Source organism: Glycine soja, chromosome 16 (genome assembly GCF_004193775.1).
Source record: "Glycine soja cultivar W05 chromosome 16, ASM419377v2, whole genome shotgun sequence".
NCBI lineage: Eukaryota > Viridiplantae > Streptophyta > Magnoliopsida > Fabales > Fabaceae > Glycine > Glycine soja.
The window spans coordinates 2758741-3047098 of record NC_041017.1 but is presented as its reverse complement, the minus strand read 5'-3'; the positions used below and the strand labels follow the sequence as shown (position 1 = coordinate 3047098).

Below are 288358 nucleotides of genomic sequence, written 5' to 3'. Positions count from 1 at the left end.
TCTAGTTTGACTACTTTAAAATATGTTTTATGAATAATAATAATAATAGTAGTAGTAATTGAAAATATAAGAACTTTTTTTAACATATAATTAAATTTAAACAATTCATAATATATTTGTTAAGCATATATTACTTTGACGAATTATATTATAATATTTATTAATATTATTGAATTTTATATATTTATATTAAAATTATGTTAATAATTTTACCGAATTAATTTAAAATTTGTAATTTGACCATATTTAAAATAATTCATATTACATATATTTATCAAATTATATATATATATATCTTTGTTTGTGTTTGTGTGTGGTTTCATTATTATTCAATATTTTTTTATATTTTTAAATTATTGACTATTTTTAACATATGGTTTTACTGTTTTCTTAAATTTTAAAATTTTTTATGCTAGAAATTTACTTTTCTTTTTAATTACTTATACTTCATTGAAATTTATAAAAAAAATTGTCAATTATCAAGTTAAAAATAATTGAAAATTTAATAAGTTGTCAAATCAAACTAAACTACAAATTATAAGTTTAATTTTATTTGGATCCGATATTGTAATCAATTCAAATAAAAACTTAAAACTATAATTCTGAGTTCAATTAGAATGATTTTTTATATATATTGTACTGCAAACACCTAATAGTGGGGGCAGGAATTAGAGTTCTTTAATAATCGCAGCTATATTTAGGCATGTACTTTGATTAAGTAGCTCAAGAAAGTCTGCTTTTGATGCACGTAGCTCGCTAAAGTCGGATGCTTTGTGTTGGTTAGTAAATTATAAGTGAATTAATAGTCTAGGGTTTCTTTAAGAATGCATTATACTGGAACAAAAATATTGGATGAATTATTATTAAAATAATGACACATTAGTCGCCTCATGTAGGCCTTATGAGTTTATCAATTTCTTAAAAGAAAAATAGAGTGCCACTCCTTAAAGGTACGATGGTAGAACCCACCTAGGATGTCTTTTATTTATGCAATATTTTTTTTTTACAATGGTGATAATAATATTAAAATATAAATTTTGTGTAAATTACTCAAATTCTGATTTCTTAATAATGAAAAAAAAAGGTACACACTTTTGATTATCCCGGGTATTTTTAATTTTATTTTGTAGTTGTCCCATGCATTGATCTCTTGTGATTACCCAATTAACCCCTACTGAAACTACTATCATTAAGTTTGCGTCCAGATCAAATTCCTTATAAAGTTTCAAAGTCATATCTATTGTACTTGTTTTTTTATGAGCATTCTTAAACATAGTTAGAGTCTAAAAGTAACGGAAAAAGAGTTATTTCTATAGGCAACTATATAATATTTTTAAAAATAAAAAATTCACGGTTTATGATAGAGGAAATATGCAATTCAAAATTGGATAAAAATGCTGTTATAAAAAAACTACAGAGGCTAGGGATCATTTTATCGTTTCACACCCACAGATTTGTAACTTGAATTCCATTTGGGTTCAGTTATGAAAATTGAGACGAAACCAAAGCAGATAGAAGATTTTTTGGGGGGTCGATGGGCCATATATAGAGTACTTTCAAGTTAAAGAATGTGATATTCAACAATCCGTAATATAAAAATGGGGTGCACCAAGCTAAAAATAGGTGCATTAAAGAATTACCTACTTGAAAATCAGACTGCATGTGAAGATCACATTCATTTGGGCCATTGCTGCTATGCTTGGATTAGCTAGTAGGGGATTGTTATGTTCACTCCCTATTTTTGTTAAGTTTACTCTATCTCTATATTAAAATACACATTCCTTTTGCCTTGACAAATAAAAATATGAGTTTAATTGATTTATATTGTCAGTGTAAAGTTTTTTACGCTATCCACCAATAATATTTAATAAAAATATTTAATTTCATAAAATAAGAAATAATTTCTTTAATTTATATCATAATTATTTTTTATTTTATAATATTTTTTTAGTGAAATGAAAAAAGGCATTGTTCCATTTCAATGGCATTTTCATTTCACTAAAATAAATATTATAAATATAAATATAAATAAAGGACATTATTTAATTTTTCTTAAAAAATAATTATTCCAACTCTTAGTAATTATTTGTCAATGTTGTAGCATCACGTTTTTTTTCCTAATGGAATCCTAATTAATATCCAGAGAATAATCATTTTATCTGACTAAAAGACAATCACTGGATTCTACATCATTTATTTCACATCTTAACTTTATTAAGAAACAAATATACAGAACATAAATTACTGAGCATATCAAATGTTGGGTGAACTGAAATTTTTCGGTATAAAAGTCAATAAATAATCTGGTATATGCATGGACATAAAATTGAACTCCTAATTACCTGTTTAGAGAACAAAATTATGTATCAACCATCACACATCATATTGGTATATCATTGAGCATATCTTACCATAATATTATCATACTATATAGAATGATATACATTACAAAATTTGTCTGTCTAAACAGCTTAATGACTGTTGATAATTTTTTCAGGCATAAATTGTTGGTGGCACATAGAAGTATCAATAGACTTGGAGCTTCTGCAGCTTCTGATGTGGAGCCAATCTTATCACCTGTGCAAATTGATCATACTCAGCTTCTTATTGATGGACTAATTGATCTTTCGCCGTTTTGTTTTGTACTTAAACAATTGCTATTTAATTCATGTGAATATAAGCACATGGAACAACGACTTTTTGTTCCAATATTGTTTGTAATTCTTTTTGAATAATATATGTTATGAATAAGTTAATGTCTATGAAATGTCTTTTTATCGAATGAAAATTGAATAAAAAGAGACTTAGTATAAATCATCTAGAGTCGATGATTTAGTTAATGATGTGTTTCACATTGGATGATTGACTTTGATCGAAATGTGGAGTAGGATTGATCAAAGTGTAACATCTGGAGTAGGATAATTGACACAGTGTATAATCTAATAACTAATTGAGTTGTGATCAACTATTCAAAATGACATTGACATATAAGAAATGAAATAACAAAAGATCATGTTACAGTGTTTGTAAACAATTATAAGGAGTAATGTAATGTTTAAGGGATGTGAGTGTGTAATGCTTTCAAATAATTAATAGAATGGTGTGGGGGATAGAAAGACTAAAGAAGAGTTTATATAATTTTATGAGACTTTAAATAATTTGATTTTTTATTTGATAAATTTTATAGTAATTTTATGAGGTTTTAATTTAAATTTAAAGTATTTTAATCTTATTTTTTTATTTTAATATAATAGATGAAAATAATCATTCTTATTTTCACAAAAAAAAAAAATCATTCTCAATATATCCTCTCTATATGTAAATAGTAACATTTATTAATAAAAAGTCCTAAAAAATTAAGTTGTTGTACCAAATAATAATTATTGATGACTGACCATATATTTAAAAGTATGCTAGCTAACTCCACTGATGTTCACCAGTTTATTTGTATATCTAATTATTAACATTATGTAACATATTTGTATATATTATATATCATCGTTGTTATAAAATTTGATGATTTTTAGTTATTATTATATTTTATGTATTTGTTTTTTTTGTGAAATTATTAGTGAATGTTATTTGATTGTTATTATGCACGTGAGATCAAATAATCTTTAAAAACTTAAAAAAAAATTATGAGTTATAAATACATATGTATATATGTATATATATGAAAATTTTCAAGAGAGCTGGCGGGCTGGGACCCTTTCACGGAGCTTTCACGAGAGTGGAAATGGGACTAATTAATTGATCTTGGTCTTTCTTTTAAAGTGCCTTGACCATTTAAAGTTAAAAGAACAAGATTAACTTTGCCATATTACTACGGGAAAAGTGAGATATTGATTTTCGATGGGAAATTACGTTACATGTACAACATATATGCACATAAAACCTGTGCCAGAAGAATTAATCCCATTCCTTGTTCATCTATTATAGCTACTCTACTCTTTTTTCTATCTTCATCAATTCCATGGCTGATCTTGTAAGGCCAAGACACCATGCCAGTAGTTTCTTTTGATCTTCTCCTCCGGATCTCCATGCCCTTGTTGCTTTTATCCAAATATAATATCCGGAAAATGCCACCCCATTTCAACTTCATCCAAAGACCACCATATATAGTCTCCATTGCTAGCTAGCTTTCTTGTTTATTGCTTGGCTAGACTGCTCAAGTTAACTTTGCTACTACTATAAGCCTAAGGCTTCATCACTTTGACACCCTCATGCACCTGTTTGGCTCCTTGTTCTTCATCTTACTACCCAACACTTGGGAATCTTTCAGTTTCATTGTGTACGCGAATGGCTCAACGCAATACATACATCAAATCTATCACCAACCAAACAAAAGGCTTTAGAGGGTAAATCCCTCATTCATGGAATCATTTGTGAGCAAAACAAGGAATTAAATACCTCCTCCCCCTTACTTGATTGATTTGGCCAAATGAGAAGAAAAGGAGAAAAATTGCTTGCTTCCTTTGAACAAGGCCAAGATGAAGAGGAAGTGATGAATGCTTGAATTCGTAAAGCCAATTTGAAAATTTGAAGGATTTAAAGAAAAGGCTTAATTTTATTTTATGCCTCCAAAGTTTCATAATATCACAAATTTTACTCTTCAATTTTTTTTCCATGAACTTTATTCTTCAATTTATTAAACATTACAAAGTTTGCCTTCACATAGAAAAAACGCCACAATTAAGACCTTTTTGTGACGGTTTTTCCTTTAAATAACCACAATTAAGACAATTTTTCATTAATTGTGACGCTTTTGCTAAATTCATGTTGAACTGAAAGCGAAATCAATTTTGATGTTGTCCAACGCACACACCTGTGACCAAAATCGATTCAAATTTCCGGTTGATTCTTTCATCTTTTTGCTAATGATTACAGAGGATTATATATATAGTTGAGACCAGGTAGCAAGTATTATTAATATAATATACACGCATGAAAAGAAGAAACTTTATCTACACTGTTTTATTGCTTTATATACAAGGCAGACGGCACCCCCTAAGTCCTAACACCGCTCTTTTATACTAATTCTAAGCTTCACAGCATAACACACAAAAGCACTCAATAGACTGTACAGAGTATAGCCTCCAAAAGTGACCTAACAGGACTCTCATTGTCCTGCATGCCAAGGACAATCATCTTCAAAAGATATACACAACACAGCAGCATAACTACGATCTAACAGTGCCTACAACAAATAAAAACTCAATCCAAAAGGTATACATATACTTATATATACGAGTTATATACACATGCAAGCATCTAGATACTACACTTCCTTTCAGCAAAACCTTTGTCTTTTCCCTTTCTTGCTCCACCACTTTATGTGCATTCAGAAAATATATTGAAAACACTCTTCAGGGCAAACCACTGGCTACATCCTAAGCAGACAAAACAGCACTCTCGGATTTATTGGTGAAGGATTTGCTGCAAATATTAACAAACTTCGACTTGTCAGAGTCGGTATCATATGATGAAAGCAGCCTCTTCTGCATTAAAGGTTTGGCAAGAAAAGAATCAGCCAATAGACTATGATGAAGTACATGTTATGAAAAGTAAAACAAAATAAACGATGCTAGGATTTTGCCAAGCAGAATAATAAGACAACACTTGCAGTGACAGCATGGAACATACAGTACACTAAAATTAGGAACATACAGAATAATAACTATTGGAAACAAACTTACATGATCCTCAAATTCAGGACTCATTAAATTGACGGAGAGATTTGTCATCAACAACAATACCTGCAAAACAGCACAATACAAATTAGGCAGACAAGCTAAGAACTTAAACCCCAAAAATTAGACTCCTTTTTCAAACCTGGGAACTCTGCATTCCAAAAAGAAAAGAATGATAGAGGCAAAAAAAATTATGTACTTGGCATTACATACCGTTTCCACATTTATTGGGTCCATCTGTTGTAGTTTCTGTAGGTGATTAGTTGAATTTGGATCGAATACACTGCCAATGAAGCTGTAGACTTGTGCAAAATCTGGCATTACTGCATGGACAAGTCAAACTTATCAACAAGAGCATGGCAAGAATCATGAACATAGGAGTGAAACATGCACAACAATTGCAATGTCAGACATATAGCATACCACAACATAACAAACTTAGCAACATTAATACTATTCATATACATTTCTATTTATACACAAATAAGACAACGCAAGAGTTAAATAATGATGTAAATGAATTAAAAAAACCACTCAGGGAAATTGGCAAAACTTATAGTTATTTATATGCACTACTCACTTCAGAAAGTAAATTCAGAGAAGAGAAAAAGGAAGTGTATTATTCATTTTATAAGGTCCAGATGAGTTGAATTAAATATACCTAGCCCAGCCCTACTTGTTTCTTGAAGTCCCAACAACACATGAAAATGCATATGTTGAATTAAGGGCCCACTCCCAACTCCTGGCCAGCCAACCCTAAGCCAACTCTAAAGTATATTATCATTTTATGACACCAGATCACAAAAAATATAACTTTACTATTACTCCTGTTGTCTCAAAATAGCAGCTCTAGAATTCTATAAATAGTCTAGTTTCTTTCATTCTTTTTGAACTGTCCTCTATATATAGCAGCTCTAGCTCTGCTTCTTGTGTTGAAAATGATTATATATAAACAAATGGAAACTTAAGTGTTATTTTAGCATATTTTTACTTCCTTGAGGCTTGAACTGAAAGCTTCAAGGAACATCATGAAATTCCTTATGCACACTTCCTATGAACTTTTACAAAACCGATCAAAACTTGTTGTTCAACATTAAATTTTCTTGATCTTGGATACATTTAAATGAACTCTTTAATATCTTTGGTTTATATTTTACTATTTTAGGCCATTCAGATTTCATTCTCAGGTTCAGTCCAATGCGATTAATCACTATACTTTTATAGCACCAAGTCCAGCCTACAATGTAGAGTTTCACAATAATGTAAAAATTACAACTTCAACCTCTCCCTCTTCTCCCCTACTAGTCCTGCACTCCTTCTTGTAGTTATACTGATATAACGACAATTGATAAAAGTGATCAAATATAATATTGAACACTGAAATCACACACATTACAGCAATACACTAGCTGTCCCAGAGACATCCTACAGAGAGTATTCTCTGACCACAAATAACAAATAACTTCACACTGCCTACTTACACAACCTACCTACAATCAGATATATACTCCTAAATCTACATAACTACCAGCAGTTTTTTTTTTTTTTTTATACAAGACCGGGCAGAATCAAACCAGCATCCCTCAAGGCACTACCAGCAGTTATTTTCTACACATAATTGTCATCCTACAGTTTATAATGCATAGCTAACTGCCAGTATTTATTTTCTACACAGAACTGTCACCCTGGAGTTTTTAATACAGAACTGATTTCTAAAACAGTTATTTTCTACACAACTATTAAGCGTTTAGAGACAGGTCGCACCAACACCTATTATTTCGAACACATAACTGTCATAGTGATAACTGCGAAATATAAGCTAATTTGATAGTCAATTTGGATTAATAAGTGGGTATAATTTCTTTACTTTATTATTGTTTTTAATGAAATAATGAAGAAACTAATATCTTTTCTATTTTGATTAGCAAAATTCAAAAGAAGAGGATTTTAAGTGCTTTAGAGGAAAAATTGATACAAAAACTGAAAAAAAAGGCCTTGAAGAAAAACTGAAGAAGTTGACAGCTCGCTTAGCGCACCACCCAGGCTTAGTGTGCGTCCGCGCTTAGCACGCAACACACGCTTAGCGCGAAAAGCCCGCACTAAGCACGAGGTCAGCATGAAAAGTAAACTACCTTAGGCCTATAAAAGGAGTAGGAAGTTGAAGGAAAACACACACAGAGTCTCAGAGCTATCCAAAGCCTGGATCTATCCCTTAGGGGAAACCCCTTTGCTTGTTACTGGTCATCTATCATCTTCTTCTATCACCCTTTTTCTTTTGTAAAGCCTCTCATGACTATGAGAGGCTAAACCCCCTCAATTGGGGCCTAGCAGTCAAAAAGCCTTTGTAATGTAACTGTTCTTCTTATCTATTAATGCAATCTCAATTTCTATTGTTTTGTCCTGCTTTTCATTATTATTGTGTGATTTGGCCATCCATGCATCTGTTTTAGGGATTTTAGGGATTATTTATTGGGAAGTGGTAATATCTAAAAAAATTGAGAAAAACATCTCAATAATGCATTGCTAAGGATAGCGTGACTTTGTTGTGCCTCTGAATAACATTTTTTTACTTAACGTTGTTTATTATTCTATCTTTGCAAAGGGATTTGGGAGAGAGAATACATAAATTAGGTTCTTCAGCATGAGGGATCCGGGTTGAGCATATTAGTATAGATGTGGGTGAAAATTGGAAAAATATTCAATAAAAAAATCATTAATATTGCATCAAGGGTAGTTAGACATGCTAGGACCCAACATTATCTTATTCTGAATTCATCTTTGACATTAAAGCTATTATTTAATTTTCTAATTGTCTTTTTCTTCACCCTTTTTATCCGCAACTTTCACATTTACAATTTATTGTCTTTGTCTTCTTCTCTTTCTTTCTATTGCTTACAATTTGGGTATTTACCAACGCAAGTACAAACAAAGTCTCTATAGACTCGACACTCGGACTTCTGTTTTAATCTTTACTACTTGTGATAAAATTGGTACACTTGTCAATCTGTTAACACACAGCTTGCCCCTAACTCTCAGTTCCTATTGTATACAATACCTACAAAAATATTAAATGTTAAGATTGGAACTTCAAAATAAGGGAAACTTCTTTGTGAAGTGTAGCATAGCTGGGGTTCAGCAATGTTATTCTAGATTTTGGAGAAATAAGTCTAGTTTGATGGATAAAAGAATTCCTTATATATATATATATATATATATATATATATATATATATATATATATTATTTAGTATTTCTTATATTAGGCATGGCAATGCGCCCTGAATCCACAGGGTCTGCCCAAGGCCCGCCCCAATTTTGAGGGAAAAATCCGAGTTGACCAGGGTTGGGATCAGGTTCAGGTTTTCCCCGACAGCCAAAGTCAGGTTCGAGGTTAGGGATGAGATTATTAATACCCGCCGCGAACCCGCCTTTGAACATGTCCCACTAATAATTAATTTACAAAAATATCCCTACATATATATATATATATATAACACTAAAACCTGAAACTATTGGATTGAATTTTATGTTGTCATGTACAATCTAAAAATATGTTGTGATTGCTATTCAAAATTGTGTTTTTCATTCTATGAAAAATTGTATTTTTTATAGGATTTTATAAGCATGTCAGGAACGGGACGAGGCAGGAAAAATCGACCTTGTTGGGGGTGGGGATGGGGTAAATCTACAACCTCGTTGGGTTTTAGGGGCGGGGGTGGGGGCGGGACGAGGTAAGCAAAACCCGACCCCGACCCTCCCCGTTACCATGCCTACCTTATATATGTATATATATTATTTACTATTCCTATTTCTTCTATTAATTAAAGAAATAATTTGAAAATAAAACAGCAAGTACAAAAATGAGTAATACCCCTAGTAGAGACTGGTACGACTCAATTCAACATTGTATTCATTTGGGCTGGTTCACAAATTCTTGTTTCAGTTATTTCCTTAATATCCTAATGGATGAAAAGCTTTATCTTTTAGTAGTTGATTCCTACATAGCATTCTACAACTACACAAATAACTGCATAAGACATAGGGAATGGGGACAATTGGGCAATTCCTAAACCAAAATCCTCAGAAAGATGGCCTTCAACAGAATTACGAGTTTCAGGATTTCTTTTCCCATTTTAATTGAACCAAAACTCAAGAAGTGCCCCCACAATCACAAATTACTTTCTCTAAGTTTTATCATAAGATCTACTAAAAAATTTTATGATTCTTCCATTATTCAAGCAGAATCAAGTGCAAATTAAGAGATAAAAAAGCATTCCAACCTTTAATTGGCTTGTCCTGGTCACCTTGATTAATCCTTTTGCTACGAGGCCAAGTCGGAGGGGTGCTCTCATTACTACTGCTGTAGCAACAATTAAGAGGAGCAGCTTGTCCAGCTCCAGTCAATCCCATGTCATCTAACAAGCAAACCAAAAAACTTTCCAACTTAGCTGAGCCTTCCTTAACTTTGAATTCATCACAGAATAATTACATATTTGAATAATAAAAAATGTAAAAAAAAAAATTATGAGTTCAGGACAAACAATACCTCTGGTCACTTGTGGCACATTGCCTGGTTGTGGTGTAGTATTATAATTCCAAGATGATAAAGGCATGTTAGTAACTGGAGTTCCAAGCACAGATGAAGAATCTGGGCTATAAATGTATGCAGGTTCAATGAAAGCAGATGAAGATTGCAATGGGCCCATAACTTGGGATACAGTAGGAGCTGATAAAATGCAAAAATAAAAACCATGTTATTCAAAATTAGATACAATAGACAAAACCACTGAACATTAAAAGTGGTTGGCATTGACTATACTAACTTTTAGGAGCTTTTTGAGGGTATGGGCGAGCAGCTTTTCTCTTTGGCCGAGGAGGAGGTACATGTTCACTTGTTCCATTCTTCTGAACTTTAAGAAAATACTTTTGTGCATGACTTCGTATCTGCCAAATAGAATTTTACATAGAACAGTGAAGAATGCATAGTTAGAAGAACATGTAAGTGTAAGAAATTTACCACAAGAAAATTGGTGAAATAAACACTATACACATTATATAACCCAAGATGGAATTCAAAATCCAAGGATAATGTGAAATCAAGAACAAATTTATTATTGTGATTTTTCACTGTTTTCAAAAGAAACCAAAATCATCTAACATCCGCTAGTAACTTGTTCTTTGTTTCCTTTTACTTATATTATAAATACCTGGATAACTGTTTTTGAACCAACAAATGCTTCAATCTTTTTCCAGTCCCGATCAAATCTGGAATTAGTCAAGCAAAAGTGAGAAACACAGAAAAAAAAAAAGTAAAAATATACAAATAAATCATAAATTAATCATTATTGTTACATATACTGGTTTTGGCATGAAATCAACAGAAGGAAAAAAAAAACTTTGGTTTTGGGTGCATAGGTGATGTTATCCAGAGAGCATGGAATTGCATTTTTTGGTGAACACAATGCACACTGGCAAAATAGCAACCAATATGGCTTAATGATCTTTTCTTATGCTTCTCTCTAGATGAACTATGGACTTGTAAAATTCTAATTCTTTAACAATCTATCTGCTTCCCTCTAGAAAGCATTCCATTACAGAATCTGCATTCTGTGACTTGTTCCTTAATTGGAAGGGTGTCGACAACCAAAGATTGGAAAGTCTAAACACTACAGAATATGTTGTAAATAAACCATAAACCCTTGAAATAATAAAAGCAATAGCTTAAAACAGACCAGGTTGTTCTCTGATAAGTACAGATGCTGCTCTTTCAGAGTTTCAGGTAAAATTGCTTGCAACATGACTAAATACAAAATGTCAAAAACTAGTTAGAACTAAATTACTTTTCACTGTGATACTTATAACCCCACCACCCTACATTCCAATCATTAACTTGTTCACACCCTACCAGACTTGAAGTTATTAAGGACCAAACGCTTAAGTAAATTTAATTTTCCCATCCTAAAAAAGTTACTTTTGCTAACCCTCCCCATCTTACTCAAAACTAAAAACCCAAATAAAACAACAGCAACCAAACCAAAGTAACCATATCAAAATTATAAAGAAAAAGTAAATAATTTTAAAAAAATCCCAATTAAAACACAACCCTGCACAATTCACACTCCAGCCACCTATTCCTTACTACTTGTCTGATTAAATAAGAAACGTAACTCACGATTAACCAATCAACTTTAATTATCTAGAATCCTCAAGAACTGGCAAATTCCCAAAATAAAATAAAATGAAAACTAAAACAGTCACCAATCCTCCAATCCCTTTAATTATCTAGAATCCTCAAGAACGGGCAAATGCCCCAAAGTTACAAAAAATTAAAACAGCCGGAGCCTAATTCACACCACATGAATTTCAATTCCATGAAAAACAAAGCATAATATAAAAATGAATTAAGAAAAAAAGGGACTCACAATTGGAGAGCTTCTAGAAACTTGTCGTGCTCCTGCTCGGTCCAGCTCTCCCTGGACTTGGTAATCGTGTAGGGTTTCCGGATCTTCTTATTCGGATCCTCGACGGCGGAGGGAGCAGCCGGAGCCGGCGGCGGCGGCGGTGGAAGATTGTTGACGCCGGGAAGGGTCATGTTGGAGGGATCGAAGAAGTAGAAGCCTTGAGCGGGGTTTGGGTTCACCGACACCATCAAGACACCCAAACAGCAATCCTCAATCGAATCGAATTCGAATCAATTAGTGTTTCGTGTTTCCCAATAACTCTGTTTCTGTTTGTGTTTCGTTTTTTTATGTATGTGTCACTGTGCGCTGTGATTCTTGTCTTGGGTTTCGCTCGTCCTCTCGCGATCTTAAACCGCATCAACTAACCTCCTTTATATAGACCGTCGAGGATGAAATGACGTTTTTGTCCTTGGACCTATATAGTGACAAGTGAGTCACCCTATGGCGGTTATTATCTGGTTTATAGTGAATATACTATATACTATTCTCATTCCCATTTTTTCCTGGTCACAATTTATTCTGCCTTTTAAAATGTACCTGTATGTATTTTGCTTAGATATGTTTTGTTTTAAGAAAATTAATATTAAAATGTTTCAAAAAGGAAATAAAATAACATTGTAAGTTTGTGACTAAGGAAACATGATACTAGAACTGAGAAAGAAAAATGGGATAATAGTAGCTAGTTAAACCTAAAAACTGCTAAGAATGGATTTTTTTTTTCACCATTAATTTTTGTTGGTGAATATATTCTCCTCAAATATATCTTTTGATGTCTAAAAAATAGTTGAATATTTTGCTTACTGAAAGTATACTTATATATGATTTTCTGTGTAATTTTTTTCACAGACGAAATAAAAAAGAACCAATAATATTTCATGTTCTCTTAATTTTAATTTATTATGATGTGATTTTTTTATTAAAATTCAGTTATGCGATAATATTGTTATTAAACAATAAAACATTTAACTAGAATAATAGCCATTATAATGTCAGCTTCTTTTTCTCATTTTGATATTAATTACAAGTATTTTTAATAACATGCTATAAAACAAGATATTTAAATGATATATCAACGTGAATGTGTTAATTATGACAATTGAATATCCCAAATATTAAAATTATGCAACAGTGACCGAAGAACTAAGAAGCAAGAAAAAAAAAAAACAACACAACAACAACATCAAAGCGTAGCTTCAAAGGTCCTATGTTGACTTTCCTTTTTGCCAAAATGATGTTATAGTCCTTACAAGTAATAAGTTGGGAAGGCCAGGGGATTAATAGAAAATTGTGACAATAATTTAAACTTAGGGTAAAAAACAAGGGGCAATAGCACATTTGATTTTGATAAGGATTAACATGGGCTCCATGAATTCTTAGCTTAAAAAACAACTTATTTTATGTCATAAAAAATAAAATAGTCTATGTTGTATGGATGGACACGTATTACATTTAAATTACCATTCGTTTATTAAACAACTTGTTATTAATTAAAGGTAAATAAAAAGTAATTTTAAATGTTCAGGGATTGAAACCTGGAAGGTACGTACTTAAACACTTTTCAAAAGTCTATAAAATCTATGTATATTTTAAACAGACGTGATTATGGGCGAAATGATTCTCGTGGTCGTGATTAAAAACCTATAACTATATATTAATAATAGGAATTATTTTATTTGATGTACATATTTTATAGGATAATTTAATCTTTAAATTACTTCTTAATTTTAATTTTTTTAACTTACATTAACTTTTCACTATTTTTATATTATTATTTTTTATTAATTATATTTAATCTATTTTTTTATTATTTAAAATTTAAAGAGACACGACTTCCCTGGTAAATAATAGTGAAAGAGGCACAAGTATGAGAAGACAAATAGAGTGTGAGTGAGTATGACTAAATTACTTTTATATATATATATATATCGCTATTATTCCCAACCTGTGTTGTCGAACAAAGCTAACTTTATGTGGGAAAATTCTAACTTGATCCAGAAGAATCACGAATTAATAAAGTACTATTACCCAATACCCTTCCTTAGAAAAGGAAAATTTATATTTATACAATAACTTGTTACAGCCTTTTTACAACAAAAGGAGATGAAAAAAAAAATATTATAAAAAACATAAAAAAAAACTCAACCTAGATGTACAATTTGTCGCATCAAATTTAGGAGTTAAAAAAAAAAAAAAAAACTTGTCATGACCACTATCCTAAAAAAAAGAAAGAGATGAAGTTGTCGATCACACGGGCTAATAAACTAAAACTCTAGTTTTTTTAGAGGACTTAAACTCGTTAAATTAAATCATTTTGTTATAATTTTATATTTTTTCTCACTTTTAGCTCAATTTTCAAAAATAGTTAGTGACACAAAAATAAAAATAAAAACATATTTTTCAAAATATAATCATTACAAGAAAACAAATGTAATTTACTTGGAAATTACATTTTGTATTTTAAAAATTATTCAGAGCTTATTTGTAAATAGTGGCACACGTTTAATATATTTTTATTACAAAATAAATTGTATGTTGGTTTTATTGAAAAATAAATTTATATTCTTAATAAAATCAAATGAACTTATCTAATGATAAAAGATATTAATAATATTAAAAATAAATCATTAATATTACTGACGATGTATTTACTATCCAATAACATAATAAAAAAATCATGAAGCATTATCTCCAACGATAATAAAATTATGAAAGGGAATATTAAATGGGCAATAAAAATAAAATTAAATAAATCTTGCAAAAAAAATCTGAGTTTTTCAATAATAATGAATTGAGAAAATCTAAAGTATCAAAATGAAATATCTATTTACCTAATATTGCTAGAGTATGTTTTAGTATTAAGATTTTAGAATAAAATATGGAAGAAAAATCATAGACATGCAATATCCCAAGTTCCTAACATGAAAATAAAGATAATTATTTTTATTAAGTTCTTTTATGTTAATTTAACCAAATTTAATTACAATTAAATATGAAAAGTAGATAAATCATTAATTAAGAGTTTGAACACTTTATAGGAATTTCTTTTGACGCTAACCAGTGGTGCATGGGACCTCAACGTATTCAGGTTTAGGTGAGGCACATGAAATTTTGGTCCAAAGCCCCCCTCAGGGTGTCAGATCCATCCATAAATCATGAATTCTATAGCCATATGCACATGCTTCACTATTACGCCTTTCTCTTGGTTCATTCTTGCGACAAAGCAATGTCTCCCACAAAGTGCACTTATGTTACTATTGTAATCCAGATTGATTATTGAAAAAAAAAAACTGAGAATGATTTGACTCACGTTACAACATGTTGAGGACTGTTTTTGCACTCAACACAAACACACAATCGAGTGAGAATTGAAATATAAGACACAATGAGAAATATAAGGTGATTGGATAAAAGAGAGAAAAATTACAAGTTTGATCAACAAAAATTAACATTTTAACAAAAGTTAACATTTGATGAATATACAATCAAAGTCTGAAATTCCATTAATGTTAACTTAACTACAAGTAATTTGTAAATATATACCACAAATATACTTGATACATAATAAGAGAAAGAGATAAAAGTACCTATAATTATATAATAAATGATATGATGTAATAAGAGGAAATAAATAGGAAAAAAATTATGAGTGTTAACAAGTTGTTTGAAGTAAACAATTATTTATGTATTATAACTCTAGCATATTATTATTTTTCCTCACCTATGACAAAATCTTGTTTTATTGACATGAAATGATTGTGATAAAGAACACAATGCCATACAAGATAATTAAAACATCATTGCATCAACTTGACAATTACATTAATAACATCATTATATATAAAATTACAAGGAACAAATTAAAAAATAAACCATTTTTCTAAGTATAAAATTACAAGAAGATTGAAAGAAAAGTTAAGATTGATGAATGATGTAGACACCTTTTATATATTACATATACATTTCTTCAATATCTATTATTTTTTTCTAATTTTTTTTTATCATACTGTATCAACTATCATATATACACTTCTATCTCTTTTCTTTTATAGGTGTTGAATAGAGTTTGGTGTAGCCAAACTTTTCCCAACAAATAATGAAAAACAAATTAAGGAGACTTTTGCGTCCACTTCACAGAAAAATACACCACAATCTTCCATCTTTCAAAGATGCATTTTGACAAAGAATGGTTTACAAGCTTATCCTTTTGAAGTAATATAGCAAGTTGGTAGCTCGGGCTTAAAACTTTGAACTAATTTACCTTATTTAAAAATAATACTTACTTTTTTTTAATCTTTTTGAGTTTTTGAAAAATAAAAAATGAATTAATCTCCTAAAAAAATTGAAGCAAATATGAGCTCAACAATTAATTGAACAGCTTTGAGGAAAATAATTAAGAAATATGACTCTAAAAAAACCACTCTATCTCAAGGTTTCATATTCAAAATTAATTAAACAGAACAATAATGTATAAAAAGAATTAGTAAGTTAATTAATAATTTAGTGTCCAAGATAAATCTACGATTAAATGATTCAAATTGAGAAAATATTAGCATCATATCCTAATGTAATTGCTTGCAATAACTTTACAGAAAATCCCAAGTGTGTCGTGAAGCAAAGGCATTGACATTCTAACATCATCAGCTAGTTGGCATCAATCTTAAGAGTTAAGGCCCTTACACTATCCCTCTAAATTACTATTTGAAACATATGCTGATTCAGCTGGAACACACTAAATTACTATTTGCAACGTACGTGAGAGCCATACCATTACGTGGAGAATTCAGCTCAAGGTATCCATATATATATCCTTAATCCAAATGCCAGGGTTCAGTTGGATAGTGTTAGTCAGCACACCTATTAATTAATCTCAAGGTAGATATTGTTATACAAGTATATTTTTTGATGATATCTCACATAGTCATTACATGATATTAATTAGATGATCTTTATCTGAGTATTAATATTTTACAATGCAATATAAGAATATTTTAATTTTACTGCTCCATCGGTTATGACTAGTCGTCGCTTAATTCCTCTGTTAGATTTGTGGTTATTAAGTATATTCTAATACCATCAAAGCCTGGGTTCGAACGGGACAATAAATCAGTTATGACCACCCATGACTGTATTGTGATTTTTGCTTATTTGAGATAGCCAATGTAAAAGTTTTTTCTTCTTTCAAAAAGATATGAAAATACATAATGGTTTGGTAGTGAGAAAAAAAAAAATACTAACGTTGAGCATCAAAGTTAAATCCATATAATAACTATAAAAATATAAGAACACTTTTATACTTTGCAAAAATAAACTAATCAGTCTTTCAACATTAAAAAAATCAACATATAGTTCTTTCAGTTTCTTTGGTCATTAGAACATTGGAAAATATTTATTAATCTTATTGATGATTAATCTTTATAAAAGAATTTAATTGATCACAGATCTTTTATTTTAATTATATTTTCTTTATACATAAGGCTTGAATCTAATAATTATCTTAAGAATTTAAACTTAATTTCACTTGGAATAGCAACAAATTTAGTTTCTTCCATTTGTTTGAATGAACTGTTTTAAAAAACTAATTTGAGTCACCAATAATTTTGAGTGTATTTAAATAAATAGCTTGATTAAGACTTTATTTAACAAACTCTTAGTTCATGAAAAGTTATGTCATAAATTCAACCATCAAACATATTGGAATACAGTATGTTAAAAAAAAAATCTTATTTTAATGATAAGGTTATTGAAATAAAAAATTTACAAGTGTCATAATTTTTTTTATGAACTCATGTGAGCTCGTTGTAAACTCTTCCAAACACTTTTTTGTAAGGACAAAACTAGTACATAATTCACTTTTGCATACTTTTTACATAATTCCAAACACTTTTTTACATACTAATATACTAAAAATGAAAAGATTAAAAATTAAAGACCAAAGTATCATGTTTGTAATCTCTTAAAATGTCCACCCTTCTCTTTTCTCTCTATCTTTCCACTTTTTCTTTTGTTGGTAATGAATTCAGTGATTTTGAGGAGGGAAGGATTTTGCCACATGCCTTAAAATATATAATACTTTATAAACATAAATATAAAAATACAAATATTTATATCTTATATTTATAAAGTAATATAAATTTAAAACGCGACAAGATCTAAATTATGAGATTGATATAATGACTTAAAATTAGAGAAAGTCATGGTGACTTTCCTGTCTTAAAGTCACTAAATTACAAAGGTAAGGCAAGAAAGGATATGGATGGATTCAAATTACTTTTTTAAGACTTGAATTCTCTCTAGCATCTCTTTCCTTTCTCTTCATCTCTCAAATTCTTCCGTCTCTAATCATATGTTCATTATTTTTCCATTCCATCTATCCTTTCACTTTTTTTTCCTGCTACTTAGAAATTTTATCTTCCCCGAGTAAAAAAACAGAATAATAATCACAAACAAACTAAATAAGTTTTGTTCATAATCGTTATTTTACTTTGACCAACTCTAAAAGAGTAAAAGTCTAAAACAACCATGTTTTTGGCTATTTTAAAAAAAAAAATTAATATACAAAGTATAAAGAATGGATTATGCTAAAAACTCACATCTTAAATGGGGTCAGACTGCAGATTAAGCGTATGCTTGAATTCAAGTTAACAAAACTTAAAAGCATTTTTACTTCCAAAATAACAAATCTTTATTTCTCATTTTATGCATTAAAACACACAATTTTACATTAAAATTTGCAAACATTTAACTTTAAACGAAACATACTCTAAATGGTTGGTTCACTGCCTCGGTCTATATAGCCAACTCTACTCTCCATGTCTAGTATTTACTCATCTTCTTTATTCTTTTTTGTCATCCTACTTTTGTCTTTTCCTATGGGGCAAAAAAACATAAGATCCAAATTCTTATTTCCAGAACATAGATCTTCTCCAAATTTGTTTAGATTGTTAGTAGAAATCCACGTTGAGATTAAAATCACACTGAAATCACTACAAAAATAATTATTTATTGCTTCAAAAAATTATGATAAATTTTACTCATGTTACCAAACATTCACCCGAAAACTATCCTCTCTGCCTTTCTCCACTTCCCCTCTATCTCTGCATCATCTATCCATTGTCTCATTTTCTTTGCCCATCCACTTTTATCTTTTTCACTGCAGAAACAGGAAGATAAGTGATGATTTCAAATTATTTTTTGGGGACTCGTATCCTCTTTGGCACTTCCCTCTCTGATCTCTCCAAGCTCTGTCTCTCCAATTCCTTTCCATAATTTTTCCATCTTCTATGTCTTTATACTTGTCTTTTCCACAACATTGACACGAGAACAGAAAAGAATTCAAATTGTTTTTTCGGCATCAATGCATGTCCTTTGCTCGTTATCTTTCACTGAATACGTGGCAGTGGCAAGGTTCAAGTGCTACTGCAAGGCACACAACACACGTTTTGTCCTTTTTTCTCTACTAACTAAACAACAAGAACACAACACGACAAATAGGCACCACTTCAGAGTACAACTCCCATGCAATCACGCGAAGCATTAAAACTCAAAAACACCCTCTTTCTTGACATTCTCCAAACTCAAGTTTGCAAGACAATCTTCTAAGTACAGACTGGTTTCTCTCTAAGCTGATGAACAACTTCCACTTAACAGCCGCCCCTGAATCTATTCCAAGTATGAAGTACATGTCATCTTGGCATAATGCTCATCTAAAATAAATTTATACATTTAAGAGAGAATATAACCTTTTAATTTCCAGAATATAAGCATAAAACTTAAAATCGTTGATGCAAATAAAATATAACATTTATTAAAGTAAAGATAGTTTTAAAAAATCATTTACCATGGGGACTGAAACATATACTGCTCAAAATTTGTATTAAATGATAAAATATATCTACAAGCCAACCAACAAACAAACAGTAAAATCTTGGAACATGCTCCTAGTCAAAACCTCTCGCAACCTTATACTGGTCTCTTAACACCAGATCCTGCTGGCACACCACATCCTCAAAGCTGTTGTATTGTATTTCTCTTTTATTGATATCTATTGTTGTCCGAGGATCAGATAAAATTTACAAGAAATGCAAATCTGCAAATCTACCTGAACGTATCTGCAAGTAAGCCACAAAACAGAGAGGAAGCACAACCTCCACTCATCTACAAAACTTACACTTCATGCATTAGACTTGTAGAATTTGGGTTCTTCCTCCAGAGGTGTCCCACCCTAGATTAAAACTCCAACATATCTTGCTTGTCATTAAACTAGAGTAGCAAATTCCTTATAGCAGTTTAGAAAAATCTCCTCCTGAAGTTCCTGGTTGTTGTTTGGTATGAGCGCATGAGCAGTCCAACACCAATCCCAAGCCCTACACACATCCCAAGGCCAATTCCAACACCAACTCTAACACCAGCATTGAACCATGAGAGTTGTCCATCCTCGTTGAGATACATCTCTTGACAGTAGAAACCATTCCCCATCTTCCCATCAGAATCATAATCATCAACTTCTGAGTCTGTTATCTGCAAGGTATCATCAATGTAAAACAGTTGATATTTCAGAAATCTCAAGGTTCAGGTAAGATGGGGAATGGGCGAAGCTAGACCTCTACTACCCATATCTTGACAATTTGTGCTAAGAGATCAATGCATTTGGAAGGCAATAAGAACTAAAAATTCAATTGTTTTATAGAAATGTGTATGATATAATTGCATGCAGCAAGTCAGATCCTTGGCAGTTGATTATCATATTAAACACATAAGAAATAACTGAAAGAAAGACTACTATTTCCGTACATTCAACCATAAGGTTCAAGCAATAATCAGAGTTGAAGACTGGAACCACTTCAACAGACAATACTAGAAATGCAATTTACATGACTGAGTTTATAAGCAAAAGATTCATCATCACTTATCAGCTATCGGCTTGATACTGATCCATCTATCAGGCGAGTGTGTGTTTTATTATTTGCACACATTCCAAATCAGATGAACAGAAAAGCATGAGAGGGAGAATTGGCTTTAACATCTGTTAAGAGCATTTCTAACTGAAATCCAAACACACTATAAGAGTACCTCATTGACCAAGGGGGATGCCTATTTCCCAAACTGTTATTGCTATACACATATTGCTTTCTAATGGGGTACATTAAAAAACTAGCAGCAGAACCAGAAAGGTTTGACTATGGATACAATAAAAACAATGAAACTATTGGCGGTAAGAGCACTATAAAATAAGCCTCTTTTTAAAACCATCAGAATGACACTTGTTTTAAACTACTAATTCAGAATGAAATATATATATATATATATATATATATATATATATGATCCAATTTCAGTGTAGTTGTTTACACTATCTTTCAGTTATGTTTAGCATACTTTGGTAGTGGTTCCAACTTCCCGTAGTCAAACATTTTCCATGATTGAACAATATATAATTACATGGCAGCATAAAAATGTTTTAAACTGGCAATGGATTGAAATTAAATCCATATAACTATAACATTAGTAAGGTCTGATTACCATGCAGAAAATTAATCAAACTTTGGTTTGGAATGATAACAGCACTATCGATTATGGCTCTTTACAGAACCATCAGAATGCTTTCTTGTTCTATCTAGTTTATCAAAAATGAAATATCAAATTTTCATTCTTTAAAAAACTACATAATGTAGCCAAATAGCTGAAATTACTGCCCCTTCATTCCAAAGCAGACATATTCAAATAATATATACATATATGATATGTCTAAATAAATGAGTAAAATATGCTTTTAGTCCTTGTAAATATAATTAAATTCAGTTTTAGTCCTTTACAAAAAAAACAATTGTTGGTATTAGTTCTCATAATTTTTTTAAATGGTCCCTATCACCACTTACTGATGACATGTCATTCATTTATACATACCACATCACAAGTCATCTCACAATGATCACTCACGTGTAATGCCAAAATATATGTCAAGTCATCACTAAGCAATAGTAGAAAACATTTTTAAAAAGTTTAAAATTGTTGAAACTAAAATAATCATTAAAAAAATTACTGAACTAAAACCAAATTTAACAATATCTATGTTTTCTAGTCTCTCTAAATTAACTATTAATTCAATAAGGAAGACATACATTGCAATTGCAAAATTAAAATTTTTGGCATGACACGAGCAATGATATATACCCAGCACAAAGTCTTCCAAATTTCACGCATAAGACATTACACATTACAAAAAGTTAGGGCCATGACTCCAAATAAAGAAACTGTCGTGAATCACCGATCAACCGTACCAAAAGCATAAGCTAATTTTCCATGTAAAGAAACACACAAAACCACACAGTCATACACACCCCTAATGTCCTTCCTAAATTCACATAAAAAAAACTACCCCGGATAAGTAAACCTCCATACCACTCCTTGAGACCATTCGCCTCAGTTACTTCATTCCTTAACTTACACCAAATCGTGACTTTAGTTTAATACATTGCCGGGTAATTTAAACTGTTAACTATAAATCAATCTTAGATACTCCTCAAGACAATTCATGATTGAATGATAGCATTCAGAAGATTTTAAACTACCAATGCATTTAAGCAAATTATGAAGCTAAACTAAACTAAGAGTTTCATAAAGTGTGAACCCTTAAAACATTAGGACCAAGAGGAGTGCTAGAACACACTCCAGTTGTTTAAAATTCATTGAAAACTACAAAATTATGAGAGAATCATTAAATAAAACGTGATATCGCACACCCAATCCCTCTGCTATAAAAACCTAACAAATTAATGATTAAAATTTGCCGATAAAAAAACGTACACTCATTCCAATACTACCCCCAAACGGTGACACACTCACAATTAACAAAATCAACACAAACTAGTATACAATTGATTCAATTCATCACATACCTGTAACTTGTGGTTTGGAACAAACCCGTTGACACGGTTCTTCTCCAACACCATCATCTCTTCATCTTCAGGTATAGCATCCAGCGTGGCATGCCGCGGCACTCTCTTCCTCGGACTCAACTGAATCGTCTTGCTCAGAATCACCGGCACGCCGGAGCAGCACCCGGCAACGTAGACCTCGATCGACGGTGCGGAAACCCCGAGCCGCGGCCCGAAGAACGCGGAGCACCCCGACCCGGCGGAGCCTGCCGCTACGTGGCAGTCCATGCCCCACCCGGAAGCCGAAGCCGGAGCCGAGCCAGCTCCCCAATCGGCGTCGAGGCGCTCCAGCGAGCCGCAGAGGAAGAGCTTGTCGTTCTCGTAGACCTCGAAGTCCGCGCTGCCGCTGAGGCTGACGGTGTCGGTGGCGACGTAGGTGACCTCGGCGGCGTGGCGGTCGACGCGGCCGCGGCGAAGGGGGAGGGTCGTGGGGGCGGAGGCGGGGACTGGGGCAGCGTTCACGATGAGCGAGACGGCGGCGTGGCGGCGCGGGAGGCAGAGCGTGAGGTGGTCCGGGAGCGTGTCGACGAGGCAGGGGGAGATTCTGACATAGAAGAGACGAATCTCGAGGCAGGCGGAGTGTGTTAGAGATGGAAAACTCAACGAATTCGAGGGCTTCGTGGCAATCGCTTCTTCGTCTTGTTGATCCATGTAAGAAGTAGGAACCCTCGAATTTGAGAAATTGGGAGAATGGAATGGATTTGATTAAGAGAACCCCACGAAGAGGGGAATATTTAAATTGCGAAATGCGTTGAAATGTGTTGTGTTTGGGATTAGGTTATTTGATAATGATGAAATTGACAAGTGCGAAATAAAAGGGTTTAACTGAAAAGTTAGACATGAATGAAGAAGAGTAGAGGGAGGGAGGAGAAGGGAAGGGCGTGTTTGGTAGGGAGAAATGACTCAAAAAGAGGAGTTGATATTATTGGGATGAGAGAGAGACACGTGTTTTTTGTAAAAATTGTGAAATTAGAAGGATGTATTGGATTATATTTTAAAATATTTTTTTCGCATGAATTTGTTTTTATGAATTTAATTAATTTTTTTAGAAATGTAATGAATTTAAATTTATTTTATTAGAATCTAAATTCTAATGAATTTATAGTATGAATTCATCAAATTTAAGATGATTTTGTGAATTTATAAGATTTTAAAAAAATATAATTTTTTAAAAAACATTTAAAATTATAAAAAACAATGAAAAAATAATAAATAAATGATAAATTTTAAGTAAAAAATCAATATAATTTTTTTAATATGTAATTGATTCTAACTTCATATATATCCTCCTATATAGTGTTTCTCCACGTATATAAAAGGTTATATTAGTCTCCTTCACCTATTACCATATTCTTATTTCGCACTTGAATTTGAACAATAAGTTTAAAATTATACCCTTTGTTAATTGATATGGAAGGGAAATACATTCAATTAAAATTTCAAAGATATTTTTATTGAAAAAATTGGTGTGATATTCAATCTACACTTTTAAATTATAGAAATCATCTTGCATAGTATTTATTCTAATATTATTCGTTAGTATAGAATTGAGATTTTTTTAAACTTATAAATAGTCTTCCACCACAATTCTGTTAACTAATGAATGTCATGTGCGATGTGTGTTTAGTCCAATATTTGAGACACTTGGCCAATGTTGGATCTTGACATTGCATTCAACATGGATTCCTTTCTAAAATCGATCTCTAACACAAATCATCTAGCGAAAAATAAATAATTCTTAGCATTTGATCCTATGGGATCAATGTGTCACACTATGTTAAAATGTCTTTTTAATCCTTGAAAATTTTATATTTTTTAATTTTTGTTTTTGATTCCTAAACTTTTGGTCAAAATTGATTTTAGTGCTTGATTTTGGTTCTGATGCCACATGACACTGGTTTGGATGGAAATTAAATCTGGTTTTGGTGGGGCAGTTTTATGGTTTGTTAATTATATGTCTTTGTATTTGCTAGCCAGGATATTGGCTGTGATAGGGGGCTTTTGTTTTGGACTCTTACCTTTTTGTATTTCCTTGTGCTGCTTCATTTTCACTCATTGTGATTAATTTGATTCCAGCATCAACCTCTTATTTTATAATATATTTCTTAAGAATTGCTCAGAATGCATACCGGTCAATAAATCTGCTGTGTCGAAGTAGGCCCAAAAATAGCTGGCCCATTTTACTGGGCTTATGTACACGCGTCCAAGGCTTTTACTTCCTGCACTCCTAAAGAGACCTAGGTGTAGGGAGTAAAGCCCACATCCAGCCACATGAAGAACATGGGATGTGCATGAGACTTACAATTAAATATATGCTGCACTTTAAGAAGATTAAGATTCCAGTTAAAAAAAAGAAGATTAAAATTTAAAAGCAAAAAAATACAAAATTAAAAGACTTTAATGCTCATGGACACTAGTAGTATAAAATAATTTTACATTCTCATCCAATCATAAATTACTCATAAATAATTAATATACTATTTTAATTTCATTTTGCTACATTTTCTTTATCAGGGTTGTGTTTAGGAACTTTAGGGCCTCCAGAAAATTTTGAAAGAAACTTAATATTATATAAATTATTTCTCAAACTATTTTTTTTAGTTTTTTTATGACTTTTTTTTACCAATTGAACTCATTTTTGTATTTTTTTTTATGAATAGTAAGACATTTATCGAGAGTACTATATATTGAAATTGAATTAATTTTTTAACTTATTTTTTATTTTAAGTTTTGAAAACCAAATTCCTACTTTCTATTTTATTTTTTTCCCTATTACTACAAAGTATAAGAATAAAATAAAGAAGCACTACATAATATAAACAAAAATATTTTTTTTAAAAAAATATGATATCAATTAAGGTATTAAAAATATGAAACAGAGATAGAGAAACAAACAATGAGAGTGTTGAATAAATGTTATTTTTAATTAAAGGAAAGGATACGTCATGCATCAATATTTTTAACCCTTAATGCTGTCAAAGATAATGATATCTAACATTAATAACCATGTGCTATTTAATGGTATGATTTCTTATAATAAGCTACAAATTCAATTTTTAATTATATATGATTTTGGTATTTAGATTTTTTTACCTCTAATTGTTAATTAAGACAAGTAGCTAACTTTTGGATAATTTTCAAATCATAGAACATCGTTATCCAATGTAATTTGAACAATAAGAACCGATTCATGTAAAAGCTTACATAACAACAAATAAAATAAATTAAGAGGCCTAAGACAATGGCCTTAATTGCCTTGCACTATCCACGACTTATTCTTTACTCACCTTAAGTGTTTGAGACTTTTGAAAAAAATCCTAAAAAAACTAGAAATATTAGTAATATATATTTTAATAAATTATTATTACTTTATGTCTGAAATGAAAATATTTTCTTCAAAAGTGGCTTATATACCAGATGATTATTTTTAAAAAAATATAAAAAAAATTACGCTAAAAAATATATAGTTAAAATTTCTCTCAACGTGAATATGCCCTACAATTATTATGCGATACTGTGAGCCACTAAAAACGACTCAGCAACTAGTTCTGGTCCAGGCTGATTGGGTCCAACATAACGTGCATATCAGAAAATGCCTATGCATTAATTGGGGAAAATATGATGCAAATAACTCAATCCTATAAAGACAACAAAACAAAGTTATGCTTCCTACTTTCCTTCACATAAGCACGCAGCGTAGGAAGTGTCAACATTTTGTGATATAAATAATAGTTTTGTGACATAACTATTAATTTGTTAGAATAATAAGTTTATTAGCACAGGATTTTGAACCTGTGATTTTTTTTTCTACCATTCTTTTTTAACCATTTAATCCATTTTATATCTTCCTAATCACAAATCTTTTATGATTACTAGGATGCTACTTTAAATAACAAATACTAGTTATAATATGTTAAAGGTAACTTATATTATTCATTCGCAACAAAAAACAAGAAAATCTCGGAGCTCAAATTGTCATTATATAAGAACCTGCATCATATACAAATCCTCATGTTTTTGGAACTCAATTAAGATGTCGTTATTCTTTTAGTTAATATGAAATTTTATCTAGAAATATATTATTTAAATTGGATAGAAATAGAAAAGTTGTTCCTTTGTTCCGTGATTATCTAACAGCATTGGGAAACAATTTCTTTTTTAATTTAAATTTAGATAGTATGATTACTTTTGGATCAAAATTAGTGTTTGTAAGTATTTGATGGGTTGCTTTCTAAGTGAGCCCACACTCATTTTAAATAATATTAAAAAAAAGAAGAGAATTATTACAAGAGCAAAGTTTATAATTTGTGTTTTAGAGATTTTATCTCTGTTTCTTTAAAAAGAAAATGTTGGCTGATAACGTGTAAAACAAACTTTTCTTTTTATTTTTTAATATGTTGCTCTCAGAGAGTTATTTAATTTGATATATTTTATCAATAATTTTGCCCTCTCTATTATCTGTGTTACAGTGTGTTAGGTATCTAATGTTAGGTTTTATTGTGTTGATTTTTACCTTTTGGGTGATATATTTTACGCTCTATTATTCAATGTAGTTCTTTTAGATACTTCTAGTATTGTTCTTCTATTAAAACTTAATGTAGTTTTTATTTTGTTTTTTATTTTATTTTGAGGGGATGATGTAGTTTTTTTAGATACTTCTAGTATTGTTCTTCAATTAGAATTAATGTTTTATTTTTCATAATCTGCATAATAAATATTGTATTAAAAAGTATAACTTCAATTTTAATTAAAGAATAATATATAAACAAACAATTAAAACAATAATCTTTGTCTATTTGATAAAAGTAAGTATTACGTATTTGTTTTCTTTTAATCAACCAAGCTTGGCCTTTGTGTTTCTTTAAATTACAACCACATAAAGTATATTATATGAATTGCTGTGTGACGCATAGGGAAAATTTTCAAAGAAAAATTCAAACTACTAACATTCTGTGTAGTATTCTAGAATTTATATGGACATTCTTCCTTTTGCATTTTGTTTTTGGAAAAGAGAATTTCTATAAATTATTGTTGGGGACCCAAAAGGCCTCTTAACTGATGTTCTTGGAATGGAAGATAAGTTGTTGGAAAATTCATTTCTCTTGTTTATTAGGAGGACCTATTGCAAGGCTAAAAAAAGAGCCTTACATGTACCCCGAAAAGAAAAACAATAAAAGCTCATACACAAATGTTTTTATCAATGTGGTCAGGGTTTAGAATTATTCCAACTTATTACCTAGTAATTTTGAGTTCAAAGTTCAGTTATGTTAACTATTTGAATTTTTTTTATGATTCGTAATAATCCTGTGAAAGTTGAATAAAATTCTCTTTCGTAAAAAACATTTATCATCACTTAAAAGATAGATGTAGATATGTGATGTATAAAATTAATATTTTCATGAATTTTAATTTAATTAATAATTTGAAATTTAATTCTTGATCTAGTAACTATATTAAATATTTAGAGTAAAAAATTTCTCGTCTATAATAATTTTATTTAATTCCAACCCAATTCTACCCATAAAAAAAAAATTATAGCATGATACAAAAGAAAACACATCACTTTATAAAGTAAAATGAATCATTCTATAATCTTTAAATATTTATTAAAAGCACTTATAAAGTAAAAGCACTAGTTCAATTTTGGGTGGTGGCTGGCCTAGCTAGCAGCCTTAACCAGCCGTCAGTCAATCGCTTGTGCTGAGAGAACGATGCTTGGCGGTTCTCAAGGGCCTACTAGTCTTCACCTTTCTATAGCAATCAATCGTGTCGTGTTCCAATTTCATATAATTTTTGTTGTGTTTATTTTTAATGAACACTTAGTAAGTAAGATGTTTCTTAAAAAAAAAAAGTAAGATAGATGTTATTGTGATTCGTTAAGTGATTAATATGATAAAATTAAATTAAGTTAAATTATTTAGATATTAATCAAGTTTGATGTTTAATAGAAATAATTTTAGATTTTATTTACTTAAGTTTTGAACTCCAAATTAATGAGAGTTGTTTTTTTTCCTAATAAATAAAAAAGTAAGATGTTTTTATTAGATTTTGTATATAATATTTATAAATAATTAAAATAAATAGAAAAATTTTATTTGATAAAGTTGTACAAAATTGACTAGAAGCTTTGTTTTGGTTTTAATCACATATTTTTTAAGAGAATTAATTTTATTTGAGTTTTGTAAACTTATTATGGACAACAATTTTTTTCCTAATATTTAACACATATATCAGTTAAACTAACATGTTTGGTGGTAAATGACATTATTTGAAAACTTAATCTTTGATATTATAAAAAATAAATTTAGCTTTTAATTTTGATAAGTATTGATTATTTGGTCCCGAAAATTGATAGCATTCATTTTCCATGTCTATCTAATCATCTCTGTCACATCCTTTTTTTTTTCTTTCTTTCATGCTATTATATCATCGTTTTGGAGTATTATTTAACTCTTTCTCTTTTTCTTCTCTTTCTATTATTCTCTTTTTTTTCACCCATTAAATTAAATATTATTAAAAAAATTACAACGTCAGAAAAGGCATTCGTATCATTTTACACCTGCTCAATAAAAAAACGAGCATATTCATATAAATACTTCTACTACAGATTCAATCTTTCGTTCTCTGACAGTTCTTTCTCCAAACCCACCTTTCTATCTTTTCCATCAGAGCATTATTTGATACCCTCTCTGCAGCAACGCATTTTTCCTCATTCTCTTAAACACTTTCTCTTTTCTCCTTCGTTTGATCTGCATTAAAATTGCATAAATATATAAAAAATGAAGGTATGGCTCATTTCATACTTGCCAATTTTGGTTCTTCTTTATTTGTTTATTTCTTTTCTGAAAATGGATAATTTTCTCCTTTTAACTTTGACTCAGAACTTGAATTCATTGTTGATTCACCATGAACTTTATGCCTTCTACTTTTTTTCCTTTATTCTTTTCACATCCTCTGTTTTTGCTCATGATTCAAAGATCTGGGGTACCCTTAAATGAATTTTGACATTCCCTTCATCAGAATCCTTGTTTTGGATTTAATTTGGACATATGTGGCCATATGTGGGATGGTTTAGATCACCTGTTTTCCAATATATAATATGCTTTTGGTTGGTAGAAAATTTTTGGTTTCAAGTGTCTCACTTTTTTTTTCTTGTTCAGATATCGTATGTTATTCTGGAAATATTCTGTCACTGATTAAGGTTACATGAGATTTGTTAATTAGAATAGAATATGGTTTGAACAATTTCTAATTTTGCTTACAGAAGTTTGTACTCAAGTTAGATTTGCATGATGACAAGGATAAGCAGAAGGCCTTGAAAACAGTTTCAACTCTTTCAGGTACTAAATAATTTTTTTCTTTTTTATAATTTAGCCTTCAATTATCTTGAAAAATGAATTATTTAGAATCAGTCAAGAAGACAGTAGTAAAGGGCTGCACGTCTCTTATACCGCCGTCTTCAGTATTTTTGCCTTAGATACTTTAATATCTAAATTTTTTGGTTCTTCTCTGAATGTTCAAATCAAGGGAATGAAAGATAACAAAAAAAAATTGACACTAAGATCTCTATGCGTTCTTAAGTTTCTCATGTATATTTATTTATTCTAATTATTTAATATTATGGATAAATTTTTTAATATTTGGGGTATTCTGGAATAGAATGTTACCTTAAATCTTACCTGGAAAAACTAAGACGAGACGATCCACCCAATTTTCTCTCCCTTTAGGACAAAGCAAGCTTAACACGAAACATTAGTCTAAAATTACTTGATATTGAGTAATAACTAATAAGTTAAATTTATTTTCTATAGTTCAAACTGATCAACTTTGCTCCAATTTTAATCAAGACAAAGGTGTGTATACATGTCAACAAATTCTCCAAAGTTTATATATAAAAAATTGCAATTCCTTTTGATATTTGTGAGAGAATAGAACTTCTGATATACCAATACAAAAAGCAGTTATATATATACTTTCATTGAACAATTTACATTATAATTTGCATCTAATATGATTGACATGGATTAAACTCTTCAAGTTGTTTCCTGGCCAAGAGAGTTATTGTTTGATAATTTGTTTCCTATTGGATTGGCATCATTCACATATGAAGTTCTAGTTGATAATTTGTTCTAAGAAAAATATTTGTTCTGCTTGAGATTTTATCCTTTGAAAGAGAAAAAGTCCTAATAACAAGCTTGTGCAACATCTTAGGAATTGATGCCATCGCCATGGATATGAAAGAGAAGAAATTAACAGTGATTGGAACAGTTGATCCGGTAACTGTGGTGAGCAAATTGCGCAAAAACTGGAAGGCAGACATAGTAGCAGTTGGACCAGTGAAGGAGCCTGAGAAGAAAGAGGATCCCAAGAAAGTAGAGGCAAAGAAAGAGGGAGAAAAGAAAGAGGAGGGAAAGAAGGAAGAAGGGAAGAAAGAAGAGAAGAAAGAGGATGAGAAGAAGAAAGATCCACCCCCAGTCCCAGATCCTGTTTTGGAATGGGTCAAGGCTTATAGGGCATATAACCCCTACATGACCACACACTACTATGCTCCAAGCATGGAAGAGAATCCCAATGCCTGTGTCATTTGTTAAACCACAAAACTTTGATTTAGTTTTATGGGTATTTTTGGTGTTATTCTTCGATTAGAATTATAGTTCATCTTGATAATCTGCATGTAAACATTTATAATGTAGATTACCGTGACAGAACTTTACTTCTGATCGAATAACAATGTCAAAAGCATCTAAAGATATCTATGTAAGTTTTGTTCGGTGTTTAATAGTAAGTTGTCCAAACACAAGGGAAGGACATACTTTTTCAACATGGTAATGGATTCAATTCTTTCACTCCCATAAGAGCCATCAGCCAAAAGTATAGGAACTCCTTGTATATAATATGGTGATGTCTTGTTGAGTTATTATTGAGATATTTTCAATGTGTAGAGAAGAAGGAATAAATTTTTTGGGATGTAAGTTAATCATACTTTTATTCTGTAATATATAGTTGTTTTATGAATGCATGTATCATACTTTTATGCTTGTTTAAAATGTTTTTGAAATAAAATAAAAGGCTATTTTTTGTGGGGTTGGGTTGGGGAAGCTTCCCCAACTCCGGATCTATTGGCACATCCTCAACCACTCCAAACCATACAGAAAATGTCTTTGTTTTTGTTAGTCCGTAGCATTGTCATGTCTTTCTTCTTGTGTGGGACATGGTGGCTGAAAAGCATAGTACTCCATTATTGAGATTCTTTTTCATTTTTTAGAGCTTTGTCTTTCTCTGCATTTCATGTTACATATATAGGTCCAATTAATTTTCATATATCAGGTAGTTGATTGTTACATTGATCCGAATTAATCACCACATAAGACAGAAAATTGTTACCTTTGATGCACGACAATTGTGATGTAGAGTAGAGAAAAACCATAACAATTGTGGGGTTCGTTGGTGAAGCGTCATGATCGCTAGGTGCACTTATTAGAGATAAAATTAATTTAATTAGTTATAAATTAATTATTAGTTTAATTTATTATAATTTTAGTTAGTTATAATTTACTTAATATATTCATATAAAAATTGATTTACTCAAACATTATCCAAATTAATAGAATTTTTATTTTTTTTCTTTTTTATCTTTCTATCATGAATTTTAACATAGCATCAGAATAAGTGAAAATATTATTTTTTTTCTCTCCCTTTTTCTTTGCAACACAGAGCCTGTTACTCCCCCCGACGAAGCTTTCGGCAAATGGCGAATCTTGCATTCTGAGCTTCCGAGTCCATTAACTCACTGAGTCAAACAGCCGAGTCGAGATCGCTTAACATGTTGGACGGAATACTCGGCAGAGGCTTCACCGCGAAATGCAAATCGTTGATCAAATTGACGAACAGGCGAATCGATGTGATACGGAGGAAGAGAAGAGCGACAGAGAAGTTTCTGAAGAAAGATATTGCTGATCTATTGCTCAACGGTCTCGATATCAATGCCTATGGAAGGGCTTGTGGTTGAGTTAACACTGTCCTCTTGCTATGGTTTCGTTGAGAATTGCTGTGAGTTTGTGTTGAAGCATCTCCCTGCGATGCAGAAACTGAGTGTCCTTGCCGCTGCCATTGGTCTCTCTTCACCACGCCACTGCGCTGCCGTGCCACCTCGCCACTGCACCGCCACCCTTAGTCGGCCATTGTGTTAGATGGTTGGGTGTGTGCTTTCTTTTTGGTGCTTTCTTGGTCTATGGAGGTAATTGACGCAAGTGTTAGTGATGCTGATCCGCGCTACAGGGGTTGTATAACATAACAGCAGAAAACTGGTGCTGCTTTGGATTTTGTTTCCTGTGATGACTCCAAATGAAATTTGTGTAACTTTCTTCATGTCTAGTGTCTAGATTTTGTTTGTCTAGTGTTTGATTAAATGTTTATGGAGATTTTGGCTTATTGTTTGACTTGTTTTGAGGATTTTAATTTCTCTCATGTGTGGTGATCAAACATTATTCATTCGTGAGCTTCTGTCATGAGTGGTTAAGTCTTGATTATTGTTAGTTTATAAAGTGTTTGTAAAAAATCTTCATAGAAAACAAATTTTATGATTTTTCTATTTTGTTGATGTAAGTTTCTGTCCGTGGTAATTAAACATTGTTTAAGTTTTTGTCATGGATGGTTAAGCATTGAATCGTTGTCTTGCTTTTACTTTTGATGGTTAAGCCTCGTTGCTATTGTCAAGTGGTTAAACTTTGAGATATAATTTCTGCTTGGTGGTTAAACTTTGATAGTTTCTCGGATTGATGATTTGAGTTTTTATCAAATGGTTTTGTTGATTTCGCTTGATGGTTAAACTTTGATACTTGCTTTAAACTCTTGAAAGAAAATTGAGAAAGTCAAATTGGTCAAAAATTTCTAAAAATTTTATATTTTATGTTTTTAATTTTTTTTTCTTTTAATGTTGATGTATTGTCTTCTCCAAACTAAAAGGTATTAAAGATAAAATTAATTTAGTGTTAGTTATTAGTTTAAATTGTTACAATTTAGTTTAATACATTACAATTTAATTACAAATTTAATTATATAAGATTCAATGTACTAATGTAAAAATTAATTTGTGCATTATCCCAATTAATAGAATTTCTATTTTCTCTCTTTTCTATCTTTCTACGATGAATTTAAACAGCACTATTACCTGATCATAATTGCCATCAGCATTATTTTTTTAATGGCGTTTATGAGCTAATTGACCTTCATCATTCGGTCTTAGTTAGGAAGAAATAAATACTACTAATATTAAACTTTTTGGTTACACTTATTTTTGTAAAATCTATTCATCCTCATGTATCAGATTTGTACTCATTCTCTAATACACTGCTTAGTGGAGTATGATTAAAGTGATTCCATCACCTCGCTCTCAATAACTTTTTGTTTATCCTTCTCTCCAAAAGAAAGAGCAAATCACTTTAACTACCATAAACTTTAGATAGGCATTCTTCATCCAAGCTTTTATTTTGTTCAAGAAAAATTATAAATATCCAATCATTTTTTCTCTCTCTTATCTTATTTACTTTCAATTTTTCCTTCACTATTTTTATCATATCTATCGGTTTTTATTTATTTATTTCCTTTATATCGTTTTATTCACCAAATTCACCCAATCCACCCCCAAAATGAGATGTACACTTATCACCACTATTTTTTCAATCCACATATAGAGACTCTCTTCCGCTATTTAACTAATTTGCATTTGATCTATTTTTTTTCTTTTGTTTCCCATATGTATTTTTTTGCAATCATAGTCAGATACTAAATATAAATACACTGTAAAAACTTGAACATAAGATAGTTATCCAAGTTGTAGGAGACGGGTACATTTTAATTGCCTATGAATCTATGCAACACATGCTCGCTTCTGAAGTGTTCTCTCAATTATTATTATTTTGACAAATTGATATACAGTACACCTGTCGAGCTAGAGTATAATTTCTCTTTTTCACCTGGGCTTAGGCCCTCTTTTTTACACACAAAAAATTTCCTTTTTACCGTCGATGATTTTAACCTTTTCTTTTCGTCAAGGCAGTCTTTTTTAACCTTAGATACTTAAAAGCTAGTGACATGAGAATTTAAGACAAGTCAGAATGGCAAATACATCAATTTAAGGAGATAAATGTTTTTTTTGGAAGCAAGGACATTTAAAAAGTATGCAAATAAGTAGAAAGGAAGACAAACAATATGATGCAAATAAGTAGAAAAATGGGTGGTAAAATTTCATTCAAATAGATAGAAAAATTGACAGAAAGAAACCATTTTAGTAGGCAAGAAAATAAGTGAAAAATATGTTAATAAACAAAAAAGAGAGAGATAAAATGGGTTACGTAATTAACTCTAAACTATCATATATATAGAAATTAATAAAATATACAAATAATTTTAAAGTATTTTTTATCGTCTATAAAAAATTATTTTGTAGATTTAAACATAATATTATTTATTTTATTAATTAGTATAATAGAGGTTTAATTATTCATTTAATTTCTATACTTATATATATATATATATATATATATATATTAATTTCTATACTTAAAAACATTCATTTTTATAGTCCCTCCATTTGATTTTTAATCTCTTTTAGTACGGCACTAATCCCTTTAATTTAGTCCTCATCATATGAACTAGAAGGGATTAAATAAGATTTTTAAATATAGGAATTAAAATGAGTTATTCAACCCAACTATAATATATATTGGTGAATATTCGATTAATGAAAATTCAATGAGTCAATTTAAGAAATTAAATAATAAAAATCATAAAAAGCAAACAAAAATAGCTACAAAGTTTGGAAGATTTTGAGAAAATTATCACCATGATAATTCATTCATGCATTCTTTCTAGTTACAAATCTGAGCACTTATCTTCTCTTTTTATGAATTTAGATGTTTGTTTAACCCTTTTTTGAGTTGTTATTAAGTTAATTATAGGTTTTTCTATTTTATTTTCCACTTTAATAAGTTAATTTCTATGGTTTTTAATTGTTTTTGTAGGATTGGATAGTATAGAATCAAGCCCATATTGAAAGCCTTATTTTTTCTTTCTGTTAGCACAGTCTGATTGGTATAAGACAAAAATCCTGATATTTATCTTTGATTCTTAGGATAATAAAATATCATGTAATTGTTTTTTTGAAAACACACCATTTTTTTCTTAGAATAAAATTGGAAAAATAATATTTAATTACTCACTGATAACTTATACGAGAATAGAGGGAGTATTTGTTATATTAAAAACACAACAATTGATGAGTGTATTCTTTTGATATACTTCCGCATTATATATTTTTTGATACACGAATGTTAAATAAAATATTCAAACTCTCTATCACTCTAATAAACATAAAATAAAAGTATGTTTAATTAAACTTCTTTATTCTTCCTTTTTAAAGAACGAAAATGGAAAATTGAAGCCAAATGATGAAAAACAAAAGGTATGTACTAGAAGAACATTCAACAGAGTAGCAAAACGGATACTATTACTATATTTATGTTTTCCTATTTCCTATGACTGTTAATGAATTTTTTTTTTAAAGTAATCAAGGTCACCGATGATGATATAAACAATTGATTAGGTGATTTGCCACTGATGAAGATATTGGTCATTGATTAGGTGTTGGTTGGTGAGTGAGTGATATATTAATTAATCTTCGTCAACATATATATATCATTCCAAGTTCCAACATATGGTAAACAAGGTCTAAGGAAAAATTACACTATGGTCAGAAGAAATGAAGAATGCTTATCCAAAAAATAGAAAACTGAATATCAGAAACATTTTTTGAGTTGAGGGAGAATGAAGAGTAGGGGATATATATAAACCATGAAAGCAAAGTTCAAAACGATAAAAACAATTAATGTTAACCGAAAGAAAAATAGCAGAAATGATAAGAACAATAAACAGTCGTAGCATAAATGAAAATCATGCAAAGAAAGTGTGAGGGGTTGATTGTAATACAAGTTTTCTGCTTCAAATTTCAAACTGGAATTGTGTTTTTGTCGGGGTTTTTTTCTTTTTGGTTTAAGTCAAGGAACACGCCAATGCATATGTCAAAAAAGCATATGTTGTCTCTGTTGAAAATACGTGCAAGATATAAATGCAACTATCTTCCGTATATAAACGTCAAGGAACAAACACAAACACGTAGGATTCTTATCCTTATATATAAGGACGGTGTTTCCAATCGCAGTGCCAGTACCCCTGCAGACTTGAAAGATTTCAGAACTTTTAATTCTTGATGCTACCTACTAATTGCTGTAATTAAATTGGAACATGGATCAACGTTGAAATTTTTTTGTTGACTCAAAGTCAATGTACATATTAAGCGTCAGCATACATATTTATGGTTGTGTTGCACAACATACAACATGCATATATGAATTGTCGGTGTTCGACCCACCTCATATATATATATATATATTTGTTACTTTCCTTCATCATAACCATTTTCTGAATAGGTGATAATGACATTTAGCAGCTGTCATCCCCATCCCCAAAATTACAATTACCTTTCACTGCAATTCATTTAACATACAAATTTGGTGTTCAATAAATTGTTGCATTTAGCATCTTAATTATATCCCCACATAACATTCCAAATAACCAGAGATTCAATAATATAATAATTTATACCTTTTTACCAATCCCAACTTAAGGGAATACTTCAATTGGGACATTTCCTTCGAAGAACATATTTCTCAGCCTCCATATCATATAACACTAAAAACCCTTCACAAACTATCTGTAAAATTGCCAAGGCTGCCAACAATATATCAATATTAGCACAACCCAATTCAAAAAATAAAAAATAAAAATCAAGGCATAAAATGTTTTCTACCTAAGACCCTCACAACATCAACAAACTCAACAAAACACTAACTAACCTGCTTAATCACAACATAAGCATTACACTCTTCACAATCACCTTGTTTCAGCAATTCATACTAAATTCACAGTGTTTCACTTTTACATCAACGTTGTTACAATAGTGAGATAGAGTGTTCCACATAGACACTACTGCATATAAGCTATTCAACCATGGGTGAGGCCCCCTTTCCATTCAAAAGCGCCGACCCCACAGATCCCCTTGCAACCATAAGCACCTACAACAGTAATCACTGAAACACCAAGAGATCCTACTATTTGACCTCTCCTACCACCACCATTATGGACATCGGAAAGAAGACACATACCCTCCCATGACACTCTCATTCTTACTTATCCTAATTCACAAATTGTTTTTTAAACATCTTCATTAAGGACTAATTGGCATGTTTATCCTATCCATTACTGATCGTGAGATTATAAAGTCAATCATCCAATGGCTCACCAAAGTTTCCCAATTTGGGAGATCAAAAGAAGTTGTCCACCGTAGAAAGTTATCGATATTTTTCTTTGAGTCTTACTAATAAAAACTTATATAAGAACAATGAAAATTATTATATTCAATTAGCTAGACGCGTTGGAGTTTGTCCCATAGTACCATTCTAGTATCGAAAAAAAATTAGACGGTACCATTTTATTAGCTAGGTCCATTACCATAAGTACTTGTTAATCATTCCCTTTAACACTACTCAGTCAAACTTATCGAGTCAACATTCCTAACTCATTTCCTAGGCGACCATTGGATAAATTATTTATACTAATTAATTTAATTCAGATATTGCTCAGTCTAATTATTATTTTTACTTTCTTCTCTACATAAAAAAATGTATTAAAGATAGTTTTGTAAACTATCTAGAAAATAGAGTGATCTTTTTAATACAAATTTTTTAAAAGAACTTATAAATAAGTTGAGTTGATTTGAAGAATTTTATGTTTTTCCCTTTTTCTATTCCAAATTTTAAGATTATTAAAAATTCTATAAGAAAAATTCAAATTTAGAATAATTTTAAATTAAAAAATATAAAACTAACAAATAGATTTAACTTTAAATTAACATTAATTTTTAAGGTTAATTTTAAACAACTAAAAGTGAAAAAATATTGACAAGAAAACATTTAGCACGTGTTTACTTTAATTTAATTTAAGAAAAAAATATTTTTTTGTAACTTTATGAGATTTTTTTTAAAAATAAGATATTATTTTCTAATTAAAAAGAAAAATCTCTTCTAAACATACCCTCAATACTTTTTCATATTTTTAATCTTAACTATGAATATTAGTTATAGAAAAAATAGTAAATAATTCACACTTATGTGTGGATGGATGGTAATATAAAAAAAAAAAAAAAAAAAAAAAAAAGCAAGCCAAAGGACAAGATTGATGTGTAATATAAAGTCGGATAAGTGAAAGACTGAAGTTCATGGGAGTTATAAGACTTTTCTCTGCTAATCATGAAATTTTGATTTTTTTTTTAACTACTGTAGTTAGCTAGGATCTTTGGTTTTAAGGGAGAGTAAAGATATTCTTACAGATTTTAATCTTTTAGATTAGTTATATGATTAATTCTTAATTTTAAATAGAATTAATCACATCTAAAGTTTCTCTCCCTTCCAAGAATAGACTTAAGCACATAATCCCTTTTATTTTCTCCTTCTTTAGGTATCTGTTTTTTTTTTCTTTGTACTCATTTTCACACTCCACCCATGACGGGGAACATTTTCCTTAATGATAATCATGAAGGGGATACGTTGCACAACATCCAATAGCCAAGTGGCTCTCAACTGATCATTCACGTTTCATTTTAAACGAACCTTCTATTCTGCAGCATATACATCATATATTGACTTAGATATTTAGTTTGTTATACATGCAAGTATGTGACCATAAATTCTCAATCTGGATTGAAAGATAACCAAGGACTAATAGAGTCTGAAGTTTCGAGACAGCTGGGATACCACCACATTAAGTAGTACACCTAGGATCAATTCCTATTAATTATTCACGTAATTGATTAGGGCATGTTGACAACAGTGTGAAAGATCACTGTCAAGGAACAGGAAATATTATTAAACATGTCCCAGACGACAAGAAAAGCTCCAATTTAAACAAGTCAATTCCAAACAAAATCATAACAGTTGGATATACTCAGATTTTGTTTGCCACTTTAGCCCCAGTTATGAGTTATCAACTCATCAACTGGTTTGGTTTCAGAGACAAGGAGTTGGAATTTGAATATGCAATTCAATGGAAACGCGGAATGTGTCCATAGTGTGTGGGTCACTGTGTCCCCTTCTCATGGTGGAAAAAGACCTGAAAAGTTAACACTCAATGGGCCTTTCCTTACACATAAACCCGACCAAAGGAAAAAGAAGGATCCGACAAATTATAAACCCCACTACAGTACAATTTGGAAAAAGCCATGCTCGCTAGGGATATTTATTGATCAGCACCTCATGCAACCACACGTAGTAGAGCAAAGAATCCAGATTCCAACAAAAGCACAAAACTTGTTGTTTTCAAAATCCATCATGTACATACCTTAATCTAGGCAAAAGATTTTGTTTTCAAGATCCATCATGTACATACCTTAATCACGCCAATAAATTAATTGGACTGGATTGTTTCTCAAAATAAGCATTTGTTTTAAAGAAGTATAGTTATAGATATTTTTTAAGGGACATTTTAGAAAAGAAAATGGAGGGTATCGCTTATGTAGAAGGTACTTGTGTGTAGGGATACCTTCACTAGTATTAAAAATTAATTAAAAATCACTTATTTTAGAAGTTGTAAGTAGTTTAATTTATCTTTCAAATATAGTTGTCCTCAAATTCTTTCAACTTCTCATTAGTATATAACTATAATAATTCACATCAAATTCAATTTATTTTAATAAAAAGTACAAATTTATTGGCGTGAAGTATCAATATATCAACGACCTAGTGGTATATAATGAGTCGTAGTGCATTCAACAAGACTATATAAGTTGCTTATCATACTTAAATAGTTTAATTTAGTATTTTTTGTGAGAACATTATTGGATTAGATGAGTAGATATACACACATTGAAAATAAGATACTAAAAAGCCTTTCACATCATATTATCATACTCCCGATGAGCTTAAGGCACGAAAAAATGACATTGAGTTTTCCATATATTATTTGTCATCAAGAACGGAATCTTAAAGATATGCTCCATGTCACGCTCCACGGAACTAGTGAAGGCACGCATATATATACAGCACGCGGTCACAAAAAATTGCCAACTTGAATCAATCAGCCAACCTTCAATTATATATCGAATTAAACTTATTATTATTATTAACATGTGTTGAAAAAAAGAACATAATTCCATTTTAGTTAGTGTAATGGTTTCTATTTTGAATTTTTAAAATATTTCCCCCTAAAAACTTGTGTTAACAATATATAAATAGATAGATAACCAAGCACAATATACAATAAACTTTTATTTTATTTTACCGGCTATATTATTAATTAACTGAATCATTAAATTAACAACCAAGCTCATTTTTATTTGAATAAATTAGACAACCCCAATATAAAATAGCCAAAGTAAATCCATTTTTTCCCCATTCATGCATTACTTCAATTGCACGAATAATTTCTTAGCTACTTGACAGAGCCGTTTTGTAAATAGGACAACCTACACGGGAAAACACCCAAAGCACCTTCTAAACACTAGGTAAAACAAAATTAAACCCCATTAGCAAAAGCAAAACAAAACCACATCTAGCTAGACTAATTAATTTCAAACTCATGCAGACTGGGACAACATCATTATTCTTGAAAAATATAAACGCTCGTGTAGAACCCAGATCCAATCAATTGGCTCCAACAAGTGGTGAAGTAGGAATAGGCGAATGAGGAGACATGACACTCTCATCAAATATCCTTGAAGAGAAACTGAGCCTAAGATTCGGTTGCCATCGTTTGAATCCCACCGATTTCTTAGTTTCTTTACCTACGAATGCACGAATTCTGTTGAGTGCAACATCCACTGTTTCATCATCCATGTTGGCAAAGCAAACCCTAAACCAACCAGGCTCAGAACAGTTGAAGGAAGATCCCGGTGAAACATTGAGCTTCACCTCATGAATAATCACACGCCATAGCTTCAACTCAGCTTCAAAAGATGGCTCCTCCAACAAACTCTTCAAGTTCATCCAACAAAAAAGTCCCGCATTGCTTGGGAATCGAGTGATGTTAACCTCTTCAAGCCCCTTCATGAACTTTTCGTGCCTTTGTTCCAACCTCCTAGAATTCTCCGAAAGAAACCTAGTTACAAACTTTTCATCCGAAAACATCGAAGCCAACATGTGTTGAGTTTGCGTAGAGACTAATCCGAAACTCGACATTTTCCTTCCACAATTCACCACTTCATCGTTGAATGAGTAAACTATGCCAACCCTGAAGCCAGGAAACCCCATGTCCTTAGACAAACTATAAATCACATGAATTAGGTCACGTTTGCAATGTTCCATTTCTTGGATCACTTCGGCAACGCTTACATAACTAGGGGAGCTGAAAACAGTGGCAGCATAGATTTCATCACAAACTAAGTGAATGTTTTTTTCGTTGATGAAATTCACTAGGCTCTTCAACGTGTCCTTGTCTAATGTTGTGCCTAAAGGGTTAGACGGGTTTGTTATGATCAACCCCTTCACGTTGATGTTGTCCTCTTTGGCTTTTTTGTAGGCTACTTCAAGTGCTTCTCTTGTTATCTTGAAGTTGTTGGAGCTATCACAGTGGACAGGAATTATTTGCACCCCAGTTCTCCAACACAAGTCACGGACGAATCTGTAGTAAAATATGAAAATTAATATATCTGTCATTATCACTCCGATAAAAGCATTTATGTCATTCTTTGTGTTTTGTTGTAGTAGACGCTTGCGTGATCAAACATTGATATGGCGTTATTGTTTATTTATTAATTAATTAATTTTGTCACTTCTTAATCATGCTATAACTTATAGTAATGAGTCTAATCACCCAATCAATAGTTTAATTCTGCTTTGACCGATTCAGTCATTGTGTATAGTGTGTATTGTGGTCCACACGCACAAAGTGGGATAGCTGGACAAAGAGTTATAAGGGTCTTGAATAAAATTTTATGTAGTTATTTTCAATGAAAAATACAATTTTTTAGAACATTTTAATGGTGAAATTAAATATATCAATGAAGAAATCATTTTTAAAAAGAAAATAAAATGGTGTTTAGTACGACGTAAATTCCTTGAAGAATACTTGATTTTCATGTCACCTGAATTTTTTTTCTCTCCAAATTTGTAATTGTCAAGATATCTGTCCGAAAAAAATTAAATTGCCGAAAATAGAGCTGCATGTGTGCGTAACTATAGAATTGTGCTGACGTTCCTGTTTGAATATGAGGTGACCGTACATAGATTTTCATGGTTTCATTTTGTAAGGTCAATATATAGTTACCATCAACTTAGCTTGTATTATGGAGTGTCAAATTTGGACTTAACATATGAACAAGAATACCACACGCTTGTGTTGACAAATAACACAGTAGCAGTTAAATGATTATCGCATGCTTGTTGACAAATAGCACTGTTGCAGTTATATTAATTGAAAATATTTATAATATCACAATTAAGTTTTGTTCTAAAACTTATAATTGAAAAAAAAAGGCATTAATTAATAAGGTACAAAATTAAGGAGAAAGCAATTTTCTTGAGTCAATTATTTCATTAGTTAGACACACATTACTTTAACTGATACCAAACCCAAGCTTCATGGATCCTATTTGGTCTCCGCAGCCAAAATCCATGGATATATATATATATATATATATCTTTTTAAACACATTAGCATTTTAATTATTTATAAAAATATCTATAAAGGAGGCAAGTTTGCAACCAGAAATAAGGACCAAACCAGCGTATGGAGCCATTGTTAAATTAAAAGTATATATATATATATATATATATATATATATATATATATATATATATAACTCTAAACTATAGAAGATTGAGAGCAGTTGCAAGAAGCTACATATATCTCTCAATTCAATGGTTTCAATCGTTTGGCTAGAAACAAATTGTTGGTAAAAGATTTTCAAACTAAAATAAATATAGCATGATACCATGTTAAGACATTGAATTCCCCCTTAATTCAAAACAAAACATAAATTATATCGCTTTAGAAATGCGTGCTTTCCTTTTTCCACTTTGAACGTATGATGGGTGAGTACTACAGTGACATACATTGAATGAACAAAAGTTATAATGGAAAGAGAAAGTACATACCCGGGATAAAATGGGGTGGGAATCATAAAAGCATCTCCAGGATCAGCCAAGCAGAACATGATTAGTTCATTTGCCCCTGTTGCCCCTCCACTCATCAATATACGGTCTGGATCAAATTTGACCCTACCTCCTCTCACTTTTGACATAAAATTTGCCATTTCCTGAAGAAAAAAAACATTTCTCATTAACAACACAACACGCACTTACTGTTTATAAATCCTTTTTATGGTCACAAGTAATATATAAATCCTTTCGTAACATCTTTCTTTTAATTTTTTAAATTATTAAAGTAAAAATATTGAATAATTATTTCTAAATATTTAAGATACTAAATATATCAGTAAAAAAATATATTAAATATATTTAATTTTATTTAGTATTTATTTTTTATAAAGTATTATGAAAAATACTAAACGAAAATATAAAGAGGGAAAATAAAATGAAAGTTTCACGTGAGGTGAAAATTTTACGTAAGAAGATTTATTCTTTTAAGAGGAGCAATATTTTTGTTTTGTGACATACTGTTTTTTATCCATTAAGATTTATTAAAAACTATAAAGTAATGAGTAAATATTAAATAAAGAGTGAGACTAACCTAATTTTATTATTTCTAATAAATTTTTATGGTATGTTTAAAAGAGTATGTTAAAAATATGTGTTGATAGTTGTTAATTAATTAGTAGTATTTCTCTTCTTTAAATGATGTTTGTCTGTTGCTTACATTTGTGAACTCTCGCAACCCATGATAGTCCTGAAAATTAGCAATATTTCTGAACTGATGCACTCCTTCAGGAGTGCAAATGGAAGCCCTGGGGTTATTCCTTATCCACTCTTCAATCAAATCAAAGCAAAGCTGGAAAAGAAAAGCATAAAAAACGAACACCCATATGAGTCAACTTATTATTATAACATCAAAAAACTGCATTATATTTCATCTTTGGCTAAAACAATATTTGCTAGCTCGCACACATACCTGGTTTTCAGCAAGACCCATCTGAATAACACCCTGAGGATTTTTTGTAGGGTGAAAAGGGTTTCTATCATATGCCTTCCACCCATCAAAATATGGAGAATTCTCTCCATGTTTGTCATTGGTGGCAATCTTGGACAGAAGCTGTTGGCTCACCATGTTTAAAATTAGTTTCTCCGAGAGGTATATATATATGATCACTCTAGTTTGAGTTGCAAAAGCTGTGGATTGTGCTAGCTAGGATATATAGCCAATTAACTAGCAAGTGCTGATGAGGAAATAGGAGAGAATATTGGATCATATTTATAGGCAGAGGTTTCGGGAATATTGTAGTAGATAAAAGATGACGAGGAAGAAAAGTCTATTTCGAACTTCAATACTAACGAAGACTGAAGAAAAAATAAGTTAATAATGGATTTATGTTGGTCGAAAGCTAATTGATTGCGTGCGCTCTTATCATTTCATAGGCTCATCATCACGTGTGAAAAGACCTATACGACCACAAGTCACAATTAAATCTTTTATTAACTTATTTTTCTTAATAACTAATAAACTTGGAAGAGAATAAATTAGATATATTTTACAGGCTTAATTATACAGTTAGTTTATTAATTAAACTTAAAAGTTTAATTAGATTTATCAGTTATTAAAAAATTTAATCAAGAGTTTAATTAAGTCTTTCTATTATTAAAAAGGCTAACTATATCCTTTAATTATTTAAAAATATTTGTATCATTTTTTGTCAAATTTATTAGTTTGGTTGTAATGTTTTTAAATAATTGTTAGACTTGATTGAATTAATAAAGTTAACAAAAATAATGCGATTGTACTGTTTTTAAATATTTAGAGAATTTGATTGAATTTTTCAACAATTGAGGATCTCAAATGAAATATTTTAAAACAATTGAAGAATTCAATTGAACTTATTAATAATTAAAAGAGTTAATTGAATTTTTAATTATAATAATGAGATTAACTATATAATTAAGCCTAATTTATATTTTGACTTTTGTTGGATCTTCCCGTTTGTATTGGGGTTAAGCTTTTTTTTATCAGTTTGTTTGAGTTTTAATATTTTTACCTTATGCTTTGATCTTTAGTAATAGTTTGCAATAGTTGATAGCCTTATGGATCTATAATATAATAAGGTAATCAAATGTGAATCTTCTAATTAGTTTTGACTCATTTTGAAATGAAATTTTAAATTTTTTATAAGAGAAAATTCTATAAATTTTTAGAAATTACTCTTGATTTTTATCTTTGAATTTGTTAATTCAAAGTGATGAATCTTCATCTCAACTTATCAATTTATTTGAATTGCAACATTATTATATATTTCTAACTTCCATTCATATTTTTTCCTTTTTGATTTCTATATTTTTTCTTGAAAAATTGGCTAAAAGATTCCAGTATTAGATGCTGAACTTGTGATCCACAGAGGAATTCTTATCATGTGGTATCGGATATACATTTTCAGCATCAAGCTGTTTGTTCTAGCATTGGAGCTTACTTTTGTTGCGATCTGGATTGGTGAATTTTTTGGTTCGGTGCATCACTTCAATCGGTGCAACGATTGAGGTTGCAAATCTGATCGGTGAAGAACTGAACTTATGGCAAGTGTTCGTGCTGGTTACGTGAATTGGATGTCCAATTCTAATGTTTTTGTTTCTGCTTGTGGGCGTGTCGGTGCTGATTTTGTGTTGTGCGTCAATTTCCTTTTCAAATTCGTGAGTGTTCTTTCAAATTAATCCCTTTGGTTTGCTCCTTCGATCTTAATTATTCAATTTTCTTTGCATTGTTACTTAGTATTACCTCTTTTTTGCTAACTTTAGTCTCGTGTTTGTTTGTTTCAAATTGAGTCAAATTCTGCACTTTGATCTTGAGTGTTCATCTTTGTTCTAGAGAGTTGTGGCAAATCCTTTGTTTTGATTCATAAAATCGTGGTTTGAGTGAATCTGGGTGTTTTTTTGTAAATATTGAAATGTTTGAGGACTTAGTAGGAATAAAAAAGAATTGACAGGTATATAAAGCAGAAAATATTGAGGCAAGGATAAAAATACAAACAAATATAGTGGTCAAATTATAAATATGAAATATTTTGGGGTCAAAATGAAATTCAGAATAAAAAAACCATTGGAAAGAAGAACAAAAAACCTGCTTAATAACTTATAAATATGAACTATTTTTTATATTAAAAATATTTTTAAAATATTTATTTAGCATTTATTTTTTATTTAAATAATAAGAATTAATATTTTTCTTATTTATAAATTACAAATATAAAAAGAAAGGATTAAAATAAAAAAAAATCCAGAAAATATCAATTTCTATTTATGAAATGAAAAGTAATTTCTTTGTGACATACATAAGAATAAATATAAATATTAATTTCTATTTTATTTATAAAAATCAATTATCTAATTTATTATTTTTGATTTTTATTATCTCACTCAACATAATTAAACGAAAATCATTAATTTAGTTTAGAACCATAAATATATATTAATTTTTTTTTCAAGACTATCATGTCATTAATATTCCTTTTTCTTTTTCTAATGGAATAGTTGTTTGTCATTATTACCATTCTTTTAAGGTTAAAATATGTTTTTCATTCTTATAGATATAAAAATATTTGAAATTCATCCCTATAAAACTTTTAATATGTTTTTTGTCCTCAAAAAATTGAAATGTATCATTTTTTTTGGCTCAGATTTTATCTTAACTTATAATGAAGATTTTTACATCGATTATACATATAATTGATATAAATGTGATTGGAATATTCTCGTAAAACAAGGTGATTATTGTGACTGGTCACCTTTTTTGAAATGACGTGGATTGTATTAAGTTGGACTATGTTATAAATACTTATATAATTTATTTTAATTATATCTTTGTTTATCCGTATTATATTTATAAATGTGATAACTCGCTCCTTGTGTGTTGTTTGTGTGTAGATCTTGTGATTATCTTGAATCTTGTGTTCGTAGGAACAGATAACTAGGTGGATGACTTTAAAAATCTCGTGCTAGAAGACATTGAGACATAGTACTCTGATAAGATGTGACATTGAAACAAGAATTTTTATTTCAATTGCATGATGTTATTTTACGTTATTTTATTTCAGCGTTTAACAAGATTTCTTTTATAAACTTTGACAGATTTATTCTGAGTCAGATATATTTTTAATCAATTTTATTTAATAATAGTGAAGCAAATATGACATTTTTATTCACTTGAATTTGTGTATGTGATTTTTATAAAATTGGTTTACTTAAATTCTTCATTTTTATATGTTTTTTAAATTTATATGTATGATGGGATGAAGGATACCACAAATAGTGGTTCATGATTGTGATCTTTTGGATGTAAGAAAGAGAAAGATGAAAGGAAAAAGTAAAGTGGAGAGAAAGAAGAAAGGTGTATAACCGTAAAAACAAGAAGGAAAAAAACTTAACCGCCAATCTAAAAAAATAAAAATCTAATGATCTAAATACCTTTTTTAACCAAGGGTGACATGTGAAACAGACAAATTGAAGTGACTTTAGTAAAATAAGGAGTTTAGCTGAATAAATGTCACCCGTCTATTTAATCTAACAATGTATCTTTTTCAAATTAGAGATTCCAATTATTTTTTATGGGAGATCGAGGATGCGGAAGGAGGGAGTATATAATTTGAGACACATTAATTCTTAATTTATACGGTTTTGATTGTGTTTAATTATGTTGAAAAAATTCTTCTTTGTAATACGTAATTAATTAATTTCAAATATACCAAGACAGGCACTGACTTGGAAAAAGGAATATTTGGCCGGTATTTGGACTCTACTGTGAAAGTAGTTGAGTGAAGCCAGCTGCTTTGGTTAGACAATCAATAGAAGGTTTGAAAGGGTCCAAACTCCAAATTAAATTGCCCTAGCTAGGGCTTCTGGGACATGCAGCAACACCGTGTCAAGCTTTGGCCCCCACACCGCCCTTATTCAAATTGTTACTTAGAATGTAAGGCTAGCTTTTCCATGTGTATGGTAAACAATAACTACGAAACTAATTAATATGGGGTAGGGTTCCAGTTTTCTTGGGAAAATGTCGAAACATTTTTTGGACGTGGATCACATTGAAATGACACGTGTAACTCGTAGCATAGAATCAATCTTCTATGAGACTTTGAGAGCATGCATTAATCTTAGCTCAGCTAGGGGCGTCAGGATTCTCACGCGTAGTCATGATCTCTCTTTTGAAAATAGAAGCCATGAGGAACATGAGTTTTTCACCAAAGTGGCTTATAAGCCATTTTAGTTTAGTCACTGCTTGGTTTTTCATCTCCAGGACCAGATCAACGCAGGCACCAAAAATAACAACACCCTTTAATTTTGCACCGCAATTATCTCCTGAGCTAGAAAATTTATTATCTCATGGTAGAAATTTCAAAGTCTATATTCATTTGATTCCAATCCCATTTTCCTTCCGTTTTTTTATGAATGAATTAATGTATCTTGTTTCTTTTACACACGTGAGCCAGCTGCTTACTAAAAATTTTATATCGTTTATACATTTGCTCAGAGCCTTCCACATTGCCTTGGTAGTTAAATTTTAGTTGATTTATGTCCTTTGCATTGCATGTTAGCATGCATATACACTCACGTCACGCGCGTGCATCCACATGTAGAAGAGGGAGAGTATAATATTTTACCCTAATGGCGCAAAACAAGTTTAGTTCTTCCACTTGTTAGTGGTGTAATATTTTACTTCTTTTTTTAAAAAAAAATAGAGGATTAAAAGCCCCTAAAAATTAAGGGTGACACTTGTTAGTGGTGTAATATAATATCATTGCCCACCTTGTATAATATGAGGTTTTATGAGACATAGGACAATTACATACATTGATCATATGCAGCGACATCTTAACGGCAAACCATAGGTATAAGCGAAGCATGTTCGTTATAATAAAGTTAAATTCGTCATCTTATACGCACGCAGCTTTAGGTGATCTAATTATAAAGAACATTCGTGTGTATAGAAAAGCATGCTAATTCAGAAGAAAAAAAAAGATGTTTCTAGTTAGAAAATTATTTATGCAAGAGAAAGAGAAGTAAATTCCAGTTATACAACTATGTATAGATAATTATTTTTTTAATCACATGATTATTTTTTTAAAAAATATTTTATTAATCAAGTTATAACGGGTTAATGAGTTAATTGGAAACATGAATAAAGAAAAATAATTATTACATAAATAAAAATAAATTTATGACTAAAGTATATTTTTCATTTTCATAAATATAAAAATATTCAGAATTTGTCCTTACAAAATTTTTAATACATTTTTTATCCTTGTAAAATTAAAATATATCATTTTCCTCCAATTAATTTTAAAGAATCTATTTTTGTTTATGTTCCGGTAAACTACGCTATTGTAAATTTGTAATCATCTTTAAAACGGAAATTATTATGTACTATTATAAACTAAAAAAAAAATCAGTGATCTTTCATTGAGAAAATAATTAATATAGTGTTATCACGTGATATATGTGATAAAATATTATTTTATAATAATATAATTACTATAATTGATTAGCTTTCCCGTTAGTGCAATTAATTGTAATGCGAAAAATTGATTTGGTAATTTGATGATTTTTATTATTATATTATTGATATGATATATCTAGTAGTTTTGTTAATGATCAATTTATTGTAGAACTTAGTTAATCACTTTTAATGGGTTTTTTTCCGATTGCATTTTCTTTTATTAGATAGAACCTTCATATAAGAGATCTTGAATTCAATTTTATAAGAACCAATGACATGATGATTTATTGTCACCATTGACTTAATTAGTAGGTTCAATTACATTTGTACGTAGTATCTTGTGTCATTTGATGTGTCCCTAATATTTCTTCCACAATTTTGGTTCCACAATTTTAAAAAATTTGCATTATTCTTTATCCAATTGAATTCTATAAGCATAACATATTCATTTAAAATGCCAATAAAAAATAATTTAACTAACTAAAATGTAAAAAAAAAATCAAATTAAGAATTGAACCAAAATTGAAAGAGAAAAAAATAGAGATCAAAATTATAAATAAAAAATTTTATAAAAAATGAAAATTATAATTTAACCTAATTAGGACAATAATATAGGTTTATCTAATTACTGTAGTTAAATTATTTATTTTGAAAAGTTTATTCTCAATTATTGTAAGACAACTAATAATTAATACTAGTAAGTGATATTGAATTTGATTTTTTGAATCAAGATCTCAAGTTTAAAAATTATAGATAAAAAAATATAATTAAAAAAAATCTCATTAAGAATGATTAACCAAACGAAATTAATTACTAACAAAAGTTAATAAATACTTCATATAATGTTATAATAAAAAGAATTAACTGTTTTTTAAAAAGAAAAACAACTAACAATTACAGCAAATCATGAAAACAAATCAATTTTCATCTAGCATAACATGATTGAAAGAGTATATCTCAGCTAAAGTACACTGCCCCGTTAGTGCATGGGAAACCCGGTGTCCAAGATGACACCAAACTCAATTTATAATTTTGCAGCAAGTTTTTTGGGAAAATTCATTTCCACTTATAGGCAACCAATAAATCAACTTGCTGACGACCGATTTGATGAATTCTGATAGATACGCGTGATTGTGATCATGAAAATTCAAGAAAATTCTAGTCTGAGTGTGAGTGTGATCATGCAAATACTCGCGTAATTAATGAGGTTATGACTTGGGAGATTTGACTTTTATGAGATACCCCACGTGTAAACTGTAAACCTTGAAGGTTGAAATTTTGAATTTAAAATAACAAAAAAATAATGAAAACACTGGCATCAGCTTTTTGAATGTTTCCCTAGGTTTGTTATCAATTAAAAAGAGTATATCGAATAGATTTGGCCAAATATATTTGCATTTATAAAGTGGCTTATATAGGAAAACAAAATGTCAAACCCACCAACAATGTGTTTGAGAATAAATGGTTTAGTCGAATATTTATTTATATTTTTTTAATTAAATGACAGTTTATTCTAATAATAATTTTTTATTAAAGTTTTTTTTAAAAGAACCACCATTTTTTTTACAAAATGGTGAGAAGAACCAATCTTTATAATTTCGATTATCTAGGGAGGCATATTTTAAAAGGTAATCCTATTCCACAAATGAAAACCAGAGTCACATGACGAAAAAGTATATGCAACTCTCTAAGGCTTCTTTCTTTTAAATACACCTCAATATTGAAGATAATGAGACACGATATATTTGACCAAATAATACACCAAAATTTTGATTTATAATTAATGCAGAATATTAAAAATATTGCTCTATGATTATGTTGATCCTAATTAATTCTTTGATATGTTAGGGGAAGGCTATATGAAAAATCTTAATTAAGTGGTTGGATGAATATATATATATATATCGATTATTTTTAAGAGAGACAAAACAACAAATTTTATGGTTTCTTAATAATCGTATCAAGTGTAAAAAGAAAAAAAATTGACGTTATTGAAAATAGTCAAGAGAAATTCCAAGCTAAATAATATACCAAAACTTTGATTTATTTAGGAAAATTTTAATAAGAACCATGCAAATGAAAATTGAGACGAGAAGTAAAAAACAAAATGTTTTTCATTGTGTTCTACCGGCCACCTGGAATGTCACAAATTATGTTCTTTCACGCCAGTTGGATACAGATTATTATTTACAACTTTCCAAGTTGCTCAACGTGTAGCTTTACCTGACTGTGCAGATGAATCCATATACTTGCCTTGCTCGAACTTTTTCAAGTCAGAGAGAAAGTCAAATTCTAGAATTTTCTTTTGGTTTAAAAGTAGTCCCCAACATAAAAAAATTTAGGACCAAATTCGAGAGTGAAGCCAAAAATTGCTCTAAATGATGTTGTTTTTATATAATTAAGATTTTAGGGAAAGAATTGGTAGCTCGATTTTTTTATAATTAAGGAAAGAATAAAAACAGAAGAAAAGCCTTCAAATCCTAACATACTAATAAAAGAATTTTCATTTAATGAGACTCAAACAGCACTTACACTTTCAGAGGAATTAGCTAGGAGTATGATTGGTAAAAAAGAAATGGAGAGGAAATAAGAACTGGAGAGGAAATGATGGGGGAAAAGAAATAAAAGAATGGCACCATTATATTTCTTCGCTAGTTTAAGCATTAATAAACAATCAATATAGTTGTGATTGAAATTTTTTAGCAATATATTTTGTATCAATACAAATTTGAAATTGTCAAAAATTACATAACAAAAGACATTTTTGGTAGGTTTTCGAACTATCCAAAACAGTCAGAAGTTGCATGATAAGGGTAATTTGTGGCTATTTTTAGAGTTTTCTTAGAGTTATTTTTATTACGTTTGGGTTTTAAACAGCCAAAAGCCATATTTTGGTAAAAATAATTATCTAATTTTGAAAATATTTTATATATATATTTTTCTTCTTTATTTCTCTCAAGTTAAACGTCTTTAAAATCCACTCCATTTCTCAGTTATTTTTATTATTTCTTTCCTTTCTAACCAACACACAACACACAGCTATGTTTTGTTATTATAAAGAGAAAGATAAATCAAATATGACATGAAGGGTATTTTGACCAATCTATCAACAGCCGTCAGTATTCAAAGCTTCTATTATGAATGGGCTATACGCGGACACCACGGTTCAATTTGCACAAGAAATCTATCAATTATTACTTTGTATTGGCTGTGCTAGTTATAACTTGAGTAGATATACTGAATATAGATTTATCAATAATTTAAGAAATAATAAAAGTAATGTTTTATATATACTTTTTTTCATAATCACCACATAATTAAGACTTCTAACTTTGTTAGGAGCCAAAGTAATGTTTCTCTTTGAGAGAAAAAATTACATCCAATAACAGATAAATTATTTAATAATATGAAGTAAATAAACACTTAAGTGTATACTAGTGTCTAATCCACGTTAGAAAATCTAAAGTCAAATCCTGAAAGCAGCGTTGACGTAGACTCGTGAAAAAGGCCTTGTGCAGTGCGTAGGTTGACCGTGTTTAATAAAAAATAGGCAAAATTATAAAATTTGTTCTCCACTTTATCTCTAATTATGAATTTGATCCCCTTATAATTTAATTCACAAATTTGATCTTTCAGTTTTAAAAATCCCTGCAAAATTGGTCTTGAAAGTCCGATTTGGACGTTGACCGTTAACCTCAAACGTTCACTGTCACGTGTCAATGTCACGTGTTAACGCTATGTGTCAACGTTTGAGTGGTTCCCTATAAAGACTTTATTATTTGTAGGTAAAATTATATTTTTGGTCCCCCAGTTTTACTTCAATTTCAATTTTGGTCCCTCTATAATTTAATTCACACATTTAGTCCCCCAGTTTTATAAATCTCTTTATAAATTGTTCCTGTAAAATTTGTCTTTTGAATGGTTTAGCCACTGGTGCTAAAGACATGGTAGGTCTTGATAAATCTCACACTTCTTTTTTATCACAAGTTTTTTACTCACTTGCAATCCAAAGAAAAATCATTGTCTCTCTCCCACTTTCGGGGTTGTTCAACTTGGGAAAGTGACGCATGAATCCCAACCTGGGTCTGAAATTTTCAGATCTTTTACTTTAATAGGTTATGTAATAACCTCTTTTTTTTTCTTTTTTTGCTCCCCATGCGGCATTATGTGTATACGACTGCTTAAGTGGCCTATGACAATGATATTTTTGTTTGAAATTTGAAATACAACTTCTCTAGTAATGAAATTTGGCTGAATTTATAAAGGGATTTATAAAACTGGGGACCAAATGTGCGAATTAAATTATAAGGAAACCAAAATCGAAATTGAAGTAAAACTGGGAGACCAAAAGTACAATTTTACATAAAAAAATGAAGCTTTAACAGAAATCCACTAAGACGTTGACACGTGACATTGGCATGTGGCAGTCACACGTGACATTGACACGTGGTCGTTAACGTCTGAGATTAACGGTCAACGTCCAAATCGGGTTTCCATGATCAATTTTGCAGGGATTAATAAAACTGGGAGACCAAATTTGTAAATTAAATTATAGGGGGACTAAATCCGAAATTGGAGATAAACTGGAGGGACTAAAAGTGTAATTTTGCCTAAAAAATACTACTATAATCTAAGACTAATATTTCTCAAAATATATTATTTATGAAAGACAATTGATTACTAATATTATAATGGATTATTAAAAAGTTAATTTTACGTCAATTGAAAAGTAATTCATTTCAAAAATATAAGATAAGATATATAACTTTTATAACATTATATTTATGAAGAAACATAATACAACTATAATTTTATTTTAAGTGGAATATATTAATAAGTAAATGTATATTAAAATATAATTAATATATTTGGATATTTTAGATATATAACTAGCATTTTAAGACAAAGAAAAATGTTGCTGAGTAACATTTTGTATGCATGCACGAGTGTGAACACCTTTTTTTTTAAGAGTGTGAACAACCTAAAAAGTATATTTTTTTTTAGTATTCATGCATTATAATTTTATAATGTGTTTGTTTGAATGATAGTAGTAGATGATGGCATGGCAACTCTACTAAAAAGACCAACGTCAACTATAACGGTGGAGAAAGTGGCATGCACTGTGCGGTCAACTAAGTAAGATTGTTGGCATTCGTTAATTCCTTCCATTCATCGTAACGTAATACACTAATATATTACTTCAAAAGTGTGAAGTGTGGATTATGTCACTGATTACGGTATAAATGCTTAACTGAAAACTTCAGAATGCCTCCAATGGCATGGCCTAGCTTTGAAAAAGGAGGACAATATACATGTGATTTTTCGCTTCTCGTACTATTTGGTTCAAATTAAGGGGTTAAGTAAACAATACTACATCCTTCTCCCTCGCTTCTTGGGCATGTATATAGCAAGAAAGGAAAAAAGTGATTATCGATTATCTTAAAAGATATTACATCTTTTATCATCAATGTTAATTATTTATTTGTTAGATTTTATTAATGAAAAAGATTTAAATTATAATCTTTTTCATCATCTACTAAATCAATTTTATAAATCGTCTTAAAAGACATTATATGACTATTTTATTATGACAAATTAAAAAATTTGTTACAACTTGTCTTACCAGAGAATGTTCAAGAGGTTCACAAATTTTCAAATATGTCCTTCACAGGCCATGCCTATATAATTTTTGGTCTTAGACAAATTTTGTACGTGAGTCTTATCCATTTTGATGTTATTCTTTCATTTTTTTGGATAAAAATTGTTAATTAAAATCTAATATTCAAGCAGTATTTTTACATTTCATTCAATAGTAATCTATTCTACTATATCTTACAATATAAATGATCTCAAATTGAATGTAGAAAAAATTAATTTTGAATTTTTTTTATAATAACAAAAATTGTAAATATTATTAATTATATTTTATAAACATTAGATGCATATAAAAAGGATTAATTTTTTAATATACTTTAATATTTTTAACAACACATTAATTTTTTATCAGTATTTCTTTTAATACCTTCAATTTAGGGGGAAAAGTTAAGATTGGTCACTAAAACTTAACAGTTATTATTATTTACCAATTTTTTGTGCAACTTTTTAATTACTAGAAATGAAAATAGGATCACGAAAAATATTTTTTTAATAAATGTTACTTTAAGTATTTTAAAAATAAAAAGGAAGCCTAATAATAATTTAGTTCACCTCCAATAAATAAATTCTGTATTAAATACTAATTCACCTCTTTCATAAAAACCCATTTTCCCTTCTGATTATTATTGTACACAACTTAATTTGACCGTTTGGCTCTGTTTCTCTGTTCATTCTCTATCATTATGGAAGATGACAAGCACACGCGTCACGAATGGGAATCCGCTTTATCAATTGTGTTGATAAATGTTACAAGTATGAATTTTCGTCAAATAATTAATGAAAATGATAAAAATGATATAATTGTTTCATTAAAAGGATTAAATTCAATCTTTTAATAATTGAGTAATTAAATTAAATTTTAAAATATAGTTAAAGGATAATTATATAATTAAGCCTTAAACATTACCAACACACCAATCGCCGATTGATTACACACACATACACGAAAATTAAATTAATCAATTCAGATGTGCCAACATTTCTGTTATCGTTATATATATATAACTTTTTTTTTATCCAATTTTATACATTTTCCCTTAAGTGCTGAGCAGGCAACTTCATCAAACCTCACCGTTGAACCCTTTTCCAATCAAAAGTTTTTAGTTTCTTGGTGATACTCCAAGTATCTCCATAAACTTTAGTCCTTAATTTAAGGCTTTTAATATGGATAGCCAGTGTCATTCCTTTAATGTCCATTATGCGGTCCTTAACTTATTCATTAATGAGGTTGTGAAAAATTGTTTATGATTAAAGAACATTTTTCTATTTCGAAACCTAATCACTAACAAAAATTAATGAAAAAAGATATACATCTCTTTCATATCTAGTACACAATTGTAATTTTTTGTATCCATCTGGGGATCCTACTAGGAACCTCTACGTTAGACGCATTAGTTGAATCCTACGATTTCAGAAGGAAAACGTACAAGAAAATTAGATTCATCAACTTTGAAAACATGCTGGAGGGAAAAACTGCTCAACAAGGCATGCATAATACTATGTTACAATGCTAGACCACCAACGTTGTCGTTGAAAACGTGAGGATGTGGTGCATGCATGTGTCACTTGTACGTCCTTGACAACCTTAGTATTTTGTTTATATCGTATACGTTCGAGAGAAGTTAGGCCATACATAAGTTATAACTTTTTCTGCACGTCCCTGTCGCAGCCTATGAAAGCTGAAGCAATCACAAAACTCCATCGACCAAAAGCGAATAATTAATTTCACATATGCAAAAATATATATAGGCCATGCCACACAAGTTTTGTATCTCGTCATAATGAGTTATGTATTACATCTTTGTTAATTAATGAGCCATATAACAAATGCAATGTTATAACTTAAGCCATGCCAGCATATTCACTTGTTTTTCTGTACATGTTTGCCAAGATTTTGTTTTTCTTTTTCTTTCACCAATGTAACATAATTATTAGTATAGAACTTTATCCCTTAAACATGTAGTTATAAATTTAATCCATAATATATGCATGTGAAAAAATATCTGTTTTAAAAAATATAAACTTGTTAATATCTGTTAAAAAATATAAACTTGTTAACACCTCAAACAAATATTAATTAGTCTTTCAACTAAAGAATATTCTGATTCAAAAAAAATCATAGAGAAAAATCAATTCCTACTTCAAAGGGTCGGATAATAGGCTTACTATCATATTTAACGTATACTCATCTTCCCCTGCACTGTTTAACGTTCTTCATTAACTATTTCTGCTTATGAAAAAATAACTTCATTAATTTTCTTTTACAAGATAACCTTTTTTTTTTTAATAATTTACAAGAGAAAATGGGGTAACATTAAATTTAATTTGGACTCTAATTCTGGAATAAACTACTTTTGTCAATAAAAAAATGGAGCAAATTAACAGTGCATAGTTTACGTAACAACAGGATTATTTTTATATGAGAATAAAGAAGAAAATTTTAATTACACAATTATATATAGATGATTAAACTCATTTAATCACTAAAAAATTATGACTTTTGATTCAATATCTTAAATATTTATGATAAAATCAAATAAGAAATATTAGCATTCTCTCTCTCATCAACCCACCCACACTCATATCAATCATCAATCATCGTAATACAAAACAAAAGTGAGTCTTGTGTCTTTGTCATTATTTTGCATACTTATCTTTAACTATCAAATAATTAATTATTTTTAGAAATTTCTTTCACAGTAAGATTTCATTTTTTTCCTCCAATCTCAATTAAATTTTTTATTTCTATCAACATTTTCTTCTCTTTTTTTTTTAAACTGAATTCTCATTTATTTAAATTCTAACATTAATGTTTTCAAGTTTTATAAAATAATACCCTTTTGTTCCTAAATTTAATTTCAAGTCTAGCTATTTCTTATATTTCTAAATATTTCTGAATTTATTTTTAAATTTCATATACATTAAATAAACAATTTTTACAACAGAAATAATTTTGGACAAGTATTTCAGATATAAGCAAATGGTCAGAAAATTTAGGAATAAAAGAAACATGAAATTAGCATTATTTCTTGGGTAAAAAAAATCTTGGGCGGGGGGGGTGTTTCAACTCTTGATTCTTTAAGAAGAAAAAAATGGACAGAAGTTCAAAATTGCAACAGAACAAAAAGAAAACGGATATGAGCCCAACCAAATCAGCAGAACAAAGCAATAAAAAAAACAGGAAAAAGAGAATAAAAAAATGTACTGCAAGCTTGCCTAAAGCCCTGAAGTAACCGAAAAGTATAGAAATAGCTAGACTACCTCTTTGCACATGCTCCTTTGGAATTTTTTAAAGCTTTTTATTCAGTCTATAATTTATATTGTGGTTTAATTATCGAATTTTTAGAGGATTCCTTCAGCAATTGTTACAAAAAAAGCCCTCTGAAAAACTCGATAATTGCTTTTTGTTATAAAACCACAGCTTACATTAAAAAGACTGAAAATCAAATTTAGTCTTGTACTTATGACATAAATATTGATAGTTCTACAAACTTTATCTTTGCAAAAAAAAAAAAAAATCAAATAATCCATATGCATCTCTACCTTCTGAGTTTGATAGGGATATGAGGACAATCTACAAATATCATTACTACTGTAAGATCGGTAGACCTACGAGGCTATTACAAGGTATCATAAAAAATGAGTCCAAAAACAAGGTTCTTTAAAAAGCTTTGGTAGTCAACCTATCTTCAAATTTCAAAACTTTGGTAAGCTCATTAAAATTGCATTGTTTCAAACGGGCAGAATTTGGTTATAGATAGACCTAAATGGAGCACAGTGAAAGGAATTGAAAGGACAACTTTGCCATTTGAATAGATACTGAAGCCATGGGAATCGACTACTAGATTTTGGTACACGTTTAGCCAAAATCCTCCAAAGCTCATTACTCAGTGGTGAAAACTTTTACAAAAAAAAAAAATCAATTTCTTTAATCTTCCATCGTTTCCTTTCAGTGACAAAGGATGCATTCCTTTACTCTTTGCAATATATTACTGAGAGACTCTCCCAAAAAAGTGTTCTATCTGCAGGCACCCCTGCGATTGCAAACCACTTGTTTTAACTCCTAACTTTGACCTTTTTGAACTTAGTAAATTTTCCTTACCACCCTGCAAGACACAAACTTCTCAAGTTAGCTTACAGCTTTAATATTATTAGAGCAAATTACCAAATATAGTCAACCAACAAAGTGTAAAGTGTTAACTCATAAGATACGACATATGAGTAGATAAAAATAATTACAAAGTGACTCTCATGCCCTCATTATACACAAATGAAGAAAATAGATTAACTATCATTAGTCATACATTTTGTTAAGTGAAGTTCATGGTAAAAACAACACTCTCAAAGGTAAAAAGCCAATAGAAGGACAAAAAGGAAAGAAGTAAACCTGTGTGGATGTAAATCTTCAATTTCTACAGTAACTATTATTATAGAAACTTGTAAAAAATGACAAACATATTTGCTGGAAGATAGTACTAGCACTTTCAAGGACTCAGTTATGATTGAAAACATTTATAGCTCAAAAAAAATTTACCGTTACATAACAAATTATATATTGGTTATATAACCTTGTAAAAGATAACAAGCATATATTTGCTGGAAGATAGTACTACTAGTCTACTACTTTCAAATGAATCAGTTATGATTGAAAACATTTATAGCTCAACAAATCTTACACTTACATTCCATCAAAATTAAACGTTACAGAACTCACCGAGAGAATTTGGCTAGAAGTCCTTAGAACTTTTATTCTTCCCCCTCTACCATCAGCCCCAACAGCAATTAAATCCCCATCACTTGATCGTTTTGCAGATGATGGTTCACTGTTCTGTCCTCGTTTGCACCATTTACCCAAGTATCGATGAGTTCCATCAGGACCAAGCAATCCACCAGAAAAGCAGATGCTCCCTGGAGCTTAAGATGGAGAAAGAAGAAAATGCCAGCATTTGAGTTTTGTTCAGTAAATCATGAATAGCATCTACTTTTAATTTAAAAAAAAAATGTTTTCAAAACTCAAATAGCAGCATACCTGAATTTGAAAGTGTTAATGGTGACTCCTTCCTAATGTTCACCATGGGTTGTTTAATGTTGGCTTGTAAGGTTACATCTTCATCCATAGCACCAGCTGAAATGTTAGCCATGTCAATGTCAATATCAACTCTGGGAGACTCAGCCAAAGTACATTTTCCTTGCAATGATGTTTCAGCCTTTATGCCAGACACAGGCTCTAGCTTCACAAGAGAAGGCTTGCTAAAAGCAATATCATCCCAGTCTTGATCTTTGTAGTTGTGTTTTGAACATCCTTGCAAAGCATTAGTGCCTTCTGAATCATTGTCATCAATTGAGATATACTCTCTTTTTATATCAAGAGAAAAGGTACTTCTACTTCCATTACTAATATTCACAGTCTTATTTTTAGTAACATTGGAGTTCTCTATCTTGAAAGATTGAAAAGATTTACTGTTGTTGTTTGCAGTCAGGTCTATTCCAGATTTGGGTATTGAAATTTGTTTGCTTTGTTCTTTTGATGAAAATTTGCACGCTGTCAATACCTCAGAATCAGATTTGATGTTTTCTTCGAGATTCTTTGAACTCTTTGTTATTTTTGAAAGTTTCAGAGACCTCAGATATTTGTTCTCTTTTGATTCAGCTAATGTCTCCAGTTCTTGTACCCTCTCCTAAAAATGCCCAGAAAACTCAAACAGTTAATATCCATATAAATTGCTGCTGACGAGATTAGAAACTAGCAAGCTTATCACCTACTTACCTTCAGTTTTGTGATCTTCTCTTTAGCCTTCTCAAGCTTTTTGCTATAACGAGCCTCACCTCTTCCAAGAATATTGCACTTGGCCATCAATTCTTTGTAACTCCTATCAGAATATGTGCAATTACAATTTACATTCTAGGCAAAGCATAATAGTTTTAGTCAACCAGGCACAATTTTAAGGGCTAAACATGAATTTTGTGCCTACAGTACACAGAATAGTGTCTCAAGCTTAAGCTCAAAAATAAAAATATTTGTTTGTTTCAAATTTCAGAAAGTCCAACACTGAACAACTTTTTCAACATAGCTTATTTGCAAAAAAAAAAAAAAAGATTTGGGGGATAAACCTATTCCGCATGACCAGAGATCTTTTCAATGTATCTATTGTGTCTTTACTGTTGGCCCCATTACCCAAAGTGGCAAGCTTCAAAACCTCCTCTTCATCAATGTCCAGATCAGATACTCTACGGTGCAGGCCATAAACCAACTTAGCAAGAAGTAAAAAAAAAAATTATATCATAAACAAAATATGGTTACTCAATCAAAATGAAGCTCCACTCACAATTTTAATGCTGCAAGTTCTTTAGCCAAAGCCATATTCCTTTCTTTTAATCTAAAACACTCCAAAGTTGACTTCTCAAGCTCCTAATTCAATATAAATCTTTACAAGTTAATTCAGGCTGTAAATATTCAACTTGTCACAAATAAAACAGAAGGCTACAGAGTAATTCACCTCTGATTTCATTTGAAGCTGGAATTGTATAGATGCTTTTTGATTTAAAGCCTCATTCTTTAAAGCTGTCTCTATCTTTGCCTGCTCCTTGCAAGTACAAAGCTGAAGACAGACCCATTTAAGAGCCATAAGAAATCAATAGCATTTATAGGAAAAAATAGCAGTAAATTTGAAAGACAAATTTTATGCTTGACTGCTACTATTTTTGAAACAAGGGAGAGAACTGAGAACTTTTAAGAAGATATATAACACCAAGTAATAGTAATTGATTGGTGGCCCACACAAGGATTTAGTGTTTGAAGCAACTTTAGTAATAATTGATCTGATTGCAAAGTTGCGTATTGCAGTAAAACTAAAATATAATACATGGAGCAACATTTGAATCCCTTCACTCTATTAAACCACTCATTTCTTTGTCATTCCAAATGCCTCATCACTATTAGCATTTCTTTAATTCGTTTAATTACAGATTAAAATAACAGGTCACACGATAAGAATGAATCTTGATTTTCTTTCTACTAACCACCTGTGTCGATACTCATTGAGCTATAGTAAAAATCACTTCTGTATTCCATGCAAAAGAAAACTACAATCTTCTTGTGACTTACTTTTAACCCATTACTCAATACACAAATCCCTAACACTCTTTCCATCCAGTAATCATCAGCAACAAATCAGTGATCAGTTTAACATTCCAATAACAATTCTAAACAGCAAGTGCCACACACTCACTCACACCTCAACCTATTAAGCTAAACACAACCAACAACAACAGCAACAAAAGCCTTACCCTACTATTAACTAAGTGATGTCAGGTAAATGGATCGCATGGTATCATTGAATTCAATCGAGGATCAAATTCTTAAGAGTATTATTCAAGATCTATCTTACCAATTTCCTCCAATTGGTCTTCCTATTTCTTATCCCCTTTTGAACATCAAGTGTCACACACTCAGTCACATCTCAACCAAAAACATCTCTTTTACCCCCCACAAATTAAGCTAAACACAACCAACGACAGTAGCAGCAAAAGCCTTATGTCACAAAGTAAGGTCAGGTACATGAATTGCACAACATCATTGAATTCAATTAAAGACCAAATTTTTACCTCCAACCTCTTCACTTCCCTGCGCAGAACCCTTCTAAACGCAACCATAAACAAAATAAAAATAAATAAAAATACCTCCTCATTGAGTCCTTCTAACTCCTTTGTTTGCCCTTCAACCTGAGAATTAAGCCCCGAAACTTTCACCTCCAATCTCTTCACTTCCCTACGCAGAACCCCAGCATCTTCCTCAAGTTCAAAGCACTTCGAAGGCTTCACACTATTGTTCGCATCTCCCACTGACTGAAAATAGAGCCTGCACGCGTCACTGGCCCTGCAACCCTGTTTGCAAATGGGGCAAGTGTGCTTCTTCCCTTTCGAAGAGTACTCGAACCACTGCTGTAGACTGCACACAACAACACCACCAAACAAACACACCCACATCAAAACGGAGGCAAAGAACGAAACTTTAACAGTGTCTGCATTGATTGACGAAGGAAAACGCAATAGGGTAGAAGGAATTTACCAAAGCTCGTGAAAAACGTGGCCACAGATGGAGACCGATTGAAGATCCTCGTTAATGGGGTTGAGGGGTTCGTAGCAGATCGAACAAATGATGCCGGCGAAGTCACTGCCGGAGTCCGCCATCGCTAGCGGCGCCGGCGGGTAGTTGAATTGAACTGAACGATGAACCGTTCTCTCTCTACGAGAGTGTTGTTTTGTAGACACACTTTTTTTTTGTCTCGAGAAAAAAAATAGTGGAAAAAGTGAGGGAGAATTTGAAATGTGGCGCAGGGTTAATATTTCTGAGGGCGGGAAAGAGAAAAGGAACAAGGAGAGCGTGCGGGTCACGTGACTGTGAAATCTGAATTGTGAATCTCGCTGCTGGGTTCAGAGATATAAAATAATAATAATAATAATAAAGAATTCAAAAAAAAATGTAGAGAGCGTTTGTTTGAGAATTAATAATTGACATCGAATTGGGATTCGAAAAAGGAAAAATTAGTGAGTGATCACCATTTTTGGTTTCAAATGAAGGATGGGAGGAAGAAGGAAGACGAGGTTGGGACTCGCGGCGTAGGGACAGGATTTGGTTTACCCCCTTTTCCCTTTTCCTTTGTACTTCTCCCGTTCATTATTTTTGTTTATAGAAAAAAGGCTTAATTAATTTATCTTGTGCCACTGTTTTTTTTTTCTTTCAATTTTGTCTCCCTGTTAATGAATAGTTAAGTTTAGTTCCTTAATTATTTTTAAAATGATGCAACAAATGGTTTTTTTTTCATCTTAAACTTTAATGGTGTCAAGTTAATTTGGACGTAAAAGATTAAATTGCATCATTTTTTAAGAATTAATGAGATTAAATTGAACTACAGTGAAACAAATTTGAATAAAATATAGTAATTGAGCCAATGAAAAAATATTTATAAAAAAGTTAACACTATGAAAAATGATAAAAAGAAGTGTACGTATATTATTAATCAATGAAAAGGTATGGTAAGTATGATTTTTGTTATTAGTATTACAAAAAGGTAAATATTGACTAATGTTCTACTTTCTAAAATAATTGCTATATACATACATATATATATATATATATATATATATATTTCTAATATTTTAAATTACAACCTTTGTGTCCATATTTAAACTATGATTATCTCATTGTATCTTAAATTATATCTTACTCTTCTTATTCGAATAATTCTATGTCAATTTCATACTCATTATCCTAAATTTCTAATCCAATCCTTCTTTTAATTTTTTTTATACACCTTATGGCAAGCAACAAAGTTCCCCACCCTTCACCTAATTGATTCCTAATTTCTTTTAATAAAACTTTTTCTTCTGTAAACCTTATATCTCCCCCAACATAAACAGCGTGCCACAACTACCACCTTTCACTTCCATCTCTTTAATATTTACTAATGATTGAAAGTAACTAAGTTAACATTGAGTAACAAAGCTTTTTCTTGGAGTATTTAACATACTTGTAGGTATACCTGACATTCAAACTCAAGACCATGATTAACAGTGGAACAATATCATATGTGCTCGATGGTAAATTTTATTTACACTTAAAATCAAACTCAAAACACAATTTAAAAAAAAATATAAAATAATAATAACAATAAATCATAAATAAATTATCCAAAATTTTATTATATATATTTATTAGTTTTTATTAATTATAAATCTACTATGTAAATCATGTCACATTCCTACAACAAGTTAAAAGTTTTTCCATGTAAGATAATCTTATTTTTATATTATTTTCTTCATTAATTTAAAATATTTCTCCATCTTAAATATATAACATTAAAATTCATTTACATTTATTTAAATTGAATTAGCTTACAAATTTGTTGATATAAATATTAGTGAACTTGTTCATAATTTGTTTTTTAATATATATTGTGATTTTTTTAAAGTGAAATATCACGGAAAAATATTAAAAAGTAATCGGTCATCAAATATTTTTCTATTGGTGAAAATCGTCAAATTGTCAACTATATTTATTTCTTAATGAAGAAGGCAATAGAGTTATAAAACCCTATTTAATTCATACGAAAAAAACGTTTATAAATTTAAAAATATTTGTTAAGTTATTTTACTTTTTTTCTCATTAAATACAAAAAGTAAATCGTGAGCAACTGTATCACTTAGTGGGTTTATCATATTATTCTAAATATTTGTCCTTAAAGTTTGAAGGAACTCCTCCTATATATAAATATCGAAATTACCTACATGTTTTTCTTTACTTTGAATTTTCCTTTCGCGTGTAGTCTCCCTTGCTAGTCAATACAACCAGTTATATAAATGAAAACAAAATTAGACGATATAGGTTGAGGGCACAAAGTATATGCGCTATAGCACTTGCTAGATCTCTCTACATTTGGATATCAAACATATAAAATAATTTATTTCTAATATATATATATATATATATTACCTTTATGGTTTAGTTAACGAAATGACTTTTTTAAACTGTAACTTTACACCAGAGTAAACATTTTTCTTAAAACAAAGTCCAATTAGATTTGTTTTGTGGAGTGTCTTGTTAAGTTTTTTTTTATTTTTTTATTTTTCAAGTTGTTTTATATGTTGCTAATCGGTGTCTTTTCACATATATTTTTTATTTGGCTCTAATATTAACTTATTGGGGTCATAATTAATTTGATTTGCTAGAATATTCTCTTACACATGAAAGGAGCATAAGAAAACTAAAGAAAAAAATTGGAAAAGGAAATGACTGAAAGTGAGAAAAAGATATTATTAATTGGTTGAGATTTGTTTATTATAATCATCATGCTTCAGTACAAAAAATAGTACTATTATATTCTTCCTAATAATCATTTTTCTAAAATATATTCTTGTGAAAAATTATTTATTGGTATGATACTATTGCAAGCAAGAATCCACCACAATGATCATGCGATCATCTAACACATAAAATAAACAATCAAATACATGTAAATATATAACTCAATTATAAAGATAATTATAAAACCTTAAAAATTGATAATTGTTGTAAGATAGTGAATATCATTATTGCCTTAAACGGATTTGATGGAGTCACAACCACTAAGAGTAAGACAATTGTAGATAGTATTCACGAGACTTTGATTTTTCTAGATACACTAGATGACTCATTTTACTGAAATGAAGGATTAAAATCAGCTTGTGCAAAACCCAACACAATCATGATCAAAATCACTAGTCTACTAGTTCTCATATCATTTTTTGTCATAGTTTTTATCTAAGTCTTTACAATGTATCTCAAAATTTTGTATGGGTTCTCAATTCATGTTGTGATGTTTCAAGGAAATTAATTAACATCAACTTATAGGCAAAAAATAATGCTTGTAAAATAGCTTCAATTCCTCAACAACATACTGCATTGACCTCCTCCAAAATTTTGTGCCTTGTCAAGTTCACTTGTTTTCTTTTAGCAGTAAAACATATACCATATATTTAAAATCAATAGTTTAAATGTGTATTGTTAGTCAAATTATGTTTTTTTCTTCTATTTTTACAAATTGGCAAAAAAGTTAATATAAATAAATATATAAAACACAGAGAAAAAATAAACCATATATTTAATTCGTCAAGGATTTGAATTACATTAATTTAGAATTTCAATAATTTAGGAATCAATCAAACTAACTAATGTAGCCATCAAAAGGAATAACTAAGAATATAATTTAACACCATAAAGAAATTTGGTTCTCATTAACTCTACCACGGAATAGTTTTACTAAAGATTGAAAGTAAATAAATTGACAATGAGTAATTTCTCTCAGTATTTTACACATATAAATGTAACACTCAAACTCAAAATCATTTATTAATGGTGGAACAATATCATGTGTGCTCAATGGTAACTTATAATTATAACAATCTAAATAAATTTTATTTACACTTAAAATCAAACTCAAAATACAAAGCTTATAAAAAAAATTAAATAATAATAAACAAAAAAATAAATAAAACAAAAAAATAATTCAAAATTTTATGATATATTTACTAGTTTCTATTAATTATAAATCTACTATGTAAATCATATCACATTCCTACAGCAAGTTAGAAGCTTTTCCATGTAAGATAATCTTACCTTTTTATTAGTTTTTTCATTAATTTAAAATATCTCACCATGTGAAATATATAAGATTAAAATTTATTTACATTTATTTAAATTTAAGAATTATCTTATAAATTGTTGATAGGAATACTAATGAACTTGTTCATAATTTGTTTTTTTTAATATATAATATATTTTTTAATGTGGAGTATCGTGGAACATTATTAAAACATAATCAGTCATCAAATATTATATTTTTGTTTCAATCGGTGAAAATCATCAAATTGTCAACTATGTTTATTTCTTAATGATGGAATAATATCATCTGTGTTCGATGGTAACTTATAATCATAAAATTCTAAATAAATTTTATTTATACTTACAAACTCAAAATACAAAGCTTATAAAAATTAAATAATAATAATAAATAAATAAATAAATAATCCACTAAGACAACAACTATCATCACTAGATCTGTCTTAAACGGATACAAGATGCAAGTTGGTTGATAGTGGAGCAAGAGTAGAGATGAAGAAGATAATTTAAGAAAGTTGTATGACGAAGATTGAATCAGAGCTTAACGACTAGCTGCAAGAACACAGACAAATCATACATAATAAGCCTTTAAAAAAAAAAAAACTAGCCTAAAGATACATAAATATCCAAATAGAATTTTCTTGAAATTTCCTTTGGTTGGAAACAGATTCAACGCTCCTAATTCAACCATTGAAGTCACCTGATATGATCCTCATGTTTAGACAAAATTGTTGGTTAAATTGCATTCATTATACTTCTTTTTTGAATTTTAGGATTTCTCACATATACTACTAAGGTAATGCTTGTACAAATTAAAATAACAAATATCACACTAGAAGGAAAGTTGAATAGTGTGTTATACAAAATGTGATTTTTTTTTAAATAAATGATATTTACATTAGAGAGTTTGAATAAGATGTTGAAAATAGATTTTTTCTATGTGTCAAATAGTTTTAAAGAGATATAGTTTTGTGATTATTGTCCAATCTTGTATAAAGGGTTTTCACATAGGTTTTCAGCATCAGACTTGTGTGTACAAGTGTGTAAAAATATACTCAAAAGAATATAAGTCCAAATAGCCTATAAAGAACAAAGTAAAAATACTTGATTTATACTTATTCACTCAACTTGAGTTATGTTTAGTTCTTCTCTACAACCTATAAAGAGTTCAACTAATCAAATTGATTACAAATAAGTATTATGACAAATCACTTTTGGCCATAACAAGTAGTTTCTAAGCCACCCTTGATACACCTTTAATCTCCCCCACGAGATTAAGAGCACTCAAGTATTTTTTGTTCATTAAGCCACTCCTAACTCTCCAAATAATTATTTGAATGAATACAATATTCAGATATCTCAAAGAGGAGATATTCACTTATGTTCAAATACAAATAGATAACTTTGGTGAACAAATAATAAATTTTCTAGTTCTTGCCTTTTGGTTGTCCAATACTTTTGATAGTGTTTCAACACTTCAATTATAATCATCACTTCTTGGTTTTGTTTATCCTTGAGACAACTTTTATACACTTTGGTGAAAGTTTATCCTTGAGACAACTTTTATACACTTTGGTGAAAATATCCGTTACAAGATTAGAGCCTTTCTTTGATAAGATTCTTGTCTCACAACTATCTTCCTTGCAATGTGAAAGTGTGGAGAAGAAAGAAAGGGGACAAAATGTATGATGGTTTCCCCCCTCTAGCACGTTATTTGCTTCCACTACTTGTACTATTAGGACTCTTGCAGTTTTGTTCTTCTTTTCTATATATAAGAGCACACAAGAAATTCAAAATATAAGAGAAATTTCACAACATATATCAAGAGAGAAAATTCAAATAATAAAAAGTTCTAAGAGTATTGTGTTTACAATATACTTATAAATTTTGATCAAACAAAATGTGAAATTTTGGATAAAAGTGACGCACAAGATAATTGCATGTCAAAAGACTAATTGTGCAATTTCCAACAAAATCACTCTCACATCCAACTAAAATACATTAAATTTTATATATTTCAACACAATAGGACAAAAATAAATAACAAAGTCCTTTAATATACTAAATAATATTAGAATTCTCATTAGAGCTCACTCGTATTGAAATACTCTAATGATAGTGCAATCATAGTTCTATACTATAATATTCAATCTGGATCAAAATTTATTATTTTTCTCAAAAATTAAGTAAACAGTAGTAAATTTTGATTCACATCAAGTACTAGAAAAGTAGAGTAGTGTAAGATTAATGAGAAGAGTAGTTAGAACCATGAATATGAAACCCAACATACAATTTATTAATTAAAAAAATTATAAAATTAAAAGAGCTGCCATTAAATAAGAAATGGACCCATAAAAAAATGTGATATTTAAGAATGTATTTAAGACTAATAACTTCCCATCAATAGTATAAAGTATATATATATTCCTAGCTTCCATGTTACCTAATACGTCCTGAGTCAACTATGATGCATGAAGCGCCCCCCACCACCACCACACACACACAAGGTTACCTCTCACCTAACGTAACGCGGGAACTCGTGAGAGCATGAACTCAACCAGAGCCATGTTTGGTGCGTGTAACTGCATATAATGATTACCATAAAATATTGAAAGGGTCACACAACTTTCATCAGGAACCATATGATACAATAGAAATTGGTGGTGCCACACACACTCTAGTCACAGATGCCTATAAAAAACAATTGTCTGCTTAGGAACTTATCATAGTCCCATCTGCTTCTCATTTAAGCTATTGTTACTTCTTAGGGACAAATTAATGAAATTACTGTAGAATATTCTTTTCACTGATTTTTATTTAAAAAATAAAGCAAAAGTAAGTTAATTCAATATATACATTATGAGGATATGATTCAGAGGAAGACTCATGTGCGCGCATCTGCCTCTGTCTTCACAAGGGTCTCATTGAGTGACGACGTGTTCTCTTGCCAAAAAATTTAGGTCCAAACTGATTAAACAAATATAAATTCAATTGGGTTTTGAAAAAAAGTGTTTAAATGGGATTTAAATTTTGTGTAAATTGAAAATCCTAGAAGTTTTAATTACTTCATCTGAATTTCCTCATTTATAGAGTTTATTGTATCTTAAAAAAAAAAACAAACAAATCACATAGTATTATTTGGGTGCATGGATGCACGGTTCACAATAAACACTTGAAAGTTGCAACAGATCGAGTTGGAACGATCACTAGGATGGTAGTTAGTGAAAAAACAAGGGTTCTGACTTCTGAACAACTCTTAATAGTAATATTTCCCTTAACACTTCAATAGGAGTGATCTTCAAAAGTCAATAACCACATTTTTTGTAAATACCTTGTTCAAGCTAAGGTGTTTCTTTTGTTTCGTTGTCCTACAAGTACGTGTTTAATATGAACCTCTATCTTTGTCTGGATCCCTGTTTGGAATATTGGATATGCATGGTTCATATCCAACAAATGATTCAAGGACCTGAAAAAGCCAATAATATCAAATTATATCCACCTCGTTTCAATAGTCAATGGGACCCGGTCCAAATGAATGACTAACAATTCCTCAAGCAACGCAAAGAAACAACACTAGTATTAATTTCCTTTAGCCACTCGAGAAAAATGAATTACTAACAATTCCTCAAGCAACACGAAGAAACATCACTAATATCTTCTTTAGCCATTCAAGGAAAATGAATGTGGCTAACTGTTCCTCAAGCAACGCGAAGAAATGTGTCATTAGAAAATCTTGAACAGAGGTTGTCCAATAGAATTAGTGCACGCTGAACAAGAGTTCCTCAAGCATGTAAGTAATATCAGTAACAGAAACTGGATAAAATTAGCATTATCTTATAAGTATGGAGTGATTTGATTGGATCAGCAAGTTTGTAAAGAAAAAAAAATAATGTGATGCACAGATTGAGTAAAGAGTGTTTTAGCATGGTTTATCATGCGATGTGTATATAGTAGTTAAAAGACTTTTTCATCGTACAAAACTTCATACTATTTATAGAGTCATGTCAATTTATTTTATACGTACATTAAAATTTCTTACTTCAATTTATATATAATTAAAAAATTTTGTGTATACAAAATTATATATTTTATTGATATAAATTTTAAGATAATTATAATAAAAACCAATAAATTTATCATAATTTCTGATTAAACAATACTATAAACAATTTTTCTCTATTTTCTTAACAAAGGACTTTGATAAATTAATCTTAACTGTACTTAATGATTAAAAACGGAAATTTACTAAGCAACGAGGTATATATGTAAAAGCCAAATCAATTTAAAAGGTTTTTTTTAATCTATTGATGTAGAAATTTAATATTCGATATTTTTTTTGAAAGTATATTGGATAATTATTATTTAAGTAAAATATGTTTTTCTCCCTCAAAATATTTCAAAATATTAGTTTCAGCCTCTTTAAAAAATTAATACATTTTTGTCTATGTATTTACCAAAAGTGTTATGATTCTTGTTCTCATAGAAGCCAAAAACACATATTTCTAAGTCAATGTAAGGATTAAAAATCATAGAGATTAAAAATAATATTCTGAAATATTTTATGAAATTAAAAACATTTTTTTTATAACGGGTTAAAAAAATATTGTATCTTTACTATTTTAATTCTTAAAAAAACTGTATATTAAAAACATAGAGGAGTACAATATAAATGTAACGATGAATGATAAATGGATTCGATGGAGTTGTCAGTAGGAATGAAAATAAATCAGATAATCTGTTAAGATCTACGGCCTAACCCGCTTAGACTTTTTTTTTAATTAAAAAGTTAGACTTTAAGATTTATAAAAATTCATTAAACTTGATAGAGTAATCTATTTATATAATTATATATAATGTTATAAATATATAATTATTAATATTAACATTAATAATAAACTTCATATGCCTGTTATGTCTATTTAGACCTATGAGTTTATTATTTTGTATACAAGTCTTCTATAAAAATATCATATAAATAGATTTTAAAGTTTAAATAAGTCATGCGAAAATCTAAAAAATAACTATAAGAAGATAAATAAGTTAAACTCATATTTGATAATTATGATGCAGGTTAGGTTTAGACCCAGTAAACCTGTGTTTGAGCCTTGTGATAAAGTTCTTACGTGCTACAAAATTGTCTTGTGTCTATCCCTGGCCTGTGCTGGCAACAACATTAGTATAATTAAATTATTTGTCGGTTTGAATAAATTGAAGAGTCACAGCCCCAATGAGGGAAGCGTGTGGAGTTGTGATTCTTGGTCAAAATCCAGAGCCAAAGTCTCACGTCTCACCGCTACCCTTTGACATCTTCAACTTGTCAACCCAAAAAAACCATAACTGTCTCCATGTGGAAAGAATAATACTAGTGTAGATGTAGCACATAGACATGCCAAATTCCCAATATCTTATCTCCCTCTTTTTAGAAAATAAATCAATAATGGTTACGTCTTCTTTTTTGTTTGATTGTTACATTATTTTGAAAAATAATAAAAATGATATAATACATCTTCTAACAACCAACGTTTCCATCCTCTATGTGGAATCAAATTCAGATTTATTGAGTCAAATCTTAAATTTTAATCTTGTAAATAAAAAAAATAATCATAGGAAGAAAACTCTCCTTTGAAGATAACTAATAATTTTTATTATCAACAAAATTAGTAGATATTATATATATATATATAATATATTAATTTTTTAATAAATAATTATTTTTTGATTCTTAGATTGATTTGACTTGTTTAAGATGAAAAAGTCTACTTAAAAAAATAAAATGTTATATTTAAATTATTTAAACTATAAAAATTTGAATGATCTTTTTAAATTATCACATGATCACTCACTTTTAATTTATTATATAATTTAGATTAAATGTTATATAATAATCTTATAATCACTTTAAAAATATACAAATTATTTTAATCTTCATTATTTAAATATAGGTTGAATTTGCTTAAACTTTAAAAAATAATTTTAAAAAAGCAAATAAGTTTACTTATTAAAAAAATATTTATTTTAAGTAAAAACAAACTAAAAAAACGCATCAAAAAATAAAAAAAACTGTTTATTTTATTAAAAAAACCCTAAATAAATGGACCCATAATATAATTATTTATATTAATAGTTCTTATTTATGAAAATAAGAAAGATTTTGATTAATACATTATATATATGTATGTATTTTAAAACTAATTAAATTTTAATTAATAATTACTATGTTAATTTAAAGAGAAAGTACAGTCCCATAATTTTAAAATTGGGCAGAGATAAGCACTTATTTATTTGTGAGTAGACTTTTGCAAAACGTCCACTTTCTCACTTTCTCTCTCTATCTATATATACTTGTCTTTTCCTACTTATAGCATCTTATCATTTTTCTCTCTCTCTCTCTCTCTCAACAAAAAAAGTCAGCGCCTTCTTTTGCCCCTCTCTCAGCAGGGCACACGCCAGACATTTTCAGACTTTGTCTCTCCGGTTATGGAAGCCGATTGGGATCTCCACGCCGTCGTCAGAGGCTGCACCACCACCACTTCCTCCGCCGCCACAACCACCACTTACTCCTCCTCTGTTTCTTCCTCTGGCTTTGGTGCTTGTAACCCACCTTCAACTTCAAGCAGTTTTTTCTCTGTTTACAACCCTGCTGAACAAGGAGGCCATGTTTTGTCTCTTTCAGAGAACCCCTTTGAAGCAAGGAGTTCCAATTCCATTGAAGGGCTTCACGAGCTTTGCAAGCCTTTCTTCCTCAAACCACAGCCTCAGACTCTTCAAACCTCTTCTCCACTCTCTTCCTTTTCTTATTCTTCCACACCCAAATCACCTCACAAACAGCAAGAACAAAAGCAGTCTCAGCCTCAGTTTCACCATGCCGGTTCTGCCACCACGCCACGATCCAAAAGAAGGTATAAATCTACCCTTTTGTTTCTTTTCACATTTTACAATAGCAAGGAATTGGAATCAGATTCCCCACCCCAAAGAGATCTTGAATTTAATTAGGCTCTTATAAAAACCATGCCTTTGGTTCATGACTTGAGTGTGTGAAATACTGAAATGCATGTTTTTTTTTTTTGTCAATCACAGGAAGAATCAGCTTAAGAAGGTTTGTCAAGTGGCAGCTGAAAATCTCTCATCAGACATATGGGCTTGGAGGAAATATGGCCAGAAACCCATCAAAGGCTCACCATATCCAAGGTTTCCCTTTCAAGATTTTTCATTTTTCTTTTCCTTTTTTTTCTACAATAAAAGTTCAGTGGAGGAGATGATGTCCTAATCTAAAATAAAAAAATAGGTTTTCAAAAATACATAACACTTAAACATAAATTTATATTTACTTTATCTCAAAAAGAGATTAGTAGAGACTTTTTTGTACCTACAACCTGTTAAAATACATGACTTTGATTTGCTTTACTCCGCCAACACTTTGTTGTTAGATTTTTGGCTTTCTTTTCAAAGCAAAACTAAATGAGGGTGTAAAGTTATGAACATAAAAAAAATGAGACTAAACCAAGCTTTGTTTGTTATGTGATTCACAGGGGATACTACAGATGTAGCAGCTCAAAAGGGTGTTTAGCTAGGAAACAAGTGGAGAGGAACAGATCCGACCCAGCAATGTTCATAGTCACATACACTGGTGAACACAACCACCCTGCTCCTACTCATAAAAACTCTCTTGCCGGCTCCACGCGCCACAAACCTCAAACTGCCACTGCCGAAGACGCCGCCACCATAAAACCGGCTTCTCCTTCCACCTCAGGGATGGAAGAAGAGGTGGCACAGCACAGTGCAAAGTCAGAGAGCACAGAAGAAGAAGACATGGAAGATCTCATGAAAAATGATGAGGAATTACCAAACGAATTTGGCTTAACAGAAACGGTGGTATCAGATGATTTCTTTGAAGGATTAGAGGAACTGACAGGGTCTGCCACTGACCCGTTTACAGCCATTAGTAGCAACATTGATCGGTGGCCACTGGCCAATAATTCTGCCACTGCCGCTGGTGGTAGCTGAGTCATGCTTTTCATTGCAGAAAATAGGAACTTTTTTTTTTCCTTTGGAGGGTAGAGGAACTGGTTGGTGCATTTTGGAGGAATCTTAACTAACAATGTTTTTGTGAAGGGTAAGAAAAGTTCTTCCCAAAGTGTATAGTGAAAAGTGTAGATTAGCCACATTTATGAAATTTGTCAAAGTTAGTGACTGTTAGCAATACCTCTGTTAATGTGAAATCAATTCGTTTCAACTTTCAACAGCTTTTTTTTTTTTGGTATCCATGTAATTTGATTAAGTTGGTTTGATTTTATAATTGGTTGTGATAACTTTGCTAGCACTTTTGCATTGACTTTTTCTGCAAATGATGAGTATTGTGTGACTATGATATAAAGGTCCATAATTGTTGGGTAGTTATTCCTACTGAGTATGCTCAACCACAAAACCTCTAATCCCATTTGGGTTCGAGGGCAAGCACTAAGGAATGGGTGTTCAAGGAGAAACATAAAAAATTAGAAATATACTAACGCGGTTTTTAATATATTATCAGCTCATGTATATAATAAAAGTATTATTAGATTTATTGAATGAAGAAATGAGATTAGATAAATACAGACTACAACTGATAAAAATTTGCTTTTTTTTTATATCGTAAAATTTAGTTTTTAAAAGTTGTTTTGTAAAATAATTTACAAAAACTTAAAAAACAAAGCCATTATAAATCACACCCGAAGGCTAGGGGTGATCATTCGTTGGATTTGGTCGGTTATTCAATCACTTGTTTGTGTTCACTCCACTCCTTATATGGATATTTATTAAAGGTTAAATTGTTTTACAAGTCTTTTATAGTTGCAAGTGAAATTTCGAATAAGTTCAAATAGTTTAAATTTCACCAGTGTCATTATAGATTATACTTCTAAAAATTTTAAACAAGTCCCCACACTTTTAACTTGGTTTTTAATTAGATCTTTATTAATTCCAAAATTTTATAACTGCGTGCCTGAACAGTAATAAAATTGACCTGTAAATGGTTCAATTAAAAGAGTCTATAAACCACTAAGGTCCTCGTAAAAAAAAATAAAAAATTAAGGACATGCTAGTATTGAAAATTTTAGAAAGTATAAAGAACCCATATAAAACTTTTTAACAGAACTTATTTAACAATCTGATACAACTATAGGCACTCCAAATTAATTTAACATTGGCAAAAAAAACATATGTACACTTCAAGCTTTATTTCAGCTTTCGTGTTTTAAAAATGGGTTCAAAAGGAATACCAATCTATATGGTTTAGCTCAAGTATACCATAAACAAAGTTAAGTTTGAGATGATGCTGGATAGGAAGAATCTTGATAGCCTTCGACAAAATGTTTCAATTTTTCTATTTCACCAACTGCAGAAAGCCATTCAGTAAGAACCTCCATGGTTATATAGTCAGGTCTGCAAGCTTCTTCAACCATTCTGTCCATCAATTCAAATGCTTTGTGCAACATTTTCTTATCACGAACTCCTTTGAGAATAGCATTATATGTGGTTGTATTAGGCCTAACCCCCTTTACCTTCATGTCCTCCATCAAAGAAATCGCCCTGTCTACATCGTTATTCTTGCACAGAGCATCTATTAAAATGTTGTATATGACAGTGTTGGGAGGGACTTTGGATGTAGAACACATTTCCCCAAAAATCTTCATACCCTCATCAACATTCTTCTTAGAACAATATGCATGTATAATTGCCCCATATGTGACAACAGAGGGCCTAAGACCCTCTTTAATCATCTTTTCCATTACCTTACTGGCAGTTGCAAAATCTCCAGTTTTGCCAAGATAGGAAATCAAAGTGTTATAGGTGATAGTATCAGGTTTAACTCCAGTTTCTTCCATTTCGGTAAGCAGTTCATAAACTCTTTCCAACTTCTTCTTCTTACAGAATCCACTGATGAGAACATTATAGCAAGATCTATCAAGACTGAACCCAGCCAGTTTCAACTTTGACACAACAACGCTGGCATCATTCATCCTTCCAGCAATGCATAAACCCAATATCAAACTATAGTAAACAACAGCATCTGGAGAGCACCCAGAACTCAACATCTCTTCAAAACATTGCATGGCTCTATTAATATTGTTCACACCACAGAAGGCAGATATCAACGCAGTATAAGTAGCAGCATTCCCTTTCAGGCCCTTCCCTTTCATCTCGTTGAAAAACTCAACTGCTCTATGGACCCTTCCATGTTTGCACAAACCATCAACCAATGTATTGAGGGTGATCACATTTGGCTGCACTCCTTCCTCATTCATCTGACGAAACAGCTCATGTGCTCTATCAAAATTTCCAGCTTTAAAGAACCCATCAATCAAGCAATTATATGTCACCGTGTTCGGCCTATTTATATTCCCCATTTTCATCTCTTCCAGCAAACTCAAACCATCTTCTTCCTTCCCAGCCTTACAAAGTCCATCAATCAAAGTATTGAACAACACCACATCAGGCTCAACACCAACCCAATTACTTCCTCCCTTCCTTCTCAATCTATCAAACACCTGTAACGCCTCGTCAATCCTCCTAGCCTTGCACAAATGATTAACAAGAATCCCAAAGGTAACCACGCTAGGCCGTATCTTCCTCTTTTCCATCTCCGCCAACAGTTCATTCATCCTCTTAATGTCCCTCCCCCGTCCTAGCCAAGTTAACAAAGCATTGCACGACGCAGCATCAACCGCACCACCCAATCTCATCACACAATGCAAAACCTCCCACGCAACACCGTTCTTCTGATCCCCACAGAGCTTACCCACCAACTGAGTAAGCTTAAACCCATCAGGGAAAACTCCGCGCTCACCTAGCTTGGCAACCAACCCCACAACCTCCCCATCAGGAAAACTTCTTCCACTCCTCACCAACTCCCCAAAAACAATTTCCCCCGTCACGGAAAACCCGGAATTCGCTTGGGGCATTTCGTCGAGCACGTGGAGTACATCGCCGGCACGACCCGATTTCAGCAAGACCCTCAACAATCCGTGGCAAAGTTGGGGACTTTTGGAAGAAGGGTCGAGCTGGTTAAAGAGAAGAAGCGAGTCGTTGACCAGTCGCGCATTTTCAAGGCACTGCAAGAGAAGCGAAGCGGATTTGGGAGTGAGGGGGAGAGTGGGGTGGGTGGATTTTCGGAAGCGGTGGAGGCTGACAAGGTGGGTTTGGGAATTGGGGTGTCGAGAAGCGAGTTCAAGAGAGCCCTGGAAGACGGAAGAGAGGGAATGGGGATGGTGTTGTGGGGCTTTTGCTGAGAGGTATTTGAGAAATTGGAGGGATTTGGGAATGGAAGATAGTTGGAGAGTGATTTGGAGGAAGTGGTGAGAGGAGAGGGGTGAGGGGTTGAAGAGAATGGAGTGGAGCTTGTCGTGGTCCCAATGGTCCGGTGGAAGTTGGAGAAGTTCCACTACTTGGGTCACCGCCGATGCGGCGTCGTTTTGGGAGTTGCAGTGACAGCGCCGCCTCGTGAAGTGTAGCAGGTAGGTGCGGCTGCGGAGGGGTTTGGATTGCGACAACATCGACATTGCCGTAAACGGTGATGGGTGGAGTCTTCCAATTCTTAGTTTTGAACTCTCAGGTCCCAAACAAGAATCTCATTATTTTCACGACTGTACGAAAGCAACTAATTATTCAACTTTTGGAAATTATTTTTATTTCATTTTATAATTATTAAATTGAATAATTTATTATTTAAGTTAAATAATTATTTTAAATTAAACTTAAAAATAATTATTATTTGATTTTACGTTTAATTGTTGATATTTTTTGTTATTTATTTATCTAATGATGGTTGATGAATTAATTATTATTTAAATTTTGTTCAATTAATAACAATTTTTTAATATATATTAACAAAAAAATTAAACCATAAAAATCAAATGAACCAAATCATAAAATGATTAATTTGATTTATTTTCAATTTCATAAATAATATAAATTAAACTAAATTATATTATATTTATTTTAATTTTTTTATTTGATTCAAATTAATTTTATGTCAAAATCACGCTAAATTATATAATCAACACCCCTTATTTGTAATAGTAGGAGTGGTTTTTAAAAATAGTTAACGGTAAATTATAAATAGTAAATTTGTACATGGAATGAGATAATTACATTTATTGTTATTATACTTAAATATGTTTTTAATTGATGTAAATTTGTATTTTTTTTAATTTTGACTCCATAAATTTTCTTGTTCATGTAACTTTGTGTTTTTTAATTTTTGTTCATTCTAAGATTTTTTTTTCATATTTAGTCCCGATAAATGTGTATTTTTTAATTTTGATTTTTGTAGGTATAATTTTATGGGATTAAAAATGAAAAAACACAAACTTATAAAGATGACAAATGAATAAAAAATGTTATAGGGACAAAAATCAACGGAACAAAACTTATAGTGATAGAAAAAAAAATTACGTGGGTCGAAATTGAAAAACACATACTTAAAGAAATTAAAAACATTTTTAAACCTAACTATTATTATTAAAATGTTTGGCTTATAAAATAAGTTTGAATAAATTTATTGACTTAAGAGAAAAGAATAAAAAAAAATTAAGTGAGTAAATTTTTCCAGTAAGTCAAAATTGATTTAAACACTTGACTTTTACCCAAGGTTTTTCATTCTACTTTTTAAAATTAAAGTGAATAAATTGATTTTAATTTGAAAACTATTTTATTTTATTTTTTATAAGTGATTATGAACAAATTATTTAAATAGAGAATGCATTGTATTTTTTGATGATCACTGAGAGAAAATGTGTGTTGTTATATTATAATTATTATTATTTTAAAATGGTATAAAAATTGTCATGTGCAGATAATATTTTTTTGTTTTTTTAAGATTTATGAAATTAATTTTGTGACCGAAGTTTAATACTTTTAGAATAAATTTTTAGAAATTATGTTTATAACTTATTCTACTTCATAAATTGTATTTAAGTAATAAAAAATCAATTCTTATATTGTTTGTGGGTCAAACCTTGTTGTCCATGTCTAGTGTCTGAAACTGTATTAGTTGTTCATTGAAAAAATCAGGAAACACTACCTTGACACTCCGTAGTCCGTATTCAACTAGAGATCCTAACTGGACGAAGGCAAAATAAATGCATATAATTTAGTCACTATATATAACATGTAGATTCTTAATATATTTTTATGTTTTTTTAAGGAAGTTTGATTTTATACGTACAAATTTATTAAATTGATTCTTATAATTGTAAATATTATCAATTTAGTCCCTATTATAATGATAATATTTATGCATTATTAAGTTCATCCCTATATAAACATTACATTCTTAATTTACTCCTTATAAAAATTAAGAATGTGTTACATATATAAAAAATATGTTTCTTAAAAAATGACATAGAGCTCACATTGGATGTTCAATTAAGTATTTTTGCATGTAGAGTTTCTAAGTCAAAGATAAGGTGTATTTAATTCATAGTGAGAATGAGATTTTTACTACTAAGCTTTAGTTTGTTTAAATGTAAAATGAAAGATTATATTTTATTAGATAAAGTCTATTTGAATGAATGCATTGAAAATTATTTTATTTCAACTTTTAAGATAACTTATTTATTATAATCAGTGACAATTTTCATTATAAATAAACAAAAAAATTAGTGGAAAAGATACATATGAAGATAGTGTGTGTGAAAAGAGAAATTGTGGAACAAAATCACTTTGTTGAGAGAAAAATGTCTTTGTATCAGAATATTATCATTTATTGTAATCATTGAGTGAGATACTCGGGTTTGTAGAGTGATACACAATTTTTGGGTGAGGATCTTCTGCTGGTGTCAATATCATTTCTATGGGGGATATGACATCACAATTGTACAAGTATGTGAGTTCAAAGTGAGGATGTAAGGTGTACAAGGGGAGACACTTGTTGTGAGAACAAAAAAACAAAGGAATGTCATGTTATTGATCTTTGATGACTTGAGAGTGCTTAGAGTCAAGTCAGTTTTCTATTCTTTTCCTTGACGCAACTGAGCCATCCTGAATTTGAACCAGAGACCTCGCTTTTGAAGTAATTTATCGCATCTATGGTTCAACCAATTGGGAGAGAATCAATAGATTCCTTTTTGGGAGCGATTCATCCTTCCCAAACACAACAACTCTCCAAGTTACCCCCTTCGAACAACCCTCCTATTTGGACACACAGACTTCAGCAAAATGGAAGAAATGTCTCAAGATGTCGGCCCAAGGGAGGTATTATTGCTTTTTATTCATTTAGATGTGTTGTTTGATCAAAAGGACCAGAAGGGAGTGGTAGAAAAAAATAAATTCCTCCAAATATTGTTAGGCCAGCAAAAGTTAAGATACATTGTATTCAAAATATTTTGGTGACTTATATGATGTATGCAATGCAATTGTATAATTACCGCACCCAAAACTTATAAGGGGGTGTGGAGGTTTAGGGGATAGAAATTACTGCACTCAGAAAAGGAGCATGCCTTAAGTATATTTCCAGTACCATACTATGTTCTTTCATATATGATAACCACCACCAAATGATTGCTTTCCATATTTATTATTATTTCCTGTTTGCTCTTTCATCAAAATGCTTATAGTGTTATTATACATATGGTTCCATGACAGGATAAAGGAGTTTTTGACACCGGCGATTCAGCTGTATCTAGTCCTTTCTTTGCGGATCTTATATTACTATAAACAATTAAACATTTTTTGTACATTGAATTTTAGTTTATGAATAAACTTATGTCTCCTTATTTCATTTTCCTGATAATGTTTATGGAGAAGTTTACCCAAACAAAACCAATAGGAAAAAGAGCTCTTTGGGAACACCACGCTCATTTTCAGATACAATTTTACACAGGACGTGAATGAACCAGAACACAACATCCCACGGTGGTAGCATTTGGTTACACAATGATCATTGTGGTTATGCTTCTTTATGACGTTTCCACTGATGATATTGATAGAGCTCCGGCCAAGTTATAAATATTGATGGTATAATAAGAAATAAGTTCTATTGGACTGTTTTCTCTCAAAATCGATGCAATTCAATTTGTGAATATCCTTTATTTGTCGTGGTCAGAAACTTGAGAAAATAATAAGTCTTTTTAACTTCTTTTTTTTTTTAAATCTTTTGAAATCCTTATAAATGAAGGATAATATAATTTTCAGGATCACAACAACAATTATATTGCCGTCCCGTTAGTGATCTTGAGTAATTAAAACTGATGATAAACTTTTTTAGATGTTAATTGTAGGAGATGGCCAAATTGTTGTAAACTCCAATTATAATCAAGAGTTACGTTGAAGCATGAAACATAGGTAAAATTAAGGATAAACAAACAAAACAAATATAACTTACAAAATACAAACAGTACAGTCAATACTTCATCTTTGGTCTTCAACTCCTTTTATCACTTAAAATCACACATTACATAATATATAGAATAGAACAATGTATTTCACCATCGACTATGTAGAACCACACGCATGCATAACTCTTATTGTTTTTTTCAACACACAAATTAACAAACTTAGTGAAACCCAGGCTACTTTGTTCATCTGCATCAGTTCTGCCGTCAATCTCTTCTTACTGCAATATTAGAGTTCGGACGCGGACTCAACCTAGATAAACTGTAAAAACAACTATTTTACTTTTATATAATAAAAAAATTATAAATTTAATTATGGAAGTAGTAAAATTAGAAGAATTTAATGGCTACCAATAAAACATAAGTAAAAAAAATCAAAATAATGCTTATATAAAATTACTTACACATCAGACTTAATCAACAGGTATTGAAGAACACTTTAACCTCCTAATCTTCATCTGCAAGTAATATAAAAGAAAAGAAAACATATAAAGTAATGATATATAGCATATCTACCTTAAAAAACTAACAATTTCAGTAAGTATCAGTTAATATTTGTTGTACCACATTTCCTGTCGAACCCAAATGGTCAGGGGGCACTTGAAGCATCTGGAACCTATTTTTTTTTAAAAAAGAATAGATACAACTTAATCCAAGCATGATAAGTTTAATACATTACGCTAAAAATTATGGTCTTAACTCTTAATTCTAAGCATGAATATCTACCCGCATTTACGGCTTTGTTATTGGACTCCCTTCGTAAATTAATTTAGAAAAAAAAAGTTATACCTTATTTATCAACCCTTCCACAAATAAATGTCAATCAAGTATTTGTTTTAATGAAAATGAAGATCCAATTCTACATGCCACTGAAGAGGAAAGAAAAGAATGCTACAAATTAGCTGATGCAGTGCTAGGGACGTTTCAGTTGGCAGTCCATTCTGCTCACTATAGTTATTATAATGGCAATATTCCAAAATTATCTTAGTATAACATCATGATGGTTTTGATATTACTATCTACAAGACTAATTGTAATCTATGAGGCACTCGTACTTTTATTTGCTTTGTGTGTTCGTATTCTATAGTTTCAATGTTTTGATATGTATTATGAAGTATTGAATTCTTATAAAAAAAACAAATCTTTAGGTATACATCATATATACCATGATTCCAAATTCATCACTAAAATATGAACGAAATCATAAACATGTAATTATTATCTATATCCATAATTTATCATAAGAAAGTAAAACAATCCTTCAAAAAAAAAAAAAAAAGAGATAAGCCTTGTCTCTAAAAGCGTCCATGAATATTTCCCAAAATCCTATTGTGAATGAACTCTCTTAGTCAAAAGGTTATAAATGTGATGATTGCTAACAAATACCATGCACTTTCCATCCAAAAGGTTCACTAACTGACACACATCATTGACAAAATGTTCAAATAAAAAAAATTAAACACATACCGTTGCCTGAAATGCATTCCGAATGGTAGAATTGAGATCAATATCCAATGGGATAGCTTCTGATTTCTTCTGAAACTTAATTCCATACAACTTATCTGCATCTATGGTACCAGCAGATAAAGTTTCCAAACAGTGGCAATTGATTACTGACAATTGCAGCAAGGATGGGAAACTCAATCTCCCTGTATAGAAGCTTTTGAGATTTGGTAAAGATTCAAGATTCAAATAAAGAAGCTGCCGAAATATTATCTCGTCTTCATTTGATCCATCCCCCTCCTTAGACACTATCTCTTTAATTGATTCACAGCTTCTTATTTCCATTATTTTGAGCCGAGACAAACTTTTGGCTGTTGAGGATGTGAACAAGTTTTCCAACCCATGGCACTCAAATACAAACAAACACATCAGATTGGGGAAACATATGGGGGATGGTGCCAAGTTTCTTAAAACTGAACAACTGCTTACATCCAAGGTTTCTAGATTTCTGAGAAAAGGCTCAATCAAAGTGTTCTCAAAACCTATGGTTTCAAGCTCTGAAAGGGACTCCAAGCTTAATAATTTCAGCTGTGATAGGAGTGCAGTATCATCCACATTAGGACTTTGAAAGCAGAAAATCTCCTTGAAGGAACTACAAGACACCTCAAGCTTCTCAATATTGGGCACCTGTTGTAGAAATCCATATGCAAATTCATAGGACTCAACGCTGAAGTTCAGCAAAATAAGAGCTTTTAAATTGTGCAAGACGTTTCCTGGAAATTCTCCATGCGGAATCATCTTCAGTTCATTTTCACCGAGTGTCAGGTGCTGCAAATTGGGTGTAAGCTACAAAGAGAAACCAATATAACCAAGCTAAAGCAGGTTAGGGAATTTATAGATCCAGCTCTTCTATATAAAACTGAAATAATGAACTTTCATGCTAAAAGAAGTCTGATAATTAATGACAAATTAACTTATTCAATTACATAGGTGCAAACAAGTCAATTTAAAGGAAAATAAAAGTTTTCTTAAAAACCAAAAAGAAAAAAGAAGATAAACCAGGTTAGCTAGTAATAAGGTGGAAGGGATTTTGATAATGTATGTGTCTAAACAAATTTATTTCTAGTTTAATATTTTTAGATGGTATTGATGAATGAGATCATTAGAAAAGTTGTAGAGGTTCCTACAGAGAAGAAGAAAATGAAAAATATTTTAGATGGTTGGTAGGAGATTGTTTATAAAGATCTGAACATCATTAATACATGATATATGATGAAGTACAATAGGGTACGTGTGTAAGAATCTATAATTGACTGTATTAATGAGCATAAAGCTTAAATGTACGTTGCTGTATGGTGAATGCAACATGTTCCTTTATAAATACATCATGATCAATATTCTAGAGTATGCGTATATTTGACTTGTGTAGAAAAAACAGAGAAAAATGGGAGTTAATACGCATAGAAGATAGAAAATAGAATTACTGTATAAGTGTGATTTTTACAATTTTTTTATTTTATTTTAACATGTACCAATCAAATATCTCCAACACGATTAAGTAGTAAAGAAACTAATGATGGCATTTCAATTCATATAAAAGTAGTAAAGCAATTAAGTTCATTTTGCAGGCACCGGTCCAGATCCTACAGCAAGAACAAACCTGTAAAAGCAATGTACCTTTTCAATACGGATCTGATTTTTAGTATTTGGTTCTACATGTGAAACTGTCTTCAACATGTCACACTGCAAAAAACACTTTAACTCTGGCAAATCACATATCGTCAGTGACGTCACACAGAGGAATGTAAGCTCAAGATTTGTTCCGTTTGGATCTGCATTATCCTCTGCAACAATAGCCATCAATCCCTCACAGTGTTGCACAACTAGATTTTCAAGTTTCACAATATCTTTGGCTACTGTTGCAGGAAACACACTAGTAAGGTTTTCACATTTCTCAACATGTACTTGCTGTAGCAGTTGCATCCTGAGAATTCTATGAGGGTCGTCATTCCAAACTTTCTCCAGATTTGGCAGCCGCTGTAAAACCAATTTCTTGAGAGGAAAAGGGAGGGGGAAGATGGTTGGTCCCATAGTTGTCATTATTCTGTCTTGTCTTGTACAATTCACATCAAATATGGTTTTCACAGAATCGCAGTCTCGAACTTCCAATGTTTCCAATTCAGTTAAGAAAGGAAGTAAATTGAAAGGTAGTACTGCATCTGATAAAAATTGGCAGCCGTCCACAATCAAGGAGTGCAAGTTACAGAAGCACAAATCTGGGATTGTTAGTGAGCCTTGCCATATCTTTTGCAGTGGGTTATCTCTGAGTCTAAGATCTGATACCCGGCGCGCAGACTTTGAAATCTGCACATGCAAAAAAATAGATAAAAATATGAAATTAATTATTTACGAGGGCCAATACCAATTGGGATTTAGAACATAACATCCAAATTTGTTTGTACTAACACTTCAATAAAAAAATTGTAATTTTGCTGGGTTTAGAGAATTTCAGTTCTAGTATTGATCATGACAAACTTGCATGCAATTCAATGATGACCTTGCCTTATTTTATTGAAATTTTTTTGAAATGATTCCATCAGACCATCCCATTTCTTGGTTTTGGCATCTCAATTATTATTAATATTTAGGTTCCTTCCTTCACCCTATTATGTGTGTGCCTTCTAACTATTTTCCGCAACATGTGGAGTGGACGATGTGAACTTGGACACTAAAATTTTCACTTCCTCTTTCTCTGTGCCTTTCTTAACAACCCAAACCATCACAATGTTTCTTAAACCTGTTCATTACTACTAACTAATCAAAATCAGCACCTAAATTTTATTGGTCTACCTGTAACACTTATCATGGCATTCTCTGTCCACAGGAGACAAAACCAAGTTAGTTCTGGGAGAAGTAAATAATGAAAAATAGGAATACAAGGAGATCAAGTAAAGTGTGAAAACTGAAAAGTGTTCTAAGTAGCTGGTTGTGTGCGAACTTCTAAAGAAGACTTTTTTTAAGGCAAGGTGTTCCGTTTTATCATTTATTTTCGTCGCATTATTGGATCTGGTAGGCAGGTGGTGAGGGTAAATGAGAGAAACAAGGTTTAAATAAAATAAAGAAGAAAAAACTCTGTAGTTGACTTGTGGATGTTACTATTAGAGTAGAATATAAATTCTAGAAAACAAAAGAGAAAGGAATCAAAATTTTATTATTCATCTCAAAAGTATTCTTTGCTTCAGGATCAGGATTCACAAAGGTAAATGTCCCTCAGAATTTTCCCTCATTGTCAATAGAGTTGAGTCACAGCTAGGAGAGTGGGGGATCTCAGACTGTTGTGAAGGCTAACTTGGAAAATGATTCAAAGGTTTTAACCGGTGATTTGTCACCACCAACAGAAGTCACTACAATTATCACTACCACTAAAAAGTCTAATAGTGTCATGATCTTCTGCTTTGCAGATGCAGAACCTAGGTATATTAGATAATTGTCGAGGTGGATCAGGCCAAGAAGGGAGGGTGGAGGTGCTGTGGCGGTTAGCTTGTCAATATTATAAATTTTGTGATCATACAAAAATTGTCAATAAATGCTGAGTTTAATCATATTATGAATGAAAGTTTTTACAGTTTTAAACCACCAAAAATTGTATTCAAACTGCAACAAATCACAACAGTCAACATACAGTTAGTCATATTGTTAATTATTACATCAATTTAAAAATATAAGAACCAACATTAAATTTGACAAAATAATAGAGAAGCAAGAAAACATTTTTTCCTAAATTTTATTTTCATTTAAATCTAATTTGATTTGTTTCTAATCTCAATGAAGGCCTGTATATAGGTACTTCACCGCCTAAAGATGGTGGTTATCAATTAACTGATTCCAGAACAGAAGATTCATTCTAACTTTATCATGAGTACACGCAATGATAGTTTTTTATTTTCTCTAGAGATTTCTAGAAGTTTAATTAAGAAATAATTAAAACTATAACTAATCTTTTGAGTGAATTTGTGGTATCCTCTAATCAAAAGTTAGATATTAATTCTTCAGAGGTATAAAAATCTATTTAAAGGATTAATCCTTACTTAATAAATTATTCTTTCATATGCACGAAATTTGAGATCAAACTCTTAATCAGGTAACATCATATTCACTAATCTTTTCCACATAGCATACTTAGAAATCAATCCCAGATTTACTGATTTTCTTAACCATGCATAAAAAAATAAAAAAATACACACATATTTATTGCTTTCAATTTGGGAGTTATTTACAAGGAAAACTATTAAATTCATGAGCTTTCCTTATCAAAAAGTTGGGTATGTGATGATTGCTAACGAATAACATGCACTTTCCATCCGAAAAGGTATCTTATAACAACAATAATAACGCTGAACAAAAAAAGTTGTACACATACCTTTGCTAGAAATGCCTTCCGTATGGTAGACTTGAGATCAATTTCCAATGGCATGACATCTGAGTACCTCTTTAATTGAACTCCTAGCAACTTGTCTGCTTTTAGGGTACCCGGACATAAAGTTTCCATCCCGTGGCATTTGATTACTGACAATTCCTCCAAAGATGGGAAACTTAAACTCCCTTCGTAGAAGCTTCTGAGATCTGGTAAATTTCCAAGTACCAAACAATTGAGCTGCGGAAATGTTATCTCATCCTCATGTGATTCATCCCCCTCCTTAGACACTATCTCTTTAATTGATTCACAAAATTCTATCACCATATTTTGGAGTTGAGCTAAATTTTTGGCTGTTGAGGATGTGAACAAACATAGCAGGCTATTGCAACTTTTTACTTCCAACTTTGTCAGATTGGAGAAAGACATTGTGCATGGTACCAAATTTAGTGACCCAATGGAAACGAGCTCTGGAAGGGACTCCAAGCGTAACACTTTCAGTTGTGATAGGAGAGTAGTATCATCCACATTAGGACTTTGAAGGCAGAAAATCTCCTTGAAGGATCCATCACACACCACAAGCTCCTCTATATTAGGCACCAGTTGTAGAAATCCATGTGGAAATACATCGGACTCAACATGAAAGCACAGAGTTAGAACTTTTAACTTGTTTAAATGGTTCCCCTGAATTTCTCCATGCAAAATCATCTTGAGTTCGTTTTGACCGAGTGTTAGATGTTGTAAGTTGGGTGTAAGCTATGAAGAGAAACCAATAACCAAGCAAACACAGGTTGGTTAGGGCAGTTATAGATCCAGCTCTTTTATATATAATTGAAATAATGAACTACAACGCTAAAAGATGTCTGATAATTGATGACAATTAACTATTTAAAAAATAAAAAAGGTGCACACAAGTCAATTTAAAAGAAAAAAGTTTACTTAAAAACCACATATATATATATATATATATATATATATATATATATATATATATATATATATATATGAACTAGGCTAGATATTAATATGATGGCAAATTTGATAAATGAGATAGGGAGTTTTTGTAGTAGTTCTGTGGAGAAGAAAATAATGAAAAATCTTATATGGTGCTAGGAGATTGTTTATAAAGATTTGAGCAACTTTAACACACGATATATGATAAAGTACAATGACATGAGTAAGAATCAATGAGAATAAAGTCCGAACCTCAATTATTTTTGTTGCATCATGAATGCAATATATACCATTATAGTTGAACTTCGGCAAATCCCATAGCGTCAATGACTTCACACTGGGGAACGTTAGCTCTAGATTTGTTCCTTTTGGATCTGCATTATGCTCTGCAACAATTGCCATCAACCCCTCACAGTGTTTCACAACTAGATTTTCAAGTTTCAGAAGATCTTTGGCTACCGATGTGGGAAACACACTAGCAAGGCGTTTACAATTGTCAACATATACTTCTTGTAAAAGTTGCATCCTTGGAATTCTATGAGGATGTTCATTCCAAACATTCTCCAGATTTGGCAGCTCCGATAAAGTCAATTTCTTAAGGGGAAAAGGGAGGGGGATGCTGGTTGCTCCCATAGTTGTCATTTTTCTGTCTTGGGTTATATACTTCACATCAAATATGGTTTTCACATATTCACAGTTTTCAACTTCCAATTCTTCCAATTTAGGTAATAAAGGAAGTAAATTGAAGGGTAGCACTGCATCGGATAAAAATTGGCAGCCGCCAACAATCAAGGTGCCCAAGTTACTGAAGCACGAGTCTGGGATCGACAGTGAGCCATGCCATATCTTTTGTACTGGGCTATTGCTGAGCCTAATAGATGATCCACTTCGTGCAGACTCCAAAAGCTGCACATGCGTGCAAAAGAATGAATAATAATATGACATGCGTGCAAAAGCTGCACATTAGAATTTTGTTTCATTTTCGTAATATCAAATATTATTGAACTGTTTACTTTCATTAAAAATTGCAATAAAATATGAGAAATGCTAAGAATATACCATCTAACACATTTTTAATACATTATTTCTGATTAGTTAAAATTTATTAAAAATAAAAAATTTTGTGGATCTCACATGATATTTAATGATTTTTTCTAGATTTTGTAATTTTTAATAAATTATAATCAAATTAGAGAATATGTTTTAAAAATGTCTTATGTGTAATTTAAAGATAACATTGTGATAATTGTAGTGCTTACTTATATTTGCACTTTGAATTTTACAACAATTATCTCACTTTCTTTTCACTATTGCTTTGTTTGATACCATTTAGTTAGGATGATTTACCTTCTCTGAGGATTTATTTTTCATGTGGTTAATTTTAGGAATTTCATTAGGTTTTTATTGTGTTTTTTAGAGACTTAGTGGGCCTTGAAAAGGAGCTGAGGAATTGAAAATGAAGATTGCTCACTTAGCAAGTCAATCCAGTCTCTCAACAAGGAAAAGGACGTTAGAGGAAGGACACGTGGAAACTTGTAGGCTAAGCGAGAACTTTTGTAGGCTATGCGAGTAGTATATTCACAAAGCGAGCAAACCTCGTTGTCAAAGAATTCAACTTAATTTTAATTCGCTTGGCCAGCAAATGCAAAAAAGACAAAATAGAAATCCTCCACCTATTTAAGACATTTTTATCATTGGAAGAGAGGAAGCATCAACCTAGGATTGTGTGGATTGTGTGGAGGCTGGAGAGCTCTCACCCACTCCATTTTTCTTCATTTTCTCTTTTTTATTTTTGTATTTTAATGTATCTCATGATAATGAGAGACTAGTATATTTATTGTTGGAGAATTAGTGTACTAAACATACTCTCATGTAATTAGTCCTTATATTTATTTAGTATTAATTTATGTGTTATTGCTTCTTTTCATTTTTTATTGCTTGTGTTTATGGATTGATCACCCATATATACATGTTTTATAGTTTAAAATGACATTGTGAAATACTTTTTAATTAATTAAGATTTGAAAGTAGCTTCTAATGCGTGTTATATCTAAAAAAAGAATAACACTTATTATACTTTTTAATCTTTGTTATTGAATTCAAATGGTTTATCTTGACTTGTTAAGAAATTAGGAGTTAAGTTAATCAATTTAAGCTCTTTCATGTGAGAAATCATGATTAGATACAAAAATCATGATCAGATGGGTCACCCATGAGTAGACTCAACAAGTTTCTGATTTCGGAAGATTGGTTGTTATTATGGCCAAAAATAGTTCACAATGGGATTTGAAGTGAGGTTTATCATATCATTGTGCAGCTATGTTGCGAGACAAGGAGGCTAATTGAGTCCTCAAACCGTTCTTGTGTTGAACTGTTGGAGAGAGGTGGGAAAAAAATATAGTTACTCAAATAAGGAAAGAGACTACAATAACATGAGGGGGATTTATTTGGATGGTATCGTGTTTCCTTTTCTCGTCTTTGGAAGCCTCTAGTTCAGTTTTATGTATATTGATGGTGGCAAAATATTACAGCGAATAATATGAGAGTCTCATTCATGCATATGTTTGCTTGTTTTTATATGTATGACCATACCATATTTTGGCTTTAATTTGTACAAGGAGGGTCACATTTTAGGGACGTTGCAGTTTGGTTGCAGTGAGACTAATCTTTTGTATCTTTTGTCATTGTAGTTGCGCACACCTTGTGCTTCGATCCTGGTCACTTGATTTTAATGAATCTTCTTTTTGCCTCTAAAAAGAAAATTAAACTTACTAACTAAAGCATCTTAAGCCAAAAACAAGCATTTATAATTTCCAATCATGACAGGTAATTTTTTCTATCTATTGAAAGAAGAAACAACGTTCATAAAATTATGAGAATTTGTATTAATTAAAAAAATAAATAAGTACCTTATTTTTAAAATCTTTTTGTATGGTGGCATTCAAGTCACCTTCCCACTGCCATCTCGATTCCTTTTCTCCTTCAAAAGCAAATATATTTTGTAACTTTGGAGCTGTTGTGCGATTCTCGGTTAATGTTTCCATCATGGGGCATCTATTCACTATCAACATTTCCAATGACGGGAATTTAAATTCACAGTTCTTGTAACTGCAAAAACTTGTGAGGTTTCTTAGCCCTTGAAGTTCTATAGTAATCAATTTGCTGAATTCAATTTCCATCACTCTGCCTTCTTTATTTTCATCAATGGTTACTATTTCCTTTACATTATCACAATAAATAACCTTCATGCTCTTAAGTTGAACCAAGCTTCGGGCCGTCGAGGATGCCATTAAAAAATTTAATCCATTACAATAACTTACTTTCAAATTTGTCAAGTAAGCCAATGATACCGAGCGAGGAGCCAAATTTCTCAATTTGTTGCAATCATATAAGCTCAAAAGCTCTAGTCTCTGTAGAACTGGCTCTCGTTCAAATCCTAAATCCCTTATCTTTGAACTCCACAAAACCAATTCCTTCAGCTGTAATACGGTTCCCAAACATGGCACTGATGTCAATTTAAGCAAATGTTGAGAGTCAAAGTGATCCAATTGTAACTTTTCTAGATTTGGCATACTGTACAGAATCAGACGGAGAAGTTCACCACTTTTTACTGAATTCACGCTAAGCTCTTTTAAAGAGTGCATTCGGTACTTCATGGTGTTGGTTGATAACCAATTCTGCGCTTCGTCAAAGTAAATATCCATATACTCCAAGTTGGGGATTACCTAGAGAAAAATGAAACAAAAAATAATTACAGTGAAGAAGGAAGTTACTTTTATATGTATATATCGTATGCTTATCCATGGTCGAGCACCCTCATAACCCTTTCATTTATTTGATTTTTGACTTTTTGGTTTAGTTTTTGTAGTTCCCATTGGATTGCAATGGTTTATGAAAAATATTGATTTGTTTCCATTGGAGTAACAAATATTACTAATAAAAAAGAAATAGAGAGAAAATTAACAAAATATGAGATGTATAATAAATAGCTTGACAGGGATAGAAGAATACAAAAATAATTGTATAAATTATTGTATGAGTTTTTGTATGACTAGACATTTTTTATTTTTTATTGTTGATATTCAATGTAATTATTTAAATAAATACCAATAAAGATTGATAAAAGTGATAATATCTTTAAAAAAATTATTATTTAAAAAATGTCTTTGACTTTTTAAATTATGTTTGATAAGCAAATTTATTTTAGTAACTTGATAATATTGTTTGAGATATTACTCTCTTTGTCCAATTATAACTCTCATCCTATGTTATTTTACAAACCAAAAAAATAAATAAATAAATAAAAGAAAATAATAATTTTATAAAATTAATTTTATCATTATTAATTTAGTTTTTGTTTTTTAGCTCATATCATTAATATTATAAAAAATATAAGTAAAAAAAATAATTAAGATTACATTGAAAAACTAAAATGATAATTATTTTAGGATGTTTTTTTTCTTTTTATATGATGATTATTATGGAACGAAGTGAGTAATATTTTTTTAAAATATTAACTTCTAATTTCTTTTATATATATATATATTATTCTCTTTTTTATTTTTAAAATATTTATTAATTTATTAATTTTATTTTTACATTAGATAGGTTTTATTATTTTTTTTGTTTCTCTTAACAATATGATTTTATTTTATTTTCTATTATTATTGGATATATATTTTTACATTATACTATTTACTTTAATTTATTTACTATATATATATATATATATATATATATATATATATATATATATATATATTAATCTTGTTATATAGATGAGAAGTATAAATTATTTTTTCTATATTTTTTAATATTTATTATAGTGTAGTGTTTATTTTTATGATTACATTGTTATTTTAAAATATACACTAATCAACATAATGAAATATGACAATGTAGTTAAGTTATGTAATGTTTATTTTATTTTAAATTTGATTAAAAATATAGTAAGATATAATATAACATTACTAGTAGAATCAAAACACAATACGAATAAAATTAAAACTAAAATCCAATCAAAAATTATTTATTGAAAAGTTAGAAAAAAAATTTAAACTAATAAAAAAAAGTTTAATGTATATGAACTAATAATATAAAATAAGTTTACATCATCATCCAATCATCCAACCATAGATCATTGTTTAAATTATTTTAAAAACTAACAAACATACCACAATTATGATTAAATGAACATGTAATTTTTTCTCACTCCATTTCACATTTTCTCTATAAAAAAAAATTAGAAACTAACTCAAATGATGATCTTCATATGCAAGACATGGTACAAGAAGATTGAGCATTTTGTTTTATCTTGATATCAATGACTGTAATGGAATATATTCCTTACCTTTTCAGCTGAGAAAACTGGTTTTACTTCTTCGTTTGTGGTTTCACTGGTTTCTATTGGGAATGTTTTAAGCTTCTCACAACGGCCCATTGTCAACTTCTTCAATCTTGGACATTCTATAAAATGCTTCCCCTTGTAGAAACGCTTGAGGTTTGATAGGCTATATAATTTCATGTTGGTTAGTTCAGGAAACATTAATGTTTCATTGTTTGTTTCTGATTCATCTTCAACGATCTCTAGCATTCCCTCACAGCTCATCACCGACATGGATTCAAGCTTTCGAACATCTTTGGCCACAGATGCTGGAAAGACATTCCTCAGTTTATCACAGTTATCAACCTCTATACTCCGCAGTCTTTTGAAGTTAAGAATTCCTCCTGGATCTGTGCTCCACACTAGCTTCAAGTTTGGGAGTCTCCATACATCAATAAGCTGCAAATTTGTGTCTATCGCAGAAGATACATCTACTTGCTGAGAATCTTTGATTTCAAAAATCACTTCTACTGACTCACAATCATAAACCTTCAAGCTGTTCAAACTTGCAAACCATCCTTCCATGTGACTCGGAAAAATCTTATCTATTTTTTTGCACCCATATATGTGCACAGAAATGAGACTAGAAAAGGAATCTGCACTCATCACTTCAGCATGCCATATGTCTGTTAACATATTCATTTCACTGAGGTCGATTTCTTCCAACTTAGGAAAGACGCAGACCTGCACTTTGATGCAAACAAGCCATTATTTGGCAACGAAACTCAACAGAAATGCACATGAATGAGTGTGATGAAGAAATGTACATATTTACATAACATTCAGTCAACTATAAAAATTTACTTATTCACACCTATACACACCTTTTTGTCTGCACTATTTCCTTCAGTCTCAAAAATCTTCTCCATCAACCGACATTTACTTACGAAGAGTCCTTTCAGTTTCTTCAAACCACTAGCCACAGACAATGAACATAAATATCTCAAATTATCACAACCTTCCACAACTAATTTTACTAAGCTTTGAAAGCAGAAACTTGACAGTGGTTGGTCACTCCATATCTTATGGATTCTGACTGAGGATAAATTCAAGCTCTCTAAGTTTGGAATTTCAACCTGCAAGCAAGCACGTATACAGTTAATATAATTATAACAACTTTCAAAAAAACTGATGACAAATTAATTAAAATTGAAGGAAAAGTATGCAATATCATATACCAGTTCACCAAAGAGAGGGGCAGCCATGCCACTACGTTCATCTTGTGCAATAGTAATTTCTTTCTCATCCCTCTCTACTGTTTGTGCTTCTGTCAGTTGAGATTCAGAAGGTCCCTCTACTCTGTAATTATAAAAACTAGTAAATGATGGCAACCGCTTCAGTGTCAAAGAGTGCAACTTAAGAAGCTCAACCTTGTCAGGATTTACTAGTATTTCAAAGATCTCCTTTAAAGAACCACAATCAGAAACATCAATTGTTTCGAGACTAGAAACAAATTTATCCTTGTAAAAGGAGAAGAGATTCTTCAAACAGGTACACCGTATGACCTTGATGGTTTTTAATTTGGCAAATGAGTCAACTGTAACTGGACTGCGACATATCATTTCTATGTTCGTCAGTTTGTTGAGACATAGAGATTCCAAATTGGGAAAAACATCTCGAGAATGAGACAAATCCATTGAGTTGATATATTTGATGCCATCGTTATTTGTGATAGATAAGTGTTTCAGACAGGGAAATCCATCCAAATTCAACTCATCAATGACATTTTGAACACCACTTAGCTCTCCCAACAACAAATTTTCAACTCTTTTAAACAATAATTTCATCCCTGTCTGGGAATGAATATTGTCAGTTCTGTCCTTCAGCTGCAACGCCAAAGATCTGAATGCTTCGTACTTATTAGGCATCCTGAAATCTCCAACTAAAAGCGTCTCAAAGCCTCCAATCACGATCTTGTAATCATTTAACTTGTCAAAGAACAAGTCCTTCGGCAAAACTTCAGCACATGGGATGCATAAGTCCACCACTTTCAATTGATGCAAATGCTTTAGCTCAGGAAGAAATGAAAATCGACTTCGGTTTGTCTCTCCTTCTGTCAATTTTTTGATCAAGCTCTTTCTAATATACAACTCTTCTAAAGAAATTAGCCTCGATATAAGATTACGTGGAATCATCTCCACTCTGGAACAATTGCTGATGTCAAGTAGTTGCAACTTATCTAAGCAACATAACTCAGCTGGCAATTTTTTAAGTTGAGATCCAGAAAAACTGAGAATTCTTAATTTTTTCAGCTCTCCTATGAAGGATAAGTTGCCATCTAAAATGCATCGCTCCAAACAAAGTAATCTGAGGTTTGATAGGCATTGGATTGAAGGTGGTAAGCTTTCTAGATGAATACCAGTCAATATTAATACTCTGAGTTTTTTCATTTCATTAAAAAAACTCTCAGGTATTTTTACAGATGGATCATCGCTGTTAATTTGGAAAAATTTAAGTTGAGGACAATTTATAACATTAGGAAGCTCATCAATGATATCACTGTTGCATATAGAAATAGAAGTGCACCTCTCGAGTTCAGGCCAATCATCAAGTTTGCCATTTCTCAAAGTAAAAACATTTTTCTCCTTGTGTGCTATAGATAAAGCAGCATCTCGAACCATGTCATGCATATTGAAATGAATGCTGGAACTTTCGTCCAACATCACCAAACCCGAGTGTTTAAGCTTTTGAATCCATATATTTATTTTGTCCCGAGCTTCCCTAAGCGAGTAGACCCCTTCAAGTATACCCAAACCAAAGCAATACTTCACCAAGTCCATAATTAGGGGTTGATGACCCATTTGAGCACAAAGTAAGAAAATGGACTTGAGCTCCTCATTTTCTAGATGGTCGTAACTCATTTTTACTGAAATCTCCATAGAGTATTGTGCTCCCACCAGTTCTTGCCTTTTGAGTTTATCTAGCGTAGCTTCCCACACTGACTCGCTCTTGTTTCTTAATGCCCTTCCAACTGTAACAATAGCCATGGGTATCCCTGCACAGTACTTCCTAACAATTTCTTGTTTAGAGTGGGACATTTGATCAGGTATTCCAGTCACCTTCTTTAACAACCTCATAGCTTCCGCTTCTTCTAATTCCTTTACCCCGAAAATTGACTTAACAGCCATCTTCTCAGACAATACAGTTGTATCCCTTGAAGTTAGCAGAATTTTGCACCCCTTATAATCATCATGAGATTTTTCTTTATTAGTGCCGGACATTTCATCTGGTTTTCTAGCCCCCTTCATTTTTAGACCATTCATGTCATCATCAAGTGGAATGCCTAACTTATTCAAGTCTAATCTGTCCCAAAGGTCATCCAAGATTATAAGGGTATTCTCCTTCTCTTGCTTTAGCCTCCTCCTTAGAGAATCAGCTCTCACATTCTCACCTTCCCCTTCCAATGTCAATCCTAACACGTAAGCAATATCTTCCTGGATTTTTTTTACATTGGGATTGGCTGTTATTTCTGAAAAAGCCACCACATTAAACAGTTTCTTGACTTGAGCACTGCCAGCAATTGCTTTGATTAAAGTGCTCTTACCCACCCCACCTGGGCCATGCACTCCAATCATTTTCACAGTGGGATCTTCAAGTTTTTCCATTATGTCTTCCATTATGGATTTTCTAGAATCAAATTCCATAAGATCAGTATTAGACAAAATGGCATCATTAAATGTTACGTTTCCCCGAAAAGCAATTTCATCAGGCTTGGGGCAACCATCGATTAGCTTTTTACCCTCCACTGCCTTCTTCTTTGCTAGTCTGCCTAGTCTATACCTAAAGTAAGGAAATAAACAATTGGTTAACCCTGCCTTTCTGTGGCCTTCATCATTCTTATAGTTCTCCACTTCTGTCTTAAATTCACCCACTTTCCGTGACCATTCTCTAGCCTTAACATGAATGTTGTGTCCATTTTTGACAGCTCTATTACATTGATGATCTACCCTTTCTTTATCAAGTTCAAGCTGTTCAACACACTCGTATAGTTCACCAACGTTTTGCCTGTAACGGATGTAATCCACATGCTTTTTAACCAGATCCAACACAGAATTAGTTACCGGCTCTATTAGTGCGGACGACACAGCATCCATGCTTTGAGCTTGATTTTGTTGTACTAGGTACAACTACATCTCTTTTCCAACAAAATGAAGAGTGGAAACATATCAGCCAAGAACTAATTAGGAAAGTAAATTATATTTGACCAATCAAAAATCCAAGTACATTTGCTGAAACCCAATCAAGCAACCATGTGTTAAAAATTATAGAGGCATTAAAATCAATTAAAATAACTTGATAAATACACATGTAATTTATTTTTATATAGGCTTAAAAAAATTTATCCTATTTATTTTTTAAGATAATTCCTTATTCAAAATAAAAAATACATTAAATTATTAAGATATTTTTTATTGGTAGAAATAAAAAAATACTATTTGAATTTTACAATAACTCATTTATCAATTTATCATCTTTAATCAACAGAACTAGATTAATAAGATAATATTAAAGGTGAAATTAAAGAGTTAAAATACGTATATTTAATAAGTAGACAAAAAACACCAATTATATATGATTTAAATAATTTTTTCATGTCATATATTAAATAAGTTTTTTATACTTGAAAAATAAATATTAGATAGTAATATGAAGTTGAAAAATAAATATTAGATACTTGAAAAACACCAATTTAGATTACCATTTACCAACTAAAAATTTATTTTTGTCAAATGAAATTGAATTTTTTTTTCAGGTACTTAGTTGAAAAAATAAATATTAGATAGTAATATGAAGATATAAAAACTTAATTAAAAAAATATAATAAAGATATCAAGTTTGAATGTAAAACATTAATTATATATTATTTAAATAAGTTTTTCATGTCATATATTAAATAAGTTTTCATACTTGAAAAATAAATCATTTTTATTTAGATTATCACCTAAAAATTTATTTTTTGTCAAATACTCATATTATCATTTAACGAAAAATGACTAATGACAGGTAGTAAAATAAAATTGAAATTTTTTTTAGGTACGTAGTTGAAAAAATAAATATTAGGTAATAATATGAAGATATGAAAAACTTAATCAAAAAAACATAATAAAGATATCAAGTTTGAATGTATATTTTGGAGTAGAAAAGAATTTAGCTTTTATTTCCACAAACACCAGCAAACTGATAAATTCTAACAAAATAAAACTTGGGAGGCGATTGCTATTTACCCTCTTCCCTTCTTGCTAATACACTCCCCACTGACACAAAGGATGTTCGTTGTAATTTGTAAAGCATTTAGTTAAATAATGAAAGTATATATCACTACTCATTTAAAAGCAATTAAAACATCACAAGTAATATGGTAGATAATCATTTAAATAGATTTAAAATAAACTCTAATACCATATTAAAATATAATTTGAATTTAACTCAATTTCAAAAATTAATTTTTATAGAGAGAGTTATTCTTCACTTATATAATCTATTTTGATATTATCTCCTATCAATCCGGCCAAGAAGATTTTTTCCAATATTAAGGATCTTACCTTAGTTGTGACACAAATTAAGGAAGTGCAAAGCTCTTATTCTTCACCATCAACTACTCCATTGTTCTATTTCTCTCCTCTTTACTTTATATGCGCTTGTCCGGATCACCCTTACATTTTTCCCTTTCTGATATTCCTCTCGTTTAGAAGCTGCTGTCTTTTAAAGCTTATCATTGGATGAAATGCATTTTGTCAATGTTTTGTTAAAGAGCTTATTCCAAATGGTAAGCATTAAACTGAATGTGAGAAAAGAGCAAATGTTAATTAAGGAAGAAAGCTGAGATTTGTTGGCATGCTAAACATGATTTAAGGATATGGATGGCATGCTACTAGTTTGAAGAAAACCAATACCGAGTAAAGAAGCAAAGAATACTGAGACCATCACGAAAGTAACGAGGAAATATAAACAAAAGTGATCCTTCCTGTGTTGACTGTTTGTGATCCTGTATAGATAATAATTTTAAGGTCAGGCTTAAATATGCTTGTGGTGCATGTACCTTCGCCCTTTTTTAATTATTGGTTCTTATAAAAAAAATTAATTTTTAGTTTTATTAAATTTGTGTGTTTTTTTTTTAATTTTGTTACTTGTAAGATTTTTGTTTATTTATATGCTCTATAAGTATGTGTGTTTTTAATCTTATTCCTCGTATGGACAAATTTATATAGCTATAAATAAAAAATTAAAATTTTAAAGGATTAAAATTAAAAAGACAAAAACTTACGAAAAATAAACAACATTTTTATAGGAATCAAAATTAAATTGGCACAAATTCGGAGGAACCTACTAAAGTGAAACAAAAAACTTACAGGGATCAAAATTAAAAACAAAATATGAATTTTTACAACATTTAAAACATATTTAAACCTTAATAATGTGTTTAGTTGTTTGGAAAAAAATATAGAAGATAAATGAAAAAAATATTTGAATTAAAGTAGAGAAAAAAAATGAGAACCACATATAATTTTAAAATTTTCTTCCTTTTTTTTCTTTTTTTCACAACCAAACACAATAAGTTTAACTTTGGACATGTTTGGATAACTTTCTTCATAAATATTTTTAAAGGAAAAAATCAACTCTAGATAAAATTACTTTATGCATAAAAAAATTTATAAAGTTTTTTCATAGTAACTTCTTTAGAAACATAAATTTTTAAATGATGTAAGTAAAAGTTTAAAGGCAAATTTTAGTTTATGGATAAATTTATTTATTTTTGGAAAATTTATTGTAGTTTGTGATTGGATGTAACTGTTCATATTTTTTCCTCAGAGTTCTTTACAAACGAAGGTTTATTCCCTTGTATCTCAATTGTTATTTTATCTTCATTGTATTATTAATAGGTGATTATCTATATATTCTAACGAACTACAAATAACATTATTTTTATAAAAAGTATAGGGATTAAATAAAAAAAATTGATTTAATATAAATTGATTATTTTTTTAGAGAAAATATATTTAATTTATATTGAAAGAAAAATATTGTAATTAATTATTAATATCATTTTACTGACGACAAAAATTAAACTGAATCTACAAAAAATAATCTAATGAAATAGGCAGAAGATAAGAAAACCTACTTGTATAATGAAGTATGCATAAGTACTTATTCTATATATTGGACAATGAATTCAGTAAAAGAAGTGTTAAGGAGCTTACAAATGGTGGCTTAAACTATGATATATATTTATTTTTTTCTTTAACTTTCTAATATTTGTAAAGCCATAAAGTTGAAATTGGATCCGGAAATGCACTTCGTTTTTTTTCTGAGTGTAATTTCTTACAATCTTAAACAAATTAAAAATGACCGATATAAGCTATAAATAAACGAACAAACCTTTGGTTCTTCGAATTGGATGATCAAAACTCGAATATTATTCCAAACAGTAAGGAATAAACTGAATGTGATGAAAGCTAAGGAGAAAATGCTAAGGAAGAAAGCTGAGATATATGTGTTGATATTGGTAAGCTAAACTTAATTTTTGAGGATATGGCTATGGTGTACTACTAGTCTTGAGAAAACCAACAACGACTAAAAAAGTAAAAGTAAGAGAATACTGAGAGCATGCATAAGGACGAAATAAGTGGGGAAGTGGGTTCATATAATGGGGAACAAAAGTGGTCCTCACTTTATTCTTTTTCGGTTCTAAAGATATCTTCATTTTATAAATGAATGATTCATCCCTAGCTATCTCAATTATTGTTATCTTAACTTTATTGCATTACTGATTGGTGATGAAAATATATATCTAGATTGCAGTAAAAAAATTATCTACATTGTGAAACACGTTGCCACCTCCAGCAGAATTGAAGCAAGAAGTACTTTTTCTTTTTTAATCAAATTATCGAAATTATAAATAAAATTGTATATATTGAGTGTTTTTTCAGGTTGTGATGTCCTTCACTTTGACCTTTTCTGGTCCTGAATCGGAACGAAGTTACAGACCGGGTTCTGAGAACGAAAGTTGTATAATTCTATATAATTAAAAAGAAAAAAAATGATACTTCCTTTATTCTGTTTATCTATCTCTTGCCTTAAATCTGTATGAATCACTAATATAGAGAAGTATATTTGGGATGCTTGTGGCTGTGAAGCAACTTCTTTGTTGCTTTTAAAAAAAACATATTTTATGTGCTTTTATTGGATCCATCACAATTTCTGTGATATCCAAACACACACACAATAACACACACAATTGGGATATGCATGTATTCAAAATAATTTTAATCACAAATTCTATATTAAAATATAGTTTTAAATATGTTTGAGATATGTTATATATATTTGATTTTTATTTTGAGTTTCCAATAATTTTGTTTTATTATTTTGAGTATTTGGTATATTAAAAATTTTGTTATATATACATTCATACCATCAAATAAATAATAAGTGGCGTCAACTCAACGACTTTTTAATATATATCACTCATCTTTCATTAAGATGACGATGTTATATCATTTCGAAACAAAAATTTTAATATATTAGAAACTCAAAACAATAACAAAATTTATTAAGAACTTAAAATAAAAATAAATATATATCAAGTACTTAAAAATTATTTAATTTAAGCCTAAAATGTTATGGTATGTGGAATTATGGTGTAAAACTAATAGGCCCCTCCCTTGATGATTTGTTTCTCTTTGTTGCCTACATTAAAAAAAAATGGCCATTGTAGATTATACAAACCTCAACTCAGGTCATAACCTACTAAGCCCATGAGAGGCAAGCTTATATGTATATTTTTGTTGCCTTCATGAAAATGGAAAATATTTGAAAATTTAAAGTTTATATATGCTCTTGATTTATAGGTAACTTTCTTGTGACTTATTATCACGGGTTTTTTGTTGTGTTGGCTTATTATAAAATATATCCTACAAAAAATATAATATATATTTTTCTTTAGAAGTATTAATCTGATTGTATTATCTTGAAATTTTTTCTTTTTGAAAATTTTTCACATGCAAGTGAACTCTCTAAGTACTTATGTCACTTCATCCGATCATTCATAATGTCATAAAAATGATATAGATAATAGTTATTATTATTATTATTATTATTACTTAAACAAGTCGGCTTGTCAAGCTTAACAAGTTTTTTTTATAATTTGGCTTTGGCCTTTTTGTCTAAAGAAGCTTTTTAAAAAAATTTGAACTTGGTTTTTATAGTAAACAAGTCGAGCCGAGCCTTAAATAGACTGAGTCAAAGGCCCTTGACAAGCTGATCGGTTTCATCCCTCTCAGCCTCCCAATCCCACCCACCAAATGCATGTAATTACTTCTATACAACCATTCAATCATATCATAGGGTTAAACCCCTCATAAATTAAACAACCCTAATTCATCACAACTCCAAATTACATCTCATATAACCCTAAACATCATAATTACAAACAACACATTCAAAATACATAAGGGGAAGGAGGTACTGTTATATATATATATATATATATATATATATATATATATATATATATATATATATATCAATCAGTTGTAGAAAGAAGAATGGGAAGCATACAAAAGGGGGTTACACTCAAATGAGGGTGTATGTGACCTAAGGTTTATCCAACTTAATCTCATACTGCACTCTCAATGACTCATTCCCTTATTAGTTTAAACCTGACTCAACTTTCACTCATTGGCTCCCCAATTGGGCCCTGGCAACACTTTTATTAAAACCATCCGGCCTCCATTTTATTAGCCACGTGTCCACACATAATTTATTTCAATATTTTATTATTTATATCTCTCTGTTGCCACTAAAGTATGGCCACTGAGATTTTTATTGTTCTTTGCCTGTGCAGAACACAGGAACTGCCCTAGTTTTATTTAATACTGTAAGTACTTTTTATCATATCACTAAATATTACTAGATTATTAAATATTCTATTATTTTGGATTAAGAGGTCGACCCATTCATTTGGGCCCTAATACCCTCTTCAAAGCCTCAACGTGGATTTAAGCATTCTACCCACAAGATATGGGATACCAATATTTAATTTTTTAATTAACAAAATGTTTGAGATGTTACATTAACTATTCTGAAGATGAGAGATTAAAATATAATTTATTCAAAAAATATTATATATGATTACTTCATTAGACTTTTTGATGATGTGATAAGTCATTGGATTGTTAATGTTATTATTTTACATCAAAGATTAATTAAAAATGATAATAGACAAAAAAATTTAAGAACTATGATTGGTCATAATTTAGATTGAGGACTAAAAGCATAAATTTAAAAAAGTTACATTCTACTTTAATTGACTACTTTATCAAATTATAAATTTACATGTTGGAATGAATATAAAAAGATGATTTTTTTTATAAAAAAAAATCTACATTCTACATCAGCTCTTGAAATAACTGATAATAGACTACTTTATCAATTTATGTGAAGTTACCACCTTTTGTGTACCAAAACCACTTTCAACATTGGTTTCGAAACTAATCAATAAAAGATGTTACACCATATATCTACATCGGTTGTTTCAATAATGAAAGTAACTTCACTTTCACTTTCTGCATGGGCGGATTATAGAAGAATGAATATAGAATTTGTCCTACATTTTACATCGACTTATACTCTACCGATTCTAAAGCGATGTAGTATATTTTCTAGAGCCGATGCAGTAGTATGTTTTTTAGAACAGTTCTTGTAGTAACGTTTCCAATGAAATCAACCAATTGTTGTAGTAGGAAGTTAGTTTATTTTCTTTTCCACTAATAAAAAATTCATTAATTAATATTCTAATATTATCTCAACAATTATGTATACCAACATTAAATAAATTAAAAAAAATTATTTAAATAATTTTACGGTCAACATTTATTTATATTTTTAAAATACAATATTAGTTAAATTGAATTTATTTATGCTTTGGTTGGATGAAAGTAAAAGAGATGCGAAGGAAAATTTATCTTCTCGCATCTCTAACCCTATATTTTAATTTAATTATCTCTTTTTTTTATTGTCTCTATTTTTATTATATATATCAAACAATGCATAAATAATAAATAATTCAATACAAAGAATTACTGAATAGTATTAATATTGTGATCCAGTTTAAAATTAATACTTAATTATTAATTTAATTCCTTATATATTTAGAATGTTGAGTTAGTTTTTTGTATTTTTGAAAGCTCCAATAAATTTCTTAATTTTTTAAAAAGCTCCAATAAAGATCACATTGAGTATTTTAAAAATAATAAAAGACCATATCAAAATATTTTTAAAAATAAAATATTTGATCGAAACTTTGATGAGGTCTAATTGAATATTTAAAATAAATAAAAAGAACAAATTAATAATTAATAATTTAGCCTAAATCGAAAGAAATTAAGTGGCACCAAAACGGCATCGTTTAACCATCGCGTTTTGCCTTTGGTCCTCTCCACATTCAAAACCCTTCTTCCTTTCAGTTCCTAGTTGCCTCTGCTGCAACAGCATTCTGTCGCAAATTGATGATATTTGGGTGTTGATGCGCTTCTGTCATTTGGTTTAGGTAAGAAAGCTCGTTTCTTTCTCAATTTTTTTATTGGGCCTCGTTATTTGCTTCTGTTATCTCTGCTTTATATGTTTTTCCCTCTTTTCTCTAAATAATTTGGAAGAGCACACCCAATATCCCCATTTAATAGATTATGATCCATTTGAGAAGTGAAACAGTGTTGCATTGAATTCAATGTAGTCCATGAAAGCATATTGATTTTGCATTGCAAAGCTTTTAAAATTATGGTGACTTTGGGACTATTTAACTGTTGCTTTCATTGGGTACTTATTTTTGTTTTTTATTCAGCATGAAATGCAGAGGGTTTCTAGCTCATGTTGTTACTTGTTAGTACAATCTTTCATCAGTTCTTGTTTTGAAATTGTAGCCTTGATATATGATATTAGAAGCTGTTGGAGGGTCCTCTCAGAATAAAAAAAATGTGAATTTTTTTAAAGGATAAACTATATAAAAAAGGCATAAATAGGAAACTTTATAACTCGAATAATTCAAGTGAAGTATTTGTTCAAATGAACTTTGAAGGCTTGAACAATTGGATTTTGTAAATTATCACCTCCTTGGGTGTAGGTATGTATGTGATATGTGATATGTGATGTAGAAGGCACGGTATTTCTATTTTCTAGATGCTGTCACCTATCACTGTTGTAGGTGTTTTGAGTGCTTGCATTTATATGCATGACACTGGAAGAACTAATTGTTATTTGTGGAACATCAAATTCAAACATTTAGTTATATTGTGTCAAATTTAAGAAAGGAGAGCCTTGTTGTATAATTTTAGAAAATTTTCTGCAGAAAAAATATAATCGTTATTATGAGAATGAGAAACCTTATAAAAAACTATTTTCACTACTAAAGAGGGCATTTGCATTTCTATGAAAGAGAGTGGTCTTGCTCTCTATCCATGTCTTCGTTTTGCTTCTGTTTTGTGTATCTGATGTTTTTGCATATGCATAGATTCAGGATGAAAATGTCACTGGTTTGGCCTCTCTTAACGAGGCGAGGATTCAGCACAAGCTCTGAGAATCTTGTTGCTTCTGTGCTCTTTGAGAGATTGCCAGTGGTCATTCCCAAAATTGATCCTGTGGTTTATGCATTTCAAGAATTCTCGTAACTTCGTAAGTCTTCTCTCTACTCTAGTACTTTTTAGATAAGTCCTAGCAGGCTAGCACTGAATACCCTAATTTCCATTTAGGATTATCTAAGAGAAAGAAAGGGAAAAACCTGTATTCTGTTTCACAGCCTTATGTCTTCAGTGAATTATTGTTTGCCCAAATTATATGAAATTGTAAAAAAAAAAGTAATGTATGATATTAAATATCAGAACTTTCTTCCTTCCCTAATTTTAAATATGGAAAAATGAGGCTTAAGGCTTAAAACATGAGGATTTGCTATTAATATTTCTTGTTCGAATGATTATGCTGTTGTTTGCTTAGTGAACTTGAAGAACCTGTTGTGGCTATGATTGTTGTCTCTTGTCTGTTCCATTTTCTTGCTGATATATGGGGTTTGGATGATTAGGTTTCGATGGCGACAACAATATCAACGCAGATACCCTGATGAATTTCTTGACAAATCTGATGCAAGGTATATATGCACAAAAGTAGGTCTATAGTTTAAATGTTTTGGTTATTAAAGGGAGAGATCATTAGTTGTTGTTATAATAGTATATTAAAAAAATATTATGTATAAATATGTGGAAGTTTTGAGAAGAGAGTTGAAAAGATGAAAAGTAAAATTACAACAAAAGCCATATCCCATGAAAAGTAAAATTAAGAGTGAAAATAAAAGAAACTCCAGAAACTGGCAGGGCAGTGAAAGAAATTGGATGGTATTGATAGAACTAGTTCACATTCTAAAGGAAAGAATGGATTTTTGAAGACACTTCATTGGATATTCGAGAGACCAGAACTCTCCTCTCAAATGGCAAGATGCCTTGACAAACTAACAGATGTTAACAAACAAATAACTAACTAACTAACACCTTCAGTAACAATATTAGCTACTAAAAATTGGCATCTACATGAGTGAATATGCACATAATTGTAGTAATTTTGAAGTTGCAGTTTGACATTTTTTTTAATCCAATTGAAACAATGGCAGAACATCTTAAAAAGATTCGACATGGCAAAAAATTTTGTTAAGTTGCAAATTTGCAATACTTAAAGTTTAAAGCATGATTCACATGGATCAGTAATGGTATAGTTAACATAAAATACCCATTCCGCCTAAAACATTTCTGATCTGCTAGCTATAGTCATGATAAAAGAAACTATTACAAAACAGTCGTATGGCAGTCTAGTCATCAATATTTAAAACAGAGGCTAGTAAAAATTACTCCTCCAAATTTTGCATGTCACAACCAAAATGGGAGTACATGACTGATGCGTAACTCATATAATGTTACAAATCCTTCTGTTTAAGAGTTGTCACAATTCACAACTGGTAAAATACAGATTCGTTCCTTTTTTTTCAATCTAGTCTCATGAAAATTATGTTCCTTACAGGGGGAAAGGTGATTATCAGATTGACTATGTGCCAGCACCACGAATCACTGAAGCCGACCAAAGTAATGACCGAAGGTGTGCTCACCAATTTGAGTAGACTGACCACTTGTGTAATTTTCAGTAAGGAAATGTTTATTTCAATTTCTGGAATATATGAAGGAAAATGAATGCTATATAAGAGATTCCATCGTGTCAAATACTTATGATTTTTCAAATGAAATATTAACTTGTTTCTTATCTTGTCCTCTTCTTTCTTGGGAGTAGACAATTGTCTATTTTCTTTGGCTTGGTGTTTAGTTATGGATATTCTTTATCAGTGATTGAATTAATTTAGCTTTGACTAATTGGTCATCATATATTGTAACCTGTTGATGCAAGCTTGCCACGTGGATATATGTTATATTCTTAATTCCTAATGTCCCTTTAGTTTTAAGAAATCCTTCTTAGTAATGTTATACAACTGTTATTAGTTCTATCTGAGAAATACTGAAATACATTTTATATGAGGGCACGGGGGCAATATCCATTGTACGACTTAGGTACCAGAGTCAAAGCTAAATATAACTTGAATGCTTTGAGTGGACATAGAAACTTATTTAAGCCATTTGCTTATCCCTGTTAATTTTTTTTAGAACTGTGTTTGCTTTCAGAATAATTGTTGTGTAATTGATTACATATTCTCTTACTACTTAGGTCATTACAAAGAGCTCTTGACAGAAGACTCTACCTTCTTCTCTATGGTAATGCATATGGGGCTCCAAGTGGGAAGCCTGTGTGGCATTTTCCAGAGAAAGTTTATGAATCAGAGGACACCATGCGCAAGGTGAACATTGTTATGTGGCATTCTTCTTTTTATTTCCATATATTCCTTTCTCTTAATTTTGAATTTTTGTAGTGTGCAGAGTCTGCTTTAAAATCAGTCATAGGAGATCTTTCTAATACATATTTTGTTGGAAATGCTCCAATGGCCCATATGGTTGTTCAGCCAACAGAAAACCAGTCCGAATCCACATCTTTTAAGGTATGATTTTAGGAAATTTGTGGTACTTCTGGTCTACTATTGAATGTTTAACATCTTCCAATATGTTTGTAGTATATCAATATGTGTTTATGAAAGTTCAATGCGTTTGCTTTGTTTAGTTTTACCGCATGATTACAAAACTAGCCTTCCATCTTGTGTCTTCTTCATGTAAAAATTGATTATATTTGCTCATTCTTTCCTTTACTGAAATCTTATGCCAGCGATTCTTCTTCAAGTCACAAGTAATTGCTAAAAACAAGTTCGACATCGGAAAATGTGAGGATTTTGTCTGGGTGACAAAGGATGAATTGACGGAGTATTTTCCCGAGCAAGCCGAGTTTTTAAATAAGATGATCATTAGCTGATGAAAGTGGAGAACAGTTGTTTAATTGAAATTTTTGCCAGTTAGTTCCTAGAATGACAGTGGAGGGCCTTGCAAGAAGATCAATGTAAGATAAAGTTTCTGGGCACATTGGAAGATTTCGATTTAAAGTTAAACGTGACATTTCTAGTTTTGGAGACTTGTCCGAGTTAATGGATGCTGGAAGGCTTTTTTGTTTAAAAACGTATTTTGTTGTTTCTTTTAATTTGCCATAGCTCTTCTTGTAGTTGTACTGTAATAAATAAGTTGCAATGGTGATTATGACGATTTGAATATGTTTCCCAATTTTGTTGATATAGTTTCTGTTTGGATATCTATCTTACCAGTTCAGCCAACTAGTCTTGTTTTGGAGACCAAAGTAACACTTTTACTCATGCCCTGCCAAGAATTTTCGCCCATCTTTTTGGTCTTGAAGTGTAGTACTGACTATCTTCATATTTGTTTATTTATTTATAAAAGGTATTGTGCTATACATATATAGAATATACTGGAAACTTGCTTCTGTAAAAAGAAAAGTGCTATTTGTACATAAAAGTTACAATTATGTGGAGAATGAATTATTTTCTAACTGTATAAAAAATATTGAAGGAAAACTTACTCGAAACTGTTGATATATATAAATACGTAAAGGGTATTGAAGTTTTATTTTCGTATACTAATTATATAGCTATCATTACTCTCGCCATAAATAAATAAAAAAAATAGTTTTGTTGAAGTTAAACGATCCTTATAATTGAAAAAAAAAAAGAATCCTTATAATTAAATATACTCTAGCCTTGCACTTTGATTAATTAATTAAGAGATTGGAACTGTACGTACGTTTTCTTTTGATGTTTTATCAAGCGATTCGTATAAGGATTTTATTTCTTTGCTCTGAAGAAGATTGTAATTGTATACAGTTGCAAATACGATGTTATTATGTGCACATACAAATTATCACCTCGTCTTTTTACTGGTCAGTTTAATCAAATAATTAATGTGAACTTAAGATTCATATACATTGTTAATAGTTGCATAGATTTGTTAGGTTATTAATTGAGTAGAATAAGTTATTTTTAGTCATGGTAAAAAAAAAGTAATTTTTTCACATGGTAATGAGTCAGAATTATCAACTATTATTTTTCATCAATAATTGAAATCTATTTTTATTTAGAAGAGCTAAATTCTTGTTGCAGAAAGGGTATTGATTTCTTAATTTGGTATCTCATAAAGTTTTTTCTTTAATATTTTTAATTTTCATCCTCTTATATAATTTTTATATCTATATTTATTTTTTAATTTTTTTCTTACTAATCTATTATCATATTTTATAAAAATCTTTCTTTTGCTCAATATACGTGTAAAATGAGAGTGCAATAGTATACTACTAATAGATGTAGAAACGGAGTGAAAATTTGTATGCAAGATGATGATTTTCCTAATATGAATGACATCACAATCACAACATCAAGTTTTTAAAATGAAAATTATATTCGAAAGCGTCAAAAGAGCTTGCAAATTGGTCAAAGCCAGGTAGGTAAACAGTACATGATCTCAACATGTATGAGAATTGGATAAGAGAATTAACATGTCCTAAACCCTAAACAGATGGAGTATGGTTAAAACAGTGAGACAAAAACTCTTCACCGGTAATTCAGGTCAGTTGATTCTCTATATATGTTGCACACAAAGCTATACCCAACTAAATTTCAACTACTTCTGTTCAACTGCTCTTTAATTCAACAAGTATATGCATGCTAAGACACAAATTAAGGAGACGTGACCAACATGCATATCTATCTTTCGTTATCACCAATGTATGCATGTTCTCAGTTTCTTCGTACAAATTTGCGTGTGAGTGAAGAGTGGCTGTCCAACCTCTTCTACCTTCCACTATCTTTCTCCTTTATAAATTTCCACCCTAAAACAATCTCATTTTTTGTTCACCCTCCATTCCATTCCCACCCTATCATTCAATGGAAAGCCAAGATCCACAAAACTCTCCTCCCTTCCTTTTCACTCCCATGTCAATGATGCAAAACCCAAATTTGGAACCTCAAGGCTTGCATGATGACATAGACTGGGTTAGCCTTTTCTCTGGCCAGAGCAACTTCCTTGCGGATGCCAATGCGATGATGGAATGCGCTTCTTCTTCTTCTTCTTCTTCGTCCTCCTCGTGTGCTTTGATGGCTGAAAAGAGTGATAAAGAGACAATGAAAGGGGGTAGATTGAGGAAGACAACACGACCCAGGTTTGCGTTTCAGACGAGAAGTGAAGATGATATTTTGGATGATGGTTATCGTTGGAGGAAGTATGGACAGAAAGCTGTGAAGAACAACATACATCCCAGGTGTGTGATAAGCAAAATTAGCTTTCTTTAACGTTGCATGCATGGATGGTTATGTAATTCCCTCTTGAATGATATTATATTTGTCTAAATAGCTATATGTATGTGTAAAGAAATTGCATTTTTCAAAGCTTAAGACTGAGTTGCATGCATTTGGTGGAAACGCTAATTATATATAATTTTCTTAAAATAAAACTTCAACTTAAAAGTACGTAACAACGCCAATTTTGTCATCAGGCCCTTAGATAAAAAGAGAAAAGAGAGAAAGTGATAAATACAATGTAATAAAAAGGAAATGAAGAAAGATAAAGGAATTGTAAAAATTAAGGTGTAAAAAATCAGAAATGTAAAAATAATTAGTGTGTGAAAATAGTTGTACTTATTTGGAAATAATCTTATAAATTATAATTGGGTACAACAACATATAAAACATATATGGATTTGTATAATTCTTTATAATAAATATATACTTTGCTATTTATTTATAAGTAGTGTTCCTTATTTTTATTTTTCATAATTAAGCACAAATAGTGTTTTGTTAATGTGTGACTTAAAGAAATTGTTAAATTAAACAAGTACGTATTTAATATATTAAAATGTAAAATTTATGTAAAGTACCATTTTTTATTAATTATGATAATTTGACAAAGGGTATACTATTTACTTATAATAAAGAATGAGAGAACAAGTTATGAAAATAAAATAGTGGAAGAAGAAAAACAGAAAATAAGAACAAAATCCACGTAAGAGATCTCTCCATCTATACTTTTGAAAGTTTTTTGTTTTTTTGTAACACTTGAACTTTGTAAAAATACTTGCGAAAGTAATTTTTTGTGATGAATTAATTTCTCTAAGCTGCAAAACCAATGAGTATTTAGTGTCAAGCTCAAAATAATTTAGAGTAATACCTAATTCAATTTCTAACAAAAAAAATCATTCAACTCATTTTTTTTAAAAGCTTATCAAATAGTTTTCAAGATTACAAATATGACACATTTTAGTTCTTTATTCACTATTTTTTTCAAGAATTAAAATGTTATATATTTAATTTATGAATATTAATATTACTAACAAAATAAAAGGAAAATTAAATGGCTCAAAGATTAACGTTTGTAATTTTGGGAAACTATTTAATGACTCTTTTTAGGGATTAAACTATGTCAAGGACTGAATTGAGTGTTGATTCTCTTTTTAGGGATTAAACTATGTCAACTTAACCCGTTAGCAATAGATTAAAATATAATGAAAAAGTTAAAATTTTCAGCTAGCCCACCAAATAGTTATTTGTTAAGTTTTTTTATTATTCCTGAATGTATAGTTTTTTTGTTAAGTATATATTTTCACAAAAATGGCTGGTTTGAGATCCTCTCCTTTAAATAAAAAAATAAAATAAAAATAAAAAACAGAAAAAGGAGAATCTCAATCCACATTCCATCTTCATTCCTCGGATTTGAGGCATACTCACTGCCAAATCGATCTTATGGTGAGCACGTAGTATTTTTGCTTCTTTCCTTTTTAATCAAACCTTACTTTCCTTAATGTATTATATGGCCTGGATCTATTTATAAAGACCATAGGCTCTTTATACCTCAAAATTAAATAACTGTTAATTAGCAAATTGCAACAACATCGTAACGATTTACGTCTGTATATATATATCTGGTTTAAAGTGCACCATTTAGTTAATTTGAGATCACTGATGGTTGGTTTGGTGGTGCATACATATTTTAATTTTGCATTATTCTACAATAAAGAAGCTACTACCGTTGCACGCATCATACATGCAATGTGAAGAAACAGGTGCAAAGGTTATCCAAAGACACAAGCATCGTGGTGACCACTTACGAGGGAATTCACAATCACCCATGCGAAAAGCTCATGGAAACCCTAACGCCCCTTCTGAGGCAAATGCAGTTTCTCTCTAGGTTAGCTTCCAATAATAACGGCGGTCCTTCTTCTCTGCTATAGCTACAGCCTGCAATATATATGCAATTGATATATATACGTCCATGTCACAAAGTTGACTTATATTTACGCTCTTCATTTGCTTTCTAATTAATTAATGTTGTAATTGATCAGATGTACAATGCACTTTCACATCTGGTTTGTATATGTCACATCCCAGTGCAAAGGTTATCCTTTTCAACATTTTGCATTCTTCATATAATATACTTAAAGATCTGAATATTATATTTTTAATTAATCTATTCTTAATCACTTTATTTTCTTATTTTAATATTTTTAATAAATTATTAAAAAAATATTCGTATTATTTAAAAAATAAAATAATAATATTAACAAAAATAAATTATTTTTATAAAAAATTACCAAAAACAAAACGAAACAAAAGCCGGATTCTCTAATCGTGACTTCCTAACTTTAAAATTTTAATAAAAACAATTTAAAAAAAAAAAAAAAAACAAAGAGAAGTTGGGTTCTTCAACTTCGAGTTCTCTCCGCACTTAAAAAATAGGTTTAGTTTAGGATTTATTTTTGTTGTAGGTGTATTTTGAAAAAATTGAAGAGAAAAAAGATGTATTTTGGGAAGAAGAAAAAAACCCTGATATTTTGCCAATTTGTACATGAATTTATAATCTACTTTTCCCGTTAAATGTAAAAGTGCATGACAGAATATACTTTAATTAGTAAAAAAAAATACTTTAATTAGTTAAATATGTTAGAATTTAATGTTGATTTATTGTAATACAGTAAAATATTTTATATTATTAATTAATTAAAATATTAATTTTAAAATAATTACTATAAAATTTAATAAGTTATTTTGAATGATAATATAAAAAAAAATTTAAAGCAATAAAAAAAATTACACCATAAATAACTTTAACATCGATACTTTTACTCTCTCAATTATATATATTTTTATATTTTTTTCTAAAATTTTCTTCTCTATATCTTTATATTTTTCTCTAAAATTTCTCTTCTCTATATATAAATTTACAAATATATCAATTTAAATGATCGATTATAGGTCTCAAATACAGTTTAAATATATATAATTATATTTTTTAGTTATATAAAATTAAATATTTATTCTACACAAAATTTAAAATATTAGTTATATATGATTAAAAAATTGTCATTCAATATGTTATTACTTCTCGTTCTCTCTCGATCCTACGTGAGTGTGATGATCATTGCCAAAAGGGAGGACACGTGCGACACGTATCATCACGTGTCGGTATGCGAGAGGCGACGGTGAACACGTGTGAGGAGCAGCATCCTCGTATTGACATAGTTGGATACAAGGGTTTCGTTTTCCTCTTGCTATAAATGCAGTGTTCATCTTTTACGTTGTTCGCAGTGGCAGTGTTCTTCATAGTTCAGTGTGTCGTTTAAAAATGTCGCAGTTGCTGGATAAAGCCAAGAACTTCGTGTCGGAGAAGGTAAATGATATGGCCAAGCCGGAGGCGAGTGTCACTGACGTGGACTTCAAGCGCGTGAGCAAAGATAATGTCGAGTACTTGGCCAAGGTCTCTGTTCGTAACCCTTATTCAACTTCCATACCCATTTGTGAGATCAACTACTCTTTCAAAAGCGCATCCAGGTACCCTTTCTCACTGCTACAACTTCTAAATGTTGATTCTTGTTATTTTTTCCAGAACAAAAGTACTCTATTTTTTGAGATTTTCAAATATTTCATACATTAATAATAGAGTATATAAAGTTATATTAAATTGAACTAAGCACTAAAGATTCTGAATATATTAATAAAAAAAATAATATTGTGATACAACGTCTATTTAAATAGAACTGAGAGTTCGATTTTTTAAAAGAATTATTAAGAAAATATTTATTGGGGAGATCATAAGAAAATTTTTAAAAATTATTTCAAAAAATGTAATTTTATGCATTTTAATAAAAGAAAATCTTTAATTTTTCAATGACTTAATCAATCTTCTACTAAAAATCAGCTAGCACTGAAATCGATCCTACTAAAGATTAGTCATAGGTGAAACTATACTAGTAAACATTTTGAATTTATATGGTAAAAAATAAAATGAATGCATGCATGTTTAGCCGGCAACGTACGCAATCTTTGATGTTTTGCTATAATATAAACTTGATGTTTTTGTGTTGTGTGGTGAAAGGGAGATAGCATCAGGGAAAATTCCAGACCCAGGATCGTTGAAGGCAAAGGACACAACAATGGTGGATGTGCCAGTTAAGGTTCCATACAGCATATTGATGAGCTTGGCAAAGGACATTGGTGCTGACTGGGACATAGACTATCAATTGGATCTTGGTCTGGTTATTGATGTTCCTGTCATTGGCATCTTCACCATTCCTCTCTCTCAGAAAGGAGAGATCAAGCTACCAACCCTCTCTACCATGTTCGCCTAATCGCATCCACAAAGCTTAGGATAAAATAAATGCATTGCACACTCCATGATCGATGTGCATGTTTTACTTTTATGTAAATTTTGGACCGTTTTAGTTCTACCTTTTGTTATTCGTGTATGCTCTCTAAAACTATACATGGCTTTCGTAGTAGTAGTATTACTTATCATAGTTGTGAAGAACATGTTTTAGGATGTCCATCCATATACTATAATGGATAATAAATTCCAATAATAGACTACAAATTCCAAAACAAAACTTACCTCATGTATAATAATTTGATTGATTTTCAAAATAAATATTTTAAAAATTATGATTAAACGAATATTTTTACATTATTACAAATTCTTAAAGAATAATCAAAAAAATTATTATTTTATGTATATTTACAAATTCTTAAAGAAGCACCGCGCCTCCCAGCCCATCACCATGGTCACCGCCTACGACTACCCCGCCGTGGTGCACCTCGAGACCGCCGGCGTCGACATCTGTCTCGTCGGCGACTCTGCGGCGATGGTGGTCCACGGCCACCACACCACGCTCCCCATCACGCTCGAGGAGATGCTCGTCCACTGTCGTGCCGGGGCGCGTGGAGCCAAGACGCCGCTTCTCGTTGGGGACTTGGCTTTTGGGATCTACGAGTCCAGCTCCAATCAGGTCATGCTCGTGCGTCTTTGGTGTCTGTGTTTAATTGTTTCACTCGTTGGTTAATGGTTTTTAAGACTTCACCAAAAAGAAAAAAAATGGTTCCTCACATGTTTGAATAAACTTCTCCGGAGGCACTTGTAGAGAAGAAAATTAAAAGAAAAAATGAAATAAATTTTTCATAAATTATTAGCTTAGTTTATGTATAAATTTAAAAAAAAATAGCTTTTTTTTTTCACCATCAAATGCCTTGGATCAATTATGTGGGTTGTTCCAGCTTGGTGGGAGAACTTTACTGGCTATAGTGGTCCTAACCGAATCAAATAGTATTGCCTTTGGTAAAAGATATGTGGTATAAGAAAAAAAAAAAAAAATTAGAAGTTAAAATGACAGAATTTCTACACGTTAGCTTATGCAGCAACTATTAACGTATGCAGAAGTTCATTTCATTGATTTCCTTCTCGGGAAGTTTATTCAAATAGACTTTTTAATTGTTGTTGTTTTGATTTTAAGTAGGTGGTGGATACTGTGGTTCGTATATTGAAAGAAGGGGGAATGGATGCCATAAAACTGGAGGGAGGGTCTCCTTCGAGAATTGTTGCGGCAAAGGCTATTGTTGAGTGGAATTGCTGTCATGGGCCATGTAGGCCTTACTTCCCAGGCCATTAGTGTTTTTGGAGGGTTTAGACCACAAGGAAAGAATGTTGCCAGTGCTGTCAAGGTGTGCCTTCATGCGTCTATATGGGGTTTGAGTGATTAATTTATTGCAGCCCTGAGACTAAAAGGAATGAGTTTGTGTAGGTTGTAGAGACAGCGTGGCCTTTGCAAGAAGCAGGGTGCTTTTTTGTTGTTCTAGAGTGTGCCTGCACCTGGAGTATAATTATGAGATGAAGTTTCACATCAAATATAAGTAAAAAGGTTCAGCATCATATTATAAGTGAGATCATATTATAAGTGAGAAGAAGATCCATAAATTTAAATCTTAAGGGTTTGGTTAAAGGAAAAGAAAAAAATTTCTTATTTGATTTCATTGTTCATGCATGTGCTTGTTATGCTACAACACCTCCACCATTGCAAAGGTATTTCTAGCATAACCTTGTTTTCTCTTTCAAACATTATGGATTTCATTACTAATCTTGAGATGATGTATTCTTTTTTAGTTTACTCCAAAATTTTGTAAGCAATATGACGAGTAGATGTCATAGAAAGTTTTGAAATGGAGGGATTAGAAACACATAAGGTGATAAGGTCATCTAGATTTTAGATATTAAAGTTTGTGATAAGTGTTATTTTTTTATTGCTTATTAGTTATTACTAATATATTATTATTTTTAGTTATAAAAAATTATAAAGAGACAAGAGTTCGATTCAAAATTAATGTTACCAACAACAACGATAAATGACAATATTAAATTGATGTTACTAACAACGATAAAGGACAATACAAAATCTGGAAAAAAAAATTAATAAATTGGTAGGCTGGGGGATGGTCCACAAGCTAGCTTGAAACGGGTTGGGTTAAGAAAGGTAGCCTGTTTTATTTAACGGGGTGAGTCGAGCTGGCCCGTTTATGACATACCAAAACAGGTCGGATTAGGCCGTATTAACAACTTTAACAAATGGGTAATCAAGCCACAAACAATAAAATTAAGTATGGAAAAAAATAATAAAAAAGTAATATTTATAAATAGATACGAAGAAAAAATTACATAGCAATTGACTATTAAGCTTCCAGCAAAAAGGATTTTAGCCTAATATTATCGTGACAGATTTTACAATTGTAAAAGGATAATTGATCGAAAAAGGAAATAGAGGAAAAGAATAACTCCTAATTATTATTTTTGTTACTTGTGGTCTTTGATTAGCTGTATCATTTCTCTCTCCCTCTTTCTTTTTTATAGGTGCTGGCACACCATTTGGGTCAAGTGTGATTGCAGTGCTTAGCGAGTATGACGGTAATCTCGCGTTCAGCACGTGATTCGCACTAAACGTCCCTTCATAATCTTGGTCCAGACTTCTTTATACTTACTGATGCTAAGCAACTGGGTCGCGCTGAGCAAATATCTTCATATCTTCAATTTTTTTTTCTTTGGGCTTTATTTTGTTTTTTTCTCCGTCAATTATTCACCAACATGATAAAGTCACAAGTTTTAGCACTTTCTTTTTTCTCTTCAATTTTCTTTTTTTCGCATACATTTAAACATGTTCATAAAACTACCTTTGCACATGTAACAAAGAACCTCTCTGCACTGGGAATGTAAGGGTAAGAAAAAAATTATGTGAAACACACGTATTTGACAAAGCACTTATACAGAGACAATTCTCCTGATTCTTGTGCAGATTTCCGAGTCTGCACGAAGTGTATCAGATCTTCAACTCAGATATAGCTCACTAATACAAGAGATATGGCATGGCTCACTGCTGATCCCAGACTTATGCTTCAGTAATTTGCACTTCTTGACCGTGGACGAGTGCCAATTTTTATCAGATGCAGTGCCACCCTTCAATTTAATTCCTTTATTATCTAAACTGGAAATGTTGAATGTTCGAAACTGTGATTCTGTGAAAACCATATTTGATGTGAAATATATAACACAAGACAGAATAATGACAAATCTGGAGAATGTTTGGAACGAAGATCCTAATGGAATTCTAATCATGCAACTTCTACAACAAGTATGTGTTCATAAATGTGAAAGCCTTACAAGTGTGTTTCCCGCATCAGTAGCCAAAGATCTTGTGAAACTTGAAGATCTAGTTGTGGAAGACTGTGAGGGATTGATGGCAATTGTTGCAGAGGATAATGCAGATCCAACAGGAGCAAATCTAGAGCTTACGTTCCCACATCATTGAAACTATGTGATTTGCCCAAATTCAAGTATAATGGTATATGTTGCTTTCAGGACGCAACAACAATTTGAGGTTTGGGCTTTATTCTCATTGTCAATTACATAGATTCTTACACACCCAATTGTACTTCATATATCATGTGTTAAAGTTGCTCAAATCCTTATAAACAATCTCCCTCCAACCATCTAAAATATTTTTCATTATTTTCTTCTCCGTATATAGGAATCACTTCAAAACCCTTCCTATTGATCTCATTCATCAAATTTTCCATCTTACAATTTCAAACTTAATGATAGCCATACATACAAGCATGGTTTCCAAGTTAAATTTTAGGCTAAATTTTGGTCCTATTCTATATTTAAGTAATAATATTTAAAAATACCAGTATTAATTATATAATAAAAAATTAATATAAAATTAAATATATTGATATTAATAATATAATACATATTTTATATAAAAGTGAAAATAATATTATAGTAAAATTATTTATAATATTATCATTTTTATAATTTAATTTCCTATATTTTTACTTTGTGGATATTTTGGTTTCCATGCATCCTTGCTCGTATAAGAGCATTCGAGCTTTAGGTTAGTTAAAATTTTACACACATATATAAATTGATTTTGTTGAGTAAAGAATTCTCCTGTCTTGGGAATTTTGAAACCAAACAGGGAATCTCTTTTTCAAAGTGATTTCTCATTATTTTCATAAATAATTATTTTTAATATTACTTTAGAAAAGAAGCAGATAGGTAGCAATAAACATTTCATTTATATATTGAAGAAATATCTTTACACCCGAAAAAAAAAGTGAGGATCACTTTTTGTTCCCCGTTATTTGATTTATTTTGTGTACCCGCGTGCAAAGCATTCTCATTTCTCTTGCTTTTTTAGTCGTTATTGGTTTTCCCAAGACTAGTGCACCATCCATAATCCTTAAACTAAGTTTAGCTTTTTATTATAAAACTAATAAATAAAAAAAGCAAAACTTAATATAAGTTTATCTTACCAACATATATCTCAGCTTTCCTTAGCACTTGCTCTTTTAATCAAATTCAGTTTATTCCTTACGGTTTGGAATTGTGACATGACAAATCACAACTTACGATCAAATCCAATTCGAAGAACAGTGAGGTTTGTATTTGTTCCTTTGTTCATAGCTTATATCAATCTATATTGACCCATTTATTAATTTGTTTGTTTTATTTAAGAAATGTCGTCACTCATATAATGATGAAATATATACCAAGTGGATGTTTGGATCTTTCAACAAATATGAATTTACAAATATTACAAAGTTACAGAAAAAAATTACATCTTAATTAAGCCACAATTTGTAGCTTTTTTGACGGAAAAAAAAGCTACAAATAGCTCTTTGATAAATTTCATTTCATCCAATAATGAGTTTTACGTGGCAGCAGCTTCAGAACGAGAGAAATATTCATCAGAAAAAGAGGAGATAGATGCATATAAAGAGCAAAAGAAGTGGGAAAATAGAGTGCTTACTGGTGAAGTATTAAGAGCTTTCCTCATTCTTAGTTTGATGATGATTCGTTTTCTAGTCTCATTTCTGTGCACATTGAAGGGTGTAAAAAACTATACAAGATTTTCCCGAGTCACATGGAAAGGATGGTTTGAAAGTCTGGAAAGCTTGAAGGTTTTTGAATGTTGGTCAGTGGAAGTGATTTTTAAAATCAAAGATTCTCAGCAAATAGATGCATCTGCTGGGATAGACACAAATTTGTGGTTGATTCTTGTAGACAACCTCCCAAAACTGAAGCAAGTGTGGAGCACAGATCCAAAAGGAATTCTTAACTTCAAAAATCTGCCTAGTATAGTGGTTTCTTGTTGTCATAAACCAAGGGATGTCTTTCCAGCTTCTGTGGCCAAAGACGTTCAAAAGCTTGAATGCATGTCGGTACAGTTTTGCCAGTGAATGGCAGAAATTGTTGCCTGTGAAGATGGATCAGAAACAAATCATGAACCATTAGTGTTTCCTGAATTAGTAGTGATCATATTAAATTACCTAAACATCAAGGGTTTCTATGGGGGCAGGCATAGTATAGAGTGTCCAAAATTGAAGGGTTGGTAGTGGACAGGTGTAATAAGAAGCTGAAAATATTCCCCACAGAAACCAATGAAACCACATATGAAGAAGAAAAACCAGTTTTCTCAGCTGAAAAGGTAAAGAATTTTCATTCCATCACTGTCATAGACCTCAAGAAAAAACAAAATGATAGAACTTCTAGAATTCATGATTAATTACGTGTCCCCCCAACCCCTCCTTGTTTAAAAAACAAAATCTAAACCCCACATTGTGGTTTACAAATTTTTACAATCTTATCTGGAATTTAACTTACTGTAGTATAACTATAAAGCACTGTTAAGAGCATTTCTTAGTCTTGGTAGATAGGACCAAAGTGTATGTAACAACTAAGTAGTAATAGAAGCTGTGGCGTAAGGAACCATAGCCAAGACAGAGAAAATGCAATTGCTATCTAACTAGCTTAGTTGGAAAGGCGTAAGAATTGGAAATGCTATTTGCACTGATGCTGTATATATCGTTCCATGTCATATTTGCTTATTTGTCTTCTACCTATTAGTCTTAGAAGTAATTGAGATGTTTGTCTTATATATAAGGTTAAACATGCTTTTCAGCTAATAAAAAATTAAAAAACCAGTTAAAATGCTTTTTCAAACATAACCTAATGCCTATTTAGATATACATGTGACATCGAAGAACAAAAACCATAAACGAAAAAATCACAGTATTGTTAATTTGTTCATAAAAACGTAAACTGCAAAAAGCAAACCAAAAAGCCTAAAATCAAATAATTGGAACGGGATGCTGAATCAGGGATAACTGGATAAGCTTACAATATAAAGTAACTTCCTTCTTTGTGGTATTTACTTTATTTCGTTTTTCTCTAGGCAGTCTCCAACTTGGAGCATATGGATATTGACTTGTCGGTTGGCTTCTCTGCAAAATGCCAAATCTAGAAAAGTTACACTTGTTTAACTCTGGACATTTGCTTGAAGAGTGGTCAGTGCCATGTCTAGGAACCCTATTAGAGCTGAAGGAATTGGAATTGTGGGATTCGGAGATAAAGGATCTATGATTTGAACGATACCCAGTTCTACAGAGACTAGAGTATTTGCATTTATCACTGCTACAAATTGATCAATTTAGCTCCTCCTTCGGTATCATTAACTTACTTGACATATTTGGAAGTACAGGTTTGTACTGAATTGAAGAATTTAATGGCATCCTCAACAGCCAAAAGTCTGATTCAACTTAAGACCACGAAGGTAATCCGATGTGATGAAGTAAAGGAAATAGTAACCAATGAGGGAAATGAAGACGACGACGACCAAGTGATCATCGAAATTGTATTTAGCAAATTAATTACTATAGAAGTACTTGTGGAGCTATCAAACCTCACAAGTTTTTGCAGTTACAAAAACTGTGAATTCAGATTCCCATCATAAGAATATTGATTCTGAGAAACTGCCCCAAGATGGAAAGGAGAGTTGCACAAGAGCTCCACAAGTACTTCTATAGTAATCAATTTGCTAAATACAAGTTCGATGATCACTTGGTCGTCGTCATCTTCATTTCCCTCATTGGTTACTATTTCCTTTACTTCATCACATCGGATTACCTTCATGGTCTTAAGTTGAATCAGACTTTTGGCTGTTGAGGATGCCATTAAATTCCTCAATTCAGTACAAACCTGTACTTCCAAATATGTCAAGTAAGTTAATGATACCGAAGGAGGAGCTAAATTGATCAATTTGTAGCAGTGATAAGCACAAATACTCTAGTCTCTGTAGAACTGGGTATCGTTCAAATCCTAGATCCTTTATCTTTGAATCCCACAATTCCAATTCCTTCAGCTCTAATACGGTTCCTAGACATGGCACTGACCACTCTTCAAGCTGATATGGCATGGCTCACTGATCATCCCTGACTTGTGCTTCAGTAACTTGCACTGGCTGTGATAGGAAGGAGAAGATGCAGCAGGCTCGAAGGAGAGGCCCAAAAGGAAGATCATTTCCCCAAGATACCTCAAGGATTTTGTCTAACAGAAATGGTTGGTATCTGCTGAGCTGCCTCGATATGATTGGAGAGGATGCTTGGTTATTGTCTGCCACCATCATTCTGTTACACCATGTCTGCTGCAATTCTGTTATTGCATTTCTGTTATGATAGAATAGTAGCATTTCAGCATCTTATAGCCTGTTTATAAATAGCTATGAACAATGTAATAAGGCAGACCAGTTAATACAAACCTTTATTCCTCCTTCTTATGTTCTGGAGGTGCCTAAGCCTCGAATGCTAGGTTTCCATTCCCATTTCCTTCTGTGCTCTTAACAGGCTGACTGTGGACGGATGCCAATTTTTATCAGATGTAGTGCTACCCTTCAATTTACTTCTTAACTAAATTGAAAACATTGAAAGTTTGAAACTGTGATTATGTGAAAACCATATTTGATGTGAAACGTGTAACACAAATTATGGGGCAAACCATCTTCCCCCTCCCTTTTGCCCTGAAGAAATTGACTTTATCGAAGCTTCCAAATCTGGAGAATGTTTTGAATGAAGATCCTAATGGAATTCTAACCATGCAACTTCTACAAAAAGCATCCGTTGACAATTGCAAATGCCTTACAAGTGTGTTTCCTGCATCAGTAGCCAAAGATCTTGTAAAACTTGAAAATCTAGTTGTGCAACACTGAGGGATTGATATCAATTGTTGCAGTGCAGACCCAAAAGAAACAAATCTTGAGCATACGTTCCCCTGTCTGAAGTCATTGATACTATGTGATCTGCCAAGGTTAAAGTATTTTTTGCAGTGTGACATGATGAAGACCATTGCTTTACAGCTTCATCCTTGCTGCAGGATCTGGACCTGTGCCTGCAAAAAATTACTAAATTGTTAAATTGTTTTACATTGTGACAAAAAGTATGTTAAATTGTTTTATTTTTATTTTTACAAGGTTAAAAAAATTACTAAATCTAGCTTTGATTCATGAGAATATTTCGTGTAAAGATTAAGTTTAATTTTGAAAAAAGAGTTTATTGCTTCTATAATTGAAATCACACTTTTTTTTCTTCTTCCTTATTATTATAAAACAAACATATTTGTTTTTATAATTTGTCTAGGCTGATGATGAGTTTAATAATAAATTTGATGATGACTTTGGTGATGAGTTTGATGAAGATGAAGATAAATAAAGTGTCCTTGTTTTACAATGTTTGTTCGTGTGTGTTTTTAAAATTTTAAAAAAAAGAATACGTGTTGTTCTACTGAGTTGATGATGAAATACATTGTTCTATTCTACGTATTATGTAATGTGTCAAGTGATAAACAGTCATCAAGAACAAAGATGAGGTAACGTATCACTAAGTATTTGTATTGACTATTTGACTATTGTTTTATGCACGGACAAAAATACAAAAATAAAAAATGTTGTAAGTTATGTTTGCAGAAACAAAAATAAAAAATATTTGTTATGTTTTTTTACTCTTATTGATCCAAAATATATAAGGAATATCCTAATTGATCCTTCGTCCATGTAATTTGCAGCACGAGATCTTCATAAGCTTACATCAAGCATCCAATATTTCAAAGCTATATATATTGTTGACACCATCACAGAACTATTGTAATTTAAAGCTTCATCTGCACTGCTTTCAACCACCTATTCACATAATCTTTTAAGCCAAATCCACGACTAGGCCTTAGAATTTGCTTGAACAATGCCTTTTTGGGAACATTCCAGTGCTCCACATGCCTGAAATTTTTTCATAGATATTTATATTTAGATCATTGCCAAAATGATCACTGAAAGGTAGAAACATGTGCCTTCACAATTGACATTTGTTGTCACCTGCATACTTTTCCCGATCGTGCATCAAAATAGTATTCTGTGTATCCAGTTGCTGCAGCATATAACAACATGGTCAAATTGAATTGCATATAGTATGAATTATGCTGTTTTGTCACTGTTAAATGAGCATTTTTCCAAAGACAACTAATTGCAACTAATTCTATTAGGATACAGACTCTGTTTATTAGAACTTGCACAATAGTATAAAAAACAGAAGAAACCAGAAGGATCCGGTGAAATGAAATGCAGATAAAACGTACAAAAAAATATATTTATAGTAATATGAGATCAGCAAGGAAATTTTGGCCTTCCACAGTTCAATTAATAGAATATACACTGATAGGCTCGAAATGTACCAGAAAGAATGGGCCTCCAAGGAAAGGACAAGATACAGTTGAATCGCCAATGTCCAATTCCTTTGTCCTGTCATGGAACCATATGTATAAAAACACTATAAGCATTTTGTAGAAAGAGTAATAAGAAATATGAAAATTTTAAATTTTGAGTTTCTAAATGCAGATGTGTATTAGAAAGCAAATGCAATGAGCTCTTGACTAGGACTACTACTTGCAAAACTAAATTTAGGAAAGGAATAAAGTGGTATCAAAAGTTTCCTCACTTCAAAATCTTCCCACTTCATCAGCTTCATGTTTGACTTCTCCAGAAGGGATCCAAAATTAGTGCAGTTCCTTTTGAATCGCTGAAGCCCTTTAAATGAGCCTGCTGGGTCTGCAAATTCACAATCCTCTTCATAAGCATTTAATGTCAGATCTCCTGATGATTGAGAAGAACAGATTAACCACGTGAACCGTCTGCAATATAATCAAATGACTAACTAGAAGATACCAATTGGTATTTGGTTGATTTTATGTCAGTCATTATATGGAAAGCAAATAATTTGGAGGTTATCCTGTATGAAAGAACATACTATGGTACTGGAAGTACCAGAAGGGTATGCCCCTTTTCTGTTTAGTAATTCCTATACCCTAAACCTCCACACCCCACTGATAAGTTTTGAGTGTAGTGTTTATATAATTAGATACGTGATATATAAGACTAGCAGTGATACTGATAATCTCTCTGTCTGTAGCAAGAAAGTTTATCAAACATTGAAGATACATAAGGATTAAGGAAATTCGGATGCTTTTCCCTTCATCAATTCCAATCGAGTTGATTAAAAGAAGCCAAGGTTACATAGAAGAGTTCAATTTTATAAGGAGGGCTTTAGTAAAAACTCATAACACTGGGGAACAATTGTTGTAAAAGAAAATGAGGGATTGTACAAAAGAGTTTATCAACCAATCAGGATCGACCTAAGGTAAAGTAACTAAAACTCAAACTTTAAATCTATCAAAAAAAATATTGACTATTAAATTTTATGAAGCAAAAAGGCCACATGTGTTGACATAAAGGCCCAATGTATAACCTTCTCATTTAGGATCTATTTTGTAGAGATGATAAAGAGGAGAGGAATAGGCTGGATAGAAATTAAAAATATGAGGAAAAATAGGTGAAAATTAAATGCGTTTGGTTGAAGAGAAGCATAAAAGAGATGAGGAAAGATAGAAAGATGAACACAAATTGGTGAGAAATAATACATTAAGTCTCACCATTTTTAAAATTATCTCCACCTTCCATCCATCCATCCCCCCTAATTTCTCACTGACCAAACACAGGTTAAAGTAAAAAAGTACTCAGAAAAAAACAACTCTTAATTTACATACCAACATAATATATATATATATATATATAGAGGAGGGAGATCAGTTAGATTACTCAAGAGTATTCAATGACCAACAATCACTCATAATCTCAATAAAATTTGTGCTTACCACACAGGCTTAAGACTTCAGGTTAAAGATTTGCCAATCAAACGTGTTGAGAATTCAAACGTGAAGCAGAGTTGAATGAAGAAAACTTAGATTGAAAAGGAATAACTGGTCCATTATGATTTAATAACTTAAGGTTTTGGCTTACGACGTAATGTCACAATTTCACATTAAGCCTACAAATCTACTCCAGAGTTTTGGGGTCCCCTGACCTATAAAAACAAATCTACAATTCATAAAACCTATCATCATTCATGATGCATCAAATTTATCTCTCTTATGAATGAAAGGAAAGAAATTGGAATCGACCCAGAAAAACTAAGCAAATGGGCATAGCAAAACCTGTGACAAAATAGGATCTTTCAAAGTCTTGTTTGATAGTGTCCACAACCGCAGCACGATCAATGGTCTGAAGAAGCCTCTGAGGAGGAACTTCCTCATTAGATGGTGAACGGAAAACGGACGCTGCAATGCCAAGAAGCTCGGAACTATACCATGCAAGCTTGAGAATTGCATTGTTCTGTGATTCCGACTCTTTGTTCGGATTAGTTCCACTGCATCGAAACCTGTGGATTCTAAGGTGCTGCTTGTGTTGTTTCGGAGGAAAAATCAAAGTGCTATGGTGACTTATGTTGATTGAAGTAGTGGCAGTTAATGCCATGACACAACACAACACAAGACAGTGTGAGAGAATCAAAGTGGCAGTTGCTAGTTGTTACCTGCGGTTTGTTTAAATATCTAAGCTTCAAACTAATGATAGCCACAAAAAAACACGACAAAGGAGTTTTCTTTTTCTTTTTTTTTCTGATCGCAGGGATCCCCAACCAAGCACTGCTCCAAGTTAAATTTTAATTATTTTTATCAACTAGTATTTTAGTATGTAAAATAAAATACCCAAAATATATGGTTGAGCCTCAAGCCCTAAACATGTTGGTGTGTGTATATATAAAAATCCTGTTTAGATGAATTTTTTTTAACTTGTAGAAAAAAAAATATTTTTTATAAGCTAAAATTAACTTAGATGAGTATATAATCTACAATTTAGCATCAGGAAACTCTATATATTTTTTATTTTTTTTACCTAAACTCGTAACATATGCCAGGTTGAATATGACTTGGGCCTATAACAATTCGTACAAACAGGCCATTCCAACGACCACTAAAGAAAATTAAAAATGGTTATACTAAAAGTTATCCTTATAATAATAGTTAAAGTTAAAAAATATTTAAAATATAATAATAATAATAATTATTATTATTATTATTAAATTTTTATCATAGTTTTTAATGAAAAATTTTATTTAGTGTTTTAAATTATTATTTAAATTTTCTTTCTTTTAATATATATATATATATATATATATATATATATATATATTATTTCTTTCAAATAAAAAAATTGCATATTATTTAAGAGGAAGATGGCTAAACGAAATTAAAAAATAATGAAAAAAAGTCAAGTTCTCACATTCCCAAAGTATGAGGTAACTAGTTAGAATTATTTTCTCTATGCTACTCTCAGAGGAGTATTAGACACTTCATCTAACTTGTATTACAAATGAGAATGGCCCCAAAAACCTATTGGAAAATATCCAAGTCTCACATCGGCTGCCTCAATCCTTGGAGTGCGGCTTATATATCTGTTGGGCAACTTCACTTAATACCAACTGGTTTTAAGATGAAATCTAACATGGTATCAGAGCAGGCTCTAACCCTGGGACCTCGCACCCACCATTTGTGGTTCACACACCAAGCATTGGAAAATACTCAAGTCCCACATGGACTGCCTCAATCCTTGGAGCGCGGCTTATAAATCTAACAAAACCTACATCACAAAGCACGATATTTTCTCTTTAACTATTTCTATACTTTGGTATGGCTTTATAACTGTAGTGTTCGAAATTCCTGTATGCTCTAAATAAACAAAAATTTAGGGATATTTGTTCAACTTTGGTATTTTCATCTCTCTCTTCTTTTCCTCTTTCACTCTGTGGAGTATATACACGCTTAACAAGTGTCAAAATATGTTTGCTTACCTGTTTACTCAAAGACAAGATGCATATAAATGCCAAGTTCCTAATATATCTTTTTACTTACAGTGTAAAATTAAATATTTTTTACTAATATAGTATTTGAGTATGAAAGGAGTCCCGGTGAAGCATAGAAAATTGAAGCGGTTGGGGAAGGTTAGTCAAAGCGTTAGAATTTCCACACTTCAACAAACGAATTCTTGAACTTGTTGCTGTGTAAAGTAAGTCAGGCAAGTTTTAAGGAACATGGGCCACAGCCACAGTCCTACCTGCTACCTGCATCGTCACACATTCACAATTCCTTAGACTTAGTCATAAATAAACCAAAGCAAAGCAAAACAGAACAACACACACAATTTCTGTTTTCCAAAAACTTGCCCAAAAACTCCAAATTTCCCAAGCCAGCCATGCTAGAGACGGAGCAAGCAAGACCATTAGCCCCATCAATAGAGCGCCAAAGCAGCGATGAGGATAACACCACTCCACACCCTCAAACACAAGGCCACAAAAAACTCATCAAACGTTGTGCTTGCCCATTAATCTCTTTACTTCTCATAGCAATAGTGATCATAGTTTTAATCTTCACAGTATTTCGTGTCAAGGACCCCGTGATCACAATGAACAGCATCAAGATCACAAAGCTCCAACTTGTCAACACCATGTCACAACAACCCGGGGCCAACATGTCCTTAGTCGCTGACGTGTCGGTGAAGAACCCTAACGTTGCATCCTTTAGGTATAGCAACACCACCACGAGTTTGTACTACCATGGTGTCATTGTGGGGGAGGCTAGAGGACCACCTGGGAGGGCCAAGGCCAGAAGAACATTGAGGATGAATGTCACAATTGATGTCATCACCGCTCGCGTCATTTCTAGCCCGGATTTTGTGACGGATTTAGGTTCCGGGTTGTTGACTATGAGCAGCTTCTCTAGAGTTCCTGGGCAGGTCAAGATCTTGAACTTGATTAAGAGACATGTTGTTGTGAAAATGAATTGCACCACCACTTTTAATATTTCCACACAGGCGATTAAGGAGCAAAGTTGTAAGCGGAAGGTTAAACTTTAGTGATCATGTGTTGGGTTTCGTTTTTAATTTCTTTCCCCCACTTGTATCATCATCCATCGGAAATACTATATTAGATTATTGGTGTACTATATTAGTTTAGTTTCCTTGAATATATTTGCAAAATTATTGTACCAAAAATAATGAGATTTTTCCTTTGTTTGTCTGTTGTTCAGTTTCTAAATTCTTCGGATGCTTTGTTTTGTTTATCTTTCTTCCCTCAAGAAAAATAGTATTATTTTTCCAGAGAGAAATCTTTGGCGCATATTTTCTAATATTCTTTTTTTTATTGTGAAAATAATTAAAGTGAAACCTAAGCCAAATTTTGTATCTTTAAAAAGTGTTTAGTCAATAATATCAATGTATTTAAAAATGTATAGACAGTGGTAATATATATTTTTCTTTTTTTTGAACTTGTGGGTGGAGGCTGCATTATTGTAGTAATTGATGAGTGTCTACTTTCTTCTAAGCAAAAGTCAAATTGATGCAAAATCCCTCTTTTTGGGGTGCCTAATTGTTTGAAGAGTCGTGACTTCATTTCATATCAAAACGAACACAATTAATTTGCGTGTGAAAAGGTTAGTTGTTTTAGTTTGAAGGTACACAACATGTTTTATTTTATTTTGAGTAGTCTCGTGTTCCATCATCTTTAGCAAAGGGGATGAAATAAAATGAGAAAATGTACGAATCAGTTGTGGTGTAATATTCAAAGAATAATGCTACGAATTATCAACAAACCGGAGTGTCTGTATGTCGTTGCCTAACTGGTTAAGCAATAAGGGTCTCTCTAAAGGACATTGGAAATCACGATTTAGAAATATTCTCCTTAACTGAAAAGGAAAAAAAAAATGTTAAGATACGACAGAAATTGTGGATACTATTTGATATACAGTTTTTTTGGCAATACAAATTTCTTACCATTTAATAATTTTGTTTATGGATTGACCAAACAACAAAATATGACTTTAAGACTTGAATGTGATTGTACTTGTTCTCTTCCATACGAAACGACATTCCTGTTCTGCTTCTCTACTTCCACTTTTGTTAATTTTGTATCTAGCGATCGAAAGAAATTAATATAAGAAGGACTCACAGTAAGCTTAATTAGTCCTAAACTGGCTGAGTACATATGAGGAGAAGATTAGCTTATTAGGTTTATAAGATTCTTAATTTGGCTAAAGCAATCATACGTATTGAATTTCCAGCAAGCCTCCAAGCTACATGCAATAGGAAAATAGTCAACGTAAGTTCCACTTTTGGGGTGTTTGGGCAGAGGAAAGAAATAAAGAAGAAAAAATAATATAGTACTTAACAAATTATGTGATGTAAAATAAAGAGAAAGATACAAATGAAATTAAAAAAAAAAGTAGACTTATGATGATAATAATAATAATAACTTCCACCCGTAACTAACTATAGCCAGAAGATATATTAAGGGTTTTAATTATAAGGCTGAATTAACGTGTACTTAATTTGAAGGTGTATTCATTGACACTCTCAACTCAAGTATCAAATGATAAGATCATTTAAAATACATGAATGAGAGTACGGACGGATCGAATCATGGCACCAAGGAGGAAATTAAAATGCCTGAAGATAAAGGAAAAGAGGTTACCTACACCTCTGTAATTAACAAGTACAGACGGAACAAAAGAAACTAGAAATATCTGAACTTAATTTGAAACCTCGTCAAATTTCTAACCATTTTGGTCAGAATTTTTCTTTCTTTTTGTTTTAGTAGTTACCTTATATAGAGTGTTGAAACCATGGCTAGAAAACTTAAAAGTTGTTAAATGGAGACACGCATAAATAACTTTGTATTTGTCTCGCTTGTGTGTGGGAGTAAATTTTCACTAATCTTACTGCTACATACTCCTTTGATAGGTGTTTCTTATTTTCATCTGAAAAAATAGCCACTTCAATTCTGAAGTAGTTTGTGTTTGTTTACTTTAATCTTTAACATTAGAGCATTCACAATCATAAACCATTATTTAAGTTGATCTTAATCCACTTTTCGTGGATCTTTTATGTTGTCTGAATTATAGTCAAATTTTACTCCAACAGTAAGTTTATTTATAACTTTACTGTGTTGCATGTTATTATTTTTAACAAATAAAACTATTTTTTTTATTGATAAGAACGGTTCTTACATTTGACAAACTCACATTTGCACTCCAATGATCCAACATGAAAAAAGTGGGTTCGTCCTTATAAGAATTTTCTAACAAATTCCCACTAAAGTTGCTCTTAGCTTGGTTCAACAAAAAGATGTAAGAATGGAAAGGAAAGAAAGGAAAGGATGGAAAAAAAATTCAAAAATTGTTCATTTTTCTGCTGGGATCTATTACACAAAGAAGGAAAAATAAAAATAGCAAGTGGATCTAAATAATTTCTCAATCTGACCTTGAATTAATTTTTAGAGTTAAATTAGATTTTCATTCATATTCAAAGACTATTTTCATAATATTGCTCATTTTACCTTATATTTCTTTGTCCTCCTCTTTTCTTTTCTTCTACTGAGAGTTGCATATTCTTTTGTAAAATTTTCTTGTAAAAAAACATTTTATTATTATTATTTATACAACTAAAATAAATAAATAAAAAACACAGGAACACGAAACAAGTTATAGTATACAGTAAACAACACTCAATAAATTAATCAGCAAACATCAAATGATTCATTCCAATAGGTGGCTTATTAAGAGTGAAAAGACAATCTTTTTGCATGGCCCTGCTTGGCACAGTGCCTATTTGTCAACCATCCAAAATTAGGGTGAATTTGGTTAGAATCAAGTCTACCACTTCCACTTGTGTTTGGTTAAAATTTGTGGTTTCCAACATCAACTTTTAATTTTAAAATTTTGATTTTTCAAAATCAACTCTCAAACATTTATTTTTCTTTGAAACGTTACAACTTACAAGCTGTATGCTCATAATTTTATTCTTTAAAGAGTATAGTGAATATGTATGGATTCATTTACCTAATTTATTTGCAAACTCAAAGAACAATTCACAGAGAAGAAAAAAGAGTAAAAGGCTATGTAAGGGAGGGGGAAATTGTTATCTTGAACCTTATCGTTGTATGTTAGAAAAACTCGGTTTAAATTAATGTGACATTATGTGACTTTGACTAATTCATACTTGATTTCATAATAAGCATTGATATAGCTTCTTGTTATTTTCCTTGAGCATAATGAAGTCACATTCTTCAACTCCCTTTGGCATCAAGCGTCAAAGGATTTAAAGACTTTGATAGATGGACAAGTATTTATTCATAAGAATAGAAAACGATTATGTGAAAGATAATTGATAATCTCTTGAGTTATCTAATTTTTGTTACTGTTATAGAGGGATTTAACTATTTAAGTCGCTTATTTTTTAATTTTAACTCAATTGTTCTTTAAGAAAATGAATTTTAAAATATTAGAGTAAAAGAAATTATCTATTTTATTCTTTTGTTAGAATTGATTAGAAAATTTATTTATTTTCTTCTATCTCATTTTCTTTTCATCTCTCTTCATTTTTATCTATGTCTTTTGTTATTTATCTTTTCTTCTCATATATTATATCTTTTATTTATTGAAGTTACCAAAGTCACCCGATTTAACTCTTTTAGTTAGTTTATTATGGCCTACGAGTTGAGCAAAAAATAGACTCAATCAAACTCATTTTTTTGGTAAGCCAATAAAATGTCAATCCAACTCAACCTAGATTGATGATATAGGTTGGCTTGCCTAAAATAGAAAATTAAAAAAAAAAATAAAGTTTAAAAATTTGTTTACAACAAATAAATAAAAAAGTTAAAAACTCATTTACTTATTTGTGTAAGTCATGATCATGTGACATTTTTTTTCCTAAGTCCTAATTTGTTTTAATGTTTTAGTTTTAGTGAAGTAGTTAAAAAAAACCTTATTAACCCCTAACCCGCAAATCACCACGGGTTTTGACTCTTGATGAATCTCAAAATACGTTACTCAATTAGAAAAATGTCTAACCAAATCTCTAACCATTGTACCCTACTCCAAATCTCTAACCAACGTTTTGGATTGGCATGTCAGTTTCTTTTGTATCCAAACTCCAAAGCTTCAACGAAGTTAGGCAATAGATTTGTTCATTGCAACAAACAATCCGTAGAATAGATTTGTCTGTACATGTACAACTCCAGTTAGCTCCCAACAAAGTTCTATACGATTTATCGCTCCACACATCCTTTTCATCCGTGCCACGCACCACACCACGCCCAACCAAAATTCCAACCCTTCTTTCATTCCTTCACACCCAACTTCCAAACTTTTCACCACCGCAAGTAACGAAGTCCTAATAGTTAACTTTATTAGTTTTGGGCACAGATCAGAGCATTTTCACAAGAGATAATCCTGTTGGAGTAAGTAAAACTATTACGAGCAATAAAATTTAATCTTTGAATTATGTAGCATGTTAATCAATTATAAAACTAATTTAACTTAATTAATGATTATTTCTCTGAAATATATATATAGATAGATAAATGTGTTTGTTAGTGAAAAAAGAAAATGAAAAATGAAAAAAAAAAAACTCTAAAATAATGAGATAAAACTTACACTTTTGTATCATATTTTAATTTGAAACTTTAATTTTTTTTCTCCTCCACCCAAGTTACTAGTAAAATTTTGAGGTGTTTAAAGCATTTGCATCCTTGGAATTGAAAGTGAAGATAAAACAATTTGGAATCAATTGATTGATGATTGATGCATGATAAGTAAGTAAAGTAGTGTGGAATCCAGCGCAGCAATTAAATGGCGTTATTGAGTGGAAAAGCAATATATAGAGTGGTGTATTAAATGCAGCAGCTAATATCCTCACCCACCTCCTTTGGCCCTCACAAGAAAACATAACAACACTAACACTAATTTCCCTCCCCTCTCCTTCCACAAATGGAGAATTCCCCATCTCATCCTTCTTCTCTTCAATGTCCTCCTTCAACCCTTTCTCCCCTCCACCACCCACCCCTTACCTCACCAACCTCGGCTTCGGCTACTCCATCGCCATCGCCCTCGGCGTCCTCTTCCTCCTCTCCACCCTCATCCTCTCCTCCTACCTCTGCTGCCGCACCCTCCGCCACCGCAACAACAACCGCCACACCCCCCGTAACAACACCTCCGATGGCATCGTCCTCCCGCGCGTGATCTTCGTCGCCGAGGACGACGACGATGACGCCACCCGCCAGAACGACGCCGTCACCGGCCTCGACCAGGCCGTAATAAACTCCTACCCCAAGTTTCCTTACGTTAAGGAAGGTGATTACGACAGCACCTGCTCGATCTGTCTGTGCGAGTACAAGGATTCGGAGATGCTGAGGATGATGCCAGAGTGTCGACACTACTTTCACTTGTGTTGTCTCGACCCGTGGCTCAAGCTTAACGGGTCATGCCCCGTTTGCCGGAACTCTCCCATGCCAACGCCGCTGTCGACGCCGCTGCAGGAGGTCGTGCCGCTCTCACAGTACGCCGATGCCAGGGCGAGGAGGTGAATTCGAATTTTCTTCTCCGGTGTGGCTCGGGTTGCTGGGTTCAGTGGGAAAAGCATAAAGGACAAAACTTAGATCAGTTATTTACATGTTTTTGCATGCTGTTATTATCCCATCAAAATTGGAGTTTTACCTTTAATAGTTACTGGTTAGTTTTACTCAGATTATCCAAGTAAAACTTCAGTTTTTGACGAGAGAACAGCGGTAAAAACACTTGAATAATTGTATTTAAGTTCTTTGTAAGTGTAAATCTTCTCCCGTGATGGTTGATGATGGGGAGTTTCTGTTTTTTGATTATGTGGTTGTATGGTGTCAGCAAGCGTGTTGCTGGTTACTGAATTATTATTGGTAATGCACTGAAAGTCTGAAACTATGCAGAATGTCACTTTTAGGGGAAATTGTCCGCGACTTCGTTTTGTTAGTACCATGATTTGACATTGGATATAATGGATGGTAGTACTATTATTTTTATTTTTGTTCTAGTTTTGTTGGTTTGACCCACTGTGGAGTCTCTTGGTGAGACTTGAGAGCATTAGACTCTGTTGTTTTTCGGGGGATTTTTTTATATTTTATTTTTAACTTTCTCTAAGAAATTGGTTGTGGTACCTTTTTGTTTCCCGTTTTTCAATTCATGGACCCATTGGGTTGTCGTCATTAGTAGACAGCTTGCATTTGGTGCTCATTCATTCCAGGGACAAACAAGGTCTTCTGCCTTTTTTTTATGGCACAATATTTACGGTGTCGTATTCAGCATAGAGAAAGTCAATGAATTACGGATTCGTGGCACGGGTATGAGCTAGCTAATAACGTGTGCTCGTGAGATTACCTGGTTTTATGCAAACTTTGCTTCGGCTACACATTTGAGAACATAATCTTTATCTGTATCTAAATATGGTGCCACATGCATCAACTCATTCTTTAGTACTACTTTCTATCCTTAATGCATTTTCTAGCGCTATTGGCATTCCTCTAGATCCGTGCAAGAGTTGAATCACAAATTCTTAATATTTCAAACATGTTTTGATTACCAGAAATGCAAGATAGGTTTGTGGGTGATAATCACTTTTTGCATATTGAATTTAAGTATTTCTTAAGCAATCACTAAAATTATGTGTCAATCTCTATTTATTAGTATGCGTGGGATATGGATATCCAATTTATCTCAGTGTCCTCTATATCTAGTTGTTCATTCTTGTTTACCATATTGTTTTATAAATGATGAGAATATCACTCTCAATACTTTCAGCTTCAAAGTAAATCGGCTTGAAGGTAATTTCTATGATCCGTTTTTCTGTGCTTGTTTCAACTTCACTTTTGATGCTAAGGCTGTCTGAGTATCTTCTCTTTGAGCTGTATATGTTTAGTTATTTCTTAATCTGAAACTGCATGGTGTGTGCGGTTTTAGAACATTGTATCTCACTACTTTTTATGCTCTGTAAGAACGCATGAAATCTTTCAATATTCTGAGTCCTGAAGATAAGGGAATGACAAAACAGAATGTTAATACAAAGTTAAAAAGATGGAGATGTGCTTACTATTTTATCTTCATACCGGGTGCTCTTGCTCTTCTCCTTTCTGTTGCTGCTGTGTCCAAGTTCCTCTCCTTCAAATCATTTCTAGGTACTGAATCTTTATACTCAAATCTGAATCCTGAGGTCCCAAATAGGAATCAAAATGAGGTGCTGATGAAAACCGTTGAAATGGTAATTCATAAAATTGAAGAGGAACTGGACAAACTGAGGGAAACAAAACAGGATCCATCGTCAACCCCATCTGTATTCCAGCAAGGTTCATTTCTTTCCGATATATTAGGACTTCTTGAGTCAGCAGCGACGTCTCATCAACACAGTGAAGGGAGTAATCGGCAAACTGATAATTTCACCATTCATCCTCTGGTGAGAAAAAAGAAGCAATCTGATGAGCCTGCTGATTACTTTCTGCGTGAAGAGATTCGCAAGTATGTCAGGATAAAGCCTAACAGATTAGGAAAACAAAACTTCATGGGGACAAATGCAAGCTTCACCAGCATAGGACACGCATGCTTTGCCATGAAGGAAGAGCTAGAAGAATACATGGACTATGATGTTGGTGAGATCTGCAATGATGACTGGAAGCTAGCTCAAAAGCTTATGGTTCATGGTTGTGATCCTTTACCAAGGAGAAGGTGCTTTTCAAGAGCCCCTAAGCTATACAACCAGCCATTTCCCATCAATGAATCCTTGTGGAAACTTCCTGATGATAGAAATGTCAGATGGAGCCAATACCGGTGCAAGAACTTCTTGTGTCTTGCCAGCAACACCACTCGTAAGGGATTCTTCAAGTGTGCAGACTGCTTCAATCTCACCAACCATGAGATGCCAAGATGGATAAGCCTGGAGGCTGATTCAAACCAGACAGCGGATTTCCTTATATCTGATGTTCTTGGAATTAAGCCAAAAGAGATCAGAATAGGATTGGACTTCAGTGTTGGAACTGGAACTTTTGCTGCTAGGATGAGGGAATTCAATGTGACTATAGTTTCAGCCACTATCAATTTTGGAGCACCCTTTAATGAAATGATAGCTCTTAGAGGACTTGTTCCTCTCTACTTGACTATAAACCAAAGGCTTCCATTTTTTGACAACACCCTGGATTTGATTCACACAACAAGGTTTCTAGATGGGTGGATTGACCTTGTGCTCCTTGAGTTTATATTGTATGATTGGGATAGAGTTCTGAGACCAGGGGGGTTGCTTTGGATAGACAGCTTCTTCTGCTTGAAGGAAGATTTGTATGCTTACTTGCAGGCCTTCAAAATGCTGAGATATAAGAAGCACAAATGGGTAGTTGTTCCAAAGGTTGATAAGGATGATCAAGAAATGTTCTTCTCTGCTGTTTTAGAGAAGCCTCCTAGACAATTCAGGTGATCTTCCATTATAGTGTTGACTTCTTGCCTATGTGGTTCCCATCATTCTTTAGCGTATTTGAGACACATTAATTTTGAATATTGCACAGTTATCTTGTGTATTGTGATCATGAGTTTTTAGAAATGACTGTTTAATATGATATATGTCAATAAGGGAGCTTCATAGTTGAATATACTTCAATGCCTATTAGTTGAGGGTTGAGACTCTTGCTCCATTTTACCCTATTGGTTTTGTTTATTCTGAATCTTTGGTCTTCAACCAAGCAGAAGGAGGGCATGTGATTCATGTATCACATTTAACTGACTTATAAGATTTTGTTGTTGTTGTTGATGATGATTTTGCTATTATTCTCTCTTTTACTCCCATACTAAAGTGTGTATTGTTTGTGATGATTTCCAATATTTTTAGGATAAACTCTGTTGATATAATTTCACCCTCGCAGTCGCAGTGAAAGCAATTCATATATTTGCTTCGCTGCCCGAACACCATAAATAACTACCAAGATTTTCAAAAACGTCTCTGGTCAGTGCCATAATCTTATTAATCCATTCTAGTCTTCAAGTCATTCAAACTAAGAAGCCCGAGCAATTCCAAATAGTAACTAGTGTGATGCTCAATTCGGACACGAATGTATATTATACAATTCCCAGATATTTTGAATACTTTAGTTACATTTAATAATATTTGTATTAAAAATGTCATAAAAATATAAATTTAATAATTCAAAATTACTTTTAAAAATATCAATTCTATTTTAATTTAAAATTTACGTTTTATGTTGTTTTTCATATTATAATATGGTGTTTTATAATTTTTATGACAAACGCGTGATTTTTATGTTAAAAAAAAAAAAAAAGAGGTGTAATTTTTATCGGGTCTTAGCGATTTCTTATACTTTCAAAACAAAAAATGTAAGGTTAGAGAAAGGGTGGGGGAGTAACTTCCACGATAAGGATGAAATTGAGGAACACTTATACGCACTAAGTGAAGAGTCAAGTGAAACTGTAAAGGATCGTTGAATCAAAAGATATTTTTTTTTAATTCTTATAAAATATACATGAAAATATGTGTCCAATTCAATCTAACATTAAATCAAATACTATAAGCTAGAATTGGAGAGTGTGATAGGTCTTGCGGTGGGGGGAAATTTTTGTAGAGTGTCAGATATATTGGTTGCCTAACGTGTGGGATCGCATTTTTCAAAAAATAATTAAATGTTTGTGAAAATTCAGGTGGAGTTGGTGTACCTTTATGGAGCCCACCTACTGAGTGTAAGCTGGGCTGTGGGCATAAAGGTCTTTTGCACTAATGGTGTTTGGCATTTCAAGTTTAGAGACTGAGGCCATTTTTTACTTAAAAATCATTTCGACTCCCCCGACTTGTGGGCTAATTTTTGTGGACCCATTGTTGCGTGTTTTGGTTGGGCTGATGCTAGGTGCATCCAGCATTTTTTTAAAATGTCTAAAGTGTCTCTGCGCTTTCTTCGTATTTGTTCTGGGTGTGCGTGAGGGTGATCCGTAAATCGTACGGATCAAATTGATCCGTAAGGTTGATACGGATCAAGTTGATCTATAGGGTTGATACGGATCAAGTTGATCCGTATGTTGATATTAAGCATACGGATAAGTTGATCTGTAAAAGGCTTACAGATCAACTTGATCAGTAAGCCTTTTACGGATCAACTTAAAAGGTTTACAGATTAGGGGTATTTCAGTCTTTTTTCCTTAAGTGATGGGTGCACCTAGCATCAGTCTTTTGGTTTGTGAAATTTGGACCTCGACAATTTGGACTAATTGTTGTGTTGAGTATTATTTTCTGGCCCAAATAAAGAATATCGTTAAATCTGTTACTCTTAAAGTTAATCATATTTGTTATAAATGTAGTAATAATTTATTAAAGAAAAGGTAAAGAGTTTAAGAATATATAATTATAAAATATTTTTAAAATAAAAAAATGTTACAAATTATTTTAAAATGAATATAAAGTGAATTTTGTTTATGTTGGTTGTATTAGCTTAGGGAAGCTCAACCAAGAGAGGTGGGTGGGTGATTCAGTGTTTGAGAATCTGTGTGGATCAACTTGGTGCCAAAATCTTTTATAATCTTGATTCTCAATTGATATTTATTATTAAATCATTGTAATTTATTCAATTGATCTATATGTGTCCTTTTAAATTTTAAGTGGAAATTTGGCCAGTAAGATAAAGAGCAACAATATGAAGTTGGTTGTATCCATTAACAATTTAGAGTTTAACATACAAAGTTATGTAAGGGGTGAAAATAGTCCATCAAGAGTTTATGTTTTGTCTCCCAAAGGTCTGGCCTAAACTGACTTGTATATTAAAAAGGATAAAGTTAAGATTTTTAAAAAATCTTTTTAAATAAAAAGATGGTCCTTTTGTAATGACTCGTCGTTGTTGCATAACAACTTAAAACTAATAAAGTGAAAGTCTTTATTTTACTTTATTTTCAACTCTTTAATTAATTTATTCATAAAAATACTTGTGAACTTTTCTTGTTTTCAAAAGCCAAAAGCTAAACAAACAATTTCAAGATAAAATGTATATGCATTGATGCAAACATACGTGATGGAAAAGACTAGGATTTCAACAACTTGTTGATTTATAAGAATGTGGAGAGGTTGAGATCAGAGTTTAACTAATCGTTGATTTGTAAGAGAATACTGAGGGTTGAAAAACTAAGAAAACCTCAATTTTTTAATTCAATAATAATCTTTTCTCTTTGAGCATATATGTTTTCTCTATATATAAGAAAAAGTAAAACTTCCTAGAATCTAAATAAAAGAAAACAAGGAAAGATTATATAATATTAATATAATGTTATACATATGATAAAGATGTGTGTGTGTGTGTGTTATCTTTATTAAAAAAGGGAAAAATATAATATATTAATATTCCTAATTTTCTAACTAAGTCTTAATTGATTCTAGAATGCATCTTTTTAAAGTGATTTCTTCATTTTGAGCTCTATATGGATCTCTTGGGACATTAGATTTCAATACTAGAGTCTTAATATCTTTTTTCACACCTTGATCCCTTTCTAGCGCATGGTTGAACCATAGTTCTATGTCATTCCCTCCATTCTCAAAAATATTTGTCCTCGAATCATGCATGTGGAGGAAAAAATAAAAATACCATTACAATGCAAATCATCTTTTGGAGAATGAAGGCTTAGAACAGTACCACGTGACAACATACTCACATCATCCTATATGAGCACCTCATTAACCATTTTCAACTTACGTGTCTATTCACAAACAACAACATTTAAACTTGGATTCCTTGAGGTTTGATATATGACACCTTCGTACCCACCATCCCACTCATGGTTTGTTTCAAGAAATCAAGTTTTATCACAACAACAATCCATCTCATATACACTAAAAGAGTTACTGATCCTCTAGGAAGGTATTTATCAACACTGTGACATGTTATTCAAAGTCAAAACATATGGATGATACTTAAAAAGATATCCCATTAGGCGAGACTTCTGGCTCGCTTTAGTAAGGTGAAATTCTGATGTGAAACTCATCTTCCCAAATATATCATTTTAAATAATAATAATATAAAGAACATTCCCAAAGGACATATCAAACTTTTTTTCCACACATAGAGACAATTCCAATACCAAATTCACATTCAAATCATCAAGTATACGACATTCTCAATATTAGATATTATTCTCCACAACAAATATAACCACCTCAATCAATAATATGACAATCTCAACAATAATACATTCAATTCATCAAACATAAATATAGTAACAACAATTCAACCACCTCAACATAATATAAACACTTCAAGAACAACATAATCATCGTATAAATAAACCTATTACACTTGCGTAAACATTTTTAAAGTCATTGAATCGCAAAAAATGAAGAATTTCAAGAAAATTTCCACAATAACTAGATTCTAACCTAGTAAGCCCAAATCACAACCCAACCATAACATTTAGCCCAACAAGCCAAAATCATAGCCCAAACAAGAACATTCCAAAGATAACATTTTTAAAAACTAAAGAATTCTAGCCAAACGAGCCAAAATCACAGTTCAACCTCAACATTCTAGAGTCAACATTTTCAAAAACTAACTTTACCTAAGCGAACCAACAAACACACAGCCTAACCAGAACACTCCAAAGATAATATTTTCAAAAATTAAATTCTAACAAGCCAAAAGTTATGCCCAACTAGAAATATGTAGAACAAATTCCAAATTGTTTCATCCTCTTTTCCCAAACTTCAATTTTTGAAGTTTTTCAAAAACTCATACATCCCAAATCAAATCTAATTAGATTTCCATCAAATCCAACACATGACACTAAAAACATCATCATTTCAAGTATAAATCACATAATCAAGGCATTAATCGAATCAAATTAAAATTTTTCTTACCTCTATATAACCAAAAGGAGAAATTTGTAAAGAATCATGAGAAAAAAATGAGTTTTGGATCTAAGGGAAAAGTTATCCTCCACTCCAATAACAAGTCCATCACAATAACATCTGTCAAAACCTAAAAATGATCACAAATAAAATAAAAAACAAAAAATATAAAGTTTTTTATGAGCTCCCATGAATGTTTTATGCGAAAACAAAAATGGAATTCAAGAAAGGAAGAATAAGTGTTTACCACTAAATGATCCCTAACATCACAACATGTCAAAATATATTGAATGTTAAAAATCATGACTTTTATAAATTAAAATCACTAGAATTCATCATCGAAGATATAATTGGATTAGCAAACACATCAATCAATTATGTAATCAATTAGACAAGATTCGATGCAAAACCAGTACCTCAAAGAAGAGGTAAGCCAACTTGGCCACTAAACGAAGTGAGCTAATTAACTAATATAATTAATAACAAATTTGAAATATACACGATGCATGCTATATATTGTTCAAATAAAAGACTGAAAATGCCAAGAGCACTTTTTCTATTAAACCAACTTAAATAATTATCTTTAGCTTTAACATATTCAATATAAATACCATGTACACTATTTATAATTTATATATATATATATATATCAATATCAATATATGTGTGTTTTTTTTATGACAAGTTATTTTAATAAAGATGGGATCATATATGATTTAATTAATAATTTATTGGTTTGATCATTAATTCAATGATTCAGTGTATTGATTGGATCGATTATCGGTTTAATTTTTAAAATTATGTTTTAAATTGAATTTTTCTTTAGTTGTTTAACTTAAATTGAGTATTTAACCAAATATAAATCATGAGGAGTGTATTTGGCATTTTGTTAGTATTTGTGATTTGCATAAAGGATGAGCCGTCCATAACCCCAAGTCAGTGATTTGTCCCAATTGGTAGCCGCCACTTGTCCCACAACATTTTATATTGTCGGTCACTACTTTTCAAAAGCATCCACCGCCATCAGTGACTGTGACTCTATACGTCACTAATTCTCTGACAACCAGTGACTTCTTTTTTTCTTTGATAGAAGACTTTTTTCTCTTTTCTATTTCTCTATAAGAAAGAGACCAATAAATTTGCATAATTTCCAATTTTAAAATTACTCTCTCGCTATTTATTGTTGAAATAATTTATTTTAAATTATTTATCACTTTAAAATATTTAAAAAATAAATATTTTTTATGATACCTTTATTTTGTTGAGACCATAATATTAATCTTATACAAAATATTCATTAATAAAATTAATAATTAATTTTATCAAAAAAATTATCTAATCATCTCAATAAAATATTTGTTTTTAATTATATTTTTTTCATTAGTTAAATATGTTAAATATCAAAGTTAAATTATACTCGGACTTATGACATAATAGCCTATATTTATTTATTCATATTTAATTTAAAATACATTAACGAACCATTTTGATTATCTACTTTGGTATAAGACAGAGAAAATGATTTATTTTTATTATAAAAAATCAAATTAATTAAGGAACAATTTTTTTAACATGATATTTCTTGTATTTTTAGTAAAATTTTAATTAAAAATAAATTTATACTTAAATAATCAGTATTACCTATAATATCAACCTTAATTATGTGAATCATCAAAATAAAATTACAACTAATTAATTAGTTATAGATATTTTTTATTTTAGTATATTTTTACTTAAAAAAATAAGTATTACCTAAAACACCAACCTTAATTATGTGAATTATTAATAGAAAATTTTAATTTTAATAGAAAATGTTAAAAATACTCAAAACATTATATTCAAAATTACTCCTCAACTAATAAGCTATTGCAACATAAAAGTTGTATTTCAGACGGCCAGTAAACTTTAATTGTATTTTAATTTTAATAATTTTTTGGTATAAAGGGAAGAAAAAAAAAAACAACGCAAATTAAGTAACTAAAATACAAGTCAAGTAAGAACGTGGCAAGCACCGCTTTTTTTAAAATTTTAATTTTAATTTTTTTTGCTATGAGAAGAACAAAAAACCAACACAAACTAAGCAACTAAAATATAAGTCAGATAATAATGATCCGTAAGAACTGGAACTTGAAGGATGAACTATCAAAATAAAATTTTAATAAAAAATAAAAAATAAAAAAACTCAAAATATTATATTAAAAAATATTATTTCCTAACTAATATGCTTTTTTTAAAAATGTGTCAGTAAACTTTAATTGTATTTTAATTTCAAAATTTAATTGCAGCATATAGATTTTGAACAGAAAACACCGTCAATTTCAACGGCGCGCAGAAACCTCGACCGCATCAAAACTCAAACGGCGTCTCTTCTTTCTTCCCTCTAACCTATTACTCGTGCCAGATTCAAATGTGTCCCGAACCTGAGCTTCGGGACCCGAACCTCGTTATGCGCAACACAATAAAAGGCGACACCGAGCGCATAGCACGCTACTACTACCTGCCCTCAGCACCAGCCGAAAGCGAAGAAAGAGCTTTCGATCCCTGTAACCGCGTTCGACGATTTAGGGTTTTTTTCGGAGACAATGGCGGATGAATCGGAGCACACGGCGGCGCCGGCGAGCGGTGAATCGCTGCTTGACAAGATTGCCGAGAAGATTCACGGCCACCACGACTCTTCCTCTTCCTCCGATTCCGATTCGGAGAAAAAGGAAACTTCGTCAATTAAGGAAAAGGTTTTCCGCCTCTTTGGAAGGGAGAAGCCAGTTCACTCCGTCCTCGGCGGTGGAAAACGTATGAATTTCTCTCTCTCTCTCTCTCTCTCACTATCGTTTTCTCTCTCTTATGGACACTGTTTAGTTTACTTGAGTTTTCGTTAGATCTGTGATGAGAGATGATTTAGTGGAGTCCTCTATATATATGATTCGCTGATCTGTGTTAAGTTGATTTTAAATGATGCTACATTTTGTTAAATATCTCAGGATTTTTTTAAAAACAAAATTATTAGGAAGTCGAGTTAATAATGTGTTTGAAGGTTTGTTTATGTCGATGCTGGAAAAGTAGGTTTTGAATGCTGCCTTATTATTTGGAAGAGGAATTCGAGTTCACTTAAGCATGATATTGGATTTCAAATCTTTTAGTGTCCAAAATTCACTGATACTGAATCTGAAGAGCATTTTGTTTGGTTCTCTAATAACATTTTTCATTGCGATTATTTATTGATTGAATCCTTTTTGTGTATGGCATTCCCATCAATCAATTTGTCGTTTTTACATATAGATCGAAGATATCTTTGTAATGGGCATAACTTGTGTCATATTTTCAATGCCTGACTGAACGCTGCTGCTATATTGCATTTTACATAAACAACTCTAGTTTATTTGTTGTGATTTACTTCCTGAGAAGTGAGACTTGATTTTTGGGCATGTTCGTTACGCAGCTTTTTCATTAAAAAAAACCATTTATTAATTTTTTAATAAAAATTAATGTGTTTGTTTCAGCTTTTCAAAATCATAAAAAATAATTTAATGTTTTTTAAAATCAGAAGCTATTGAATAGCTTCTCAAAAAACCAGTTACGTTTTTAAATAAAGTGATTTTTATAATTGTGAACAAACATAAATTAGCTTTTTTTAAATAAAAAATCTGAACAAAATAATCCCTAAATTAATTGAAATTAGAATTACTTTATTTTAATTTTTAACCTGTAACCAACTAACTGGTCTTTATTTTTTATTTTTCCTAATCTTCAATTGCAGCTGCTGATGTGCTCTTGTGGAGGAACAAGAAGATATCTGCTAGTGTACTTGGTGTAGCCACTGCTGTTTGGATCTTTTTTGAGTTGCTTGAATATCACCTGCTTACTCTAGTTTGTCACATTTCGATTCTGGTGCTTGCAGTTTTGTTTTTGTGGTCCAATGCCCATACCTTTATTCACAAGTAAGACTCCGGGACTCATTAATCTATTGAACCAAGGCATAGTTGCATACAAGCTATGTTTTTTTCTAACCAATTTGCATGTAATATCCATTATTATTGTCGCAGGGCACCGCCTTGCATCCCAACCGTTCATCTCCCTGAAGAACCAATTCGCCAATTCGCATCTGCATTGACAATTGAAATCAACCGTGGATTTGCTGCCTTGCATGCTATTGGTTCTGGAAGAGATTTGAAGACATTTCTCATTGTATATTTCCTGCAAACTTCTAATTTCATTCATGCACATTAAATGTTATTTTTTGCTTATATAATCTTCATGAAATATATGTGCTAAAAGTGTTAATCACTTAAGTTAAATATCCCAAGATGTTGACTTGGGATTTAAACATTCCTTCAGTAAGAATTGAATTATTGTTTCCATGCCATTGTCTTTTACTGAACACTCCGTTGTTGATCTATGCTAGATTATTGTTGGGACGTGGATTATATCAATTGTGGGGAGCTGGTGCAATTTCTTGACCTTGTTCTACATTGGTAAGAACAACTATTCTCGTTTTATTTATAATAATGTTTTGATAGTTATGAATATGAACTATGCAATTTACTGATTTCCATAATCTTCATTTGCAGTCTTTGTTTTGTTGCATACGGTTCCTGTCATCTATGACAAGTATGAGGATAAGATAGACCCTCTGGCAGAGAAGGCACTCATCGAGTTCAAGAAGCAGTATGCTGTGTTTGACGAAAAGGTCTTGAATAAGATCCCGAAAGGCCCATTGAAAGGGAAGAAGTTAGCTTAGTGTTTAAGCATTTGTATTCTCAAGAACAAAAATAGGAGGCTCCACTTGAGTCTTTTCTATTTTCTAGAGCCTCGTTTCTTTTAAACCATACACCAAGCATTGTTTTGGATTTTCTTTTAGGCGGGTGTGGTATTCATGGTTTTAGCTTCAAGATGTAACCTTTTGATTTTGCTACAAGCATGTCGATTTTGCTGATTACATTGTTTGTTAGACTTGTACTCTTCAATGGGTAATTAATTTGTAAGCAAAAAATATTTATGTTAATTGTCAGCATTTTTCTTTTCTTTGATAAAAAATTTGGGCGTTTGTTGTTTTGTTCGTTGCATGATGATTCTAGAGTTAGTGTGATTCATGATATTATTTTAAATCGAGTGAAAATGTCATCTATTCAAGGTGATGTTATCTTCATACCATGACTCACAAGAAAAATTTGTCGTTTAATTTTCTAGTGATTTAGGATTAGCTTAATTTATCTTCTATTTAGGATTAACTGTAATTATATTTATTATCATTTAAAAAAAATAAAATGATTTCCCCCTATCAGATTCTGCGTGAAATCCAAAAGGATGTATGCATTTATAGAAGAAAGTGACGTATTTTATATGTGGGACGGGTTGCTTTATATTGTGTTTAGCAGGTTTTTGCGTGGAAGGAGTTTGATGGTGATTGGGTGAATGAAGGATGAGAATTTGTATGAGAGGATATATTACAAGCAGGTGGTGGGCGGGTGAAGAATACCAAGGCTGGAAAGTTGATAATGACAATAACACAGCTGCAGAAACACATCTGTGACAAATGCAAACACATCAGTCAATTGCGTGAGTTTTGGATGTGCTTATTACTTTCGATCAGAATTGGATTTTTGACATGTGTATACAAAGTTTGGATGACAGCGTCAGGTTTCGAATTTTAAAGTCCTTTTTGTGTCGTGCGGTGCTATTTTTTTAAAAAATAAATAAATATAGTAAATGTTAAAAATCATTATTATTTGAAGATCAGAACCGTTAGAAGTTATAATTGTAACAACATCAATTGAATCGGATAGAAATAATTAAAATGAGACATTTTAAAAACTTTGAAGATCAAATTGAAGTTTTTAAAATAATTTGATAACCAAAAATTAAGTGTTAGGATTAACATTATAACTTTGAAATCTTTATGATTGATTGAGAAAAGCAAAAAGACAAATACTGTAATTAATTTTTACAATGCAAAAGGTTTTTACACATCCATTTTATAACACATTGACAAATATTCATGTATGAAGTATAAAATTTGTATAATAGTGTCAATATTCATGTAGTATATCAAATATCAATGACTTTTAATTACTAGCTTATCAATGATGATATAACTTTTTCTAGTGTATAAAAATTAGTTTACAAAAATAAAATTACAGATGTCTATTAATAATATAATTTTATCTCTTAATTTATATTCTTAAGTTTTATTTTAAATAAATTATGAAAAATTATTTTCAACTTTTCTATGTATTTAAAAAAGATTTACTTTTAATTATTTTTTCTTATAAAAAATTTAGAAGTAACCAAATTAAAATGCATATTAATATAATTTTTAAATTATAGTATACTTTAACAATTTATTCATCTATTAATTTTTATATATTTTATTTATATAATATAGTAAGATCAATTTTGTTTGCTACAAATAATTAAATTTACCATTAAAACCATAATGGAATTAAAAAAAATTAGTTTACTAATGTTACATTATATATATATATATATATATATATATATATATATATATATATATATATATTAGTGTCAACCTATTTTATTAGAAAAACATAAATTGATTAATAATTTTTAATATTTTCAATTAAAGGCATTTTTTAATTAATTAAATTTATTTAATGCATAATATTGAATAAAATATTTCTACTCTTGACAAATATAGGACGGCATAAAAAAGAAGTTAAAATCTTGAGTATTAAATGTGAGCATTATTTTAATGCATTCGCCTTATGTTTTTTTTAATAATAATACCATTAATAGTTTATTATATTTGACAATCTCTTTTAAATTTTTTTTACTAAAATAATAATAAGTATGTATTGGTAAAATATTAAATATAATGTCTTTAATGAAAAAATAATTTTATTCATTGATTATATTTTAAAACATATTAATAAACAAAATAGTTAATAAAGTTTAAATAATTATATAGAGTGAAGAGAAAAATTAAATTAAAAAATGAGACTTTATTCGACTTTTGATTGAATTAAAGTAATTTTAAATATAATTTGCTTTAATTAAATTTTTACATATCTTTAATTTTTTTAATCTACACATTTTTACTTTAATAATTTAAATTTAGAAATAAATTTATCATTTAAAAAATCTTTAAAATATATTTAAATCATTTTTATATTTTTTTTCTAATTAAACATAAAAGTGAGAAAATTATTTTTTTTTAAAGATTATCCATTTTATTTTTCTACTATAGTTCTATGCAATTTCACTTTCCTTTTTTCCATTATATGCCTCATTTGAGACTTGTTAATATATAAAAAAACACAAAAAATAAAGCATAAATAACTTAAAAAATAATACATTACAATATATAATATTTAAAATATTACACATTTGCAATATTACATAATACATTACAAGAATATATTACGAATATAAGTGTAAATATTTTTGTTATTATTATAATATTTTAAATATGACAACAATCAAGGTCACTCGATTTCTGTAAAAAGATTAAATATAAATGTTTAAGACTTTTCAATGATTGAAAATCACTGGTGTTAAATAATTTAATTTAATGTTGAACATTAAATACATTAATTGATGCAATAATAAAAAAATTTCAAAGAATCATATGATAATAAATTGTAGATTAGGAAAAAGCTGTCCATTTGACAAATACAATAAATAATTGTTGAAAATATAATATAAAAATTTCAATAACGAAAACTTTTCAATGACTCATTAAAAAATAAAATATAGATTAGAAGAAAAGACTTCAAAGCATATTAACTTTATTTTTATTTTAAGCAAAAAAATAGAATAGTTGTTATTTTATTTATTTTTTTTAAAATATTTTAAACAGTAAAAATATTAATAACTATATTCTTTTAAACAAAAAATGATTATTTTTATTTTATTTTAAACGATAGTTTTTTTGTTATAAACAATTCCCTTAAACAATATTTAACTTAATTTATTCATTTCCCTTTAAAAAAATAATTTATTTCATATAAACTTAATATTTCATAACACTAGAAGTAATCACACATTTCCTCTCTACGTCCTCCCCTAAATATTTCATATAAACATAATATTTTGCTAAACTATTACATTGATCAATCCAATTATCAATATGGCAAACTAAGTAAAATCTTAACAATATCATAATAATTTTATAATTAATACAAAAATAACAAACGAGGCAAGAAACATAATAATAAAGTATAAGATTAAATCACAAATTAAGGGTGGCTAGTTCTAAGCAGGTGGTTGATCAGTTGGGTTGCCAAGAAATTTTTTCCTTTAAATTTATTTTTTATTTATTTATTACGTTTGAATATTAACATCCAAATACCAAACCCCAATAAGAGTCTATTTTGCACCCTATAAAGCAAATGCATGTTAACCTTAATCCATGTCAGTATCTTAAATTTGCAAGAAAATAATTCTATTATAAGCCTAGTGTATAAGGAAAATTACTACAAATGATACATAAAGGTACGAAAAATTAATTGAGTTTTTGTATGATAAAAGTTGGTCTAACTAACTATAATCTCCTCAAACTTTTTTTTAATTCACATGAGGGCCTAAGGCCTAACAAAACATTTACTATAGGGAGGATCTACGGTTACATATAACCCCATATTTTCATGAAGAGCTAACATAAAACTCCTCAATTCTGAATTCTTTAGAATGATTTCAAGATGATAAAAAAAAATAGAAACAAATACGGTATAGCACACAAATTGAAAACTTAAAGGACTATACTTAAACCATTTTCAATTAGATACAGCAAATCCCCGGCTTTGGTTTTTCCAACCACAGCAATTGATACCAAATACAGTCACAATCATTTTTCTTGAATCAAGATGTATAAAATATAAATATTAAATTTTAAGCTCGCTATTTTCCTAGCATAAAAAGTTATAACATCAGGACCATTGACAAATAGAGAATATGCATCACAAAATAGAGAATATATTATAGCTGCTAATTGGTTCAAGTATAGAATTGTATTATATGCAGTAAAGCAATGGGAACGATATTATATGACATCTACATCTTCCAAAATTCCCAAATTATATACGTCAAATCAAACGAGATGCCGAAGGCAATGGAAAGTAAAAACTTTAAAAGTTCCCCGTACCCCCTTAGGTGAAAAAGAGACTCATTTTGAATGTGAAAGAATTAATTGAACAAACAATGATATATACATTTGTTTAATTGGGTACTCCAATGTATATTCAGTATCTCGGATGCTGGTTTGAACTAGTAGTTTTACCATCAGATGATGTAAGAGGAACTGTTGAGAACTCAGAATCAAAATGTTCAGAATGCTGAAAATAACCACGAGGGGGACGACTGATGTTTTGATTTGTTGGAGTAATTTGAAAAGCAGATGGTGTTCCAGCATCAAACCTCCGATTGGAAAATGGTGGAGTGACAGGGATAGTATAAGGACTTTTATCGGAAGAATTTTCCATGGCTTTACCTGTATTTTCTGATGATTCTCTCTTCTCTCTTTCTTCTGTTTCCTTGAGAAGAAAATCAACCCACAAATCTGCAAAAGACTGCAAGAAGAAACGTAAGCAGAACTTACAAAGCATCTGCTGGTATAAATAAGGAAGATGTTCAATGTTAAGGCACAACCGCACAACTAAAAAGACTAAAAATCAACTCAATTGTCTAAAGCACTAGAATCATTGGTTCAGTGAGGAAAAAAATCATTGGTTTCATTTTAACAAGTACGCAACTAGATAACAATCCATATTTCATAGAATCATATAAATCTATTCCCTCAATTTTCTCATCAATGGCTATCTGCCTCTCTGTTCTGTTCAAAAACAGCCATACGTACCCCAAAAGGAGAAAAAAGTCATACCAAATGAGAAGAAATCACCTGGTTATCAGATCCTGCATTTGCAGCTGTGTCAGTCGAATTTCCTCCCAAGAGGCCTCCAACCAAGCGGCTAGGCAGCCCAAGAACTCCTCGAACAACACCTTTACCCGAACCATGTTGAGCACCTCCAATCCTCTGCTTATCCTCATCAGAGAATCCTAGCATGCGAACCATGAGGTCCAAAACCTGTCCCCAATATAACGAACGCTAAGCACAAGATCAATTTAAACAAAACATCCCACAAATCAAATAAAATAACACAGCCAACATCAGCAATACAAGTTAAGGAAAGCAAACATAACAAGCTGCAAGTAAACAAATGCAAGTGGAGAATACAATTTCATAACCTTTCCAGTTGATACTTATAGGTTAAGACATTAACAAGTATTGCATTCATACTTCATGTGTCTTATCATTTTTCTCACAGACCTCATGGATTTGTGGATTAGTTTATTTCGAAGGTAAAAAAGCTTCCTTTTTTTTTACTGCTCCCTGAGAAAAGTCAAGGATAAGGTGATTATTTCCCCTAATTAACCATACATGGGACTTGGTTAAAATGCTAACCAAATATCAGAAATTTGGTGTACTAAATCTGAGTACATGGAATTTGTGCTCTCAGCTCCCCTCACATCCATACACATGCAACATGAATTATGACAATTTTGTGCATAATAAAGGACATTGGGTTCCATTCCAGATCCAGTCCTGTAAAAACTAAAATGCAACTAAAGAAACCAAAAGTATAAGATTTTCATACCTCTCTGCTGTGATTTCTCTGAAAATAAGTTACAAGTAATTTTATCACAATGCGCCTGCCACCAATTCAATTTAGATTAGCATAATAGTTTACTATCTCACATAATAACAGAAATTATCCCATGTCTAAATCCATCCAAAAATCTTATTTAGAAGATTCCAACAATAACCTTATAAGAAATTAAAGAGAAAAAGTGAGTAGACAAATGCACCTTCCAGGAAATTCATCAGTTTATTAGAAATGAAATGGTCGAGCAAATATTGGAAAAAAAACATACTAAGAACACAAACAAGCTAACCTGTCAACAAGATAATCTGAATCTATCGACATTCTATTCAACCGTGTCATACTCTGCTCAAGAACCTTCCTCAATTTGGCATTGTCATCCTCAAGCTTGGTTACTCTACTTCTCCATTCAGTTTGCACCTTCTCAGATTGTGAAAGCTTGCCTAAAATTTCTTCTTTTTCATTCCTTGATACATCTGCTCTGTGATCTGCTTCCTGGTAATAGCAATAACCATTCAATCTACAGCTTACTAAATCAGGAATGCCAAGAAGTTGATTTCTTATCCTTATTAGACCAACATACTTGAGCAAAAATTTCGGGAACAATGTGAGATAAGATCAAATGAATAAAGATTTTGAGTAATGAAATTTTTCTTTTAACTTTTTTGCATTCCAAAAATTCTCCAAGTTATCAAATTAACTGTTTTCCTAAAAGCTACTTCTGCAACACCACTAAGGGATTAATTCTACCTAGTTCCTACATTGTACCAACGACATTTTGCCACACAAGTTGATGACACTAATAGAGTTAGCCGTCATGAAAATATTTTACTAATCTAACAACTTAGATGACTAATTAGGAATAAATATTAATGAAACTACAAATTTGAAAACTTAAAAACAAACTAAAAGAAGAAAGGTGTTTATTGCCAAAATAGTTTTGTTTGAAAATTTAACAGGAAATTTATCAAATTAGGACTGAGTCAAAACTATATTGGAAAAGATAGAGAGTAACAATTCTAAAGGCTTTCTAAATCTTTAAAAAAATTATTGCATGTTAAAATAAATATAATAACTTATGTGTATATAAATTTAACACAAATAATTCGAAAGGTTATACTTGATTAAGATTTATTATGTCTACATTGATTTATTTTGCAATAAATTAATTTTAACTAATGTTTCTCTTTTAAATATTTTGATTATAAGTTTTTTTAATGCTACTAATTGAAGTATGTACTAAATATTGTTTATTAAAAATTTAAAACGCCTGTGTAATGCACTGGTAACCTAACTAGCATAAAGTAGTAATGAGCACATTCAGGTGATCCATATATGGTGTTTAGAGAAAGAAAGAATCTTACTTTCAAAAGTTGAGAAAGCTTAGCTATTTCTTCTCTTGCATGAGCCAACTCCCTTTCTAAATGCTCCTATGGAACAAAATATAGTGCAAGTAAGCTAACTCAGCATAACTAAAGACACAAGCACACACAGACTTTAAAAAATATTGATATAAAAATGTAAGGAACTGTACCAAAAAAATAAAACAGGGCAAGTGTTAACAACCAAATTATTGTCAGTAATTTATGAATAATTAAAAAAAGATACAGTGATGTGTTTTTGTACCATGGCTTCAATTTCAGCATAGTACTGTCCTAGAGCTGTCTGTAGATTTAAAAGTTCAATATTTTTAGCATCTATAGTGCTCATACAGTTTGCTAGTTTCTTGTTCAGGTCATTAATGGCTTCTTTGGACTTGAGAATTTCACTATCATTTGCCATCTTCAGCTCCTCTTGACTTGCAAGTGCTTGCTTCAGAGTTCTATCAAGATGTGATACTTGAGCCCTTAAATAATTATTGCTATCACGTAGCTCTTCAATGATTTTGCTGTCTTCATCCATTTTATCTGAGTCTTCAGATGCCTAGATAAATAAGTAAGGAAAACATCATTGATGTCTCAGAAAGACGGATCTAGTAAATCTATCCAGGAAAAATGCAAGTGGAAATCATTCACTCGGATAATTAGGGAGAAAAAATTATAACATTCCAGTAGATAGCAAAATAGATGAAACACAAAGTATAGATAAACAAATCCAACTAAAGTACAGAATGAAAGCAACTAAATCATGACCAAACCTCATTCTATTAGGAAAACTAAAAGGTTGTTAAACAAAGTATCATTGCAATGCATATGTTTGCACTGTTTAGATGTCATTAGGACCACATAAAATAAGCTTTCATACTGCATATTATCGTTGAAACGACAATGTTGAAAGATCAATCAGACATCACTAATCAACAAGAGTCCAATTCAATATGGATACAGTAAATGTGTCAGTCTAATTGTATGTTGAAGAACCACCTACAACTAAGGTTCATAATAAAAAGAGTGCAGAGAAGCAATTGGGAGAATTGAATGATTAATTTAACAAATTGCATGAAAAGAAAGAGAAATCGAGTTGTTTGCATAACATTTCCAGTAAAGGCAATCAAGGGGAGTTGGGAGGGAAAGTTAACATGAATGGCTATAAGAAAGGAGTTGGGCAGAAGACAGAGCCAGGAAAAGTAGAGGGCAGTGAGGGAGAGTGCTAGGTCTCTCGCATACCCTGTGTTATCTTTATATAGTTTCAGTCTTTATTGTTCATTGTGAGAGGATGATACAGTAGATATACACCAACTAGTAGTGTTTGATTCAGTTTCTAACATTGTATAGTAAACTATAGTCGACTATCTTTGGTCAGTTAGTAATGAACAAGGCAGGTCAAATTTAACACAGGAAAAATATATCTCACAAGTATATTATATAATATAATTAATGAGATATGCACAAATGAAAAATGAACACAATTTGAGTCATTATTTGTCTCTTGAATATCATGCTTAATTACCATTGGTTCACTTCAGAAAATAAAGATAAAGACTTTAGTAAAAAGAATAAAACCTTTTCCAGTAAATGCTGTTTGAGGCGGTTCAATTCCTGCACCACTTTGTCCCTGTCCTGTTGTGTTTCCTTCAAATCTTTACTAAGGTTTTGTAAGGATCTTTCCATTTCTTCCTTTCCTGGAAAACTTTTGGAGTGTTCTGGCATCTGTTACCAAAAGCCAGTGGCCCAATCCCAAAAAGAAAAGAAAAATAATTATGAGCAAGGATCTAAATACATAACCTGTAAAACACATATTGCTATTAAGTTTTGGCTCACATCACCGACACTGCTAGAATCTTTTTTCTGAATATGTGAAGCATCAAGCATCATTTTATCAGTGAAAGACTTCCTACTATTTTCAAGTTCAGCCTCAATTTCAGTCCTTTCCATCTAATAACAAGGGGAATAGGATCGTATTAGAGTGCACTTCAGAAACAAAATAATACAAAAGCATCATGATCAGTTTTTTAGCACAAAAATAGTAAACATTTTATGGTGCTGTAAGATATGGTAATGCATATACATACCAACCTTAAGTGTGGTGTTTTCCTTCTCTAAGGTTTTGATAAGTCTTTTTAAGCTATCAACAGCCACCCCACCTTCATTTTCCCGTCTTGTCAACTCAAGTTCCAGATGCTTTATTTCTGATACTTTCTCATTCAATTCATTATGTATTTTGTTCATCTCCTTCGATGTCTTCAAAAGCAATAACATAATATATGTACAAGTTAGATAACCAAAAACTATATATCCCAGCCTATGGCATAGCAACATTGTAAGATTCCTTGAAAATACCCTTATTGGTCAAATGTTGCAATGGAAGAGATTAGAATGTAGGCCATAAAACGATCAAATTATTACTTATCAGTTTAAAATAGTATTATCTGAAGAAAAAATGAAAAGATTTTGAAGAATTGGTAAAAGTTGTCCATATTCTCTTTTAGTTTATGTCAATTTATTTGCTATTCAGAAATAGAATAAAAGAATTTCAATTTGGGTTGCTATCTGAATTTACACAGCAAGCCATTTTTTTCTAATCTTTTTTGGTATAAGGCAGATTTGTATATGCCTTTGATCTATCCATTGGTTTGAAACTAAAACTCATTATTTTGTGTCCATCAAAAGCTATTTAAATACTAGAGCATTCTTTTTAAAAAAATATATATATATAGTTCAATATTTAATGAGTGCATTATGAGTCTTTTAACAGTAAAATGAATAAAGGCCACAATTTGCAAGGGTGTTTTTAAAAGGCTGAAAATTTTATTTGGAGCTTTTGATTGATAGTTCTCTAACATCACAGCATGTCTCATCACTGAAAAGACAGAATTGATAGCAATAAGACAATGATAAAAGTATCAAACACAAAAGATGTCCCAGAATACACAACAATGAAATGTAACATTCATTCCATATATACATCTATTGCTTCATTCACATAGCTCTCTTAGGTTCAAAAGTATGCTCCTTCAAATTATATTGAACACAATCAGTTTGTTATTCTGTTAAACTACTGATATAGATGATGCTCTCTTAAGTGTGATTAAGGAAATATGTTGCAACCATGATCATCAAAATATATATATATATAACTCACTCTGTCTCTTTCCAACTTTAATATGTTAAGCTCCTCCTGGAAAGACTTGTTGAATCTCTGTTCCTCTGACATTGAAGACAGAATCAGAACGTTAGGCCACTTCTATTTACATGTTAAGATACAATTTAGACATTCCAAAAGCCAAATAAAAATACCTTGGAATTTTAGCTGAATGTTCGCCAATTGATTATGTTCTTGCTCTAGTTCTAACCTCAACTTCTGTATTTCTGGGGCATGTTGTACAGCTACTGTGGTATTTCCATCAACCAAATCTCCAAGCTCCTAGAAGGCATTCATACATCTGTTGTCAAATTCACTCATCACTAAAGATAAAAATATAAGCTAGCAAAATGTGATAATAGCTTTTTGCATTATAAAGACAGAGAAACCAAATTATAAGTTATGTCCATTGGGGGAAAAGATGAAGGTGCACTTCATGCCGAGGGAAACTTGAAAATCAAAACAGACTTACAATAAATCAATAAACTAATATATCAAAATCCAATATATACAAGGAATATCATAAACAAACAACACATAATAGAAAATCTTCTTATGCAGGTGCACTGTTTAAGAACAACCAGAAATTAAAGGTATCATTACCTGATGATTTCCTTGTAAATTTGAATGTTTGATTTCCATCTCACTTTGAATAGCATCAGATTCCAAAGCAGACATGGTTCCATTGTTTATAGCATACCGATTTTTCCGTTGAGTGTTGAACTTATGCTGTTGATTGGGTGACTGATCACTACTTCCCTGCACAAATATTTAAAAGTAGACAACATGAATTCTTCGTTATCTATCAAGATCAAAGACATATAGCTAACTACTATTAGCCACATTAGTACTTTACAATATAACACATAATAATAGAATCTCGAAAAAGCATTTTAGTAAGGTTATATTGTATGCCCAGTTGCCCACTCATAATTCTAGCCAAAAGTCCACAACTCATCTATAAAACAAGAAGCATGTTTAGAATAGGTTTGTGGCATTCTGTTGATCCTTTTCTTTGAACAAATTTGAAAAATATACTATCGTACTGCTCAAACTCAAGGCCCAAAAACCAAACTTGAATCATAGCTGCAATATGAGAATGCAAATGGCACTACCAGTCAAACATCCTCATTGCTTATTAAATTTCACATGGAGGTAATAAAATACCAGAAACCAAATATAATGGAGGACCTCCAGCACAGGTTGACATACATTAAACTTGCCATAATAAAGTTTTAATTAGAATATGGGAATACCTTGACTGTATAAGTGCCATTTGTAGATGCTCCAGAACCTTCGATTCTGGAGACACGCAGAGCAGCATTTGTAGCCTCCAAATTCTGCTTTAGTGAGCCATTTTCTTTATTTAATTTAACAATATGATCCTGAAAGGCCATTAATGAAAACAATGAATTAGTAGTTAAGATAAATTGAACCTGAATATTAATGAAACTTCTCCAAGAGGCCATGTAATTAAGATAAAAATCTATTATGCATTGTATTCAAGAAAATTAACATTTAAAAGACAAGATAAGGCCCATTGTTGCTGAGATCACTTTATTTTAAACTGACCCAAGATAAGGTCCATAAAGATTTTTGTTAGGAATCAACTATCGCAGAAGCTTGAGCTATTGGGAGAATGTGCAATTGTGCATGAATAGCTTCATATTTAACATGCCCCCTCACAGCCCTTTGAGCTTTAAGAATAAAAAATGCACAAGGCTACCCTGGTGCAGAAATTTAACTTCTGTTTACAAGAACAAGGGCAACAAGGATTGAACTCTAGACCACATGGTTGTAAAGGCTCTGATAGCATGTCACAAATTAACTATCCCAAAAGCTGTGAAGTCCACATACTCCAAAAATGTAAAAGTATCACTGTCAGACACATATTCGATACTGACATGCATTTGATACGTCCCAATACATATCCAAAAAGTATCCATTAATTTTTTTTTAATTCTGACATTCCAAGGATAAAGCTCAACACACAGTTCTGTAAATTTGTAGTTTTTTACTGTTAAAAGGCTCTTGATAGTGTCTATTGTTAAAATGGAGGAGATTCTCTTGGCTTGTCTTCTATCTTCCAAATGATATGTAACAATTCTTTCTTACAATTTATGACCAAAGTATCTCTTCTGTAAATTGTATTCATCATCTATTGACTATTCATATGTTTATGTATTAATGAGTAATTAGTAATGTGAATATCTCTTTACAAGTATTGCGCATTTATGTTACACATATATTTTTTTGTTAGCATATCTTGATAGTGTCATATCTTTTTTTTTTTAAATTTCCAAATCCATGTATTATACCAATATCATATGTACCTGGGTTTCATAGCCCAAAAGTTTAATCTTTTGGGTGACAGCACATTAATCATTTTGTATCTGATAATTTCAAAAGACAAAAGTTACATAAAATAAAACCAAGATATGACACTAGTTCTTCAAATGATATAGAAGATACCTTAGTTAAACGAAATGAGCTCAATAAATAAACAGAAAAGACAAGTTATTTATACATTAAAAATTGGTTCAGCAGAATCTGAAATAATTGTGCAACTTCAACAAGTTAAACTGGAGAAAACAAAAATCTACAGATTAAATGTACATTAATTACATATATTCTGGAAAGTAATGGCCATACCTCTTTTTCTTTTAAGAGAGCTGCATAATTAACTGACAATGCTTTAATTTCTGCCTCGGATGCTTGAAGTTTCTTGATTTCTGCTTTGTATTGTTCTATCTATAACAAGTTAAAGAAACACTGAAGTGACATTTTTTTTCTTTTGAGTTACAAAATGACATCTTATTTAACCTTACCACTACTAAAGTAAGGGGATTCTAGGGGCAAAAACAAGTTAAAAAATATAGACATTTAGTACACTACAATTTCAAGCACTAATAGCAAATTTTCACTGATTAGCCTACTACTAATTTTTATGTGAAAGTAGGCATAACAATTAAATCAGAACCAGTAGGTACCGTCTAACCCCAACCCAACTTTAATGGGTTCGAGTTTTCCCAGTTTTTCTAACCTCTAACATGATTTTGATGGGGGGAAAACTGATTTGATTGCGTTTGGGTTTTCCCGCTTTACAAATGCGAGGTCAAGGATATGAACACAAGCCCTACCCCGGATTCACCCAGACATAATAGTGAAATAATTGAAGTTATAATGATAATAATTAAATACTAAACTTGACATAACAAAATTTACCAAAACTATAGTTTAGTTTCTAAGTTTCTTTTCTTTTAATATTCTCGTTATTTATTATTTTTTTTATATTATTAGCATTAAAACGTAGTTAATAATTTAACCTATGATTTATTTAAAAATATATATGAGTAAATCTTGATAGAGATGGGTTAAGTTTAAAGTTTTCATCTTTGCCTCTCCTAAACCCGAACCGCTTCATCCTTGGCAGGGGCGGGGAGAGTCAAACCCGTTCCCTACCCTCAAAGTTGTCATGCCTATTTGAAAGAAAGGCAAGTTTACAATGCTATGGAGATAAAAAAAAACAATCGTAAGTAACTTCCTCAAAGTTGGAAAGACAAAAAAGGCATTTTATTTGTTTTGAATAAAAATCATTGAAAAATAAGGGAACATATAGTAGTTATTTATTTTATCTTTAAATATGTCTAAAAATAACATGACATGGACAAAACTTATAGAGTCTAGTTTTAATGGTCATGTACTAACAGTGTAACTGTGTAAGGCAGTTTTACACCGTCAACCATTGCAAATTTACCATAAATGGTGCTGCTTTACACTCTCAATGCACAAGCCTATTTCTCAACTTGTATATAGTTCCTAAGGTGTTGATTATGTTGTTTTCCAATTAGAATTGAAATTTCACTAATCTGCATAACAGTAAAAGTTTGCATTACAAAGGATTATGCGGAAATATTCAGGTGAAACTCCAATTCTGATCGGCAAACACCACAAACATCTAACAAACTGTGTTTAGGTTTTGTCCAAAACTAAAACCCAAAACCCAGTTCATTGCAGAACCAGATACGCCCTTATTACTATTAGGTTCCGAAGCTAATAAAAAAAATTCACACGCTTTCCTAGCTACAGGTCAATAGCTAAACTCTTTCTTCACTCGATAAACAACACACAATCCACCACACCACACAACTTCTAGAGAGAGAGAGAGAGAGAGAGTGACCTCAGGAAGAGAGGCATGATCGATGCCGTTTGCGAGCGGCGACCTAATCCCCGATCTGGAACGGACGGAGCCGTGGGAGCTCCGGCGATCGGAGACGGCAGAGCTGCCGCCATTGGATGGGCTTCCGGCACCGTACACTCGGAAAATTTCGTCGTCGTCGTCGTCGTCATGAACATCGAGGGCGATCTTGTTGAGGTTCTCCTTCAAATTGGCAATGGTGCCCCACATGATTCAAATTCCAAACGTATCCCCCGAAAAAATTGCAGTGAAGGAATGAATTATGTATATATATGCAATTGTTGTAGCCGAAGCTTTTTTTTAAAAAAAAAAATTTTGTTTTGTCGGGGAAATGGGAGAGACTAAATCTGTGAAAGTAGGCACTGCAATGTGCAATTCCTGGCAGATCTCAGATGGGAGGAGAAAGAAAACTCTTTCATTAAATTCTTTTTATTTTTCGTACGAGGGTTACATGTCTATTTTAATATTTTATTTTTATGCCACGTTCTGTGATACGTGTAGAGCTCGCTGCATTGGTTATTAATGCATTTCTAATATCATCTCATAAATAATTTTATTTTGTTTTTATTTCATAAATTGTTGAAATATAAAAATAATAAAAGTATATATCAATTGGAATTACTAAGATATCGTGTATATATATAATTTAAACTATCTATTACTGAATCACATGTTGTGACGTAACATATGTTTAGGTAGTAAATTCTAGATTTATGTTATCTCTTACCTTTTATATTAGAAAAAAAAATATCATATTTTTTTGTCCTTACTGATAAAAAAATATGTATTACGTATTACATATTAAATTTATGAAGTGACATGATATATGTCTACGTAGAAAAACTTAATTTTAAAAAAAATATTATTGGTTTATCTTTTATTATAAAATATATATTGATGTATTTTTTATCTTATCTTAATTATACCAAAAATAAACTATTTTAAGATATATTAATTACTAAATTCTTTTATATCATTTATCGTGAAATTTATGGTTGAGGCATGCAAGTAAATTTATTTAATCTTTTTTTTCATAAAATGAATAATCTTATTCAAAACATGAATACTAAATATAGGTATTTTTTCCAACGAAAATTCAAATTTTAATTCATCAAGAAAAACTAACTCTTTCAACTGGAACCAACCATCATTTGCAATGCATATCAACTCATCAACAATCACATTCATGAAATAAAATTATATTTTTTAAATTAAAAGCAATGTTATGAAGAGTATGTTTAGATATATTTTTTTATAAACACTTTTAGAAAAAAGAAAAAAGAAGCTAATTTGTAGGAACTTTCTGATTTTAACTTCTTTATATTTAACTTATGTATAAACCTATTTTATTTTTGTTTCTTTTACTATTCTTTTAGAAATGTTGATGGAGAAGTTTATCTGTCCTAAATATAATCATTATTATTATTTAAAACATTTAAATCTATGAATATTTTAAAATAAAATTGAAATTTATGATATCATTAATTAAAATTGCCTAAGCTAATCATTTTCCTTAATTTTAATTATTTATTTGTTTATAAAGTAAAGAAAATAATTCTCACCCGAACACTACAATTTGATCTTTGAAACAATATTTTTCTGGACCAATAAAGAAAAAGGCCCATAACGCTCTCTATAAAATGAGCTGCGACTGTATATGTTAACTTGTATCGAATTTTAGGGTTGCCGTAGCTGCTGCTGCCGTTGCCGCATCTCATTCAATTCGTTTCGTTTAACAAACAAAACACGATGCAATGAAGAGAAACAAAGGAATGATGGTTAAGCCAACCATCGATTGCGGCTCATTCCGCAACTTGATTCTTTTACTCCTATGGTTCGTATTCACTGAGCATCATCGCAACGCTTTTTCTTTTTTTAATTTTAAACTCGTGTATTTTTTTTTGTTTTGAAAATCTTATCGAAGGTTCCTATGGAGGAAGCGCTTTAAGTCAGTGCGCTTTTTCTTCAAGTTTGCCTTCGGAGATTGAATGGAGATCCGATCTCAATTCCAAAAGTGTTCCTGCATTTTGCTTGGATCTACTTTTGTAAGTGATTTTCTCACATCATTATTATTAACATTATGAAACTATAAATGCGAAGGTCCCAGCAGGGAGGCGAGTTACTCATATTGTTGAGGCCTCTCTAACAATGAAATTTAACACCCTTCGCAGAGTTATTTGCCGAATCGTAAGATGCCCAAATTTTTCTTTCATTTTGGTGCATCTAGAACCCTCGGCTATATTTTTTATTTCCTCTAAAAACTACATATCTTCTGCTCTATAATTCACATCATTTTCTTTTTTCATTTTGTACAAATGAGTGGAAATCATTTTCACTTTTTTGGCTTTATCATTTACCTGGGATATGATGTTTTAACTTATGTTCTACTAACGGTAATGTCTCGGTGTCTGCCAAATATAATATCTGTATATAAAGATGAAAGATGTTACTACATGGAGATATTACCGTACATAGGATCCTACTGGTAATTTAGAGTATGGCAGAGGTGACCTAGGTAAATGAGTGAACAAGTGTAAAATAAAGAATTTTTGTTCCCCTGTATAAATTAAATTGTTATTGTGTGATTTTTAAAATAGATGTTATAAAATTTACCAAATTTTATTATATGTTTGGTTGTATGTGATTGAATTACCAATGAGTATAAAAAAAAAAAAAACTGGAGGGAACAACTTACATTTTCTTGGATTGGAACCTAATAAGTAATCTGTTAAAAAAAGATATAATTGTAAAGATTGATTGAGAATAAGAAGGAAAAAAAACCAGTTTTCTCTAATCAGTAATTATGGATTATAAGCACCCAACAGGTTAATAGTAAACAAAATTACCGGCCAAACAGGTTACCTAAAATTTATATGTCAAAATAATTGAATAAATGAGTTTTATCCCCTAAAGATTAAATTTTTGTGTGATTTTTTTTTTTTTTTGACAAAAAGCAAGGAGAATAGGAAAAAGAATAACTTGGCATTCATTGGACTCTGCTGAGGAAGGACATTAATCTTGCCCACAGCTCAGTAAATGAACTCGGTGGATAGAATTGAAACCTTGTGCAGTTCATGTATAAACAGAAATATTATCAAGTCAAAAGCATAGGATAGATATCCATAAGTGAAATCTTCCAAATAGACCCAAAAGTCACACATAATAGTGGTATATAGAAAAGTCACACATAATAGTGGTATATAGATAACTCAAATGTAAACTTGATTATGAAATTATGACATATAGTCAATCCCACCTTATGAGAAAAAGGCTTGATTTTTTGTGGTTGATTATGAAAAAGAAAACAACAAATTAAATAAAGAAAAATAGTCGGTGGGAAGTACTTGTGGATGGGCAGGAGTGGTGTGGAGCCACATATTTACTAGGCTCCATGTAACATTAAGTTCAAAACCTTTACGCTATCATATCTGGCTAATTTAAACAGCATAAAAGGCGATAACAATGTCAAATTGTCAAGAGATACAAGGTTGGCTTTGTAATGAAGGAAAAGAGAAAGGGAAAAGAAGTTGGGAGTTCAAACTAACAAGTAACATTTGTCACAAAAATATCAAATTGACATGTGAATTTTCTCTTTGGAAGGATCAAGGCACACAGAGAAGTTACAAGGTGAAACTCTTCGATTAAATTAAGTACAAAGTCAACAATATGATAATGGAAAACTTCCACGAATAAAAGATGCACCAAAGGCATAGATGATAATACAGCAAATTATACTTGCCTACTATTTTTAATTTTCTTATGATAGACTTGCCATGTTCAAATTTTGCGCAGACTTTGACAGTTTTTACACAAACTTCTACACAATTATATACAGATGAAAATTATGAAATAACAATATCAAAACCAGAGGGCGCGTTTTAGGTTTCAAAAACTTCCAAGGTGTCAATGTCATAATCTGTTTAAAACAACTTCAGAATTACATTTGAATCCTTAATCTCCTAAGGGTCATTATTCCTCTATGTTAGAAATTACAGTGGAATCCTTACTTTCCTAGGGAAATCTTTTCCCTCTTAGTTAATTTCTATAGAATACAAATACCAGAAATTATTCCAGCATTTATGTAATAGATGACAAATATCTAGTACAATTTTCATTGTATGTTCATGATACACTCATAGAAACTGGGATATAACAGGAATAGAATACCAAGAAAAGAAACGAAAAGAAGAACAAAACTGTTATTCCCCAATAACGAATTGAATCACAGAAAGAATAGCTTTGGTTCTTTGAGGGACCAGAATCCTCCCCACAAACAATTTTCAATTTTCCTGAATATCCCTTCCTAAGCCTTCCTCCCCTTTTTGTACAAACATCTCTCAATCTTAACTACTTCTAACTAACTATGCTGACTTATGTAACCAACTCAAGCAGCTCTATTCCCTTATTTCTCCTCTCATACACCTTTTTAATAGGGGCCACACCCTATCATACACCCTATATGTTAGTTACAAATAGTAAAACAATCCAATTTTATTTTACTCACTAGCACCACAAGATAACAATTTATTCTAAAATTTCAACTGCATTTCCACTTTCTAAAATGTTTAAAAAATGAACTATATGAGGCTAAAATTCTACGAATGATAACGGTTATGTATAGGTATATTTTGTGATTAAGTCATATAAAAATTGTTGGATTTCCCCTGGGTTATTGCTTCTAAATTGTTGTATAGGTAAATTTATATTTGAGAGAAAAGTTGAAGATCTGAAAATGTTTGTTCAGCGCGCCATACGCGCTTAGTATGACACGGTCACATGAAGAAACCTGATATCACGTGAAGGCGCGCTTAGAGTGAGTCGCGCACTAAACACGTGACTACCGACTCACTCGCTCAATACGGAGAAGTTGCACTTAGTGCGAGTTCGTGTAAAATTCAAGTAGACTGCACCTTTAAAAAGAGGAAGAAAGAAGGAAAAAACACACGGATACAAAGAATACCCACAAAAATTAAAGCTTCCCACCCAGAGCAAAGGCTAGAATTGTGCGGCAATAAGGGAAATCAACCATTAGAAGTCATTCTTCCCTTCCATCTCCATTCTTCTTCTCTTCTTATCAACCCTTTGCAATTGTAAAGTCTCTCATGACAATAAAAGACTAAAATCTTCATTGTTAGAAGCTTAGCAATCAATCGTGTGCAGTCCAGCATCCAACTGCTCTTGTAGCAGGCCATAGATAAGTCTGCCTCTTAACCAAACTCTTCCCTGCAAACTCTATAGACACCACTCTCACATTGAAATGTGTCTCCCCATCACTCCCTCTAACCCCAGCATGCCCCGCATGCTGATAAGACACTTCTTCCACTTCCTATTCAACAGGTTCAAGCTCCTTCTCCCTTACCCTCTTCCCCCTCCCCCCCAATTCCAAATTCTCATCACCACGTGATGCTGACACTGACGGTATCTCAGATTCACCACCAAGTTCATAACTTTCTCCACCACTTGAATTCTCAACAATGCCCCTCTTCCCCCTCCCCCCCAATTCCAATAATGGTATCTTAGAATCACCACCAAGTTCAGAACTTTCTCCACCACTTGAAGAATTCTTAACAATGCCATCAGATTCTGACTCAGGTGACTTCTATGAGTTCAATTCAGCGAACTCACCACCACCCTTTTCAGCTTCCACGTACAACATAAGAGCCTTCCTCTGTATCAATTTCAGCATGTTCAAGAACCCGTTGTTTCTCGAAGGGGTCAAGCTCTGCTGTAACCCTAACAGCGTGACGAAATCAGGCGTAACCCGAATGATTTCATTAACGGGTCGACCCGAGAGGCCTTGGACAAGTAGCGCGGCGAGGCCCTTGGTGAGGCCGGAGTCGGAGTCCGCCTCGTAGACGACGTTTCGGTTCGGGTCGAGGTAGGCTCGGACCCAGACCTGGGAGACGCAGCCTTGGACCTTGTTGTCGTTGGTTTTGAATTGGGGTTCGAGGGGTTTGAGGTTCTTGCCGTAGAAGATGAGCTGTTCGTATTTGGCTTTTGGTTCGGGGACGGATTGGCCCTTGGAGCTTGGGAGGAAGGTCTTCGATGGGTTGAAGGGATGCTGATGGTGATGATGATGAGGGTGGTGGTGATGGTTGAAATCTGTGGAAGGTGATGGGTTTTGAGAAAGACTTTTGTGGGGAATGTAAGGAAAAGTGAGGTTTTGCAGAAGAGAGAGAGACGGATTCTGGTTGAGACTATTCGGAAGGAGGATGAGGTAATCGAATTCGTAGCCATCGTTGAAGACTTCAAGTTACCTCTTCCACGGAGTGTGTGTGTGAGACAGAGAGCATCCTTTCATTCATTTGTTTTTGGACCTTTTTTTTTCAGGTTAGACATCACAAAATATTTTGATTCATTGGATAAATTAGATAAGAAATTAATATCACTCAGTATTGATCTAAAAAAAAATTTACATTGATAAAAATTAAACATAAAATTCACTTAATCAAAAATTAATATCGCTCACAACACAACACGTGATTATTAATGATAAAAAAAAATTGCATACCCTAGAAATCCAACCTGGATTCTTTAGCTAAATAGATGGACTTTAGACATTGGCTGTTACTTCCAATGTACCATAAAAGTTCCCTCATGAACTTCTTATTTTTAAATTTCCAAAATTACCCTCACTTCACTACCGTACTGGCCTTTTTTTTTTTTTTTGCATGGCGCAAAACCCCAACAAAATCAGTAACCGCAAGGATACCCAATCACAGGTTGAGCAATTATGGCTGTTAAATCCATGTTTCTCACATCTCTGATCTCTCCCAAGTCCTTTCAATCACACAGAAAACAAAGAAAAAAATAGTCTTTTTGTAAGATCATGTTTCTTTAATATCAGGGCCGAAATTCACTAATAATTAGATTAAAGACTGAATTTACCTTTTTGTAAGATCAAAGACCAAATTAACTAGTCGTACTAATTTGCAATTCCATGGACTATAACATAAAAAAGTTTGTGTAAGAATCACTGATTCAGTAGAAGTAACGAAATGTTGTATTGCAAATGATAAGGCCTTGCTTTGTGTGTTACGCAAAAGATAGGGGTCTTACTATCCAGGCGTTGCTCTAATGATACAAAGAGGATTTAAAGAATAAAAGTCACATTAGTTTAACATTAATGATCACTGAAAATCACACTATTTACAGTTATACATAGCGCTGCTATTTACAGTTACGAGCAAGAGCTCAAAGAGTCAAATCTAACTTCTGATGTTTAGTTGAATGTCAAATAGGGAGAGATGTGAGAAACATGGATTAAAATGCATATGAATAGGGCACCAGTACACAAGTTCCTTATATGAATCTATAGATGAAGTAAGACGTAAGCCATAAGTAGCAATTGCATTATATACAAGGCTAAAACTCAACTAGTCACAATAGCCAACACTGACCCTATAACTGGTGCCAATAGAACCATATAGCCAAGTCTATGGCAAAAGACCATTTTCTCACAGCTTTATGTGATAATCAAGATAAATATATCTAGCTTCATGTTTTGCTTACCACAATTTACACCAAAACTTTTTTGAAGAACCTGAACAACACTACGTTCTCTTGGGAGGTGAAGAAATTTCAAAATAGGTTGGTCTTGCAATTGAGGGGCAGCCAATAGATCGAATTAATTCTTCCACACCCAACACTTTGAACCGAGGAGGTGAATTCATAGCAATGTTGTCAACCCGGTGCTCAAAAATCTTGCCTTGCTTGTCAAGTTTATACTCAGAGGTTCCATCAAACCTACCACGACTTTCCCATAGAACTCGTGGGATCCCGTGAACAGTCCAGCGAACCATAATGACATTCTCAACAGGCTGCCATACACTACTTATTTCCACCCACAGAGCTTTGAAAAACATCATGCCATGAAATCGTAGTGCCCAGAAGATAGATTTGTAATTCTCAATACCAATGAATGTGTTCATAGGATCCTTGAACACAATATCATCCCTGAAAAAAGGGGACAATATCAGTCAACAAATTTAGCATAACAGACCAAAGAAGACACTTGCATAGTTGCATTAACTTAATTATTTCATATAGGACCCTCTGATATTCACATTACTAAAAGAGTGCATTTGATTTCATATATATTGGAGGAGGGGATGGAAAGAAGTTTAGGGTTTTACATGTTTAAGGATTGTTAGAAAAAATGAGTCCAAAGACAAAGACCCTCAAGAGTACCTTTTGCCCCTACTTCAACCTTCCAGATATAGAGTGCAAAAATATGTGTGACCTGAACTATAGTATTAGGCAAGGCAAGGAGACCATGCAAATTACAACAACTTACTGATTCTGTTTGTATTAAAATGTCTATACCAAAAAAAATGAACACATATAATAGGCATTATTCATGGATGAGAATAGCCCTCTGCTTAATACTACTGATGGATTGTATAAAGTTGCCAACCCTTGAGGAATATAAGTTAGAAAAAAAAAATTAAAGATTCGATGTTTCTTGTTGTTTTGACTAATCAAATAATCTTCTTGATTACATTAATAATGCTAAAGAGTAAAGACTCAAGTTTGACAGTTGTTTAAACAAGTGCAACTACCTGTGTCATCAAATAAAGTGACATAAGTCATGAAGTAATTAGTATTAACCAATTACAATTTACAACTCCAGCATACTCAACCAGACACCAAACTAAATGTACCTAAAATACGACACTTTAGCACCATCCATTTTGATAACCAAAAAAGGAAAGTACTGCTATAATTAAAGGGCATACACTTTTATTGTTAGTGAAATTGTGGTTATCAAAAGTTCAAAATTACCAATATCAGAACAGGCTTCATTGGCACAATCTTCTTGCTTTTACACCCACTTCAGTACATCCTTGTGGTTTACTCATAAATAAGTTATCATGTGAATTATATGCAATCAGTCCTCTGGGCCTCTATGATATCTAACCTTAAAGATTAAGGTAGAGAAGTCTAAGGGCATAACGTGCAAGAGCACTATCTTATGGTGATAAGAGAAATGCTAGCAATACACTCTCCAAAACACACTTTTTACAGTTGGCTGGAATTTGTTAGAAATCACAAAATTGTGTGAATCTCACTCCTTATTTTTGAATCTCACTTATAATTTTCTAACTTTTAATAAAGTTCAATCAACAATAAGAGTGTGTTGCTAGCAGTCCTCTTTGATGAATGAGAGCAGTAAATCTGGATCATTGGATCTTGCATGAATGGTAAAGGTTACATGACCACTAGAAAGATTCATAAAGCTTCATAAAGAGAATGCTCTCACTTGATAACATTCAAGCCATATAAAGCCAAGAGTTTAATTTTTTAAAGATTTTTACAATATAGACTAATTAAAAATCATCCTAGATATGACTTCTACACTAAATCATCCTAAATATTAACTAACTAAATTTCATGCACTATCACACTAAAGATTTTTACACTGCCAATCAATCATTAATCATCTTCAAAATGACTTTTAAAGAATATATTATAAAAGTCCAACAAAACTACCATATATGCTGATATGTGATTAGATGATAGGTTAAAAATCTTTACACGGTCAGTCCCTTCTAATAAATTTCTTAAGATAATTATTACAAAAGTCATCAATCTTACTGTATGTAACAATCTTCACTCAGTGCATTCTAATTAAATTGTTTAAGTAAAATACAACAATGGTATGTGATTCTAATAATTGTGCAATAATCACAGACACAGCATGTGTGACTAGGAAGAAAAATCATGAACCTCCCACAAAAATCATTACAAAAGCATCACTAATTTCACACTCTCCCCTTCTACACTCAACAACCATAATGAAAATCATGAAAAAAAGGAAGCAAAATCCGAACCTGTAGATGTCAAAGCTAAGTTCCTTGTAGAAAAGATCAGGGAATTCCTCCCTCAGAGTTCGGATAGCATATCCCACATTCACATAGTAATTCTGCTTCTCTTCCTCCTCCTCTTTGCTCTGCTTCGACCCTTGCTTCACCGGAACCGAAAATTGACCGTACGAATTCACGTTCTCATCCAAAACCACACAATCTTTCACCTTGCAGGAAATTCTCACACCGCGCGTTGACCCAATCGCTTTGCCCTTGGGGTAGGGTTTGAAGCTGTGGAGTTTGCTCAGCTTAGGGTTAGGGTTTTGAGAAATTTGGGGGGCAACGGACATTTCCAGGGAGTGGATTAGAAGAGCCATGGAAAATGTTTTGGATATTTTATTTTTTTTCGTCCCACGGAACTGTGAATTGGGGAAAAGGAAAATCTAACGAGAAAATTTCATTTTCCGGGAAAATAAGAGCGTGGAAATTTCTAGGAGTGGAGAGAGAGGAGATGAGATTATGATGTGGATAATTGGAGTTATTGAGTTATTAAGCCGGGAAAAAATGTAATTGGTTGGATTTTCAATTTTTCTTTCTGTTTTTTGGGACTCTTTTCATAAAACAGAACTTTTGGAAGGGAAAAGTATATAAAATGGATAAAGATGAAGAGAAAAACACAACATGCAAAATGAAAGGGAGAGTGATGATAATGAAATATGATAATAATTACTGAGAAAAGATTTATGATCATTGGGGGGCTTGACTTTAATTGATTGATGGCACATTCCTTATATTTTAGTTTTATTTTTCAACTTTTTTTAAGAAATTGTTTTTTTCATAATTTTCTAAAGTCTCATTGTGATTGTAATTTTTCAACTTTCATAACTTAGAGTTTAATAGTTAAATTTTATTTTTTTTGTCAAAAAAGTTATATAATAATTATGTAAAATAATTTTATATCAAATATGAATTTATGTTACTATGAAATTTAAAATAATTATTATAAAAATTAAAAAAAAATATTATATAATAATTAAATAATAATATAAAATTATTTTATAGTGTGTATGACATTTTTTTAAGATATTTTTTTAGGATACATAATTATATTTTTTAGAAATAACATATATTTGATTATTACTCTTCGTTTCCATCCTTTATTTTTTTTTCTTGTAATCTACTAGTTATAAAGAATAACTCATCTTAATTATTGAATTACAAGAAAATAAATAATAAAAAATAATAATTCTCTTAAAATTATTTTTAAATTAACTTCATCCTCCACACATATAATCTATCAGAAATAAATAATAAAAATGAAAAGTAAATCCCTTTATAATTTAATTGTATCTATATTTGATGGGAAAATTTCATTCTCACAACATTTTATATATTCTTTAAGTAAAGGGAGAGAGAAAAGATAATAAAAGAAAATAAGATTATTAAAATTGTGATTGAAAGGCTAAGAGGGGAAAAATTACCAAAAAATATTATAAAAATGAGTTCAATGTTTATATAATGACAATGTCATTTAATTAAATATTATTATTTGAATTATTTTAAAATAATTATTTAAAGTCAACAAATTTATCATATGTTGTGATTGAATAATTATAAAACTTTTACATTTTTTCATCTATGATGTTTTTTTCTCTAAAAGAATATTTGTATTACCAGGATATTTGTTAGTTAGCTTACAATTGCAACAAATCTTCTTAGTATGTGTTTGAATTTAGGTTAAAAATATGGTACGCACAGTCCTATACAAATCTAATAGATAAGAGTAAATTAAAAGTAAAAACAAGAACAATGATACTTCTTCAACCATATCTCTACGACCTTCTATCCAAACACGCACTTACATGGAGACCTTCACAAGTGTTGAAATGTAGTTTTATTTTTAGATAAATAGTTATTTTTATCCTTAAATGTGTAAATCGTTAATAAATTTGTTCTTAAAAGATTAAAATTCAAAATTTAGTTTATGAGAGTGTAAAAAGTATGACAAATTTGTCTAGTAGTTATTTTTCTTCCGTTACCGTTAATAAAATAATTTATGTGATACAGAGGAACGAATTTGTCACAAAATTGATTTCTAACGTGATCATGCTGAATAGATTGACAAAAATGTCAGTAACTTACCATTATTTGACCTAAATGTTAGTAATTTTTTATTAGACGAAAATGTCAATAACTTTTTTTTTTATTAAAATGTCAGTAATTCCTAGTTTGCACCAAAATGTTAGTACGTTTCCATTGAACAAAAATGTCGGTAAGTTATCATTATTGGACAAAAATGTCAGTCATTTTCTATTGTATCGAAATATAAGTAATTTTTTATTTGACGTAAATGTCAGCAATTTTTTGTTAAACCTAAATATTTCTATTAGACTAATTTGTTAGGTCACAAATTTCATTTTATTTAAGGGTAAAATATAATTTTAGGATAAATTTCTCGCAAATTTTGAATTTTTATCTTTCAAGTACGAATTTATGAGCAATTTACACATTTAAGGATGAAAATGACTATTTATCATTTTTTTATTGGTAACTCTAGAGGTGTGACTCATTTAGCTTGAATTTGTGGAACTGATATGATATACATTAGACAAACTTGGAAAGGGATGAAAAACCTTAATCGCTATATTTTAAACAGGATGTATTTAGTTTTAATATTTGTGTATATATTATTTCATTTGTTTCAAAATTTAAAATAATATAAAAGACCCAAAGAAAAGTGTTCGATGATGTTAATTGAAATTTTATTAGAAAAAGTCTCTTATTTGATGTTTAATATTGTATCATATTTCAGTTTTGTGTTGATTTTTTGAATGTTTTATATAATCATATTAGTATATTTGTTTTACTAATGAACATTTGAGGTCTAATAAACTAGTATAATAGAAACATACTAATATTTAGGTTCAACAAAAAAATACTAACATTTTAGTTCAATAATGATAACTTATTGACATTTTTGTCCAATGGAAATGTATATACATTTTGGTCCAAAATAAAAATTATTGACATTTTCGTCCAACAAAAAACTATTCACATTTATCTCCAATAATGATAACTTACCAACATTTAGGTTCAATAATGGTAAATTTTCATCCAACCTATTCAGCATGCCCATGTTGGCAATCAATTGTGTGACAAATTTGACTCTCTGTGCCACGTAGGCTTTTTATTAACTGTAAGGAACAGAAGTTAATGGTCAGATAAATTTGTCGTACTTTTTACATTTTTTGGGACTAAATTTTGAATTTTAATATTTTAGGGATAAATTTTTCAATAATTTACACATTTAGGATGCAAATGACTATTTACCTTTTTTTATGAGTAAACATGGTTTTATTTTAGTACTCGATATTAGGGGTGTTCACGGGTATGAGTTATTTGCGAATTCGAATTGATCCAAACTGATCTGAATATTTTAGGTTAGGTCATTTATATATTTGGGTCATATTCGAATCGAGTCAATCAAAATTGTTCATGTACGGATTGAGTCATGGGTTTAGATTTATAGATTTGTTGACTTGTTGAATTGATCTGTGAATTCATAATTAAAATATAAATTGTATTATTTATTCATATATATATATATATATATATATATATATGTATATTAAAAACTAAAAAAAAAAAAATTTACAATCAAGGAAGGTGTGGTAATGCATTATTTCCTTTAGTGTTTTTAATAAAATAGTAACAATTTAATAAGTTGGGGGATAAATCCACCTCAACACTCCAAGAAGTCAATAACACATTGTGATAAAAGTTTTTTTATACAATTAAAATTCATGATAAATAACTTATGTTGTGATATCAGATTAATTTTAACAATTGATAATTTTTTTAAAAAAATATAGAAATTAAAATTTTAAAAAATGAAAAGGATAGAAAGAGATAAGAAAAATCCATAAAATAAGTTAGTTGAAGATTTTTTTAAAATAAAAATACTTTCGTTAAAAAATTACTCATAAAATTGGTCTAATCATTCTCCTTTTTTTATATGCAACAATAACTAATTTTAAAATATTTTCTTGTGTTGGGATAAAATCAAAAAATCTTTTTTTCTTATATAAGGCTAAAATTTGAATTTAACCTAATTTTTGAACAATTATAAAATCATCCAAATCCGGACTGAAAGGAGAACCCGTGCTGTGTTGTGTTGTGCCGTGTCACTTGGTTTCTCAGTCAGCAAGTAAGTAACAATCCCTTCATTTCACAACACAACAAACCATGTTTCATGTTTCTTTACATTCACTTCTGACTCTCAAATTTTCTTCACCAAGAAACATAATTAAAAACTCTTTTTATATACCACTTATTTTTTGATTGTGTGTTGTGTGCGTCACTTATTTTTATAAATATTATTAAAATTTTGTGTGGTATCAAAGTAACTATTACAATTAGATTATTGAGATTCATATTTTCTTATTTGTTTGATGCCCAGATAAAATATGGTTATTTTTTCTAATTTTCACGTACCCGAATTTAGTTTTTGGAAAAATATATTGCATTGATATGGATATTTATCCAGATCAAGATTTTTTTATCAAGGTGCGGTTATTTTATTTATAGCGGCAACATCCTGATTTTAGATTCCAAATCAATAGCATATTTTTTTATTCTCTATAATTGATTTATCTAGATCATGTATTATTTTATTTATTTATTTTGAGTTTGAGTCTTAGAATGATTTCCTTAAGGATCCAGGCATTGGCGGTTAGCATGAGGTTTTGGGAATTGAATAAAAAAGCTTAAATCAATTTGAAATTCTCCAATAAAGCTACAAATCGTGTAATGTTTTACTCTGGATAGGTTTTTTTAGTGTTTGCAAATGAGACAATTGAAAAATAAAAGTGGTACAAGGAGTGTTAATGATTCATCTCCAATTCCACCAATTAGCGCTCTCTCTTAATGTCATACTCAAAGTCCATGCAAGGGACAAAAGCTCCTTTACAACCACAAAGACATGAAACTTCACCACAACTAGGGTAAGGACAACAACCTGAATATGCACAAGAAGTTGCTAGTCCACTTTCTAATGTTTGGGAACATTTTAGTGAGGAGGAAGATGGCAGGGCTTATTGTAAGTACTGTAATGCATCATATGCAATAGCTAGTTCTATCTATGGAACCTCTAACTTTAGAAGACATGTGTTCCAATAATATAAGAAAAATCCACACTGGCAGGTTGATAAAAAGCAAAAGATGATTATTGATAGTAAGAGTGACCCTAATAAAGTTAGTATGAAACTTGTTGATTTTAATCAAACGCAGGCTCTAATAACACTTGCATAGATGATAATTATTGATGAACTTGGCTTTAAGTTTGTTGAAAATGAAGGGTTTAGGAAGTTCATGGAAAATACTCAACCTAAATTTAAAAATTTTTCTCGTGTCACTGTTGCTAGATATTGCATGCATGTGTTCAATGATGAAAAGGAAAACCTGAAGCAGGTGTTGTCTGCAAATAAACAAATGGTTTCACTTACTAGACGTTAATTCAAAATACAGTGGATAATACAAGTGCTAATAACTTGGTTATTTCATATTTAGCTAGAGCATTGAGTGTTTGGAATGAGCATACTTTGTTGAATGGAGAGCTTATGCATATGTGAGATGCAAAAAAATGAGTTAGATAGGTATTTGGAGGATGACGTTGAAGATGACCACGCTGAGTTTGACATTTTGAATTGGTGAAAATTGAAAGTATTTAAATATTATATTCTTTCATGTATGACTAGAGATATATTGATTATTCCTGTATCTACTACTGTGTCATCTGAGTTTGCATTTAGTACATGAGATAGAATTATAGATTCATTACATAGTTCCTTGAGTCCTACTACCATCGAAGCTTTTTATTTGTGTCCAAAATTGGTTAGATATACTAAAAAAATGTTAATGACTTGCAAGTTGAAATAAATGAAGTGAAAAAGATTCAATCATGTGTGTAATCTCTTATTTAATTCTTTATATTTGTATAAAATATCAATTAACTTTTGTGCTAATAGGGCTGTGCTTAAAATTTTAGAGCTGTTTGATTTTGACGTTAAATATTGTTGGTATTGGGATTCCAAGTGTTGAAATTTCTTAAAGTATTACTGTGAGGTACATTATTATTTGTTTTACCTTTTTTCATATTTATTTTTTCTACCATGTTTATAATATTAATGGATCATATTTTGTTCATTTGTTTAAGCAAACGTGGTTGTAACAAATGTGGTTATAGCAAATCTGGTTGTAAGAAATTAGTTTGTAAGTCAGATTATTATAGTAAATCTCATTAAAAAATATTTTATTTTAATTTGTATTAGTCTATTTTAGAATATTATGTTGATAGTGTTAAATGAATCAATTTTACTATTTTCAGACATTTGATAATAATATATTAATTGTATTGACTATTTGAAAAAATCATGATATAAAATAGTAGTTATAAAAAGAAGAAAAAAATCAAATTTAAATAAGTAATCTATGGGTCTAAATCGAATAAAATAATTTATAAATGAATTGGGTTAGATTGAGTTGGATTAAAAAAAATTATGAGAACTGAATCAAGGGAAACAGATCAAATTTGATTTGATTGCATCTTAAAGTTGATAAAAACCATCCGAACCAGCCAGCAACACCCCTTTCCAATACTGGGTTTTACATTACATTGCGTGGCGAGGAGGAGTTAGGTAAGTATGGGTAATGAGTCCGTACCAAATGAAAAAGAAAGACAACCTAAATCTAGATCCAGACTTTGGTTGGTAATAAATCTATGTCTTATATGTAGATAAAAATGTTTTCTTTTTATATAAATAAATGAATGCAAAATGCGTATATATTAATTCAGACTCAGTGATCATGTTAGCGTGTATAATTCATAAGAAAAAAAAATCATGTTAGCGTATAACGTAGATGTGGGCAATTTTCCCATCCCTGTGGCCAGTACACGTATTTCTTTCACTCATTCACAAATCAAAACAATCAACTGCCTTAATTCCTTTTTATAAAAACTGCCTTGTTTAATTTGGGTTTATTCTCTAAATTTCATACGCGCATTAATGCAAAATAGGAAAATCGCATCATATTGGTAGAATATTTGATGTAACATGAAAATAATAGTATTATAATAGAGCACATCTTGATGGTGTTAGTTTGATTCCTAAAAAATAATATTTATGTTGTTATCTACTTAGAATTGAAATTTTATTTAGTTAATTAATTTATATTTTTTTTATCGATCAACATTAATTATTGATTTTTATTAAAAATTAAAATATTAATAAGAGAATTCAAATACACTATTTATCTCTCTGGCTCGATTTTTCAAATTCATATTTTCAATTATCAAATCAATTTTATAACTCATAAATTAATTTAGGTTAACATTTAATAAAAATCTTTATTGCATGAATTGTCGTGATAAAATTTTAGTTTTTATTTAACAAACAACAAATCTACATTAAAATTGTCTTATTATGAAAAAAAAAGAGCAAAATTAACAATATATTTTTTAACATAAATTTTGAACACATTTTTATAATTAATTAAATTTTATTAAACATTTTGTAAAACTCACCTTTTATTTAACAGGTATATTTATAACTTTTTAATAAATAAAAATAAAAATTTTATGTTCATGCATTTCAATCATAAATTATTCTTTAAATTATTTTAAGATAATTATTTTAAAAGTTAATAAATTTATTATAGATAATAGATTGTAGTTGGATTATTGTGTAAAAAAAGTTTAAATTAACTATGTATAACATTTTTTAAAAATAAATAGTAAAAATGTGTTATTAAGAATTTAAGATTGTTTCTATTAAGAAGTCGTTAGGTATTATTAGGTGGTGAATCCAACTATGCAAGTTGCAACAATTATGTAGGCAGGGACAGAAATAACCTACCGATGCACACACTCTACGTCATAGTTAATGGACGATGATGCTTGTTTTTTGACACGACTATGAGTTCTATCAAGGGCGCGAAATAAGTAGAAGAAGAAAAAAGTGAGATTAATTAAAAAGAGAAAAAATATAAGAAATACTAGAAAATAAGATAAGTATATAAAATAAAATAAAATAAAAACCTTTTTAATTAATTATTATACGGTCAATTTTTGGAAGACCATTACGAGAGTGTAGGTCAACCGAAGTGCGAGGGCAGTCTTGTCTTTTCCTTTGGAAGGGGCGAATGGAGTGAAGTGGAAGTTGGCGTCAACTAACAACCCTGCCACGTGGCACTGCATTAAATATTCGCTTCTCTTTCTTTCTCTCTCTTCAGTTACCATTTCCCATTCATTATGCACTAATCATAATAACAACACCGTTCAGCTTCAGCAACAATAAATAAAAAATAATCATAACACCGTTCATCAATGGCGGTTCGGCTGCATTCCTAGACTACTCTCTTTTTCCGCAATTTTTCATTGGCTGCGTTCGTTCGTTCGTTGCGTGCTTTAGTTGTTACTTTTCCGTTACGGCGATGGAGTTGGAGCACCCGACCGCGACGCCGCTCAACTCCGCCATGACCTACGACGAAGCCTCCATGGAGCGCAGCAAGAGCTTCGTCAACGCCTTGCAGGTGGTTCTCTCTGTTTTCTGCTCTGTCTTTTTCTTTGCCGTGATTATTCTAATTTCAGATCTATATTTGTTTGGTTGACTTTGTTTCTGGCGTCCTAGTTGCGTTCTCGATTAGGTTTGTGTTTGCGATTCTGGTTTAACTAATGCCAGGGAAAATTGGTCACCGTCACTAATTGTCATAACTTGTTGGGAATTAGCGTCTATCGAGTCGGTGATGGTTCAGACTTCAGAATGATATGAGGATGCAGTTGTGTTAAAACTAGGGGATGAAACTTACTGTTGTTAAAAATTTTAAGATGATGTTGCTGATTAGCTATTGTGTTGGCTTGAAATTTCTTATCTTATGGTTTTAGTTAGGATGGCCAAATAGATAAAACAATATGTAGGAAGTAATTAAGTTTTTAAAAAAAGTGCTTATATAATATGAATATCTTGTTCAAATTTAGACCACCAATTTTTTTAATTATTATTACTACGAGTTATAATTTTAAGTTTTCCGTTCAGTTTTCCATTTTGCAAATTCCTCACATCCTTATTTTCTATTCAGATACTTGAGACATTTATTTGAATAGAAATTTGACATTCTAAGATAAGAAATAATTTGAAATGTTTCAGAGGTAGAAATTTTGATGAAAATTTAATGATTTTGTAGGATGTGAAGCTAAGTTTTTAAAGAAGATAAACATTTGGAATTTTCTAATTTTGGATAAAATAGGATGTTTTGAATTTTGATTGGTGAGTTGAGTGGAAGAGAGTTTAAACTCAGCAAAAAAAAAAAAGAAAAGTGGAAGAGTGTTTAAAATAATTTTAATCCGTTTAGTTCATGGTGAAGAAAGAAAATGAGAATTTCAGAGTTTCAGTGAGAGGGAAGTTGATGGAAGGATTTTATTGTAGCAATTAAAAATGTAAGGGATTAAATTCGAACAAAAAAGTATTTTGAGACCAAAGTTGCATATTAATCATAATAGAGGAATCAAAAGTAATTAAATATAAACATATTCTTCTAAATAAATGTTATATATAAATTTATAATAAACAGAAAATTAAAATTTTTGGAGGGCCATTGCCCCCTAAAATTAAATATATGTAGCTCCAACCCTGATTTTTTTTTTTTTTTGGGGGGGGGGGGGGGGGTGGGTGGGTATTTACTTGTTACCTGTTTAACTTAAAATGTTGAATAAATGACATGGCTGAAACTGAAGTCAATGGGGTCAAGTCTTATGCTATGTTTGAATAGTTTCTCTTTGGTTGTTGTGGTCATGATTTATGACATGCACAAGCAGTCATTTAATCTTCATATTATGGTCATTTCAGGAACTTAAGAACCTAAGGCCTCAACTTTATTCTGCTGCAGAATACTGTGAAAAATCTTATCTCCATAGTGAACAGAAACAAATGTAAGGATTCATTTTGTTAATGAGTTTTTTTTTTTTAAGTTGTTCTTGAACACAATCTTACCTCCTCTTTAGCTGCTTTTCTATGTATATGACTGAAGCTCCCAAACAGGACAAACAATTAGTGGTGGATTTTACTTCTAGTTGGTTCTTTCCAGAGATACAAATGTTATGAATTAATTTTTTCTTTGCCTTCTGCTTGGGCATTTCAATTATAGCCTGTGTCTAGCACATACGTATACCATCAAATATTACTTGTATTTTGCTATATGAGGATAAATTGAAAAAAATTGGATAAAAAGAGTGAATAGTTTTGGACTTGTATCTTTTCATTTCATGATGATTTGCAGTTACAAACTTTGGATGGTCCGGAAAGTGGAACATAAAGAACATTGACTATTTTTTTCAAGATTATTTATTGGGTCCCTAAACCTGACCATATTAACAGTATTCCCACTATATGTGTGCGTGCATTTGGATGCATGAAGAAAGTTCATTATGTGGATTCTTAAAATGTATGGTCATGTTTCAATTGTGAAATTGGCGAGAATGAATGTTATTGTCATCCTAGAAAAAGATACTTGATTTTATGTTCTTAAAATAATTTTGTGATTAGTTGATATAACTGTATCTAGGAGTGACGGTAGGGAGGTTCTTTTATATTACATTCTCATGCCATATTTTCTATCCGATACAAATGAGTGACACTGTCAGCAATATTTCCTTTCCTATGCACAAATTATTGTGTTTGAACTGCGTGGAACTGGAATTTTCCTTATGTTATTATTATTATTATTTGTGCATTAGGGTACTTGACAACCTGAAAGACTATGCTGTAAGAGCCCTTGTGAATGCTGTTGATCATCTAGGAACAGTTGCATACAAGTTAACTGACCTTCTTGAGCAGCAAACATTTGATGTCTCAACTATGGATTTGAAGGTCGCTACCATAAATCAGGTAATTACAAACTTTGTTTAGATATTTTGGTTTAGAGAAATGTTAATGAGTGTCCTTGAAACATTGGTTAAGGAAACAAAAGTATTCCAGTATTTAATGAGGATGAAAATATTTATTTCAATGAATACACAAAAGTTATTTAATGCTTCCCTTTTTAAGTAATTGGAGGCATTTATATGAGTGTATTGAGCAGGACCCTATATGTTTTAATAGACAAATCAATTGGAGTTGAAATAACATATTTACTTACTAGCAGAAACTTCTTACATGCCAAATTTACACTGATAAAGAAGGTCTACGGCAGCAGCAATTGTTAGCTTTCATTCCCAGACATCATAAGCACTACATTTTGCCAAGTAGGCCTCATTGCTTTTATGTTCATCTGGAAGTAATTATTGGAACTAAGGATCTATAGCTTTAGTTTTTACTAATGGTTCTGTATGTTTGTTTAACAATGCAAGCTAGATTCTGTCAATAAAAAGGTACATTTCAGTCCACAAATACAGATTGATGCAAGACAGAATCCATTTCAAACCAGAACCCGTTTTCAATCTTCAGGTGTGTTCTGGTGAAAGTTTTGTCCCTTCTAGAATTTTTGGCATATGTTCTGTATCTTTTTTTTGGAAGTGAATATTATATTATTAATCTGAACATATATATTTCTATATCTAGGTACCCCTGCAGCGAAAACTCTTTCATGGCATTTAGCATCAGAGACAAAGTCTACCTTAAAAGGGTCTTCGCATGCTTCCCCTTCCCCAAAGTAAGTTTAGGAATTTAATAGTCTGTGACCGTACCAAAACTGCTGCATTTTGTGTTTTTGATACTCAGCATAGAGGGTATTATATCAGCATAGATGGTATTATATTACACTTTCACATTGACTTTTGCAGCACTGAGAACCCAAAGTTTTCTGCCAAGGCCTCTGGAGTTTTCCATCTCTTAGGTTTGTGATATAGTTGTATCCCTTTTATTATAAATCAGTTCAATTGGCCAAAAAATGGTTGTTTCATGATGTAGAAGTTACAGATCCTTATAATCCATTGTTATTTGCCTGTAGATAATGAAGAGAACACCTGGATGAAATCCTCACCTGCACAAATTTACTTTCCAAATGGAGTTCCTACCTCTAGTACACCCATGCATACTTTAGGTGGTACAGGCAAGGTAATTTCATATTCAGAAAAAGGGCAAGTGCCTGGTGACGCCATGCTTGATTGTCAACTTATGATTTATTTACCTATTCTTTGCCAAATAGTTGCAAGTGTTTTAAAACCTATTTGGTAATCTTTAGGTGAAGTAGTTTTGCCTTGCACTTGAGTGAAAAGGAAAAAAGATGTTAAATTGTTTATACAATATGTTATAAAAGTAGGAAGAGTGGAAAAGGAGGGGGGTGGATATTTTATTCAGTTATCATCTTTAAGTTTTATTATTGGCTGGTGGCAAGCTTCTTCTTAAATTTCTCTTTAGTTCAGCTTCAATTCCATTCCAGTATCAATACAATCCCCCTTTATAGATAGGAATTGTTCCTATCAATCACTGAAATATTAAATCAATATGTAAGACTGAGACCTAGGTCTTTGAGTAACATCCAATAAAATTAGAGCAGCATAAATTTCAAGCATTCTGTACCAGGGATTGCAAAATATTAGAGATGTCAGAGTATGCTGCTGCATGTATCCCAATACAGTGTTGTTACTGGTGTACACTGTATCACTATCCTAGCTCTATAAATACATTGTATCTGTTTCTATTCCAATCAATGAAAGATATCACACTTTCAGAAATTTAGGGGGTGTTTGGTTTGACTGTTTTCTGTTTTCATTTTCATTGGAAATAAAAAATGATGATATTTGGTTGAATTTTTTAAAACATTTTCAGTGAAAATATTCTCTCAGATGACAATAATAAAATCTTGTTTTCAGTTGAAACCAGGAACCTCATTTTGGGTAAAATAAAAATGCGGTGGCAAGGAATTTAATTTTAAGCAAATCTAAAAATACATTTCCTTTTGAAAACGCATTTTCAGTGTTTTTATTTCTTGAAAGCAGAAAACAAGAAGTCAAACCAAACATGTTTTCAGAATTCTAATCTTTTGAAAATGAAAATAATTTTCAGAAAATGAAAATAGGAAAATGAAAACAGAAAATGAAAATACAAATCAAACACACCCTTAGGTTTTCTCTCTCCTTCATACCAGTACTAGTCGCCCTCTAACTTAGACATTTATGTGGAATATTAATGTAGTTAAGCCATTTTAAATATCACAAATTCACAACCAGGTTAACATCAAAATTAGTCTAAAAATATTGAGATTCTGATCAAATCCTAGCTAAGTACTTGATATTATATTTTGCTTTTCTACTTTTGTTTGTTGACTTTGGATGAATATGTGTGTCTGATATAATATATTTTAACCATGTAAAGGATATGATCATAAAAAATAGGTTCATCAGGTTGTCCAAACATGCAGTCGGCTTCCATAGAACATGCATTGTGTATTTTCTAAGAGTTTAATGTCTATGCACTTAGTGTAAAACAGTTGTACACTCTCATTCAATCACAAATCACAGTTTGAATTGCATTAAAATAATTATTTTAAAAGTCAACAAATTTACCGTATATGATGGGTTGTGATTGAATGACTGTGTAAATTCTTTTACGGCATAACCTTTTTTCTCATTCTCTACTAGTAAACTTCTATTGGAGATTCATTTGACAGGATTTGGTTTTACCATGTCAATGTTAAGGATTTGGATCAGTTGTTTTTTTAAGTGTTCTGGATTAGTGTTTATCAATGTTCCTTCCTTGTGGTTTTGTAAATTTTCTATAAAGTTACTCATGAATCGCTATCTGCAGGATGCATTGGAGGGATCCAAACCATTGACAGCATTCAGATCATTCGACTACCAAAATCGGCGTGAGACTGTCCAAGTCCCTACTCGAAGCAAAAGTGTGCTATCAGCTTTCTTTGTCAAGCAGAAAACACCAAAGTTGAAAGCCGGTTCTTTCTTATGAATACCTCTAAAGCCATCCCCTCCCCTATGCAAATCCTCAGAATTAATTAGTTTCTGATTCAAGCCTTTGAATAATGATCCTGTAAGTAGCCGGTTCCCTGGCAATCATAATGGTTGGGATCTTGGTCTTCTAATCGCTTTATGTTGCTCTTGTGAATTGTGATCTAGTTCAGGCACCTGTAAAATGTATATTTGTTGTATGCTATGCAAAAAAAGTTTCATTATTTTTTTCTTGTCCTTGAAGTTTTGATGTATCACGAAAATTTCCAAGATTATATGCTTATCAAATCAGATTATTAGTAGGGTGTGAAAAAAACTGGATCCAAAATTGAACCAAACTTAATTATAAAAGTTGATCTTTTTTAGAAAAAAATGAATCAAACCACTTTAGAAAAATGGTTCGGTTCTTTAAAAAAATTGAACCGTATGAGTATTAAATGGATAATCGAAGTGAACTAATTTTAAAAGGGATCGAACTGTTTTGAAAAAATATAAACTACTTTATAAAAATGATTCTATTTAATTGAATTGTTTTTATAAAAGTGTTCGGTTGGATTTGATTTTTTCAAAATTTAAATCTTGCACAACTCTAATTATTAGAATGAATCAAACACGTCTATAAAATAATGGCATTTATTAAAAATAAATGAATAAAATATGTTTGAGGTAGTTATAAAATTTGAAAAATATTTATTTTATTCTCATAAAATATTTTATATTAATTTAGTCCCTATAAAAATTATATGTATAATTTGATTATAAATAAATTAAATAATTTATAGTGATTAAAACTCACAAAATGAATTAAGCAACTTATGGGAGTTAAATACTCCAAAAATTGTTAGTTTTTGACCTTTTATGACCAATTTTCTTACACTTTCTTATGAGATTACGAGAAAAGATGAAATAATTGTGAATTTTAATGTTTTCTAAATGTGCTTGAGAAAGTGAAAAGAAAAATAATTAAGTTTGTTAATCACGAAAAATCGTCTAACGAAAATTTTAATAGGATGAATAAAAATATTTCTTGTTTTTATAAGAACTAAATTAATATGGAAATTTTTATAAAAAAAATTAATATCTTTTAAATTTTATAGGAACCAAATATATTTTACTGAAAAAAAAAACAATTTTATGCGTAATCAGGAAAAAAAATGCAATTGAATCTAGGGATTCATATTCATTGAATTCTATTTTCAATTTTTCTTTATTATAAAATGAAGCGTTTGAGTTTTTTAAGGTTTGGAACTTCGGGCACTGATGTATGGAATCTAATTTTTTTTTATTTTCTTTTTTACTGTTACTATTTCTAATCATAAATCACTTTTAAATATTTTACACATTAAAATTAGTTAATAGTCTTAATTTTATAATATATATATATTAAATTTTTTTTATTTGAAATTGTTGAGTCATAAGATGAATCAAGATTTTCAATCATTTTTTTGTCTTAATCCTTCATCAGGAGAATTGAAGGACTATAATTAATCTAAAATTCAGTAGAGAGATCAGTATAGTCTAACAAAAAAAAATATTTTCGCCAAAGATCAAACTTGTGTAGTTCTCGAACAATTCGACCTCAATAGTTATGCTTTGATACAAATAAATACTAAATTTCAAAAGTTGCATCTAATATGTTAACAAACAAAAGTGTAGTATCTGTATTAGATGGATCACACGATGCTAGTTTTGTGAAGCATTAAAGCATGAGATAATGCTTTGATTTCTTGATTTGTGCAAAAAATGTTCTAACAATCTTTCTAGAATTTGTCAAAGTGAAGAAAGTAAGAGAATAATCAAAGTTAAACTCTCACTTCACCTAGAAAGATGTCACTATTGTGCAAATCTGTTCCGATCAAAGTTGATTTGGCTACTAAAGCTAGTAGAATAAGTGCTACTCAAGGAAGATAAGTGAAGTGTTTTATCAACTTGAAGTAGACTAAAAAAAAAAAACTCCAACAAACACTTACTCAAGACAATGCAACATAGTTAGTTTGAAGACTAATGGTTACTTGACATTGAAGCTTATAAATACATGAAGAGTTGAAGTTACCAACTTTGTAGTGCATATTCTTTCTTACCTTCAAGCTCTCTTTGTATTTTAATATTTCTTAAGTTATGAAACTCTTAAAACACCTTATAAATTATGATAGAAAAGCCTTAAAGGTTTAATTTGTAAATTCATTTGTAAGACAATAGTTTTATCTATGTGCACCCAAGCTTTAAATAATTCTACTTATTTGTTTTAAAGTTAGAAATAACTTACTAGGAAACAATACTTAGGCCGTAAGAACTTAGGTATAAGCTTTGTATAAAAATTATAAGTGATACTAAATAATATATGTAATTTTAGTAATAGAGACAAATCAATATAAAATTGTTTGTGCTATTGCTTTCTCCCTTTTCAGTTGTTGATTGGTCTTAAGTTTGTGATTTTTGCTTTTTATAACTAAGTTTTTTATTCCATTATAAAAACCTTCACCTGATTCGATCCTATTTGTATTAAACCTACTAACAGACACAAGGCTGACTGGATCACAATTCAATTATTTTTCTTGTGATTTTTTCCTTTAAAAAAATACTCTTAATATTTTTATCATCTTAATTTTTTTTCACACTTCTCTTTAAATAAAAATGACCTTATTAGGAAAATATTTCCCTTTACTTTTTTTCTTTAAAAATGGTAAATTTTATAAAAATATAAGAAAATCTGAATAATACTAAACTCAATTCCTTATCCTGTGTTTGAATTGAAAGAAAAAAAATGAAAGAGAAAAGAAAAAAATAAATTTTTATCTCTAATTGTTAACCTTTCTCTTCATTTTATTTTTCCTTTATTTCCCACCAAACAAAAGGAAGTACATTATTTTCCATGTTTTTTTTCTCTTTCCTTCGATCAAAACATACCATTAAGCAAAGTCTAAGTTTCAAACATTTTAAATGAAAAAAAAAGTGATTTAAATACTATTAATAAAGAGGATAAAATAATATATTTTTTGTTAACAAAATAATATATTTTTATGGTTTGGAGTTTAAGATTTTATACAGTTTCATTGGAAAACTTGAGATCTGAATCTGTCATGTCACATTGGTAACGAGGATAGTGTGAGATGTGATATTGCCATTGGGGTTCACGCTTTATAGCCGGCTTTCTTGCATGGTTGATTATTCAACAGCTGCCTGCTTAGGTTTTCAAAAATACATTGCGTTTGCCGGGAGTCGAACCCGGGTCTATTGCTTGGAAGGCAATTATCCTAACCGTTGGACTACAAACGCTATTGATGACAATAACAGTTAAGTAAATCATCAAATTTATAGTTTTAAAAATCTAACATGGGTTTATCAAAGAATTGAAGATCCTAATAAATTGGGTTGATTTGTATGGAAGTATTACAAATTTAGTGCATGTTTGAAAATAAAATGAAAAAAATACTCGAGGTAAAAATAATTTTATCAAAAAGGATTAAAATTTTTGCTTTTATTTTTATCCGTTTAATAATGTTCAAATAATATCTTTAATTTCAATTCAAACATAATGCATACTTGAATTGGAAAATGCTCTCTTTTGCTAATTTTTTTTATGTGTATTTTGTCGAAAACAATCCTATTTAAAATATTATTAGGCATTAAATTAAACATTTTTTCAGTCAAAAATTCAAATATTAATTCCCTTAAGAAAAGTTTCTTCTCATAGATTCAACTATATTGATATAGTTATAACTACTATCAAATATTGTATTAACTTCTTAATAGTTAAATAATAAAAATGTGTTTGAATTTGTTTATTTCGATCTTGTTTTTTTTCTTCTCCTAATTTTATAATATATTTTAACAAAAAGCTTCCATTTCTTTAAAGATAATGATTTCCAACTCCAAGCATGCTTCCCATTGAAAAGTGAAATGGTGAATCATTATACATATATATTGTGATATTTTTATAGTATCTCATGGAGCTTAAACGTGACATTGTGTCATAACTCTTAAAGTTAAACCACATATACACAAGTTTAAACCAGGATTTTATACACAAGTTTAAACCATGATTTGTTTCCAAAAGCTATGGTTGAACAAAGACCAACCAACCCCACATGACAGTTTCAGATTTACAGAGGATCTGCGAACCGACAACCATGGCAGTGCCATATTTATAACAGTCATTTATTATTGTACTAATGTTTATAGTATTTCTAATTTATTTTCAGTAAATATAACTTTTATTAATTTGTAAAGATATATCACTTTTCTATTTTTAGTTTATAATTCTTGTAAAATCTATATTATTTTCCATTAATCCTTCGTTTACAAAAATGTTTATATAGGTAAACAATGATCAATTCTGGTAAAGGGTCACCCGTAACCCTCTAGGGGGCAAAGAGAGCAATGATGCAGCTATCATATTAATTATAAGGATCATAGAGGATAATGGTGATGATGATTGATATTGCTCCCTTTGTGCTAATAAACCAAGTGATATCATACAGAATAATTAACGGGGCAAGCAAGTTGCGAAGATAATAGAAATAATGATCCAAGTTATTTTCGTTATATTGAGGGAATAAGAGGGGACAATGGACCAATTAAATTAAGAAGGCCATCGAAGTTACCTGGATTGTAGTTTCAAAACCCCACATATATATTAATAGTTATAACAAGATCACACCCTTTGTTTCATGCTCTAATTCCTGTCACTTTCACGGCTTCACTTAACCTTGTTTTGATTGAGCTCAGATTGATAAAAAAAAAATAAAAAATTTATAGTCTTGTTACCTTTTTCACATTATTTTTATTTAAATATGTTTTTCTCTTTTTTTATTCCATTCTATTATACTCAACCAAACTGTCCTTAATTACTTGCAGTCTACACTAAAAGAAATTGATTCCTTGAATAATTTATTAGACATCATTCGCTTATATACAAAATTACAAATTAAAAATATATAAGTTAAAGATATGACTAAAGATAAATCTAATCGAATAACTAAAGATAAATCTAATAAATATAACAACTCTAAAACTGAAAATAAGTCTAATAGCTAAAGATATAATTAAAGATAAATCTAATAAATATAACAACTATATAAAATTAAAATATATTATCATATCTTCTAACATACATAAAGAATAAAAATATTATTTTTTAAGATAAAAATTGATCTCTTTAATTACTATAATTTTCTAACTAGAGATACACACAATGGCTTGTGGGTCTTAAAGGAAATAAAACCGGTTTAACTCTCTGTTAAGTGAGTCGAACCAACAAGTCTGCATTTCAAACAAATTCAAGATAACAAAGCTCGTATATAGTGCAGGTTGAGTTTTGTGGATGGCTTGCAAGTTCAAATCCAAATGTCTAACTTTATATATGATAAATAACATATGATGGCTATCTTGTTTTACTATAATAAATTGTTTGAATAAATATAATTTACTTATCCTATTATCTATTAAGTAATAAAATGATATAAATAATTCTTAAAATATTAAAAAATTATCAATTATAAGATAATATCTCTTTCCATTATCATTATTACTGTTATTAGTATCGATTCTATTATTATTAGTATCATTATTTTTATTATTATTATTATCGTCATTATTGTTATATTCATCATTCTTATCATCACTTTTATTACTATTAGCAAGGATAGAGCCAAACATGAAGATTAAGGGGGCCAACACACTCAAAGCTAAGCTAGATATATGTTAGAGCCTCCTAAGTAATATTAAAATAAATAAAAATAAGAGAAGAAAAAATATGTACAAAGAATTGAATAGAGAAAGAAAATATTTGTTAGCGTGCCAGCGTGCCTCAAACTTTAATCTTATAATTTGTATCAAATATTAGATAATATTAAAATTTATCCTACGTTTATCTTTTTTTTTTTTTGACAACAAAGATATAATCCTACTCTTATCTTATTTCATTCTAATCACGGAAATAATCTTATTTTATTTTGCTCTCAGATGTTATCTTATTTTATCATATTTTCACTATCGAAGAGACTTTTTTTAGGGGCACTATGAGACCCGTTTCACTATTTTTTCTTGATCTTCTATTTAATTACGATAATTGTAAAGATCCCTACGCTTCCATTCTACCTTTTTTTTTATTCTGGGAAAAATAACAGCAGAAACTACCCTAGAGGCCCAGACTATCGATTCTACCCATTTTGAAGAAAAAAAAAGAACAAAAGAAAATGCGTGTATTTTTTTCCTTAACTTTTCTTCTGCACGCGTGACCCTACACTTCTCACTCAATGCGCGTGACAAGATATTAACATTTCCATATTAGTAGCATAATGAAATCTGGTTGAAATTTCTTTAGCACAGAAATAGCACACTTTTCATTTCACCAAAAAAAAAAAACTAATAAAAAGTGCACAGACTTACCCTTTTAAACAGCAAAAAAATTGATCCATTTAAGATTTTTATTTTTCTTTTTTAAGATTAGATTCTTTTCTTTCCCGAGTCTTCAGCACCCTGGCCATTGTCCCTATGGAGTGCATTTCCCTTTCCATTCGTCAAAATCATCTTTTTTTTTTTTTTCTTTCTTCTCCTTCAGTAAAAATCACTGAACAGTTCTAAAATCAAATCACCTAAATCCACATCAGAAGCCCATTTTTTTTTCACACCCAGAATCTTTCTTGGTCTTTTTCTTGAATTCAAGTACCAAAGTTTGAGTCTTTTTCGACTTTGGTTGAACTCCATTGAAGGAGTCGCATCTGGGTGTTCGTGTGCATGCGAGTTTTTTCTTTCTTTCCAAAGTTTGAAGTTTTTCCCCATTCTGCTGCGACCCAATTGATGGGACTCTAATGGGTTCCTTGGAATCAGGGATCCCATTAAAGAAAGGGAGCTTGTTTGGTTCTCAGTTCAGCAGAAAAGAGAAGAACCCTTTTTCACACAGGTTTAGATCGAGCTTCTCGAGGTTGCTCTTCAAGAAGCTCGATTACGTGCAATGGATTTGCACCGTGGTTGTGTTCCTGTGCTTGGTCGTTGTGTTCCAAATGTTCCTTCCAGGCTCGGTCGTGCAAAACTCCGGGGAGGAGTTCTTGAAAGATGTGAGAATGCGGTCTGATAATTTTTTGCAATATGGAGACATTCACAAGGTTTTGTTGGACATTGGGGAAGATGCTGTTTTTTTGCCTAAGATTTCGGAGAAATTCAGCAGAGGTAGTGGGGGTAGAGATGTGGATTTCTTCAACCACACAGTGCAGCATTATGGGTACAGGAAGCCTCAGTTGGCATTGGTTAGTTCAACTATTTTTTATTTTTTTTATACTTATTGGTGTTTGTTTAGAGAGTTTCTTGTTGCTCATTGTGAGGATAGTTAAACTAGAAGCTGGATTTGTAGGTTGTGCATGTGGTTCACTTCAGCATGGTTTTTATTTATTTTTTATTTTTTTAACGATAAACTGGGGTCAGGTTTTTGCTTGAATTTGGAGATGTTTAAGTTGGAGTCTAGTTTATTATTTAAGTAATGTTTTAGTGGTTTAAGAGTTTTTCCTTGTTATTGATTGATCCATGGAGTTTTATTTTATTTTATTTCTCTCTTGACATTTTTAATGTCATTTTGATTTCTTTTGAAGGTGTTTGGAGAGCTGTTGGTTGATTCGCAACAATTGCTTATGGTAACAGTTGCATCTGCTTTGCAAGAGATTGACTATGAAATTCAGGTACCCCGTTTATGGTTTGTTCTCGATTTTTATGCTGGAAAGTAGTACTTTTGAATTTAGGCAAAGGAAAATGATTAGGGAACCGGCTAAATGAACAATGTCTCTCTATGATATGTGCACTAGTGTGGGATTGAATATGGTGCTTTATTTCTGGAAGAGATGAGATTGAGAACACAAACAAATAGAGATGTTGAATTATAGGTCAAATATTAACTCTTGGGGTGCGGGTGTGTGTGTTTACTTTACTATTGGTTTCAACTTTTAAATGCCTCATTGGATAAGTAAAGACACTTCTACGAGATATTCATTCAACTTCTACGTAGAACTTCTACTAGAACCTTGCTAGACAAGTGTTTGAAAATTGAAGCATTTATGGGTTTAGAAATGTAGACTGATGTCCATAAGAATCTAGTGACTTGTCAAAGTGAGGCCAAAAAATCATTAAGAAGATGTTTGCCTCCAAATCATTTTCAATATTTTTTAATTATTTATATTATGTTTATTTTAGCTCAAATATTTTCAATGTCCCACAGGTCTTTTCACTTGCAGATGGACCAGGGCATAATGTGTGGAGAAATTTAAGAGTTCCTGTCATTGTCCTTAGAGCTTGTGATAAGCGCAACAACATCGTAGACTGGCTAAAGTATGATTGTTATTCTAATTTTTACTTCTGGACTACGCATTTTGCACAGTATAAATGTATAATTGTAATGTCTAAAAATATGAACCAACTAAGTGGTAACTCCAGCTGATAAAATGACAGTCTGTTTAAGCTTTTCGAGCTTTATATGTCTTCTCTACTTTGTGGTTTTGTATCACTTCTGGTTTTAGGTATACACAACACAACTCATTGGAAAATTAGAGTCAAATAATTTCTTGTTTTTATATAACCAGATTACAATCTTGATTAATTCTTTATCCTTTAGTTATGTTTATATTCAGTTTGTGAAAAAGAATGCTACTTGATCTTGAAGTTTGTCTTGTTAATGATTTGTATTAATCCTTATAATATTTGAACGTTGAAAATAGTTTGGTGCAGTTGTGTTTGCTTTAGTATATCTGAATTCATGTGAATTTACTTTTGCTTGTTTCTTAATATGTTACTGACAGAGAAAATCTACTGTTTTGGTTGGATGGATTAAAGATTCTCATTGCAACTGATAAGAATGTCTGTTTATTTTTGCAGCTATGATGGTATAATCGTGAGCTCTCTAGAAGCCAAGGGTGCCTTTTCTTGGTATGATACTTGATTGTTGTTGTTACCTGAATCCTTTACTGACTTTACACCAATGAATTGCATTTGGGGTTTTTGGCATGAATATCCTCATTCAAGTAACACGAATGATTTTAGTTGTTACAGTTTTTTGCAGGAACCCTTCAAGTCTATCCCACTTATATGGGCCGTTCATGAAAATGCTCTTGCTTATCGATCAAGACAATATACTACTAATGGGCAGATTGAAGTTTTGAATGATTGGGGAAGAGTTTTCAATCGTTCAACAGTTGTTGTCTTTCCAAACTATGCCTTGCCGGTAATATGTATGGGACAAATTATTTATTTAATGTTTGATACATTGAAATCATACCTAGGGTGTCTACCTAAATTTCACTTGCTCAACCACCAGGCATGCTGAGCGTTACAAGGCAATTTCATTTTCAAGTAGTGATTCGTTCCTCTATTGATTCATAATTTGCCTGCTATGTTGACTTTCAAACAGTTGTCTCATTGTTAACTGCATCTTCAGCATTTATTTAGGAATAAGTCTGATTTACAACTTACAAGATGTAAATACGTTTCATATTGCATACTAAATTACTAATACTATTATCCTGAGTTTAGTTCTACAATAAATAAATGTTATGGTTATAGTTATTAACTAACATATGATAACTTGTAAACTGACTCGTCAAAGTAAAATCTCACTATGTTTAGACATTATTGAGTATGACACCTTAATGTTTTTATGTCCACAGATGATTTACTCCGCATTTGATGCTGGAAATTTTTATGTCATTCCTGGTTCCCCTGCTGAAACATTAGAAGCAGAAGCATTTATGGCCTTACAGAAAGATAATTTGCGCGTCAATATGGGCTATGGCCCAGAAGATGTAATTATTGCAATAGTGGGCAGTCAATTTTTGTACAAGGGCCTGTGGTTGGGGCATGCCATTGTTTTGCGGGCTTTAGAACCACTTCTGGCGGACTTCCCTTTAAACAAAGATAATTCTAGTGCACAACTACGAATCATTGTTCATAGTGGGGAATTAACAAATAACTACACTGTGGCTCTTAAGGTATATATCATACTTCTCTTTGTTTTTGGTTAAATAATTTGAAGTTTCTTATCTTGTATTCTGTTTCATTAGACCATGGCGCATAGTTTGAAATATCCAAGAGGTATTATAGAGCATATAGCAGGAGATTTGAATGTCGATTCTGTACTTGGCACATCAGATGTAGTGATATATGGATCCTTTCTTGAAGAACAGTCTTTTCCAGAGATTTTGATCAAAGCTATGTCCTTTGAGAAACCAATTATTGCTCCTGATGTTCCCATGATCAGAAAATATGTATGTTAGCACTCTAATTTTTTTTTCTTTAACCATGTCTTGGGTCTATATTGCTTCTTGTTACTTTTGTCAATCTTGAATATGAATCATCTCCAGACTTTGACTTATTATTATTTTGTAGTTAAAACAGTAAGAGTTTAAATTTTTCATTTTTCATATCATATATTTCTGAGGAAACCACTGACTGTATTGTTGACATTAATTAGGTTGACGACAGGGTGAATGGCTATCTTTTCCCAAAGGATAATATTAGAGTTCTGAGACAAATTTTATTAGAAGTGATCTCAAAAGGGAAAATATCACCCTTGGCTCGCAACATTGCCTCAATAGGGAGAAGCACTGCAAAGAATCTTATGGTTTCAGAAGCAATTGATGGATATGCATCTTTACTTGAGAATGTTCTCAGGCTTCCATCGGAGGTTGCTCCACCTAAGGCTGTTTCAGAAATACCCCCCAGTGCTAAAGAACAATGGCAGTGGCATTTGTTTGAAGCTGTTCCTAATATGACATTTCAAAATAGAGTATTAAGAAGTAACACGTTTTTAGATAAATACGAGGGCCAGTGGAATCATTCTCAAAAAACTAGATCCACCCCTTCAGTTGCAGCTAATGATATATTTGTATATAGCATATGGGAAGAAGAAAAATATACTCAACTGGCCATTACCAAAAAAAGGAGAGAGGATGAAGAGGTGAGATCAAGAAATGTTCTAACTTATATAAGAGTAATTCTATATCTTTCTAAAACATCACCTAATAGTCCTCCTAGTACTTTATAAAGTATTAAATGAAAAACAGGGTATTCAATCTTTCATGACTTCCGTTTTGGGTGATTAAGCTTAACTCATGTTGAGTTTCAATGCAGTTGAAGGATAGAACGGAGCAGTCACATGGGACATGGGAGGATGTATATAAAAGTGCTAAGAAGGCTGATAGATTAAAGAATGATTTACACGAAAGAGATGAAGGAGAGCTTGAGCGGACAGGACAACCGCTATGCATTTATGAACCTTATTTTGGGGAAGGATCCTGGTCTTTTCTACATCAAAAATCTCTTTATCGAGGAATTGGCCTGGTAAGTTGTGTGTGCTTGTATTTTCTGTAATAGTTGTGCTTTCTATTCAGAACTTATAATGAGTGGCTTCTGATTTCAATCTGATGCAATGATGTACTGGATGTTTGCAGTCCGGTAAAGGTCGAAGACCAGGGAGAGATGATGTCGATGCTCCTTCTCGTCTTCCACTGCTTAATAATGGTTACTATCGAGATTTACTTGGTGAATATGGAGCCTTTTTTGCAATTGCAAACAGGATTGACCGTTTACACAAAAATGCTTGGATTGGATTCCAGTCTTGGAGAGCAACAGCAAGGAAGGTATATGATTGTTTTTCATATCTCATTTCTTTGGAGATCTGCATCTTTATATTCTTTTTCATCTGTGAGTATATTGGATTTTGTTTTAATAAATATTAATTTTATCCTTGTCAATCATTTTTGGTTTGAAGGATGTGGACTCGTGATGCTAATTTTATATTACCTTTTCCCTGTAACTTATTTATATAGAGGTATTAATTGTGGGTATAATAAGGCATTTAAAGCTGGAGATTCTTTGTCTAATTAGAGGTTTTGAAATTGTGGATATAAAAAGGAAAAATGATATTGTGTTCTGAACTGGACCTTTACCAGTTTCTATTCTCCTTTCTTTTGATTACTGGCATTGATTGTGTAGAAGACTAGAAGGATGAAATGTAGGAAGATGACTTGAATGGAAAAGATACATTCAATTTCTTGTCTTGTGGGTTTTTTGACTTCTGGTGTTGGGTTTTAACAGGCATCTTTGTCCATAACTGCTGAAAATGCATTATTAGATGCTATCCAATCCAAAAGGTATGGGGATGCACTATATTTTTGGGTGCGAATGGATATGTATTCACAAAACCCTTTGCAAACGGACTTTTGGTCATTTTGTGATGCTGTTAATGCTGGAAATTGCAAGTATGATCTCTTAAACCCAATATGTTTGTTTCTTGAGTACATGGAAGTTTGAGTGTTGATCCTTGCTTTTTGTTGCCTTTTACATTTTTAAAGATATAGCTTCACTTTTTCTACAATTGTGTTTTGAGTGAAGGCTTACTTTCTCAAAAGCCATGAGGAGAATGTATGGGGTAAAAGATGCTGTGGATTCTTTGCCTCCCATGCCTGTAGATGGTGACACATGGTCTGTCATGCAGAGTTGGGCTCTGCCTACGAGATCGTTTATGGAGTTTGTAATGTTCTCTAGGTAAACTTAGTTCATTTTGTAAAATAAGAAAATTGCTCTCTTGTAACTTGTTTGAGAGTTAAGTAACTGATGTAAACTACCATTTGTGCAGAATGTTTGTGGATGCATTGGATGCGCAAATGTATGATGAACACCATTCAACAGGACGCTGTTCTTTGAGTTTGTCAAAAGTAATTTGCTACCTCAGAATTAGTTTACTTTGTTGGTTTGGTTTTTGGCCATTTTCTGCTCATGGTTTAATATCTTTCTGATAAAAAATCGTTTTTTAAAACAGTTTTTTTTTTCACGTTGATACACTTATGTGGAAATGGTTTTAACTAATGGTTTTTTTAAGGAATCTATTTAAATATTGTCTTTTGAATATGGATTAGGGCTGACATTAAGAAACCAAAAGTGGAAAGTTTTTATTGGGTTAAAAAGGAAATAAATGGCTTTTGTATTTCCAATGTAATAAATGTCATTTTTCCAATAATTTTTATTTCCACTTTTGACTTATTAACATCAACCCTAAGGACTTATGTAGTTATGTACTTATGTTAACAAAAACATGTAAATAAAGAATACAAGCCTAATAAGTGGATGGCTTTTAAATTCCTCATTTATTTCTAATATTTCCTCTTGAAGCTTCTAACTCCATGGTTTGAATAAAATAATGGATGGTTAATGTTAGTTAATGGTATTTGGATGTGTTCACTCCATTCTTAACTGATAAGTGATAACTCAAAATTCCAACAGTCTGTAGGTTGACATGTGTTTTTAAAAACATTGTTGCAATAACTGGTCACCAAGGCACAACTTTACCGTTGTGCCAGGGCTGTTCCAGATGACAAATAAATAAATAAATATCTTTAAATACATAAAATTATATTTGAATTTATAATAAATAATATAAGTTGTGATATAAGATTATGTTTAACAATTAATTAATTTTGAAAAAATTATTAGAATTCAATTTAGAGATAAAAGGAGTAGATTGTACATTTGTGCACTATATCCTGGGGAGTTGTTTGTTTGAGATAAAAAAGGTCAAACAGATATAGAAAGGGTAGTTTGAGATATTGAGAGATTTTTTAATGCACATGTAGAACAGGAGAGAATATTGAGTATGTTTGATTGAGATAGTGGGGGCTGGTGAGTTGTGTGTTCTAAATTATAATACAGTAGATTTACTTTGAAGTACACTATATCCTTGCTGGTTATTCTTGCTCCTCTTGTTTCAAAAGCATGGATAAATTCTAATTCCAGGATAAGCATTGCTATTCACGGCTTCTCGAGCTTCTTGTGAATGTGTGGACATACCACAGTGCCAGAAGGATGGTGTTTGTGGACCCTGAGACAGGTCTAATGCAGGAACAACACAAGTTCCCGAGCCGCAGAGGTCAAATGTGGATCAAATGGTTCTCATACAGCACACTTAAGAGCATGGATGAGGACTTGGCAGAGTTATCAGATTCTGAGGATCCTGCAAGACATTGGTTGTGGCCGTCAACGGGCGAAGTATTTTGGCAAGGTATATTTGACAGAGAGAGAAGCTTAAGGCAGAAGGAGAAGGAAAAGAGGAAGCAGAAGAGTATAGAGAAACAAAACAGAATGAGGAAGCGTCATCGCCAACAAGTGATAGGGAAATACATTAAGCCCCCACCAGACGAGGAAAGTTCTAATTCATCTATGCTTGCAGTAACAGCATCATGATGATTTTAAAACACCATTTGTTTTGAGTAGTTCCTGGTATAAAATTCTTTTCTTTTGTAATTTTTATTTGATTTTGCTTAACATATGTGATTTTCGTTCAGAAAGGAATGCACATTTTCTGTTGAGGGTCATGTATGTAGAATATGGCATCGTTCTAGTCATTGATGCTCTGATAAATAGCTAGTGTGTAAAGTATCTTTAATTTTTTGACTTATTCTGTAATTCTATTCTTTCAGGATAATAAATTCATTTAGAGAGGTGCGGGAAATTGTAATGTAGGTAGCTCTTTGTCAATCTAAATGAAATTAACTATAATCATTATTACTTTGTTTTCCCATGCAATGTTCCATGCCTCTATATGCCCCATGCATCACCAAGACAACTCGTTACAGTTACAAATGAGTTCTTAATTTGGCTTTTACTTACCCCCTTTTTCGTTACAGCTAATTGAAGTACTTTGAATTTGGCCAATGGGTTATCACATGACGTTAACAAAAATGGTTATAGGAACAAGGGTGCAGTAAATGAGTCACGTAACTAGTAGATAAAGATTTTATTTTTATTTTTATTCTGACTAGTAGATAAAGATTGGATAAGGATATAGTTCACCTATGAACGCTCTGATAAGTTTGTAATCCACTAGTTACTTAGGATGTTAGTTACGTAGTTGTAGGTTGTATCTCAGAATTACTACACCTCATGCATAAATATGTGATCTTGTATCTCTGCATTTTTAAGAAATTTTATTATGACATCAACCGAGTGTCATCTAGAATCTAAACCCAAATTTAAAGAAAAAATGACGCCTTAAGTGTGACCCCCAAGAAGCTAAGGTTTGCCATTTGTTGTAGTTGCAAGAAACATTAACTCTTATCTTTTATTATTTTTTATTTTTAAATTTTCCTACAATTAAAAAATTTATGAAAAGTGCAAGAAACATTAACTCTTATCTTTTATTTTTTGAAATATTATATTCATATTGATATTGTAATTTTTCTCGATATTTTTTCTACTCTGATACAACAAGGAGAATGACCATTTTTATCATCGAGTAGAAATACATGAATAACTTATAATTTTATATATTTTATTAGTATTTTTTATTTTTTTTATCATTTTTCTTATTACATCATAAATCCTATTGTACTTATATATATTTTTCTGTTTTTATTCTCTCTCTTGATATTGGATAAACATATTGAATTTGAATGTTGATCAAACATTTTGCTTCGTGGTCGTCGTCTTCTATAGGCTTATCTCACACTAAGATGACCACGGCTAAAATGGGGGAGTCACTATTACGACCACTAAGATATATCCAAACTTAATACGTTAGAGAATGAGGTGGATAGTACAAGCGATAGACACTTTTGTTGGCGCGTGGTCGCCAATTACTCATAAACACCGACATAGTCATAGGACTTTTGATGCTAGTGAACATTTTATAACATGAATTTGATTCCAACATGAGGGGTATGTTTCAGAGAATAAAATATACTCATAGTTATTGATTAAAAAAATTAATATTTAAAATTATGATATATATATATATATATATATATATATATATATATATAATTTGATTTTTTTTTCTCTCTTTTATAGAACAAACAAATGAGTTCATTTTTTTAATTCTAATTAAAAGAATTGTGAATATAATTTTAAGCGGATTAATTATTAATTACTTTTTATACTCTCAATTTATTATGAAGTATGAACTCTATTAATGAAATAGTCCACTCATTTTTTATGCAAGTGGTTGAGTTTATTAGCTTATAAATAGTTACATTCATTGTTCTTAAAAAAAAACAATTACATTCATTGATAAAAAAAAATAACTCTTAAATTATGTGTAGTGTTATTAAATATTTTTATAACTTAAATTATTTAATTTTATGAGTATTTTTAAAATAAAATTTAAAATTTTGATATTATTAAATAAAATTAACTAAAAATTATCTATTTTTTTTTTATTTTGATGAATTCATTATTATCATTATTATTTTATATATAAACGAGTAGAGGGAGTATTAATTATAATCTTCCTTAAAATTATTTTTTTTCTAATAAACAAATTACATTTTTAATCAATTAAGGGGCCCAAGCGCCTCTAATAAGCAAATTATAAAGCCATATTAATTTATATCACTTGTCAGTTGTCAAGTTCATCGTCGTCTAGGGAGGTCAGCGTCGGCTTCTTTAGGACAGTCCAACAAGCCATATTATTTTGGTGATTTCTAAAAAACTAGTGTATTATGATCATGCTTTTCTTTTTCTTCTAAAAAACTTAGTATATTAGGATCATACTTTTTTTTTCTGAATATATTATGATCATATAATCATATTCAAAGTAATTAAAAAGGAGAAAGGTAAACCGTAAGGATATATTATATGCGAATAATGACAAATCTGATGTGTAGACCAGCATTAGTTACGCGGTCATAGTTTAACAAATTTGGTACTTTTTTCACTGTTACTATGTTCGTACCAAATAAGTAACTCTGAATGAAAAAAAGAGTAGTAATTTTTTGATACCCATATATTATCTATACTTAATTGATAGTTTTATTTTTTCTTTATATTTTTCTATTTTTATTTTTCTCCTTTTCTCTCTCAAGTCTCAAGTAGCATAGATAAAGGTGTTTATACATCTTTATTTAAATAAAAGAAAGAACTTTCATGGAAATCAAGATTAATTACCTTTATAGTTTTATATGCAACACTTGCCTTTAATTCTTTGCAGACTGCAGTCATTTCTACGAAATCCTACTACGAATTTTCCTGAGACACACAATATGTTTAGCTAGCATAAAAACCTCAAGAACTCTCCCTATTCAACCAATGTAGAAAGTTTTAAATATTTTTGTTCTTAATATTTTTGAACAACCCTTTGACTCATTAGTTGCATCATTGAGTAATAATTGTATAATTTCTCCAAGTATAGCTAGCACATCGATCTTGAGTAAACATCTTTGCCTCATTTATAAGGTCCAGGAATCCCCACATGATAAGTAGGTTCAGACTTCAATGTATAAATTATTTTCTGAATTTCTAATTGATTCACAAAATAAAAAAATCATTAAGCTAACAATGTATCAAAATTAAACTCAATTAGTTTTCTCACCAAAAACTGATGAAACAGAAACATTTACATTTTCATGATCTTTATCAACAAGGAAAAAAAAATTAATAGGAAGAAAGAAAAAAGTTGCTTATGGTAATATGGGATGATATATATAATTGAGGAAAATTAAACATTTACCTGGCTTCATCAGTTGAAGAAAGGTCATGGTTCCCATAATTTCCTCCTATGGAAAGCTTCACCTTGACACATTTATTCTGGCAAGTATTAATCTGATCACTAAGGAAACTGCACCCGTTATTGGATGCATCACAATGACTAGCAAGATTGAGCTTTGGAGGGTTTCCATTGCCAAATGTGGATAGGAAAGCTGTGTTCACAATGGCATAATATTATAACCCATGTAATCTTTAATAATATTTTTTTTTCAAACACTTATTAAAAATGTTTTTAAAAGCTTTTGACAACATTTAAAAAATGTTACCAAATATAAATAAATGTTGTCAAAAACTTTTAGCAACATTTTTAATAATTATTAAGAAAAAAATATTGTTAAACACGTATGTATATGTGTAGTAGTGCAATTGTCACTTTTACATGTATTGGCCAAAGTATCCTCTGCACCATTCTGTCCCCAGTAAATATAAATTACACCCGCCATAGAGGCATCAAGCAGGGTTGTGAACACAAGGAAAACAAAGGCAAATTAATGGGGTTAGTTTTGAGGTGCCATAGTGCAAATAAATTGGTTAATTTGTTGCTTGCCTTCAATGTATTATGTATGAGTTAATCTATTTATATTAGCGTCTGGGGAAAATATTTCCTAGTCTTCACGTCTTGGGGAGAAATATTAAGACACGTGTTAATATATCTGTGTGGGAAAGCCTGGACCTTATAAATGAGGCTAATTAAGATATTTGCTCAAGATCGGTGTGCTATGCTTGGAGAAATTAACAATATGACTCAATGAACTTGATGGTTACAGGAAAAAGATTCAAAAGATTTGTGTGAACAAGGGTAGAATTAGATAGTCTTTATTTCTTTCTGAAAATTATTACGTTGGTACAAGAATAGGGTAATATCTGTGTGAAGCATGTCACGTAGCCTAAAGGAAATTACTTTGTAGTTTCCAATTAGTCATCCAAGAAGAAACGTTCTTGTAGAAAATCTGGGTGGAGAAATCCCACCAAAGAAACATTAAATAGGAACATCACTTAGCACATTATATTTTATACTTCATTTGTAAACAGAATTCATCGCATTATTTCTGCATCAGTAAGATATAGAATAGGCTATGAAACCGAGGGGAAAATGAAAAATGTTAAGTAAATTTGAAAAATATTAGGGTACTCAAAAATACATTGCCGTAAGTTGAGTATAACCATATTACATTGAATTGAATTATAGTATTAAAATGGGGATTCTCAAATATTAATAGAAAAAGTTAAGCTGACAGACTTACAGAACAGAAATTATTCAGGATCATGGCTCAGAAATTATTCACTTTTAAATAGTTGGATTCTTAGTTAAAACCTAAATACTAGAATCCAACCATTTAAAGTTTTAGCAGAACTACCAATTGAAACCAAAAAATATACGCCGAAGAGAAAAAAACAACTTCGTATCTTTAAAGCACAAAAGTACAGTTATTATAGTGTTTTCAGTAGAACAGGACTCATACCACAATCTCACAATTACATTTACATATACTCAATGAAATAAAAAGGAGACATTACATTGCAACATAAAAGGCTCTCACATGCAGTGAAACATTAGGAGTATTTCATTTCATGCAAGACATTTTGGAAGTTGCTGGTCTATACCGTTTTGTCTTCACTCTCTTACTCCTGCTCCTGGCTAGTTTCTTCTCCAAGTCCTTCACTCTGCCAGTCAAATTTGTTATCACGCTTAACTGTTCATTCCCGGCTTCAAGCAACTTCTTCATCATCTCCCTTAAATTCTCATTCTCTTCCAGTAACTTCGTGTCACCGTTGAACTCTCCATCGCGCATGGCCGCAGGCAGCTCAGGTTCTTGTAATGCAGGTGGAGGCGAAGATAGTTCGGTTTTCTCTTTAAACGAAGCTTCTGGGTCTTTATCATCAGCACCAATTGCCTGCTCAGTAACCATCTCTTGTGTCTCCCTAAGTGCAATCTTCTCTTCTGGTTCCTCCTCCTTCTGTGTTTCATTGGAAGGTACTAACTCCATTGGCTTGGCCTCGGGCGATATGTTATTTACATCATTTGCTTTTGAGCATACATCTTCATTTCCTGGTCCATGATCATTGACTTGTGTTGTCAAAGGAGGTAACTTAGTATCATTTTCAACTTCCTCACCTGACTTACACTCAGTTCTTATATCTATTGGTGCATCACCATTGAGTTCACCTTCTTCCTGGTACTTGATTTTCACCCAGCATTCCCCAGAAGAATGCACCTCTTTTTGCTCTTCCAGCTTCTGCTGTTGCCCTAGTTGAGTTTCGTTCGCAGTGTTATCTGTTGAAGAACTTGTTTTCTCATCTGCATTGCATTCCCCTTCTTGAGCTAGTAGAACCTCTTTATATGTTTTAGGCTTAGCTCGATCGTGCTTCTTAACTTCAGATATTGCTGTATCCTCATCAAGTAGTCCCATAGGAAGCTCAATAAATATGTCATTCTCAGTTTGTGTTCCCTCTTTAGAAATATTCATTTCATTGTTCCTTTCATCCTCATCAAATAATCCCACTGGCATTTCCATCATTGCATGGTTCTCTAATCCATCTCGTGCCGAATCATCCACCATGGCTTGGAGACTTCCAGAACTAACATCATCTTGTTCTTCCTTCTCAATAATAACATCATCGATATCTTCATCAACAACTCCCACAGGAAATTCTTCCAAAACAGTCTTATACAATTTATCAACCTCGTTTAGAATGTCTTCCGCAGTGGGAATGTCTTTCGCTTCTGATTTAGCTTCGGGTTCCACAGCCATTTTGTCCGTCTCAGACAGATCACTTGTAGAATTCAATGTGTCATCTGTAACCACTTGGCTAGTATCATCATTATGCGAGCCATTCGGAAGCACAACAGACTCTGCTCCCTTATCTGATGTAGGATCAACTGGTGACTGGGATTCACTTCCACCAACATTAGCACAAGGACCTTTTGCATCATCACTAATGCCTTCAGCTGAGTCTGCTGGTACAGCAACTTGTTCTTCATTCTGCATATTCATTGGAGTGACTTCAACATGTTCCTGAACATTGAAATCCTGCACCTGCTGCTGAGGTTTCTTGGCCATTATATAATCAAGCCTTTCTTGCAAAATTGTCAGCTCTCTAGCCAAGGATTTTCTGATCTCCCTGATACTTGGATGCAAACCCTGATATAAATGTTGAGCGATATGTAAGCATAACATTGAACAAGGAAGTATAACTAAATTAAAAAAAATCATAAATAAGATGAACAACGATTAATAGCTCAGACAAACCACAACCAACATTCATATCTGTGCAGATCAAAATGCTAATCTTTGTTCAAATGCGGAGTGCTTGTAAGTTGTAACAGGTAATTAGGCATGTAAAAGTCACTACCCATATCCATGAATGAAGAAATATCAAAACTATATTACAGATGTCATGATATCTAACTAAGATTAGCTAATATCAAAACTATACTCTGATGTCATGATATCTCAATTAAGATTACCTAATAAATAAAAATGGAATCTTTTTACTGAAGTACAAAAGCAAAACAATTTCATATTCCATGTAATGTTTATTGTCAATGAATCAAAAATATAAAAAATGCATTACTGATTTCATTTTAAGTAACGGTTATCTGACATGTACCTGTATAGTATCCAACTTCAGCAGGAGTCTCATAATGGTCTCTCCAATTGCAATTTTTTGCTTGTCATCATTTTGAAGATCAGAAGATCTCTCAAAGGCTTGAACACGGTCTCGAACATCAGTCACCTCCTTCCTGACTTCATCTATCTGCTTCAACTTCTTCAATGCTTCCCATTTTCTAACTTGATGTCCGCGATATGCAGCTTGTATCAAAACAGAAGCATCTGCATCTGACAGAACTCTTACCTCCTTTTGACCTGCGTCAGTTTGTGCGCTTGAATCCTTCACATCTTTTAGTTCTGCAGTTTTCTCCCTCATTTTATCTGCCCCTTTATCTGCCTTTTTATCTTCAGTCTTGAAGTCATCACCATCTGGACATGTTCCCCTTGTCCCTTTCGGATCTTCACTAGGTATGTTTACATTTATCTGGCTTTGACATCCATCCCTACACTCAACACCCTGGTTTTCATTAGTCTTGCATATTTCTGACACCGGAATGGTCTTCTCCTTTGGTTTAACTCTCTCACTGGTGTTTGTTGGCCCATTCTGATGATCCGAATTTGGCTGACCTTTATCATGTGTTCCACTCACAGGAGTCTTGAATGTTTCACCAGTTGTAGCTTGGGATTGCCCTTTTGATGAAGGTGGACTTGGGGACCTCGACCTTGAACTCAAACTCAAACTCCCGTTGCCATTTTTCTTCCTTGGTAGTGGATCAACTCTCAGACAAACCGGAGGTAACTTGGATCCTTTTGGTGAAGATGCAGATTGCCTCTTTTTGTCACCAGTGCAGGAGTCCTTTTTTGTCACATTCTCTTCCATTTGCTTCACAGGTATGCTTCTGGCATTAGTCACTTTCTCTACAACATCCGCAGCATTTGTATTTGTGTATTCAGCTTGATTTGATCCGGTTCCGTTCCTATTCCTACCACCTTCATCAACATGAGACTTTGCTGGAACAGATTTTAATGTATGGGGTACCTCCTCAATAACTTTTGGTGAAAAAGTATTCTTCTCCTGGTTTTTAGTCTCACCACCCTCCTCCGGCTTATTGTAATAAGGCAACCAGAAGATAGGGAATGGAAATTCTGACCTATTCTGTTCACTTTGATGTTTCTGGTCCACTTTTCCATCTTCAGATTCCCCTCTATTATTGCCAGACTCCTGTTTCTGGTTTCTTGTTCCATATCCATCGTGAATCACGTTCGGGGCACCCTTTATATTGAAGGGAAGCCATCCATTCCATACTCTAGGATCCTGTGCTGGCTGTGCATCAGCATTAGAATTCTCAAAACGAGGAGACTTGTCTTGTTCCCCAACTTCCATTGTATTAGGATTCTTCAGCTGTTTGTTACTTGTGTACTCCTGTGGAATCCAAACTAAGGGATATGGGTAATTCTTGAGCTGGATTGGAGCCAAAGCATCATTCACTTTCTTTCCACCATCAGGTTCATGTTCTTCAATCTTCACACTTCTACCTTCCTTTTGGCTGCATGGATGATTAGGACAGCCACAACAATGATGCTCTCGGGGCATAAATTTGTCATATTCATACCTGGGCAGATCCATAGTATAATGTGGTTGTAGTGAATAAGGAACAAAATATGGTTCACTATATGAAGGACAAGTTCCAGAATAGTACATTGGAGAAGGAGCATGAGGATTTGAAGGCATGTAGCTATAATGACAAGGGAAGTTGTTGTGGCCACAGCAGAAATGTGGGGGAATAGGGTGCCCTAAGTTGCCAGCATATGGCCAATGTTGGTCATAAGAAAAGGGTGGTTTGGATGGATCAAGCTTCATTTGAGGGTGAATAGGTTCAATGCCAGGATGATAATAATGTGGGAAAGGTATTTGGTTTCTCTGATATGGGTATGAGTCCATGCTTCTATATGCAGGCATCATTACTGATAACTCAGGAAGTTACTAGGATAGAGTGCAAATTCTGCATTATCACAGAAAGGATCGTTAATAACAGGATTAGTATCGACCAAGAACGAATGAATGAAAGAACACCATTTTTGTACTTCCTTTTAAGCTAGCAAAATAGAAAAGAAAAACATGCATCATAGAACATAAAATAAGAATAATTTCTTCTGAAAAGAAGTTCCATATAAGAGCCATTAATTTTCAGCGTTTTCAAGCCTAGAAGGATATGGTCTAACACTAACTGCACAAATCTTTTCCTATAATTCAAATAATGCCAAGAAAAAGAACTTTAAGATCATTATAAATGTAGAAATAAAACAAGGGAGATCGATATGTCTTCCAGACATAAATAAATACCAAGGTTCTATTTTCTCCTTAATGTTTCTCAGTATCATTTTTAGTCAAAAAATTAACATTGCAAAACTCAATTGCTTTACAATCACATCAAAATTTGCATTTCTGATACAAAATATCTCATATCAACAAAGGAAATTGCTACGTTTCTGCATGTTTTTTTTTTTTCATATTTCTGTGATGTGATCACGATAATTCAGAATTATAATTACACAAGAAATAATAAATATGTTGTAATTGCAGCAAGTCAGCAACTGCAAGAACTTAATTAATAGAAAAACTTATCAAAACATGAGCCAATATTATAACTATATATGATTGTTTTAGCAATGATCACACAAATATTAGGATAAACATTTTGATTCTTAACCGAGCCTTAAGAAACTCTTTCAAAATTTATGTACAAGTACAACAACAAACCAATTATATCCCAAGTAAAATTAGAGGTGACCAAGTCTTCAAATAGAGTTATTTGATAATGAAGGCCAAAAATTTCATGTACCATGGTCCATTAAATGACTTGCACTCATATAATTCTAGTCTAAATGGATTAACGTAAATCTTTCATACAGCACCATGAAGCAACTACAACATGGGAATCCCTAGAAAATGTCATTAACTAATTAAAAACTATCTTTGATTTAATCATTAACTCAAAACAACCAAGTACCGACAAAGCTCCTACACCCACATGAAAATAACAAGAGTATTGTTAATCAGTACCCTTGAATACTGATTAAAAAATGTTTTCTAAAAGTTACATTAAGGTACGTTTATAATACTTTTTAACAATCATCATAACGAACAAAGAGCTTCACTCTTCCATTTTATCATCATTCATAATCTCATCTAGTTAGTCAGTCATTAAAACAATGATCCAACAAGTAAATAGAAGAGAAGAAGAATGGCTTACATAAAAATTTTCCAAGGAAATAAAACAACAAAAGAAGAGATATAAATTTAACAGCCAAACGGTTCCGCCCGATCCAAGTGAGAGAGAGAGCTATCGGTATAAAATCGAGCCACCAACCCTGAAGCGAATAATGATTCTAGTGTTCTGTGTACGTGTGTTGCGATGCAGACGATCAAAACTGTCGTTATGTGACAACCTTAATTCATGGGAATGTGAAAGAGAACGTGCTGCTTTTATATACGACACTTCTTATGTTATGTCTGATAATAGAAATGGTTAGACTAAAAATCTTTGTCTTCGAGATGTTTCGCGCGTTGTCTACTGCTAACTACTACAATCTTCTCTATTCTCTAGATTTTTCGTAACGGGTAAGGTATGGCCCTCATATTCTTGCCACGTGTTAAGGTAATTCTTCTCTCCCACGCTTGTATATCTGAGAACCTTCGGGGACTTTTTTTATCATATTTTCAAACTAATAAATATATTTTACAATAAAAATTACAGTATTTTTTTTAATTTAAAGAAAAATAAAGTGGAAATTAAACAGGGCCTTATATAGACGTTTGGGGACTTTAGGCATTTTTTTTAAGTTGTAAATTAATTTATCAAAATTTTATAATTAATTAATTTTATTATTTCACATTTAATATATAAGATGATTATTTCGTTCCATTAATCTTATGATATTGGTGATCTTAGATAAAATTTAAATGATTTTAATTTTAAAAAATTTATTTCAACGGTAGCAACAATTATCTATCCATTTTTGACAATTCACTTCAAATCTCTAAAAAAATGAATACTTAAATCTTAATTATAGTGAAAAAATAAGAGAACTAAAAGAATTTATAGTGAAAAAAATTAATTTTTAATATATATATATATATATATATATATAGATAATAAAATAAAATTAAGTTTTTGAAAATTTTAAAAGTACTTAAATCTTAATTAATCACTACAACGGTATTTAGTTTTTTGATAAGTTGATTTCTCATTTCCTAATTTGTGATTTTCTTCTTGAAATGAGGTGATTTTTGTTTGAGTCTTCTTATCTTTGGTGAGATATGATGATTGTGCCCTTGTTGTATTTTGTCCAATTCATTCTTTGGTTCAGAATTTGTGATTTTCCTTTTGAAATGAGGTGTATTTCGTTCTTGTATATGTTCTTCTTATGGCATGAATAGGTGTGGATTTTAAAATGTCTTTTTCATTTCTACATGTGGTGCTTCACCTTGTATTAGTTTGATTTTCCATGATCTATTATATCCTCAGCTGATAAAATATTCTTTAGTTTTCTTTCTTATTTGTTGTTAGGATGATTTAAAAGTAAGCTGAGTACTTTTGAATATACTCAGTAGCCCTTTACTTTCAACTCTATCATGGCGGGAGACACTTCATGGATCAACCACTATGATGATGATGGTCGAAGGGAGACTAGCTAGGGAGGTTGGTTCATTTTTGGAATTTGGTGAGGAAGTTGATAAAGAAGGAACTAGTGTTTATGTGGGTGCACTTTTGCCTGATGAATTGGTGGAGCGTATCCTAGCCTATCTCCCCCCATTGCAAGCATTTTCAGAGCAAGATGTGTGTGTAAAAGATGGTATGAGATTGCTACCTCTAAAAGGTTTCTATGGAACCCTTCAAATTTGTTGCCACAAAAACCTTGGTACTTTATGTTTACTAACTCAGATGAACCATCTGGTTATGCTTATGATCCCACCCTTCGGAAATAGTATGGCATTGAACTTCCCTTGATTGAAACTTCTAATTGGTTCATTGCTTCGTTGTATGGTTTAGTTTGCTTCATGAACAATGACAGCAGAAGCAAATTATGTATGTGCAACCCCATTACCAAAAAAAACTACAGGAAGCTCGATGGGCCTCTAGGTTTGAAATCTCGTGACTACAATGCATTGGCAATGTCAATGAATAAAAAATCCCACAATTACAAAGTGGCAATTGTGAAATCAAAGCAAATCCCTGAGGATTTTGTCCAGTGGGGTATCTCAATTCATATATACGATTCAAAGAATGAGACCAGGATGACAAATTCAACAGAGGTTTTGATGGGGTGGAGAGGTGGTAATGAGAGTGTGATATGCAATGGTGTGCTATATTTTTTAGTTTACTCAGTCATGGGTGTTCCATCAGAAAGTTGTCATGCGCTGATTGCATACGATATCTCCCATTGCTCTTCGCAAACTACCTTGAGAAGGAGCTTTATTGCTCTACCTTGTTCACCAACATGTGGTCGTCTGATGAATATGAATGAGAAGCTTGTAATGGTGGGAGAAATTGGTAAGCATGATCGACCCGACATAACAAAAAGAGTTGGAGATAACTCTAAAATTTGAATTAATTTGATAGTTAATTTTGGTTAAAAATATTATAATTTTTTGTTAAAAATATTATAATTTTTTCACTTTATCATTATTTTTAAGGAAATAATAAATAAATTAATATCTTTGTAGTTTTTTTTATTAACATAAGTTAAAAGAAGAAGATTTAAGTGATTTCGAAAAAAATTGATATAAAGATTTGAAAAAAAAAAACTAGAAAAAGTTGAAGATTGAGATAGATCGTCCAATGCAAAGAAGACCCATGAAAAGCCCAAAGGCATGCTTAGCGCGAAAGCCTAGACTAAGTGTGAGGTCGCGTGAAAATTAAGCTACCTTGACCCTATTAAAAGGAGTAGCAAGTACTGGAAAAAAACACTCATTCCTACACACCTACAGAGACACCGAGACTAAAACTCCATTGTTGGAAGCCTGACATACCAACTCTTGTAATATAACTCTTTCTTATTATCTATTTAATACAATCTTGTTTCTATTGCTTTTTATGTGCTTAATTGTTTATTATGATTTGGTCATCCATATAATGTTTAGACAATAATGCATTGAAAAATGATTATTTCCTAAAAAATTGAGAAAAGGGTATCTAAATAAAATCATTGCTAGAAATAGATTAATATTCATTTAGCCCAATTCATGCATCTCTAATCTTAATACAATTTATTATTTTTCATCTTTAAAAAAAAATTGGAAGAAAAGAATAGATAAATTAGGCTTTTCATGCGGAAAACCAAAAATATAATGTCTTAGTAGATGTGGATAGAAACACGAATACTACGGAGAGAGAAAATTATTAATAACTTTGCAGCACAAATAGTTTGACATACTAAACCTCAACATATATAAATTCTGAATTCATCTTTTTATCATCATCTTTATCATTTATTTTTTTCTTATCTTTTACCTTATAATTTCTTATCTAGTTTATCTTCTATTTTTTTATCTTTATCATCTTTTATTTAAATCTTTATCTTATCTTCTATCTCTCTTTATCTTCTATTTTAAATTTCTTATCTCTTACTTTCTTTATATTTTATATTTAAATTTCTTATCTTTTGCTTGTAAATTGAGTTTGCATCAATCTAAATACAAATAAAGTCCATGTGTATTCAACACTCGGACTTCCAAATACTTTATTGTTTGAGATAATTTGGTGCACTTATCAATGAGTTAACCGTTCTTATATGGGTTCTTAATGATAGGAAGTGGGAAAAGATTGTTCGGATGCCTCACAAATACTTCCATGGCTTTGGGGAGTTTGATGATGTTTTTGCTAGCTATGGTACAGATGATCTAATTTACATTCAAAGTTATGGATCTTCACTGGTTTTTGCTTTGAGCCTAGACTTGAAATTTCTCCATAGGTTGTTCTCCACACAATCAATTGCTGCTATTGACACTTTTGTGTCTCAGTTTTTACTCCTTTGTTCTTCAAGTAAAAAGTTTAATATGATTTTTGTGTTTCAACAATTTATACAAAGTGTACTTGCTCTTGCTCATAAAGTTGGTTATTCATGGGTACTGGATTATTATATACCATTTGAAAATATAGCATAGCTACATATACTCAAGGATACTTTATTTTGATGTGTTTCCATGAGACTTGTATTATATCTACTTATCTGCTACCTGTTTTTCTTTGTTTTCCCTAAAATTGGAGGTTATCATGCATTCAAATATTTTTTATTGATTGCCAAAACAGAACAAAAAATCTTGATGTGGTGTAACAAATTTTTTATTTGTAAATTTTTCTTCATTTCTTTTATCACCTTTTTAACTAGGACAACATCTATTTCAAGGTTAGTACCAATTTTCTTCTGCCTAGCAGTGCCAGTGTCCTTTAGAATTGTGTAACCTTCAGGCTGTCATGTACTGACTTGTGTTGGATCCAAAATAATTACGTCATGTGCTATTATCTAATTGCTGGGAATCTATTGCATAGTTAGGGAAAGTTGTTCAGTGTTGAAACAGTCTTTACATGTCAGGTCTCATCTTAGAAGAAAAGAGGAAACAAAATTTCTTATATAGATATAGATAATATCTTTTTTAGTTGTACGGCTCCTTAATGATATTGAATGGGATTGTATGAAACTTTTTTTCTAGTTCTCTAGCACATGTAATATTGTAATCTCCTTGATTTAGTGATGAGCCAATGAGCACATGTGTGCTCAGATCACGTAATCTGTGTTGTGCATGCAGTCAAAGAGTGTGGTGGGTGTGTTGTCCGTACATCACATTATTTTATTTACGACAACCTGAAAGGTGAAACCTACTCTGTGTTGGTGGAGAAGTGAGGTCCACGCCTGCTATAACAAATTAAATTCCTCTAATTTTAAAATAAGCACATGTGGCACCTTAGTTTTATTCAATTTAATTCTAAGGAGTTGATTAAGTGAAACAAGATAAAATTTTGTATTGATTCGAACCTCCACTTATCTTTTTATATATATACTTCTGAATTATTATAATTATTTATACCTTAAATATATTAAAAACCCCAAAATATTTGGATAAAAAATGAGACTATTTTTTTAGGTTTAAAAACAAAAGGACTTTTATGGTTAAAAAACTTGCGAAATAAATTGTACATAGTTTAAATTAAAAAGTATGAGTAAACCAAATTTTATTTGACCCAAGTTTTCATTGATCAAATCCGTACAAAGCACAAAAAAAACCCTTTTTCAATTGACACATGGGAACTACTATTGGTCCCTACACTCTTTGCTATTAGCCCCTACAAACCTAAAAAAAGACCCTCTTATCCTTCTTAGTTCTCCCTTCCCCTTTCTCTTTCCCTTCCTTGTGCCACCAAGGTCCTAACCCTTCTTCTCACCCCCACCCAACCCATCACCACCACATCATCTCCGCCTCAAATTTGAGTTAGTGTTGCCCATCTTTGTGACTCCAAACTCCAGTTTTGCATATGCAACCACCTTCTTCTTAAACAACATTGCACGTCACTCTAGACTCTGAATTTGTGTGCATGACCCCCTTGGTGTAGCAACCAGCACGGCGCTCGCCACACCATCATTTCACCTCCATTTGTGTGCAAGACTAAACCTCCAAGGCTCTGCTTGTGCGATTTCCCCATTGTGCGATGGTGTTGTGGCGCATAAATCTATTGGTGTGGGTGTTGTTTGGGTTGCGCAATGAGTGACATGGTTATGGTTGAGGTTTGAGGATGTGAAGCACAAAGAAAGAAGAAGAGGCAAATAGAAATTCTATTCCCTTGTATAGTGTATAACAAAATTGAGTTTCCATTTTTTTGCACTCCCTTTAGAAAACAAAGAAAATACAATTCTTTGTATAATATACAATGAAATTGTGTTTCCGTTGTTTGTTTTTTTCACCTTCTTCAAAAAATAATAGAAACACGATTACATTGTATACTATATAACGAAATTGTGTTTCCTTTATTTTTTTTCACCCCCTCTGCAAACAATGGAAATGTGATTCCATTGTCTATTTTTTTTCCTCACAAAAGAGACATGATTATGTGATACAACACAACTGTATAATGAAATCGTGTTTTCATGAAAAGGGTAATTTTGAAAAAAAAAAAAGGTATCAGCCCCTTAGTAGGTGTCAATATCAAAGGGGTTGAGACCAATAGCAATCTCCTTGACACATTCGTTATCCATTGTGCTTGGCCCAGGTAAATATTGGTCTTCCTCATTTAATTCTACTTCTCTCCTTCTTCTTCTTTTGGTGAAGATTCCACTTCTCTGCTTATGTTATATTTATGTTTTAAGAAAATTAGGCTTGTTGACAATTATTTTTTTAATGTAGTTACACTTTTTTTAGACAAATTTATTTCTCTTTCAGGTTTGTTCGTAAGTTGGTTATTATACTGGCCTCCGCCTGCGATCCATTTTTCCGTGGTATCGTATTTGTATGTTTTATGTTGTCTGTTCTTGTTTGCTTTTTATGGACTTTTTTACAAAACTCCTTTTAAGGGAACGTTTTCTGTTATTCTGGTGACAAAAACAACTCATGATATATAAATAGTAAAAGTCGCTTTTACGAAAGCCGAGTATCTTTTTTACTTGGTTTGGTTTAAGAAAAATAAAAAGAATGTCTCCTTATTTAGTTCATAAAGAGAGAGAAAAAAATAAAATAATATAATCTTATATTTTTATTATAAATATTAATGAGAGGGGGAAGAGGTAAATTTAGTCGGTACAATCTACAAATTATAATATACTACATTTTCTTTCTTATAAATCATCAAACATTGGAGGGAAAATAAAAATCAAAAGGATAACAATTTTAGTCGTTTTATTGCTCCTTTCTTTTGCTTCAAATTTTAAAATTAAATTAGATAAAATAATAAGAAATATCCCTTCTTTACTGTTTATTTCCGATAGAAAACAATGTAAATTAAGTTTATATCAAAGTAAATAATTAAGGATATATCTGTCATTGAGTTAATGTAAGGTGTATTGTAATATTAAAAAAATAGGTTTAATATATTAATAACTGTTTCATTTTTTTGGAAATTTTTAATTAGGTCTCTAAAGTAAGAAAAAATTATAATTAATCTCCTAAAAAATTATAATTATGTCCTTGATCTTGTAATATATTTTTTTAATTCGATCCTTGTAGTTTATTTATGCCAGCTTGAAGGTGTAAATTTTTTTTTGCAGTTCTATTAATTTTTGAGACCCAATTGCAGAAATCATTGAAAAATCAACAGCCCAAACACATTTTTTTTAATTTACAAAATTAATTGAATTTCCTAAATAATTCAAGACACATATATTAAAAAAATAGATACAATCTTTTATATATATATATATATAAAAGATGAGAACACTTTATTACGTGAGAATATAAGAATAATTAATAATAATCATTAGATTATAATTATAAATAATAGACGATTGAGATAAAAATATTTAAAAATTAAAATTAAATTTTAATATAACTATTAAATAATTAAAAGATTCATCAAACAAATCACGTATTAAAAATACCTTAATTATTATTAATCCATCATCATCATCATGACTGTCATCATCTCCGTCAACATGATTATCATCACTGTTATTACTATCACCATCATCATCATTACCACTGTTATCACAGTTATCTTAATCCAATGATTGTTATTAGTTATTTTTATATTCTCACAAAAGCCGTAATATATATATATATTTATTTATTTATTTATAGTTATTAAATAAGACTACATTTGTATGCAAATAAAATAGAGGTTCATTATAATAGAAAAAATATCCCTTCCATCAAACATGGTTGGGGATACCTTCACCAAATAATAATGTATGCCTCATTGGGAGAAAGTTATAGTAAGTCCTAACTTATTATGTAACGTCTTCCCATATGTGGATATTTTTTTTTTCGAAGTAAGAACAGAAGACAATATTCTGGAGCTTATAACACTCACACAGTTTGTTTAACCAATCGAGTTAGACCATTTTGGTCTATATGTGGATAATGTGGATATGTGATATGCTTGAAAGTGGATTCTGAGGAAGCTTAAGACGGATCTTTGGTTTCTATGGTTACAGTCTTACTGTATACAATGGGGCCCTTATGGCATTATTTTGGAGTGATTTGTGCATTTTCTCTTTTTTGATTATATGGCAATAAGAGAATCTCGTGAATTTTCATAGGTTCAAAGTTCAATAGGTCTCTCCTTATTGAAACCAGTGTAAAAATGGCCTTGTTAAAATTTTGAAAAGTTAAAGAGGTTGCTTTCATTCTCTGTTGCATGATTCTCTTAACTGTTTTGCCTTTAAATTTTAGTTGGTTTTGTTCTTCAGGACACTACACATGTTACTTGTAGGCCAAACCTATTGCCATATGTGACATTTATAAGAGCTAAAGAGAACAATAGGCTTTTGTTGAGTAGCTTTGCTGTCCTTGTCGGGCCTCTTCAATTATGCTAGCTGCACATGTTTCCTGTGGTTTGAATAAACCTTCCCCTTTTGAAAGTTTGATTGTGTTATAATGTTTGGATTGTGAAGTGGAAGGCTAAATGGTGAAAAACATTGGTAGTGACTGAATAGGTTTTAAACTTGGAACCAATGGGACATGTCTTGTTTTCTAGCTAGATGTTTCTTTTGTAGATATACTGTGGCTTTTAGGATGAAGTGCGTTTGAACATGTGATCTGCTCCTTTCATGCACTTTGGGTGGTCTCAAACACTTTGAAAGATAGGTCAAGCTATGGTCAATTAATGTTACAGTATGTGTTCATTTCAACTTTTTGGCCTTGTGAGCCATTGTCATTTTCTTATGACCTTGCAGTATGTTTTGATCTTCGATCATCATGATACGTGTGAAAAGCAGAAGCTAACCTATGTCTTTTCATTATATGATTTAGGGTAAACAGAACAATCAAATCATGTGCCTAGTTTTTTTTTTTTATAAAATCATGTGCCTATAAGAAATGAAATGGTGGTTCATAAGTGAGTTTGTAACCCCTAACTTTGCACATGAAGCAGTCTTGAGATTTATAACTCCTCATCATATTTCATCTGTAGCTGAAAATGTTTCTTTTGCATATTGCTATGGACATTCTCAGTCTTGTAATAGTGCTTTCTGTGACTAGTGATTTGGCTTGCTTGAATAATAGATTAAATTATTGTCCCTGGTCTTTTAAAACTGTGCCTAGTATACTCTACTGTTTTTGAGCTTTTAGTGACTTTGCAGCTTTCTTTTACTTAGTCCAAATATTGTGCAATTTTCTGTCATTATATTAGATATTCACACATAAGCAAGACATAATTCATTGCCCATGTGAAGAACCCCCCTTTAAAAGTTATTTAATTATATTAGTTCTTGAATTCTGGTGATTGGTAATCGTAGTTTCTTCTAACAGGCGTGATTGTTATTCGTAACTTCTTAGACCTTAGTTGATAGAAGATGGTCCAGTTCTATTGGTTTTGTTAAAGTTATATGAGAGTAGAATCAGAGAAATCTATTTTAATTTCAAGTCTTATGGTTTTAAACTTTTAATTGTAGTAAAAACTTGAGAAACTAATACAACCTTGTCTAAGATAATCCAACCAGGTGCATTAGTAGTATCTACTTTTATGGTGCACAAATACTATATGGTTCATTTTCATCTTATATTTGAAATGTTTGTCTAGTTGTCTTGATGCTCAAATCCATACGAAATGGAACTATATAATCCATAAATTGAAAACAATAACTGAAAAGAAAGTTTGGCATTCATTCCATATCCAAATCTCAAAAATAAAATACTTTTAGGTAATACTTCTTTTATACTATCATCACTCTGGTTCAGTCTTTGGCTGACATTAAATATTTCTGGATCCGTCTCTGCTTACAGTAAATCAGTGAAGACTACAAAAATGTTTATGCTATACATTATTGTATACTTTGTCCTCTAAATAAATGTAAGTTATACTATTGCCTTTCCCGATGGATCCAGATGTTTGTCTTGTTATGCATCCTTGTGTTTGATGAAATATTGTTATAAACTTATTATTCAATTCGTCCCTTCTCAACTTGCATCCCATTGTTATCTTATCCTTCGGTTTGCGAAGGAGAGAAATATATAACTTTTTAGACCTTGTGTTGTGAAAGGGATAGATCATGGATGTATCTTATATATGCACAATTTATAAGCTAGACTGAAGCGACTACTGTTTAAAAGCTAAAGATCATATAATAATAATGAGTGCAATTTGCAGACTTATGCTTCTCTTTTCAGGTAAATGTTGTGCTAGTCTAGTCCCTATGCAGGTACTGCAATGATAATTATGCAATAATCTGGTCTCCTTGAATATTATTATTGAACATGTACATTATTCACCTGGCATTTGACTTTTCAATCTTGGGGTACAAAAGAACTTTGACCAAATGATATTAGAAATCAGCGTCCTGCAAAGTGGAAATTGAAGATATATATGTGTGTGTGTATATATATATATATCCTAAAGGACCTTAAAAATATAATAGCATTTGGTGATGTGTTAAATTTATGTGTGAAAGCACTCTTCAATTTGTTTGACATTGGTTGATTTATTTCATGGAGCAATAATGTCATCTGTGCCAAGATGTACCGGGGTCCTCTCTAATGGGTTTGTACCAAGGTCCTATGGAAAGGTTCTCCAATGCTTTCCGTACGCGTGTAGCATTCAATTCTGTCCATCTCTTGTACTAGTAGATATTTAACGAGGAAGACTTTTTCTTCTTTCAGGTTAAATGCCAGCCATTAGATTAAAGGGTCACAAGAAAAAAATGAGGGAAAAATTAATGGTTAAGATTTCTCTTTCATCAGAGCTGACCATGAGGATTAGATCCACACTCAGATTAAGTGTTTTTTAGGTGGTTGCTGGTCCAAGGTAAGTGAGGCAAGGCAGAGAGTACAGTAGGTTTGGTGGTGTTACTAGCAAGAATTTTGATGATGACTAGGTTATAAAATGATTTTAGCAAATGATCTTCGAGAGGAGTCTTAGATCTCACGTGTGGGGGGTAGAGTCTCATATTTATAAGTGAGGGTGGTTGATCCTAGAGTATGTGCCAGTTACCAATTCTGACAACTTGGCGGGTTACATGTCGATGCAAAGTTTGAGAGACCATTAGATGTCTACTATTCTGGTGTGACAGAACATGATTCACAAAACATGATTTGGTGTGACAAAACATGATTCACATAATGGGAAGGGTGTGTGGGCCTTCCTAAAAGGACATCATAAATACAATACATTTCCTCGTAACGCTTGTTAGGTTGAAGTTACTAAATGGCTTGACATAAGATGTAGACCTCAACTGATTATTAACAATGTTTATAGTTCTTCGTGGACTTGGAAGATCTCACTGAGGTTTTGTGCATCAACCATTAGGGTATCTCAAATAAGTTCCATTGAGTTGGACTTGTCTAGAGGCCCAACCCAAACCAGAAGGTTAAGAATATTTTCTTTTTTAGGGTTTATGCATGCATGTGACACATTAGGTCACTTAGTTAGAATCCCCAAACTTTCACCAGGTTATGTATTGACTATTGAGCTTGTTGAATTTTATCTCTAGACATATGCGATGACTTGTAGTTCCCTTGTACAAAATTATAAATAACAAACCATTATAATTTGTTATATTTGTATTTTTAATATAATTTTAATTGATGTTTCCTAGTCAATTACTATAATTTTTACTTTATCCTTGATATTGTACCTCTCATTTTAGAGGATACAAAACCCTTTTACCTTTACTTGTTCAGGTTAACTTGGTTTTTGCTAATTATTTATTATTTAATAAGTTGTACTTTCATTATAACGAAATATACTCCAATGAAAAAAAATAGAACATTAAGTAACCATAATTTATGAGTTCCTCATAAAGCTTGACAATCTGAGGGAAGGTGAACGTTGCAGCACAGAGAAAAAAAAATGGTAATGTATTACATGCACTAGCACTACACAACATTACCCATGCATGTTGGATATGTAAAAAGCTATGTTGTTAATGTCAGTTGGGAGCAAAGTTTTAGACCACAACAATCTATTCAAGAAGGAAAAGGATGCTACTTCAAAAGCAGTTAAATAATTATTATTGTGGTCCCCTAATGAAATTAACTTGGGAGCGCGGGTTGGGAGTTCGTAATAAATGCAATTATCCGATTAGTTACCATGAACATAGGTGTGATGGCAATGCCACTGTTCAATTAACCGTCTTGGGTGGTAAGCATATATTGTCATTGATGTTGATTGCAAGACAGAAAAAAGGGGGTGATAAGTTTGCAAAAGGTCTACCCACAAGGGCACAAACCCCCTCTATGAATAGTAGTACCATTTTGCATGGGCTTTTCATGATAAAAAAATGAAAAAAAAAAGAAATTAATTTCAGAAGTTGAAGCAATTGCTAAAGGTATAAATTATAGGGAAGATGGACCACAATCTCCATCTAGTTCATGGCTTCATGATTATGAGGATCACAAGGACCATGTGCAACATTGTGGACCCAAATTAGTGGACCATGTTTGCCTAGCTTAAGCCCAAAATCGGTGCACTGACCAGGACAACACAACATGAATCCAAAGACCTATACATTCCAATATCTCCAGAAGCCGCATGCTAAAAAGTTTTCAATCTTCCCTAAGTCAGACATTTTAGTCATAATTGCATGCATAAACATAGTTCTTGATGAACAAATCCAAGACCCAATTGATCTTCTAGATTCCATAGTATAGCTTTAGCTTATGCTTAGATTAGATTAGCATGAAAGAAAGCAAAATGACAAATTCAAAATTGGATCACATACCATAACTTTTGGCTTTTTTTCCCCTACTTCCTTCCTCTTTTCCACTCCTTGTTTTGCCTCATGACATCTTATGCTCGTCTAGTACCTACAGGTTAGGAGTTAGGAAGGACACACACCTTAAAAAAAGACATATAAAATCAGAAAAAAAACGAGGAATCTATCCATCATTATAATGAGACTGGAATGTCAGTCCACTTCAATTTTATTCTAGCATCCTATGACATAATTAATTAAAATCAAATTTGAGTAAGTACTTAGTACTCACGTACTTATATATTTATTAATTCGGTTATTAAAATTACCTTTAATAAAAACTGATATATATATATATATATATATATATATATATATATATATATACACCTCATTATTTTAAAAATTTATAATAAATTAATATAATATTTTCAACATATTATTTTCTTAAAAAAACAGTATATTTTGCTTTTAAAAAAACGGTATATTGTACGAATGTTGTTCTATAAAAAATAAATTCCAACTAAAAGATTTGATAAAAACTCAGTTTTTTAAATGATGATTTTACAAGCATCTAGTCACATTTAAAAATAATAAATAGATTTTATTTTAAGTATTTTAATTTTAAATTCTTAACATATTTCTTTAAAACAATGTAAACTTTTTGTGAGAATTTGCTCATTTAATTATGAATATAAAACAAATGTGTAAATATTCATTATATCTTATAAATAAATAATATATACATTGATAATATAAATGTATTTTATATATTGTTATAATACATACCCTGTTAAATTCATATATAATTTTAAGGGATAAGATTATGTTATTTATAATTTAAAATATGAATCTTAAAAAAAAAGAGATTTATGACGGATGCTAAAATCGAAGATGTTAAGATGCTGAGGCATGAGGGAGCAGGGGATTTAGGAATAACTCCACAGATCAACCACGTTTATAAATTTTCTCGTACCTATTTACATATATTCAATTAATAATTCTTCTCAATTAAAATAAATTTTTACCAAACCACTGTATTTAATACTATTAGTCCATTCTTTTCATGATAAGAGAACATGATTTATGTCAACTATAGGTTCAAAAATTAATTTCATTGGCAATATGTCATTTGGCAGGTTTAAAATTTTTTTACAATAAAAGTTAAACATAAATTTATTCGTTAAATAAATCATTATATATATAAATATAACAAAATCTTATATGACTAAGTTAATTTTATAAATTTCCTCTTAATCCATTTGTTTTTGGTCCTTGTTCAAAAAACATAAAAAAAAGAAAACAAAACAAAGACATAACACAAACAATTTAACAGAGAGGGGGACAAAGGTAGCCAAGACAAGGATGCTGGGGATAAGAACTCAACGACAGTGGACCCAATTAAGAAGGAACTGCTGAGGTGGCTAAAATTTTGGGAACACTTAAACTGAGGTAACTTCGTTCAGGAAACGGGCATAGAAGAAGACACAGAAACGGAAACATTGTCAACTCTGAAAAAAGAAGAAAAAAAGGAAGCACTTCAGGCTTCAGCACTTGAATCAAATTGTTAAGGGGAGGCAGAGAGAGAAAGAGAGATCTGAAAAAAAGAAATAAAAAATGGATTTTTTTGAAATTTGAACAAAATGGGTTCAAGAGAGAGAGAGTGTGTGTGAAATGGATAGGAGAGAAAAAAGTTTAGAGGGAGGGGACAAAAGGGGTTGTGGATTAATGGTGGAAAAGTTGAGGGAAGGGGTTTCGGTGGGGAAAAAGGGAGGGCCTAGTACTCCACCACCCACATGGAGACTTGAGCAAAATGGTGGTGATAAGGTTCAAGAGTTTCTTAACTTTTCCACTTCAACTCTTTCTGCTAGAAAGCTCTGTGCCAACCTCTGGGAAGTTCTGCCCCACCACCAACAGCAACAACAACACACCCCACTTGTCAAAATGAACAAGCTTGGCACCACCCTCCGCCGCCGCCGGAGCCACCGTAACCGCCGCCGCCGGAGCCAACACCCTATGGACACTGGCTCTGAAGTGAACAACAACAGCCAATTAGCTGAGCCTCCAGGCACCCCTTCTGATTCTGATCAGGTTTTGTCTCAGTTCATGTTTTCCCCTTGCAGAAGTGAAAAAAAAAATGCCCTTTCTTTCCGATTAACTTCTTGTTTTTTGTTTTTGGAAAGATTTTTTTTCTTTCCCATGTATGATTTGGTTTTGTGCTAGTTCAGAAGAAGTGATTGGAGGAATTTCTACCCTTGACTTTTGTTGTTTCTTGCTGGCTTTAACTTCACCACTTCTTGTTGTTGAACAAGATTTTACTCCCTTGGGATCTGATTTGGTGGGTAGGGTGTCCCATCTGCTTCACTTAGTTCCATCACACACATATACGTGCCTAACTTTTTCTTTAAAGTATTTTTTAGAATAAGTTTCTCCCCATCATTTTGTTGAGTTCCTTTCTTGTGCCTTAGAAAGGGAAATTTCAGTTAAAATTTGGTAATGGGCTTGGTTTGTTACTTTATGTGTGTCTTCAAGCAAGTGGTTTGGATGTAAAAGAAATTGTGATTTAACTTGTCTTATTGTAGAATTATGCTGTTGACCTTCTCTTTGTACCTTACTTAGATTAGATGGTTTTTACTCATTTTACATTGCTTTATTATCCAGTGGTTTCCTTCCTTGCTTGCTGAAAGTCTGCTTTAATTTCTCCTTAGATGGTTTACAATTTTCATCCTTGTTGGTTGTATTCATTACTTCACTTTATATTCATTGCCTAAAACTATCGCAAGTGTACTGCTGTTTAGATGTGTTGACATTCTTTGTATTGTGTAATTTCTAACTGAAGCTAGAATAGGTTATAAATCAGCTAGGAGCTTCTTATGAAGAGGGGTGATTCTGTCCATATAATTGCATTCCTCTGTGCTTCAATTTGGCTAGAATATGATCTATTTAATTTCTTTCCCTGAGATTCCTACCTCACCTTTAGTTGACATTGTTCCCATTGGTTGTTAATAAAACTCTACATATATCGCAATTAGTCAAAGGAGTACCTGTACTGCTTTTAGTTGCAAAGTAGCTAGCATCATGCTACTGAATAAGTGAGAAAATAGAGATTTTTAAATATTCAGTTTCATTCTTGAAGTTAAAATTGTGGTCAGCATTTTTGGGTTCTATTGTTGAATGGAAAAGTATCAGTATGGTGTGTCTTTTTCTTTTACATGATGTTTTAATGTTTTATTTTTTATTGAAGGACTGACAGTTTCCCTATGCCTTATTGCAGCTGGCATCATCTGCTAGTAGCTCGAGGAGGCATGTTGCAGCATCACCTGTTCAGCACCGTGGATCAGTGGAAAGAAATGGCTGTGCTCTACAGCCTGTATCCCCTGCCTGCTACAGTAGCTCAGAGGAAGTAAGCATATTTTTATCCATTTGAATCTTGAGCAGTTCAATGTCAGATTTTCATTGTTCCTAATAAATATTTAATTACTTGGCAAGTTGTGATGAGTTTTGAAGTTTTATAGCTTTTAACATATTGCTATATATATGAATTTTTAAATGATAAGGATACTGACTTTACCCTTTCGGATTCTTCAATTTTGCTTCTCATCTGTTCTTGTCATCAGCTTTTTCTTTGTAGGGAACATTATTTCTTAACTCTGGGGGGTGTCAGCTCAGTTTTAGGAGCATTATTTCTTATGACATTCATGTGAAACATTTTGCCCAAGAACAAATTTTGTAAAATCTAGTAGTATCAAAGCAGGAGACAGAACAATGATTCTTCATATGATGGGAAACATATTCTGGTTGTACGTATATGTCATTACTGTATTGTGGACATATTGAAGCTAATTCTGCATGATTGAAATGATTCTCATAATCCATTATTAAAGGAAAAAAGTCAATGATTAGATCAGTTTGTTTTTGCTCTTTAGTTTATTATGTCATTGAACATGTATTCCTCAATTTTCTATCTTGATTTTTGAGTATTCTTACAGCATTTGTTTAAGTTGTTTAACTTAAAATTTTATGGGATTAAATGATGGATTTCTACCAAGATAATCTTCAACAACAATCTCTAATTAATTTGTAAGATGATCACTTTGTTGATGATTTCTGAGTTTTTGATTTGATGCCTTGAAGTTGATTAGCCTGAACTTCATACCTAATTTATGAGTCTTGATGTGTATATTTTTTGCATCTCTCAGAAACATTCTGTAGACCTGGCAATGTTTAAAATGTTTTTTCATCTTTTGGAGATGGTATAAAATGATGTGAATGCTATTTGCATAAAAAACAGGTGACTTCATATAAATGTACAGTAACCCCCACAAGTTCCGTAGACTTCAAAGGTAGAATTGGAGAGTCAAGTTACAATCTTAAAACGTCCAAAGAATTACTTAAGGTACTCAACCGTATTTGGAACCTTGAAGAACAGCAGGCATCAAATATATCAGTAGTGAAAACCTTAAAAATGGAACTAGATCGCTCTCGGGCACAGATAAAGGAGTTACTACGAGAGAAGCAAATGAATAGGCATGAAGTAGAGAACTTGATAAAGGAAATTACAGTTGACAAACTTATTAGGAAGAACAAAGAACATGGTAGAATTAAAGCTGCAGTTCAATCAATCAGGGAAGAGCTAGAAGATGAGAGGAGGCTACGTCAGCATTCAGAAAGCCTCCATCGGAAGCTGGCTAGGGAGCTTTCTGAAGTGAAGTCTTCCTTCTCTGGTTGTTTGAGAAATCTTGAAAGAGAGAGAAAAGCACGAATCCTCTTGGAGAATTTGTGTGATGAGTTTGCCAAAGGAATAAGAGACTATGAACAAGAGGTACATTCTCTTAGGCGGAGTTCTGAGAAGGGTCAGGGTCAGGTTAAAGGGAATGATAGCCTTGATAGGCTAATACTTCACATTTCAGAAGCTTGGCTTGATGAGCGCATGCAGATGAAGCTAGCTCAATCTGACGGTGGTCTCATAGAGAGAAATTCAATTGTTGACAAGTTAGGTTTTGATATTGAAACATTTCTTCATGCCAAACGATCAGTTGATTTGAAAAAATATGGATACTCCTCCCCAAAGGAGCTCAAGGAAATTCACCCTTGTCAGCAGTCATTGGATTCCTTCCCACTAAAAGAGGCTGGAAGTGCACCTCAAAATATGGCTCAGGAAGATTCCATTGACACCAACTTTTTTGAGCCAAAAATGGCTAATGGTGAAGGACTCCAAAATATCAGCTCCAGACTGCAAGCAAACATGAGCAGGAACATATCATATGATGATAATGAGAGGTTTTTTGCTGATAGGAAATCGAGCGAAATGGGAGAAGACAACACAGCTCTACTAAATGAAGAGACCAGACATGATCCACAAGAGAGTGATATACCCTGGATCCTGAGAATGAGCTCAAGTCACAGGCCAGATATCCTGGTTGCAAACAGTTCGATGTCATCAGAAGGTGATAAAGTTTATCCCGAGAGTATTTGCAAGGAAGATTCTTGTGTTAAGTCTGCAGTTACAGCTAATGGTAGTCCTGCAAGACTGTGGAAATCAAAGTTGTCTGCTTCGGATTTTGACAAATCTGAGTCTTCTACCAAATTGCCCAAGGGAGTAAAGGAAAACACACTGATGGCAAAACTCCTTGAAGCGAGATTAGAGGCACAGAAATCTCGCTCTAGAGCCAGTAAAAGCACTTCTGGATCAACTAGAGAAGCTTATAATGAGAATATGGAATAGTACTGTAGGATCTTTCATCAAATTCTAGTAACCATTTTGTACACATGAATCTTTTAGCTATTTACATGGTTGGATGGAAATCAGAGTTGTATCCATTATGTAAAAGATGTTTGAAGTCACTAGTGATCTGGGGTATGTAGAATTGACCTTATTTTCCAAAAATCCACTAGCTATATAGCCCGGAATCATGACATTGAATCACAATCCCATGTGTAGAAAATCTGAGATCATAAATTTTTGTGACCTTTTCGACGACATAACCATCTTAAAATGTGACCTTTTCGACGACGTCTTATAGATATGTCTTATTAGTGTAAAACCTCTTTGTATTACCATCCAATAAATTAACTATGTAATCTTGTCAACATACTCATTAAAAAAACTTAAAATAAGTTGTTTTCCTTACGTCTCCTTTGCACAATCTCTATTTTGGATGTTTTTCTTACGTCTCTTATAGTCTTATATATAAGACGTCGTCGAAAAGGTCACATTTTAAGATGGTTATGTCGTCAAATTGTCTCAGAATAGTTCTCATTCTAGGATGGTTGTGATGTCTAAATCATTTTAGAATAACTTCTAATTTGAGACGATTATGACGTTATAATTGTCTTAGAATAGTTCTTATTCTAAGACGGATTCAATGTCATAACCTTCTTAGAATAGGAATTATCCTAAAATGATTTAGACGTCACAATCATCTTAGAATGAGAATTATTCTAAGACGATTTTGATGTCATAATCGTCTCAGAAGAAAACGTTTCTAAGACGATTAACAAACCATTGTCGAATGTGGTGTGACATTCGACGACGTTGGCTACAATGACGAATTGACGATGAAAAATCATCGTGGAATGTCAAAAACAATCGTCATTGAATCTGCGTTTTTTAATAGTGATATATGCCCTATAATGTTGGAATCCATATTCAAAGAGAAACTGTTATTATTTGTGAAGGGTGCCGATTGCTGTTAAGTGATTAACACCAAAAAAGACCGAAATCCACCACCCAAATGCTTCCTGCATTTCCTCTATTTCACTCTTCTTTAACTCTCTCCCTTAGCTCTCATCCATTATGCTTTCTTTTCTTCCTTGTTGTATTGTTTACCACTTTTTTCCTTCATTACAATGTTTTGCATTAGCTCTTCTCATCGAATCATTTCACTGAGCTTGCACATTGTTGGTCTTATGATTCCAAGTAATTAGCCTTACTATCTGATAATTCAGTAGTTCCACATTTTGTGTATTCCTCCTTTGTTCTTATTGTCATGAGTGACGTGATAGTAACATTTCTGGGCACTTTTTTTTAAGGAACAGGTATTGGAAAAAAGAATTTTAGATGAATTAAAAGTTTGAATATCTTAGGCCTCTCAATTTCCTCCAAAAAATTTACATACATATCCCAACTTTGAAGTTTGGATACCATAAAAATCAGAAGGGCAACTTGTGTGTCAACAAATTTTGCACTTTCTAACACTAGAAATTCAGCAGGGATGGGAGAGCTTGTTTCATGAAAATGTGCGACCGCAAGAATGGATTTTCTGATGGCATGTAATATCTCATTATTTTATTATATATATTTTTTTCTCGATTGTTCCAATTTGAGAACTGAGATAATTCAGTTTCAAGCACTTTTCAAGTTTTGATGGAATGATATAAACAGTTCAGTATTCACTTATCAGTCAAATTAAGACAATGTCCAGACTTCAGAGCACAAAAATTACTAGATTAGTCCTCCAATGTAACAATTTCTTACAAATTCTATTATTCAAATAGAACAATCACCCAGCATAAAAGTTGTCCTTATAACCTTGGATACACAACCAAGAACTGTGCAAAAAATTGAGACAAAAAATAAGTTAAATTCGTACACGTTGAGCATATTATGGACACAAGCACCACGAGCAGGAAACAATATTGAGCATATTACTCAATTTGTTAACAAACTTGTTCACTTGGCACTTAACTGAAGTCACATATTATTTATAGCATCAGAAAAGGTTCACAGTTTTCACAGTAAAATTACTATTTATATAAATCTATGAAGACGTGAATTATGCCTTAAATTGCTATCCTTGACAACAAACAATCACTTGTGCCATTAGTTAATTTGGGATTAGTCTTTAGTGTTTTTTTTTAGATATCCTGAAAAAAAAAGCAGGAAACGGTTGATATAATTGAGTATGCAAGTTTGGTAAAAACAAAAAATTGAGTATGCAAGTAACTTTATTTCCATGTTGACTTTGATAGGGCGATCCTAACTGCGCTAAATATTTTAGAATCCGAAATTATTAATGTACAGTTTTTATTTTTATTTTTATTTTTTTAGTGAATTGCACAGTTTTTATTTGAAGAAGTATATCCGCAGATTTTTAATACGGACCAAGGCAAAAATCATGCAAAAAAATCAATATATGTGATATTTCAATATAAAAAAACCGGGGGGAAAAAATAAATAAAAATGGACAAGATAATACTGTATGAGATTTAAAAGTAAAAAAACTGAAAATTAAGGTCAGATCTACATAATTTTATATGACAGAATTCTTATATAAATATTGAAAAAATAATTAAATGCGAAATCTGTCGATCATAAGTTTGTATTCCCACACAAGCTAGCATTACCAAAATGATGAATCATCATTACACTATCAACACGGTAGATCCTAATCAGACGATTGAAGGGAAAAGATCCCAATCAGCTGGAATCATCTTTAAATTAAATTTAATATAATGCTTCACCAATCCTCGAACATCAATATCTTGTTTTGAGATTATCTAATAAAATATTTTATGCTCAAATTCAATGGTCCAGATTACACATCAAGCCTAGGTCTTGGCCTATATAAACCCAATGTTGAAGAATTTCCAAGCATCACAAATCCCTCTTAACAATTGCATATATATTTGAGTAGTCCTTTTTTAGTTTAAACAATCAAGGATTTTGGGTATGAATAAACTCAAGTTGGAGCTCTCTGCACTCCAGTGTTGAAGGAGGTGATGGTAAACCCTAGCTGCTAATTCATGGTTACCTTTGGCTTCCCATAAGGAAGCATGTGAAAGTCATGGGTTTACATGAATATGGAGACGGGGTTGCCTTGATCTTTTGGTATTGGAGTGAAGGGAGCTCCGAATTAGGCCTTCTTAACTAAATACTCACTTTATATATTATATGCATGGTTTCTGAAAAACGGTTTATCATTACAATTTAAACTGCAACATAAATATTTTTATTTTCTTATTGTGATTGTAAGTACGGTTACATCAGTTATATTTGTGTATACGTAATTTCTCGAAATTTTAATGATGGCAACAAAATATCAACTTCAACCACAATCTAATATAAACCTTAGATTATATATATGCATGTCATGCTTTCATGGTTGCAGGTGTTATGTTTCACACCCCTCTTTTCATGTGTTTCTCTTTTTTATTATTTTTTTTATCTTTTTAATTTCCATGACATCATTTTGTAAATTTTGTTTAGCTTATTTTCTAGTTCTTATCTCTCTCCCTTTTATGGGTGTATATCCACTTGGTATGAGAAATAATTATTTTCCTACATACATATGTTGCTAATCGCATGTTGCGGGTTTTTTCGAAGGATTGGAAACCGAATAGGCGAGAAGAGTTGTTTTTGAATTGAATGAGACTGATCTTGTCAGGAACATCAACATGTTTCAACCTAGCTAAATCAAAAGTGAGTGAAGAAATGGAAAGCACGAGCCATCAACTGAAAAGAGAAAAATGAAACAACAGAGGGACAAAAATCTGTGCAGAAGTTCTTTAGAAGTTAATATGATATTGAAAGTATTTGGCGGAAGAGATTGGAATGTTTCTTGTCTTTACAGTCAAACTTTTAAAAGAGTCGAATATTCCTGCACCATACTTTATTTTTTATATTCTTGCGGATTGATAAAATTAATTCATTAATAAGATTCTTCCTATATGTTATTTTGAGATATTCATTTGCTCTAGCTAAAAGTTATATTTTTCATTTGGTAGTTTAGATTAGTGTTTTTTAAAAATAGACTGATCATTGAATTGATAAAGACATTGTCTCGCGATTTTATTACTTTATTTATAATTAAATATTCCAAAATAAGAATAATAATGAAATATATTTTTAATTAATATAATATATTAAAATAATAATTAAATAAATTTAAAAAATTAAGTAAAATTTTAAATTGATACTCCTTTAATTTATCTCATAATGACTGATGTTTAAAATTTCCCACATGATGAAAAAAATTATGATAAAAATATATATAATTAATAATAATCTATCAATATATCTCATATATAAGTCTTTATAAAATCTTTGAGGAACCTAGATTTAAAAGAGTTGTTTTTTATCCTTATCTTCATTTCTTTTAAATATAATAGTTTTAATGATTAATTAATTTTAATAATTAAATTTTAAAAAATAATTAATGAGAATAAAAGTAATTCTTTTTAGTTGTTGTTGGAATAACTTGATTCTCCAACCCTAATGATATATTTTTTATTCCTTACTTCTAGAAGTGAGATACCCAGTGAATTCATTTCTTATACAAAATGCCACACTGGCAATTTTTCCATCAATTACTCTGCTGTACATAACAAAATATGAGTGTGTAATTCACACTCCCAGAATTAATAGAGCAAAACATCCTTAGTCATAGTCAATTTAAAAATATTGCATATACTAGTGGTAGGATAGGACTGTGACATTTTCATAGCTAGGACATGACATCATATGGTATTCTTATTGTTCTTAAACACTTATAAAGTAATATTAACCTAATTGAATTATAGATAAATTCTTACAACCATGTGGTTCAGCATGACTTATTCGATCCGATTTGAATAAAAACTATATATGTCGTTGGATTTTAAATTATTTCCCAGTTTAATAATTTGTTCTAAATTTAGGATTTAAAAAATTTATCCCCAATTTAAATATTTTCATTAAAAAAATGCTAACTAAATGGGCCTTCACTAATTAACAATTAATTATAAATGTAAATGAAATTAGTACTTTAAGAATAATTATTTTAATCAAATTAATCTAAGCATACACGCATGAAAACTATTGTTTTCTTGTCCAGAATGCGAGAAGGAATAAATCAGTTTAATATTATCAAGTTGCTATCAAGTATCAACCATTGAAAAGTACAGTGAGCGGAGAGGTTTGACCTGAAGTTAGAGTTACACAAATATCCTCTATAAAATACCTTATAGGCGGAATTCTCTGATGCAGACTACATTGTTAATACTATAGTTGTTATTGTCTATCACCTACGTGTAATAACTTAAGGCACACAACTGGTATCACTAATAATGTGGGCTATGATTAGGGTATTTATAATTTCTTATTACATGTCACAACTCACAACTTTGTTTTGGATACATATAAACTTACGTCACACTATATATTATATACGATATTAACTTTTTATTTGCTTTATCGAATAATGGAAAAAAATTATAATAGGAAATAAAATGTAATATATATATATATATATATATATATATATATTACGAAGAACTAAAGTTTAAGTCATATGGGTACTTAGTTCAATTATTTAGTGGACCTTAACTCAAAACACGGCTTAAGTTATAAGTGTTGATTGAAAAAGTCAATATATCAATATAGGATTCTTAAGATGCACTTGAAAATTGGGAATCATAGTTAGACTCTAAGTAAGGTCATTTTGTTATATTTTGATAAATGAGAGTAAAAAATATTTATTATTTTAATTGAAAGTGAATTTATTAATCTAAATGAGAAAATGATAAAATTAATTTGAATGAATTATTAAAAATAACTACTAATTTAAATTAGGCAAGATTAAGCAACTTACTCTTTTAAATATGTAAAAATATAATTAATGTAAAATCTGTCAATCATATGTTGTATTCCAACACAAGTTAGCATTACCAAAATGATGCATCATCAATACACACTATCAACTATAGATCCTAATCAGACGATTGAAATGTAAAGATCCCCAATCAGCTGGAATAATCTTTAAACTAAATTTAATGCCATGCGCTTCACCAATCATCGAACATCAAGATCTTGTTATGAGATTTTCTAATAAAATATTTGATGCTCAAATTCTATGGTCTAGATTACACATCAAGCCTAGGTCTTGGCCTATATAAACCCAATGTTGAAGAATTTCCAAGCATCGCAATCCCCTCTCAAGTTCTTAGCAAATTGCATATATGTATTTGAGTAGTTCTTTTTTAGTTTAAACGATCTAGGATTTTGGGTATGAATAAACCCAAGTTGGAGCTCTCTACACTCCAAGTCTGAAGGAAGTGACGGTAGACCCTTGCTGCTAATTCATGGTTACCTTTGGATTCAGATAAGGAAGCATGTGAAAGTCATGGGTCTGCATGAATTTGAAGACGGGGCTACCTTGATCTTTTAGTATTGGAGTGAAGGGAGCTCCGAATTAGGCCTTCTTAACTTAATACTGATCAATCACTATATATTATATACACGATTATTTTTGAAAAATGGTTTGCAATCACAATTTTGACTGTAACATCAATATTTTTACTTTCGTATTATGATTGTGATACGGATCATCATGAAACAGCACACGCTGATGATTCTTCGGGTATTGATCATTGTTGTATACTCCTTCATGGTGATCATTAGGACAATATTTCATATATAGAAGCTAGCTTTCTTTCAATCATTATATATTTGTATAACAAAAGCCAAAAATGAAGCAACACCTCCCACAATAAGCATGACACAAATTATAATTGGAAGAAAGCTTTTGTTATGTATTTGAAGTATTGTCCCAACGATCACCATGAAAACAATTGTCAATAATGTTTAAATTAAATTTCATGCAATTGTTAAATTAAATTAAATTAAACAATTGTCCCAACGATCTTTGTTTGAGTTTTTCTAATAAATTATTTGATTCTCAAATTTAATGGTCCAGATTACACTTCAAGCCTTGGTCTTGGCCTATATTAACCCAATGTTGAAGAATTTTCAAGCATCACAATCCCCTCTCAAGTTATTTTTTTTTATTTATTTATCATCAAATAGGAAAAGAGTTGACAATAGAATCACAGGTATAAGCAATACCCGAATACAAAGCAGCTACTGGAGGATCCCAACCATCCTAACCCCTTAGCCGTGATAGTTAACATTATTAATGTTAAAGCAACATAAATAAGGGTTGACCACTACTAGATGAATAAGAGTAGGATTAGATCAACCCTATCAAGTTCTTAGAAATTACATATATATAATTGTGTAGTTCTTTTTTAGCTTATCTTCTAGTTCTTATCTCTCTCCTTTTTATGGGCCTATATCCACTTGGTATGAAATGATTATTTTTTAATATACATATATATGTTGTTGATTGCATATATGTGACAGGTTGCATGAAGGATGGGAAATCATAGAGGCTTGAACAAATGCTTCCAGTTGTTTTTGAAGTGAATCTGTGTGATCGTGTCAGCAACATGTCTCAACCTAGCTAAATCAAAAGTGAATGGGAAGCACGAGCAATCAACTTAAAAGAGAAATGAAACAACAGAGGGACAAAAATCTGCAGAAGTTCTTTGAATTGTTAATATGATGATATTCAAAAGTATTTGGCGGAAGAGATTTGAATCTTTCTTGTCTTTCCAGTCAAACTTTTAAGAGAATCGAATATTCCTGCATCTTACATTTTTGTTTTTGTTTTGCCGATTGATAAAGTTAAGGGAAAAGATATTGATATATAGAGCTTATTTTATTGCTCAAAAACCAATTAAAAAGAATTCTTCCTATATGTTTTTTGAGATATTCGTTTGCACTTGTTAATTAGCACCAAAAAAGTTAGCCTATGATGATTGCCTAGCAGACATGGTAATGGCTAAGTTAGCTGACACCGAGTTGGTAGAGGACAGAAATGTAAAAGTCACGTGAATAATCGTATTATCTGAAAGTTGGATGGCCTGAGAAATGTGGCTAGGAGCATTCAGATCGAGCAAGCTAAGTGAGTGATTGTAAACCTATTAGGCATCATCTCCTAAACTTTAGGGATATTAAATTTGACATTACAGCTGATTGTTGGTGTTTTTATCCTTATAAATAGGATTTATCAAAATGTAAAACAAGTCCAAACCTTCAATCAAACAAAATTATCTTTTCTTGTTCAATCTTTTACGATTTCCTTAATTAATTAGCTGTTTTTGGCTTTCTTTTATCACAATTCATTTTAGGAGTAGTCTACCATAAAAACTTTTATTTATCAACGGTTAGAATACTCTTTGAAGTGGATTAAAAATTCAATCAAGGAACATAATTTTTTCCCTGATTCAATCATTACAAGGAAGTTAATTAGTGTTAGCCAACAAAATGACTAATTCTATTTTACACCAACAACAGTAAAAATTATATTTTCATTTGGTAGTTTCGATTAATGTTTTAAAAAATAGACCAATCATTAATTGAATTCACAAAGAGATTGTCTCGCAATTTTATTACTTTATTTATAATTAAATCATACTATAATAATAATAATAATAATAATGAAGTATGTTTTTAATGCAATATGTTAAAAAAATTAGTTAATATAAATTTAAAAATATAATTTAAGTAAAATTTTAAATTGATATAAATCAAGCATATGCTTCCTGCTTCCTACAAGATAAAAAATTATGATCAAAATACTATAAATATATCTCATATACAAGTCTTTATAAACCTTATGAGGAAGCTAACTAGATCTAAAAGAGTTATTTTCTATTTTTATCATTCATTTTTATCAAATATAATAATTTTAATGATTAATTAATTTCAATAATGCTGAGCAAAAAAAACTAATTTTAATAATTATATTTCAAGAAATTGATCGATGAACATGAAAAATAACTCTTTTTTAGTTGTTGGAATAACTTGGTACCTCCCCAACCTTAATTATATATTTTTTATTCCTTACTTCTAAAAGTGAGATATTCGTTGAATTCTTTTCTTATACAAAATGCCACACTAGCAATTTTTCCATTAATTTTATTCTGGTACATAACAAAATATGAGTGTGTATGTCACACCCTCAGAATAGATAGAGCAAAACATCCTTAGTCATACTCAATTTAAGTTGAATAGACTGGTACGATAGGATTGTGACATTTTAATATAGGACATGAGATCATATGTTATTCTTATTGCTCTTAAACACTTATATAGTTAAGATAAACCTAATTGAATTATAAATAAATTCTTGCAACCATGGTTCAGCAGGACTTATTTGATATATGTCATTGCATTTTAAATTATTTCCCAGTTTAATAATTTATTCTGAATTTAGGATTTAAAAAATTTATCCCCAATTTAAATATTTTCATTAAAAAAATACTAACTAAATGGGCCCTCACTAATTAATAATTAATTATAAACGTAAATGAAATTAGTTTAAGAATTATTATTGTAATCAAATTAATCTAAGCATACATGCACGAAAACTATTGTTTTCTTGTGGCCAGAATGCGAGAAGGAATAAATCAGTTTAATATTATCAAGTTGCTATCAAGTATCAACCTTTGAAAAGTACAGTGAGCGGAGAGGTTTGACCTGAAGTTAGAGTTACACAAATATCCTCTATAAAATACCTTATAGGCGGAATTCACTGATGCAGACTACATTGTTAATACTATAGTTGTTATTGTCTATCACCTACGTGTAATAACTCTAAGGCACACAACTGGTATCACTAATAATGTGGGCTATGATTATAATTTCTTATTACATGTCACAACTTTGTTGGATACAAATAAAGTTACGCCACACTATATATTATATACGATATTAAGTTATTAACTTTTTATTTGCTTTGCCGAATAATGGAAAAGAGATTATAATAGGGAAGAAAATGTAATAAAAATTACGAAGAAGTAAAGTTTAATTAACTCAAAACACTGCTTAAGTTGTAAGTGTTGACTAAAGTCAGTACCAAAAAATAGAATTCTTAAGATGGAATCATACTTGACTCTAAGTAAGGTCATTTTGTTATTGCATTAAAATAGGACAATATTACCTTCTAGAGGCCTTGAGCTCCATGTTACGTTAGTGAATTTTGCCCATTTCAAACCCCTATAAGCAATATCATTGTGGTAGTTATAAGCATTTAATACATAACACCACTTTAGTGAAATCATTACTAACGTGTCAAAATGCCTTTTGTACGTAGTCACCCTTTGTCGATGGCATCTTAGTCGTGTTGGAGAGTTATAGCACCATTAGAAGATCTCAAACCTCAGTCCATGTATGTAGGGTTCACTTTAGTCAACATTACCCAAAGACCGACCAAATTCAATATTTCCATCTCATACACATCATTGGTGTCGTATGTGATATACTAGTAAATTCAATTCCTATCTCAGTATGGCCAACACCAAACGCCAAACTACTTGAGGTTGAGGCCATTATGGAAGCTCAATTTGATTATGAATTTCAGTGTTTAGTTTTCTTTAATGCTAAAAAAGGATAAGTTAATATAAAAAAGGTATAAAGTAAATAAAAAGTTTGACAAAACTATTAAAATTCATGAATAGGTACAATATGCAAATGAATTAACGTCAATAATTAAAATCCAAATTAAAATCATATTATAATTTTTCAATCGAATTTATTAAAAATGGAAATTTTAATTTAGCAACCAAAACTATTCTTACTTAATCGGCATCTAAATTTGCGACCGGATTCATTTGATAACATTGGATATGGAATGATTAATTTAGCGACTGAGTGATTCGGTCGCAAAAATATTAATATTAGTGATTGGAGAAATATTTCGGTGGCAAACCAGTTTGCAACTGAGTTCTGATGCAGGCTAATTTGCAACAAAGTAACAACTTATTTAGCGACCGAATTTTATAAATTTGTGACCACTTTTACTATCACTAATGAGTTTTTTTTTGGTGAAGGTTCATTCACCACACAATCTCAATGTTTCTACTCTATATCGGACTTTGACACCTGTTATATGTCTAACTTGCAAAATTGTGTATGAGATTGAAACCATATATATAGTGGTTGATTATAATCGACTTTAAAAATAAATTGTCTAGTTGTAATAACTTTCGAAGTCACTCCAATCACTTGTCAATGGATTAGAGTAACATGTAGAGAAAGATAGAGCATAAATTATCTAAAAATCAAATGTCTCATCAACAACATTGACCATTTTTGCTTAGCTAAATTTGATGTCTTTCTTAGAACTCAACACATAATTAAAATGACTTTATGACTTTAATTTATTTAACATTTCATAACAGAAAAGAATAACTCACATAGAGATTCTCACACAATGACCAAGTTCATCTCATAGCTTAAAGAGACATTGAAAAGTTTTATAGGGGGGTTCTATGTACAAGGACAAGACAACTTTGGTTCTGAATTTTTCTAATGATATCTAACTCCATATTGTGGTAGTGCTAATTAAAAGGACACTTTTTTTGTTTTATCTTTGTGTTAGGAAATACATAGCAGCGTACGTGGAGGAATTCAGAGTCTGAGTTTCATGGTATCTAAGTTAGGAGCAACATTTACAAGAAGTAGAGATTTAATTTACTCCCTTACATTAGCTCCTCAAGCAGTGAATGAGAAAGAGCAAAATGAGGTACATTATATCTAGGCAAGGGGTCGAAGTTAAGACCAATATCAAAATTCGAAGAAAAACAATGGTTTTTATGAGCTCCAAGGAGGGAGTTGATACTAAGTTTAACAATTATGCCCTATTGGTATTGAATCATGCTCAAGTATATGACGAGGCTTATTCAGCCAAATTCTAGTAGGTCCAATGCCAACCACCTTTAAGATTAAGACACATCAGATTAAATATGAAGAAATATTGTGTATTTCGTGATTATTATTAATTATAACGTGAGGATAGTTTAGTTTTAAATTTGTAATACTCTTTAATTAATTTATTAATTTATTAAAACACGAGTAATTTTTGTGCATCATCTATTATTTGAGCATCGACATCATTCATCTCAATTGAATCAAATCACAACATCTAAGTATAAGCAATGAAATAAAATAATGCACCTCATGTTATTACAACGTATAATAAGATCATCAAAGTATTTCAAAATTTTGAGAAAATAGGTGTAAAATCAAGTCTAGTGTGTCATTTTTAGCTCTTCACACATTTCCTTATGTAAAAGCAACCTATAATAAGATAATAGTATTACAAATTATAAATTATTGCTATGGTCTTGCAATGTTAGAATTATTATTTACTAGTAGTAAATATATGTGCATTTTTAGTTCTTCACACATTTACTTATATAGAATATATTTTTCACTCGTATTAAGCTAATTGTTGTCTTAGGAATCTTGTGCTTGGTATTAAAGCATGAGATAGTGGATTCAAATCTCACCTTGAATATCATTTTGCAATTTGCAATTTCATTTTCGAGCACCACATCAGCATGCTAGCTAGTACCACGTTATCTTTAGTCTGTAAACAAGATCGGTCTATGTTTAATGACGTTAAAAATTTGATGATAAATTAAGTGTTAGACTGAATCATTAATTATAAAAGTGAGAACTTGATTTAAACAATTGAAAGTAGAATTGGATTAATTAATTAAATCACTGATTTGATAAAATATAAAAAAAAAAATGATATATTGACGCCACCACCATATGAAGGAGGAGCCTGAACCGCATTTCTAATCAGGTGAAACTTGTCCCACCTTCCACTACCGGAGAAGCTTTAAGAAGTTGGAACAAGTAATTCTAAGCTAATAGAGTTTCGAATTAGTGAGTCGTGACTGTTATTATTGAAAGAAAAAGAGAATTTGCTTTTGACGTAATGTTTTAATGAATGTGACAAGACTACTCGATCTATAGTTTAAAACTGTTTTTTAATACCTAAAATAAAATGGATGAGAGGCAACCATGAACGCACTAATTGTTATAAAAAAAAATCCATGATTTTTTATAGTAATTAAAAAATGTAATTTTTTCTTAACATAAAATTATATTATTTTTAAAAAAATTAAACTAAAAATTAAAAAAATTATAATTTTCTTCAATTTTATTCCAAATTGTTGGTACCAGTGATTCTATTGGTTGGTATATATATACACACACTTAATTTTTAATATAAGAGCGTTAATAAATTATGTGACACACCCCTATTTTTAATATAAGTGTAATAATAAGTTACACCAATGGTATATTTTAAGATAATATATATATATATATATATATATATATATATATATAATTCAAAAATATATTTTTTATCATTTTTGAGCTTATAATTTTTTGTTTACAATTTAAATATTTTATTAAAAATAAAATTACTAGTGTAGTATTAAAGGAAGTAGTAAATATTAAGAAATTTATTGAATTAATAAAGGTAAAAATTGAAAATTACAATAATATTTAAATAATAAGTTCAAATTCTATTTTAAATAGTATTTGAAAGAATATTATAAGTTAGCGAGATAAAATTTGTTTACTAAATATTCATATTTTAGTCAAGCAAATTTATAAATTTGTCAAATAAGTCATAAACCAGTAGAAATAACTTATTAAACATATTCAATATTAAAGATATTTTTCCAAGAAAAATATTTATTTTATGAAATATATAAGTTATTCATAATTATTTTTAAAATAATTTAAATATTTTATATGATGAATTTAATATTTTAATATTATTAAAACATGAGACGCTTTAAACATTTGGAATATATGGCACCGATGTTATATTATGACAAATATCAATTTATTTAGAGAGCCATAGAAAAGGTGGTTTGAGAAACATTATATTAATTGCTGTTTTCTTTTCTGAATTTGGAGGCTACACTCATTTTCTTCTTCCAAGTAAAAAACTTAAATCAGTTATATTAAAAAATAAAAGCATGTTGTTAATTTATATTATTTTGTAATTAATATTGTTTAAAATTAACAGATAAACCAATATTTAATAACTTAATTACTAGCTGAAGTAAGATAAACTTTATACGTATCATAGAATGTTTCTCACTGTCTTCTGTTATTAATCGACACGGTCATAATAAGCATATTATGTGGGTGCTTGTTATAATATATATATTAAATAGTCTCATAAAAAATTATATATATATATATATACTATTATTATTATCAGTATTATGGTGGTTGGAGTGAAATTAAACAAATTTTTTAAACAATATTTAAGTCATGTAAATGAATAAAATATAGTTATGGAAAAAGATCCAACTAGAAGTCTTTCTAGCTAGAAAACATTAATCGAAGACAAAATCCTTAGATACTTAATTCTCACCAGTAAAAGAAAAAAAAAAAATATATATATATATATATATATATATATATATATACACACACACACGACAGGTTCCTTCTTACACCACGAGATGAGAACCAGAATAATACTACAGGATATCCATTATCCTGCTTCCCGGGAAAATTGTCTATAACGTCCCTCTCAAGCTGGGTTAACAAATAAAAATGGCAAAGACAGTGAGGTTGCATTTTAGTATATATATGATCTAAGGTCAAGCGGAATTCAAATATGATGGGAAATGACAAAAATATTTCTAATGAGAAAAATAAAAGAAATGCTGATCTTCTTTCGTTTATATATTTTTACACATACAATACTACTATTTTGTTTATCACTTGTTTTGATCAAGATATTCCTCAATGTTACAGCTGCTTTATCACTTGTGCAAATCAATCATCTTTTTTGCACTCCCACTAATCAATGCATATAATTATAAAACATTAAGAAAGTATATAAAAAATTATGTTCAAAGGGGGACATATATAAATTAAATATGATGTAGGTTTTATAAAATATAAAAGTTTTAAGAATAATCTTAATTGGCAAATGAATTAACTATAATCTGATCCATATTTAATTGCAATTAAAATTAACTTCAATATGTCCATAACGTTCATATAATAATTATAAGCAATTATATTCTAATCAATTACATTATTGAAATAATTATAAGCAATATTCCAGCAGATAATGTAAGGGTGAAGGGAGGCGTTTTGTAGACTGAGAGGTATTTAATTGTAATGATTAAGATTAAAAAGCAGCATCTGTGATTATATTCTAATTGAAATTAATCATTCAAATCCTTCAATAATCTTTAAAATTTGATAGATTTCGATACATTTTTTATGCATTTAAAATTACATTTTGTCCCTAAAAATTTGAGAGGAGGGATTTTTATATTTAGTGTATATTATTTTATTACTTTAAGAGATCATGGTTGATTTAGTAATGAGGGTATAGCTAGTTTGTACATGGTCTTAAATTCAGACATCATCGATAATTGTACACCGTACCAAATTAAAAAAGATAGTTCAAAGAGAGAGAAAGAGCAATTAATTTTCATTTTACAAATGTGATAAATGTAAATCTCTCTCATACAAATAAATAACTAATATCAAAATTAATTAGTAATTATATGATTATTTACAAAATTATATAAATTTATCTTTTAATTTTAATTATACAAATATAATTTAATAATATATTTTTATTATTCTTATTTATCACAATAATCAAAAGTTTAATTTTCTGCTGATTCTAGCTCCCTCTACATCTCTCTCTCTCTACATGACCTAATTAGATGAATTTGATTTTTATTTCCTATCTAGTAAAAGTTGACTCTAATCAGATGACACTAATTCCACTAATAATTTGTTAATAAATCTACAAAATTATATATCAACCAATCAAACGGTAAAGGGCCACGCAATCAATGGCATCCTGGATAATATGGTATCCCCACTAAGCTGTACATGATTATACACAATATTAACCCATATATGAAAAGTTAAAATAACATAAAAGAGATTCTTAATCAGCTAAGACTCTGCAATTAATTAATACTGTATATATTTTTTCACCAATCCTAGGGTATCGAGATCCAACACAGAGATTTTCTAACATATTCAATCCATCAATTTTAATGGCCCAGATATTTCGCCGAACCTATTTCCTATCCTATATAAATCGTGGATTTCTAAGGCACGAATATCGCAATTAACCCTTCCCTCTTCATTCCTCATTACACATCAAAGCAGTGTGTTAGGGTATTGGGTATCAAACCCAAGTTGGAGTTCCCTGCACTCCAAGTCTGAAAGGATATGATGGTAAACCTCTGCTGCTAGTTCATGGATACCTCTGGCCTCGTAACAACATGCGTTCGAAGTCAAGGGTTTGCATGACCTGGGAGATGAGTTTACCTTGACCTTTTGGTATTGGAGTGAAGGGAGCTCCAGAGGGTATTCTCAAGCCCATATTTGTTATAACCATGCTCACACCTCTCTCTGTCTCTCTTTCACTTTACATACTTTAGTTACATTTCTACATTTGTGGTTTTTTTATGATGTATAACTAATGTCCTGTCTTCACGTATATTTGTGTCTGAAAAAGTTGTTGCCGTTGTCGTTGATTTTTATTCTATCAATTAGTAATCTGGAGGAACTCATTTAATGCTGATGCTATTTTAATCTCGATATAACCCAGAGAAGAATTTTTCACTTTTTATTCTTGTTCAATTCTCTCTCTCTCTCTCTTTTTTTTTGTTGATCTTGATTGAAATTAGCTAGGATTTCAGAGTATTGCCGTTGTTTTTTCTCTCAGATTACTTGTTATCAGTATTCACTATCAATATGAACGATTCCCTACTATGCTGGCAAATGTGATTTTGGTACCTTAAGGAAGTAGCTCAAGTGAAAAAAATAAATAAAAAAAAATATTATTTTTGGAAAAAAAAATATTACATAGAAAACATGAGATTTTTTAATTTTTATTTAAATAAAAGTATTTAGTAAGTTATGTCACTTATGTGTTAGTCAAATGACATAGGATTGTTTCAATTAAGTTTGAGTCCTGATAATTACTTGAGCAGGATTTTCTCCTCAAGAATATACATGTAGGTTGTCTTTATTATATATTAAAAAAAAATCCACTTTACAAGCGTACTCCCCCTAGCTAGGGTTTTTTCAAATTCTAAATCTCCCTTCCTCTTGCAGTGTTGCGTTCCTTGTCGGCTTCGCCATGGCCTGGCCGTTCCCGCACACTGCCATCGTGAGGCTCGCTATGCCGTCGTCTTGTCTAGATTTGGTGTCGTATTGGTGAACCAAGTGTTCCGGATAAGCTGGCATCATCGATGTTTAGGACTAGGCCTACTTCTACCAGGTGAAGTTTGGTTTTACCTCTCGCAATCTGCACTCAGGTAGTTTATTATTCACACTCACACACACACACACACAGATATATATATATATATATATATATATATATATATATATATATATATATATATTGAAATAGAGAGAGGGTTGTTTGAGCATGTACTTAAGGGCTTGAAAAGACCCTCTGGAGCTCCCTTCACACGAATGCAAAAAGAGATGGTAAACTCATCTCCCAAATCCCAATTCGTGCAAAATCGTTGACTTCGACCACAAGTTGTTACGAAACCATAAGGTATCCATGAACTAGCAGCAGAGGTTTGCCATCATATCCTTTCAGAATTAGTTTGTAAGGCTCCAACTTTGGATTATACCCAATAGCTTTAATAATATGGTTTGACGTATAAGAGAGAAAAGTTGATTGCAATATATCCAGACATGTGAAACCCCGTTTATATAGACTGGGAAATGTGTTTGACGAAATCTGGATCATCAAGATTGATGAACCAAATACGTAAGAAAATCTCAAAGCAGGATCTCGATGCCCAATGATTGGTTCAACATAGTAGAAATTATATTAATTGCAAATTTGTAGCTAATTATTGAAGAATCATTTAATTTTGTCAAAAAAAATTAAAAATCATTTAATGTTAGTTATACTTGTGTTAACTCTTTACCATTTGATTGGTTGATCTCTTTTTTTTTTACTTGGTTGGTCTCTCTATATTAATAAAATCTATATAATTTTATATTTTTATCAATATTTTTTTTGTCTGCAAGCGTTGAAAACATATACTAATCCTCTTACTACATTAAATACTCTTTCATAAAATTAAAAATTTACTCACATCTCTTTTTATTATTTTTCCCTCTTGAAACAAATAAGATGGTTATTTAGCTTATTCTTAAGTGGATTTTAAAACTACTACTAATAATCTAAATATTAAATGTTAGTTGAAAATTTTGGTTTGAACAGATAATGTTTTAAATACTGCATCTTTGACATTTAATATAATAGTGACAAATAGTTGTATTAATTATTAATATTCCCTCGGTCATATGATAATCAGGTAAAAAAATTTGTCATTTTTATTTTTTAATATAATTAATTATATTTTTCTACTTATTATATCTCTTATAATATTAATGATATAAGTAATGAAAACTAAAAATGAATTAACGATGAATAAGGTTAATTTTATAAAATTATTATTTTTCTTCATCTATTTATTAGGTTTTATTTGTCTATATAAAATAATTTAAAATGATAATTATAATTAAATAGTAAGAATACTATAATTCCACCCGCAATGATGGGTTATTTTTGTTTTTATATTTAAAATTATAGGAAAAGCTGTTATAAAATTCAAAAAAAATATATTTTACTTTATAATAAAATTGCATATCTTAAAAATACTTGCATATATAAAATTTGAAAAGCACAGAGCTTCCACATGTAAATTTGTTTGCTCTAAGATATATATTTTTAGATGAAACATTTAAAAAAGCATTTCAAACTCATCCACTTTTTTATTAGGTTAAATGTGATTTTTGATCTTTTATATTTTGATACATGTTGATGAGTGGATGCAACAAACACAGATCCATCACTCCCAAGGCCTTAGGAATTGAAATGGGTTCTTCAATTTCATCGTGTTAATGATCGGGTCAATATTTTTGTTCAAAGCTCTCGATTTTGCTTTATGGGTCTCCTTGCTCTGCTCCTTTTTATTCCCCCAATTCGTTCAAACCCTAATTTGCTGCCATGAGGAAGAAGCTCGAAAGTTGTTTCCTTGCTCTGAGTTTTTTCAGTTTCTCTTTGTAAAGTTTTGATCTTTCGTAGGTTTATGTTGTTTGGATCCAAGGACAGTTGTGGACAGTGAAAGAAAAAACTGCTTACTAATTAATTTTGCAAGTTTGAGACTTGAAGATGAAGCGTTCTTCCAATAATGCTAGTGTTAATAATTTTTAAAATATAAAAATAGTAGTGATTTTTAATCATTACTATGTTAAATTATTTCAAAAATTAAAAATTAACAAAATATAAATGTTGTATATGAAAAATTGAGAAAAATGACCAAAAGAAAACCATTAGAAAATATCAAATACCAAAATAAGACTTTTAAAATTTTGGTGTTCAATGACTTATTGTAATAAATATCTACATCTATATTTTTATGCATATTTAGAACACGTTTAGAGTGGTTGTAAGTTTTTGAATTTCAAATGTAATTTTGAAAACAAAAGGTGTTTGATAAAAATGAAATTAAAATGATTTTTAAATCATTTTCAAAATACTTTTACACATATTTTCAAAATCAAGAAAAAAAGTTTATTGAATTTGATGTTTAGTTTAAAAAATATATTTATCGTTAGTCTATCACCAATATCACCTTCATAATTGCAACTACCACACCATTGTTATTATCATCATCGTCATTGACATAACCATCATCACACTATTATTAGTGTCACTGTTATCGTCATTATCATTATAACCACAAGCACCTTCGTCATCATTAGAACCACCACCAATATCATCGCAACCATCACCTGCCACCACTTGGTGATCATCACCGCCACTGTCATCATCTTCGTCATCAACATTATCATCACCATTATTATTACTACAACTCAATCACCATCAATGTCATTGTCACTATAATTTTTATCATCATCATCATTCTCACAACTAATATGACCTTTATCATTATGATCATCACCACCACTACCAACATTGTCACCATTGACTATCACCACCACATCGTCACTGTCACCATTATTAATACAGCCACTACTAATATCTCTATCGTCATCATTGTTGCTAATATCACCAACATTATCATTATTGTCATCACCCCATAAAAATATTATTAAACTAATTTTAATATGCGGTATATGAAACTTTCAAAACAAGTTTATTTAAATTAAATTTTTTTAAAACTAAAAACTAATTATTATTTTTAAAAATTTTGAAACTCAAAACTAAAAACTACCCAAACAAACCCTTAACTATTTTGATTTAAAAAATGCTTGACTTGTCTTCAAATTAATTTACAACATGTAGTCTCCTCTCCCTCCTTATGACGAATCATTCATAATCAATATAAACAATCTAAAAATACTTGTTCCCAGTGTTTAATTTAAAACAAATAACGTAACAGCAAAAAAACAAATGAGGATGAATAGAAGAAAAGTTAATTTTTCTTGTTATTCAATAAATCATAGGATAACTTTCTATTCCAAGTTCCAAGTATACTTAAAACATAAAAATATTCCTTTTTATTTGTCATTTTAATGGTATATTTTTCTGTCGTGTTTTTCCTCGCTATCATATTATTGTTATCATCATTACCATTAAATATTAAATAATTTTAAATCTTTATAATTATAAAAAAATATTAAATATATTAATTTTTATTCAATATTTTCATCAAATGTGAAGAGACCTATTGGCATAATATAAGACATATTTAGTAACAAAAACGTTTTTATATGAAAGTGGAAAGATAAATATTAATCATTAAATTTTATCATTTTTAATTAATATTAAAATAAAACAGATAAATTATTAAAAAAATTGAAAAGGCAAGATACATGACAATTTGCTTAATAATAATAATATATTTATATGGAATATTATTTTATAATTAATAATAAAAGATAAAGTATAAAAACTAAAATATAGGATAAAATTAACGTAAAATAAAAGCACATATTATGAATGAATATGGTATTTGAATTTCCATATTGTCAATTCCAGTCCAAAGATGACTCATTAATGGCCTCCCCGATTGACCTGTTTATAATAATTTTCAGTAGGATCCATTATTCTCTGGCGCGCACTCGGATACCCATTATTTAATTGATTGAAAAACAAATTGAAAAACGTGAAGAATGTAAAATCAATAGTAATTTTTTTAGCTGAAGAAAAAAAATAGTAAATAATACTAATTAGTAAGGTAATGATATTTTATCATTTTATAATTTTGAATGCTAGCTTCATCAATATTTTTTTTTCTATTATATCACGTTTTTTTTACTCTCTTTAAGTGTTAATTAGCATTTGAGGTATTTATTTATTTTCTAATACTAACTCTGTGATTAAATATAAACACTTTTAACTGATTTTTACTTATTAAAAAAGTTATTTAATATAATAGTTTGTGTTATTTTTTAAAATCATTCTCAAATTTATTGGAATACTCTTTTATATTAATTATTTTTACTTAATTAAAGTCATCTTTTCCAATCTCTATATGAAAGAAAATGAATTTATCTCATTAACTTATAGTATTTATTAAATATTAAATAAGAATATTTTTATTAAAAATAATTAATACTACAAACAATTAAAAAATCTAATAAAAAAAATAAATTTAAAAAAAGGTGTCTTATGAATAGGAATGAAAATAATGTTATTTTCTTCCCATATCATAGTTAAGAGTACTGTTCATAGATTAAGAAATATTTAATGAATATATATTTATATTAAATTCTTTATTTTCAGTCAAAAAATTAAAGTTTTTATTTAATATCCTACATCCTATTAGTAATAATAAATTATAAATTTTTACTTATCTTATTATAATATTTTAAATGAAGGCATATTGTAAAGAACAAGAAATTAATTATTAATTACACATTAAAATTGTAAAACAATAATTATCTTGAAATGAAAGAAAAAAGTGAGTAAAATATCTAAAAATTTACAAAGAAGATAGTACTACAAAATCTAATTAATCCAGTAAGGAAAAATATGTTTTTTTAGCTCTTAGATGTTCGGTCAACCTGACCAGCATTCTTATACGGTAAGAGGAGTATTTTTTTATATCCATAAATTTTGTTTTTAAATTTTGAAGAATACGTATATTTAGTTTTTTAAGTTAAAAAAATATAATGAATTATTATATTAAAAAACTAAATTTATAAATATTTTAAGAATTAAGAATCAAACCTATTAATATAAAAATATATAAAAAAATTGACCATGTCGGCATTAACTGAAAATATAAAAATCAAAAATTCATTTTTTGTCAATAAATAATAATACTAATAATAAATAATTAGAATAAAATTTGAGAAAGAGAAAAAATAAAATTAATAATTCCTCTGTCTTAAATTAATCGTCTTGTAAGAAAAAAATATTTTAAAATACTACAATTGTAATTTAATTTTTTTAATTTCATTTATATTTTTATGATATTAATGATTAGAGCAACAAAAATTAAAATTAAGTCAATGCTAACAGAATTAATTTGATAAAATTAATATTTGTTTTTTGTTGATATAAAACATTTTAAAAGAATAATTATAATGAAATGGAGGAAGAAGTATTTTATTTTTATACGTTAAGAAGTATACTTCAGCATATATATATATTTTTAGTTTGGAGTCATGGCTTTGATCTCTTCTTATTAGTCTGAGTGTTTTGTCTGTCACGCTCTTTCTCTCTCTCCGCTTCACTTTTCCGTAATAAACCTTTCAAAAGCGAAAACCGTTTCTCGTTTTGTTTTTGGACCTTATCTTTATTCTTAGGTTCGATTCTGCGTACGTTGGGAGGAGGAACAGACACACATGAAGGATTCGAATTCGAATTCGGATCTGTTTGACCCGGTCATGGCGATGGAGTCCGAGTGGTCTCGCGGCGGCGGCGGCACCTCCGACGCCGATTTCGCCTTCGCCTTCAACGACAGCAACTTCTCCGACAGGGTTCTCCGGATCGAGATTATGAACGACCCCGTCGACGCCCGCCCCGATTCCGACGCCTGCGCCACCATTGCCGACTGGGCCCGCCACCGCAAGCGCCGCCGCGAGGATATCAAAAAGGATAACGGTCCTCTCTCTCTCACCCACTCTCTCTCTCTGTTCCTGTTTTTTTAAAAAAAAGAAAAAACTTTTAGGGTTTCTGGAATTGTTCACTGGTAGAAGTGGAAATGGGTGTGATTTTACACGTGCAACGTGTTTCATACAAAATTAGAAGAAAAAAATGGGACCATGAAAGTGTTAAAATTGGAAATTTTAATTGTGTTTTTTTGTGGGAATTTGATTTTTTTTTTACTGAAAAGGGTATGTTTACTATGTTAGAAGTTGTTTGCGTAGAAGAGCGTGTTTTCTCATGCTATGACTAATATGCATATGTATGCTGTTTTTGGTTGGTTGCAGGTGTGGATCTTGCTTCGGTGCCAGATGAGCAAGTTTTGAACGGGCATCAATCTGAAGTGGATGAGTGTGAGAATCAAGATGAAGAGCCTGATGCAATGGTTGAAGAACCTCATTCTGGTATTTGAATTGAATGCCTTAAAAATGTTATGCTAAGAGTGTGTTTTGGTTTTTATTTTCACAAATTATAGTTTTCAAAGTGTAACTGAATAAGGTTGTCCAGGCTCCAGACACTCGGACAGTTGGTCGAGGGTGGTGTAAGCCAAGAGTAGAGTTTGGAATTGAGGGAGCGCTTGAACTAGATGAAACCGGAAAAATATCTCCTAGCTGTTTTTGGTTTTTTAAATACATTTTTTGGAATCAATTTTCAAAACTTAATAGATTTTGGATGAGAAAGTGACTGCTAAGTAGTGTAAAATTGTTTCAGAAAATGGTTTTTAAAGCCAAAAATGAGAAGAAAATGGTTTTCCAATTGCATAGTTTTTTGAGAACCCTACATTTTTCTCATTGAAATGTTCCAATCTAACTGTAAATTGATAAATGATTTAATGTGTGATTTAATAGAGAAATTTGGGTGTTACCAGAGAGTATGGTATTCTCCCTTTGTGAGTAACGGATATGGATATCCATTGGTTCCTTCTTTTCTTAAGTATGAAGGTAGCAGTTCTGCTCTATGAATACTATTGAGTTTGTTGTGGTTAATGTAGGTGATGAAGCTACAAACAGTAATGATTCAGACTGGAGCATGGATTGCTCTGCAGGTGCAGTTGTTAGAGTTAAAACACTGCATATCAGTTCTCCTATCCTGGCTGCTAAGAGTCCTTTCTTCTATAAGGTAGATGAAGGTCTTTCTTCTTTATAAATTATAGGGTTATTTGAATATTTTTGCCAAAAATATGGTTGCTTAGCTGTGTTTATTTACTTCTTGCAGCTTTTCTCAAATGGGATGAAGGAGTCTGAGCAAAGACATGTCACCCTCAGAATTAATGCCTCTGGTATAAACATAGGAATAAAATTTTTAGATTATTTGCAAGCATTTTTGTTTTTCCTCAAATGGCTATCTTATACAAATACCATACTTATTTTCATGTTGCAGAAGAGGTTGCTCTCATGGAGCTACTGAATTTTATGTACAGTAATACCTTGACCACTACTACGGCACCTGCATTGCTGGATGTGTTGATGGCTGCTGATAAATTTGAAGTTGCTTCATGCATGAGATATTGTAGCCGATTATTGCGGAATATGCCTATGACACCTGACTCTGCATTGCTTTATCTGGAGCTTCCTTCTAGTGTCTTAATGGCTGATGCAGTCCAACCATTGACTGATGCTGCAAAACAGTATCTTGCTGGTCGATACAAGGATATAACCAAGTAAGTGTTTGCCCTTTTATTTTAATTTCTGTTACATTATCTGATACTCAAGCATTACAAACAAACCCTTGTTTTGATCTGATTTTTTTACTTGTATTAAGTTATTATATACTCCTGCTGCATCCTGCATCTTTTGTTAGCTGCTGGTATTAAAATTTTGATTTCAGTTGTAATTTATTGTATTTTGTTTGAATTTCTTTCCATTGCTCTTGTTGTTGGAGAATGGTCAGAGTTGGGGAACAAAATACTATTCATAGAAATGATTCCAGTGTGTGTGTGTGTTACATCTAATAAGTGGTCCCCTTGTAGATAATACTTTTGGTGGATGGCTGCTACTTTTGGTTAATCAGTTGTAGTGTGTTTGGTCCTGCATTTGAATAACCTGTTATTTTACCCATTTCAGAGATGTGCCCCAAACATGCTATTAGTAAATAGGTTATAAACATTTTAGAGAGGCTTTTTCTATTATGGTATCTCATGACAAAAATTCTTTTGGAAAACACTTTTCTCTCTCTTATTTGCAATAATTTGTTTTAACTGTCCATTCCTTTGGAAAACACCTATTTCTTTTGTTGCCATTTTTTCGTTGTGTTCATCTTAGTGTCAGATGTTGTTATTAATGCTAATAAATCTTGTGTATGACCAGGTTCCAGGAAGAAGTTATGGCCTTGCCCCTAGCTGGAGTAGAGGCAATATTGTCTAGTGATGATCTCCAGGTCGCATCAGAAGATGCTGTATATGATTTTGTGTTGAAGTGGTCTCGACAGCAGTACCCTAAACTGGAAGATAGGCGAGAAGTCCTGAGTGCCCGGCTTGCACGACTAATTCGCTTCCCTTACATGACCTGCCGAAAGCTTAAGAAGGTCTTGACCTGTTCCGACTTTGACCATGACATTGCATCCAAGCTTGTACTCGAGGGCCTATTTTTCAAGGCCGAGGCTCCGCACCGCCAACGGTCGCTGGCAGCAGAAGACTCCGCTTCTTCAAACCGTCGTTTTGTGGAGAGGGCATACAAGTACCGCCCCGTGAAGGTGGTAGAATTCGAACTTCCCCGGCAGCAGTGTGTGGTGTACTTGGATCTAAAGCGGGAGGAGTGTAACAACCTGTTCCCGTCCGGCCGGGTTTATTCTCAGGCATTCCATTTGGGTGGACAAGGTTTTTTCCTATCAGCACATTGCAACATGGACCAACAAAGCTCTTTCCATTGCTTTGGGCTGTTTTTGGGAATGCAGGAAAAGGGCTCAGTGAGCTTCGCCGTCGACTATGAGTTTGCTGCGAGGTCTAGGCCGACGGAGGAATTTGTTAGCAAGTACAAAGGCAACTACGTGTTCACAGGGGGAAAGGCCGTTGGCTATAGAAACTTGTTTGCTATTCCATGGACTTCGTTCATGGCCGAGGATAGTCTTTACTTTATCAATGGTGTCCTCCACCTTAGGGCTGAGCTCACAATCAAACACTGACCCCAATTTCTAGTGGTAAACTCACATTCTATTCCAGTTGGTAGCCTTGACCTTTTTTTAGATCTCGAATTCTCATTTTCTGTTAACACAAGTAAATGAGTAATCTATCAAAAGCTTAAATATACAGGCATGTGCACTAAAGTGGCTAGTGTTGCTTGTGATTGAGAAGATATAACTAGGACCGTTATATGTTATCTAGTATTCTAGGTTAAGTGAACCTGCCTTCCATTTTCCGTGATTTTCTCATAATCGGTTTCTAAGTGTCGGATTTGATATCACACCTGACATAGTATCAGTCGTTTTCGCTAAGGGGGCACTAAAGGATTTAATCAAAATGGGGTATAAAGAAAAATAAATATTAAGGGCTTGGTTGTTTTTTTTATTCATTTTTGGTTTTAGAAGTTGCTATATAAAATAATTTTGCACTAAAAATTATTTTCTTTCTAAAATTCATTAAGTTGTAAAAAAAATTATTTAATTAAGTATTTTAAAAAACAAAACAGTAATAGCTGAGAAGTTTTATCATCTTTTTTCTGTTTTCATCTTGTTCAGTTTTTCCCCTTATTTCTCACTCTATTTTATATTCTACTTGTCTGAGGTGGGTGCGGTTGTAATTTTCCTTTGTGGTGCTGAGCCGTATATATCTTTGTCTGTGTCTGGAACTTTTCTCCAGTGCGACGATACTTGTGAAAAAATTTAAACTCTACTGACATAAGTTAATTAAATAAAATGTGGGAATTTTATAAATTTAATTTTTATGGATAAAAAAAAACTCTATCTCAAGAATTTTAATATATATATATATATATATATATATATATATATATATATATATATATATTGTTATTTTGATAAGATAATATTATCTTTATTATATCGTTTATTATAATATTCCGGGTAAGGTATCAGGAGGCCGAGGGAGTACATATACATTGCACCATCACTAACTGTGTGTGTAATCTTTGTGTAGGTAAATTCAGAATTTTTTTTATAAAAAAAATCAAGTAGAAATCAAATACTTCCTACATTTTCAGTTTTATTCTTAAGAAAAATTTCTTCCAATGGTAGTCGTCCTTCAAATTTTCATGGTCGAATTCGGATGATTATTCCTTGAAATCGTTTATTTACTGGTCTAGCATTCGTCTTGGCAATGATAAAAGGAGTGCGTACAAGCTCAGCAGAATGGATTCTTTGGTATTAAATTTCAGTTTCACTATTTTAACGTTAAAAACTTGGTATCGAATATAATTGTTTTTATTTTTATATTTACGGGTTTTAAGAATACATTTGAAATTTTTTAAGAATGTCTATTTGATGTTTCACAAATTACTTTCTTAAACATGCTGTTATATCTCTTAATAAGAAATAAACACAAATTTTGAACATGAGAATATTTTTATGGTGAGAGCATGAAGAAGCATGTTTTGTTAATTGCGCAATGCGTAATGTGATGTTCTTTCATGTTGCAGGACAGGAATCCTATTCTGATTCTATTAAAGAACAAAGGATAAGAATTTAGAATTAAGATATGGAATCCAATTCTTGATTAACGAAGGATCTAAATTTAGAAAGTTCGGGAATTCATTGAAATATAGTAATCTCCTTAGAAGGATAATGTTTTGTACATATATGGCACTAAATGAGAGTTCCCTGGGAAGATACGAGTAGAAGTAAGATTGATTTTGCACCGCACCTGTCACTTTTCAGCCATTGTCTGATGTTCATGTCCGCATATATTTTGGAAACTGGGTTATTTTCATACGAGAATTTGATTTCGAAACTTCGCATAAAAAATGGGATTAAGAAACAAGTTGCAGACCACGTGTCTTGCCTTGAAAACAAAGCACTAAAAAGGAACCTTTGCTCATTCAGGAAATACTTAACAATGAGCAATTGTTTGTTATAAAAAGACATGTATTAAGTAATTCATCTAGTAGTATTTGTTATAAGTACAAACTTCAACATTACTCGTCACTTAAAATAAAACAGACAAGTTATGAGAAAAGAAATGAGAGAAGAATAGAATATCAAGTACAAACCTCTAACGCCGCTTCTAAAGTCACCCATTACTTTTATTAAAAAAAAAACTAAAATATGAAGGAAGGCATTAGGCAACATAAACCGTGCTGGCAAAAAGAAGGAAGACAAAGGTTTTTACATGAGAGATATAGACACAATGTTGATATACATAATTACATGTTTATAATGTAATAAAACATATAACTTAAAATATAATTACATGTTTATTTCATTTAACTCCTATAAAAACTTTATTTTATACAAGGCAGGCACCGTATCCCAGAGGGACGAAAGTAACGTTTAGGAGGGGCAATAAGGTCCATTGAAACCCACCCCTAATTGGTATTCCCCTGTAACGTCGCAACGCAAAGCAAATTGTTGTCCATTTTTGAAACAGAGAAACAAAAAAAAAAAAAAAACTCTTCCAAAGTAGAGGCAGAGAATCTGAAAGCTAGGGTTTGGGATGCCGAAGAACAAGGGAAAGGGAGGAAAGAACCGGAAGCGCGGTAAGAACGAGGCGGACGACGAGAAGCGGGAGCTGGTATTCAAGGAGGACGGACAGGAATACGCGCAGGTTCTCCGAATGCTCGGAAACGGTCGCTGCGAAGCGATGTGCATCGACGGCACCAAGCGCCTCTGCCACATCCGCGGCAAGATGCACAAGAAGGTCTGGATCGCCGCCGGCGACATCATCCTCGTCGGCCTCCGCGACTACCAGGACGACAAGGCTGACGTCATCCTCAAGTACATGCCCGATGAGGCCCGCCTCCTCAAGGCCTACGGCGAGCTTCCCGACACCACCAGGCTCAACGAGGGCATCGGCGCCGGCCTTGATGAGGAGGAGGACGGTTCCGGGAATGATTATATTGAGTTCGAGGATGAGGATATTGATAAGATTTGAAACAAATACAAATAATTAGGGTTTTGGTTTTGGTTGCTGTTGACCTTGCTCTTTCCTTTTTTTTGCTTTTTTGTTTTTGCTTGAGATTCTATAAAAAATTGTTATCATGTGGTGATGAATTAACTGTATGTTCTTTTTTATGCTGTTGTCTCACTGTACTGTGGCACATGGATATGGTGAATGGATTTCAATGAATTAAGAGCCGGTTATATGGTGTTATAGTTACTACACTGTTCTGTTTGGAGTTTGCTTGATGATTCTTTTGTTCTGGTTGTTTATGTGATTAAAGTTAAGAGAAACTACTTTTGTGAATTTCAATGTACAATTGCAAATTCTAATGTACTAGATAAATAAGGAAGAGTATGTTGCTTTGGAAGTAGAAGTAGTTTTGAACTTTTACTTATGCATAAGCTGATTTTAGCTTACAGAGAAGCTACTCTCAGTTTTCCTTCTCATATTTTCTTCTCCTAGAAGTGTTTATGGAGAAGATTATCCGAACAAGCCTCATAGTAGTTGGCAATAGTTTTGGCCAAGGTTTTAAATTGCAGTCGTGGTTGGACTTTCATACAGAATTGCAAACAAATGCAGCTGATGTGGTCACAGTAGCAATTGCAAAGACTTGAAAACCTTTGATGTTGCGGCCACAATTTTTTAGGATCCAGGTCCTCTAAAGTGACCAATTCACTAAAGTAATCTCAATAGGTGATGAGAAAATCAATGGTTGATATTACATACATAACAAGCCATGCACGTGTTAGAATGTCAATAATTGGTTTTCTCATCAACTATTGTATCTTTATTTAATTTAGAGGAACCAAATCTCATGTTTTAAGACCTTGGTCTTTGCTTTTGGGGTGTTGAAATGAGGGTGAAGATATCTGATTTTGATCTACTCATCTTCTGTTTTTTTTTCATTATTATTATTATTGAATTGGAAACTGTGTTTGAAACTGTCCTGGACATTGTCTTTGTTTCCAAGCATATAGGGTCATCAGGAAGTGTGGTTTGAATGTAATTCTTGTGACGGTTTTGGAGTAGTTATGTTTGTGTTGATGGCTATAACTTTATTTGTGAAATCATTTGTGTGGGAAATTAGTGATGGGAAATCATTGGAGTAGGCTAATTTCTACCTGTTGGATATATGATGGAATTTTATTTCCTAGGTAGTTAGTTGTTTGTTGGAGTGGTTGATTTTGAGTAAACCACTAGATCTTTGAAGTATTATTCTCTCTTAAATGGTTCTTAAAGTAAAACAAACTATTTAGCTAGTCCTATAAGTATTAGAAATCAACTAAGTAATTCCTTAAATATTTAAAAATCTTTTTAAATAAGTTCTTAAAACTTTACTAAAAATACATCAATTTATGGACTAAATTGACTAATGTTTGATTATTTTATGGACTAGAGAGGACAATTAGCTTGAAGATGAAATTGATTGTTTATTCAGTTGATTTTTGTCAGTGTCTGCATTTTCTGCTCGGTTTGTAGTTATGGTGTGGGGGTAAATTATGAAACGTATATCTATGGTGGTTAATGGTGGAGATGCCATCTGAATTATAGCTTACTCCTGGTTGTTTTGGACATACGATGATGATAAATCATAAATGTAAGTATTCAGCAAAAAAAAAAATTCATAAATGTAAGTGAATATAGATATAGAATTATAAATTATATCATGCTTAATTCAGATCAGACTGCACTAACTATATAGGAACGCCATTCATAATAAGCAAGGATTTTAAGCAGGAATGCATCATACTGTTACAGCTTATCACTAGCAACTACAGGATGATGAAGATGTAGAGCATGGTTAAGTGTTAAGAGGCAGGTTCTAAATTTACTTGGCCAAATAATTTCAAACGTTGTTTTGGCTTCCTTTGAACGTGTTTGAAAAATGTGTCTATGTTACGGTATGTTTTGAAACCACGTCAGAGGAGAGTATGCAAGTTTCTTCCTCGGTGAACGCTGGTCCAAACTGTCATATAACCTCAACAGTAAAATGCCTCAGATCACTGAACACATGTCACGTGCACATTACGATTATGCCTCATTCTGAAACATTAGACAATACTGAGGCCACTTCCATTAATTCAAAAACAAAATTATAAAAATGCACGTTAGAGTTGAAGAATCAGTGATTTGTGCTGCCAAGGTTAAGATATCAAGGCTTAAGATATAAGTACTAAAATTGATCAAGCACTTCATAATTATATAAATGGCCCAATATTCGAGTTTATATAATAAAAAGCAAAAGCGTGATTTAGTCATTCGCATGAATCACATCATTATTATCAAAAGGAAAATACAAAAAGACTTGGCGTCAGGAATTATTCCTCTAAACTATGATTCTGCAGCAAAAATTTTAGAGTCCATATATGCTCACAATAAAGAGTGCTTCTACCATTTGAAACTCCAAAGAATCTTCGGTTCAAAATAATTTGTGGGTAAAGCTAAGGTTAAGATTTCTTTTGAAAGAGCCAACTGACTATTATAGCTACTACGATGAGATAAAAGAAGAATACTATTCCATCTTATCAAAAAAAGAAATTGTCAATGACTTAATTTTCTTTAAAAAATACGAAGTTGCAGTAGCATCAAAACTCACAATGGAAACAGTGTATATGATCCCAAGTTGGCGATGAAGAATAATAGGAGCAAAGGGAATGCTAGAGAAAAGAATAAAATTAATTGGAGAGAATAAGCACATGGCGGCTGATCCATTCTGTTATTGTTCCCAAAGTTTAGAGACTCAAGTAAACAGCAGAATGTGATAGAAGTAGAGTTTTAAGAAGAATACAGAATTGAGGAAAGAATGAGTATCAGTTACTACGAGAGAACAAATGAACATGAGGAAAACTCCTTTACAATGAGTGATTCCTTTCTCAAAGATAGATCCAAGACTAGTAGTAAGTAATTTTTGCTCACCTTTTCAATTCAATACCTCTTGTCCATGAGAATCTTTGGATAAAGGAATAGAACAGTAAGAACAGGTGATTATGGTATGAATCAAACCAAAAATGAGTCAAGCTTCCCAACATGAAATTCTAGAACTGTATAAAGCAAACACAAACTCCAAGCCTTTTGTGAAGTTTTTCCTGCCAGTATATGGTGTTTTAAGTCAGGGATGGTTTTTGTAATGGGGGGGGGGGGGGGAGTATTCTATAGATACTGGGTAGTTATATACCAAGCTTACAGTCAGATGTATGATAGCCTTATTCTTGTTTATTAGCTTGTATTGGGATACCATATTTCTGCATATCGTGGTGCTGATTTGTATTTTGAACAGTACCTCTTGTACTGCTGGTTATATCTAATATAATAGTATTTTTGCTGATAAAAATAAAAAATACGGTGTTTTTAGATCATTTTATATAGGATCACTCTTCCACTGAACACCTCAAAATGAGAGGAAAAACAAAATCATCATCACATCACAATTTATTTCATCCAAAATCTCAAACAATGTAAAGCAGCTTACATCATATCTGATCCAACTTCAAACAATGTAAAGCACCTTACACCATTTCATCGCGCCTCTAAACAATAGTAAGTTAGTTCCATTCCAAAAAATCTCAAACTAACAACACCAATAACAAAAAGCATCAAACTGAAATATATTTCATTTTCATCACATTATACATCCTATTCCAATCAGTCCAACAATGACATTTGTTATTCCATTCTATCCCAATCCATTCCACTCAACAGTGGACAGAATTCATAAAACACAAAATCACCTAATCTTCTCCTTTCCACTGATCCTATTTGCGGCCTCCCGAACCTGCTCAATGTAACCCTCGATAGGCGGCGTAAGCGTCGCCATAAACCGATTCACCGGAAAAGGAGCCAAATCAGGAACCAAAGCAGCCTCTCTCAACCCTTCAGGCAAAGCCTCAATAGCCTCTTTTTTCATCCTCAAAAGATTCGATTCTGCAGCTTGTCTCGCCCTATGCTTCCTCATCAAAACCCTACTATACTCCTTCGCCAACCTCCTCCCATCTTCCACCGTCAAACCATACTTCGGCAACTTCTCCGCATCCACAAGCCCTAAGGTTACATAATCCAACCCAGGTGTCCCAATTATCGTGGGTTTCTCCGAAACCCTAAATTTGTCGTCTTTTCGCCTCATCATGTCGATTTCTCGCTGGCGGTCCTTGCTTACGAGACCCAATTTCTCGCGCTCAGATTCTCGTTCGCGCTGCTTTGGGGTGAGGTGGCGGAGAGGGGTTGGGGCTTGGAGGCACTGTTCGTAGAGGCGCTCGCGCTCTTGGCGCTCGCGAGACATGGGTAAGCCTGCTGCGATGGCGGAGCCGGGTTTCTTGGTGGTGATGCGGGAGCGTTTTAGGGCTTGGCCTGCTTTGATTTTGGCTTTTCCCTTTGCGGTGCCGCTCACGGTGCGGAGTTGGTGCCCGGAGGGGAAAGGTTGCGGCTTTAGGAGGCGGAGCATGGTTCCAGTGATGGGTCGATGGCGGATTTGTGATGTAGGGAGAGGGAGATGGTGGTTTTGGAGTCAGGGTTTTAGTGTGGGTTTTGGAGGGTAGGGCAAGAGAGGAGAAGAGGAGGGTGTTGATAGTGGAATATGGGCCGGTCCAAAAGAAGAACAACTCACTGGGCTGGCCCAGGAAAGATTGGAAAATTTCAAGTGACTATTGCTTTCTGCATTCGTTTTTGTCTTTTTTTAATGATTAATCCAAGGCGTAAAATTAAATTTCAGAATATGCTCTCTTTTTTGGCTTCTGAAATTATCAATGTAAAAGATTAAAAAAAAATTCATTCCAGAAAAAATACAGGAAACAGCACTCATTTTTTCAAGTCATCGCGGTGGATTGAGCGCATGTATAATTCCCTTCTCAATTTTGTTTTTGTAAAGCTGTTTTTTAAAATAATTATTATACTAATTTCTCATCCAAAATTTATTAAACTCTGAAAATTGTTTTGAAAACAATACTTTAAAAACCGAAAAATCAAGTCATGGATGTAGATTAAGAGAAGGTTTGATTCCCTTCTCGTTTTTTTCTTTTTGGATGATTGTTTTCTAAGATACTTTTGCACTATTTAACAATCAAATTTTCATCCAAAATTTATTAAGTTTTGAAAATTCCTTACAAAGAATATACTTTAAAACCAAAAAGACAAAAGCAGTTTTTTTATTTTCTTCTTGTTCAAGTTCTCTTTCAATTCTACATTGTGCTTTGTGTCTTGTATTACCCTCCAGTAATTGTCTGATAAATCCTATTTAGTCGGATTTTAAAAAATAAAAGTAATATTTGAAAATAAAATTAAACGAGTGTATTGTTATAATCTAACTAAATATGTTTAGCTATTTCACCGTGTTCTTTTGGGGTGTACAGGGAGAATCTTTTACTCCAATAATACAAATAAAATATATATTTATCCAAATGGTATAACTCAATTATTATTTACATTTATAATACAAATTATTGTTTATAGGTAAATTTCTCACCTCTCTTTTATTTATTTTTTTTTTCATTTTTACGTTGTAAAATATTTTTGGGAAAACAATTTCACATTGTGGTCAAGCTAATTTTTTAATAAAAAATTTTATGTCATCCTATAATCATTTCTCTCTATGTGTATATATGAATAACATTTAAAAAGTAAAATGCACTTAACATGTTAAGTCATCAAATTTATGATCTTAAATATAAAAAAATACGTTAATTCAAGTAATATTAAATTTGATTTCTTTAAGTAATGTTTCAGGTTTGAATTTTATCAAAAAAATATGATTAAAAATATCAATTAAATTCTTCGACATAAATTACCTAAAATTAAAGAAGATCAAATGTTAGATTCAATCGGGTCGGATTCAAAAAATGTCCAAACCCGTGAACACCCTGCGACGCAGATACGCTAATGGGATGTGGATTTTGAAGATAGGGAAGTGGCCAATGAGGGAGCGAGGTTGGACCACGTGTCCCAGATTGTCTCATGGCAGTGGATAACAGCATGTCCTTCTTTTCTTTTTTTTAATTAAATAAATATTGAAGGGAGTAGAGAACCAAAGTTCCAATTTTTTGGTTTGGGGATAGATAGAGTGATACACATCACATTTTCTCAAAGTAATTTATTAATTAATAAATAAATGGCGGCGGCGGCGGCAGTGACGGTGCTACTCCCACCTAGGATTCCGACCGCCACCAACGTTACCCGCTGCTCTGCTTTGCCTTCTCTGCCTCCTCGCGGCACCAACACTAAAACCACTTTGCTCTTATCTTCCCTCAACCACTTCTCAGGTATTCTCTTTTTCTTATGCATTTGTTCTTTTTTTACATTTTTATTTTATTATATCTCATTTTCCTTGTGGTTTTAATCTTCTAACTTTTTTTCCTCTTAAATTAAGACACTAAAAGGTGTAAGTTTTGGTGACTCTAATCAATGGGGTGTAAAATTCTCGATTAGATTTGCTTTGATTTACTAACGGGGTTGAGTCTAGAGGTTAGTCGTTCAAATTCTTGTTGGGAGAGATGTCAAAGTTGCTTTCAGCAGAAATGACTCAGGGAAATGAGAAAGAAAAATAAAATATAAAGGGCCTATTTGGATAAACTTCCCCATAAGCACTTTTAGGAGGAGAGGAAAAAATAAGAAGAAAAGAATGAAATAAGCTTCTGTATAAGCTAAAATTAGCTTATGAATAAGCTAATTTATAGGAACTCTCTCATATAACTTCTCTATAAGATCATTTTTAACTTATGGAGAAACTTTTTTTTTTCTTAATTTCTTTTTCTAAAAGTGCTTCTGGATAAGCTTATCCACATGGGCCCAAACTGATAAAGTATATTGCTTTATTATTTTGACATAGATAGTATGGTTATTATTAACATTGTTATATTTTAAATTTGAGGCATGTCAGCATTAATAAGCTGCTGTCCAACTCTTATATCTTGTTTCACTCATGGAATAATGTATGTCTCTCCCCCCTCATTTCTTCTTATGTATTTTTCTCCTTTATTCTTATTATTTAAAGTTCTTACTCTTAGATTTCTAAAGTGGATGAGAGGATTAAGTGAGAGGTAGGATTGTCATGTACCTTGTTTGAAATTTGAACTTATTCCATGTTTTGATAATCTCGACTGTGGCCTTTGTTTCGATAAACTTCTCAATAAAGCTTTTACAAAAGAAAATAAGAAAGTAAAACTTATTTTCTCCCATAAGCTAAATTTAAAATTAACTATATACAGAAGCTCTTTCATATAGCTTATTCTAAAGCTGATTTTAATTGATGTATAGGCTAATTTTTAACTTATGTGAGAAACTTAATGTATATTTTTGTAAACAAAGGGGCTTGAGCCCCCCTCAAAAACAAATTACAGAGATATCAATCGAGGAGTGGTAACTTATCTCAATTTACTTTCTTATTTTCTTCTCCTATAAGTGCTTATTGAGAAGTTTATCCAATCAGGATTTATGTCCAAGGTGATGCTCATTGTCTTGTGGGGCAACTGAAACACTTCTGCATTTTGAAATTGAGGGTACTAAACATCTTATGGAGTGGATGCACTTGGCTAAGACCAAAGTTTGATCCAGAAAATTAAGCTAGTTTCTGCTATATGAATGGAGCTATTAATGCTCACCACAAATTAATACTTGTCTAAGAGTCTTGCACACTTGGTCAAGCTTTCTGTATCTGTAGTTTTAGTGTGTCCCTGAGTAGTAATATTCGCCGTTTGTTGCATTTTCAATGTTGTCTTTATTGAGCTTGGCTATATTGCTTTTTTATATCTTTGTTTTTATGTATTTATATATTGATTTATTTATTCATCTTTTAATAATTCTAAGATGTTTTCTTCTATTTCCCCTTTTTCAGTGTCCCGAAAATCTTCTCTGCTTCAGACCAGAGCTTCTTCAGAGGAATCATCCTCAGTAGATGCCAATGAGGTGTTCACAGATTTGAAGGAAAAGGCAAGAAATTTACTACTAGTCTGATTTCAACAATTTGGTTTTATCCTGAACTTCCTCTTAGCAAATCCTCGATCTTGCGATTCTAATTTCTTCTTTGCCAACCCTTCTTTTACATACTGTTTGGTTCAAAGGAGGGTAGGGATTTTCTTCCCCTATTTTCTATCCATTTCCCTCCCCTCCAACCAAACATTATGTTAAGTTTTAACTAAGTGTAAATAATATCCTCCATTTATCATTGTCAGTGGGATGCTCTTGAAAACAAGTCCACAGTACTTTTTTATGGTGGTGGGGCTTTAGTTGCTGTTTGGCTATCGTCGATTCTTGTGAGCGCCATCAACTCTGTTCCCTTGGTAAGCCATCACTCTTCACTTTTACCATGTTATATTATATGCTTGAGTTTTTATGCTATATAAAGCTTGGCTAACCAATCTGAAATTATTTTGTTTATGTTTCAGCTTCCAAAGATTATGGAGTTGGTGGGGCTAGGGTACACTGGATGGTTTGTCTACCGATACCTTCTGTTTAAGGTAAGTAAAATACACCACGAAGGCACAAATACTTTACTATTTTAGATTTTAGAATCTAACACGTTTTGTTGTGTGGACATAAGTGGTGGTTTTGTGTATATCAAGCCTTGCATTGGTGTCAATATTTTTGTATTGAATGATCACTTCTTTTTTCCATGGAATCCACTTACCGTTTTCTACTTCTGGAACGCATGCCTTATCCGGTGTTCATCTTACAAGTAATTTATGTGTATTTGTATACAGTCTAGCAGGAAGGAGCTAGCTACAGACATTGAGTCACTGAAGAAGAAAATTACTGGAACTGAATAGAGTGGTGTTAGCAGGTACCAAGTCAAGTTTATCTTCTGTGAGCATCATTTGTTTTTGTTGTGCTGTTTATCTCATGTATAAGAGTCATATGTATCCCTTGAAGTAGAATAGAATTCCTCTCAACCTGTAATGAACCCATTTCATTGTTAAAAATAATGTAGCAAATTTTACGTATATGGCTCTGAATGGAAACCATTATCCTTTCACTTCCTCACTGTAAGAAATTTAAGTCATATATGAGTATAGAACACGGAAATATATCATATATGGGATCAATTTCTTCTGTGTCTTGACCATGATAGACTGAAAGATCATTTGTAATAAGGTAATAGATCAAAATATTCGGAGTGGTTCTGACCTGTTTTTTCTGATATAAACCAATCATTAAATTGTTTTTAATAAAATTTAAGCTAAAGTATACTTTTCTCCTTGATAGATGACTAAATTACAGGTTCCTCCCCTTTAACTTCAAAATTTTCGCTTCGTCTTACGGATGAAATATGTTATACTTTAGGCTATTTTAATATAACAACTTTGAAAGGCATCAACAATAAATTTTGTACACTATCATTAATTTTAGGACTTAAAAATATTAAGTCTTAAACACGTTATTATTTTGTTAAAAAAAAATCACGTCATTACTTTTGAAATTTCATCCAAAATTTTAGTTTCATCTTCTAACTTCTCGAATTTTGTTTAAAAAAAAACTTCTCGAATTTGATGGCAGGGGTTTAACAATAACTTACCAATAATGTTGAATGTAACGTAGAAAAATTATCTTATTTACCTTCCTCTCCAGTAAAGGTGAGTGTAAATGTGCAATGTCTTAAAATAAAAGGAAGGCTGTGTAATACTTTAAGTATTTATACCTCTAACAAAAAATTTAAGTATTTATAAAGAGAAAAAAGTGCAGCTTACTCCATTAAATAACTTATCAATTACTAGTAGTATTTAGTGGCTGTACACAATTGAAACCATTCTTAGATCACATTAACAAAGCTTTTTATGCGTGAGCTGGTAGATATGATTTGGAGTTCGAACGGCCTATGTCATCATTAAAATTTAGACTTCCTCTTTGGATTGACAAGATTGGTTGTTGTGGCCTTTTATTTTAAAGAGCGTAATCTGCAAATGGGCTTCTTTTGTTAAAATTTCAAATTTAAAACTGAACCCTTTGACCAAAATTTTATTTTTGTCAAAAAATCTCTTGTCTAAATAGTAGCATGTTTGGATTTTGACATCTTAAAGTGACCTAATTTATGTTTGAATATTTTTATCCTAAAATTAAATTAAGAATAAAATTCAATATAAAATTTATAATCCATTATAAAAGTTTCCTAAAGTTTCTTCTACTCAAAATAATTCTAGATCAGAATCAATTTTAAACTATTTTCTAACATGATATGAAATTTTATCTAAAATCAATTTTTAACTTAGAATCAATTCTTGAATGTGAAATTAAACACATTACATAATTTGACATGAAAAAATTGACTTAAGTGGCAACATTATACCATAATTCTAACACTAATTCCTCACATGTCATTCTAGAAATTGTATTTTTTAAAGATAAAATTAGAGAGTTTAATATTAGAATTTTTGCAAAAACATTTTTAAAAAAATAGTTTAGTACAGCTATAACTTCACCACACTAATTACTCCTTGACAAATGACAACAAAAATTAACTAAAATTAACTGATCATTTAAAAACTCACCAACTAAATTGCCGCCCCAACGAATCATTTGCCTAAAATAGGCATTGGAGATGCATGGCTTCCGCCCTTTGTATTGTATGTGATTGCTCCACCTAAGTCCTCGTTGGCACAGTTGGCACAGTTGATGACCACTTGACCAGCTCCTTTTTTTTTCCCTTGACCAAAAACTCTAAAATAGAATGCAAGAAAGGGACCAAAAATATGCACCTAAATAAATATCCTTGTCGTTGAAGAATCCAATAATTAATAATGACAAAGTAGTCAATAACAAATTAATTAACACCACCATCCCCTTAGGCATCACCAACTGAAAGGTTCCATGCCCCTTTTCATTTGTTGACCAATGTCATTACAATACAACATCTTAACTCAACTCATATTTCATCGCCTCATTAATTTCCCCACAGCCACACACACACTCACCAGATTTCTAGGCACAAGAAACTCCAATAGAATGTCCACATACATAACAAGAGTTGAAGAATTCAGACCCTTGTTCTCTTCCCTTTGTTGGGAATCTAATCATTTTGTATAAGGTGGTACAGGTTTTAACTTCTCAACCACTTCATTACATCATTAATTATTAAGGAATCTTCATAGTAGTCTTCATCTGTGTTATAAGAAACTCTCTTGTAGGAAGAGGGAAGAGAAACAAAGTCTGCCATAATACTTGGTTAGGGAATTAAGGATTCTGATTGAGTTTCATTTCATTAATCAAATCAGAAGAAAAGAAAGCGTAGTTTGTGCCTGTGGTGAGAAAACTTGTCCTTCCACTGATGATTAGTGCATGATAAAAGCTTCAATGGGTTTGGTTCATCCATGGATTTCCATGAAAGCCGCCATTGAAGGATTCAGCGTTAATAGAGACAGAAGAAGGCTTCTGGGGTGACATTCATGGGGCTCCATAGATGGTGGCAAGTTAAATTGGTAACATTGTCTTTGTTTTTGTCATGTTTGGTAGGTGGCTCACAGTCTTATTTTTACGACCGTGAATCGTTAGATGACTTTCTTCGCAAGCAAGCGAACAAAGAGACAGAAAGGCTTAGAAAAGGTGTGCTATCCAATGTTTCCCTTCCTTCTAACTTCACAGGAATGGAAGTTTCAGTTGTTAGATTGCGCAGTTTCTCTTTATGGTCAAGAGGAATGAATTATAGTTCCTTCAATCTTCCACCGCGGATTGTACTGCAGCCTAATGCGAAGAGGATAGCTATTTTGTTTGAAAACTTGGGCAATTGGTCTTCTAATTATTACAATGTGCCTAACCACACAATGGTGGCTTCAGTTTTTGGTGTTATGGCTTATAGTTCTTCAGAAACAGCATTTGTAGATGAGAAGATTAACTTTACCACCCATGGTGACCCTATCAGAATTCGGTTTCCTCATGTTGATCAACATGGGGAAAATGACACACCAATTTGTGCCAAGTTTAGAGCTGGCGGGTTGGTGAAATTCAAAAACATGACTAAGCCATATGTATGTGAAGTATATAGCCAAGGGCACTACACTCTTGTAGTTCCATCTTTTCCTTCTCCAAAAGAACCTAATACCCGGAGTCATAGCAAGAGATTTACCAAATGGTGGGTGTTGGGATTTGTAATAGGTTTTACTGGGTTGGTCATATTGGTTTTAATCTTGCTAGCTTTAGTTAAGGAGGCCAAGAAGAGAAGAATAAGAAAAATGGAGAAGAATTCAGAAGGAGGTGAGCTTTTTGATACATTTTGGATAGGAGAATCTAAATTGCCATCAGCTTCAATGCTTAGAACCCAACCAACCCTTGAGAATTAAAATTCCATTCATTAGTCGTTGGTGATCCAATTTTTCCCCCTTTCTCTCTTGTAGTATTTGATTTACTTCATGCAAATGATTATGAGTACACAGATGTTGTTGGTTTTGAATTTGGTCCTTATCAACATAACAATTGTTCAGTACAGCTAAAAACAAATTTAGCATATATATATATAAACTTATATAGTCATCATCATAAATAGGTGTCAATAGCTCTTTCATGTCACGTTTTGTTTTCACTTAAATTTCTTTATTAGGAATTTATGCACAGATAAACAAAAAAAATAAAAAATTACACAGGTCACACCCTACCACCCCCTTTGTATTATTCTCTCTTGTCTATATATGTGCACTAGTTGTTGCATTATATGTTGGACGGCAAACTTGGCTCTTCTGAGCATTTACATTTGTTTAATTTTTTATTAAACTAGTAATTAGAAGTCCCTGCTTGGCTGCGATGTACTGCTTCTAACCATTAAGCTTAATGTTTACTTAGACATGAATTTCCTAGGAATTATGAATTTTAAAAGAGATTTCTTCGACCAAGATTGCCACATCTTTTCACACGAAGTGCCAAAGTTGTTGCAGCTTGGTTTGTCTTTCACACCCTTAAGTGTTCATAAATTGATAAATATGACAATCATTGGATAGGACAAAACATTACAACATACTTTTAGCAATCTTTCTAGGAAGATAGGACAACTCTGAATGCCAATTAGTTCAGCAGTGTCAGAAATTTATCAAAGCTTAACTTGTATTTGATTTTTTTTTTCTTTTTCATCAAATAGTAATGATACCAAGAAGTAACATGTTTTTGTTCAAACTATTACACACAAGCATGAAAGTGGCACCGGACACCCACAAACCAAAACATTATTTAACAATATGATAGCTGAGCATTTCAAAATAGCTTAATCGGTAAATACGAAAGACCCCTAGCTGCAAGCACTGGATCAACCAATAGGTTGGAGATCACAGTGTTTATGAAGAGGGAAAGGAGGATAAAAAAGAGAACCATTTAGAATGGCATGTGCAACAATCTTGTTTGCTGCTTCTGTGAAATGGATGCCATCCCAGCTCACATAGTTCTGGGGTTCATCACAAGCACTTGCTAGCATATGGCCGCACAAAATTTTAGGGTTAAAGTTGTAGACACCGCCTCCATACCCACAACATGTTCTGGTATTATACTTTAGTCCTGCTCCAACAAAACAAATTGAAACCAGAAATCAGCACTACCCATGTGGAATCAGTATGTGGCACTTGGTAATAAAATTGATTTCATGCATAATCATAATCATGTATAAGTAATTTCAATCATTTATGAGAACATCAACCGTCACGTGTACATGTATGACAAATCATAATTGTATTGAAATATCAATTGTTAATTTTCTCATCAGCGATTAAGATTATTATAGACAATCCTGTAAGAGTGCTAATATTTGTTGGTGAATAATGACTAAAAAGGGTGTATGTTTAATGTGTATGTGTCATAATTCATAAGGAGCATTCATAAGATCATTGTTAAACTAAACAAGACAAGAGAAGGTGCTTGTACCATAGAATGTGGGGTGGTGAAAGAGCTCCAAGAGAGCAGAGTGTGTGTCCGCATAAATAAGGGAAGCATCTACTAAACTTTCTCCGGTTTGAGTCAATGTATCCCTCAACAGTTTGTTATAATCATTTACAGCATTGTTGTGAGAAACAATGCATCCAAACTCATCATAGTCGGGAGTAGCATGAGGAAGCTCCACCAAGTATCCAGGATAGCATCCCACAGGACCAAGATTGAATACCATAAATGCACGCCCCCCTTGTGCATATAGCTCCTAAAAAGAGAAATTGCATCACTACAAAAATTGGAAACAAATAAACAATGCTTAATTTTTTGAATTACTATTCTTTTTTTTTTCTGACATGATATTAGTATCAAGTAGTTCTCATTGGAAGTCCTGACTATGTTTATTGGGAACCGTGGGCGCATAAAAGATAAATATTTCCCTCCTATCATGTTTATTTTATATCCAAAGTTAAGATTCGAATCCTGAACCACTTAGTTAAGAAACACAGGTCAATACCAATTATGTTAATCGTTGTTGGTAAATTACTATTCTAATGGTGTGAAACTTTCTTGTACTAGTATTAAAAATGTATCATTAAAATAGTCTGGCATGTCATATTATGCAATCATATTTTAGACGATTTTTGTATTATATATATATATATATATATATATATATATATATAATACAAAAATCGTCTAAAATATGATTGCATAATATGCTTGATATACTCAAACCTTGATAGCAGCATTGATTTGTGAAACGATGTGAGGAAGGCTGCCCCTCACTCCATCAATACTACCAGTGGCTGCTATTTTGGAAGTGAAGTCATTTTGCCCAATATAGAACGTGTAAAGGGCCTTTCCAAATATATCTGGAGAAGGGATTTTCGTTCCAGATGATATCCTTGTTCCTGTGTCATGCATGGAAAGAACATGTATGTGATGAGTACATTATTATTATTTATAAAAACAAATGCAAGTTTCTAGTAACATTTTCTGTGTACCTGTTTGATGAAATTCATCAACTTTGGCTTTGAATTGCTCCATTTGCCTGAGTTGAACAGAGAGGGAAAATGGACTTAGCCCACTGACAGAGAAGGAAGTTGTGGGCGGAATCACAGTGGAGGCTGAAGACGCAAAGTTAGCCCCATGAGTATAGTCTGATCCAATTGATTGCAGATATGGGCTCAAATATGGCAATCCAAGACCCTGAGCTGCATGTTCAACACCAAAATACCATATCAAATATTTAATAGAATCAATAATATATGCTATGACAGCTTAAAGGATCTTTACATTTTTATTCAATTGTTATTATGTAGGGTAATTAACTTTATTGGTTTTTAAAATAATCATCTTAAAATTGGTAACAAGAATGATTTTTAGTTAATTGATAATATAAATTTCAACTAAATAGTTTATACACAAATAGTGTAAAAAGTTTTTATATCATCATTCAATTATAAATGATCACATATGATAAATTTATTCATTTTTATGATAGTTTGGAGAGTAATACTACTTTGTACATTAACATAGCAGAATTAAACTCAAACTTTTACATTAAGAACAAATGCCTATTAAGCTCTGATTAATAACATATCAAGCTCAACAGACAAGTTAAAAATTAAAAACATGCAACTCAAAATGTTTTAAGTTTATAACAATTGGTCCATTAATTACCGAGAAAATCAACAATAAGCCTTCCATCAGAAGCACGCCCCACTGGTTTTTTGAAGTAAGTCATTCCATAGGGAGCAGGCTGTGCAGGAAAGCTTGTATGAAACCCACCCGTATCTGAATTCGAATCACCAAAATTGAAGATTGCCTCAAAATCACACAAGGAATAACTTGAATCAACCAAAGATATCATCATCACCATACAAATTACTAGGAACTTCGAAAATATGTATAAACTACTGTTGGACACCTTAAGGGTACCCATCATTTTTTTTTGTTCACTCTTGAGTCTTGATCAAGTGCTTCCAGAGGCTAATGCTGTTAAAGGTAGCAATGAGAGACCCGTATTATATGATCAACTGCATGCATTTGAAGATAAGGCCAACCATTGAATCAGTTGTTCTAAAGTTGACTAATTAACAAACGGATTGCTGATAGTTACCTACTATGCATATAAAGAGCTAAAAGCTTACAACATATAAATTCATATGATTCAAGAAATTATTTATTTTTTTACTCAGAACTCTAAAGTTCTTGCAAAATCTAATTCTGTTGAAAGGAGCTCAAGGAGAATAACATTATATACAAATATAGGGTCATTTCCTATTTATATATTGGAAGCTAAATCGTTCAGTTAAGTATACCAATGTTGACTGATTAACTAACAGACTACAACTACATGGTTTAGAATTTAGATTGTGTGAGTTGTGGGTATATTACTGCATATATATGGATTGTTCAACACTTCAACCTACTTCTCTTATGGGGAAGTGATCAATGCCCAATATAATGACAGCATGAGACTAGTTGTTATAGCATATACAAATTAGAGGCTATATTGTAGCGTTCAATTAATTTCCTAGCTTAAAATTTTCCAGTTATATTTTTTGGTTGTGTGATCTTCAATTTTTGCCCACAGCCCCTAATCCGGTAAATTGATTTAACGAGAGATGAAACAAGTACGTTTAACAATTAACATTTTAACCCATGCACATGTATAAGCCTGGCTGAAGTACTTCTATTTTAGCTTCGTGAAAATATCTACATCATTTTAGCAAATAATTCATTTTTTATTTGGAGAGATGATACGCTTGTTGGTAGAACTAGAACATGACAAAACTAGTTTTATCCGGTACCATGAATAGACGGCCCAATGTATAGAACTCCAGTGACACTCAAGTTTTTACAACTATTTAAATGCATAGACCAATTGTTATTAAACTATTTTAACTTTCTAATTATGTTGAATAATCATAAAGAATTTTTCCGGTTCATAGTATTTCTACTCAACTCACTGAAAGATTATTTTCTATATTATTTTTCATAGAAAATACATATGATCTTGTACCAAAAGGCACTCAAATTTAGACATTTTTTATGTTTTCGTTATTTATATTATTCATTTTATTTATTATCTTCTCACTCTTATCTTCCTAAGTAAAAAAAAAAAAAGTCCACTAATTTAATATGTAAAAGATAAAAGTTCTCAATTACATTCATATAACACATGTTGCATCACGTATGAATTTGTTTATTTTAAAATTAGGTAGAATTAATTTTCTTAAAATTATTTTCAAATAATTATGCATAATTGATATATATATATATATATATATATATATATATATATATATATATATATATATATATTAAAATTAACTTTTTCAACGAAAAAGTAACGATTGTGATTATTAGTTAAGATGACATGGTCTTAACAATAATGCTACGACATTGGCAAATGAGAGAGAGGGGTAAAACAGTCCAGTAAAAAAGAGTGGTGGGCCCCAGAGTGTGTAGCGTAGTGAATGCGGGGACACGTCATTGTGTCGGTAGATGGAAGCGAAGGCATTGGGGACCACGTCATAGGCGAAAATGGCTTCCTAGCCAGCTAATCAACGGTCAAAGTTTGTCTCTGACGTGTTCCCTTTAATGCTCGCGTCACACCCCACTAGGCCCACCCACATGCAACCACCACCATTTTCTATTTAATTCATCTCCCATGCACCTAACCTATACATACCCATCATCTTTACAATCATAAGAATTTCACTTCATATTTCATAGTCTCTAAAGGATATTCCAATGTAACTCAGCTGCCAAGAAACTTGATTTTGTGAAAATTAAATAAATTTTATTTTAGTAAAATGCATTCTTAAAAAGAAATTAAGAATTATAATTATTAAGCCTCAAATTAAAAATTAATCTCATAATTGACCTGAAAATCATAACTTATCCATCAAGTTTTATTGAGAAGTTAAAGATTCTAATTATGGTAGATACAAAAAAACCAAAGGTTAAAATAATGTGTAAGGGGTTAAGGGCGTATTTTAATTTTTTTATTTCTTTGGCCACATATTCATTTTCTTAACTTTTCAACGAAAATAATCTGAAGTATAAGTTTTCAAAACTTGATGTTTTTCAATTCTTTATTTTACCGGAGTCTAGCTTAATTGATTGATCGGGGGAATGTTGTAAACTCTTGTTTTTATTCATTTGTTATTATAAGAACTCATTAGTCATCCTATCATACTCTATATTTTAATGGAAGAAATTATATTAAGATAATTTATGCACTTATTAACAAAAAGTATAGCATTTTTTATCTTCTAATACTAATGTTATAATTAGTGATTTTTCATCTCAATATATTTGAACAAATTGATTTAATTTTTTAATCATTTATTATTTATATATTTTGTTTTGCATGTGATAAGTGATAATTTCACGAGTAAACTTTTTCAGTATAAAAAAAATTACTGGAATAAATTTTTTGTCGATGGAGGATGATATTGATGTAAATTAAATAAAAAAAATGTGATGCAACTTTTTAAAATTTATTAAAAGTGTGTTATCTTCTTGGTATAATAAAATATTATTTAATAAAATTATGAGTCTACGTTTTTAGAATATATAAAAGAACCTTATATATGATTCTGTCATGGGATCACATTATGTCAGGTTGGCCTAGCACGGATCATTTTTATCAAATATTTTGTCTATTCTTATGCCCCCTTTACGTTAGATTTTGTGTATCTGATTTTTTCCGCCTTATTCAGGGTTTTTTTTTCTCACGTTTTTTTAACTTTAATTCACTATTTTACCTTATTTTTCTGTTTCTCCTACGCCTCGTCCTTTTGAAGAGAAAGAGGATGAAAACGGGAAAAAATAAATAATAAATTAATGTAAAGCCATATTTTTACATTCTACTTTAATTTAAAATTTTCACCTTAATTTTTTTTTTTTCATTTTTGTACTCTATCAAATGAATCCTTAGAATTTCAAGTCTTAAACTTACATGGATGGACAGTCCTTGCATCACATCAACGTATATAGATATATGAACCTTTTTATTTTAAAATGTAAAATCATCCAGTAGCTTCCCATATATATATTTATAACTCTACTTCAGAAAGAAGAAAAAAAGAGTAATTTTTATACATATATGATATGGACATATGGTTGCAATTTGTCATGGTTGACTAACCGATTCAAAATTGGCTTGTCATTGTTTATGTCTTGTGAGTTGTGAATCATGTGTGTAGCTAGGAATTAATCATTCATGCATGGAGGGCCTTCGTAATCTTGAGTGTGATACTGACATTATATATGTTTCACTTCATCACTCTTCTTAGCACAATACAGCCAAGTGCCATCCTTTTAGACATTTATGATGTTTTATATATTTTTTTTAAAACTAAGGGATTCGATTGTTCCGCTCAACTATATATGTGTAGAAGTTGTGTACAGAGAAGCCAACCACACACTCTCTCTCAGTTATCAGTAAGTTTTTGGTTTAAATAAAATTTGACTTGATTTCCTTCAATTGTTGGGTTTGTTAATAGATGAAAAATATATAATTAAAAAAATCATCAAATCATCAGTCAAATTTTTTAATATAAATTAATCATCAATTTTATTTTATTGATGAATATTTCATACTAATGTTAACATGATAAATCAAAGAAAACTCTCTTTCAATTACTTAAAAAGGCATGCATATTTTGTATATTATATATAAATCCCGTACTTTATAAATTAATGAAATGACACATATATCATATTAGCACGTGTGATGTATATTATATTTTACCTTTTTTAAAAAATTATCTTACCTTTTAAAAAAAACTATCATTACAAATATTTTACTCTTTTTTTAAAAGAAAAAAGAAAAAAACTATCTATACGGACATATATATCATATTAACACGAGTGAAGGAGTCATAGTTATATATCTTTAAAAAAAAGTGAAAAGAGGAAGAGAAAAACAGGGCCTACTTGAAATAAATGAGAGCTTATATTTCTTGCTTATTTGAAAACTCCTAACACATTGATATATATATATATAAATAGTTAGGTAAGTAGAAGCAAAAATAATACGGAACATAAACCTTTTAAAAAATTCTGAAAACACAATAATATTTATAGAAATTGTTATTATAGATTTATAAATAATCATATTTGAACCGTGAAAGGTAATGTAATTTGTACTTAGGGTAGAAAGCAATTCTCCTTTTCCGATCCTTTTGGATGGTAAGGAGAATAGAGATAAGAAACATAAGTGATAACACGGTGTATCTAGAAATTAAGAACGCGTGGAGTTGGGTACGCAACAAACAACCAGTATCTGAATCAGCTCGCAGGTCTCAATCACTCATAGTGTGCACTTACACAGTGACGTGGGACCACAATCACCGACATCATATTCTCACTAGGGATTCTCCAAATATCTATATAAATTATTATTTTATTTCATTAAGAATTTTCATTATAATATATATATATAATAAAGTATTCAATTTTAGATAGAATCCAAAAATAGCATTAATTAAATATACGTATAGTTATAATCCAATCACTCATATTTTATTTGCATAAATAATAATATATCTTATTTAATATTAATTCTTCTTTTTTTATCTTACCTATCAAACCATTTTAATTCAAATCTTTTATTTTTTTACTCTCTTTCACTTAAATCAAATAACTTTTCTTTCTATGCTATTTCACCTCTTTTCATTTATTTTATTTCCTAATACTTCTTTTTCTTTCCTCACAACTAAATACAATGTTAGTAATCAACAAAGTTGAACACAGTTGATATATAATTAATTTCTTAAGCATGTTAATAGAATAGAAGTTTAATTTATTAGTCATACATATAAAAAAAATTATTGAGAAAAATAAAATTTATTCTGATGATTTGTATGAGTTTTAGTTACGAGATAACTTGAAGTAGAAAAAAAATAATATAATGTTAGTTAATTTAATATATTCTTTGAGCATATACAGCCGTACCTTAGTCAAGGCTAAAGCCTTTGAATATTTATGATTAATAATATCCTAATATATGGCGTGTCCTTTCCCTGTCCTTTTTGCGCCAGGAATTTCTCGCTGGCAGCAGAGATACGGTGTGGCGTGGTTCATTATCTTTTATTTTTTATTTTTTATTGTGAATCGTTTGATCAGAATAAACAAGAAGAACCTCTGGATGATGTGCCACCTTTCATATCATTTTGAAATGCAATTTGGTTTTTAATAAATTCCTCTTAAAATAATTGTCGAATAATTTAAAGAAATATTTTTTTATCATATTTTCTGTTTTAATTATAATTACAATATTAATATTAAAAAAAGTTGAGACACAGGGACACATGTAAAGATAAAGGAAGGTGAATGTGGTGTGAAAGATGAAAGCTGCAGCTGCAATTGCATGAGACATTAGACATGGAGTGCTCTCCCTGTCGGAAAGCGAGAGGTGCCTGCCACTGCACTTCATTTTATTTTTTTTACAGTGTTTGGTTGACTTTTGTATACTCATTAATAACCATTACTGTATTTTTTTAACTATTTTTCAGAGAATTTAAAAATAATTATTATCTCTGTCCTTATTTATGTTTTGAATTTGATTTAGTTATGTTTTTAATTCCTAAAATTTAAAATAATTTTAATTCTTGTAATTTAAAAAAAATGTTTTTAGTCCTTAAAAGTAGACATTGTTGACAGAGATTATTAAAAGGAATGTCATGGCACTGTCAACATATGTTTTTAATATTTTATATATTCATATTAGTTAATGATGCTGGATAAATTAATAAGAGGTTAAAAACAATTCATTAGAAAATATTCCGTGTATATGTTCCCTCAAGCTACTTAATTAATGGCATTATAAATAAGTTTGTCAACTTAAATGTCACATCATTAATTAATATGTTAATTATTCAATAATAAAAATTAAAACTATTAATAGATAAAAGTAATTTATTAAATGTCATGTTTCATTGATTTTGGTTTAATTATGCTTCTTCTTTTAAGTAAATTCCAACACAGTTAGTAAATGATTAAATTCTTTCTAAACTCGTGATTAGGATTTAATTATTATTTATACGTGAAAATATTTTTAGAAAAATAAAATTCATCTCAATAACATATACATTACATAAGGTTTCAGAAAAGAAAAAAGAACAAATGTATAAGTACTAAATAAAGAAACTAAAACGATTTAGATGATTTTACATCAAATAATTCATGAGTTGCTAGACGATATTCCAAACATATAATGTTGATCATATTCTTGTGATAAGCATAATTGGTTCATATGTCCTTTTAGGCTTTTACTGTCAAAGGATGAGATTGGCACGAGTTTTGATAAGATAGTATAGTATGGGTGAACTAGCATTTTGATCCTTAAAATTGTATAACGTTATTATATTAGTCCTTAATTAAGACTAGATTGACTATTGAAAGTTTTAACTTCCTTTCCAAGACCAAAGAGTTTGAAACCATTCCACCTTAGGCTCGAGTTTCACGTTATTATTGGTCCTCCGAGTTATTACGAATACGTTTGCGCGTGTGTGTGTTAAAGGAACCAAAATAATGACAATGAACAAGAGCAGCTCAACTTCGACATTGAACCCTTAAGGCATGGATTTAATATAAGTCTTCTTTAACTTCGTTATGAACATTGTGCCTTTTTCTCCCATAAAGTGTCATAATAAGATATTTATTGTTGCGATAAACTGATAATAACTTTCACATATTTGATCCTGACAACATCATGTTTTAAGACCTTCAACACCATGTTCAACAATATTTACAAGACGAAAACACGTGGGTGGTGGTGAGGATATTTTAATGTTGAAATTCATATTTCAATTCGCTCATTTGCGTTAACATGTGTATGAGTCTAGTTTGAAGTATGGTTTTATGCTTATAAGATAATAAAAAAACACGTACATCTTATGACTTGCATTTAATCATACATGCTTTAAGAGTTTAAATGGTGGATTTGGTGTGCAAATAGTGAGGTAATAGTAAAGATTCACCAATGAATGATTTAAATTCATTGGTTCAACATCAAACAATCCATTGAGGTAGTACCCTTTTATTAATATAATCTTTGTGAGTACTCCTAGTACCCTTTTATTAACATAATCTTTGATTTGTTGACAAAAAATAAATTCCTTTACATATACGACGCCCTAGCAACATCCACAATTGGCTAAAAAAATCAAGCACCATTGAGCCACGAACAAGAAAACTACCGGCATTGAATACTTCACCAACACAAGTGGATTTGCAAACACTAAACACACATTTTTGCTGTGTGGAGTTCCAATGCGTGGGAGAGAGAATGAGAGAAAAGATGGGATGAATTAGAGAGAGCATAATTTATATAGATTTTAATTATTATTTCCTAAAATATCTTGATTAATACATTATTATGATCACTATTGTAACCAACGTCATAATTGCTACTAACATCATCACCTTTGTCATCAACTATCATTACTTCTGTTGTTATGACCTTCGTCGTTGTTGTTATCATCATCTTCACAATCAACATCAACTTTTCACTTATCTCACAATTAAACTTTTAATTAATTAGGTTTTTTTTTTTAATGAATGGAAAGATTAAGAAAAAAAAAATTATACTCACTTATTTTGAAAAGTGTTATAAACGGATACTGATGTCTAAACCAAATTGATCTAATGAATAATTCTACCTTCAATATAGGTATATTTTATAAATATATGCGGGGCATGAGATATCTTTCAAACATTTTTTTTGGGGTTGATCGATATCTTTCAAACATATATACGAGAATAATAAACAAAAGAATTACTTTTATAATATTTTTTTGAAGATATTTTTTAATCAGTTGATAATATGAAATCCTCCTTCCATTTTTAAATGAATCATAAATACCTGCCTGATACATTTTGCACATATCATAAGAACTGGGCCATCATCTTCAGTCCCTGGTCAACTTCTGACGATGAATTCAAATCCTTTTAAAATATGGAAAAACTTTACCACGCAATTAAACCTACTCGTTAATTGAACTTACTTGTTAAACAGGGAACAGATAATCACGAGATTTTTCCAATAACAAGGATTACAAAAGAAATTTAACTTTTATAAATAAAAAATGAAAATCAGATACAATAAGTCAATAACAAACACATTATCCCGCTACATTGATCCCATGACTTCATTTAGCTCAGTTACTGCCATATTGACATTAAAATGTATAATAATGAAAAGTATTGTTGTATTTATTGAAATGGAAAAATTTAAGACCAACACGAGAGTTTGCTATGCTTTTCTAGTTTAATGAACAGATAAGTATTTAACAATACACCGATCTAAAAAAACGTACTATTTAAGAATACAGGCTTCTAAAAATAGCTATTTATAAAATAAACAAACAAATAATACATTTCTCAATTTTGATTTAAAATAATGTATAATCTTAATTCATTAAAATTTAGAAGGACTTATGAACCTTATTAAACAACTATATTTACAAAAAAATATTCAACGCTTTGCAATTTGCCGTCCACGATAATCTCGCCGCCTCTGAAGTCGGAACTAACCTTCAAATCTAATCTTCTGAAAAATGTTTGAAAAAAATATTCCATAGGCGACCATAGGTTAGGCTTAGGCAATGGGCATTTAAAAATTAAGGATAAATAAGGGATTGGAGAACAAAAGATCTTGCATACACATTATGTAGTATATCATCATGCATCCATGATGGAGAAAATAAAATAAACTCACAAACAGTTTTGCCAATAAGTTTTTTTGAATTATTTTGACAGTAACTAGTTTTTTATACGTGATAAATAATTAAAGTTCTTAATAAATATTTTAAAATATATAAATTATATTTGAATTTATAATGAATAACTTAAATTTTTTAAATGTTTAACTTAGTCTAAAAGTTTATATAAAACCTTATTTTGCAGTAGACTCTTTTAAGACTATAAAACCATCTTTAAATAGATTAATGAATGTAAAATTACACAGGTCAATAGACTTATGTTTTTAAATAAATAAAAATTCCTAAATTTAGAATATTACATTAAACATTTTTTATGTATCATTGGAGAATTTTTTATGGTAAGCCCACTAAACTTTTAATACAATGCAAATTAATATTTATAATTATTTTTTGATCAAGGTAGTTCGTTAGCTTAAAAGATTATTATTTTTTGCTTCTTAAAAAAAGCGTAAAATATTTTTTAAACCTAAAATCTAATCATTTTAAAAATATCTCAGCTTATTTAATATATAAATTTATCCTAACTTATACCGAACCTAGACTAGACTATAAGCACTATGCCAAACGTAATTTAGTCACATGAATTGCAACTATAATGTATGGTTGGTCAAGCATAAGACAAGAAAAGCTGCTTGAGACGAAAAAAAATAGGGGCTTAAAAATGACCTTCTAAAATATTATTAATTACTAAGATTTTCTCACTTAAAAAAATAAAAAATATTAATAACTACATTAGTACATGACATAATGAATGTTTAGACGGTAAATGTTTTTTTCTTTTAAAAAAACTTCATTTTTTTACTAATTAAAAAAATTCATTTACTACTTAATTAGTAATTATTTCGTGAATAAATAATATATATACCAATAATGTAAGAATATTTTATACTTTCTGTTTTAAAATAAGTATGTCACTTGACAAAAATTATCTTAAAATAAGTATTATTCTAAATAAGTATCACACTTTAATGTAATATTAATTATTTTTTCTACCAATATTCTTAATAAGTGTTATTTTAATTTTTTCAATGTAATGTTAATTAATAGTGATGTTAATTTTATAAAATTATCACTCTCTTTTATTTATTTAGTAATTTTTTAAAATTTTTATACGAATGAAACTGATAACATACGCCTCAAAACTTATCAATAAGATCATTCACCAATAAGAATCGTCAATAAGATCATCTATTAATAAAATCTTCACATCGGTAATCATATTCAAATTAAGTCAAATTCTTACTAACTAAATCAACCTTTATTAATAATGATTATTTTTTTTTATCTATGTAAAATAACATAAAATGAAACTTATTTTAGGATAAAGGAGCAATGTCATATATATAATCACAAACCATTGTATATACCTATAATATTGTTTTCATTAGTTATCTTTTAATACTTTACTAATCCTAAAATATATTTTTATATTATTTAGCATTTTAAAGGTTGAGCAAACTAAAGTTAATTAATAAGTTCATTATTATTGACTATCGAAAATTTTAATTGTCGGTTATACATACAATTTACCAAACATGCTTAACAATTTATGTTATTTTAGCATGAATAAGTTTTTAAATAGAATTAATAATTAATAAAATACTATTCAAGATCAATAATATGTGATATATAAATAAATAAGTTAATTTTTTATTATCTACAAACTAGATATTAAATAAAATCAATTACAATTTAGTAAAAAAAATACATCTTAAAATACTTAAAAATAAATTTTAAATAAAATTACAAGACTTTTAATAAATTATATAATTAATTAACACAAATCTTTGTCCTAAAAATCATCTTTACTATAAATATAAGTTGGACGAACCCTACTATAATGTTAATTTTATCTTTCAAAATTGAATGAATCACGTTGAAAACTCATGATAATTTTAAAGCTATCCTCTAATTTGATGAAAATTCATGATGAAACATTATAATTTTTGAGTTCTCACTGAACAATCCAAATTAACACTCATAGGAAAAGTAATAAGTTTTTTTTTAAAAAAATCTCTTTAAAGTACGTTAGAATTTCTCAACGTGCCGCGTCAGAAGAGTGAAAGATCAAACAACTGTTCGTGGATTCCAAAGGACTCATTAAATTTAGTTTAATCAAATTTTCCACTTTTTTTTTTTAACAGTAATCAGATTTTCCACTTCATACTCTTTGTTTTACCGTTTTCAATCATAATTATACTTTTTCCTTAAAACCCAGTATCAATTTTATATGCGACATTTATTATTACACAAATTATCAAAACAAAATTTTAATTGAAGATTGCCTGAAAATACACTTCAATAACTACAGAAATTTCTTTCCTTTCTATAACCATTCCGCCATTGTTAAAAAACTAGTCACTTTATATTTACAAAATGTTAACAATATAGTTACATTTGTTGCTTTGCTTGACTGTTCAGTACAATATAATTACATTTGCATTCCTTTTAATTTATCAATTTTATGAAACACTGATAACAAATAATTATATCTTTTCAATATGTAGTGAAGAGTTAATCTTACTATGTGCATATAAAAAAAATTATTGCAAAAATTCCATCCTTAAAAAAAAGATATTTGTCAACCGGTAATTAGAGACTAATATTTTCCAATGCTAAAGATTATCAAAGTTGATTTTTTCAATTCCAACAAAAGATTTTTTAAGGCTTAATTATAATTTTTGTTCCTATGTAATTCTAAATTTGTAATTTTAATTTTCTTATTTATAAATTAAAACATTTAGTTTTCTTATTTTTAAAATAAAAAAAATTGATTTTTGATTAATTGATCAAACATTAATTTTGATGTGACATATTAATATTGACATAAAATTTATATAAACTATTGACATGATGTTTATGTGAAAAAAAATTAAATGAAGTGAAAAAACAAAAAGTATTTTAATAAAAATTGACTTATGACTATTTATTTATAAACAAAATAATAAGGCACTTGCTTTATTTAATTTGATTTAGTTTAGTTCTTACTAAAATATTATTTTATTAAAATTTATATAATTTATTTTCATATTTTAAATAAAATTACATGAAAAATTTGTTGATAATCATCTATAAAATTTATTAATATGTTAAATCTTTTATAATAAAATTCTTCCAAAATTCATTTATTTTAAGTTAAACATATATTTAAAAAGTAGTTTGAAAAAAATAGTATATATTATATAAATTTAATATACATGAATAATACTACAAAATAATATAAAACTTGAGTGACACATAAAACGCATAATACTAAACTAATATAAATGTTAATATAAATGTTGTGTTTTATTTGATTTCAAAAACACAAATCATAAACTAAACTAAAATCAATCAGTTTGAGAAAAAAATGATTCAAACAAATATAAAAAAAATTGATTTGATTTGTTTTCCAATTTTTTAATAATTTTTTATTTTTATTTTAGATCGACTAGATTTAAATAATTATAAATTACTTTATACCAAAAATAACTCAATTGTGTATCAACTATAATAATAAACTTTGTTAATGTTAT

General features: G+C 31.1%; 27 protein-coding genes, 2 long non-coding RNA genes, 2 other non-coding genes and 4 pseudogenes across 42 annotated transcripts; 21 read left to right on the top strand and 14 right to left on the bottom strand.

Annotated features, from left to right (window-relative positions):
- Positions 1–4900: 4900 nt before the first annotated feature.
- Positions 4901–12505, bottom strand: LOC114390363 (protein REVEILLE 5-like). 2 transcript variants are annotated; one of them, XM_028351081.1, is made up of 8 exons: positions 12112–12505; positions 10897–10954; positions 10513–10633; positions 10236–10415; positions 9970–10104; positions 5904–6013; positions 5697–5756; positions 4901–5498 (listed from the first exon to the last, which is right to left on the bottom strand). In XM_028351081.1, the coding sequence occupies exons 1-8, from the start codon at positions 12336–12338 to the stop codon at positions 5391–5393; spliced, it is 999 nt and encodes a 332-aa protein (XP_028206882.1). In that variant the 5' UTR covers positions 12339–12505; the 3' UTR covers positions 4901–5390. The 2 variants fall into 2 exon arrangements, with proteins under 2 accessions (XP_028206882.1, XP_028206884.1); XM_028351083.1 differs by having other exon boundaries at positions 4901–5436.
- A 7427-nt stretch (positions 12506–19932) lies between these two features.
- LOC114391203 (uncharacterized protein At1g01500-like) lies at positions 19933–23994 on the bottom strand. Its single transcript, XM_028352240.1, has 2 exons — positions 23046–23994; positions 19933–20667 (listed from the first exon to the last, which is right to left on the bottom strand). Exons 1-2 carry the CDS (start codon positions 23733–23735, stop codon positions 20437–20439), a joined length of 921 nt encoding a protein of 306 aa, XP_028208041.1. The 5' UTR covers positions 23736–23994; the 3' UTR covers positions 19933–20436.
- Positions 23995–29688: 5694 nt separating this feature from the next.
- LOC114391226 (heavy metal-associated isoprenylated plant protein 39-like) lies at positions 29689–32123 on the top strand. 2 transcript variants are annotated; one of them, XM_028352278.1, is made up of 3 exons: positions 29689–29869; positions 30349–30424; positions 31296–32123. In XM_028352278.1, the coding sequence occupies exons 1-3, from the start codon at positions 29864–29866 to the stop codon at positions 31673–31675; spliced, it is 462 nt and encodes a 153-aa protein (XP_028208079.1). In that variant the 5' UTR covers positions 29689–29863; the 3' UTR covers positions 31676–32123. The 2 variants fall into 2 exon arrangements, with proteins under 2 accessions (XP_028208079.1, XP_028208078.1); XM_028352277.1 differs by lacking the exon at positions 29689–29869 and adding an exon at positions 29995–30192.
- Positions 32124–41506: 9383 nt separating this feature from the next.
- LOC114390360 (1-aminocyclopropane-1-carboxylate synthase-like) lies at positions 41507–45511 on the bottom strand. Its single transcript, XM_028351079.1, has 4 exons — positions 45261–45511; positions 45009–45140; positions 44288–44448; positions 41507–42812 (listed from the first exon to the last, which is right to left on the bottom strand). The coding sequence occupies exons 1-4, from the start codon at positions 45414–45416 to the stop codon at positions 41837–41839; spliced, it is 1425 nt and encodes a 474-aa protein (XP_028206880.1). The 5' UTR covers positions 45417–45511; the 3' UTR covers positions 41507–41836.
- A 14431-nt stretch (positions 45512–59942) lies between these two features.
- Positions 59943–65095, bottom strand: LOC114389640. The gene is made up of 9 exons (XM_028350355.1): positions 64507–65095; positions 64119–64386; positions 62936–63037; positions 62765–62847; positions 62550–62666; positions 62206–62308; positions 61468–62116; positions 61153–61352; positions 59943–60544 (listed from the first exon to the last, which is right to left on the bottom strand). Exons 1-9 carry the CDS (start codon positions 64626–64628, stop codon positions 60428–60430), a joined length of 1761 nt encoding a protein of 586 aa, XP_028206156.1. The 5' UTR covers positions 64629–65095; the 3' UTR covers positions 59943–60427.
- Positions 65096–74926: 9831 nt separating this feature from the next.
- LOC114389522 (WRKY transcription factor 22-like) lies at positions 74927–76940 on the top strand. The gene is made up of 3 exons (XM_028350208.1): positions 74927–75494; positions 75673–75783; positions 76125–76940. The coding sequence occupies exons 1-3, from the start codon at positions 75073–75075 to the stop codon at positions 76597–76599; spliced, it is 1008 nt and encodes a 335-aa protein (XP_028206009.1). The 5' UTR covers positions 74927–75072; the 3' UTR covers positions 76600–76940.
- Positions 76941–77694: 754 nt separating this feature from the next.
- On the bottom strand, positions 77695–80215 carry LOC114389419 (pentatricopeptide repeat-containing protein At3g61520, mitochondrial-like). Its single transcript, XM_028350089.1, has one exon. The coding sequence runs from the start codon at positions 80130–80132 to the stop codon at positions 77892–77894; it is 2241 nt and encodes a 746-aa protein (XP_028205890.1). The 5' UTR covers positions 80133–80215; the 3' UTR covers positions 77695–77891.
- A 3683-nt stretch (positions 80216–83898) lies between these two features.
- On the bottom strand, positions 83899–103735 carry LOC114390227. Of its 5 annotated transcripts, none has more exons than XR_003661852.1 (13): positions 103538–103735; positions 101704–102146; positions 97339–100295; positions 96985–97236; positions 96128–96844; positions 93687–94502; positions 91030–91683; positions 89830–90579; positions 87087–87773; positions 85434–86255; positions 84531–84582; positions 84371–84424; positions 83899–84228 (listed from the first exon to the last, which is right to left on the bottom strand). XR_003661852.1 is itself a non-coding variant. In XM_028350929.1 (13 exons), exons 4-12 carry the CDS (start codon positions 100252–100254, stop codon positions 84380–84382), a joined length of 7659 nt encoding a protein of 2552 aa, XP_028206730.1. In that variant the 5' UTR covers positions 100255–100295; positions 101704–101939; positions 102055–102146; positions 103538–103735; the 3' UTR covers positions 83899–84228; positions 84371–84379. The 5 variants fall into 5 exon arrangements, 4 of the variants coding, with proteins under 4 accessions (XP_028206730.1, XP_028206731.1, XP_028206732.1 ...); XM_028350929.1 differs by lacking the exon at positions 84531–84582 and having other exon boundaries at positions 101704–101939; positions 102055–102146; XM_028350930.1 differs by lacking the exon at positions 84531–84582 and having other exon boundaries at positions 101704–101869; positions 102055–102146.
- A 3848-nt stretch (positions 103736–107583) lies between these two features.
- On the top strand, positions 107584–112006 carry LOC114389649 (39S ribosomal protein L46, mitochondrial-like). Of its 2 annotated transcripts, XM_028350367.1 has the most exons (7): positions 107584–107708; positions 108666–108818; positions 109230–109295; positions 110216–110290; positions 110909–111038; positions 111111–111236; positions 111458–112006. In XM_028350367.1, the coding sequence occupies exons 2-7, from the start codon at positions 108673–108675 to the stop codon at positions 111599–111601; spliced, it is 687 nt and encodes a 228-aa protein (XP_028206168.1). In that variant the 5' UTR covers positions 107584–107708; positions 108666–108672; the 3' UTR covers positions 111602–112006. The 2 variants fall into 2 exon arrangements, with proteins under 2 accessions (XP_028206168.1, XP_028206167.1); XM_028350366.1 differs by lacking the exon at positions 107584–107708 and having other exon boundaries at positions 108658–108818.
- A 1526-nt stretch (positions 112007–113532) lies between these two features.
- LOC114390334 (probable WRKY transcription factor 43) lies at positions 113533–116092 on the top strand. Its single transcript, XM_028351034.1, has 2 exons — positions 113533–113947; positions 115699–116092. Exons 1-2 carry the CDS (start codon positions 113574–113576, stop codon positions 115910–115912), a joined length of 588 nt encoding a protein of 195 aa, XP_028206835.1. The 5' UTR covers positions 113533–113573; the 3' UTR covers positions 115913–116092.
- A 1158-nt stretch (positions 116093–117250) lies between these two features.
- LOC114390293 (desiccation protectant protein Lea14 homolog) lies at positions 117251–118561 on the top strand. Its single transcript, XM_028350999.1, has 2 exons — positions 117251–117509; positions 118054–118561. The coding sequence occupies exons 1-2, from the start codon at positions 117304–117306 to the stop codon at positions 118304–118306; spliced, it is 459 nt and encodes a 152-aa protein (XP_028206800.1). The 5' UTR covers positions 117251–117303; the 3' UTR covers positions 118307–118561.
- Positions 118562–118615: 54 nt separating this feature from the next.
- Positions 118616–120200, top strand: LOC114390292 (annotated as a pseudogene).
- Positions 120201–122801: 2601 nt separating this feature from the next.
- LOC114390673 lies at positions 122802–126841 on the top strand. 3 transcript variants are annotated; one of them, XR_003661987.1, is made up of 3 exons: positions 122802–122935; positions 123223–123985; positions 124737–126841. It is a non-coding gene; the product is annotated as an uncharacterized LOC114390673 (long non-coding RNA). The 3 variants fall into 3 exon arrangements; XR_003661986.1 differs by having other exon boundaries at positions 124733–126841; XR_003661988.1 differs by having other exon boundaries at positions 122822–122935; positions 123220–123985; positions 124733–126841.
- Positions 126842–127193: 352 nt separating this feature from the next.
- LOC114390671 lies at positions 127194–130247 on the bottom strand. Of its 2 annotated transcripts, none has more exons than XM_028351502.1 (5): positions 129868–130247; positions 128316–128425; positions 128053–128119; positions 127697–127748; positions 127194–127600 (listed from the first exon to the last, which is right to left on the bottom strand). In XM_028351502.1, the coding sequence occupies exons 1-5, from the start codon at positions 130184–130186 to the stop codon at positions 127477–127479; spliced, it is 672 nt and encodes a 223-aa protein (XP_028207303.1). In that variant the 5' UTR covers positions 130187–130247; the 3' UTR covers positions 127194–127476. The 2 variants fall into 2 exon arrangements, with proteins under 2 accessions (XP_028207303.1, XP_028207302.1); XM_028351501.1 differs by having other exon boundaries at positions 128316–128470; positions 129868–130246.
- A 1517-nt stretch (positions 130248–131764) lies between these two features.
- Positions 131765–132794, top strand: LOC114390171 (late embryogenesis abundant protein At1g64065). The gene has a single exon (XM_028350871.1). The coding sequence runs from the start codon at positions 131963–131965 to the stop codon at positions 132620–132622; it is 660 nt and encodes a 219-aa protein (XP_028206672.1). The 5' UTR covers positions 131765–131962; the 3' UTR covers positions 132623–132794.
- A 4643-nt stretch (positions 132795–137437) lies between these two features.
- Positions 137438–138596, top strand: LOC114389010 (RING-H2 finger protein ATL67-like). The gene has a single exon (XM_028349584.1). The coding sequence runs from the start codon at positions 137568–137570 to the stop codon at positions 138126–138128; it is 561 nt and encodes a 186-aa protein (XP_028205385.1). The 5' UTR covers positions 137438–137567; the 3' UTR covers positions 138129–138596.
- A 137-nt stretch (positions 138597–138733) lies between these two features.
- Positions 138734–141367, top strand: LOC114389009. The gene is made up of 2 exons (XM_028349583.1): positions 138734–139394; positions 139566–141367. The coding sequence occupies exons 1-2, from the start codon at positions 139235–139237 to the stop codon at positions 141029–141031; spliced, it is 1626 nt and encodes a 541-aa protein (XP_028205384.1). The 5' UTR covers positions 138734–139234; the 3' UTR covers positions 141032–141367.
- Positions 141368–147874: 6507 nt separating this feature from the next.
- Positions 147875–150472, top strand: LOC114391213 (reticulon-like protein B1). The gene is made up of 5 exons (XM_028352251.1): positions 147875–148231; positions 149196–149376; positions 149482–149623; positions 149841–149910; positions 150007–150472. The coding sequence occupies exons 1-5, from the start codon at positions 148024–148026 to the stop codon at positions 150174–150176; spliced, it is 771 nt and encodes a 256-aa protein (XP_028208052.1). The 5' UTR covers positions 147875–148023; the 3' UTR covers positions 150177–150472.
- Positions 150473–154352: 3880 nt separating this feature from the next.
- LOC114390707 (golgin candidate 3-like) lies at positions 154353–165192 on the bottom strand. The gene is made up of 15 exons (XM_028351553.1): positions 164759–165192; positions 163231–163329; positions 161835–161963; positions 161182–161337; positions 160734–160860; positions 160579–160643; positions 159513–159677; positions 159258–159371; positions 159000–159146; positions 157684–157980; positions 157422–157487; positions 156350–156552; positions 156052–156106; positions 155295–155480; positions 154353–154965 (listed from the first exon to the last, which is right to left on the bottom strand). The coding sequence occupies exons 1-15, from the start codon at positions 164984–164986 to the stop codon at positions 154639–154641; spliced, it is 2364 nt and encodes a 787-aa protein (XP_028207354.1). The 5' UTR covers positions 164987–165192; the 3' UTR covers positions 154353–154638.
- A 1227-nt stretch (positions 165193–166419) lies between these two features.
- On the top strand, positions 166420–167128 carry LOC114389272. Its single transcript, XR_003661736.1, has 2 exons — positions 166420–166610; positions 166701–167128. It is a non-coding gene; the product is annotated as an uncharacterized LOC114389272 (long non-coding RNA).
- Positions 166869–167022, top strand: LOC114391317. The gene has a single exon (XR_003662109.1). It is a non-coding gene; the product is annotated as a small nucleolar RNA snoR145 (small nucleolar RNA).
- Positions 167129–168951: 1823 nt separating the features above from the next.
- On the bottom strand, positions 168952–171526 carry LOC114391070 (annotated as a pseudogene).
- Positions 171527–171978: 452 nt separating this feature from the next.
- Positions 171979–175113, bottom strand: LOC114391178. Its single transcript, XM_028352195.1, has 2 exons — positions 174610–175113; positions 171979–172732 (listed from the first exon to the last, which is right to left on the bottom strand). The coding sequence occupies exons 1-2, from the start codon at positions 174957–174959 to the stop codon at positions 172330–172332; spliced, it is 753 nt and encodes a 250-aa protein (XP_028207996.1). The 5' UTR covers positions 174960–175113; the 3' UTR covers positions 171979–172329.
- Positions 175114–182871: 7758 nt separating this feature from the next.
- On the top strand, positions 182872–188782 carry LOC114388952 (protein ABIL1-like). Its single transcript, XM_028349506.1, has 9 exons — positions 182872–183171; positions 184485–184567; positions 185372–185522; positions 185779–185878; positions 185988–186080; positions 186195–186285; positions 186416–186468; positions 186583–186689; positions 188382–188782. The coding sequence occupies exons 1-9, from the start codon at positions 183073–183075 to the stop codon at positions 188538–188540; spliced, it is 936 nt and encodes a 311-aa protein (XP_028205307.1). The 5' UTR covers positions 182872–183072; the 3' UTR covers positions 188541–188782.
- Positions 188783–191743: 2961 nt separating this feature from the next.
- TRNAG-UCC lies at positions 191744–191815 on the bottom strand. Its single transcript has one exon. It is a non-coding gene; the product is annotated as a tRNA-Gly (tRNA).
- A 3143-nt stretch (positions 191816–194958) lies between these two features.
- LOC114390353 lies at positions 194959–203080 on the top strand. 2 transcript variants are annotated; one of them, XM_028351071.1, is made up of 14 exons: positions 194960–195786; positions 196126–196212; positions 196746–196855; positions 197399–197449; positions 197573–197744; positions 198187–198507; positions 198580–198783; positions 198990–199475; positions 199649–199858; positions 199969–200157; positions 200615–200778; positions 200912–201064; positions 201156–201234; positions 202310–203080. In XM_028351071.1, exons 1-14 carry the CDS (start codon positions 195352–195354, stop codon positions 202754–202756), a joined length of 3108 nt encoding a protein of 1035 aa, XP_028206872.1. In that variant the 5' UTR covers positions 194960–195351; the 3' UTR covers positions 202757–203080. The 2 variants fall into 2 exon arrangements, with proteins under 2 accessions (XP_028206873.1, XP_028206872.1); XM_028351072.1 differs by lacking the exon at positions 198580–198783 and having other exon boundaries at positions 194959–195786; positions 202310–203013.
- A 4353-nt stretch (positions 203081–207433) lies between these two features.
- Positions 207434–213104, bottom strand: LOC114390114 (annotated as a pseudogene).
- Positions 213105–214246: 1142 nt separating this feature from the next.
- On the top strand, positions 214247–218374 carry LOC114391069 (annotated as a pseudogene).
- An 8425-nt stretch (positions 218375–226799) lies between these two features.
- Positions 226800–231455, top strand: LOC114390759 (uncharacterized protein At5g41620-like). The gene is made up of 3 exons (XM_028351635.1): positions 226800–227538; positions 228722–228850; positions 229739–231455. The coding sequence occupies exons 1-3, from the start codon at positions 227122–227124 to the stop codon at positions 231170–231172; spliced, it is 1980 nt and encodes a 659-aa protein (XP_028207436.1). The 5' UTR covers positions 226800–227121; the 3' UTR covers positions 231173–231455.
- Positions 231456–253754: 22299 nt separating this feature from the next.
- On the top strand, positions 253755–257629 carry LOC114389278 (BTB/POZ domain-containing protein POB1-like). Its single transcript, XM_028349915.1, has 6 exons — positions 253755–254189; positions 254519–254635; positions 255223–255350; positions 255447–255510; positions 255612–255891; positions 256538–257629. Exons 1-6 carry the CDS (start codon positions 253931–253933, stop codon positions 257349–257351), a joined length of 1662 nt encoding a protein of 553 aa, XP_028205716.1. The 5' UTR covers positions 253755–253930; the 3' UTR covers positions 257352–257629.
- A 2028-nt stretch (positions 257630–259657) lies between these two features.
- On the top strand, positions 259658–260499 carry LOC114389284 (eukaryotic translation initiation factor 1A-like). Its single transcript, XM_028349920.1, has one exon. It carries the CDS (start codon positions 259834–259836, stop codon positions 260269–260271), a length of 438 nt encoding a protein of 145 aa, XP_028205721.1. The 5' UTR covers positions 259658–259833; the 3' UTR covers positions 260272–260499.
- A 3361-nt stretch (positions 260500–263860) lies between these two features.
- On the bottom strand, positions 263861–264797 carry LOC114389282. The gene has a single exon (XM_028349918.1). It carries the CDS (start codon positions 264716–264718, stop codon positions 264005–264007), a length of 714 nt encoding a protein of 237 aa, XP_028205719.1. The 5' UTR covers positions 264719–264797; the 3' UTR covers positions 263861–264004.
- Positions 264798–266214: 1417 nt separating this feature from the next.
- LOC114389283 (protein CURVATURE THYLAKOID 1A, chloroplastic-like) lies at positions 266215–269244 on the top strand. The gene is made up of 5 exons (XM_028349919.1): positions 266215–266528; positions 268100–268194; positions 268437–268544; positions 268650–268721; positions 268965–269244. Exons 1-5 carry the CDS (start codon positions 266378–266380, stop codon positions 269028–269030), a joined length of 492 nt encoding a protein of 163 aa, XP_028205720.1. The 5' UTR covers positions 266215–266377; the 3' UTR covers positions 269031–269244.
- Positions 269245–270716: 1472 nt separating this feature from the next.
- LOC114389280 lies at positions 270717–272731 on the top strand. The gene has a single exon (XM_028349917.1). The coding sequence runs from the start codon at positions 271641–271643 to the stop codon at positions 272529–272531; it is 891 nt and encodes a 296-aa protein (XP_028205718.1). The 5' UTR covers positions 270717–271640; the 3' UTR covers positions 272532–272731.
- Positions 272732–273254: 523 nt separating this feature from the next.
- LOC114389279 (GDSL esterase/lipase At4g01130-like) lies at positions 273255–276121 on the bottom strand. Its single transcript, XM_028349916.1, has 5 exons — positions 275782–276121; positions 275103–275312; positions 274834–275009; positions 274093–274363; positions 273255–273729 (listed from the first exon to the last, which is right to left on the bottom strand). The coding sequence occupies exons 1-5, from the start codon at positions 276044–276046 to the stop codon at positions 273485–273487; spliced, it is 1167 nt and encodes a 388-aa protein (XP_028205717.1). The 5' UTR covers positions 276047–276121; the 3' UTR covers positions 273255–273484.
- Between the last annotated feature and the right edge of the window lie 12237 nt (positions 276122–288358).

What these genes read in the sequence shown, in the direction of transcription:
- LOC114390363 (XM_028351081.1), bottom strand. Translation starts at nt 12,338, where the DNA reads ATGGTGTCGGTGAACCCAAACCCCGCTCAAGGCTTCTACTTCTTCGAT. An exon ending in GTTCAAAAACAGTTATCCAG is followed by an intron (nt 10,634 to 10,896) that starts GTATTTATAATA and finishes TCTATTTGGCAG; the next exon opens with ATACGAAGTCATGCACAAAA. An exon ending in CCCTCAAAAAGCTCCTAAAA is followed by an intron (nt 10,416 to 10,512) that starts GTTAGTATAGTC and finishes GCATTTTATCAG; the next exon opens with CTCCTACTGTATCCCAAGTT.
- LOC114391203 (XM_028352240.1), bottom strand. Translation starts at nt 23,735, where the DNA reads ATGGATCAACAAGACGAAGAAGCGATTGCCACGAAGCCCTCGAATTCG. An exon ending in TTCCAAACCACAAGTTACAG is followed by an intron (nt 20,668 to 23,045) that starts GTATGTGATGAA and finishes GATACCTTGCAG; the next exon opens with ATAACAGACTCAGAAGTTGA.
- LOC114391226 (XM_028352277.1), top strand. An exon ending in AACAGTTTCAACTCTTTCAG is followed by an intron (nt 30,425 to 31,295) that starts GTACTAAATAAT and finishes GCAACATCTTAG; the next exon opens with GAATTGATGCCATCGCCATG.
- LOC114390360 (XM_028351079.1), bottom strand. Translation starts at nt 45,416, where the DNA reads ATGGTGAGCCAACAGCTTCTGTCCAAGATTGCCACCAATGACAAACAT. An exon ending in TGGGTCTTGCTGAAAACCAG is followed by an intron (nt 45,141 to 45,260) that starts GTATGTGTGCGA and finishes TTTCTTTTCCAG; the next exon opens with CTTTGCTTTGATTTGATTGA. An exon ending in GGTTGCGAGAGTTCACAAAT is followed by an intron (nt 44,449 to 45,008) that starts GTAAGCAACAGA and finishes TTTTTTCTTCAG; the next exon opens with GAAATGGCAAATTTTATGTC.
- LOC114389640 (XM_028350355.1), bottom strand. Translation starts at nt 64,628, where the DNA reads ATGGCGGACTCCGGCAGTGACTTCGCCGGCATCATTTGTTCGATCTGC. An exon ending in TCTCTGGTCATGCGGAATAG is followed by an intron (nt 62,309 to 62,549) that starts GTTTATCCCCCA and finishes ATATTCTGATAG; the next exon opens with GAGTTACAAAGAATTGATGG. An exon ending in CTTCTAGCCAAATTCTCTCG is followed by an intron (nt 60,545 to 61,152) that starts GTGAGTTCTGTA and finishes TGTGTCTTGCAG; the next exon opens with GGTGGTAAGGAAAATTTACT.
- LOC114389522 (XM_028350208.1), top strand. Translation starts at nt 75,073, where the DNA reads ATGGAAGCCGATTGGGATCTCCACGCCGTCGTCAGAGGCTGCACCACC. An exon ending in ACGCCACGATCCAAAAGAAG is followed by an intron (nt 75,495 to 75,672) that starts GTATAAATCTAC and finishes TGTCAATCACAG; the next exon opens with GAAGAATCAGCTTAAGAAGG. An exon ending in AAAGGCTCACCATATCCAAG is followed by an intron (nt 75,784 to 76,124) that starts GTTTCCCTTTCA and finishes TGTGATTCACAG; the next exon opens with GGGATACTACAGATGTAGCA.
- LOC114389419 (XM_028350089.1), bottom strand. Translation starts at nt 80,132, where the DNA reads ATGTCGATGTTGTCGCAATCCAAACCCCTCCGCAGCCGCACCTACCTG.
- LOC114390227 (XM_028350929.1), bottom strand. Translation starts at nt 100,254, where the DNA reads ATGGATGCTGTGTCGTCCGCACTAATAGAGCCGGTAACTAATTCTGTG. An exon ending in CAGTTTTCTCAGCTGAAAAG is followed by an intron (nt 94,503 to 96,127) that starts GTAAGGAATATA and finishes ATTTTTCTCTAG; the next exon opens with GTAATCCCCAACTTGGAGTA. An exon ending in ATGCAACAAAAATAATTGAG is followed by an intron (nt 90,580 to 91,029) that starts GTTCGGACTTTA and finishes TTCTCTTCATAG; the next exon opens with CTTACACCCAACTTACAACA.
- LOC114389649 (XM_028350366.1), top strand. Translation starts at nt 108,658, where the DNA reads ATGCATAGATTCAGGATGAAAATGTCACTGGTTTGGCCTCTCTTAACG. An exon ending in TATGCATTTCAAGAATTCTC is followed by an intron (nt 108,819 to 109,229) that starts GTAACTTCGTAA and finishes TTGGATGATTAG; the next exon opens with GTTTCGATGGCGACAACAAT. An exon ending in CCGAATCCACATCTTTTAAG is followed by an intron (nt 111,237 to 111,457) that starts GTATGATTTTAG and finishes ATCTTATGCCAG; the next exon opens with CGATTCTTCTTCAAGTCACA.
- LOC114390334 (XM_028351034.1), top strand. Translation starts at nt 113,574, where the DNA reads ATGGAAAGCCAAGATCCACAAAACTCTCCTCCCTTCCTTTTCACTCCC. An exon ending in AAGAACAACATACATCCCAG is followed by an intron (nt 113,948 to 115,698) that starts GTGTGTGATAAG and finishes TCTACAATAAAG; the next exon opens with AAGCTACTACCGTTGCACGC.
- LOC114390293 (XM_028350999.1), top strand. Translation starts at nt 117,304, where the DNA reads ATGTCGCAGTTGCTGGATAAAGCCAAGAACTTCGTGTCGGAGAAGGTA. An exon ending in TCTTTCAAAAGCGCATCCAG is followed by an intron (nt 117,510 to 118,053) that starts GTACCCTTTCTC and finishes GTGTGGTGAAAG; the next exon opens with GGAGATAGCATCAGGGAAAA.
- LOC114390671 (XM_028351501.1), bottom strand. Translation starts at nt 130,186, where the DNA reads ATGGCATTAACTGCCACTACTTCAATCAACATAAGTCACCATAGCACT. An exon ending in AAGATCCTATTTTGTCACAG is followed by an intron (nt 128,471 to 129,867) that starts GTTTTGCTATGC and finishes CTCAATCATCAG; the next exon opens with GAGATCTGACATTAAATGCT. An exon ending in TTGGAGGCCCATTCTTTCTG is followed by an intron (nt 127,749 to 128,052) that starts GTACATTTCGAG and finishes TATATGCTGCAG; the next exon opens with CAACTGGATACACAGAATAC.
- LOC114390171 (XM_028350871.1), top strand. Translation starts at nt 131,963, where the DNA reads ATGCTAGAGACGGAGCAAGCAAGACCATTAGCCCCATCAATAGAGCGC.
- LOC114389010 (XM_028349584.1), top strand. Translation starts at nt 137,568, where the DNA reads ATGTCCTCCTTCAACCCTTTCTCCCCTCCACCACCCACCCCTTACCTC.
- LOC114389009 (XM_028349583.1), top strand. Translation starts at nt 139,235, where the DNA reads ATGTGTCAATCTCTATTTATTAGTATGCGTGGGATATGGATATCCAAT. An exon ending in CAAAGTAAATCGGCTTGAAG is followed by an intron (nt 139,395 to 139,565) that starts GTAATTTCTATG and finishes ATGCTCTGTAAG; the next exon opens with AACGCATGAAATCTTTCAAT.
- LOC114391213 (XM_028352251.1), top strand. Translation starts at nt 148,024, where the DNA reads ATGGCGGATGAATCGGAGCACACGGCGGCGCCGGCGAGCGGTGAATCG. An exon ending in CGTCCTCGGCGGTGGAAAAC is followed by an intron (nt 148,232 to 149,195) that starts GTATGAATTTCT and finishes CTTCAATTGCAG; the next exon opens with CTGCTGATGTGCTCTTGTGG. An exon ending in ATTTGAAGACATTTCTCATT is followed by an intron (nt 149,624 to 149,840) that starts GTATATTTCCTG and finishes GATCTATGCTAG; the next exon opens with ATTATTGTTGGGACGTGGAT.
- LOC114390707 (XM_028351553.1), bottom strand. Translation starts at nt 164,986, where the DNA reads ATGTGGGGCACCATTGCCAATTTGAAGGAGAACCTCAACAAGATCGCC. An exon ending in CATTCAGCTAAAATTCCAAG is followed by an intron (nt 160,644 to 160,733) that starts GTATTTTTATTT and finishes CTTCAATGTCAG; the next exon opens with AGGAACAGAGATTCAACAAG. An exon ending in AGGAAAACACCACACTTAAG is followed by an intron (nt 159,372 to 159,512) that starts GTTGGTATGTAT and finishes CCTTGTTATTAG; the next exon opens with ATGGAAAGGACTGAAATTGA.
- LOC114391178 (XM_028352195.1), bottom strand. Translation starts at nt 174,959, where the DNA reads ATGGCTCTTCTAATCCACTCCCTGGAAATGTCCGTTGCCCCCCAAATT. An exon ending in CTTAGCTTTGACATCTACAG is followed by an intron (nt 172,733 to 174,609) that starts GTTCGGATTTTG and finishes CCCTTTTTTCAG; the next exon opens with GGATGATATTGTGTTCAAGG.
- LOC114388952 (XM_028349506.1), top strand. Translation starts at nt 183,073, where the DNA reads ATGGAGTTGGAGCACCCGACCGCGACGCCGCTCAACTCCGCCATGACC. An exon ending in TAAGCACTACATTTTGCCAA is followed by an intron (nt 185,879 to 185,987) that starts GTAGGCCTCATT and finishes AATGCAAGCTAG; the next exon opens with ATTCTGTCAATAAAAAGGTA. An exon ending in CTTTAGGTGGTACAGGCAAG is followed by an intron (nt 186,690 to 188,381) that starts GTAATTTCATAT and finishes CGCTATCTGCAG; the next exon opens with GATGCATTGGAGGGATCCAA.
- LOC114390353 (XM_028351071.1), top strand. Translation starts at nt 195,352, where the DNA reads ATGGGTTCCTTGGAATCAGGGATCCCATTAAAGAAAGGGAGCTTGTTT. An exon ending in TTTATCGAGGAATTGGCCTG is followed by an intron (nt 199,859 to 199,968) that starts GTAAGTTGTGTG and finishes GGATGTTTGCAG; the next exon opens with TCCGGTAAAGGTCGAAGACC. An exon ending in GTTCTTTGAGTTTGTCAAAA is followed by an intron (nt 201,235 to 202,309) that starts GTAATTTGCTAC and finishes TTCTAATTCCAG; the next exon opens with GATAAGCATTGCTATTCACG.
- LOC114390759 (XM_028351635.1), top strand. Translation starts at nt 227,122, where the DNA reads ATGGATAGGAGAGAAAAAAGTTTAGAGGGAGGGGACAAAAGGGGTTGT. An exon ending in CCCCTTCTGATTCTGATCAG is followed by an intron (nt 227,539 to 228,721) that starts GTTTTGTCTCAG and finishes GCCTTATTGCAG; the next exon opens with CTGGCATCATCTGCTAGTAG. An exon ending in GCTACAGTAGCTCAGAGGAA is followed by an intron (nt 228,851 to 229,738) that starts GTAAGCATATTT and finishes CATAAAAAACAG; the next exon opens with GTGACTTCATATAAATGTAC.
- LOC114389278 (XM_028349915.1), top strand. Translation starts at nt 253,931, where the DNA reads ATGAAGGATTCGAATTCGAATTCGGATCTGTTTGACCCGGTCATGGCG. An exon ending in CCTCAGAATTAATGCCTCTG is followed by an intron (nt 255,511 to 255,611) that starts GTATAAACATAG and finishes TTCATGTTGCAG; the next exon opens with AAGAGGTTGCTCTCATGGAG. An exon ending in CGATACAAGGATATAACCAA is followed by an intron (nt 255,892 to 256,537) that starts GTAAGTGTTTGC and finishes GTGTATGACCAG; the next exon opens with GTTCCAGGAAGAAGTTATGG.
- LOC114389284 (XM_028349920.1), top strand. Translation starts at nt 259,834, where the DNA reads ATGCCGAAGAACAAGGGAAAGGGAGGAAAGAACCGGAAGCGCGGTAAG.
- LOC114389282 (XM_028349918.1), bottom strand. Translation starts at nt 264,718, where the DNA reads ATGCTCCGCCTCCTAAAGCCGCAACCTTTCCCCTCCGGGCACCAACTC.
- LOC114389283 (XM_028349919.1), top strand. Translation starts at nt 266,378, where the DNA reads ATGGCGGCGGCGGCGGCAGTGACGGTGCTACTCCCACCTAGGATTCCG. An exon ending in TTCCCTCAACCACTTCTCAG is followed by an intron (nt 266,529 to 268,099) that starts GTATTCTCTTTT and finishes CCCCTTTTTCAG; the next exon opens with TGTCCCGAAAATCTTCTCTG. An exon ending in CCATCAACTCTGTTCCCTTG is followed by an intron (nt 268,545 to 268,649) that starts GTAAGCCATCAC and finishes TTTATGTTTCAG; the next exon opens with CTTCCAAAGATTATGGAGTT.
- LOC114389280 (XM_028349917.1), top strand. Translation starts at nt 271,641, where the DNA reads ATGGGGCTCCATAGATGGTGGCAAGTTAAATTGGTAACATTGTCTTTG.
- LOC114389279 (XM_028349916.1), bottom strand. Translation starts at nt 276,046, where the DNA reads ATGATGGGTACCCTTAAGGTGTCCAACAGTAGTTTATACATATTTTCG. An exon ending in TGATGAATTTCATCAAACAG is followed by an intron (nt 275,010 to 275,102) that starts GTACACAGAAAA and finishes TGCATGACACAG; the next exon opens with GAACAAGGATATCATCTGGA. An exon ending in TCACCACCCCACATTCTATG is followed by an intron (nt 273,730 to 274,092) that starts GTACAAGCACCT and finishes TTGTTGGAGCAG; the next exon opens with GACTAAAGTATAATACCAGA.